The 288,358-nt window shown below is 42.7% G+C and overlaps 5 protein-coding genes and 2 long non-coding RNA genes across 58 annotated transcripts; 3 read left to right on the top strand and 4 right to left on the bottom strand.

Annotated features, from left to right (window-relative positions):
- Positions 1-12,667: 12,667 nt before the first annotated feature.
- On the bottom strand, positions 12,668-41,420 carry LOC309860189. 5 transcript variants are annotated; one of them, XR_014309236.1, is made up of 7 exons: positions 41,316-41,420; positions 30,493-30,535; positions 28,018-28,142; positions 24,177-24,344; positions 14,315-14,407; positions 13,388-13,553; positions 12,668-13,081 (listed from the first exon to the last, which is right to left on the bottom strand). It is a non-coding gene; the product is annotated as an uncharacterized lncRNA (long non-coding RNA). The 5 variants fall into 5 exon arrangements; XR_014309235.1 differs by having other exon boundaries at positions 12,668-13,553; XR_014309238.1 differs by having other exon boundaries at positions 12,668-13,553; positions 28,029-28,142.
- Positions 41,421-71,463: 30,043 nt separating this feature from the next.
- Positions 71,464-80,970, top strand: FXYD4 (FXYD domain containing ion transport regulator 4). Of its 3 annotated transcripts, none has more exons than XM_082721851.1 (10): positions 75,274-75,791; positions 77,089-77,189; positions 77,776-77,827; positions 78,603-78,662; positions 79,210-79,242; positions 79,365-79,388; positions 80,028-80,102; positions 80,198-80,234; positions 80,548-80,585; positions 80,780-80,970. In XM_082721851.1, exons 4-10 carry the CDS (start codon positions 78,623-78,625, stop codon positions 80,797-80,799), a joined length of 267 nt encoding a protein of 88 aa, XP_082577977.1. In that variant the 5' UTR covers positions 75,274-75,791; positions 77,089-77,189; positions 77,776-77,827; positions 78,603-78,622; the 3' UTR covers positions 80,800-80,970. The 3 variants fall into 3 exon arrangements, with proteins under 3 accessions (XP_082577975.1, XP_082577977.1, XP_082577976.1); XM_082721850.1 differs by having other exon boundaries at positions 75,391-75,791; positions 78,542-78,662; XM_082721849.1 differs by lacking the exons at positions 79,210-79,242; positions 79,365-79,388; positions 80,028-80,102; ... (1 more) ...; positions 80,548-80,585; positions 80,780-80,970 and adding exons at positions 71,464-73,243; positions 73,524-73,677; positions 73,834-74,206; positions 74,447-74,654; positions 78,146-78,256 and having other exon boundaries at positions 74,790-75,791; positions 78,542-78,623.
- An 11,237-nt stretch (positions 80,971-92,207) lies between these two features.
- HNRNPF (heterogeneous nuclear ribonucleoprotein F) lies at positions 92,208-112,640 on the bottom strand. 24 transcript variants are annotated; one of them, XM_082721836.1, is made up of 6 exons: positions 112,554-112,640; positions 112,173-112,237; positions 100,659-100,949; positions 99,658-99,795; positions 97,810-97,875; positions 92,208-94,125 (listed from the first exon to the last, which is right to left on the bottom strand). In XM_082721836.1, the coding sequence occupies exon 6, from the start codon at positions 94,072-94,074 to the stop codon at positions 92,830-92,832; it is 1,245 nt and encodes a 414-aa protein (XP_082577962.1). In that variant the 5' UTR covers positions 94,075-94,125; positions 97,810-97,875; positions 99,658-99,795; positions 100,659-100,949; positions 112,173-112,237; positions 112,554-112,640; the 3' UTR covers positions 92,208-92,829. The 24 variants fall into 24 exon arrangements, with proteins under 24 accessions (XP_082577962.1, XP_082577972.1, XP_082577951.1 ...); XM_082721846.1 differs by having other exon boundaries at positions 92,208-94,143; positions 100,659-100,815; XM_082721825.1 differs by having other exon boundaries at positions 100,659-100,815.
- Positions 112,641-116,880: 4,240 nt separating this feature from the next.
- On the bottom strand, positions 116,881-220,775 carry ZNF239 (zinc finger protein 239). 11 transcript variants are annotated; one of them, XR_014309222.1, is made up of 6 exons: positions 220,679-220,775; positions 219,800-219,840; positions 218,971-219,027; positions 189,214-189,271; positions 119,174-119,232; positions 116,881-117,019 (listed from the first exon to the last, which is right to left on the bottom strand). XR_014309222.1 is itself a non-coding variant. In XM_082721806.1 (5 exons), the coding sequence occupies exon 5, from the start codon at positions 203,758-203,760 to the stop codon at positions 202,522-202,524; it is 1,239 nt and encodes a 412-aa protein (XP_082577932.1). In that variant the 5' UTR covers positions 203,761-204,013; positions 213,088-213,298; positions 218,971-219,027; positions 219,800-219,840; positions 220,679-220,770; the 3' UTR covers positions 202,175-202,521. The 11 variants fall into 11 exon arrangements, 10 of the variants coding, with proteins under 10 accessions (XP_082577932.1, XP_082577931.1, XP_082577934.1 ...); XM_082721806.1 differs by lacking the exons at positions 116,881-117,019; positions 119,174-119,232; positions 189,214-189,271 and adding exons at positions 202,175-204,013; positions 213,088-213,298 and having other exon boundaries at positions 220,679-220,770; XM_082721805.1 differs by lacking the exons at positions 116,881-117,019; positions 119,174-119,232; positions 189,214-189,271 and adding exons at positions 202,175-204,013; positions 213,088-213,220 and having other exon boundaries at positions 220,679-220,770.
- Positions 132,912-217,579, top strand: LOC309860183. Of its 10 annotated transcripts, none has more exons than XR_014309223.1 (6): positions 132,912-133,266; positions 152,281-153,556; positions 154,835-154,893; positions 212,075-212,166; positions 215,212-215,464; positions 217,356-217,579. It is a non-coding gene; the product is annotated as an uncharacterized lncRNA (long non-coding RNA). The 10 variants fall into 10 exon arrangements; XR_014309224.1 differs by having other exon boundaries at positions 152,281-154,009; XR_014309225.1 differs by having other exon boundaries at positions 152,281-154,280.
- Positions 220,776-236,050: 15,275 nt separating the features above from the next.
- ZNF485 (zinc finger protein 485) lies at positions 236,051-249,605 on the top strand. The gene is made up of 4 exons (XM_082721810.1): positions 236,051-236,079; positions 236,994-237,080; positions 240,252-240,347; positions 248,054-249,605. The coding sequence occupies exons 3-4, from the start codon at positions 240,311-240,313 to the stop codon at positions 248,962-248,964; spliced, it is 948 nt and encodes a 315-aa protein (XP_082577936.1). The 5' UTR covers positions 236,051-236,079; positions 236,994-237,080; positions 240,252-240,310; the 3' UTR covers positions 248,965-249,605.
- Positions 249,606-262,328: 12,723 nt separating this feature from the next.
- On the bottom strand, positions 262,329-267,135 carry ZNF32 (zinc finger protein 32). 4 transcript variants are annotated; one of them, XM_082721811.1, is made up of 3 exons: positions 267,030-267,135; positions 264,550-264,689; positions 262,329-263,321 (listed from the first exon to the last, which is right to left on the bottom strand). In XM_082721811.1, exons 2-3 carry the CDS (start codon positions 264,617-264,619, stop codon positions 262,528-262,530), a joined length of 864 nt encoding a protein of 287 aa, XP_082577937.1. In that variant the 5' UTR covers positions 264,620-264,689; positions 267,030-267,135; the 3' UTR covers positions 262,329-262,527. The 4 variants fall into 4 exon arrangements, with proteins under 4 accessions (XP_082577937.1, XP_082577939.1, XP_082577940.1 ...); XM_082721813.1 differs by having other exon boundaries at positions 262,329-263,279; XM_082721814.1 differs by having other exon boundaries at positions 262,329-263,279; positions 266,830-267,070.
- Between the last annotated feature and the right edge of the window lie 21,223 nt (positions 267,136-288,358).

The following is a 288,358-nucleotide window of genomic DNA, read 5'->3' as shown; positions in this document are numbered from 1 at the left end:
CAAAGGACACTTGGAATGCCTGCACTAGAGGCAGAGCGGGCTTTGGCCCCAGAGGGCTTTGATGTGGTCCTAGCAAGTTCTTATCCCAGATCTGCCACTTACTGGCTATTTGAACTTGGGCAAGTCTTTTGTACCCTGCAAGTAACAGATACTCCATATCAGCAAAGTGGAGTAAAACTGAGGCCCCTTTTCAGATAAAGCAGAAGATAACATATGGAAGACACCAGGAAAGTGCCCAACAATGGCAGTGAGCAGAGGTTGACAATACATACACACACCTCCCAAAGCGTGCTTAACTAGACAGCAAGGCAAGCTCTCCAAGACTAAAGACTGGTTTTGAATAATGGAAACGTTCATTTGAGAGTGATAATGCCTAGAGGCTGATAGCATTTTTAGAGAGTATATTTAGTGCCCTGTCTCCCACACAGCACACTGGGCCTCCCTGAAATAAAGGTATGCGTGGTCTTGAAGAGGAAGGACATGGAGCCCCGTGGGCCACACTGCCTGCTTCTCTTATCTCCCAGGCTCCTGACCCAGCATAGGTCAGACCACCCATGGTGTGTGGATGCCCACTTCCTATCTTCCCTAGAAAGGGGAGAGCCATACACAGAGAGAGTTGTGTTCCCATCAACTGAACACTCCTGTCTTTCTGGAGGTTGATGTGTTTGTCAAAATTCAACTGTCTCTCCTCACAAATTAAATGACTCTTCTCATTTGCATAAAATATCCTAACATAGATAAAAAGTTCCTATGTGGATGCTACTTTTAACAGTATTTGTTTTTAATCTAAACAGATCATAACTGGCTAGAAAGTTCTCTCCATCCTTCTGATTTATCTGCTTTTAAATATCAGCTTTAAGAAAGCAGGCAATGGGCTCTGGGTTGGGAGGGCCCATAAGCTGAAGGCTTCCTAGAGGAGAGGGAAGGAGTGTGTGAAAGAGGAAACAAGAGTGTTTTCAGAGGGTCAGGGTTAGATGACACTGCTCCTCCCTTGATGCATGGTGCCATGCCCTCAGCATATGCTCATTAAGTAAGTAAATGAGTGAATGGATGCACAGAAAAAACAGGCACAGAAGTGAGAAACACAAGGGAAGATTCATGTTCACTTAGCTGGGTGTAGCTGTAAGCTACACTCACATACTATGGGGGAAATAGGCAGCCATTTTACAAAGGAGGAAACTGAGCCCCAAGAAGTTAGGAAACTTGCTCCAAGCTAATGGCAGGGATTAGGAAGAATCTAGATCACTCAGCTGCAGGCCCATCCCATTCATTGTGAGCCCCCTGACCTGCTCTGAGTTGTCCAGAGCTAGAACCCAAATCATTTTTCCAGGTTGGACCAGAGGTGCTTCCTCTGGTGACTCCAGGATTGGAACCACAGCTTCCTCTAGGGGGTATGGCCCATAAACCGCTGCACAGGGAATGAGGGAAGGGAGAGTAGGTGTTCTGGGCAGGCGACCTGGGCCTTACCACAGGACAGCGGTGACTGTGCTGTGTGAGCTCACTGCAGAGGGTCTCTGGTCCTGATTTTCACACTAGTGTTGCCCCTGACTGTGACCCAGCCCCATTTAGTCCAGACAGTGGAGCAGCATCTTTTCCTTACCTCCCATGCGCTGGGGCCAAACCCCCACAAGGGGCTGGCATGGTGGAGAGAGTGCCGTAGAACCCCCGCTGCTCCTCTGCCTGCAGTGTAGCCAATGGCTAGTGAAACAACACAGAAAACCAAAAATGAGGCTGGGAGAAGACAGAGGGAGACAGACAGATGAAGGAAGAGAAGATTCCTTGAGAAAAAGTGGAAAAGCAACAGGAAAGGGTAAAGAAGAAGTAGAGATAACTATGGAAAAAGAAAGACAGGAGCACCTACGTGCCTCAGTCAGTTAAGTGTCTGCCTTCAGCTCAGGTCATGATCCCAGGGTCCTTGCTCAGTGGGGAGCCTGCTTCTCCTTCTCCCTCTGCCTACCCCTCCCCCTGCTTGTGCACTCGCTCTCTCTCTCTCTAGCTAATAAATAAAATCTTTAAAAGATAACAAAAGAGAAAAACTGAAGATTGAAACTGTGTGGGTGCACTTACTTCTGCACATCCATGCTGGGGTGTGTGCAGTGCATATGCGTGTCTCTGTGGGTGCACATACGAGAAGCAGGAGGCATACATGTGAGTGCTGTGTGTGTGAGCCCACTCCCATGAGCATCAGTCACATAGCCACTACCGAGGGCTCGGCGTCCATCATGGGAGGCACCTCCAGCAAAGGTAGTAAAGCTTGGAATTTCTGGAATTCTCCAGGCATTGCAGCCAGGTTGGGAGTCTTTCTGTTCCTCTACATTCCCACAGAGTGTGCTCAGGATCTCAGGGCTACAGACAAGCCGGCATGGGATAGGCACTTTCCTTACTTGTCTGTCCCATGCAGGCCTGTGAGGAATAGCCCTTACAGGCCTGAGGTGATGAGGGCAGTCTCAGACACTGAATGCAGCTCAGTGCATAGGTGCTGTCCAAAATGTTCTGTGTTTATTTCCATGTTGACCTTTTAAGAGAGAAATAGTGTGTCTATGGTACAGATGAGAGGATGAAACCAAAGATGTCAGTTTTCCAGTCACTTGTGGCCATAAATTTATGATAACAAAATATTTTTTTAAGGAAACCATATCAGGAGAAGACTACTGTAAAAGACAGGTTGTGTTGGAGGCTCTGAGAGGAAGGAGTCACAAGAGCAGAAGGGCCTGGACTACTGAGGGGTGAGGGGTGAGGATTCTAGGGGCATTGGGGCATTAAGCCCTCTATCCTCCTCCTTCACTTGCCCCAAGTCAGAGACAGTAGGTGTAGGCACTTAGGTCTCAGAGGCCTGACAGCCTGGAGCAACTCCCAAGAAGACAAGTAGCCCCTTTCCAGAAACTTGCACCACTGGGTTCACAAATAAGTGCTGGGCTTACACATGTTCCTTGGGCAGCAGCAGGAATGTTCCTATGTAGGTAAACAGGAAATCTCAAAGGCAAAAGTAACATAATCACGTGTCCTTGAAATATAACACACAACCAAGGAAAATAAACACAAAAGAGAAAGTCAATGCATCCAATGGAAACCAACATTTAAGGACCTAGAGTTAAGAAAACATAATATTTTTTAAGATTTAATTTACTTATTTGACAGAGAGAGAGGGATCACAAGGAGGCAGAGAGGCAGGCAGAGACAGAGGGAGAAGCAGGCTCCCTGTGAGCAGAGCGCCCGTTGTGGGGCTAGATCCCAGGACCCTGAGATCATGACCTGAGCTGAAGGCAGAGGCTTAACCCACTGAGCCACCCAGGTGCCCCAAGAAAACATACTATTCTTTAGAATAAGTATAATTGGTATCCCCAGAGAGATGTGAGTAAATAAAAAGCCAGAAAAATATTCAATTACAAATCTTGAAGGCATCCAGATTGGAGAGGAAGAAGTAAAACTATCCCTGTTTGGAGATAACATAATCTAGAATGTAGAAAATCCTAAACAACATACACACACACACACACACACACACACCACAAATTATTAGAGCTAATAAACGAGTTCAGCAAGGTTGCAGGATACAAGACCAGTCTACAAAAATCAGTTGTATTTTTATACACCACATAAGAACTCTCTGACAATAAGTCAGTATTAGTTTGCTAGAGCTGCTGTAACAACATTCTACGAACTGGGTGGCTTAAACAGAAATTTCTTGTCTTACAGTTCTGGAATCTAGAAGTCCAAAATTAAAGCTGTTGGCAGGATTGGTTTCTTCTGAGGGCTGTGAGGGAAGAATCTGTTCCAGGCCTCTCTCCTAGCTTCTGGTAGTTCCTTGGCTTGTGGCAGCATAACTTTAGTCTTTGGTGTTCTCACTGGTGTTCTCACATATCTGCATACCAATTTCTACTTCTTATAAAGACACCAGTCATATTGAATTAGGGCCCACTCTAATATTCTCATTTTAACTTGATTACCTCCATAGAGACTAACTCCAAATCAGGTCACACTCTAGAATACTGAAGGTCAGGACTTCACCATGCGGATTCTGGGGAAATACAATTTAACCCATAACAAATTCTACTTACAATAGTATCAAAAATAATAAAATATTTATAAATAAATTTAACAGAAGACGTGTAAGACTTGTACACTGAAAACTGTAAACATAATTGGAAGAAATTTTTAAAAACTTACATAAATGGAAATACATTCTGTGTTTATGATTGGAAGACTAAATATTGTTAAGATGGCAATACTTCCCACAGTGATCTATAGATTAAAGCAATCTCTACCAAAACCCCAGATGAATTCTCTTTGAAGAAACTAACAAACTGATCCTAAAATTCATACAAAAATTCAGGGAGCCCAATAAAACAATCTTGGGGTGGGGAGGGGGACAAAATTGAAGGACTTACACTTCCTAATTTCAAAAACTTACTACAAAGCTACAGTAATCAAGATTGGGTGGTATTAGTACAAAGATAGATACATAGATCAATGGAATAGAATTGAGGGGTGCCTGGCTTGCTCAGTTGGCTAAGCATCTGCCTTTGGCTCAGGTCATTATCTGCAGGTTCTGGGATAGAATCCCACATCGGGCTCTCAGCTCAGCCAGAAGTCTTCTTCTGCCTCACCCCCTGCTTGTGCTCTTTCTGTCTCTGTCTCTCAAATGAATAAATTTTTTTAAATCTTTTAAAAAATAGAATTCAACGTCTAAAAATAAACTCTCATATTTGTGAGCAATTGACTTTGGAAAGGTTGCCAAGAAATTCAATGGACTTATTCAAAGAATTCAATAATTCAATTCAAATAATAAATTCAAAGAATAGACTTTTCATGAATGGATAAAGAAGATGTGAGATAGATTGATAGATACACAAATAATGGAATACTATGCAGCCATCAAAAATGAAATCTTGCCATTTGCAACAACATGGATGGAACTAGAGTGTATTATGCTAGGTGAAATAAGTCAATCAGAGAAAGACAATTATCATATGATCTCTCTGATATGAGGAATTTGAGAGGCAAAGCAGAGGGTCATGGGGGGTTAGGGAGAGAAAAAATGAAACAAGATGGAGCCAGGGAGGGAGACAAACCATAAGAGACTCTCTTTTTTTTTTTAAGATTTTATTAATTTATTTATTTGACAGAGAGAGAAAGCAATTACAAGTAGACAGAGACACAGGCAGAGAGAGAGGGGGAAGCAGGCTCCCTGCCGAGCAGAGAGCCCGATGCGGGACTCGATCCCAGGACCCTGAGATCTTGACCTGAGCTGAAAGCAGAGGCTTAACCCACTGAGCCACCCAGGCACCCCATAAGAGACTCAATCTCGGGAAACAAACTGAGGATTTCGGGGGGAGAGGGGAGAGGGCAGCTGGGTTATGGACATTAGGGAGGGGATGTGTATGGTGAGTGCTGTGAATTATGTAAGCGTGATGATTCACAGACAAATTTTCCCTGAGGCAAATAATACATAATATGTTAATGGGAAAAAAAGAATAGGGGTGCCTGGGTGGCTCAGTGGGTTAAGCCTCTGCCTTCGGCTCAGGTCATGATCCAAGGGTCCTGGGATCGAGCCCCACAACGGACTCTCTGCTCAGTGGGGAGCCTGCTTCCTCCAATCTCTCTCTCTTCCTGCCTCTCTGCCTACTTGTGATCTCTATCTGTCAAATAAATAAATAAAATATATTAAAAAAAAAAGAATAGACTTTTCAACAAGTGGTTCTGAAACAACTAAACAGTCACATGCAAGAGAATAGATTTGGACCCCTACCTCAAACCATATATAAAAATTAACTGAAAACAGGGGTGCCTGGGAGACTCAGTGGGTTAAGCCTCTGCCTTCATCTCAGGTCATGATCTCAGAGTCCTGGGATTGAGCCCTCCATCAGGCTCTCTGCTTAGTGGGGAGCCTGCTTCCCCCCTCTCTCTGCCTGCCTCTCTGCCTACTTGTGATCTCTCTCTCTCTGTCAAATAAATAAATTTTTAAAAATTAGGTGAAAAGATATTTAAAACTTAAATATAAGAGCTGAAACTATAAAGCTTTTAGAAGAAAACAGGTATGTAAATAATTCTGACTTTGGGTTAAACAATGGTTTCTTAGATATGAGACCTAAAACACAAGCAACCAAAGATAAAATAGATCAGTTAGACTTCATCAAAATTTAGAATTATATTTCAAAAGACATGATTAAAAAAATTAAAAGACAAGCCACACCGGGAAGATGAAAGAAGATACAAGAAATTAAATAAATAATATATAAATAAATATAAACAACAATATAAATATTTTAAATATAGATTTTGTTTATAGAGAAGTATTCATTTAAAGAATATTTTTTAAATATAAACTTCATATATAAACTTTAATGCCTATAAACTTGAGGAAGAAAGAATTATGAAAAGATTTATTCTAGAAGAATGCAAAGTAGATACAGAGGAAGAATAACAATACAGGAAATTATGACGAGGGGCACCTGGGTGGCTCAGTGGGTTAAAGCCTCTGCCTTCGGCTTGGGTCATGATCCCAGGGTCCTGGAATTGAGCCCCACATCAGACTCTCCGCTTGGCGGGGAGCCTGCTTCCTCCTCTCTCTCCCTGCCTGCCTCTCTGACTACTTGTGATCTCTGTCTGTCAAATAAATAAATAAAATATTTTTTTTAAAAATTAGAAATTAAAAGAAAAAAGAAGTTATGATGAAAAGAATACCAGTGGGACGCCTGGGTGGCTCAGTTGGTTAAGTGTCTGCCCTCAGCTCAGGTCATGATCTGACATCTACATCGGGCTTCCTACTCTGTGGGGGTCTGGCTTCTCCCTCTCCCTTTGCCTGCCACTCTGCTTGTGCTCACTCTCTCTCTGTCAAATAAATAAATAAAATCTTTTTTAAAGAATAAATAAATAAACCCAGTAATGTTAATTTGAAAATTTGGGAAAAATGCAGAGGATACTAAATATATAATAATCTGGAAAAGAATACTACTTCATAATTCCCTGAGAAATGATGGGAGAGATAGAGGTAAAAAAAAAAAAAAAATGTGCTGAGAATTTTGTTTTGTTTAGGAAGAGAGTAGAAATAGAGATCAATGCTAGGCATCCATAGAAAAAAGTTTAGAAATATGTTAAAAATTTAAGGATTATACCATAAGATTAAATTTCAAGAGTTAATGTATTCTCTCGTGGCTTAAAATATTCCTCAGAGAAAATATGAGCCTGGGGTACATTCTCCTATTAAAATAATAAACATCTCAGATTGGGTACAGTAAAAAAAAGATTCAATATCCTATTGACATGGATGAAGTTAAAAGAAAATAACATGCATACAAGTGCACATTTGACAAAATTTCACATCCTTTCCTGATAAACGCACCCAGGAAACTAGGAATAAGAGAAAACTACTTCAATACCATAAAGGTCACATATGAAAAACCCACAGCTAACATGATACTCAATGGTGAAAGACTAAAAGCTTTTTATGTAAGATCAGGAAGAAGAATGTCCATTCTTACAACTTCTACTCATCATTGTACTGAGAGTTCTAGCTAGAGCAATTAATAAGCATAATAATAGCGCATAATAAGCATCCAAATTGGAAAGGAAAAAGTAAAATTTTTTCTATCTGCTGCCTTAAATGTATGATATCTGCTGTCAAAGCAAGCACTTTATAAGTAGATAACCCAAAGGAAGTCACACAAGAAATTGTTAGAGCAATTAAGTGATTCAACCAAGTTATAGGATATAAAATTGGTACACAAAAAATCAGTTGTATTTCTATATACTTGTAACAAGCAATCCAAAGGAATTCTTTAAATTCCATTTACAATAGCATTGAAAAGAATAAAATGATTAGAAATAATTTTAACTAAGAAACTTAAAGATTTATATACTGAAAACCACAAAATGTTGTTGAAAGAAATTAAAGAAGACATAAATAAATGAGAAGACATCCCATGTTCATTGACTGGAAGACAATATTATTAAGACGACAGTACTGTTTAAAATGATCTACAAAATCAGTGCAATCCCTGTCAAAATCCCAATGGTGTTTTTTTTTTCTTTTCTTTTTTTTTTTTAAAGATTTTTATTTATTTATTGGACAGAGAGAGATCACAAGTAGGCAGAGAGGCAGGCAGAGAGAGAGAGGAAGGGAAACAGGCCCCCTGCTGAGCAGAGAGCCCTACGTGGGACTTGATCCCAGGACCCTGAGATCATGACCTGAGCCGAAGGTAGTGGCTTAACCCACTGAGCCACCCAGGCGCCCCCCAATGGTGTTTCTTGCAGAAACTTTTAAAATACATCCTAAAATTTGTGTGGACCTTCAAGGGACCCCAAATTGACAAAACATCTTGAAAAAAGAACAACAAAGCTTGAGGTCTCCATTTCTGATTTCAAAATTTACTACAAATCAACAGTAATGAAAACACTATGGTATTGGCATAAAGATAGACATATAGTCCAAGGAAATAGAATACAGAGCCCAGAAATACATCCTTGTATATATGATCAAATGATTTTTGACAAAGATACCAAGACCATTCGATGGGAAAGGACAGTCTTTTCAACAAACAGTGCTGGGAAAACTGGATATCCACATGCAAAAGAACCAAGTTGTACCCTTTCCTAACATCATATATAAACATTAACTCAAAATGGATCAAAGACCTAAAAATAAGAGCTAAAACTATAAAACTCTTAGAAGAAAACATAGATGAGATTTTCATGATATTGGATGTAGCAATGATTTCTTGGATTAGACACAGCTTTGGAAGCTTCATAGATCACTGATGGGAATGTTAAAATGGTGCCACTGCTATGGGAAACAGTTTGGCAGTTCCTCAAAAAGCTAAACATGGATTTTCTGTATGACTTAGCACTTCTACTCGTAGGTATTGATACCTAGAAATAGAAACCATGGAACAGAAACAAGAACTGAAATAAATATTTGTATCCCAGTGTTCACAGCATCATTATTCGGAGCAGCCAAAAGGTGAAGACAACTTAAGTACCACCAACAAATATGGATAAAAATAATGTGTTATTAATACAATGAAATACTATGGAGCCATACAAAGGAATGAAGCCTAATAACGTACTACGGCATGGATGAATTTTGAAAACAATACACTAAGTGAAATAAGCCAGGCACAAAAGTACAAATATTGTGTGATTCCCCTATACAAGTCACCCAGAATAGGCAAATCCAGAGACTAAAAACAGATATAAAGATTACCAGAGTCTGGGGAAAGGATGGAGAGTTTTTGTTTAATGGATACAGTTTCTCTTGGGGATGATGAAAAAGTTTGGGGAATACTGTTGATGGTTATATAGCATTGTGAATGTAATTAATGCCACTGGTTGTAACTAATGCCACTTTAAAATGACAAATTTGAGGAGTGCCTGGCTGGCTCAGTCAGTGGAGCATGCAACTCTTGATCTCAGGGTTGTAAGTTCAAACTTCACACTGGGTGTAGGGATTACTTAAAAATAAAGTCTTAAAAGATATAGATAGATGATAGATAGATAGATAGATAGATAGATAAAATTGAGTCATCAAAAAGAAGGAAATCCTGGGGCGCCTGGGTGGCTCAGTGGGTTAAAGCCTCTGCCTTCGGCTCAGGTCATGATCTCAGGGTCCTGGGATGGCGCCCCACATCAGGCTCTCTGCTCAGCAGGGAGCCTGCTTCCTTCTCTCTCTGCCTCTCTGCATACTTGATCTGTCTGTCTGTGATCTGTCTGTCAAATAAATAAATAAATAAATAAATCTTTAAGGAAAAAAAAAAGGAGGAAATCCTGACATTTGAGACAGCAAACAGAAATAAATACTGTATGATCTCACTTATATGTAGAATCTTAACAAAACAAACGTATTGAGAAAGATCATATTAATGGTTTCTAGAGGCAGGGGTGTGGTATGGGTGGGGAACTAGGTGAAGATTGTAAAAAGGCACAAACCTCTAAGACAAATTAGCACTGGGGATGTAATGTACAACATGATGACAATAGTTAACAGCACTGTATGATATATATGAAAGTTGCTAAGAGTAAATCTTAAAAGTTCTCATCACAAGAGGAAAAAATTTTTGTAACTATAGGTGATGGATGCTAACTAAACTTATTGTGATAATCATTTTGCAATATATATGTATGTCAAGTCATATTGTACACCTTAAACGTATACAGTGTAGTGTGTTAATTATATCTCAGTAAGACTGGGGGAAAAGCTATTTTTAAAAACTGATGGAAACATCAGGAAATATAAAAATATCTCCCCTTAGAGTGGGAGTTTTTTATGCACTTCACTGAGAAATCAACAGAGAAAATTTTAAAATGATAAATGATAGGTAGATCCACAGATAATTTGAATGATTTCATTAAAATCTTTCTATCAACAATAGAATTAATCTTTAAAAAACACAAAAATTTCCTGAGCTATAAACTTCTAAGTATTTCTTAAATCCAAAAATGTAATTTGGGTAGCCCATATTCACTGGCTTCAAATGAGTAATTCCCAAATCACCAAACACTTTCAAATAACTTAGATTTTGAAGAACATCTCAACGGAAACCACCAACCACCAAGGAAAAGATGACAAAGTATTCCACCTTTTAAACTTTCAAAATATTTTTAAAACAGTAGCCAAAGAAAATTTAAAGCCTTAATTTATTAGAGAAAAAAAAAGATTAGAAATAAATGAACCCATTATCTTAGTTCAAAACTCAAATGCCAACACCAAAATAAACCCAAGAAAAGTTAAGTGATTGAGAAAGAAAGAAAGTAATGAAGTAGAAGTGAAACATATAATGGGAAAAAACACACCTGGGTAATGGGGGAAACCCAAAGCAAGGCCCAGAATGTAGCAATGATGAGTTTGGACAGACGCTGGGCGGCTCTGCCACACACACGCTTGAAACCTGGGCACTGCAGCCTGCTCGGACCGACTAGGAGAAAGTGAGAAAGAAAAAAAAAAAGAGGCAGACCACACCAGGAAGATGAAAGAAGATACAAGAAGTCAAATAAATCATAGTAGACACGTATGTACAATAAAATGTTTGAAAGCATAGACATCATGGAGAAATCTATGGGAAAACATGAAATATCAAAAGAATTGGAAAAACTTCCATAAATTAAAAACTGCAAGGGAGGAAATGGACAAGAGAGTACAAGGTTTACCCTAAAATGCAATGTCAATTTTCAGACAATGTGATTTTTTAAACCCAGAAAGTTGAACTAACAAACTTCAAGAACAAATAAGACAACTTCCATTAGGTGGAGAGACCTGCTGGTCCATGCCCTCCAGTCTTATCAGCAGGGATGAATTATAACATATAAGGGAAAATGTCACTCATAATAGTAACACTGTTGCAACACTGCTAGGAGTAAATGAAACAAAAATGTGCAGACCATGGAGAAAATGATAAAATGTAGTGTCTATAAATGTATTTTAATTAAAATTTGCATGAATAAATAGATACACTGTGTTCTTGATGGAGGATTAAATATGATACAAATGTCAGTTTTTCCCCAGATTAGTGTAGAATTTAAATTTGGCATTAATTACAACCATACAAGATTTTCCCAATGAAATTGATGAGCAGATTTTTATATTTGAAGGAGAAAATGTGCAAGGATAGTAAAATTGGTTATGAAAAAGGAAAGCAATGAGGTAAAAATTCTCCATGTTATATAAAAATATGTAATAAACTGCTATAATTTAAATAATCTGTAAGAATAAACATGTAGAATAGATATTCACTTTGAAAGAGGATAGTGTCCTGAAACTGACTCATGCATTTAGGAATTTACTATATAAACTAAGAATGTAAAAATATAGATTCAAAAAATGTTACTGGACTGACTATCCATTCATAACACAATGATTTTGGGTAGCTTCCTCCCCATACTCAAACAAACCCAGATGATTTATCCCAATAAAATTACAAGAGTCATTTAAAGGAAATATATAGAGTGATATTGGGGGAGCAGTGCAGAGAGAGAATCTCAAGCAGGCCCTACACACAGCACAAGCCAGATGCAAAACTCAAGCCCATGACTGGAGCTAAAATCAAGGGTCAGATGCCCAACTGACCAGGTGCCCTTGAAGGAAATATTTTAAAATACATTTGTAAGTAAAGAAAATGTTATAGAATATATATATATATATAGAGAGAGAGAGAGAGAGACAGAGAGAGAGACAGAGAGAGAGAGAGAGATTGGTTGGAAAGTCATTCTTAAGAATCTGTAATATGAATAATAAATAAATGTTGGCTACATCAAATTTAAAACAAAATCTTTCTCTACCATAAAAGACACTAGATGCAAATGTAAAAGACAAGTTACAGCATGAAGACAACACACACCACATCCATCACAGGCAAGAGTATTAAATAGGCATGACCACCCCTGTGACATTGGTAAGGAAAATTCAGTGATGCAAGGGTGTGAGGAGTGAACAAGTAGGTCAAAGAAGAAGAACTAGAAATAGCCAAGGGACATGAAAAAAAAATGTGCAACCTCAAGAATCGAGATATATTTTTCACTCATCAACTTGGAAAAAAAACTGTCAATACTGATGCTACTTAAGACTGGTGGGAGTGCAAAGAGGTACAGCAACTTTGGAGGCCAATTGGGCCATATCTTCTAAAAAGGAAAGGTACAATCCCTTAGACCAAAAAACTCCACTTCCCTCACATACGCATAAACAGGGTATATGAGAATGTTTATTGAGCATCATTTATAACAGCAATGCAAATATATAAAATAAAGTGACCCAAATGTCTCTCAACATGGAGATATGTAAATAAATTGTCCCTATTCAACAGCTGAAGTGAGGTTGTCCTATATGCATTAATATAAGAAGTTCTCCCAAGATTCTGTTATTAAGTGGAAAAAGCATATTGCAAAATCATGACTACATAAGATACCATTTATGTTAACCATTTACGTTAACTTACAGATGAAATCCAAATTGTGCAAAAGCAAATTAAGAAAAAAAAAAAAAAGAAAACCCTGTCAGCAGGGATACACACACTAGTTACAGCATCATCTTCAGGGAAGACCTCGGGCTTGGTAGCAGGGAGTGAGTGGCCGTGCAGGAGGAATTCTGTGGCATCTATAGGTTTCACCGTTTTAAGTAACAGAATGTGTTCATGTATTATTAGTGTAATTAGAAGATAATCAAAAGCAAATATAAAGAGTTTGATTTCATTTGACGCAAAGAACAGGGGTAGAGGTTCACTTTCTGACTCTAAGTCATCAACATCCACGTTTTTCCACTTAATACCATCCTCTGTGCCATCAGGAGAATGGATAATGTGGCATCTCTCAACACAGCAGCCCCCTATGTCTTTCTGGATACTCTCCCATGCCACTGATCCCCATTCTGCAAGGTTTGATGCTAGTACTTTCTCAATCTTACCAGAAGGTGTCACCAGAATGTTTCAGACACCATCCAGGACTCATTTCTTCGTCGTCTGACGGTCCTTCAGGGGTTTGTTAATGGAACCATTGAGGGACTGACGTCCTCCAGTCAAGTGAGGAGTGGTGACAGGTGCAGGAAGCAATATTAACTTTGGGGCAGCCACCTGGGCAACAGAAAGTTAGGGCTGTCGGTGGAGAGGCAGATCCTGATTTCTGAAGTGTTGAGGTGTGAAAGTGTGCTTATGGACTCTAGAGTCTCTAAAAGCCCTCCCAACTCTGAAGCTCTGCAACTGGATGATTTCCAGAAAGAAATCCATGTGAGACTGTGAAGCCTCATTTCTCTGCCAGTGGGCCCAAGGAGCCTAGTGGTAGTACCTGGACCAAGGACTCTAGACTTCATTCTGCCTGCGAACTCTCGACTTAGTAGGTGGTAAAAGACTATGTTGCTAAGCTTCAAGGAATTGAACCCTATCAGGGGAAGTGGCCCCCACAGTCCTTTGGATCCTGAAAATACCCTGAGCAAAAGACTTTTTATTTTTGCCTTGAATCACTAAGCCCACTTTCTGAGAGCCCAGGATCATGGAGGGAGAAACTAGGGATGATGAAACAAGGTCCCTGTTAGGCAGGAGGGGCAAGTCCTCCCTTGATCCTAAAGACAGACTCAAGGGGAAAATGTAGATGGGCTTCTGCAGAGCTAAGGGTTTTGCTCCACACAGAGCAAAGCTGATCCATGGGTGGGCCACCCCATTCCTGTCCTGTGAGTTATACTATTCCCCTCCTGTCAGCCACCCCATTCCTACCTTTGAGCCAACCTGCCCACCTCCTAAAGACAACCATGACTCTTCCTGACCAGTCTAACTGGATTCTAGAACCCCACCTGCCTGTCTGTGCCATCTCCCTGATTATCACGTGTCCTTCTGCTCACCTCGGTTTCCGCTGGGATTTCTTGTGGAACTCTGCAGGTCACTCTGGCTTCACTCTGGTGGAGGGCTGGTGGGATGGGCTAGGAGGTCAGAGGCTGGAGGCAGAGCACAGGTGCACTGGTCAGGGTGAGTGGGGTGGGCTGGATGTAGGGCAGAGCCACTTGAAGAAGATCTGTCTTCTTCCCTCCAGCCCCGTCCTCTACAGAGGAGGGAGACTGTCACATGATCAGAGATCCTTGGACCTGGGATTGCTGCTGAAGCCTGCATGCTGTTTGTCTAGCATTAATGAGAATATTATCTCCAAGAAGGGACACTGTCCTTGGCGACACAGGGTGATCATGGGAGACATTTATCTCAGTAAATGTGAAGCCCAGCCATGGAGATCTGAATGGAAGGAACACAGATTTCTGCTCCTTGTTAATTTCATGGTTGACTTAACTGTTTTTAAGTGATTATAGTGTGAGTGATGATGTGCTTGAAATGCTCTTTTTCTTCTTCCAGCCAGTTCTTCTCTTTGTCCCAAAAGATTCACTCTTAATTTGAAGCTCGAGTTCCCTGTCTTAGGGCTTCTTACGTGTTGTAGTCTTTGTGGGAACAGATTCTGCCTGTCCTAGGGGCTAGAGCACTGAAGAGAGGTTAGCGATGATGATGATGGTGATGAAGGCAATGACCATCCGTATTCCCCAGTTGTCCTTCTGACCAAGCTGTGTGCATGTTTACAGAAATCTTCTCAACAGTTCTGGAGGCTGACAGCGCAGCTGCCTGGAATGTGAGCACCGCGAGGGCGGGGTTTTCTACCACTGCATCCAATCATCTAGAACAAGGCCTGGCCTAGAGCTGAGCTCAATAAATACTTGTTTCATGGGCGCCTGGGTAGCTCAGTTGGTGAAGTGGCTGCCTTCAGCTCAGGTCGTGATCTCAGGGTTCTGGGACTGAGCTCCACATCAGGCTCCCTGCTCAGTGGGGAGCCTGCTTCTCTCTCTGCCCCTCCCCCCTGCTCGCTTGTTCTTTCCCTCAAAAATAGAGACTTTTTTAAAAGTAAGTAAATGTTTCACAAAAGGGATGTCATGATCATCCACATTTTTTAAAACAACATAACTGAGCCTGAGGAGATTAGAAGACTTGCCCAAGGCCACCCAGCTTAGAGGCGGAACTGAGTGGGACCCAAAAGGCCGCAATCTGCCTGTGGGGGTGAGGATAGTGCAGCCTCTCCTCAAGGTAGGGGAGTGGTGTGAAGGCACTTTGGAAAAATATGGAAAGTATTGTACAGGATGGGCTACATTTTTTTTTAAGATTTTATTTATTTGACAGACAGAGATCACAAGTAGGCAGAGAGGCAGGCAGAGAGGGAGGGAAGGAGGCTCCCTGATGAGCAGAGAGCCCGATGTGGGACTCAATCCCAGGACCCTGAAATCATGACCTGAATCGAAGGTAGAGGCTTAACCCACTGAGCCACCCAGGCACCCCAAGCTACATATTTTTTTTTTTTAATGGATTGTGATTTAGGTTGCAAGTTAATTTAGGAATTCTTATAGCATTTTTTTTTTTAAGATGTAGGCTCAGGACCCTGAGATCAAGACCTGAACTGAGATCAAGGGTCAGAGGCTTAACCAACCAAGCCACCCAGGTGCCCATGAAACAAATATTTATACCCCCATGCAGGATTTTCCAAACATGGCCACACATGCATTTTTTACGGTATAACATGGAATCTCGCCCTGTGTCCATCAGGTGCCTCAGGCCTGCGCCCTCCACTAAGGTGATCAGGAGCCACCAGCCGCTGATGGGCTTTTGCAGTATGTCTGGTTCAAATGGCAATGCACTGAGCGTGAAATACATGGCATATTTGGAAGACTTTGTAAGAAAAAGAGGATATAAGCTATCTTGTGAATAATTATTATATTGATTATATGCCAGATAATATTTGGGGTATAGGTGGTTAATAAACTAGAGTATTGGGGCACCTGACTGGCTCAGTTGGCAGATCATGCAACTCTTGATCTTGGGGTTGTAAATTCAAGCCCCATATGGGTGTAGAGATTATTTAAAAATAAAATCTTTTTTTTTTAAGATTTTATATATTTACTTGGCAGAGAGACAGTGAGAGAGAGCATGAGAGGGGAGAAGATCAGAGGGAGAAGCAAACTCCCCATGGAGCAGGGAGCCTGATGTGGGACTCCATCCCAGGACTCCGGGATTATGACCTGAGCAGAAGGCAGTTGTTTAACCAAATGAGCCACCAAGGCGCCCGAAAATAAAGTATTTTTTTAATTAAATAAAAATAAATATAGTATTAAAATGAATTGTACCCAAGAAGTACCTGCTTTATTTTTTAAATGCAGCCATTGGAAAAGTTAAGCGTCCATGGGGCCACACTGTGCTCCTACAGGACAGCACTGCCCCCCAGGTTCTCCTGGACTCTGGGCACTCCGAGGTCAGGGAGGTTCCTGAACAGGGCTCCCTCCTTGGCCCTGAGGGCTTAGTGAGACCCCATGGGGGAGGGCACCACCCTTCCTGTGCTTGGGGCCTCACAAAGGCACCAACTGCAAATGTTATTCCAGTCTATAAAAAACAAGAGGTTGAGGCTTTGAAAGGCTCAGCAAGAAGGATGGTAAAGCAAGTGCAGACCCTCCCCCCACCACCCCTGCACTCTGCTCAATGCTGGTACATCTCACCTCACCTGCTTCCGGCCTGAGGTGTCTTCCCCTCCCTCGCCTATAAAATTCACCCATTTTAAGTGTGAATTCAATGATTTTTAGTTAATTTATAGAGCTAAGCAACCATCACCACAATCCATGTTTAGAACATTTCTATCACCCCATATGCAGTCCTTCCCCACTCCTACCCCATCCCCAGGCAACCACTAACCTACTTTGTCCCAGCACCACTTAAGATGACTATCCTTTCCCTCCATTGAATTGCCTTGACATTTTTGTCGAAAACCAATTAACCATAAACGTAAGGGTTTATTTCTGGCCTCTCAAGTCTGTTCCATTGATATATAGGTCTGTCCAAATGCCAGTATCACACTATTTTTTGTTTGTTGTTTTTTTTTTTTTTTTTTTTTTACTGAAGCTTTACAGTATTTTGAAGTCAGGAAATGTAAGTCCTCCAATTCTGTTCTTTTTCAGAATTCTTTTGGCTATCTTTGCCCTCAGAGATAAGCTTGCCAATTTCTGCAGAAAATTCCTGCTGGGATTTTGAAAAAGATTGCATGGAATCTATAGACACTTTGGAGAGAATTACCACTGTAATGATGTTGCATCATCTAATCCATAAACATGGACCCCCTCTGTTCGTTGAGGTGTGCACAGGTTTCCCTTGGCAGTGGCCCGGTGTCCTGGGAGTCCTGCATCAGGCAGGCTCAGGGTTTGGGCCTCCCCACAAACACACACTGCAAAGCCATATCAGCATGAAATACCCTTTATTACGTCCCTGAAGAACAGAGGAAAAAAAATTTTTAATGCTAGTAAATGGGGATTTACCATACCGCAATAGTGTAGAAACTCGGCTAAACAGACTGGCATTATGAAACAGAAGCCAGGTTATGTTTGTTCTGGTGTCAAGAGAGCAATTCAAAACATCAGCTGGATGCTGTTCGCCCTCTTGTGGCTACATCTGGCACTATGGTGGCAGATGGGACTTGTTTGGGGGCCCCAGGAGGGGCCCCTGCAGTGTGGCTGAGTACAGACGGCTGGCTCAGGCCTCCTGCCATGAGTTGGGAGGGTGGGGCTAGGAAGTCACCCTCTGTCTACTGCCTGGAAAGGGCAATCAGGACCCACCCCCTCCATGCTTCATTCAGTCTGGGTGTCCCCTGCAGACACCTTTCTTCCCACAGGCTCTAAGAACATTTCTAAAGGCAGTTCTACTACAGGACACCTCAAGCTGGTCTGACAGCACCTTGACAAAGCGAGAAAGTAAAGGAAGTGAGTAAAAGAAGCTAAACAACCATGAGGATGTCAACTGTATCTCAGTAAAGTTGGGACAAATAAATAAGGCCATCTGCTTAACCAACTGTACCTTAAAAATATTATTTTTCATGTCAAATACCTTTTATTACCCTTTTACTATAAAATTATTTTGTTAAAATTTGAAAAAAATATCAAAAATCATAAAGAACAAAAACTTACACTCCTATAACCCAGTAACAACCACTGTAAAATGTGCATAATGCATTTATAGGGTGTGTTTATGTCCACTTGAAATAAATTACTCACTATAATGGGTGTGTATGTGTCTGTGTCTATGTGTATTCATATATAAATGCCATTGAAATATGCTTTTTAAATTTGACATTACACAATAAGCATAATGTCAATAAGCAGATGCCTTTGACATCATGTTTTCTCTCCTGTGTATTATTCTATTGCATAATAAGTTTCATAATCAGTTCTCTGGTTTGGGCTATTTCATTCATTTCTAACTTTTAATTACTAATACACCATTCTCTAATGAGCATTGGGTCAGTTAGGATGTTTTTGACTTCAAGTAACAGTAAATCTAAATGAACGTGGTTGAAACAAGGAGGATAGAGCAGAATCTAACATAAGACCCAGAGGTGGGAGGTTTCCAGGAGGGCTCACAGTCTCACTGATCTCATATTTTACATGCAAGAGAACACCACTAGAGAATTTTTTTTAAAAACACCTTCAAAACTCTTTGTAATTTTTAAAAAATTATTTGAGAGAGAGAAAGAGCATGCAAGCAGGGGGTAGAGCGGAGGGAGAGAGACAAGCAGACTCTGCTCTGAGTGTGGAGCTCAACAAGGGGCTCAATTTCACATCCCTGAGATCATGACCTGATCCAAAATCAAGAGTCAGATGCTTGGGGCACCTGAGTGGCTCAGTGGGTTAAGCCTCTGCCTTCAGCTCCGGTCGATCCCAGGGTCCTGGGATTGGGCCCCAAATCGGGCTCTGTGCTCAGCAGGGAGCCTGCTTCCTCCTCTCTCTCTGCCTGCTTCTCTGCCTACTTGTGATCTCTGCCAAATAAATAGCTAAAATCTAAAAAAAAAAAAAAAGAGAGAGAGAGAGAGAGACAGAGACAGAGAGATGCTTAACCAACTGAGCCATCCAGGTGCCCAAAAGTTATTTGGACTTTTGAAGCTCCTTCTGGCTGCCGTCCAGTCATTATATGTAGAATGGGGCAAGAGAAAGCAGTGGTGAGGCTATTTATTATAAATCAGGAGCAAGGTTGGGGGCTTAAAGTCAAGAACTAGCAGCAGACACTAAAGACACAAATATGAATATATTTTGGAGGTAGAGCTCACGGCATCGACAGTAAGGCTGGGCAAAGAGTCCCATATTCTTCTCTTAAGCAATTGGGTGGAGAGGGTGCATTTCTTGGGATAGAAAAGCTGAAAGAACAGGTTGTAGGGAAATGTTCTATTTTGGATGTATTAAGTTTGAAATGCTTGTTGAATACCCACATGGATATGTAAAGTAGGCAATTGGATATGAGTGTTCAGTGCCCAGAGAAGAGGACAGGGCTAGAGACACACACTTGGGACTCATCAGCCTGTAGATAATATCTAACACTAGGTAACTGGGTGGGGTTACTTGGAAGGAGTGTAGATAGAGGAATGCAGGAGTACAGAAGTGTAGAGGAGTGTTGAGTGCAGGATGGATCTTTGTGGTACTTAGAGGTCAAGCAGAGAAGGCCAACCAAGGAGAGCTGGAGAGTGGAAGAGCAGAATTAAAAGAGCTGAGTCATGGAAGCCAGAAACAAAATGCCTCAGAATAATAGGTCAGTCAATCAGATCAAGTATAGCTGAGAATTCAGATAGGAAAAGGACAGAGCATGTGAAATGGAGTCACTAGAGATCTGTCTCTCCAATATGGTGGCCATTAACCACACGTGGCTATTTAAATTTAATTGAAATTAAATTAAATTAAAAATCCTCTCCTCAGTTACACTAGCCACATTCAATGGCTCAACAGCTACATGAGGCTAGTGGCTGCAAAATTAGACAATGCAGAGACAGAACATTTCCACCATCCCAGAAAGTTCTACTGAGCAGTACTGAGAGAGATAATGATGGTATGAATTTTTGCTGAGAAGAGAACAGAGAAATGGATTTGTAGTAGGAAGACAAGCAAGTGTCAAACAAGAGTGGTTTTTAGTTTCTTTTTGGTCTTGAGAAGAGATTTGCTGGAGCATGAGTGTACGCTGATGACAGTGAGCCATTAGAAAGGGAACAATGGATGATGGAGAAAAGCAAATGAGGTGTGAAGACCTTGAGAAGCTAGAGGAGACAGATTCTGCTGAGAACTGAAGGGACTGAGATTTTACCCCATTTGCAAGCTAACTAGTTAGCCTGCCAAGTTTCATGAATGCTGGTAAAAGACACATGCCTGCCCATTGCTTCAGGGGTAGACAGCATATCGATCTGCCAAGGCTGTTAGCTAAGTGAAGATCATCCGGAACAAAGGTCAGTACCTAGCTTAATGTGCAGAAATATGAGACACCATGGAGAGCTGTCTGCTGAGAAGAGCCAGAGCAAGGGTGAATGTCTTGACTGAAGATGGGAGCAGGGACAAAGCATCCTGGATGACAGGAGACCCAGCTGAGTGTGAGTCCAGATGCAGGGTGGGGGTGATTTTGACGATGGGATGACAAGGCAGTTCTGGTCTAATGGAGACCATTTCTCCAAAGAAAAGTCACAATAGGGTGGGGAGACAGGGCTAGGAAAGTGAGAGGAGTGAAGATATGACATATTGTCCTAGAAGATGGTGTGTGGGCAGAATAATGGTTCATCCACATCTTAATCACTGGAAACTGGGAGTGGGACTTTACGTAGAAGAAAGGACTCTGTGGGTGTGTTTAAGGATCTTAAGATGGGGAGATTATCCTGAATCATCTAAGTGGCCCCCATGTAATCACAAGGGAAACAGGAAGACAGGAGAATCAGAGGAGATCTGAGGACAGAGGCAGGGGCTGGAGGAATGCAGGGTTACAAGACAAGGAATGTGGGCAGAGCCAAGAAGCTGGAAAAGGTAAGGAAACGGACTCTCCCCTAAAGCCTCCTGAAGTAATACAATCCAGCCACCAGCCAACACCTTGTTCTTACCCCAGAGTGTTAGAGGCTGAACTGTGGGGTGCGGCCAGGTGGTCCAGCAATGAGAGTAGAGCAAGAGAAGGAAAAGTTGATCTGAGGGAGCGTTTATGATCATGGCCCTTGGAATCTGATCTAGTACAGAAGGAAGTGAGGAAGGTGATAGATAATTAAAGGTAGGATAGTAGGTAGATTAAAGGTCTCAATGGAGCAAAAACTGATGTAATGGGGAAGAGTGAATTTTCTAAAAAAAACAATCTCATCATGTAACTCCTTTGCATAAAACAGTCAGTGTTGTCCAATTCCTGTAAGATAGCATCACATTCTCTAAAATGGCCTGCAAGGCATCCCTATTTGGGCTTGGCCTACAGCTCAAGCCCCGCCTTTAGAATTCCATATCCTCCTGTCTCCTTCAGGCCTTTGCATTTTTTTAATAGATTTTTTTTTTAAGATTTTATTTTTCTGTTTGACAGATCACAAGCAGGCAGAGAGGCAGGCAGAGAGTCAGAGGGGGAAGCAGGCCCCCCACTGAGCAGAGAGCACAATGTGGGGCTGGATCCCAGGAACCCGAGATCATGACCCCAGCCCTAGGCAGAGGCTTAACCCACTGAGCCACCCAGGCGCCCGGGGCCTTTGCATTTTTGTTCCCATCTGGAGCATTCTTCCCAACCTCCACCCTTCATCTACCATGGCTGATTCTCATTCATCCTTCAGGCTCCATCTGGAATGCTATTTCCTCTGACAAGTTTCCCAGAGCCCTGGACTGGTTAGACCCTCTGCTGGAGGAACCCTGAATGCTGCCTCCCACAGCACCATGTAATCATCACCTCTACCTCCAGACTCCAAACCCTCCAGAGCAGGTACAGCACCTAGCACAAAGGAAGACCTCCCAACAGGGGCTGAGTGAATTAAAAATAGACACCACTTGAAATGGCTTAAATGGTTCAACTATAATGACAGATGAGATGAGAGACTGGGGAGATCCCTAAGAAAACCTCCCATGTCAGAGCTTCAGTTCTGGGGAACATTCTGGCTCCCCGCTGACCTCTAGCCAGAGGTCCATTGCATTTCCACACTCCATTTTGTCAAAGTGTTTGAAATCATCCCCCTCCCCAATCCAGCCATGTCAGTACAAAGTGTTCGTCTCCATTTTTGTTGTCTTGCAGCATTCTTGTTTTCCTTTTCCTTCCCTTACCCTCCTAATGTCTCTGCACAGATCCTTTTGTGATTCTTTTTTTGGTAATTCATCTCCTTGGAGGTGTTTTCTGAGCCAGCTCTTTGTAGAAGGTTCAGTTCATGTGAAGGAGGGCCCAGGGCTAGTCCAGGTTTTAATTTTAATATGTGATATCTTTTTCCATCTTAAAAAAAATGAAATATCTGACACATGAGAGAATATATGAAATATAAAATATCTAAGATAAAGAAGAAAATAGAACAAAGACCCATGTACCTGGTACCCAGGCTACAGAATTGGGTGTTGTCACCATTTTGGGGACCCTTTAGTGCTCCCTTGCAGGGCAACCATGTCCCCAAATGTGTGCTTACTAATCACCTAATATTCTTCCTAGATAGTCAATGTCTTTTTTTAATTTAAGTCTAATTCAAGTTTCACATACACTTGGACTTTTGCGATTTGCTTTTCCTAATCAACATTTTATTTGAGAGCTTGCTCCAAGTTGGAGGAAGTGGTGACATTTGTTAGTCATTGTCCCTGCTGGGCAGCATTCCACTTTAAGGACTATACACAATTTCTCTATTCTTCTGTGGAAGGACCTTGGTATCCTCCCCAGGCTCTATGATGTTATCTATCTAGACTAGAACAACAAAGCTGCCTAGTCCCCGGGGCTCCGACCCCAGAGGCCCCCTGGGGTCTGCTCCCTTGGGCATGAATGGCTGGGACTCAGAACATGCCTAAAGTCAGCCCTGCTAGATAGCAGGAAGCTGGTTTCCCAAGGGGCCACCATGTGGATACTGCAGCCCCCAGAGATGACCCACTATTCTGCGCCTTTCATGTCTTTCATAGGTTTCTCAGTTCTCACCAACAGTGAACAGACTTGGGGAGAGCCCCCCTTTTCTCCACCAAACTGACTCTTTTCTGACTATATGGCTTAGATGTGAGATTCCTTATTCTCTGCAGCCACACAGAAGGTGGCTGCGCCCCAACCCGATTTTGCGAGAAAGGATGTGTGCTCGTCCAGCGGCCTGTTCTTAGCCCTCCCTCCTCGGGCTGTTGATGGCTCCTCTCTCACTTGGTGGTTCAACATTTCAGCTCCATTTAGTTTATCTGAAGATCATAACTGTTTTTATCGGATTTTGGAAAGAAAATGAAATGCTGACTTAGTATCACTGTCGATTCAATGTAAAACCTCAAGGTTCTTAAAACTGTCCATTTCCCAGCCCAGTCCCAGGGCCCTGTACTGGTATTCTGCATGAGGCCTTAAGCATCTGTATGTTTAAAAATCCCTCTAGGGGCATCTGGCTGGCTCAGTCAGCAGAGCACATGACTCTTGATCTTGGGGTTGTAGGTTCAAGCCCCATGTTAGGTGTAGATATTACTTAAAAATAAAATCTCTAGGGACACCTGGATGGCTAAGTTGGTTAAGGGTCTAACTCTTGATTTTGGTTTAGGTCATGATCTCAGGGTCATGAGATCGAGCCCCCCAGAAGAACTCTGAGCTAAGCAAGGAGTCTACTCGAGATTCTCCCTCTCCCTCTGCCTCTCCCCGCAAGTGTATGCACACATGCGCGCGCGCTCTCTCTCTCTCAAATAAATAAATCTTTAAAAAAAAAAGAAAAAACTTTCAAAATAATACCTCCAGGGGCACCTGGGTGGCTCAGTGGGTTAAAGCCTCTGCTTTCGGCTCCAGTCATGATCCCAGGGTCCTGAGATTGAGCCCCACATCCGGTTCTCTGCTCAACAGGGAGCCTACTTCCTCTTCTCTCTCTCTCTGCTTGCCTCTCTGCCCACTTGTGATCTCTGTCTGTCAAATGAATAAATAAAATCTTAAAAAATAATAATAATAATACCTCCAAGGTAATTTGAATAGGGCTATGTTGGACAGATTTGACATAGAAACCCTACTTCCAGGACATGTGGGCGGCTCAGTGGGTTAAGCGTCTATCTGTAGCTCAGATCATGATCCCACATAAGGATCTCTGCTCAGTGAGGAGACTGCTTCTCCCTCTCCCTCTGCTGCTCCCCCTGTGTGTGCTCTCTTGCACACTCATTCTCTGCCAAGTGAATAAATGGAATCTTTATTTTTTTTTAAGATTTTATTTATTTATTTGACCAAGAGAGACACAGTGAGAGAGGGAACATAAGCAGGGGGTGTGGGAGAGGGAGAAGCAGGCTCCCCATGGAGCAGGGAGCCCAATGCAGGGCTCAATCCCAGGACCCTAAGCTGAAGGCAGACGCTTAACAACTGAGCCACCCAGTTGCCCCAATAAACGGAATCTTAAAAAAAGAAAACAAGAAAGAAAAGAAAGTGGAATTTTACTTTCCACTTAAGTCTTATTCTATTATTTTTCAATTGAGCTCTCTTAAGAGTTAAAAAATACTGATATTCCAAATTCTTTTTCTTTTTTATATAAAACTTTCCACTTATTTAATAATTCTTTAGCAACTGTGCATATCAATCTATATTTGGTCTGACAGATTTTTTATAAGAATTTTATTTATTTATTTTATTTATTTGACCGAGAAAGGGAGCACAAGCAGGAGGAGTGGCAGGCAGAGGGAGAGGGAGGAGAAGGCTCCCCACTTAGCAAGAAGCCTGATGTAGTGCTCAATCCAAGGACCCTAGGATCATGACTTGAGCCAAAGAGAGACACTTAACCAACTGAGATATGCAGGTATCCCCAGATTAACCTTTTACTTAAATTATTTACTCAAATGATTGGGCTTGTATCATAAATTAGCTTGTTAATAAGGACGTGCCTTCTTTCTTACATATGTTTCCTGACAACAGGAGAGTCATCCACATGTCCTACTGGCCCACCATGTAGATGGAATGAAACACTAATGTCCCCTCCACCCACACCAGTGCAGCCCATGTCACCCACCGTCCTGATACCATCCTGGTTTCTCATCCTTGAGTCTGGAGGGGCTGACCCTGTGAGCACATGGCCATCTACGCATTCTGATTTTGTAGAATTGAAATCTCAGCCTGTGAGGCATAGGGCTAAGTGCTTAGCTTGCCATGTCCCATCAACTTATCTCTAATTCATCCTGGAAAAGTAAGAAATGCCCACCAAAGGAAATACACTCCTAAGGAGGTTAACATTTAACCAGGGTTGAACAAAAAATGCCTTCACTTTCTCTGGGCTCAGTTCCTGGAAACAATCACAGGGATCATGTATTGGTCCCTGAATTTTCAATCAAAACATATCCTGGAGTTGATGCCAAAGAAGGTAAATCAGAATTTCCTTTGGCTGCTGTTGGCTTTTGGCTTTCTTTCTTGTGAAACACATACACTTGATTATTCTTCCTCTGGGATGGGCATGCAATTATACAATTACCCATCTTTCTCATGTGAAACCTAAAAGACAGCTAATGGCCCACAACATGAAATGTCACTTAGTGAATACTTTTCTGATTCTGATTTGCACTGCTTTGGTGAAGGTAAGGGTGTGTGTGTGTGTGTGTGTTTGTGTGTGTGTTGGGGAGGTGGTATGGGTGTGTATGGGGAGAGAGAGAGGGCAAGCAACACACATACATAATATTTTGTACTGATACAAAAGGTATTTAAACACAGTAAAAACAGAAAGGCTGGCCTTTGAAGCTGTGGTAATCCCAAATCTTTCTGTCTCTCATGCTACCCCTGGGATGCTGGAAGTGGGAACAAAGACACTCTTACTGTTGGAACTACCGTTGTCTGGGTATTTCCTACGTCCTTCCCCAAAGACAACCTGGGCATAAGGAGAAGAAACCCAGATGAAGGAGTTTCATGAGGCTCTAGGACAAAACACAGACCTGTTCTATGTAGTGGATGATCATCTCAACAGATGACCACCTTGTCTGCAGATCATGTCAGTGTTATTCCCCCCTCTTTATATTCTTTCCTCACATTTATTCCTATCTATCTAGATATCTACCTACATACCTACCTACCTGTTCTTTCCCGTCTCCTCCCTTTCTTATCCTAGAGTTTTGCCAGACTCTGGAGCTATGTTTAACTATGGAGTTATTTTTTGCACAATTATATTTATTTGAGAGAGACAGAGATAGAGAGAGAGAGAGAGCAAGCATGAGGGTGGGGGAGAAGCAGAGGGAGGAGGAGAAGCAGACTTCCCCTTACTGGCCCAATCCCAGGACTCTAGGATCATGACCTAAGCCAAAGGCAGATGCTTAACCAACTGGGTCACCCAGGCACCCCTAACTATAGAATTATAATGTAGACATCATATTTTGTGTTTGGTTTTAAAGGGAATGCTTCTAAAGTTTTTTTATATATTTTTTTAATATTTTATCTATTTATTTTACAGAGAGAGAGACAGCAAAAGAGGGAACACAAGCACGGGGAGTGGGGAGGGAGAAGCAGGCCTCCTGCTGCTCAGAGAGGGCTTGATCCCAGGACCTTGGGATCATGACCTGAGCCGAAAGCAAATACTTAACAAATGACTGAGCCACCCAGGTGCCCCTAAAGTTTTTTTGTTTTTGTTTTTGTTTTGTTTTGTTTTTTTAAAGATTTTATTTATTTTATTTGACAGAGAGAGAGATCACAAGTAGGCAGAGAGGCAGGCAGAGACAGAGGGGGAAGCAGGCTCCCTGCTGAGCAGAGAGCCCGATGCGCTTCCCCCTAAAGTTTTAAATTAAGTAGATGTTACAGGTTTGGGTTTATAGCTTTTACAAGATTAAGGAAGTTCCCTTATAGATCTAGTTTACTAAGAGGTTTTTTCTACTTTTCTTCCATGTGTCCATTGTACAGATCAAATTTGGGGGAGTATTTCCCTGGTGCTTTAAACGCATTGCACTCTGGGTGGCTCAGTCAGTTAAGCCTCTGACTCCTGATTTCAGTTCAGGTCATGATCTCGGAGCCCCGCATCAGGCTCTGTGCTGAGTGTGGAGCCTGCTTAAGAGTCTCTCTCTCCCCCTCACTCTCTGCCCCATCCAACCCCACAGCACATGCACTCTTTCTGTCTCTCAAAAAATAATAATAATAATTTTTAAAAATTTAAAAAGCAATGTACTCTGTTTTTTTATTATGGTTGTCCTAAGATCCATACTTATATTTATTTTTTAAACTCAACAGTATCCATTTCTTTCTTGCCACAGGAACTTTAGCAAACTCTCTCACCCCTACACCACATCTCCCATCCCCAACTGTCCTGTGCATCACTGGGGAGGTTTTATATATATTTGTGGCAGATGGGTTCACAGTGTCTTCTATTATCCTGGGTATTATTATGTAAAGATAATATGCTTCTTGAGAACTGCAAAAGAGAATCTCAGGATTTGGGTTTTCGCTTAATAACTCAGGAAGTTGAACATTATTTCATGGCACTTCTGGTTCTGAGAATTATCAGCTGATGCCCCTTAACATTTTCTTTATATTCTGTTTTAGTTTTTGTTATGTGATACTTGTTGATTATGGAAAATTAATAAAAGTAAAAAAGTAAAAAAAAGTCAAGCAGTAGAAAAAAAGTGGTAATCACCTAAAATCTACCTGTGGTGAGCTTTGGTCATGTTAGACATTCAGATTTGTGGCCTTTCAGGTTTTCTCTCAGATGTACACCACATGGACTGACATGGAGATTTCCCCTGCATGTCCACACAGCAACTGGAAGAGAGGGGCATTATCAGGAAGGAGTAACTCTATCCCCAGACAAATCCCAAGGGGCTATCACGTAAACACGGTTAGCACTCTGTTTATCCATAGGGATATGGGCTCCTAGCTCTCTGCACTGCCATCCTAGGTCAGAAGGGCCCAGAACGGCAGCTGGGGCTCCTGCCATGATATATTCATTCTGAGCAGCAAAGAGAAAGAAGGGGAGAAGGGTGCACACCCTCCCTAATAAGAACATTGCTCAGAAACCACACAGTCTTATCTGTACAGATTGCCTGAAAGGTAGTCACAGGGACTACACAGGGAATCCAGCTGCTAGGGGACCTGGAAGAGATACCCTTTTCAATGCGTACAAGGCTGCCCACTCCCAATCAGGGTGCTTTAACTCAGGAAGAAATGCTGCAGAAGTTTCATCTCAGTTTTTCAAAGGATAAAAATGAGTCCTAAAAAAAGGACACTTGAGGGGCTCCTGGGTGGGCTCGGTGGTTAAGCATTTGCCTTCAGCTCAGATCATGATCCCGGGGTCTTAGGATAGAGCCCCACATTGGGCTCTCTGCTCAGCGGGGAGCCTGCTTCTTCCTCTCCCTGCCTGCTGCTCTGCCTACCTGTGTTCTCTATCTCTCTGTCAAATAAATACATAAAATCTTAAAAAAAAAAAAAAAAAGCCTTGCCGGAAGTTCACTGAAGTGTACTGATGCTGTATATTGGAGTATGTACTAACCTTTTGGGGACAGATACTTGTATTTTTGTCTCTAGACTTCTGCTTCTTCAATGATAAATTATGAGAGTTATTTCTCCTTGTCTTATTCTTGAGACTGAGGCAACCACTCAAACTTCTTTCAGATATTAATGTCAGGAAATATTCTTTCAATAAACCCTCATGCTGTAACACTGGGAAGGAGACATTCAGAACAGAGGGACAGGTTTCACTGAAATCCTAATTTTGTTCTCAGAGTTAGCTCGGCTGACACGATCACTCCCAAACAAGTGCAGACATAGCTACCCCATCCGTCTCTACTCCATCGCCCTGTGCTGGATGTGGCTTCAGCGTTTTCCCAATCTTATTTCACTTAAAAATATGAGAAGGGGCACCTGGGTGGCTTAGTGGGTGGAGGCCTCTTCCTTCAGCTCGGGTTGGTTGTGATCATAGGGTCCTGGGACCAGGCCCCAAGTCATAGGGCTCTCTGCTCAGCAGGGAGCCTGCTTTCCCCTCCCCCTCTGCCTGCCTCTGTGCCTACTTGTGATCTCTCTCGCTCTGTCAAATAAATAAATCTTTAAAAAAAATAAATTAAACAAAATAAATTATTAGTGGTTTTAACAGATACCAGAAAAAAGAAAAAACAAAGTTAATCCCTCCACAGGATTTTATCTTAGGTGACAGTTTTTCTCTGAACTTCTCTTTACTGTTTACATAATAAATAGAAGACCAAGAATAGAAATAAACTCATCTGAGATACCCATTATTTCCTTTTCCTTTTCTTATTCATTCCTTTCCTGCCTTCCTTCTTTTTTTCCTTTCCTCCCTCCTTCCCCACCTCCTTTCTTCCCACCTTTTCTTTCTATAAGATGAAACTGAGAGGGGCTCCTGGGTGGCTCAGTTGTTAAGCATCTGCCTTTGCCTCCAGTCATGATCCTCAAGATTGATCCCCAGAGCAGGGAGCCTGCTTCTCCCTCTCCCACTCCCCCTGCTTATGTCCCCTCTCTCCCTGTATCTCTTTGTGTCAAATAAATAAATAAAATTTTTAAAAAGTAAATAAATAAGATAAAATAAAATTTTAAAAGATTACATTAAAATATTATATTTATTACAGGGTTTGGCTGTTTGGGGGGGTTGGTTTTGGGTCACATAACTACCTTTATTGTGAACAGCAGGTGGGACACTTCCAGCAATAGTAAAAAAAAAAATTAATTTATAAAAGCAGGGATTCAGTGAAGCTGCCTGGTTGGAACGCTTGGGAGCTCATATGTAGATGTCAACCCTGAGCAGCCGGAAGAGGATTCCAAAGCCAATGAAGAGCGAGGACACCAAAGAGATGAGGAGCTCCGTAGATCTCCCCAGCGTACTTCATAAATGAAGAGCCAGGCGGAAAAGAACAGGCCATCGGCCCAGCACCACAGTCAGATGGAGGAAGACAGCCGGGTTCACGAGCTTTGCTTTGGCAGGCACAGGGTAATCCACTGCTCCACCATCAGAATAACATGTTGGCTTGATTGCAGGATTTTTTGACAGCCTCTTAAATGTGCCGAAGCGGCGTACCATGCCTGCTTCACCCAACTCCTGGTCCTTTTTCACAAACCTCTTAATCCAGGAGATCTATAGCCTCAAAGTCTTGATTTAACTCACCTGTTCATCTGTAGCACGCCGGATCTCCCATCTTCTGGACCTCCTGTAAAGCAAGAAGTGAAGAGGCATGAGGAAAAGAAGAAAGCAATCTAGAATTCCCCTTGAGTCGTGAGGGTTTCTGTTTTAAGTCAAATCCCAGTTTTTTTCCTACTTGAATTAAGTTACCTAATCTCTTTTTCCCTAGAGGAGAAACTGATGGGCCAGAATGGACACTGGGCAACATCAGGGGCAATCCTAAAAGAAAGCAACAAGTCTCTGGGTACCTGGTGGCTCACTTGGTTGAGTGTCCAACTCTTAGTTTCAGCTCAGCTCCTGTTCTCAGGTGCATGACATAGAGCCCCACATTTGGATTCCATGCTCAGCAGGGAGTCTGCTTGAGATTCTCAGTCTCTGCCCCTCCCCCTACTTGTCCACACGCACTCTCTCTCTAATACGTCTCTTAAAAAAGAAAGAAAGAAAGCAGCAAGTTTCCATCCAGTGTGTAGGTAGGAACAGGTAGGCTCTTGTGTCACAAATCCAATGATTAGTCATTGGGAATCACTCGGTGATCTGTTTTTCACCAAAATACCCCTATGGAATAACTAAACAGCACTGTAACACTTTGGAGCCACTTGCCAAGACAAATTAGGTGTCAGCCAAGGTTATTTGTAACATACAAAAGCAAAAAAAGCAAATATCTTCTAGGACTTGTGAAAATGAGACAGCCTCCGAATAGGCGCCACTTGCTCCCTGGTCCTCTGCCATCAAGGTTCCAGCTCAGTGAAAAGCCCCCTACAAAGATTTCAACCCCTACTGAAGTCCCCAGTATTGGTAAAGTAGGAGTTTCTGGTTTGGGCTGTCTGGTCTGTTGCTGTGTCTAAAAAATCACCTAATAGAAAAGTCCGGTTGCCCAGGAAACAGCTGACTGACTACCAGAGACTGGAACCAAGGGACGCTGGATGAGTCCCAAAGTCAAATGTGTACAAGCTTAACAGGCAACAGGCTTATATGCTTTAGCCATTCCAGGGGTCGGCCTCAGTCCACTCTGGATTATCCCAGACCCACAGTACAAGCAGATTCAGACCCTCTCTGGGAACCCCACACCCACCCAGAGCGTGTACTTCATGGACCCCTGAACCTTGATGACCCTTGATGGGGGATCATTAAGTCATTTTTGCAGGACCCTGAATGGGACCCAGAAGACCACGGGGTCCTGAACTGCCTCCCACATTCTCATTCAACCCAGGCCACAAGGTTCCCTGCAAGTCCCCTCCCTGTCCCTTTGGTGTCTGGGAACAGGAATGAAAAAGGATCCAGAGAGTCAGTATTGGGTTTTTCTGAGATGGATGGGTCTCCTTAGGTAAATGGTTCATAACTTGTCATAGCTCCTAGACCCTTTGAGAACTCAACAAATGTTACTGGCCATCTCCTCAGAAAATGCACATTGTCATCCATGCACAAGTCTGAATACATCATCTCCACACACAACACTGAATGTGATGCCAGACACCCTGCCGGCTCCATAGGCCTCCAATTAAGAGTGTTTCTCAAGGTAGACCTGCTTCTGAGGACTGTTAGGGACCCCTGAGATCCCAACAGAAGCAGAGCTTAAGGAAGGGGACATCAGCATTCTCCAGGCTTCCCAGCTCAGACCCAGCAGACATGCGCCCAGCAGCTTGTGAAGAGGCATTATTCAGTTAACCAGGAAGCTGCTGGCCAGGTCATCCATTGGAAAGATCGTCAAGAGCTTGCAGAAGGAATTCATTCACTGTCACAGTCAGCCGGATAACCCAGAACCAGGCAACCAAGACAGCTGTTTACCCAGGGGGTCTGCTGGGGGTTGATCCCAGAAATTCTGAGCCTGTCCGTTTAGGCAGCAGCCAAACTGACTGCCAGGCAGCTTTGTGGTCTGTTGGGGATTAAACCAACAAGTGCACCAGGCAGGCTTGTTCTGAGGCAAAGATGTCCTACCATTGTGTCAACGCAAAAGTACCCTGGAAGGACGACAGAAAAATCAGCCTTGGCCAGGGCCTCCCAAGGGCATCTTGACAACATGAAAGCAAGAATGCTTGCCTCTAGGACCAGGCTGATGAGGGACTGGGAAAGGAGCAGGAGGCTCCAGGCTCAGTGAGTCAGAGGTGGCCTCTAGATGTAACGTGTTGGGCTTCCCTTACAGCCCACTGGCCCTGAGGTCACTGTCCCCACCTCCCTGTCCTTAAGGCAAGTGCTCTGAAAAGAAAACAGGGAAAGCAGAGAGAGCCTAAGAAAACTGAAAAGAGAATTCATGGAAACAATAAGAAGCTGCACAGTTTCAGGGGCTGTAGCATCTGGGGTGGGGTGACAGCGCAAAGGGGGGTGACAGGGCACAGCAGGGCAAATGCTGATGAGAAATTCCATCATCCACGGAGCGGCACCCGAGCTCACGACCCCCTCCGTGATCAAACGTTTGGTGGAGGAAGTGGCTCTGGCAGAGAAGTGACTGTACGGGGACCCCCTTGCCCATCGCCGGTGAGAATGAGACGGAGAGTGAGGCTGAAGCAGCACACCAAGGGCGAGCACAGGGGAGTCCTGGGAGCCGGAAGACAGGACCTCTCGGCCAGAGACACTGTGATCTTGAGCAATGACCCCATGTCTCCGGACTTTCTCTCACTTCAGAAATTGGGGTTGTACGCTCTGACCGAGGTGAAGCAGGCAGAGCTCTCAGGCATGGCTCTCTGACACCGTCCTTGCCGGGAAGGCGGGACCCTCAGGGATCCTGCCTCCCTCACAGTTTGAGGGACAATGGGATGACCAATAAAGTGCCTTTGTCAAGGGTCCAGCAGGAACATGGTCATGAACTCCAAATTCTTCACATCCTAGTCCTTTTGGCAGGATGAACGATGCCCATCCCACAGTGCACAGCAGACTCTCTGGGGGAGCTTCTTTAAAATAACATAAAACCAGGGCATCTAGGTGGCTCAGTGGGTTAAGCCTCTGTCTTTGGCTCCAGTCATGACCTCAGGGTCCTGGGATCGAGCCCTGCATCAGGCTCCCTACCCCAACCCCACCTGTCTCTCTGCCTACTTGTGATCTCTCTCTGTCAAATAAATAAATAAAATCTTTTTAAAAATAAAATAAAAGCATTTTTTTTTAGTTGTTCTTAATTTTGAAAATTTTTTTTCACTTGAAGCCACAGATACACAAGCATGGAGATCCTTAAACATAAACCTTTGGCACAGATTCATAAAACTTTCATTTCACAATAAATTCTAGAAATTGGGAGGGAAAAACATTCTTGAAAAGAATTACATTTCCACTAAACTTCTCGATCCCTAACTGAAATGGAGGCCGGGGGATGTCCCACTTTGAGCCCAAATTCTACTCCATGAAAAAGAAAGAAAAGTGTTGCCTTGAGAGTCCACCTCCAGGTCTTCCTAGACATGATTTTAGACTGCTCGTCTTTGAAACACTTCAGTTTGAGATACGCTGCTATGACAACTTTCCGTGCTGTCACTTCTGTGACAGCTTGTCCTTGACCAGAGCTTGCCATGTAGCCGCTAGCAGGGGTGGGCAGGGCAGGGGTTCTCTGATACCAAAGATGCTTGCCTATGTTCCAGGTGGGTCCACAGTTTTGTCAATTTTCCTACAGTTCTTGACTCCTCTCCTTATCAAGTTTTTACTTGCTTTGATGGATTCTGCTTGTTGCTTTGTATTTCTGCATTTTCTCACAGCCTTTCTTCCTTTCTGTGTATCTAAGGCCTTCACTGCTATTCACTCTGATCCTGTGAGCCTCTGCACAGGTTGGCTCTGGAGCATCAGCAGGGGAGGCTTTGAGCCTTCTGCACCCAGCTTGGGCTTTTTTGAATTCTCCTGGGTGATTCCCTGGGTCAGGCAGAGTCCTGTTCTCAGGCACATTCAGAAATGAGAGAACCAGTTTGGGACATTGCTGAGAGGTTGCAAAGGACTTTACTAATTCCAGGGGGTGGGCCAAAAGAGCCCTCTTGACTCAGATGTTATTTTTCTGGAAAGATTTTATGAATATATCTTCTGGGAACTGGCTTTTGGATTCCAGCCTTGTGGGTTTTTCAAAAGGTAATTCTGCTGCTGTAGCCTTCTATTCACAATCTGGCCATATTCTCAGCACTTGTTACATTTCTACACAGATATTTTTAAACTTTGGCTCAGTTCATTGTTGATTCACTCAATGTCTCCAAGAATAACATGGTAATAAGCACTGGCTTCCAGAACACATCCAGAAACTGGCCCAGGCCAGGCATCCTTGGGCAGGGTGGCCCTTAAGTCACCCGGCCCTCCTTAACAGATGCTATTTCATTAAAATCCCTGACCCCGCCACAGCTTGATGGCTTGGACCTCTTCTAAGCCAGAATCAGAGATGCTGAGTTCTTGGGGCCCCATGGGTCTTCTAGTACACCCAGCCCTCTTCATGTGCTTCCATTTCAAGACCTGTTTTTCCACTCTCCGGTGTTCTCTGATGCAGAGTGAACCTCCTCACTTCACTCACTCTGGTCTTTCATTTTGAGGGCCCTTCAATGATCTTCTTTAGCTGGTGGTTATTCTGCTCTGTCGGTCCTGTGATGAGCTCCTTTCTCTGATATTTGCTCTGTCTCCCTCACACACAGAGATTGAAGTGGGACAGCCCCTTAATCGCGAAAAGCTTCCCGATTCCTCACTGAACCCCAGGAACCTGAGGCTTCCCAGGGATCCAATGGTGTGGAAAGATTAGGGGAGAGAAGAGACCTAGCAGGAGAACAGCTGCTCAGAAACACTATGTGGGGTGGAGGCTGGCACTCCTCTTGATCTATCTCAGGTCCTACCCCATGAAGCTGCACCTGGAGCACATGACCCGATGTTTCTATGGTAATGGTATACAATCGAAACTCTTGTCTCTGCATCATTTCCAGGTTCCCACATCTGCATCTTTAATTCGGTGCTCAGATATCCAGAAGCAATGAGCCAGAATACAAAGAAATGGGAGACTCAATTGAAGGGTCAGGGTCCTGAGGAAAGGATGGACAGGGTACTTTTGATAGGAGAAAAAGGGCCTTGAGGTCAGGGACTATGAAGCTAGGGACCAAGGCTGTAACACCAGAGAGGGACCAGGGATTTGGGGTTTAAGAAGCTTATATTAGGGGAGTGCCTGGGTGGCTCAGCGGGTTAAGCCTCTGCCTTGGACTCAAGTCATGATCTCAGGGTCCTGGGATCAAGCCGCACGTCAGGCTCTGCTGAGCAGAGAGCCTGCTTCCCCCACCATCTTCCTGCTGCTCTGCCTACTTACGATCTGTCAAAAAAAAACAAAACATTTTTTTTTTTTTTAAAAAGAAGCTTAGATTAGGAAACAAAGGAAAGGCCCAGGAGAGGTTGCCTAGAAGATTCCTGGAGCCCCAGAAAGCAGAAATCTAGGACCAGCCAGTAGGGGCAAGGGGAGAGAACAGCTTGTCCTAATGAAGGCCTCCTCCATTGACAATTAGTCCTGTACTGGGCCTTCTAGCCGCTGCAGACATGCGAGCAGACTTCTTAGCATTCCTGCAAGGGAATCTGTCCAGAGGACCCCAACACCGGGTAGGAGTGAAGAAAGAGGCTCTTTGTAAATGTTTCAAATCATAGTTCTAGATCACAGAGTTAAGGCTGCATCACAGAAAACAGCTACTCCTTCTTTCCCCACTGCCAGCTCCCAGAAGACATCATCTGCCCCTTGGGCTTTTCCATCCCTGAGCTCTGCCAGGTTGTGTTTCCTTCCTCTGAGGTCCTACCACCCTCCCCTCAGCTCTTGTATCACAACATGTATCCCTTGTTTGCAGGGGTGACTCTTTTACCAGCTTATGTCATATGATAAAGACATTTGATCAAGCTTTCCAAGCACCTCGTAGCAATAGTCTTCTCCCTCATTCATTTGTGTTCTCTTTACTTCTCTTTTTGGGCAGTATCTTCAAAGTGATCCTTTGCTGGTTCTTTTTCCTTAATGCATCTTGAAGAGGAACCGTATTTGCATAGGACATTTGCGCCGGGGAGACTCAAGTGTTCTGTCCTAGACTTGCACAGATTTTGTTGCTATACAAGCTTTTGTGTGTAATCGTGTTTCTCACCTTAAAAGAATAAATGTGATATTTTGTATATGAGAGGTTCTAAAAGTAAGACATAAAGAGCACTAATAAATATGGGCCAGTGAGTTCTTAAGTAAAGACTCAGCCTATGAAACAGAACACACCATTGTCTCAACCACCCTCTGCCTGAGCCTGAGTGTACCTCTCAACAGTGCAAATCATTGGCCTTGGATATGGACATAACCCCCTGACCCACCCTCAAGTCTGCTTTTATCTTCAGTTGCCATGATTTCCTTGATAGTTTTACTAACTTGAGTTGTATTCTGAAAAGTCTAGTTTCATATGCCCTACAACAGTCTTTCTCCATGGCCTTGTCCTTAGGTCCTCATCTCTAGTACCTCTCAAACAAGAGGCCTGTCCCTTCAGACAAGCCTTTCAGATGTTGTTTTCCTTATAATCAGACACTAAACTCGAAAAAAACAAGACTCAGTTTTACACCCAACTCATTTTGCTGTTTCCTGGACAGCCACCAGCCCCCAAGGCTTGCTCCCTCAACCTTACCCCCCTGACATGGCAATCACGTGCAAGAGACCCACAAAATAACAGACACGTTGCTATCCTCACATTTCATTAGCTCCACATTTTTTTATTAGTGCCACATTAAAGAGTTGGCCACAGGGTAGAAAAATCTACAAAGTCTAAAAATGAAGTTCCGGTTATTCAGAGGTTAATTTTCTATAGTCAAGGGTACAAAGCATTAGTAAGATATTATATTAAAAAGAACATTTTAGAGTCTGTACACTTCCTGGGAACATCCTTCGATATAGTTCTATATCAAACCCCACAAAAGGTTATTTCTCTTCATTCTGATATTGCTGGTTATGGTTATAATTTAACCACTCAGTCTTATCTTCAGCAGATGGTTTCTGCATTCCTACCATGCTTGCCAGAAGATACATTATAAGCTAAAAGACAGAAATTGCATGTCCAACAAAGGACTGTCTCAGAACCAGCCTGGAAGGGACTAGTTGGATACTAACCAAAGGACGGTACAAAAAAAGATTCATGGGTACAGGATTCTTAGAATCAGCTAAGACTGTCCCAGGGAACTAAGTAAGGACTCCTGGGACACTTAGCTCAGAACAGAAACAAGCAAATCACCATGACTCTGGGGCAGAGGTGCTGACCTGTGTTTCAAGAATCCATGGAGACTGGTAGGTGTGTTGTTGCATTGTGCTTTGGTACTGTTACTGACCTCGGCGTCCAGGGGAACAAAATCACACAACCTCAGTCAATGGGCCTTCACGCTGACTTACAAATTCCATGAATAGAGAGTGGCAGGCCTGCGCTCTGGTGGAGAAGAAAATGAAGACTCAGTGATAGCCCAGCATGCCTCCTGCTCCCCCTGGTCCCTGGCCCCTGGGATGAGATGACAGATGACTGGACTCACACCTGGGGAGACATCTGCAGCTCACCCTTCTCCAGGATCATCTTCTGCTTCAGCCCCACTCCGGAGGAGTCTTGGTATTAAGAAGTAATCTTACACATTGTAGCAGTCCCTGATGTGGCCAGCCAGGACAGTCTACCTGCTCCCAGCCCTCAGTCTTGCTCCTTTTCCCAAAAAGAGGCAGTGAGGCAGGGAAGCTATGTGAGAGACAGGCTGAAAACCAGCTGGGATCCAAGCCACGATGGCTGAGCCTATGAAACCTGAATGACATACTCCCAGTTCATGTCCCAGCTCTGTCACAAGCTAGCCGTGGTCTGTCTGCATTTCTGTTCTCCCTTTCCATAGAATAATGGTGAGGGCCTCACCACTTTGGCTTGTTATGAATCTTTAATGAATTCACATGTACAAAGACCTTAGAACAGCACAGCATCATGAATGAGTGACCATGATGTCGTATCTTATTTTCACTTGGGAGACCTGGAGGAAGATTGTCCCTTTGAGCTTTGAGGACCACTGTCGGTTTCAGCCCCAGCCTGGAAATCAACTAAGATCATGGGTAAGTGCTTCATCAAGGGCACTCATTGATGACATAGGAGCAGACCAGGAAAACCAGTATGCTTCTGTAGCTTCCCTAGAATAGTATTGTTGCTTTCCCACTGCAGTTCTAACCTCCTGCCGGAGCCTGTCTGCAGCCCCTCCCTGCTGGAGAAGCCCTCCTGTTTCCACTTTTGCCTCCACTTCTTCAGGGTAGAATTTCTGCCTCCCCCAGAAGCAGGGTAGATGAGCAAACAGCCATGACCGAGCTTCTCTCCACGTTGCCAGATTCAAGGGTGAACTCTAGGCAATGGGACAGAAGGTGGGATGTGGGCACAAGGGTCCCAGTCCTCCCTCAGAGACCTACTCACCTGGCACATTGCCAAGGATTCCACATTAACAGATGCTTCTGTCAGAAGTGCTCTAGTGTGTATCATTTGGAAATTATAAAGCAACATGTCCCCTGCTAATATTTACATTTCACCAGACTTTGAAATAACATTTTAGTGAATGCCCTTGTCAATAGTTATCTTGTGCATGCCTTTGTTTCTTAGAATAAATTTCAGTAATCGAATTGTTGAGTTAGTATAAGAATTTTGACACAGACAGACAAATAAGACTTCCAAACCGGGAGGTACCCAGTGACTCAGTCGGTTAAGCATCTGACTCTTGAGCTCAGCTCAGATCTTGATTTCAGGTTCGTGAGTTCAAGCCCCATGCCCAGTGGGGCACCTACTTAAATAAATAAATAAATAAATAAATAGACTTCCAAAGAGGTTGCTACCAATTTATACTCTTACCAGCAGTAAACTAGCATTCCTGTTTCCTGAACCTTTGCCAAATGCATATTTCATAGTCTCTATCTCTTTATCTCTATAAATCACTGCCAGCTTCTTAGATGAAAAATTATATGTCTTTGTGAATTATCAAAGTTCCCATGAGAGTTTATCAGTTGACTATTAATAGAATCATGGTCTGTCACAGCCTGCCACAAAGTCTCTGGGGCATATAAGATTTTGTTTCATATTCATGCACGTGTGGGGTAGCTGGGCCTCAGTCAATAGGCTTGACTTAGTCTGGCCTCAGGATGGGCTCAGGTCTGTTCTCTAGGTCGTTAATTCTCTTGGGACTAAAGGGCAACCTGGGCACATTCTTCTGCTCACAGTGGCAGAAACACATGAGAAAAAGCCTCTGCTCACATCACAGCCACAAGAGTTTCATTGGTCAAAGCAAGCCACCTGCCAAGCTCAATGTCCAGACCCATTAATGCAACTACAACTGTTAAACTAAAAACTATTCCGCATGGTTCTTAGCAGTATTTCTTTCTTTGGAGTATTGGCTTCTCGGGAGTGCCTTAGAACAGTGGGCAGATTTAGATATGATGGTCAGAGAAGGTAAAAGTCCTGGAGGCAACAGTGAGCTTGTTACATTAGGAGACTACTTAGGGGCAAGTGTGAGCCAAGCAAGGAAGCAGGGAAGGTAGCAGGGGGCCAGTTGCCCAGGTCACAGTGATGTGCTCTCATTAAAATGTAGGGAGAGGGGCATCTGGGTGGCTCAGTTGCTAAGCATCTACCTTTGGCTCAGGTCATGATCCCAGGGTCCTGGGATCGAGCCCCACTTTGGGATCCCTGCTTGGCAGGAAGCCTGCTTCTCCCTCTCCAGCTTCCCAAACTGTTTGCGTTCCCTCTCTCTCTGTGTCAAAGAAGTTGTTTTTTTTTTTTTTTTAAGTTTTAAAAAAAAATTTTTAATAAATAAAAAATAAAATGTGGGGAGGGCTTATCAGAATCCAGAGAAACAGCAGGGGGATCCCTTCTTGGGTTCTTGCAGTACTTTAGAGGAGCAGCGGAGCTGTGGGGAGCAGGGGGATTGAGACATGGGCCAGATAAGGGATGGGAGAGAAAACAGGGTCAAGGCCTGGGCCTCCAGGTAAAACTGGCTCCTCTCCTGGGAATAGGGAATGCCAATGGGTGGTTCATGGCTTTTGAAGCATAATCAGTAATTTTATTTTTAACATGCTCAATATGAGAGAGTTATTGGACACCCACATGCAGATGTATATAAGGTAGTTGGCTATGTGGGCCTTGTGTCCAGAAAAGGGGACTGGAGACAGTGGTTTGGAGAGTCAGGCCTCAGGATTTAAATCCACAGCCGCAATAACCTCACTTAGCAGGATGGAAAGTGTGGTACTGCCACCATCCCAGGAGGAGAAGGCAAGGTTCAGGGGGCCCATTGAGAAAAGACCAAGGAATGTCCGCTCAAGCAAAATGGCTTCAAGGAAGAGGGGAGGTGAGGTGAAGTAGAAAGCCTAGAGGTGTGGTGGGAGGTGAGAAATGGGTATCACAAGCAGGGGAGTCAGTTCGACTTCTCAGTCCCTGCAAGCAGGACTCCAAGTCCCCTTGGGCGCCCCAGCTCCACCGTCATCTCCCGGAGACAACACTCCCAGACCAGACACACCCAGTCCCCAGTATCCGCCGCCAGGTGTCAGAATCGGGCCAGACTCTCCTTTCCAATCCAGTGTCTGGGGATCCAATGTCTCAAAGGCTTGGGGGACTCCACTCTGCGCACTCTGCTCAAGACACCCAAAGAATATCACGTTGATGGAGAAGAAAGGAAGGACGGGGGAAGAAACGACCTTGGTGTTGGGGACAAGGAGTCAAGGACCTGCGAGGCCCGCGTACGCAGGAGGAGGAATCTGGAAAGGCGACAAAGGTGAGGAGACAGGAAGGAGAGCCCAAATCTTCAGGAACCAACACGGAGGGCTGTGGGGACCTCTGAAAGACTTGTTTTCGGCTGTCGCAGCCCCTCACCTGCCCCTTGAGTACCTGTGCGCATCTCCCTAGGTGAGGCTGCTTCCTCCTGGGAAAGTCGTCTCTCGTACAGCCCCAGGCTGTTTGCGGTCCCCATGGCAACACTCCAGCGTGGGCAGGACTGCAGGAGGCGGTCCCAAGGTGGCTATTATGATGGGGGCAGCGGAGCCCAGGATTGGTCATCAGGGGCGGTGTGGGCGGGGATTGTGAAGGGACAGAGCTTAGAGGCCTCCTGAGAGGTCTTGCTGCTAAGGGAGCTGGTCAGACCTTCAGCAAAGACAGGAGTCAAGGGTACCTGGCTGGCTTGGTTGGCAGAGAATGTGACTCCTGATCTTGGGGTTGTGAGTTCGAGCCCCCACATTGGGTGTAGAAATTTTGTAAAATTAAAAGGAGGCCTGGGTGGCTTAGTTGGTTAAGCCACTACCTTTGGCTCAGGTCATGATCCTGGACTCCCTAGATCTAGTCCCACATCAGGCTCCCTGCTGAGCAGGGAGTCTGCTTCTTCCTCTGACCTGCCTTTCTCTCTCTCAAATAAATAAAATCTTCAAAAAATTAAATTAATTTTTTTAAAAACTAAGGATGCATATGTCCCTTACCACTGGGGTGAAGAGTATAAAGAGTAAGGCCAAAAACCTAAAAAAACATTGTTGCTAGGCAACACCACTAATGTCCAAATAGCCTCCCCCTGGCCACTCCTGAGCCCCCATACTCCCCAAAGAAACTTCATCTATAAAACCCAAAACATGGATCCCAAAGGATAACCTAGGACAACAGACAACAATGAAGGAAGTGAAGACCATGGCCCCACAGTGGAACTGGAGCCCGTGACGCACCCCAGGATACTTGGAATGAAACCCAAAGGGGCTCAGGTAAGATGGCAAGGCTGTCCATGAGGTGTCCTCAGGGGCTCAGAGCTGAGCAGAGCCCTGTGCTTTTTTTTACTCCTTCACAGAGGTGCTAGTGGTCCCCCTGCCTGAACACCTGAAACCTGGATCTGGTTATCTGGAGGGATTCTGAACATATAATTTTGGGAGCCATTTTCTTCTAGGGAATTCTTTGTACGGGAGACTGGGTTGTGATGGGGGGACAGCAAATAACTTTCATTTGGCCATCAAGACAGTGCTGTGGGGTAGAGAGGGCTTATCGAAGCATGGAGAAACTATTTGATTTCAGCATTTCAACAGCTGGTAGATATAATGACAAACTACACTTACTGAGCCCTCACTAAGCCTCTCATTGACTGATCTGAGTTCTCTACATAGAGTAACTCATTGCATTCTCAGCCTGGTGAGATAGGTTCTGTGATTATCACATTAGTTGGGAAGCACAAAAGTTAAAGGAACTTCCATGCCTCATGGCCAGTGCACACCACAGTAAGGAGTTAGACGCAGTCTCCAGGGCTCAGATATTTCCACATGGGACTGAGCATTCCTGTGAGCTCCAAGACACTAGCTCTTTATGCTAACCCAGTTATCAGTCTGGCTTACAATTTATTCTTGTCCCCTTGCCTTTGTCTGGGATATGAAAGGCAAAGCTGAGAATCACAGGAAGGAAAATAAATTGTACAACCATGGCAAGGAATGCCTCAGATTCTCTTTTCCCTTTGATGTGGGCTCCTGTAGGCTGAAGCTAAGGGTGGCCCCCAGCCTCAGGGGCTCCTGGGCAGATGGAAGCTCTGAGGGGTCAGCATGTTCTACAGTTATTCTCGACTGAACAGGCAAATGCAAGATAGGAACCAGAGATGTATTCACTGACTGAGTCAGTTGGCACGAAAACTTGTGCCTTGTGTTATTTACGATAATTTCCACAGCCCTGCACTAGAGGCAAGGTACGGTTACTGGGGGCAGGCACCCCTCAGACTCCCCTGGCAGGCCAGAAACTTTCAATATTTCTCAGTGAAATCAGAGTTACTGAAAGACCTTATAGCTTATGATAATTTACTGTTTCTCTGTTGATTCATGGTGTTGAGACTAAAGTCCATTCTTGAGGCTTCTGGGTGGCTCAGTCATTAAGCATCTGCCTTGGGCTCAGGTCATGATCTCCAGGGTCCTGGGATCAAGCCCCACATCAAGCCTACTTCTCCCTCTCCCACTCCCCCTGCTTGTGTTCCCTCTCTCACTGTGTATCTGTCAAATAAATAAAATCTTTAAAAATAAAGTCCACTCTTTCAGAGCAGCCCCCAAGAACTGAGCAAGGCAGGAGGCCCACCTGGCCATCTCCACTCAGCACTTCACTATTGAAAAGGCAAGTCCTTGCTCTGAACTCCCACTGGGTTGACCAAGCCATTCTCAGGTCTGCATCATGGACTGAGTCTCCCTCTGCCCAGGCCTGTATCCTTCTGCTTTCCCTTTCATAGGCATTGCTCCCCAACAAAGCTTTTGCACACCTCCCTTTGAGGCAGAGCATCTGAACTGACACCCTCTGTCTTCAGCTGCTAACAAGCAGATTTGGGGCCTTGCGACAGGTTTTCAACCATCAACATGGATCTGGCACCTTCCCTCTGCTCACCCTGTGATGTGTGGAATGGGTATTAATCATATGGGATGACGGCAGGAAAAAAGTTAGATGGGGCCCAACTTATTGAGGTAGGCTTATTGAGCAGAGAGCACAGATTACAGATTGTTGTAGGTCGAGGGGCTAGGAAACATTCTAACAGTTGTTTTGGGTTTTTTTTAAGATTTTATTTATTTATTTGACAGACACCCAGGTGCCCCTCTAACAGCTGTTTTGGCTGACTGAAAGCTGAACCCAAAATGGTCTACACTAAATTAAGTTGAAATGCCAGAACTGCCTTGGTATACTATCGAGGAAAGTATCCAAATGCTTGGGAAGATTATAATATTAAGAGTGCATTTAGGGGCACCTGGGTGGCTCAGTGAGTTAAAGCCTCTGCCTTCGGCTCAAGTCATGATCCCAGGGTCCCGGGATCGAGCCCCACATCGGGCTCTCTGCTCGGCAGGGAGCCTGCTTCCTCCTCTCTCTCTGCCTGCCTCTCTGCCTACTTGTGAGCTCTCTGTCAAATAAATAAATAAAATCTTTTTTTTTTTAAAAAGAGTGCATTTATAGGGGTGCCTGGGTGGCTTGGTGGGTTAAGCCTCTGCCTTTGGCTTAGGTCATGATCTCAGGGTCCTGGGATCGAGTCCCGCATCGGGCTCTGTGCTCAGCAGGGAGCCTGCTTCCCCCTCTCTCTCTGCCTGCCTCTCTGCCTGCTTATGATAATTTATGATCTGTCAAATATATAAATAAAATCTTAAAAAAAAAAAAAGAGTGCACTTATGGGGGCACCTGTGTGGCTCAGTGGGTTAAAGCATCTGTCTTTGGCCAGGTCATGATCCCAGGGTCCTGGGATGGAGCACCACATCGGGCTCTCTGCTCAGCCGGGAGCCTGCTTCCCCCTCTCTCTCTCTGCCTGCCTCTCTGCCTACTTGTGATCTCTGTCAAATAAATAAATAAAATCTTTAAAAAAAAAAAAAAAAGAGTGCACTTTTGATGCAGAACCTGTTCACCCATCCCAGAAGGATCCAGAAGAGACATTTTCACCATGACTGTAAGAAAAATTTGTGAGGGGTCCCCAGCATCCTTGAAGAACAATCTGGTCACTCTTCTCTATACTGTACGTCAAAACATCCAGTAGGAACAGCTGCCACTGAATCGGGATCCCCAAAAGCAATGGGGATAATTGGGTCACGAGGTGGCAGGAGCCAAGTGATGGCCTTCAATCACCAATAGACTAGTTGGTTAATGTTTTGAAAACAGGGTCAATGCAGTAATCAGAATAGTCTGACTCACAGAGACCTATGATGTTGGCTAATTGATCATGGCATCCCTAGAAGACAAATAGATGAGCAGTATACTAAACTCTTATTTGATCTGGATTAGTAGAAGAATTCTAGGTCAGGTAAACAGAATCATATGAACTTGAATCATAAAAATGGGAGTCACAGCCTTCATGCGATTCCCAGTCTTAAGCCATTTTACAGACCCAGAACTTCTTAAATAAAGGGGAGGCCATGTCCCCTTGAGGAAGGACCCTGCTAAACTGCCAAAAACTTATATTGTTAATCTTTCTCTTAGCTTTCCCCAAAGGGACCAACAGCTACTTTCCAGGGTCACTGCTATGCATTGGAGAAAGATAAGAAATTATACCTTCAGAAATTATTGGACACTGACTCTGAACTGATAGCTGGAAACCCACCATTCAGAGCAGAGGCTTATGGAGCACAGGTGATCCATGGAGTTTGGGCTCTGGTTCATCTCACAGCAGGCACAGTGGACCCCTGATGCCACCCTCTGGTTACATGCCCAGTTCCAGAATTGGAAGAGAGAAGCTCAGCAACTGGCAGAGTTCTCACCAGTTCCCTGACCTGTGGAGTGAGGGCTATTATGGCAAGAAAGGCCAAGTGGAAGCCACTAGAACTGCCTCTGCCTAGGAAAACAGTAATTCTTGAAAGGTTTGCAAAGATTAGTGCCACCATCAAGGACTTGACGGATGCAGGGCTGGTGACCTCGTCCACATCCCCGCCCAACTCACCTATGCAGAGGACAGACTGATCCTAGAGAATAACAATACACCTGGTTGTTTATTTTTCCTGGAAGGAGAGATGCGTGAGTCTCTTCCTATTCATGAGTTGTAGCCAGTGTTTGGTTAGACGATCAAGGATTTGGAAAGAACACAATTGGAAAATTGGGGATGGTGAATTTGGAGGAAGAAGTGTGTGAATAGACCTCTCTAGGCTAAGAAACATGATTTGGGTGCTGTGTGAATACTCACCAAAGGGTGACCTCAGCAGAGGAGGCTTGTAATAATCAAGTGGATAGAATGACCCATTTTGTGGTTACTACTCAGCCCCTTTTCCCCAGCCACCCCACTCATCACCCGATGGGCTTATCATCAGAACAAAGTGGCTCTGATCACAGGGATGGAGCTTATGCATGGGTTCGGCAACAGAGATCATTCACCAAGGCCAATCTGGATGCAGCCACTGCCTCCCTTGCCAGCAGCAGAGACTAAGTCCCCAATATGGTGCCATTCCCAAGATAATTCTGTTGGACAGCTTCCATCCTGGAAGTGACAGCAAGCACTTTGATCTTATGGAAATAAAAGCTTACTCTGGATATGGACTCCCTTTTCCTGCCCACAATACTTCTGCCAAAACTACCATCTGTGGACCTACGGAATGCCTTATCTACCATCTTGTCTTCTACACAGCACCACTTCTGGTGAAAGAACTCACTTCATAGCAAATGGAGTGAAGAAATGGGCCTGTGCACATGGAATCCATTGATCTCACCATGCTTCCCATCATCCTAAGGCAATTGTCTTGACATAATGGTGAAAGGGCCTTTCAGAGACTTGGTTTTGGTGCCAGGTAGGTATAAATACCTTAAGGGACTGTCAGAATGTCCTGCTGAGTGGCTCAGCTGGTTAAACATCTACCTTCAGCTCAGATCATGATCCCAGGGTCCTGGATCAAGTCCCACGTCAGGCTGCTTGCTCAGCAGGGAGACTGCTTCTCCCTCTCCCTCTGTCTGCTGCTCCCTCTGCTTGTGATCTCTCTCCCTCTGACAAATAAATAAATAAAATCTTTTTTTAAAAAAGAAGAAGAAGAAGAAGAACCTGCTGAGCCAGCTTCTGCGCATCTCTCACAAGCACCAGGCATGTGAATGAAGCCATCATGGGCCCCCCAATCACTCCAGCTACCAGTGAACACCAGCAAGCAACCCCAGTGCACACTCACTAAGCAGGAGTAGCTGCCTGAGCCCTGCCTGCCCTCCTTACCCATGAGATCATGGCTGTTGTTTTAAGCCAGTGAGCTTCAGGATAGCTGGTCAGGCCACCATGGTAACCGAAAGACACACATTCTGATTTCACCACTGACAGCAAGAGTTGGGAGCTGGGGCTCTGTGTTCCCTGGTGCTAGGCTGGTGGAAGCCCAGAGCACTGGTCCCAGGTTCTCCCTCCTCAGGGGTACCTGAGAACTCAGCTCACAGGCAGACAGCCTGCCAATGGGATGAACCGAAGGGCCAGGAGAGAGACAGCATAGGACAAAGGTGTGCCTTTGTCCCCATTCATGGCCAGAGAATAGTCATCCCCTCAGAGATTAAAAAGAAGGTTCATCCCCTCAAAGAGCACCCATGAAAACAGCAAACACTGATTACTCCTCATGGACCACCCCAAGCTTTCTTAACCTTTCTTCAAACCCTGCAAACCCTGTGATATGAGTAGTACTGTGAGCAGGTGGGGAAAACCAGGCCCCAAAGCACTTATTACCCAAGGACACAGATACTGTTGGAACAGAATTCAAACCCACGAGGCAGTCTCTCTCCAGAGTGGTCTGTCTCGCCCTCCCACTTTCACTAGGAAGGAGAGGGCCTGGAAAGGATGAGAAGGACTCAGGTAGGTTGATATAAAATACAAAGAGAAGGGCCTTTGCTCACAGATGGATGGAAGGACGGGCTGGACCAGAAGGAAGAAGCCAGCAAGGAAAGGGGTGGTCTTTCCTTTGAGGAGATCAAACCACACAGGATGTGGACACCCAGGAGGAAAGGGCTAAATAGTTAGCTGGGAGATGGAGGAAGAGAGAAATAGGCTCTGGCTCTGGCCTGTGGGCTCAGGTCGGCTCCATCTCCTCCGGGGACTCAGTCTCCCTGGATGGTGTCTCCTCTGCTTACCTGCTGACCTCTTGGCACAAAGAATCCCAGGTTAGTAGGGGACCGTCATGGCTTCACATTTGCTGATGAAGTTACAACCCTGTGCAACCAGGACCTCTAGTCTTATGAGGCCTAGAGCTGCAGAGACAGAAACTTTCAACTCTCTAAGGGGTTGCTGAGAGGCAATGTGAGGGGGCAGAGCCTCACATAATAAGAAGGACTAAGGAGGATGGCACCCTATCCTTACAGGGTTAGTCTCTTAGCTGGTGCCTCGGCTGCCTCATCAAAAGGCCATTCCAGGCCTCTGTCAGGACAGCAGTTCTGGGGAGAGGGGACAGGTATCATTTGCCAGAATCAGTACAGCCTAGAGTCACATGCCCACTTTGCTGCCAAGGAGCTTCCTTGGTTCAATGCGATGTTCTGCAGAATCCCACATGAGGGATGAAACACTCTGTATGACCTCAGAAAGTGAAGCACGGCAAACTCACACTCAGAATATGTGTCAGCTCCACTCAAGGTCACCACTGAGCGGAAGACAACCCAGAGCCGAAGGGTCCAGGGTAATCAACTCGCTACCATGTATTTGGTTTGTCTCCTAGGAGGATAACGTGACGTTGCTCATTCAGTGTTGGTCCCTACTGCTGGCAGGCTGGACAGTGGGCCACGGTGGTATTCAGACCAGCCTTGGTGAGGGGGAGACGGGGCTGTGGGATCCACGCCCACCTCACCCCTGCCACCATGGCTGCCTTTTTCATGTGCCCATGGTGCCCATCCTGGTTGATGCCAGTGGGCAAGCCATGCTGTATACAGGCCTAGTAAATGCTTCCTCCATGGGCATATGCGACACTTGGACCTTTCCATGCCCAGTTCCATAGGTCCTCACCTTGTCTGGCAGTTTCCTAGGACCACCATAGCGAATTCATGACTTAAGAAAATAGAAAATTATTTTCTCAAAATACTGGGGGCCAGAAGACTATAACTGGTGTATCCTCAGCAGGGCTGTGCTCCCTCCAGAGGCTCTAGCAGAGAACTGGCTCTTGCCTTGTCCAGCTCACGGTGCGCTAGTGTTCATGGCTTGGGGCTACTTCACTCCAATCTCTGTTTCCACCACCACATGGCCTTCTCTTCTTCCTTTTTTCCCCAAAGATTTTATTTATTTATTTGAGAGAGAGAAAGCATGCACACAAGAATGAGTGGCGTGGGGCGCCTGGGTGGCTCAGTGGGTTAAGCCGCTGCCTTCGGCTCAGGTCATGATCTCAGGGTCCTGGGATCGAGTCCCACATCGGGCTCTCTGCTCGGCAGGGAGCCTGCTTCCCTCTCTCTCTCTCTCTGCCTGCCTCTCTGTCTACTTGTGATTTCTCTCTGTCAAATAAATAAATAAAATCTTTAAAAAAAAAAAAAAAAGAATGAGCGGCGTGGGGTGGGCAGGAGAGAAGCAGTCTCCCTGCTGAGCAGGAAGCCCAATGCAGGGCTCAGTCCCAGGACTCTGGGACCATGACCTGAGCTGAGGGCAGGTGCTTAATGACTGGGCCACCTGAATGGCCCCAACATGGTCTCTTCTGTGTGTCTCCTCTCCCTCTGCCGCTAGTATAAGGACAATTGTGATGGCATTTAGGATGCACCCAGATAACCCAGCTGCTCTTATCTCAAAATACTTAAATGAATTACATATGCAAAGACCCTTTTTCCAAAGGTTCTAGGAATAGAACATGAACATATCGTTGGAGGATGGGGGTGCAATTTTCTGTCAACCACATCCTCCAATCTTTCTCCTTCTAGATTCACGCTTAACTAGCCAAGCCATTAGTCACTGCCCTGAGCTCATATATATTCCAAGCTCAGTCCACTTCTTTCCACACAAAGTGAAGGACCAGTTGCACTGTCTGAATTCCTGCCCATCAGGAGGGTTCACCTCACCCCTGTTTTTCACAGCCATCTCCTATGAGGCTGTCATAAAAGCAGCATTTTTAGCTTAGCTCAACGTACCTATTCATGGCTCATACTTGACCCCTTTCTCCCCTCCTGCATAAGCTCTTCACAAGGGACCCTTCACGCAGCCCCAGGTATAAGCTGAAAGGCCCTAATGCAACATTCGTAGATCACATGGGGCCTGGACTACCTGCTTGTACAGCTGACGTTACCTGGTCTGTCAGCCATGTGCCCTACATGGGGTTAGCTGCTACCATTTACTATAAACTGCTATTGGGCCCACTGACCTGATCCCTTGGTGGGTCTGACAGACCCCCAACTCAAGATGGGCACCTCTGGCTGTAGAGTCACTTGAACTGTCTTGATGGGTTCTGTTTTCATCAAGGTCCAAGAGCACACTAGGGGAAGTTGGGTTGGGTTGGGTTTTTCAGATGATACATATATCATTCTCAATTACAGATGAGATGGCCTTGATCCAGAACCCTAAGGGTCAACATCAACATTGTGATTCTCTCGGGGGCTTGCCATAAGTGCCAGAGAGCATCTTTTCCCAATGCAGGTAACACAAATACAGTGAGTCTACCAGACTATGTGGTGCATGAGGCAGGGCTGCCCATGGCACAGCCCGACTCACCCCAGAGCCCTATCTAGTCAACACCAACAGCCCACCATGTCATTCAGTAAACGGGCCACAGCAACATTCCCACCCATGGAATCCACCAACCTCAGACCCAAAGAAGCCTACTCAACATTGTGCTTCATTCTTATTGGAGGCAAGTATGAGATATAATCATTTGCCTTTTCACTTTGGAGAGAATATCTAAGCACGCTGCAAACCACTAGGCCCCTAAAATCTTCACTGACCAGCTTAACAGGTTAGAAGGCACAAGGTCAACACATATAAATCAACTGGATTAACTCAAAATGGATCATAAACCCAAATGTACAATCTAAAACTATAATATTTGTATAGCACGAATCAGCTTCAGCAGATCTGGGTTAACTACACAATCATCTCAAGGTATTGACCCTTGGCCAACACTGTAGACAATATTAACTAAAGATAAATGATGTTCTAAACCATGGGTAGTGGAGCACCTGGGTAGCTTCAGTGGGTTAAGCATCTGCCTTAGGCTCAGGTCATGATCCCAGGGTCCTGGGATCAAGCCCCACATCAGGATTCCTGCTCCGTGGGGAGCCTGTTTCTCTCTCCGCCTCTGCTTCTCTCTGTCTCTCATGAATAAACAAATAAAATACTTTTTTTTTAAAAAAAGCCCACGGGTAATAGAGTTGTTTCAGAGCAGGACCACCAACCTGTCAACACTGTTCAGTAATCACTGAATTTGTTATTGTACCCAGTCTTAATGAGGCCTGGGGGATGTCAGAAGTTAAGGCTGGTCACATAGCTGTTATGTGCCTCTGGGACCAGCTCACTATAAGACCCTACCACAAGCAGACGTGGGCTTCCAATACGGAGGGGCTTCACACACGCTGTACACAAATGGTTTGAGACCCAAAATAAAAGTGTGTCCTGAGTAACTGAGTGGTAGAAGTTCAAAAAAGCCTGCCTCTGGGATCTCAGATCCCTGGTGTGCATATCCTCCTTCTGCCGGGACTACAATTCCCATAATAAGTATGAGTCTAAACTGTATGAGTCCTGTTAGGTCATCTCAGCAATTGAACACTGAAGATAACTATGTGTAAATAGCACAAACTTCTGGAAGAAAACAAAAGAGAAAATCTTAGTGACCTTTGGTGTGGCAAGGACTGCTTAAATAAAATACAAACCGCATCATCCATAACAAAACAAAAACCAGTAGAGTTCATCAAAATTAAAACTTTTGTTCTTCAAAAGACACAAGATGCTGCTATGAAAATGGAAAGGGAAGCTATAAACATGGAGAAAATTTTTGCAAAAATATATATCTGACAAAGGACTTGATTCTGGAATATATAAAGAACTCTTTAAACTCAATGAGAAACAACCCAATTTTTTAATAAAAGATCCAGTCAGTGAATGAGCAAAAGACATGAACATACATTTCACCAAGAAGATACACGTTGGCAAATAAGCTCATGAAAGGATGTTAAATATCATTAGCCATTAGGGAAATGCAAATTAAAACCACAATTAGATATTACTACATACCTATCAGAACGATGAAAATGCTGGCAAAGGATACAGAGAAACTAGATCATGCATACATTGCTGGTGGGAATGTAAACTGGTACATTATTTCCCATTCTGGGAAATAATTTGGTAGTTTCCTATAAAACTAAATATACACTCACCATACAACCCAGCAATCACACTCGGACATCTGTCACAGAGAAATGAAAACTTATGTTCACTCCGAAATCTGATCACGAATGTTTATAGCAGCATTATTCCCAATTGCTAAAAACCGGGGGGGGGGGGTGGAAATGTCCTTCAGTGGGTGAGTGGTTAAACAAACTGTGGTACATCCACATCAGGAAGTAGCAATAAAATGGAACAGCATACGATAAGTTCAACAGCTCGGGTAAATCTCAAGTGCATCATGTTGAGTGAGAAAGTAACACTGATCCAATCTTGAAAGGCAACATACTGCATGATTTCATTTATATAACATTTTTCAAATGATGAAATGGTAGAGATGGAAATTGGACCAGTGGCTGCTGAGGGTTAGGAGTAGAGGAGAGGGAGAGAAGGGGGTGGAGGTCAGTAAAGGACAGCCCAAGGGAGTCTTGAGGTGATGTAATTGTTCTGGGTCTTGGGCACAGGGCCAGTTACATGAACCTACCTCTGTGATAAAAACTGCACAGAACTATTCACATTCACACAATCACACACACGTGCGCCTATACGCACGCACGTACGTACGCACCTGCACATGAATGCAGGTAAAACTAGTGAAATTTGAATAAGCACTGTCAATTTCCTAGTTTTATATTGTACTGTAGTTAGGGAAGATGTTACCCTTGGGGACAACTGGGTGAAGGGTACATGACACCTCCTTGTACATTTTTCTTCAAATTGTCATAGATCTATAATTATTGCAAAATAAAAATGTTTTAATATATATGATTTTTTTAAATGCTTCCCCACCCTGCTCCTCTCCATTGCTGTCCTTCTGTTGCTAAGGCCAACACCAAGAATAAAACTACAACTGTTCAGTGTTTATGTAACACTCAAATAAAACCACTCCCCACCCCCGCCCCCATCATCTCTGCGTAGTGACACAGCCAAAAGTAATACTGACCCAATTCCAAAAGCTTTGAGCAGACACGAAGACCTTAGGCTTTTCTGGAGGGGACACTGAGGAGCGGTTCCTCCCAGCAGATCCCCTAGCTCCCCACACCTCCTCTCTGCCACTGATGCCTCTCTCCCCCTTAGCTCCCAGCCTTCTCCTCCTCTCCTCCCACTCCCCTCCAAAAGGATTATTTAATTCCCCCTACCCCAGCACTCCCAGGTCTGTTCTAAATAGATCATTCTAGACCCATGCCCCTTCTTCTCATCTCTACCCTTAAAGAGCAGCAAAGACATCAACATCTCCTCAGAAGACAGAGGAAGGGGAAGGCTGTGAGCACTTACTTGCACAGTATTTTGTTCCTGTTTTTTTAAAAATGGGTTAAAAATATGAATAATCACTCCAGCAAAGAAGATAAACCAATGGCAAATAAGCACATGAAAAGATGCCCAATATCATTAGTCATTAAGGAAGTGTAAATTAAAACCACAGAGAGATACTATTACACACCCACTAGGATGGCTATGATCAGAAAGATTGACCTGTACCAATGTTGGCAAGGATGTGGAGACACCAGAACTTTCTACGCTGCTGGTGGAATGTAAAACGGTGCAACTCCTTTGGAAGAAGGTTTAGCAGGTTTTTACAAATTTAAACATACATATTCATTCGACTCTGTCGTTCCACTCCTAGCTATTTACCCAAGTTTCATGAAAATATATGCCCACACAAAGACTTACTAATGTTCATAGGAGCTTAATCTGTAATAGCCAAAAATGAGAAACAACCTAAAGCATCCATCAGTTTGAGAACGGATAAACAAATTACGGCACATCCACAAAATGAAGCACTTACCCAGCAATAAGAAGAGGGGTGGGACGCCTGGGTGGCTCAGTTGGTTAAGCAGCTGCCTTCAGCTCAGATTATGATCCCAGCATCCTGGGATCGAGTCCCACGTCGGGCTCCTTGCTCAGTGGGGAGCCTGCTTCTCCCTCTGCCTCTGCCTGCCTTTCTGTCTGCCTGTGCTCGCTCTCTCTCTGATAAATAAAATCTTGAAGAAGGAGAAGAAAGAAGAAGAAGAAGAAGAAGAATGCTGATGGGAAAAAGCCGGACGAACGAGTATCTATTGCATGATTTTTATCTACAGAAAATTCTAGAAAATGCAAACTCATCTATACTGGCAGAAAGCAGACCAGGTACTTACTTGTCTGGGGAGAAGGCCATCCCTTGGGTCCAAGATCCTTGGTGGAGATGTGGCTGCCAGCAGGCAGAGACCTGGTGTCAGAGCTTCAGGCTCACCTTGGGATAACCATGCCGTCAACTGCAGGAAGATCCCCTTGTGCCTGGAGAGGCTCCCAGACTTCTGCTCGCTCACTGCACTGTCTTTGCTATTCATTTTTTTAAATTACAATTTTGGGCATGCCTAGGTGGCTCAGTTGCTTAAGCATCTGCCTTTGGCTCAGGTCATAACGCCACGGTCCTGGGATCAAGCCCCGCACCGGGCTCCCAGATCAGCGGCGAGCCTGCTTCTCCCTCCGCCTGCCATTCACCCTGCTTGAGCTCTTGCTCTCTCTCAAATAAATAAGTAATATTTTTAAAAACAAATAAATCATAATTTTGGTTTTCAAATACATGAAAAACAATGTGACAAGCCCAGATTTGTTAGATGTCCCCGGGTCTCCAGTGTAGGACATCTTGGTGGGGGACCTGCGGTCGATCCCATCAACTCTTCTGGCCACAAACCACAGGCGGTTCATGGGTGCTTCCTTGCCCCCGAAGCCCTAGCAGAAGGGCTGGCCAGCAGCAGCCCCCCAGCCTCAGGATCAGGCTCAGGTCAGGTTTGCCCACTGAGTCCCTGGACACAGCATCAGGTCAGGAACAGGAAATCAGCCTCTGAATCTTTATTCCTGGCTGAACTTTTCTCTGGTGACAGGCTCACAGTCCATGTGTCCCAGATGGACACGGCCTCTGCGCAGTGAGCACCCCTGGTGTTCTCCCTGGGAGTCTCCCCCCAGCTTGCTGATGGAGAAATCCACCCCGCTGCTCACTGTACGCGGGCTCCTTGGCTCCCGTGGTGCTAATGATTAGACACTGAGCCAACATCCCAAGGCTCCAGGATGCCTGTGGACAGGTGAGGCCCAGCTCCTCCCCCAGTGGCTCACAGGTTTGGGTGAGGGACACAGAGGAAGCCAACCAGCTGCAGCAGAAGGTGGAGGGCAGAGTTTGGAGAAGGGCTCCTGGGGGAGTGGGAGGAGGTAAGCCAGATCAAATGATAGATGTCAGAAGGCTTTCCTGGGAAGGGAAATTTGAAGAAAAAACAGAATTTCTGCAGGGGCCTGGGTTGCTCAGTCCTTAAGCATCTGCCTTTGGCTGGGGTCATGATCCCAGCATCCTGGGATCCAGACCCGCTTCAGGCTCCCTGCTGAGTAGGGAGCCTGCTTCTCCCTCACCCACTCCTCCTGCTTGTGTTCCCTCTCTCACTGTCTCACTCTGTCAAATAAATAAATAAAATCTTAAAAACAAAAAGAAAGAAAGAAAGGAATAGAATTTCTGGAAAGGGTCGGAGAAGGGAATGTGCACAACCAAAATCTTTCCTCATGGTCCTTGTGCTGCCCCACAGCGGGACAGCAAAGCAGGCCTCACTCTGAGGTCGCATTCGGCCACCTGCCTCTCCTCAGTGCCCCAGGGTGCTCAGGGCTGCCAAGGTTCACTCTGCATCAGCAAACTGAAAACAAAAGAGCAGGACCTGGGGCAGGAAGGGAAAAATGGGCTCACTCCAGCCATGGGTTATAATAGGTCACCCAGGGATTTGTAAGACGGGAACTTCTGGGTGGTGCAGGCCTGGCTCCTTATCTAGGTGTGTAGCTTGGAGCTCTGTGACATAGCTGGCAGTCTGTTTATCCAGATGTATGCCTCTGGAATGGATGCCTGGGCACTCAAAAGCTTACGTCAGGCACTTGTCGGACAAAGTTTCCTTCAGCTGCCAGCCCCCCTTGCCAGCTACGAGGCCAGGCTACCCTGTGGACCCCCCTCTGCAGGAGCTGCCCTTAGCTCCAAGATAATCTGTGGCCTTTCTAAGCTTCCCTGGGACCCCCTCCCCAGGTAGAAAGGAAGGGAAGGAAGGAAGGAAGGGAGGGAGGGAGAGAGGGAGGAAGGAAAGAAGGAATCGTCCCAAAGAAAAGGACAAGGCCGTGGAAAGTGAGATGTACAGTAAGCTTTGAAAGGTGGGCCTGGGTGGCTCAGTCATTAAGGGTCTGCCCTGAGCTCAGGTCGTGATCCCAGGGTCCTGGGATTGAGCCCTGCATCGTGCTCCCTGCTCGGCGGCGGGAAGCCTGCTTCTCCCTCTACCACTCCCTCTGCTTGTGTTCCCTCTCTCACTGTATCTCTCTGTCAAATAAATAAATAAAATCTTTTAAAATAATAAAATAAAAAAATAAGAACTATACCACTAAAAGTCTCTGGAAATTGTCTTAAGGGTAGTCAATAAATGAAGAAACATTTATTCAAGAAAATCTGCTAAAATCCAGTAAGAACAGTGAGATTCTGGGATTTGAACCACATCCTGTTCCTTCCCTCCTCTCCTCTCCCCAGCTCAGTTTGACAAAAGCTCTATCTGGGCAGATGTAGCCAAAAAGACAAGGATCCCTCTTCCCTCAGCCCCCAACCAAGGGTATAAAATAATAAGCCATCTGCATATTGATATTTGCCCCCAGCTTCTGGCACAGAGCTCCTAAATCCCTTGTAATTTTCTAAGTGATAAGAGCGGTGGAGCATCTTTTGTTAATATTTGGTCTTTGACCCCAGTTCCTGACAGAACTCCTAAATCCTTTAGGTGTAAGGCAACTTTCAGGGTGATAGGAGTGTCTTTAATTCTTTTTTTTTTTCCCCTAAGATTTTATTTATTTATTTGACAGAGAGAGAGATCACAAGTAGGCAGACAGGCAGGCAGAGAGAGAGAGAGAGAGAGAGGAGAAAGCAGGCTCCCTGCTGAGCAGAGAGCCTGATGCGGGGCTCGATCCCAGGACCCTGAGATCATGACCTGAGCTGAAGGCAGAGCCTTAACCCACTGAGCCACCCAGGCACCCCAGGAGTGTCTTTAATTCTAATGAGGCAACTCTTGGTGGGCTTCTGGGTAGCTTCAGGATGGGAGCTAGTCACCAGAAAGACCAAGCCATGATTAGAAATTTGAAATTTTCAACCCCATCCCCTATCCTCAAAGGGACTAAAGGCTGGGTTAAGGATAGATCAGGCCTCCATGTATATAATGAAACCTCCATAAAATAACCAAAATATGGAATTCGGAGTTTCTGGGTTGGTGAACAGACCTATTTGTCAGGCAGGTGACACACTAAAACTCCACAAGGACAGAAGCTCCGGCTCTCAGGACTTTTCTAGACCTCATCCTATGTATACCTTCATCTGACTATTCATTCATGTCCTTTATTATATCCTCTGTAACAAACTGGCAAACATAAGTAAGTATTCCCCTGAGTTCTGTGAGCCACTCTAGCAAATTATCAGCCCCCAGGAGGGATCATAGGAACCCCAGTTTATAGCTAGCCAATCATAAGTACAGACGACAATCTGGAACTCACAGCCGGCATCTGAAATGGAGCAGTTCTGGGGAATGAATCCGCAGACTGTGGGCTCTGATACTCCAGGTAGTGTCTTCGGCTGGCGTTGCAGAATTGCATCATGGGTGGAAAACACACACATCTGGTGTCAAAAGTGTTGTGAGTATTACAGCAGTATGAGAATAAAAGAGAAACACAAGAATGTTTTTCCTTTTTCTTTTTATAAGATTTTATTTTTAAGTAATCTCTATATCCAGTATGGGGCTTGAACTCACAATTCTGAGATCAAGAGTCACAAGTTCTACTGAATGAGCCAGCCAGGTGTTTCGGGAGTGTTTTTGTTACACAAAGGATCACTGTTTTTCACCAGGAGAAGCAGATGACCAGCACTAATCGTCTCCAACTCCAGGCTGAGGGGTCTATATTAATGGTGAGTGAGGCCAAGAGGTCATGGGCTCCTGTGCTCAACCTAGAGACAGAGGTTCAATGCCTGATTACTTCTGCCCCAGCCTGTTGGTAGGACACAGATTTGGACGGGGAAAGCAAGCTGAAGAGACAGAGGCTACCACACCCACTCTGCTCCCTAAATAGTGGATCACAGATATCACCTGGGAGAGGGGCAGCCATTTAGAAAAGAGAGTTTTGAAGCTCTCCCCAAAGGAACTGACTTTATTTAAAATGGAGTGCAGAAGGGACGCCTGGGTGGCTCAGTTGGTTAAGCAGCTGCCTTCGGCTCAGGTCATGATTCCAGCGTCCTGGGATCGAGTCCCACATCGGGCTCCTTGCTCGGCAGGGAGCCTGCTTCTCTCTCTGCCTCTGCCTGCCATTCTGTCTGCCTGTGCTCGCTCTCTCCCCCTCTCTCTCTCTGATAAATAAATAAAATCTTTAAAAAAAAATAAAATAAAATAAAATGGAGTGCAGAAAAGTTCAAGTCTAAGGACACTCTTAAAAACAATAGTTCCCCTTAATTAAGAGCAACAAACTAAACCATAGGCCAGCTAATTCACTAGACTCAACCAGGAAAAAAGACAGCTAACAGCCCACCTAGTCAAAATGGCTTCTTAAACTACCCTTGCCTGAATTTAATTGGATCAGACCAATAAGCAATTGATGCCCCAGGGCACTGTAAAAAAAAAAAAAAAATACTGCAATTAGCCAGTAATTAGTGGAGCCTAACATATTGATGTAATACCGAAACAGGCAGATAGCTTAACAGAGAGATCCCAAAGAGACATGGCAAGAGCCCCCCTAAAAGCAGGATCACCCCAGGGTGACCATGCACTTGCCTGAGACTGTACCCTTGCCCTCTGTGGAGTGTCAGAGGCTTCCCCTTTGTAGGGGAAATAGACCCCACCAAAACAGACAAGTGAAATCACAAAACAAATGTGCCAGCAAACAACAAAGGCAAGCCAGAGCGGGTGGTGGGAAATCAGTATTCAGGTTGCTTTTCTCCTAAGATCAGGAATAAGACAAGGGTGTCTCCTCCTGCCACTTCTACTCAAAATTGTACTGGAGGTGATAGCCAGAGCAATTAAGCAAGAAAAAGAATTAAAAGACAGCCACATCAAAAACAGCAGGCTTGGTGCTCAGCAGGGAGTCTGCCTGGGATTCTCTCCCTCTTCCCTCCCCCCACTAATGTGCTCTCTCTCTCAATTTCTCTCTAAAATAAATAAATATTTTTTTTTTTTTTAAGGCACATCTACCAAAAAGATGAACACAAAAACACTGAAAAATGCCAAGCCAGTAGGGGTACAAGGGAGCAGACAGGGCTCTTCAGGGGTAATGTGAAATAAACAATCACTTAGAACCTGTTTGGCAGAATCTGTGCAAATCCTGAGGTCCCTGTGACTGGTGTTTGTCAGGAATAGACCCAAGAAAAAGGTGGATAGAGGTTTACCTAACAGCACTATTTTTAATAGCCCAAACCCAAATTTGCAGCCTACATGTTCATTAGCAGCATAACTAATAAACTGAAGAATATACATGGTGGTGATGCCATAAAGTAATGAGAATAAAAAGGCCTTGAGTGCATGAGAAAAGCTCTCAAATGCCTAAAATAGTACAGCCTGTTTGATTCCATTTATATGAAGTTCAAAGGCCAAAAAAACAATCTATGGGTTAGAAGTTCAAGGAGTCCTTACTTGGGCCCAGTGGGAGAGGTCTTTGGCACTCCTCTATATGTATATTACACTTCAATAAAATGTTTTTTATTTTTAAAGGATTTTATTTTTAAGTAATCTTTACACCCACCACTAGGCTCAACCTCACAACCCCAAGATCAAGAGTCACATGCTCTTCCAATTGAGCCTCCCAGGCACCCCAATAATAAGATTTTTAAAGCCATTATTTTTAAAGTCATAAGCTTATGAGCATAAGGGCCTTTAGTCTAGGGTCTGCCAAAATGGACACTCAGTCTGTTCAGGCTGCTGTAACAAAAATATCACAGACTGCATAGCTTATAAACAACAGAAATGTATTACTCACAGTTTTGTAGGCTGGGAAGTCCAAGTTCAAGGCACTGGAAGATTTGGTGTCTATTGAGAGCTCACTTCCTAGTTCATAGACAGCTGTCTTTTCGCTGTGTACCCACACAATGGAAAGGGCAAGGGAGCTCTCTGAAGTCTCCCTCCCTCTCTTTTTTTTTTTTTCCTGCCTGCTGCAGCCGCCCCATCCACTATGGCTCCTGTTTCATGCCCCCCACCAGGACCACTGGGCATGCTTGAAAGGTCAGACAGTTGCCCAGCACAATTATTCACGCAGGGCATCCCAGCCACCTCCAAAGCAATATGGGGTCTCTTTTAAAAAGGTACTAATCCCAGTCATGAAGCGCCCTCATGACCTCATCACCTCCCAAACGCTCCACCTCTCTAAATGCAATCACATTCGGAATTTGATTTCAGCAGATGAATTTTGAGGGGACAGAAACGTCTATCTACTAACCCCTGGGTGCCGAATAATGATCACATTCCTAACTCTTAAACCCATTTTACTGATGAGAAAACCCAGGCTAGGACTCTCTGGCCACAAACTCTGGAACAGAGTGGCCATCACGTCCCGCCAGAAGATGGCTGTTCAGAATGATGGAAAGCAGCCATCTACTTAGAAAAGGTCCTCAGGAAGAGTGTTGGCAGAGTGCACACACGTCAGTGACAGCAAGCACAGAGTATGTAAAACATTTTATAAAATATAGGGGGAATCTGAAGGGTGAACCACACAAGAAAGGTATTATGCAACTATCTTCCTAAATTAAAAAGAAATAATAGTGCTAAAATTGATTCCAGGTGGAGAAATGGTAAAACATGCAAATACACACATTTATCTTTGTAGATAGGTAAAAATAGGCATTTCCATCTATATAGTGATTAGATAAATATAATGTTTAATAGGACCCTATGCGGTACCTGGGCGGCTCAGTCAGTTAAGCATCTGCCTGGGATCAAGCCCCAAGTCAAGCTCCCTGCTCAGCAGGGAGCCTGCTTCTCCCTCTGCCCCTCCCCCTGCTCATGCTCCCATCTCTCTCTCTCTAATTAATAAATCTTAAAAATGAATAAAGGACTCTATATACCTATCATTTCTTGATAGATATGATATATTCAGTGATTCAAAAAATATATATTCAGGGACGCCTGGGTGGCTCAGTTGGTTAAGCAGCTGCCTTCGGCTCAGGTCATGATCCCAGGGTCCTGGGATCGAGTCCCACATCGGGCTCCTTGCTCGGCAGGGAGCCTGCTTCTCCCTCTGCCTCTGCCTGCCTCTTTGTCTGCCTGTGCTCGCTCTCTCTCCCTCTGTCTCTGGCAAATAAATGAATAAATGAATAATCTTTTAAAAATATATATATATATATTCAGATACTTAATGATTAGTTATTTGTCAAGGCACCTGGACATTATGAAGACAAGTTTTTCCCACCAAAACTCCAGCCTCATCAAGCCAGTGATGATCCTGCCTTAGGATGCCAGTGGGAACACTGACCCCAGGGGGTAGCACCAGCCAATGGTGAACATGGATAGGAGCATGTGACCATCATGGTTCTCAAAAGGCATTGAACACTAAGTTTGTACCAGGACTCATTTCTCATTACCTCCCCTAGGAAGAATAGGTATTCCATTATCCCCAGGTTAGAGGAAAGGAAACTGGGGATCAGCAGGGAACATCTGGCACAGTAGTAATTCTATAAACCTTTCAAATGCTATGAGAATTGGTGGGCTAGTCCTGATTTTTAAAGAAAACTTCAGATTTGGACAAATACACCCCAAATCTACCCCCCCCCCAACCTGGGAGTATCTCAGCAGTGAGACCACGGAGGTAAAGGAATTACATGGTAACGGTCCTCTACTGCCACCTTGTGGCCACTTGCGGTGGCCTCGGCCCTGTCTCCCCCGAATGAAAATAGCCCTGATCCTACACCCTTACTTGCCTGCCTCAGAGGTCAAGGCCCAGAAAGGGCCCCAGGTGGGTAAAATGATGAGCTAACCACGGGCTTCATGGCTGGTTAGGGCTGCAGCCCAAGGGGCGAGTTGCTGGGCCTGGCCTGAAGGATGGAGTCACAGAAATGTCAGAGACAAGCAAACGAAGGGAAGTTAAGAGTCACCTGGATAGAGCAAAGAAACAGAAATAAGGGTGCAAAAAACTCAAAAAAACAGAAGGATGAAAGAAAGAGAAAGGAAGAAAGAGGAAGAGGGTCCCAATCAGACCCAGAAAGCAATACTGAGGAATTCAGAGCCACAGACACACAAAACAGCCAGGCAAGAGTATCCTACAACGGGAAAAACCGCCAGCCCTTCCAGGAAGTCCTCTAGCACATCTGAACACCCACTTTCCGAAGGTCCTGGGCAATCTCATTCCTAGTCCTTCCTGGGATTCTAGCACAAATAAGTTTACTTCAGGGATGCCTGGGTGGCTCAGTTGGTTAAGCATCTGCCTTTGGTTCAGGTCATGAGCCCCGAGTCCTGGGATCGAGTCCCACATTGGGCTCCTTGCTCAGTAGGAAGCCTGCCTCTCTATCTGCCTGCCGTTCCCCCTACTTGTGCACACTGTCTCTCTCTCTCTCTCTCTCCCTCTCTCTCTCACCCCTCCCCCTGACAAATAAATAAATACCTTTAAAAACTGAAGAAAACAAAAGAACAAATTAGCTTACTTCAGAGCATTCCCCAGGACAGAAGACAGACAAGGGGACTGCCCTGTTGCAGCCGGTCCAGCTGTCCAGCTTCCCAAATCTTCACCCCTGCTCCTCTCCTGTTGAGTAATTGATGGCTCCCTTTCATACATGGGATGTGTATTTTCATATACAGAAACACGCCTGCAGCACTTGCCTAGGAGAAAACAAAACTGACCCTGGGTCTTCTCCCCACTGGCTGGCCTGCTGAGGCTGATAAACAGCTATGAATTTGCAGGGTCCCTTCGCTTTTCTTGGGTTTCAGTGAGGACCCCTGCTGGTCGGCCGAGGGATGGCCGGGCCTGTTCTGAGCCACCTCCTCACCTGCCCGAGGCAGTGTGACCAGGTCATAGCTTCCCCAGAACTAGGACACCACCCCCACCCCACTCCAGAAGAATTCAGGGTGCATTAGGATGGAGAAGATAGGAAACAGGAACTCACCTGTTCAATCTACCACTCTCCTGAATTCTCTTCTCACACTCCTCAACATGTCACCCCCTGCCCGCCCCCCCAACTCAGTTGTCTTCAGCAAACACCGCCACTGTCACTAGCCCAGAGGCCTAGATTATGAGACCTGACCTGGATTCTAATTCTGGTCTCACCACTTACCATCCCGCTCTCTGTGCCTCCACTTCCCCAACTATAAAACAGAGTAAGAGGGGCGCCTGGGTGGCTCAGTGGGTTAAAGCCTCTGCCTTCGGCTCAGATCATGATCTCGGGGTCCTGGAATCGAGCCCCACATCGGACTCTCTGTTCAGCGGGGAGCCTGCTTCCTCCTCTCTCTCTCTGCCTGCCTCTCTGCCTACTTGTGATCTCTATCAAATAAATAAATAAAATCTTTAAAAAAAAAAAAAGAATAAGAGCAGGGACTATAAAATAGAATACTAGTAGGGTCAACTTCATCATGCCATGGGGAGGCATGAGTTAATGTTGCAAAGTGTGGTAATGAACAGTATTAAGACAAAGGACACTTTGGAGTCAGACTGGCCTTGGGAAATTCACTTCATCTCTCCAAACTTCAGTTTCTTGTCTGTAAAATGGGCACAGGGACTCTAAACTCATCAGTTTTGTCTAATTTAAAGGTCTTGAGAGACCCTAAAGGACTTAAGATGTGAGATTCGGCTACTGAGGCTTTCAAATGTCCTGTCCCCTCAGCTGTGCCTCGTCATCCCTCCACACCACTGAGTCCCTACCTCCTCCTCTTCATCCCTCTCCATAAAGTCTGGTCTGCCCAGCCTATGGCTGCCAATCCTCAGAACACTCCCTCCATTCCTCCACAATTCCAGCCTGTCCGAACAGCAGCTGCTGGTCCTCAGAATAATCAATTCCTCTATTCTCATTTCCAAAACCAGCTGTACCATTCCCATAAAAAACCTGGAAGGCCTTCTTCAAACAAGCAGTCCCTTTGCTCCCTCACAGCCTTCTGCCGGACGCTAAGGAAGCTTCTCCTACACTCTGGTGGATTTTCTTTCGCAACATAAAGCACAACAGTGAAACAGGGAGCGCCTGGTCCAGTTGAACAGACTTATTATTACTGGGGCAGGTGACATGGAGCCTGTATACATGGAGCCTCACGCCTTTCCTCGCTTCTCAGGAGCAACCCCAGTCTGAATTGTGCACTTATTTTTAAATTATTATCTAGTCCAGTATTTTCATTCATAGTTTTATTACTATACAGTCTTGAACTATATATAAATGATGTGCTTCTACAACTTTTTCTCATTTGATACGCTGGCATTTACCCTAATCCATAACTAAATCACTCTCTTCCCTGCTGAATAAAGTTCTAACCCATGAAGTGCCATAATTTTCTTTCTCTGGTCACTGGCTATTAACACTGTTTCTGGGTTTTCTTCCACCAAAAACAGTCCTGATGGGAACATTTCTGAGGCACTGAAGCTACTGAAGCTTAAGCTTGGGGTCCCTGCCCCAAGCTCACCCAAGCTCACTCTGCCTACAGCCAGAGGACTCTCCATCCCCAGACCCCCTCCCTTAGATCCCCGACCACGTCCAGACGCCCCCTCACACGTCCCAGAGCCAGATGACCTCAAAGTTCTGTCCCCCCAATCCTAGCCACAACACTTGCTCCAGGATCCACCCTCATATCTGCCAGCCCACATCCGGGTCCCCTCCCCAAGGCCCGGGCATGCTGGCAAACAAAGGACTCCCCACCCCAGGGCCTGACCCCTCCCACACACAACTCCACCCACACTTGGGCCTCTTTCCACATCCAAACCCCTCTCTGATGTCCTTCAGTGTCCCTATGCCCCTAGTTCCAGGCCTCTCCCTCACACACCTCCAGGCGGTCTTTGCCCAGGTCCCAAGCCTCCACCCCAAGTCTGATCCCCCCCAAGCTCTGGCCACAACCCTGCTTCCAGGCCTCCCCTACTCTGTGTCCCCACATCCATATCTCCTCCCCTCCACTGGACTTTCCCCAATGTCTACGCACACCCCACCCTACCCCTCACTCGACCCCCTCATCCCTCCACTCCCCCCAACCCCATGGCCAGACCTCCTTCACACACTGTCCAGGCTCCACACTGATCCCAACCTCACACTCTCCATGGCTCTCATCTCCCGCCCCTGCCCCCTCCTCACATACACACACACTCCCGGGGCCCCTTGCAAGGCCTCTGGAGGTTTAGCGGAAGCAGTGTAACATGAAGACTGGTCAATGCACAGGAAAACATGAGATGTCCTGCATTCTGACTGCTCGTGAATAAAACACTTCATAGAGGTTTTCCCTAATTTAACAGCACCCAAAACTTTTACAAGACATTAGCAGTGATAAATTGTAAAGCCAAAAGCAAATTTTCTAAATTATCAGTAAAAATATTTTTTTAAAGATTTTATTTATTTATTTGACAGAGAGAGGTCACAAGTAAGCGGAGAGGCAGGCAGATAGAGAGAGAGAGGGAAGCAGGCTCCCTACTGAGCAGAGAGCCTGACACGGGACTTGATCCCAGGACCTTGAGATCATGACCTGAGCCGAAGGCAGTGGCTTACCCCACTGAGCCACCCAGGTGCCCAGTAAAAATATTTTTAGATGAGTGGATTAATCACAGCTGGGGTCCTGGGTGTCTCAGTCAGTTAAGGATCTGCCTTCCGTTCAGGTCATGATCTCAGGGCCCTGGGATCTGGACCCCTGTGGGGCTCCCTGCTAAACAGAAAGTCTTCTTCTCCCTCTCCTTCTACCCCTCCCCCTGTTCATGCATGCTCTTTCTCTCTCCCTCTCTTTCTCAAATAAATAATAAATAAATAAACCCAAAAAAAGTGGGTTAATCACCCCTAGAAGGGGCAGTTATCTTCCATTTTTTCTCATAGGAATTATTCTAATTTAAAATACTCTAATTTGGGGCACCTGGGTGGCTCAGTGGGTTAAAGCCTCTGCCTTCGGCTCAGGTAATGATCCCAGGGTCCTGGGATCGAGCCCCGCATCGGGCTCTCTGCTCGGCAGGGAGCCTGCTTCCTCCTCTCTCTCTGCCTCTCTGCCTACTTGTAATCTCTGTCTGTCAAATAAATAAGTAAACCTTTAAAAAAATAAATAAATAAATAAATAATAAAAATTAAAAAATAAAATAAAATACTCTAATTTAAAACATTCACAATCAGGGGGTGCCTGGGTGACTTAGATGGTTAAACATTTGCTTTTGGCTCAGGTCATGATCCTGGGGTCCTGGGATCAAGCCCAGAATCAGAGTTCGGCTCCCTGCTCCATGGAAAGTCTGCTTCTTCCTCTGCCTGCAGCTCCCCTTGCTTGTGTTCTTTCTCTCTTTCTCTCAAATATATAAATAAAATGTTTTCTACAAAAATATTCAAAATCACTATCAAATGAAGTAGTGGCTATGATTATGCAATGTTACCAGTAAAATTAATATTTTGACAGGCAATTAATTTTAAAATGTGTTATATTAAAAATTTTGTTGTCAGCTTTTTTAAACTTGCAATTGCTTTGCTTTGTCATTTTAAACAAAAAAATAAACCTTCAGGGCGCCTGGGTGGCTCAGTGGGTTAAGCCGCTGCCTTTGGCTCAGGTCATGATCTCAGGGTCCTGGGATCGAGTCCCACATCGGGCTCTCTGCTCAGCAGGGAGCCTGCTTCCTCCTCTCTCTCTGCCTGCCTCTCTGTCTACTTGTGATCTCTCTCTCTCTCTCTCTGTCAAATAAATTAAAAATCTTTTAAAAAAAAAATTTTTTTTTTTTTTAAATAAACCTTCAGGGATGCCTGGCTGGCTCAGTCGGTAGAACATGACACTCCATCTCGGGGTTATAGGTTTGAGCCCCACCACAGGTATATAAATTAGTTAAAAATAAAATCTTAACTATATATTACATATTTTATTATTTTGTTTATTCTATATATATTTATAAATTTATATTATATACAGTATATATATATATATTACATACACATATATACTTGTGTGTGTGTGTATATACACCTAAACTTTCACACAAACATTATGTTCATAATTTTGTGTTCTCCTCCTAGGGAGAACTTCCGGCATTGCGTGGCTTCAGCTTCCACTTCCATGATCTGCCCATGGGGTTCCTCTAGGGCAGGTGTGTCTGTTCTCTAAGGGACATATCTGGGGCATCGCCACTGGGCACCAGGCTCACAGAAATTCAGTTTTCAGAAGTAATATTGTTTTTCAAGACAGGTATACCCCTTTAGAAATGGAACTGAGAACTTCTAGGCTTCTAGGTCTGGGCACAGTGGTACCCCACAGTGGTACCCCACTGTGCCCAGACCTAGAAGCCTAGAAGGTCTCTGTCACGGTGTTTGAAAGGGTAGAATATAGCAAACCCCACCCACCTCTAGCAGCAAAACTGGTTCTCCAAGGGCGTGTAGTGGAAGGAATGGCTACAAGCCCTCTCTGTGGAAAATCCCAATGTTGATCATTAGAAGTTAATATATTAATATTTTACTAGTTTATTAAGAACTTGAAGGTAAGTAATAGCTCTCAAGACTTTGTACATCAACCCACAAGGCATTTTATTTTACATTACAGGAAAAAAGTTAAAATTGCTACTCAATTTTTATACTATGATTTATTTCCTATTGCTTACTAAACTTCAGTTTCTCAATAGTTCTTTTTAGTTCAGTAAACATTGCTTGGAGGAACTTGTTATTCTCTTTTGTAGTCTGATTAGAGTAGAACATAACACTAACTCCCTTTGTGTACTAGTCAAACTGCAGAGCGAATGACAGCAAAACGTTGCAGGGTTTTAAAATTAGCTAATGCAGTGGAGACAACAAAGACTTTGTCCAGCTTTGATTGTATTTGAATTAAGATTTCAAGCAGCCACAAATTCAATGCGTCCTTTAACTGGACAAGCTTCTAGAAACTATTGACATTCATAATCAACATTCTGTGCTAACACAGAACTAAAACCAGCTTCATGCAGGCCCTTTCCAATCATACTGCCTTTGGTCTCTCGAACCACCATTTTTACTTCTTTATTCTTTTTAAAGATTTTATTTATTTGAGAGAGACAGAGAGAGCTCAAATTGGGGAAGCTGCAGAGAAAGCAGCAGACTCCCCACTGAGCAGGGAGACTGACGAGGGGCTCAATCCCAGGACCCCGAGAACACTACCTGAGCTGAAGGCAGACCCTTCAACTGACTGAGCCACCCAGGCGCCCCTTTAACTACCATTTTTTATCTTTCAACTTTAACAGTGCCAGTAAAAACGTTCTTTTATTCTATTATTGCCAACAACTAAGTCATTTTCCTTAAAAGACACTTATTATAACATATATAGAGATTGTTTAAAAAAAATTCAATTTTAAAGATCTTATTTATTGGCTTTATTCAATGATTCGTGAATCTGGCAACATCCCATCTAGCAGACAGAAGGGAGCTCTGAGGCTCCCTTTCATAGGCAGAAAGGAGCAGGAACAAAGACATTATACTAGCAAAAAGTGGACTGGCTGTGACAGGGTCATTTTCCTTTAGGAGATGGCAGGGGTCTATGAGGCAGATTACCCGTTTAGTGCCAGTCAGGTAGTTCCTGATTGACTGCTTTAAGATTCCATTTTGGAAAGTGTCAAAACTATAATTAAATTAAATCTAAATTTGGTGACGAGGGACCTAGCATAAGTGACTCCATTTGGGGGCCTGTTGTCTTGTTTTAACGAGATAAACAGATTTGATGGAAGAGACATTTTTTGGAATGAGAGTCACTAGCTTTAAATAAAAAACCCGTTTTGTGGGACGCCTGGGTGGCTCAGGCGGTTGAGAGTCTGCCTTCTGCTCGGGTCATGGTTCCGGGGTCCTGGGATCAAGTCCCACATTGGGCTCCCTGCTCAGCCAGGAGCCTGCTTCTCCTACTGCCTGCTCTGCCTGTTGCTCCTCCTGCTTATGCTCTCTGACAAATAAATAAATAGAATCTTTAAAAAAAAAAAAAAAAGGGCGCCTGGGTGGCTCAGCGGGTTAAGCCGCTGCCTTCGGCTCAGGTCATGATCTCAGGGTCCTGGGATCGAGTCCCGCATTGGGCTCTCTGCTCAGCAGGGAGCCTGCTTCCTCCTCTCTCTCTCTGCCTGCCTCTCTGCCTACTTGTGATTTCTCTCTGTCAAATAAATAAATAAAATCTTTTAAAAAAAAAAAAAAAACCTTTTTTTGTAAATTATGCTCTAACCTAAAATCTGGGCATATGTTTGACTTCCTTGGCTCAATTCAACCAGGAAAAAAAAAATGGCAAAGGAAAATTTGACTGTGGCATACAAATGTTTTAAATCTATGTTTCTATCATTGACCAATTCTGACCTCCCAGTCTAAGAAAGCTGTCTCTCCCCCATCATTCTCTACATCTCAGCTGCTTTCTGTGTCTTCACTGCACCTGTCCATGAGTACTTGAAATACTGTACCATCTATTTCTTTTTCCAACTCATTGCCCTCACCGTGATGTCAGTCACTCGAGGCAGGGGCTTTGCATTGCCTAGTTCAGGGCCCCCAGTTCCTGGAACTGGGGTGAGAATCAAAATTTATGTTTATCAATAGATATCAAATTAATTATATTAGAATGGAAATTATATTAGAATGAAAAGTTGTAAAACCAAACTGTAATATATGTTATCTTTTCTTTCTTTTTTTTTTTTCTTTATTAGTACATAAACTCTACCCTCAAGGTGGGCCTTGAACTCATGACCTCCAAGATCAAGAGTCTCGGGGAGCCTGTGTGGCTCAGTGGGTTAAGCCTCTGCCTTCTGCTCAGGTCGTGTTCTCTGGGTCCTGGGATACAGCCCCACATCAGGCTCTCTGCTCAGCAGGGAGCCTGTTTCCCCCACTCTCTCTCTGCCTGCCTCTCTGCCTCCTTGTAATCTCTGTCTGTCAAATAAATAAATAAAATATTTAAAAAAGAAAAAAGATCAAGAGTCTCATGCTCTACCAACTGAGCGAGCCAGGAACCTCTCTAACTTATAAATTATTTTTTTTTAAGATTTTATCTATTTATTTGACAGAGACACAGCAAGAGAGAAAATAGAAGCAGAGGGAGCGGGAGAGGGAGAAGCAGGCTTCCTGCTGAGCAGGAAGCCCAATGTGGGGCCCAGGACCCCAGGATCATGACCTGAGCTGAAGGCAGATGCTTAATGACTAAGCCACCCATGCACCCAACTTATAACTTATTTTAAAAACCCTGGCACACACATACATGTATAGTGATACCAACTTTTTGACAACTGGGCCCCTAGTGAAAATAAAAAGTACACTTAGAATTCAACTCTTGATCTCAGAGTTGTGGGTTCGAGCTGCAAATTGGACACAGAAATTACTTCAAAAAAATGTTTTTAATAGCTAAATATTATTACCTGCATAAAAATCACACACACACACATACCCCCAAAGAGAAATATATATATATAAAATATATTATATATATATACAAACACACACACACATATATATATATATATATATATATTTTTTTTTTTTTTTAAAACGATGTATTTTAGGGGCATCTGGGTGGATCAGTCATTAGGCCTTTGCCTTCCACTCGGGTCATAATCCCAGGGTCCTGGGATCAAGCCCTGAGGCAGGCTCCCTGCTCCAAAGGAAGCCTGCTTCTCCCTCCCTCCCACTCCCCCTGCTTCTACTCTGTCAAATAAATAATTTTCTAAAAAATTAAGATGTATTTTGACAGGGCACACACACACACACACACACACACAAATGTGCAGAGGGGGAGGGGCAAACGGAGAGGATGAGAAAGAATTTCAAGCAAACTCCTCACTGAGCACGGGCCCAACACAGGGTTCCATCCCATGACTCACTAGATCATGGCCTGAGCAGAAACCTAGAGCTAGACATTCAACCAACTGAGCCATCCAAGTGCCCTGAACTCTATATTTTATTTTTTTTTATTTTATTTTTTTTAAAGATTTTATTTGTTTATTTGACAGACAGAGATCACAAGTAGGCAGAGAGGCAGGCAGAGAGAGAGAGAGAGAGGGAAGCAGGCTCCCTGCTGAGCAGAGAGCCCGATGCGGGACTCAATCCCAGGACCCTGAGATAATGACCTGAGCCGAAGGCCGCAGCTTAACCCACTGAGCCACCCAGGCGCCCCAGTGAACTCTATATTTTAAATAGAGTAATTGCTTGGTGGGTAAATCGTTTCTCAACAGAGCTGTTTTAAATAATATTAAAAATAAATCACGCGCACAGCTTAGTGTGGAGAGTGGTGGTTAAGAGCCAGCTCTAGAGCTGTGTGGCCCAGAGCTTCACTTAATGATCCATCTCATTTTCCCATCCTGAAATCAGGCGGTGAATCCTCTCTAGATAGGCTGTTCTTAGGATAACATGAGTTAATACACGGAAAGTGCTGGAAAACAGTCTGCCAGGTAGCAAGCACTCACTTAGGCTGCTCTAGTGGAGGAAGCTGCAGTCACCAGAGTGAGAAGTGTTAGTGCCCTTGAAGGGTCCTAGCCTGAGGAGCAGGTGCATCAATAGAGAACTCCTTATGTGCTTAGTGGTGGCCTGTGTGGCCAGGTGGATAAGCAAGTGACCTGAGAGAGGGAACTCTGAAATATATTGGGGGGGGGGGGGGGTGTTAAACAGTGTAAGATTCTTCTTCTTTTCTTTTTTTTTTTTTTTTTTTTTTTTTTAAGATTTTACTTATTTGAGAGAGAAAGCAGGGAGGAGGGACAGGGGACTCTGATCCTTGTACCCTGGTATCATTACCTGAGCTGAAGGCACTTAACCAACCTAGCTACCCAGGTGGCCCTTAAGTAATCTCTACACCCTACGTGGGGCTCGAACTCACAAACCCCAAGATCAACAGTACTACCGACTGAGACAGCCAGGCACCCGGGAATAGTTGTTTTGGAAGTTGCCTGTCAAGTACCCCTAGGAAGTGAAGAGGACGCGTGTCCACGAGATACTTCAATTACAAGGTCGAGAGCTGAGAAATCTGGTTCACGAGAGGCACACATAGCACAACTATGCTTAGGGCCCTGTGGGTGAGAGGAAAGCTTTACTGAGGTCTAACAAAAACAACAAAAAGTCAAGGAGAAGTGACGTCGCCTGACCTCAGTTCAGTGAACAGTTTCCGCCTCTCTCCTTCCGCATTAGGGCTTCTGCCTCATATCTCGCCCTTGTGTGAAGGCCTCCCCAAGTCCAAGGTCCCTTGCCGGCTTTCTGGCCTCACTCCAAGCAGCTCACCGCCTCCTGCCCGTTCCCCATGCGGCCCTGCTCTTGGCTTCCTCCTCCCTGGCCTGCTCTGGACTCAGCAGCTGTGCTGTCCCTTCACCTCAGCTATCCTTCAAAGCCTCTAGAGTCCCAGTTACCGATGACCACGACTTCCCGAAAACCGTGACAATCACGGTTGCACGAACTAACAAGAGACGCACAAAGACTCTGGCAAGATTTAAAACGAGTCACGACCTTCACAGGGCAAACAGCAACATGTGTGGCTGCGCATGCGTAACAAGGCGACTACTTGACAAACCCGTTGTTTGACCGGAGCAGCCAATCCGCGCGAGGAGGAACCACAGAAAGGCCCCGCCCACACAGCCTGGGTCTTCGCCCCACAGGCGGCTTCACCCGCGGCCCCGCCTCAACAGCCATATCTTAGTGCTGACTGGCTGGAAGCCACCACGGTTCTATTCCGATTGGCTGTTTCTTGGTCCTATGCGCAAAGGGAAGGGTGGTAACGGATGGCGGCTAGAAAGGGGCCTCCTAGAGGCGGAGGAATCATCTTTTCTGGAGGCCGCAGTTGGACTAAGAGAGTTAGACTCTTATACAGTCCTAAGGGGAGTGGCTACCACCGAGACCCATAGAACCCTCTTCGTGAGACGACCTACCTCTCATCGTTTCCGTGTCCTCTCTTCCAGAAGGCCCTTGGAATCCGCAGTGAAGCCCCCCTCCTGTCTTCCTAACGCGCAAGAGTGGGCCAAAGGCCTAACAGTGAGCCCTCAGACAGTGGCTACCCTTCAGATGGCCGCCCTCCTCCTCCTCCACCCGCTACCCTCTCACAGGCTGCCTCATTTTCTCCCACTCCTCTCCCGCATCATCAAAGGGAGTGAGCTCCAGATCTGCGTGACCCCAGATAGGAGCCCAGCTCTCTGAACTCACCTGGGGGGCCTGGGGGAAAATGCAGAGAGAGGGGAAGGAGAGCTGAGGGACTCCTGAGGGAGACAGCACAGGAGGTGGGTCCAGGTGGGAATTCAGTATCTATTTCTCACAGGGATGAAACATTGGAGACAACTGGGAGAAGCCTCAGAGATCAGAGATAACCTCTCACACCTCATGAATGCGGTCTTCTCCCTCCTCTACCAAACCCCGTCAAAATAGACAGTCTCAGCCTTCTACTGATTCTGACATTCAGTCCCTCTTGGAAGGTAGGAAAAAAACACATTATGCTCCCACTATGTGCTAGGCAAGATAAGTACTACTTCCCTTTCATTTTACCTCTGGTCCTTCTTAGATAATTCCTGTTTTATTACCTTTTCTCAGGAAGGTTAATGGCTTTGAGGATGCATCTCTGGTTTTCACAGAGCAATACTGGTGCTTGCAGAAGGGGAGAAGCACAATTCGGGAGTGTGAGGAGGTGTGGCAGTGATTGACATGAGCAGAGGTGGGATCCTGGGCATCAGTGCTGATTTTCAGGTGGACACGCTTGGCAACAGACTTACCGTCTTCCACACAAGGTCCTTTATATCCTTTGCAACACTGACTCCAGAAGGGGAAGAAAGAGTTCAGACTGGATCTTTGCATTTTCTCTCTCTCAACTTTTAATACCTCCAGGCTGTCACTTGCACCTGCCAAAGTCTGGCTCTCCTTCACCCACTCTTTCCAGCCTTCCATCACCCCAAGGCTTGATTTCCCTGTAAGTCTCAGTGCCTCTTACCCAGATCTCCCATCTGGAAGGTAAGAAATCAGATTCATGGGACATCTGGGCGGTTCAGTCGGTTAAGCATCCACCTTCAGCTCAGGTCATGATCCCAGAGTCCCAAGATTGAGCCCCACATCGGGCTCCCTCCTCATGGGGAAGTCTGCTTCTCCCTCTGTTCCTCACCCTGCTCATGTTCCCTATCTCTTTCTTCCAAATAAATAAATAAAATCTTATAAATAAAATCTTAAAAGGAAGGAAGGAAGAAAGGAATGGAGGAAGGAAGAAAAGAAATCAGACCCAAATGGACGGCTCCAGAGATTCTGACGAGGAATGCATATCCAAGAAGCAGGGCAAGCGACCAGCCCTCCTTGAAAGTGATTTCCTGAAAGCAGCCTTCACTGCCAGTCCAGCCTCTCAGGAATTATACCTTGAGAGAGCGAGCAGTTGTTCATCCTAAACACTCCTAATGAATGAAAAGGACAGGTTAGTAAACACTTCTTAATATGCCAAACATTTAAAGGTTTCAACAACTAGTTTCATGACCACGTGTAAGTACTGATTTTAATATCTAAAAAGATAAATGCACTAACCTGGGAATTGACTTCCCACCACTTCCAGCGGGGAAGGCATTGCTGCCTGCCACTGAGTGAATGGTCCGCCTTTGAGGCCCCTCCAAGAGGGGATAGACAAGCTCTTCAGCTGTTCTGCACGAACACCTATGGCCAGTTTGGGCAAATGGAAGAGATGAGGCAGTGACTTACCATTGCGCTTGCAGAAGTCACACACAGGTAGCTGGGCTTTCTCTTGCTGGTTCTGCGCCAGGCTCAACCTATCCCCTACCTTGGACCAGTGTCAAGACCACGAGGCTCAGGTGAAGTTCTCTTTCTACCTGTTACAGATGATGCTATCTCACAGGGATGTGGAAGGGAGTGGAGGATGCCTGACTAAGGACAGAAGCTGCAGGGCAGAGCAAAGGTGCTAGGGCCTTCTGGAGAAGTGGATCTGAGGTCCTTTCCATGCTTCCTGGAAACCTCCAAAAGTAAAGAGGGCCCTTTTTGCGAATGGTGCTTCATGGCTGCTGCTTCCTCACTGTGACCTGACAGGGCAGAATAACACTGCTGAAGGGTTTAATCACTTGAGCTAAGACCCCCTTCCTCCATGAAGGCACAATGTGACCTTGAGCAAGACCTTTCTCTTCTCTAGAATGTGGTTTCTCTGTCGGTGGGGGGGGGGGGCTCTCTATTGAAGACCCCCTTTCTCTTATGCTGCAGATCTCTCTGGGCATCCAACAGGGCCTTCCGAGCTCCAGTTACAGTGAGCCGAGCAGCACAATCTGATGTCATCGTCCCCACAAACATTCAGAGTAGGCTCGGTCATGGTTCCTACTTTATGGATGAATAAATAGGAAGAGGGTAAATTAGTTGCTCAAGTGCACATAGCAAGTAACTAACAGAGCCTGGATTTCACTTCCAAGTATGTGCAATTAATGGTTCTGAATCTTGAGGTTGACGAACTTTCCTCGCACCAGACCTAGGAGGCATTCATTCCACAAATACATATTGAGGGCTGATCATGGAGCAGGCCCATACTCCCGCAGAACCTACGCCGCAAACCTCAAAGGTCAGTCCTGTCATTATTCCATTTTAGAGGAGAGGGAACTGGGGTTCGGAATGATAAAGGAGCTACCTGAGCTTACCCAGTGAGCAAACGGGAGGCTGGGCTTCAATTCTAGCTCTTCTTGGCCCCAGAGCCCCTGGACTTGAACTTTTGAAGACGGGGCACCGTGGAAGGTTTTCATGAGAAGGTATAACATGTTCGTACCAGGAATACCCACTCCCTTCCTACTCACCCTTCCTCCCCACTCTGCCTTTCAAGGTTTTGTTTTGCCCCCTCATCCCCAGGACTGGGAGCCTCTGGTGGCTTCTTGTCCTCACTGACTCAACAATCCAATCAAAACTGATTTACTAATGTCCATGACTGGCCATTGGGAATAAGGGAACGAACAGCCCTGACCTCAGCTGATTACCATCCAGTGATAAAAGCAGCAAAGAGGAACTGGGGAGGAGGGACAGCAGAAGGGAGAAGCCAGAGCTCATCCAGGCCAAGAGCATGTGGTGGAGTGAAGGGTGAAAGGGGGGTTTGGCCAGCAGCCCGTGAGGCAGGTATGGGGGTCCACAGAGGAAAGCAGCCCACTATTCAGCCTGGAGCTGGCAGTCCTCCTCCTGGCACCGCCCCTCCCCCACACTCTGTGGAGCAGGCAGGAAACCAGGGCCTGGGCCAGGCTGGTTTCTCATCTTAGCCATCAATTTCCCTGGGCTTAAGTGGGTGTCAGGGCCTGGTCAGATGGTGGGCAATTCTGAAGGAAGCCATCAACCCCAGCCCACACACAGGTAGCTGGGCTCTCTCTTGCTGGTTCTGCGCCAGGCTCAACCTATCCCCTACCTTCGACCAGTGTCAAGACCACAAGGCTCAGGTGAAGTTCTCTTTCTACCTGTTAACTAACAGCCGTCCCCCTCAGTAAACACCCAGTCCAGGGAAAAGCAATGGGACCACTGAGCAAATGGAGCCTCAAGGCCAGTCCCTGACTCCTTGACTCAGTTGTCCCCCGGACACCCCACACAGCAGTCCTTGAACCCCGGCTGCTGGCACAAGAACCCAGAAACAGCGTATCCCCCTTCCAGCAACCCTCTGGACCCCTCTAAATGAGCTAAAGAAGCTGAAAGTCCACTTTCTCCTCAAGAAAATTCTCACCACCTTAGCCTCTGATGGCCCCGGCGCCCCCAGGAGCTCAGCTCTGCACTGGGTGTGGCAGGACAAACTGTCTCAAGAGCTCACAGGGTTGGGGTGGGGGGTGGGAGGAGTGGAGAAGGAGCTCCTGGAATCTCAAGGAATCTGACCAGTTCTCTCCTGCCTACAGGTATTGTTGCCCTGGGCGGAGCTGTTGGGTTTAAAGAGCTGGAACCCACCTGGGCTGAACCCAGCCCCAGCAGCCTCTCCAGATCTACGCCCGGCTCTCAGGTGAGCAAGTGTCTGGCTAGGACTTCAGGGCTGCTGGGCGGAAGGGTGGCAGAAGAAGGGTGAGGGTGGAGAGTGGTACCAGTCTGAGGAAGGGGTGGTGGGTGCCTGGGTAGTCTCAGTAACAGGGTGCATTTTTGAGGGTTTTGAGCATCAGAGGCCGTTGGCTCTGTGACCACTGTCATACAGAGAGCAGGATAGGGGTGGGAGGAAACAGGAGCCAGCCTCTGGCTAAGGAATCCCAGGGTGGTGAGAAGGGTGAGTCCAAAGGAGAGCCGGCTTCAGAGACTGCTAAAAGTCGACAAACTTCCACATTCAGAAGCTGGACATTACTAGTCCCTCCCATCTAGGGCAAGAGGACCTATGTATGTATGTTTGTATGTATGTATCTATATATCAACTTTTATTAAGCGATTCATGAATCAGGCAGCATCCCATTTAGCAAGTATGGAGGGCTGTGTATTTCTTCATTGTAACACGTTTCATTACTTACTGTGTGCTAGGCATTATTCTTGGGCTTCACATAGAGTAATGCATTTAATTCGATCATAACTGTATGCAGTTGCTATTGATTGTCCTCATTTTACAGGACACTGAAGCACCGAGAGGTGAAGCAAGCCACTGAGTCACACAGCTGTTGGGTGGGTTTGAGGGGATTAGAGTTACAGATAAGAATGGGGGCTTCAGTTTGCAACAGCTGACAGTCCCTAAGCTTGCCTGCAGCTAACTACATGCAGAGAGCTGGAAGGGGTTTTATCTTGAGGAAACAGCCACCCTAGGAACTAGTACTTAGGACGTGAATGGTTCCCACCCCGGGGGGAAAGAAAGGAGCAATGTTCCTTCTACCCACTAGGCAGTTTCCTGCTGTGGGATTTGGGGCTGCCTTGGAGCAGGATCCCTGGCTGGGGCTGGAGTGGGAGGCCCTCACATGCTTCCACTACCACCTTTCCCCTCCTCAGCTGCCTGTTTCTCTGCGGCTCAGCCCGGGTGTGCTCGCCCTTTGCAGAGACTATCTTGGAATTCATCCTGATATCGCCGGAGGCCCAGACCTTTGGGAACAATAGCTCAGGGTACCTAGCCTTTTGGAGTGGGGGTAAGGAACCAAAGCCTGAGTTAGAACAGTAGCCCTGCTCCTCTGACCTAGAGTCAGGCTTCTGATTAAAGACTTTAACAAAGAATTTAACAAATCACTTACTAGGTGTGAGCATTGTTCGAAGTACTTAACTGGTATTAACTCAATCCAGGTAACTCCACTGGGCATTTACTATTATCATCTCTAGATGAGGAAACTGAAATCAGTAACTTTCCTAAGCCCACCTCATAAACTAAGTGCACCCTTGGGATCTATGCCCTAGGCACTGTGAATCTGGGGCAGGTCCTGGCTATCTGACCCCATCCTGCCCCCCTCCCCTGCAGTCCTGCTCTGCAGCCATATCATGAACAGAGTGACCCGGGGCCTTCTCCTCACACTGGCAGGTGAGTCCTCCCAGAAATGAACCTGTTACCACTCACCCTCCCCACAAGGCAGAGAAAACCAGGGCAGCATCTCCCAAAGGGGGCCTGATGTTGAACAAATGTTTTTTCACTTAAACTGTCCATTTAAAGAGTGACACTAGGAGATAATAGTACAGGGAGGAAGAGGATATTGCAAAAATTGTCCTAAATAATTGAATGTTGGAAAACAGTAACCATCTGTTGGCATAAAGAGAGAAGCATTCCCTGTTCCCTGTAGGGCATTAGCCAGGATCTCTGTAGGAAGCTGCTCAGAAGAGGGTAAAAAGATACCAACACAGCATGCATTTCAGATGCAAGAAATAGCAGGAAGCCTGAGAAATGGCAGGAAGGGCTGGGGGGTGAGAGGAACAGCTATGGGGTAAAAGACAAAATCCCAGGACTATCTGGGGCCGGGGAACGTATGAGGGTCCAGGACCCAGGAGGCTGGTCTGGGCTGAGGACATGCCTGCTGCTTCCTTTTGAGACCAGTGTCATGAATTAATACCTGATCCCTCCTTTTCCCACCCAGGCCTGCCTGCCTTAGAAGCCAATGACCTGGTTGGTGAGTGAGGCCCCAGACTGCCCTGCTCCCACTGCCCCACATTTTCCCTCTAAGACCCCACATCCTGGTTCTGGTCCTTATTGGTTTTTTTTTTTTTTTTTTCCCCACCCCCTTTCCTGCAGATAAAGACAGTCCCTTCTACTATGGTAAGAGCTGATCTCCCTCATCCCCTACCCCTGCCTTTGCCTATCCTGGACCTCTTTGCTAGAGCTTGGTGAGGGCTATTGAGGAAAGGGGCTGGACTGGGGATTACAGAGTCGGAATGGTCTATGAAAAGAGCGAGAGGGCAATATGCAGCATGAGCTTTGGGAGAACTTCATTCCAGCAAGGAGGGAAGGTACCCACAGGATATTTAGGAAGATTTCTGGGGAAAGGGCTGGAGGCTTTTGAGCCCCCAGGTATCTCATCTTCCACTCTCTCACTTGCCTTCCCCAGCATGGTCTCCTTGTTGCCCGACAGCCCGCAGCAGCTTTCCTCTTCCTCTGTCCGCCACTGTCTCCAGTGTTCTACACACTCTTCCTCTCCCTCCAGCCTCAGCACAAATGCCACCTTTCAGAAAAGACATCCTTGATCAAAAAAGCTTCCAACTCCCTAATTTTTCTGTGCTCTTCTGCTTACTTTTTCTTCCTCATGCTTCCCTATCTTTTTACTGGCTTGTCTTTCCTGTTGCCTGAAATGTAAGTGCAAATGCATGAGCAGGGGACAAGCAGGTGATCAGATGTGTGTTTTGAATGAGCGAGTGGAGTGGAGCCAGGCTCGTGCCAGCTCACTCTCTGCTCCCCCAGACTGGGAAAGCCTGCAGCTGGGCGGCATGATTTTTGGAGGGCTCCTGTGCATCGCTGGAATCTTGATAGCCCTAAGTGAGTGGTCGGGCCACGGGGCTGGGCATGGTGGAGGGGGTGGGGTGGCCCAGGTGCCCCAGGTTCTTTGCACCTACCAGCTTTTCCTCTCACAGGTGGAAAATGCAAATGCAAGTACAATCAGAAGCACAGGTGAGACAGGGCCCCTATTGTATGCCCTGGGAGCAGAGCATACCTCTTTTGGGGTAACATCCTGTAATTTAGAGCAAGAGGACAGCCCCTGGGTTGCATCCTGGGCTTGCAGTGAGATTTGTTATTCATGGATTATCAGCCCTGAAGTGCCCCAAATCAGGGAAAGCTATAACCCTTGTTATTGTTTAAAGTGACAATGGAAGAATAGCAAGGAAGTGTGTGTGCCCCCCCTAGGGAGGGAGCACCAGGTGTCTTCCTGGGGGATAAAGGACAGAAGGACTGGGAATGCTAATTTGATGTGCTCCTTTCTCAGCCCCTTACCTGAGAAAGCCATTCCACTCATCACTCCAGGTAAGATGGGCTTCTTTGGTGTCTTTGAGAAGCTTCCGGGCACTCAGGCAGGGTGGCCATAGTATTTGAGCATTATCAAATGCCTTGTGTAAGGCTGGCCAAGCCAGCCCAGTCTGGGGGTTTCTGGAGGCTGAGAGGATTGTCTTTGTAGTAGTGACCATGTCACAAGGACCTTACTCCCATTCTCTCCTCAGGCTCTGCCAGTACCTGCTGAGCACAGGACCAGCTTCATGGCACTCTTGTTACTGGCTCCGATGCTGTTCCTTCCCCACGTGGGGGCCCTACACTCCATGATGGCCTTTTCCCCCCACAGTGGGCCCTTAGTCTCCCTTCTGATCAGAAGGCTGTCCAAAGCTTATTTCTAAATTAAACTGTCTCACCCCTCCCTCCAGTGTGTAAGTGGGTCCTTCTGTGTATCTGATCCCAGGGATGGGCAGTCTGGGCAGGGACTCTGACATCTTGCTCAGAAATGCTCAGGCCCTCAGTGGCTGGTGGGGAGGGGGTCCTATGGATTTCTGTTGCTTCTTACAGCCACGTGTCTGTCCTGAGGCCTACTCCCAGCATGCCCCCAGCTTTGAAAAACTAATCATTGGTTTTCTTCCCCCTTGCCTCATCCATGCACTGTTCAAAATACCTCAATTTTATATCAAAGGACCTTACAATTTCCTTACCTTGCCTATAGACCCTAGAAGTCCCTGTGAACCAGATACCCATGACATTCTCTAACCCAGAATGATCCCCAGGGGCTCACCCTCCATGAACAGGCCACCTCACTCAGTGAATGCTGTCGTTCACACAGCTCAGGAAATGAAGCAATTCCTTCGTTGACCCACCCGATGTAAAATCCTATATAACCCTCAGACAAACCCATGGACTCTCCTAGATAATATCCTATTGGACCCTAATATGAGCCACATCCCAAGAAGCCCTGCATCTTAGAACCAAAGACCATCCATACAAATCTAGGTTCCCCAGTATGTCCAAAATCCACTCCCAGAACACCTCACTTGAGAGGTCCCTACATGTATGGGGTTGGGCTGGGGAAATGCCTCTCCCATCTCGTCAGCCTGTCTGTCCTGCAGCCCTATCCTTCATGCCAGTCTCCATAGTCCAGAACAGAAGGAGCTAAGGTGCCCTCAGTCCAGCCCCTGCTCCCAACATCGGTCCTAGGGTGGAAGCAGACTGAAGCAGCAGAGATCTCCCCTTTCCCTTCCAGATGGTGATACACAGTCTGGAGTGCACCAGATCTGGAGTGATTGACAGCCATGTTGGGGCAACTTGGTATATCTTGGGGTTGCTTCAGGCCAGCTCTCTAATGGTGCACTGCTCCAGATCCTCCCTCTACTTCTCAGGGTGGGGCCGTGTCCTGGAAATTACCCTGTGTCCTAGACTTCAGGCCACTGACTTGTAGACTTGGGTTAGAACGCCAGAGCAGGGGAGTCTGAAAGCTGAACCCTTCCTCCTGGTTGGCACCCCATCCAGGAGGTTCATAGATCTGCTTAGGGTCCTTGAAATAGGACACAGGAGGAGGTAGAGGTGGGGGAGGGTTCCAAGGCCGGACATGAGCTGCCGCAGGAAGTCCAGAAACCTGAGTGAGACCGGAGACACCTGTCTAATGGAAGACCAAGGGTGGCAGGGAGCCAAGCTCATCACCCAGCAGAACCAATCCTATAAGGCCCTTAAGGCCCCAGGTTTCTGAGCCGAGGCACCCTGTGAAGAAAATGAGTGTGTTTCAGCAGCCGGCGTGCATGGCGACGTGATCGGGTTAAGAGGTGACCTCTGAGCTGAATCCTCAAAGGTGAATGATCAGAGGAGCCAGCTGCACAGACATCTTTCCTGGTAGAGAGACTAGCGCTTGCAATTGGCCTTTGGAGGACCAGAGAAAAGCCAGTGTGAGTGGCACATCAGTGAGGAGATCAAAGAGGAGGCAGGTGCAGTCGCTGCAGGGAGAACCACTGCCCCCTCCTGAGCCGGGAATTGGGGGACCCTGGAGCCCCATGGGAGGTCGGAGCAGAAGGAAGGCAGGAGAGCACCAGCTGCGGGGAGCCCAACATAGGGGAGCAGCCAGAAGTGGCTTCCAAGCTAGCTTTTCCATCCTGGGAAGTGGGGTGCCTGACCTCCTCCTCCTTGGGCAGGGGAGGACGCTGGTGTGAGGGGATTGCAACTGTGAAGTAAAAATAAGCTCCACTTAAGAAAGCGAAGTCTGTGGCCATTCGTTCATGGGGCTGGTGCGGCAGAGACTGAAGTGACATTGTCAGAACGCCACCCTCTGAGTGACGGAAAACTGCTTTTTTTAAAAAAAAGTTGATTTATTTAAGTAATCTCAGAAACCCATGGTGTGGCTGGAACTCACCCGGAGATTGAGAACAGCATGATCTACCCACTGAGCCAACCAGGCTCAGGGGAACCTCAACCACTTTGGCCCGAGATTCCGTGATTCCAACCTGGGAGCCCCCTTTGGTAGAGGGTTTCCGGACAAAACCTTCCACATCCCTCTGAACGGTTTCGTTCCCTGGCTCCACTTCACAGTGGACACCAGTCCCCATCTTCCTGTATCTTCAGGCTGCCAAACACAGCTTTATTCCAAGTTCGTCTGAACAAATTGCACAGTTCCCTCCTGGAAGCAACCACTCTGGGGTGAAGGACCCCATGAGACCTACACCCTCAATATATGGGACTCGTCATTGCCCAGCACTAGTGAGCCTGACTTGTCAATTACAGGCTGGTATCTAGTAGGTTAGGCTGATTCTGCCTGTCCAAGCCTGGGGCAAGGGGCTCTTGGAGGTCATCTTGGGTCTGGGTTAACCACAGGTGGAAGTCAGGGAATGTGACGGGAAGTGGGTGGGGCACCATGCAGGTCAGAGTCCATGTTAGCCTGTGACTTTGGCCGCTGGGCTCTGGAGTTGGGCTGCTGATTCCCGAGAAAAACAAGTCCTTCCCCCACCCTCTTCTCACCCTCCATTTCAACCACCACCCCTCTGGAAGGGAGAGGGAAAAGTAGCCATAGGACGAGAGGAGTCTCTGTCCAGGCTTCTCTGTGTGGAAGAGTCCCCTTCCCTGGTCCTATTTCTCCTTGGAGGAGCATGGCTTTAGTCACAGTTCCCTCCTTCTGTTTTCTTCTCCCAGAGGAGGGGTTGCCCAAGAAAGAATCCAAATAAGCAAAGAGTAATTTCTACTTAATTGAACACTTACTATGTGAAGGTCACTGTTACAAACACTTCATATTAACTCAGTTTTCCCAGCAGCTTATGAGATGGGAACTTGTATTATTCCATCTACACACAGGAGGAGACAAAGGTTCTCAGAGGTCTTACAGGCCATCTCGCTCCTAAGCTGTTTCTGGAGGACTGGGCTACCCTGCCTTTCTGGTATCACTATCTGAGAAAGAACCCAGTGACTGTGCCTGCTTGGGGACTAGCTATATCCCTTCCCCTTTGTGTATGTATACATATGTATGTGTGTGTATATATATATTTTTTTAATGTAAACTCTGCCCAATGTGGTGCTTGAACTCACGACCTAGAGATCAAGAGTTGCATGCTCCAGCTGCCTGCCTAGCTCAGTTGGAAGAGCATGAGAACCTTGATCTAGGATTTGTGAGTTTGAGCCCCAGGTTGGGTATAGAGATTACTTAAACAAACAAAACAAACAAAAAAACAGATTATGCTCTACCCAGTGAGGCAGTCAGGTATCCCTTACCCATTTTTAAATTTAAATAATCTTTTTTATTTTTTTAAGGATTTATTTATTTATTTTAGGGAGAGAAAGAGAGCAAGTGGGCACAAGAGGGAGGGACAGAGGAAGAGAACCTTCAAGCTGAAAGTGGAGGCCAACTCAGGCTCAATCCCATGACCCATGAGATCATGACCTGAGCCAAAGAGTTTGATACTTAGCCAACTAAGGCAACCAGGCACCCCATCTTATTTTTTTCTAAAGTTGTTTTAAAGATGTTTCTAAACAGCTTTCATGCTTATTACAGAAAAGTTGAACATTACAGAGATATCTCACTTAGGTAAATCAGGTTTATTTTTATTTTTTTTAAGATTTTATTTATCCGACAGAGAGGAATCACAAGAAGGCAGAGAGGTAGGCAGAAAGAAAGGGGGAAGCAGGCTCCCAGCTGAGCAGAGAGCCCAATGTGAGTCGATCCCAGGACCCTGAGACCACCACCCAAGCCGAAGGCAGAGGCTTAACCCACTGAGCCACCCAGGTGCCCCAGTAAATCAGTTTTAACCCAGCACTCAGAAATAATCAAAGTAAAAGTTTGATATAATATTTTATAGCTGTTATATATGAATAATATTTCATGTATATAGTATTTATATATATGTGTATGTGTGTGTGTATATATATAGTATAATATATAGATACAGTATTCTGTATTTCTCTGGAGATCCAGCCAGGTTGTTGTTAACTTCAATCGGTAGTTCATTACTTTGTACTGCTGAGTAGTCCTCTGAGAGCTTTTTTAAAAAGGGCCTATTAAAGAAAAAGTTGTAAGTTTTATTCTAAAACTTGTGCTTAAACCTTGTAATATTTCTGTTTCCCAGAAGGTAGCAGCACCTTACCCTCCTTTTTTTTCTTAGGTTTTAAGTCACCTCTACACCTAATGTGGGGCTCAAACTTGTAGCCCTGAGATCGAGTCACATGCTCCACTGACTAAGCCAGCCAGGCACCCCTTACCTTCAATCTTTGTGCAAAATGCCATAGAACCCAGGGTAAGAAGGGCTAACAGGGAACACAGGGAGCATACCCGGAGGCATCTGGGTGGATCACTGGGTAGGTCCTATGCTGGGCTCTGTAGAAGGATTTATTACTCAAGTCTCAACCCAGCCATCAGAGGAATATTCCTAAGACAAGATCAGATCAACTCTGCTCAAAATGAACCAGAGATACCCTATTTATCTTACAGAACAATCCCCTTAACACGGCCGATGGGCCCCACTTCTGACCCCAGGCCCTACCAACATTCCATCTTCACCCACTCTCCACTCCTGCACTCACCCTGCTCCTAGATGTTTGAACACAGCACAGGCTCCGGCCTCAGCCTTGAGGCACCGCACTCCCTTCCCTGTGCTGGCCCTTGTCCCGGTTCCCCAGCACCCCTGCATTACCAGTTCCCTTCCTCTAGGGCCTTGTCAGGGGGCCTCCTGGCCACACTACAACCACAGCACGTTTTGTCCTCATCACTGTTCCCTGTGGCTTCTTTATATTCAGTCCTAATTCTCATATTATTGACGTTTTATTGATTTGTAAACGGTTTCCTACCCCGACCAGAATGTACCTTCAAATTGGCGCCTACAGAATTTCCTGAGTTTGATTCACAGATTTGGCTCTTCTCGAATTGCCATTTTATGGTTTCTTTTGAGTACATATTGGCCATTTTGAGCTTCTTGTGTTCTCAGCGTAATTTTTAAAAATCTGGCTGCATTCCTATCCTCATCCCCTCATAGATGATAATAGCACATGGGTCTTACAGTGATCCCATGCCTCCGATATATGTACACAGTACCTGTACCCAATCAAAAATATCCAGGCATGAAAGACAACTTGACACCAGACAACATAAACACAGAGAAAGAAGATGCAGAGATACTGGAGTGATCAGACCAATACTTTAAACTGTAACTAGTATGTTCAAGGAATGAGATGATATGTGGAGATTCTCAGAAGAAAACTCAATGTATGCGTTGTGGGTTAAGCCGTGTACTTCAAAAGGGTATGTTCAAGTTTTAAAACCTCAGAATCTGGAACTATGACCTTATTTGGAAATAGGGCTTCTGCAGCTATAATCATTTTAAGATGGGCTCATACTGGATTAGGTTGAGTTCTAATTCAGTGACTGGTGTCCTTACAAAAAGAAGAAAATTTGGACACAGCTAGAAGGCCATGTGCTGGGACACAGAGGCCATGTAGAGACACAGTGATGGGAATGATGCAGCTACAAGCCAAGGAACACCAAATTTGCTGGCAACCAAGGAAGCTAGAAAGAGGCATGGAAGGATTCTTCCAGAGGGAGCATGGCTTTGTCAACACCTTGATTTTGATTTCTCATCTCCGGACTATGAAAAAATCAAAGTGTTTATACTGTGCAAAACAAACAAACAAAAAAACCAAGTGGAAATTTTAGAACTATGAAGGTTTTTTTTGTTTTTGTTTTTGTTTTTTTTTTTTAAGTTTATTTACAACCTCTAGACTCAACCTCATAACCCTGAATCAAGAGTTGCATGCTCCATCAACTGAGCCAGGCTGGTGCCCAAACAGTATTTTGAGGGAGAAATAATGAAACCTTTCTCTCTGAAACTGATAATAAGTCAAGGATGTCATCTGACCCCAATTTTGCTCAGTGTCACTTTTTTTTTTTTTTCGGCATTGTGGTTCTACTGATAAAAAACAAACTTAGATCTAAGATTAGGAAACAAAGAAAGAAAGGAATAAAGTATATAAGGATTAGAAAGAAATCCAACATGGGTGCCTGGGTGGCTCAGTGGGTTAAGCCTCTGCCTTGGGCTCAGGTCACAATCTCAGGGTCCTGGGATGGAGCCTCAAATAGGTTCTCTGCTCAGCAGGGAGCCCACTTCCCCCTCTCTCTGCCTGCCTCTCTGCCTACTTGTGACCTCTGTCAAATAAATAGAATCTTTAATTAAAAAAAAGAAAGAGGGGTGCCTGGGTGGTTCAGTGGGTTTAAACCCTCTGCCTTCAGCTCAGGTCATGATCCCAGGGTCCTGGAATCAAGCCCCATATTGGGCTCTCTGCTCCGCAGGGAGCCTGCTTCCCTTCCTCTCTCTCTGCCTGCCTCTCTGCCCACTTGTGATCTCTATCAATAAAATATTTTTTTAAATCAATAAAACTATCAGTATTTGCATGTTTTATATAGAAAATCTACATTTAAATTAGCATAATTAAGCAAATTTAGCAGGCCACAATATAAAAAGCCACAGTATCTCAGGACATTTGTAGCTTAGTTGGTTAAGGGTCTTACTCTTAATTTCTGTTCAGGTCATGATCCCAGGGTTGTGCAGTTCGGCCCTATGCCGGGGCCCCATGCTCAGCGGGCAGTCTGCTTGAGATTTTCTCGTCCTCTCCTCCACCCCCACACTCACTCTCTAAAATGAAAATTTGTTTTAAATTTATAGTATTTCTTGGGGTACCTGGCTGGCTGTCTCAGTCTTCAGCATGCAACTCTGGATCTTGGGGTCCTGAGTTCAAATACCACTTGGGAGCAGAGTTTACTTTAAAAACAATCCAAGGGGGCCTGGATGGCTCAGTCATTAAGCTTCTGCCTTTGGCTCAGATAATGATCCCAGGACCCTGGGATCAAGCCCCTCCTTGGCAGGAAGCCTGTTTCTCCCTCTCCCCCACACCCCCACACTCACTGTGTCTCTGTCAAATAAGTAAAATCTTGAAAAAAAAATAATTTTTTTTTTTAAATCCTAAGAAGTCCCAGCAACAAATTCTTGGCAAATCAAATCAAAGACACCATGTAGAATATAATAAAATACCTGGAAACAAATTTCATATAATACATGCAAGGATTTTTACACAAAAACTAAAAACAAAACTAAGATGCTTTAAAAGAGCCTTAGGACTTGCACCTGCCAACATCCCAGAGGATGGGTGATAGTGCTCAGCAGCTCTGGGGGCTGCTTTTTGACTAGTAAATAGCCCTATGATGCAGGAGACATGGCCTTCATAATACTCGGGGTCTAAGCTGTAACTGTTCACTGAGACTTGTCAGAGACACCACACAAAACCATTTGTGATCACAAAACACCTGCATGACAGGGTCTATTCTGTCCTTCGTGGCAGATGGCAGGGCAGCCTGTGGAACCCCTGCAGCCTTCTGGTCACCTAATAGGTAAAAGCAGTATTTTCATGTGTAAAATAAGCTTTCTCCAAAATCCAAAATGCCTTACCAAAAATTCTGCTTCTTAGTGATTCAGTATCTTGACATTTACTTTGGAGAAAATGTCCCAGTTCTGCCCAAGGCCAAAGATTGGTAAACATTTCCTGTAAAGGCTGATTGTACATACATGAGGATAATGTTAGTCTTTGTGGGCACATGGTCTCCGATGAAACTACCCATCTCTCTGCCAGTGTAGCACAAGAGTAGCCACCAGACAAAACGAATGGGCATGGCTGTGTACTAAGAAAACATTTACAAAAAACAGGCAGCAGGGCCTAGTTTGCCCATCCTTGCCCAAGATTATTAGACCCTAAAAACTTCCCTGATGTGGCAGAGGCCTGAATTCTTCCTCCCTCTGGCACACACATTTCCTTCTAAGGCATCCAGAGTACTCGCTACTTTCTCCCCAACAAACCCAGTGAGGTCACTAATACTGTGGATCATGGCGAGATGATCAGCAGGAGTTACCAGAGCCCTGGAAAAGACAGGGAATGTGTTCTAATATCCATGTTATGAGAAGGTATAATTTCCTCCTTGATGCTGATTGAGGAGAATGTATTCACTAGGTCAGGAGCTTCTCAAGTGCTGGAGACTTAATGATCTTTAACTGGCAAGGGCACCACATTAAAAGCACTGAGCTTTGGGAGGCAATTACTAGGTTAAGGTCCTGGTCATCGGCTATCCTCTGCCAGAATTCAACTGATGTTCACTGAGATCAGACAAGCAAATTAAAAGGGCATTTGCAGGGTGCCTGGGTGGTTCAGTTGTTAGGCGTCTGCCTTTGGCTCAGGTCATGATCCCAGGGTCCTAGGACTGAGCTCTGAAATCAGGCTCCTGGCTCTGTGGGGAGCCTGCTTCTCCCTCTCCCACTCCCCCTGCTTGTGTTTCCTCTCAGTTTTCTCTCTGTACAAGAAGTATCATCTTAAAAAAAAAAAATTTTTTTTTTTTAAAAGGGCATTCACTTGCCTTTTTAGTCTATGAGCATGGCCCACACCTCAGACGTGGCACTTCTTATTCAGGTCTTGAATGGGGAACGCCATTTGAGAGGCCAAGAGGACTTGGCCTTTCCTACCATTATGACTCTTCACATGCCAAGGATCATGTGTGGGGGTTGGGTGGGTGTTCTGTCAGTTGTCTAGTGCCCCTTCCTAATTCACCCAGTGAGATAACCTAAAGGGTCTGCAAACCTATTCTGACCTACAGTGAGATGAACTTGGCCTGGGGACCCATTTGACACCTAGCCTTCTCATGTTCCCACTCTAACAGAGAGGATTCTGATTTTCAATTAGCTTTCTGCTCATACAGCCAGAGTTTAACAGCTGGGAGAAGCTGAGACCTTGCTGCTGTGCCATGTGGCCACTGGTCAGACAGAAGTGAAACCCTTATACTGCCTTTTGGGCTTTACTGTCTGCCACTACCCAGTCTCTGCTTTTGTCATCCTTTTATCCTCTGTATTATTGTACTGCCAATCATGGCTGAGAATTTCCATTAAACTTAAAATGCCGGTGCACATCACTAGCACATTCCTTTATCAAATTAGAAGCATCCTTGGGTCCTTCAACAAAAACTTGTTGAACTAATCACTATACCCAACATGAGGCTCAAACTCACAACCCCAAGATCAAGGGATACATGTTCTTCTAAGCCCACCATGAGCTCCTCTGCAAACATTTTTAGCTAGTTTCTCCCACCGCATATGCAAAACCCTAGCATACCCACTTGAGTCTGATTATCCCGTTCTCAATACCCAACATCCCTCCCTCCTGTAGGTCACAATCTCCCAAGTTTCAATAGTTCACTTCAGCAAATGATGAACTCCCCAAGCATTTTATTCAGAATTTTAATCTGAGTCCCAAGAGGTACCCATTACCAATCATTTTACACTCAACCCTCTGGCCCACCCCTCCAGAATCCCCTGGGGTACCAGGAGTCCTGTCCACACATATCAAGCCCTGAAGCTTTTTGGTAGCATGTGTTTCCTTCCGTAGTGGGATATCTCCCTTCTGTGTCATGTTAAGTCCTGACACTAGTTTTCTGGAACATAAAAATCAAGTTTTCTTGAAGGTGCTAGATCGTGAGCATTTTAAGTTTTGCAGGCAGAGGCATATTTCCAATTTCCAGTACTTTTTACTTATGAAACTCAATACAATGTTTTTCAGTGCAATTCTACTGGTAAGATTTGGATTCATTTGGGTAGTTTTCTTTGGGATCCCCAGACATTAAATCAACTCATCTGTAAAAACCATGTTTATGTCATAGATCATGTGAAAACAGGTAGTCTGGGTTTGATGGGTGGCTTGCCAATCCATTTTAGAAACAGTACCTGGAAGACTTTGATGAGGTAGACATCAAATCTATCTACCACAGGTGAGGCCTCCACATAGTCAATTCTAGGAGGGAGCCACTGCTGCTAGCCCAGCAATTTCAGATAATATAGCACATTCCTCTGGATATCCCATACCAGGTTCTTGAAACCCACTCCTTATATGGACCCTAAACCTAGAAAGGGAGGTAGGGAAGTTAATGTATTCCTTAAACTTCACACTATCTTACCATACCTTGCTCTCTCATGGTATCTTACCAGAACAAGTTTCATAAGCTCCCAGGTGCTCTATCTGGGTTTCTCTGGGTCTTCTTCACAATCCAGGCCTTTACTTCCCTCTGGGGGACTGCTGTTGGGAGACCAGGGGACATGGTAGACACGTGGGATGGGTGGAGACCCTGTGAACATGGCTTAAACCAGGTGTGTGATCTGTGCCTCCCTAGAATTCTTGTATTACAGTGGAACTTTTCTAGTTCAGCCTGTGTCCAAGCACCTGTAGCATTCCTGGGCACTGAAACTGCCGTACCTCAGGCCATCTGAGTCTGCAGAACACTGGTGGGAAAGATGGGCTGGTAAGGAGGGTCTGTGAAGCCATAGGAGGCTCAGAGAGTCTGGGTAAGACTCTAGTCTACAAAAATGTTTTTAACAAATTATTCCGGGCTTAACCAACAGAGGATCAATCCTTTGAAATTATACCAGAGGGAGATCTACAAGTGATGTATAGTTAGGCTATCTGGGCTACATTCTACAGTTATTAAAGATCTTGGGTGGGGAAATCACCAACAGTATCCTTCTCAAGCAGTTAAAAAATAAAAACTCCCATCTCAAAGTCTGTTTTAGTGTATAAAGCCGTGTGCAGAGATGCCTGGAATTTGGACACCGTTTTCTACTGCTAGGTGGATGACCACTTGATGTGGAAACAGGTCTGTCCCAAACTTATTGTGTGTATACTGTAATAACCAGTAACTGCTAACCCAGGAGTATTAGAGCTAAGAAAAAACTGCTCAAATCAGCTTATTCTGTGGTTAGTGACTGCCAATGTATGTGGCACCCAAAATTAAGGATCTCTACTTATGAGAAATGAACATGACTCCAGCATAAAATAAGGGAAAAGCAGGACATTACAAATGGCTGGTAACAGCACTCCAGTCTCAAAGGAGGCTGGGGCCCGTGTGCTTCTAATTTTCATAATCTCTGGGATGTGTTTCCATTTCCACCACTCATATTTAACATTTTTAAAATCAAACTTTTAATTTAGCCTATAGGAATATAAGGGAAATCTTAGATTTCATGTGCTAAATTATTTTGAAATTCACACTGAAATACAGCAGTACTAAATTCTCTTCAATCACCCATTTTGCTACTTTGCTGGTGAGTATATAGTCGGTGCCAGTCATTGTGAAAAAATCTTTATTTTAAGAAAAAAATTTAGTTAACAAAAAAATTTAACAAGTTTCACTTAGCAAAATACACCCAAAAGGAAATCACAGTACAAAGAAAGTTTTAAGTCAAGGCCTCACCAATTCCTACAGTATTAGTAATGTGTCTCAATTTTCAAAACTAACTTATTTTTTAAAAGCTTAAACTTAACCTAAAAGATTTTAAATGAAAATAAACTAGAATGAACAAACATGAGAAATGTTCCTCTTTGAATCAGGGATCTAGCACCTTGAGTTTTCCAAAAAAGCACGCCTCCCCAATGTGTTCACGGTGATGTGGTGTAAAAGATCCATTTAATGTACTTAAAACTACTTTAACTCAGATAACATCACTCTGAAGTACGCTACCAAAATGTTAATTGAGAAAAGCTGAAAATAGTTTTAGTTTACTCAATATCACATGCTAGAAGAAAGTTTGCATGAGAAAACACTGAAGAGGTAATTTTTTAATCCAGATTTCACAAACTCATGGTGCAAAATGGGTCCCACAGCTTCCTCTAGAGTAATAATTGCTTTTCACTGCTTGTTGGCTGCCTGTGAAAATTTGATTGCAATAACTCAAATGCTCCTACAAAACTAGTCATATCCACCCATGCTGTTCTGGCCTCCATAGCCAGCCCCGTAACAGCCGCTCACAGACTGGCTCTCGAGGCCACTGTAAGTGGACTGGGCCGACACCCCCATGCCTTGCATCATCTGGCTGCTATATGCCCCATTGCTGGCCCCAGTTGTGGAATTCAGGAAAAGTTCTATGTATCTGTGTTGCATGTTGGCCCGGTCTTTGGACATAGCTGCCACAGCTTCTTCATGAGTGGCAAACTCAACATCCGCTTCACCCGTCACTCTTCCATCAGGGCCAATCTCAATATGGACTCTCACAGGGTTGAGTGGAGAGAAGAAGTTGTAAATGTCGTTCTCTGTGGCTTTGTATGGCAGCCCTCTCATGTGGACGCAGTGCCCAGTGGTACTCTGGACAGTGAACTCGCCGTCGCCGTATCTGTGGTCATACATGCCTGAGAGACAGTAACTGAGGTCTCTCCCAAACAGATCGGTGGTGAAGCCGTAGCCATCGCTGAGGCCGCTGTACTCCTCATAGCCCCCATAGCCTGCACTATATGCACCAGACCTCATCCTCTCCAGGCCTGCTTGCTTGACAATACCAATATACCTCCTGGCTGTGCCGGGGCGGTCATAGGGCCCCGGCCGCTGTACAGACATGAACTTCAGAGGGGGATCTGAGTATGACCTAACTTCTTCCTGACTGCTCTTAAACACTTCAATATACCTGTGCCCTATTCTCTCCTTGTGCTTCCCTAGGGCCTTCTCAGCTAACTCCTGTGAGGCAAACTGCACAAAGGCTTCCCCTGTAATCTTGCCCTCGGGGTCCACAGGCAAGGTGATCCCGTTTGGCACAATTTCCAACCCTGAGAAGAACTGAACAATTTCTTCCTTGGTGCATCCAAATGGGAGTCCTCGAAGCCGCACGAAGCCATCATTGGCGGTGTCGGCACTGTTTGGACCACTGTGCTTCAACACCCAATCCATCTCGGTTCTGTGGGACTTGAACACCTCAATGTACCGGTGTCCCATGCTTTCCCTGTCTTTTTTAAGGGCCATTTTTACATCATCTTCTGATTCAAGTTCAACAAAAGCCTCACCACTCTGCCTGCCTTCTCTAGTGTAGATGAAATGAACGCCTGCAGCCCCATCATGAATTGTGCAGTCAGAAAGGAAATTCTGCACATCCTCAACAGAGCAGGACCAGGGCAGGCCACGGAGCTTGACCACAAAGCCTTCACCTCCCTCGGGGCCCAGCATCATGGACACTTGAGAGGATAGACGTCAAACAAGCTTGGGTGCAGCTTTTTGTGGCTGAAAAGAAAGCAAAAACTACTTTACATAATTTTTCATTTATTATATACAAGAATATGCAGTAAATCTTGTTTTCCTGATTTTACAGATGAAAAAAGAAGAGTAAAATATGTTAAGAAATACACCGAATACATCTGAGCTGAGATTCAATCCCAGGTCTCTCCCAAAATATATGTATATGTATTACTCACAAACAGACTGAAAAAGAACAAATTATGAGTCTTAAATATAATAGCAATCTGGAAGCTTCAATCATTAAGCCAAAACTTATCAATTCTAACAGATCAACTATATTAAGTTTTAGAAAGGAAGACAAAAGAATGAAATAAGCCAGTATTTCAGAAATAGTTAAGAGAACTTTTCAGAACTGGATGAAAACGTGAGATTATTACACATTTCAAGTAAAAGGACATTTTGTTACTAGAGGAAAAGGCAGAGTAAATTTGTAATAAATATGAAATGCTCAACTGCACGGGTTATCAGAGAAAACCAGATTATTGACAAACTGCCATTCTGACTCACCGTAATTTTATAATTTATAATAATTCAAGTATTTGATGAAGTCACCTTATGTAGCACTTTTAATTATTGTTTTTAAACTACCAACATACAAAAGGGTAATTTTGTAATGACTTCAGTCCATCCCCCTACAACAAATGGAATTCATATCTTCTTTCTCCTTTATTGTATGCACCCAGTAAAAAAAGGCCAGGAAAATTACCTGTTTTGTGGTTAATACTGGGTGGATGGGTGGCTCAGGGACACAAAGCCAGGCAAAATGTTTCTTATATTGGACAATTCTTTGTTGTGGGGAATAGGCCTGTGCACTGTAGGATTACACAGCAGTATCCCCGGCCTCTGCCTACTAGCCATCAAAAGCAACCCCCTCTCCAGATGTGACAATCCCAAAGGTCTCCAGGGGATAAAACTGCTCCTTGAGTTGAGAGTAACTACTGTAAATCGGGGCAACCAACCTTAAAGTGGGCCCTCAATACTGCCTACAGTTCCACCCCTCTCTTCCAAAGCCCTGAGCTGTCTATGGTAGCTCACCTATTCTAATCTCCCCTACCTTCAGCTGGTCTCTCATCTGGTTCAAATAGAGATCACGTAAAGGAACTACCACAAAGTCTAGAAACTTAAGAAGAATTTGCTTCTCTTATCAGCTGACATTACATTAGCAGGATCACAATCCTGCTCTGGTCCCAACTCCACTCACCCCAGAGAAATTATTACTACTACTACTACTACTACTACTACTACTAAGTGAGTTCCATGCCTAGGAAATAAGCCCAATTTGGGGTTTGAATTAACAACCCTGCTATCAATGGGGATCAAGACCTGAGCTGAGATCAAGAGTCACTTAATCAACAGATCCACCCAGATGCCAAGAGAAATTTATCTTCATAGTCTCTTCACTGAAGACAAACTAAATAAGTATGACCATGTCTAACCAATGCCATAATATACCTTCCCTTACATCAACTTTGCCTCCAGCTACTTGATTTGCTGACCCCCTCAGTAAAATTTCAGAAGGCAGGCCTTTACTGTCCCCTCTACTCCTCACCAATGAAAAGGCAAAATCTCTCACTCCTTGTAAGAAACAGAGTTATTTTCTTCATTTTACTCATCCCCATAGCAGGATTTAACCACTCCCTCTGGAAATCCTTTCTCCCTTTGGCTCTTAATGATGCCAGCTGTCTCCTAGTTTTCTATTAATTCCTTCGATCTGTTCTCCCAGCTTCTTCCTCTGAGTCCTTTTCTAGGCAGCCTCATGTGATCTCCATGGTCAATGAGCCTCGGGCCCAGGACTCAAGTTCCTCAGACTTCATGGAGCCCAGAATGGTATACAAAATTCTACTCGGTAACTCCTACACCCCATGAAAGAAAGCAGCATTTTCCGTGAAACTCTTCTTTAGCATCTCAGGTGCAGATATAAATAGCCTTATCTGTCATCCTTAGGTTCTAGAAAAAAAAAGTGAAGTAATCCTTGGACAACTTCGCCCAAGCTCTCAAATCCAATGAGTCGATTACCTCTCAGTGATTCCATTCACCACCCTAACCAACATTCCTAAATCCTGTTCAAGAGCTCTTGATTTCAATATAAAGGCTTGTCACAGTTCTATACTCAGCCCCTCAGTAATTCCTCTGTGAGTTTAATTGTCAAACAATTTTCTGCATTGCCCTCCTATCCCTTTCTACTTCCTCATTTCTAATTCCAGTACCAACAGCCCATACCAGGATATTCTTACCTGGTTCTTAAACTTAGTTAGTGTAATCGCTAACCCTTATTGCAACCCCATCTGTACCTCAAGTTTTCCCCTAAACCGACTTTGGTATTCTTCTGTTCCAAATCCTTGTTGGCTTCCCACTAGCACTGGAACACAAACCACAGAGCTAACGGGGTACTTAGAACTTGCAACTTTGGCCTACAACACACTTATCTAGCTTGAGTCACTGCCATCAAAAAAAGAAAAAACAACAAAAAAAACCAAAACACCAACAAAGAGCAGCAAAAAAAAAAAAAAAAAAAAAGAAAAGAAAAAAGAAAAAACCACCCACTCCTTTATTCACTTCTGTGCCTGGAATGTGCCAGGCTCTCTGCTCCCTGGGATTCAACCACACAAGACAATTATCTCCCCAAACATACTCCACCCAAACTTCTGCCTAGCTAAATCCAACTAATCCTTAAGGTCTCAGCTCAAACATACTACCTTCCCACAAGATCTTCTCCTTCTACAAATTAAGTCTTATGATTCTAGACTCCCATAGCATTCTTGCTCTGGTTTGTTTAAAATGTCTTCAAAACTGCTTGGGAAAGCCTAACAGGACAGACTGTTCGCCCCACCCCTAGCACAGCAGGCCCAAGATTAGCAAGAGATTAACTGATGGCTCCCCCGAGGTCAACACCTCCCTCTACAATATGGCAGTCTAGGCTGAAAAAGACTGCAGGAAGCACAAACGAACACAATTATTTAATATAAAATTACTTAAAACACCTAACAGTACAGTACAGATTATGAATGTTTTACTTCAGAAAATAAAGTTCTGGGGCGCCTGGGTGGCTCAGTAGGTTAAAGCCTCTGCCTCTGGCTCAGGTCATGATCTCAGGGTCCTGGAATGGAGCCCTGAATTGGGCTCTCTGCTCAGTAGGGATCCTGCTTCCTCCTCTCTCTGCCTGCCTCTCTGCCTACTTATAATCTCTCTGTTAAATAAATAATAAATAAAAATCTTAAAAAAAAAAAAAGTTGACATTAAAAAGAGGTCCAAAAACAAAGTAACTTCTCTCAAAGCAAGGTGAAGAGCACTTTTTTCTGAAACACACATCTCCATGTAAAACTTTCATTGCTTACTTATACTCCAGAATAAATTTTCTCTTGCATTTCTCACGGTTAAGTCCCAGACCTGCTAACTCCATATTCTTTTAAACTTCCAATGGAACACAAATCTAATTTTAGGTGCAAATATAACTTAACATCCTCACTCTGCCCTCAGAACCTTCAAGCATCTGCATCCCTTATGGAGTTTTACAGTACTTAGGACATTAACTAAAATTCAGTAGCAGAGTGTAGATTTTTTACTCCACATTAGATTTAAAGCTAGTGACAAAGATCTTCAGGGTAAGAAATGTCCTGCTTAAATACAAAGAATGTGAACAAAAAAATACTTTTTCTTAAAAGAGCTCACCTTAAAGAACCACCCGGGGAGGGGATGCCCACAGTCGGAGACACTCCTTGTAGGTAACGAACTGTCCTAAAAAAAGAGTGATATGGCCGTCTTGCCTCAGTGTCCCAGCAATCACAGAGCAACCAGAGGTGGTGCCCTGGCTGGGATGGGCTCCAGCTCCCTCCGCCGTCTCTGAGAGTCAGGGCTGGAGCTGCTGGAGGCCCTTTATAGCCCCAAGGCTTCCATAATTAAAACACACACCAGGGACTGCCCCCACAGCATTTAAAAGGTTTACCTTTTCATAGGGTAATAGGGAAAGAGCAGGGAAACAGCGCAACAACCTAGAAGAGACTTGGAATTCTAACTCTAAGCTCCGTGGGGAAATCTAAATACCGAGGGTGGGAGGGGCCTCTTCAGAGAGAGGGTGGAGCAAGTCCACAATAGTCCCGGGTACCCACGGGACCCCAGGAGTATGAGGTTGAGACCCCAGGTAGCATAATCCTTACTGGGATGAGCTCCGCAGAGTCGGTTGCTAAAACTGTTCAACAGGATTTACGATTTACAAGAATCCGAGGGAGGGCGTGTGGAGGGGGGCAGGGTGAAGAGGGTCAACGTCTTTCCTTCCCAGTTTTATTTGGTAACTTCATTTCTTGTGACCTGTATTTGCTCTGACACTGACAATAAAGGGAGGAAATTTTGAAATACGCTTTTCAACAGGAAAAACATCACTACCATCGCCCACAACCAAATGATTAAATAAAGTGTCCCCAAAGACTAAAATACATGAATTCAAAGGAGTGCGACGGAGAACCAAACCACATTCTTAATTTTGGGAAAGTGAATTTCGCTGAGAGTCTTGTTAAAGATAAATCTGCCCTGCCCTAGCCTCCTGTATTATTACATTAGATACCATGCGGGGGGGGGGGGGGGTGTATAAATGTCAAGTACCACAGTTTAAAAACAGTTAACTTGAAATTCTCTGGCAGATGGCTTCAAAAAGCTTCATCAGTCCCTCTCTTGTGCCCCCAGAAGAGTGGTATCTAAAAGGCAGAAGAACCCAGACATCTTGACGACTTGATTGATTCCCCTCTTCTACGGTTTACCCCAGCTCCTAGCTCCCTCCAGTGTGGTCTGCAGACCAACATCTACCGAACCGTCCTCGGACAAGCAAGCGCCGGGAAGGCCAGCCACACCGAGGCCAATTTTCACCAGACTGAAAACCGGGAGGCGCACGCGCGAACACACGCTGAAGCACTGATAAAGGACGGGTCTCACCGGAGCACGACCTTACAATCGCTGGAGTAGGAAAAAGTACTATTCCTAAGTCCTGCACCTGGAGCTTCTAATTTAACTGTACCGCACAGGATGTGGCCAAGGATTTTGCACAACTCCCCCAAGTGAGCGGAATGTGCGTTGTGCACAAACCCCCCGTGGATGGATGTTGTTAAAATGCAAAGATTCTTGAACAATAGACTGGGGATAGGGCAAGATTCCGCATTTCTAACAGACTCCTAGACTCCCGCGAGGCTCTCCTTCACTCTACTGGTTAGACGGGATTTAGTTCGGATTCAGGTAGATCCAATCAAGATAAAAATGGGGTGAGCCTCCGAGTGCCAGGACTGATTAGGTTTATCTACGGAGTACTAGGGTGGCTTAAACTCCCACCCTCTTCCTTAGGGAAGGGTACTCAGTGGGACCCTGGCTTCACCCTCTTATTTGTAAATAAATATTCACCTGCAGCAGGTAACACGCAAGAGCCAGGTTATCCTGGGGGTCCTAATTACTCAGAAAGTTCTACTCTTAAATCAGTGGGCGAGAGAGACGCTGCTTCAGGATTACGCAGTTGACTTTGTTGCTCTTAAGACTTACCGCTGAGGGGAGCAGGACTGATTTCTATTTTCATCAAACAAGCGCGGTTTAGAGCCAAAGGACCCCTAATTCCACCCGACGCTTAAAAACGCAGACGGCTCCGGGGATAGTCCAGGTGCGTCTCCTTTTGTTATTAACCTGAAAATGAAACTCAAGCGGCTGTGGCCGAACGCCTCAGACGACGGCTCCAACTGCGTTCTGTAGCTCGCAGCCGCGCGGGCCGCCAGGGGCGCGTCTGAGCGATTTCGGCGGGAAGCACAGCGGCGGTCGCAGGCGCTGAGCTCCCTGGGCGGGGAAACGGGGACGAGGTGCCGGGGGCGCTCACTCGGATTCTACCTGGCGGATGCGAGACCCTACGGTCCGCCAGGCCCCACAGGAAAAGGGGCCCCGGAGCGCCCCTTCGCGGGGCCTGGGCGGGGTCAGCGGGAGCTTCCGGGGCGGGGGCGGGACGAGCCAAGGGAGGAGGGATGAGGGAGGAGGAAAGGGTGGAGGAGGGGGGAGAGGCTTCCCGGGCAGAGCGGGAGGGGGAGGGGAAAAGAGGTCACCGGGCGAAGGCTTCCCGGGCCAGGTGGAGGGAGGGGGGAAGCTTGCGGGGGTGGGGGGATGGGGAGGGAGGTCGCCGACGTCGCCGAGGAGGTAGTGAGGTGGGGCCGAGTTCCTCGTCCCGGCTTCCCGGAGCCGCGAGGGAGGGGGCGGAGCTCCCGAGTCGGGGGGGGGGAGCTTTCTGGGGTGGCCAGGACCGAGTTCTCGGGACCCGTGGGGGGCGGAGCTCCCGGGTCGGGTCGGGGGGACTTCCTGGGGCCGCGGGGGTAGAAGAGTTCCTGGGGCAACCGGGGGGGGGGGGAGGGGGGAAGAAACAGTTCCTGGAGCGGGCGGGATTGGGGGGGGCCTTCGGGGGGGGGGGGACGAGTTCCCGGGACTCGCGGGCGGTGGGAGGTGGATTGGGCTGAGAGAGGGTGGATGGGCGGGCGGGCAGGGGTCGTCCGCTCGCGGCGGCTCACCACGACGGGTCCGGAGTCCGGAAGGCCGGCGCGCGGGGCTGCGTCCCGGAGGCAGAGGCCGCGTGACTGAGGGCGGCGGGCCGGACGTGGGTCACGGGGTGTAAAGGAGGAAGTGCCACCGATGGGCCCGCCAAGATGTCACCAATGGAAACGCGTCCTGCAGGTGCGGCCCGCGGCCCGCGCGTTCGGCCCAGGCAGGAAGTGGGAGGAAGGAGGGAAGAAAAGCAACGAGGAAGACCGTTCTGTGTGAGTTCTCCGGAAGGGTGCCAGGACGGGGAAAAGTCCAGAATACTAGCGTAGGGGCGGGGAAGATTGGCACGATATATGTGGAAGAGATGTAAAATTTAAAAAAAAAAAAAAATCTGAAATAAATCTCAAAGCAGGAAGAATTGTGAAAGGAAACTAACGGACAAAAGGTAGAACCTCTTTGTATATACAGTACCTTGTTTTATATATTTGGCCATATATTCATGTCAATACTTTGCTTCAGTTTAGATTTTAAAACTCGCAATTCTTAATACCCCACAAAGAATTACATTTCACGAACCTCTGAATCCGAGTTCAAAAGAACAGTCTTGAAAATAATTACTACGGGCGCCTGGGTAGCTCAGTTGGTTAAGTGTCTGGCCTGCCTGCCTTCTGCGCAGGTCTCGATCCCAGTATCCTGGGATGCAGCCTGGCGTGGGCTCCCCGCAGAGCGGGGAACCTGCTTCTCGCTTGCCCTCTTAGTGCTCGCTCTGTCAAATAAATAAAATCTTTTTAAAAAGTAAGGCAACTGTGTGCAACATAAGCAATGATTACATTTTATATTACTGAATTTAAAAATTTTAGTTTTAATTATGGTGCTATGGTTTTATTTTTGGAGTCAATACTTAAAAGATATATTTGATGTCTAGAATCTGATTCTAAATCTGAGTCTATGGAGTGGGATTACACATGAAACAAACGGGTCATGATTTAGTAGTTCCTGAAACCGGGTGATGGGTAGGTATATGGAGTTTTCCTTTTACTTTTGTCTCTACTTCTCTGTAGGTTAAATACTTTTAGTAATGAAATTATTTTAAGAAAGAAAATCAGATAATCTACATACTAGAAGTAACTATGAAATGAACAGGATTTATAGGGAAGAGGAACCTACTAGCTAGGTAAGAGTATGCAAAGTCAGACTGGCAAATGAGTTCAGCCTTCATTACAAAATAGCTCCAAGGGAAAAGATCAAGTGAACACATACTGAATATAAGAAATCTGAGAGATTTATCACGGATTCACAACACATGGGGTATATCTGGATTTTCAGTCAAACAAATTGATAAACACTGTGGTATTTCAATTGACTAAAAATTTGATATTAAAGTGGTTTTTTATTGTTGAAGTATATTTACTTATTTTAGATATAAAACTAGTTATGTTTAAAAATAAAAGAATTCGTTTCTAGAGTTTTATTCACTGGAAGTATCTGTGCATGAAACTGTTGGCTGGGATTTTTTAAAAAATTACTTGGGGGGGGGGCTGGGTGGCTCAGGTCATGATCCCAGGGTCCTGGGATCTAGCCACGCATTGCATCAGGCTCTCTGCTCAGCGGGGAGCCTGCTTCCTCCTCTCTCTGTGCCTGCCTCTCTGCTTACTTGTGATGTCAAATAAATAAATAAAATCTTTTAAAAAAATTAAAAATTACTTGGGGGTAAGGGGGGAGTGGCTCAGTCAGCCTCTGCCTTCGTTCTGCTCAGGTCTTCATCCTGGGGTCTGGAATGGAGCCTTGTGTCAGGATCCCTACTCTGCAGGAAGCCTGCTTCTCCCTCTCCTACTCCCTGGCTTATGTTCCCTCTCTGGCTCTGTCAAAATCTTAAAACAATTAGCTGGAGAATATAAGAAAAACTGTCCCTAATTGTGGAAGCTGGGTGACAAGAATCAAAATCCAGCCATATCAGGAAGTTATACATAATACTAAAAACTCATGAATTCAAGAGAAGTAAAACAATATTCCAAAGAAAAATTAAGCCACAAAGCTGGCTTGTTTTTGGAAAGAATATCTCTACAGAACTGAGGTACCTGACTACTTCATAAGCATTTATTTTACTTAATGAAAACCTCTTCAAAATATATTCTTGATAATTTATGTAACTGGTATGTTTTCTCACTTTATTTATTCGAATGTATTTGCTGAAGTTAAGTAGTTTTACATATGCCTTCCTGCCTCAAGTGGTTGGTGACACTAGGAAGGTGACAGTTAATAATTGATCAGCCATGATAGGGTTCCTGCCTGGTGAAGGAACAACGTGTACTGAAGACATGGGGACTTGCCCTGCTAAGACCAATGAAAGAGGAAAGGAGAGAAAGATCCTTCTTTGCCTTGAAAGCCTGGTTTGGTATTTTGTACATTAGTCTAAAACCAATGGGAAATCATTTAATTGTTTCAAAATGGAATGTGGTGTAATATGTGTTTTTGCTTTTCAACATAACAGTCTAGCTGTTATCTGGAAAACAAATGGTGGGAACAGATGCATGGAGAGGAGATGGGAAGCAATGAGCAATTTTAGGAAAAATTGATGGTACCCCGAAGTAAAAACACTGTGGTAGAAATGAAGCAATTGTGCCAAGATTTGAGTGATGTGCAGTAGATAAAAATTTACCAAACTTGGGAAAGTCATTCATTAACTCAGAAATACTGTGCACTTACAAAATGCAGGCACTCTACTAGGTCCACAGAACAGTAGGCTGAGAAATCAATAAAGAAATTGGGCTCCCTGCTCAGCGGGGAGCTTACTTCTCCCTCTACCCCTCCTCCCCACTCCTGCTCTTGACAAATAAAAATCTTAAAAAAAAAAAAAAATAAATAAGAGGAAGAAATACATGTATGACGACAAATTCTGAATGACCCAAAACTAGAAAATGGAGATTAATTTACACTGGGGCTCTAAGGAAGTGACAAACAGATCCTAAGCATGAGAAGGGGTAGGAATGGGAAACTTTTTGCCCCTGGTAAATACCTAAGGTATAAAAGCAGATTTTAGAAGGACCCCCCCCCCAACTTTTTTGTTCCTTTGTGTACTATCCTACTTATTCCTCCCTCAATGCTTGGGGGTTTTTTGTTATTTATTTATTTATAAAAGAGATTTTATTTATTTGACACAGAGACACAGTGAGAGAGGCAACACAGGCAGGGGGAGTGGGAGAGGGAAAAGCAGGCCGACCCCATCCCAGGACCCTGGGATCATGACCTGAGCTGAAGGCAGAGGCTTAACAATGGAGCCACCCAGGCGCCCCTCTTTATATTTTTAAAATGCAGCCCTTTGCCAGGGTCTGTTTTTGTGCTGGTTGCTTTGAATAAATATTTTACTTTGCGGTGAATCCTTTTATTTTTCTAAAAGATTTTATTTTTTTAAGTAATCTCTATACCCAATGTGGAGCTTGAACTTAACCCTGAGGATCAAGAGTCGCATGCTCTACCAACTGAGCCAGCCAGGCACTCATGGCAAATCCTTTTAATCTTCATATTCAGGTCTTATTAAATTCACAAAAGAGAATTTTAGATATTATTTCTGCTGCTTATGTCTGTTTTCCCTTGAGGAGCAAAGAGGGGTCTGGGAAAAAAGCAATTCCCTGTCTAGGAACAGTGCATGAGCAGAGCCCAGACCCCTAATTTATTATGGGTAGTTTTCCTGTCCCACTGGAAACCTCAGCAATTTTTATAAAGTCCCATTTCAGTGGCTCCTAAACATTTCTGGCTGTCAAATACTTGAGAATATGATGTAGTTCTGAACCGACTACTTCAAGAAAGCACACCCCCTACAAAGTTGTGCCAAAATTTTCAAAGGGCTCAGGCATCCCAAGTCGGACTACTCTGACCCTAATGTGTACAAGCCAAGTTCAATACATAAAGCTACCTCAGAGCTATTGAGAGAAAAGCTGTAGATGGATCATTAAATGTTATTAACATTCTAAATGTTTAGGGTGCCTGGGTGGCTCAGTGGGTTAAGCCTCTGCCTCTGGCTCGGGTCATGATCTCAAGGTCCTGGGATTAAGTCCCACATGGGCTCTCTACTCAGCGGGGAGCCTGCTTCCCCCCTCTCTCTGCCTACTCATGATCTGTCTGTAAAACAAATAAATAAAAACTTAAAAAAAAAAAAACATTCTAAATGTTTATTATTACTACATTTTTATCCATCAAGAGATACGTATGAACAGGAAAGCTACTTTACATTAACTTTTAATTATTAGGGCTTTTAGTTTGTGTACTGTAGCTAAGTCTCAGGTAATAATACACTTATTATAATATTTCTCAAAAGCTGTGTTAACTAAAACCAAAAATACTATGTGATGTTAGGTAAACTGTATCTATTATGCTTGTATTAAAATTAACATAAGGTACAAAATTTTACCCTACATAGAACAAGCAGCTATTGTTCTATATTATTGATTGCATTCTGCTGGTGACTCAGGAATCAAAACCCAAGTTACCAGAGGAAAAAAAACGTATCAGGTGAAGTTTTCATAAAAAGAAACACTGCTATTTGACTTCCACTGCTTAAGATAAAATCTGTTTTCAAATGAGGGCAAAATTTCATCATCTCTATTTAATTGGTAGTGCTTTCCCCACAGTAAGAAATATGATTCAGCACAGCTAAGAAATTTAAGGCGGGAGTTGGGGGGAGGTTGTTAAAGAAAATACGATTGCTAATAAGATGAGTCTCCCAACCACCTCCCCTATGAACTTTCCTGTAGCTCTTTCCCCTCAGTAAGCAGCCCCTGGGTTGGGTGACCATTTAGATCCTAGAACCAGGCAAAGGCCTCAGGAGGCCTTGTGGGTTACACTCATGGTCTCCAGAGAGATGGTTAGAGAACATGCCCACAGCCCCTCAAGGGGCCTATAGCTACCTCCTGGGGCTCTGTGGAGAGCTGACACCTTGTCAGGTCCCATGCAGCTGCCATAGGAGCGAAGACTGCTGTAGCATCTTGTGCTCAATTTTTGCTGCTCAGGGGACCATACCACACTGCCCTGGGAGAGAACAGAACAGATCCAAGAGGAAAGAAACACAGCAATGCACATAAGAGTGGCTCAAGCTCCCGCAGAGAATACCGTGCATTCAGACAACAGCTTAGAACAATAGACAGTTTTAAGTGAATGAGAAGCAATGGACAAAACTAAAATTTTTTTAACAAAAAAATATGAGAACTTTCAGATACTCAATTACAGAATATAAAACTTTTAAAATTTGAATTTTGACTTTATAAAGTTAGTAATAAACTGAAAGCACAGTGGCCTCAAAAACCAAGTGGAAGAAGTATCTCAAAACAAAGAGAAAAAGATATGAAATTTGGAGGACACGGATGTAACACGAGACAACAGAAATAACATGTCAATAATAAGAATTCCAGAAGGAGAAAAAGACACAAATGGAGGCAGGAGAACAGATAAAGAACGAAAGGGAGATTTTCCTGGCTTAAGATAAACGTGATCCGTGTAGTTCCCAACAGATATTTTTGAAAGACACAACCTAGGCATATGTTGCTAAAATTCCTAAATTTAAAGTATAGAAAAAACGGCTTTGGAGAAAGAACAAACTGGGTACAAAGGATAAAAATACGATAGTTAACCACACGTGCCTACTGAACACTTGAAAGTGACAAATACAAATTGAGATGTGCTCTAAGTATAAAATGCACACCAAACTGCAAAGATTAAAACAAGAATATAACATCTCAATGTTAAAATACTGATATGCTGAAATATTATTTTGGATAATAGTCAATAAAAATACATTAAAATATACTAAATTAAAATATTAAAACACATCCCAACTCATCTTACTAAGGCCAGTATTACCCTGTTTTATGGGTTGAAATGCGTGTCCAAAATTTAGATAAGGTCCTAACCCCAGCACCTCAGAATGTGAGATTTGGAGACAGTCTTTTTTATAAAATGAGGTCATTAGAGTGGGTCATATTCCATTATGACGGATACCCATCTAAGAAGGGGAAATCTGGAGACAGACAAGATGAAACAAACACAGAAGACAGCCATCTGACAAACCAAGGAGAGAGGTCTGGAATGTATCATTTCCTCATGGCCCTTAGAGGAACCAACCCTGCTGATGCCTTGATCTAGGACTTCTGGCTCCCATAACTACAAGACAAAAAATTTCTGTTGCAACCCAGTCTGCAGTATTGTTATTATGGCAGTCCTAGTAAACTAAAAAAATCTGATACCAAAACCAGACAGACATCACAGGAAGAGATAACTACATACTAATATCCCTTATGAGTACAGGTGCAAAATTCCTCAACAAAATACTACAAACTGAATCCAACAACATGTAAGAAAGGTTATACACCATGACCAAAAGAATTCATCCCAGGAATGCTTAAGGGTATTTCAATCTAAGAAAATGTTCTTGAACTAGGCAGAAGTAGTTAGTGATGGTCTTCACAATGTTGTGAATATATGAAAAACCTCTGATTTGTACCCTTTAAACTGGGTGAATTGTATAGTATGTGAATTATATCTCAAATATCAAACAAAATAAATTTGTCATTCATTCTATTGGACAACATATTCTATTGGACTGAACAAATTTTGTGTAAAACAGAACAAAAACCTATAGAGATGCCAATAATGAATCACCTCTGCAATGTAGAAACTTGTAAGAGGGCAAGGAATTTTTAGTATTCACATGAGGTCAGAATATTTGTAAAAGCAGCATACTGTCAGGAAAACCTAACAGGAATTCAGAATTTTTCATTCTAGTCTTTTCCCCCCTTAATAATTATCACTTTTTGTGCTATGTTTAAGAAAATCTTTTTCTTAAGCCAAGGCCATATGGGTTTTTTTTTTTTAACTTCAAAAGCTCTGTTGTTTTCATCTACATTTTTATGTTTTGATCTATAATCAACCTGGAATTGGTTTTCTATTTCCAAGAGTGTTAGAATTAGTTTATGGAGTTTCACAGGCTAATTTTGCTCATGAACTCAGATGAAAATATCCTAAAGAAATTATCAGCCAACAAAATCCAGCAACACACAAAGCAATAATCATGACCAAGTTGAGTTTGTTCCAGGAATACAACTGCAGCTCACCATTTCAAAGTCAATCCCTGCAATCTGTCACACTGACATATTAATGAAGATTAAATGAGTTAACTAAGATTTTTTCATGTTTTATGAGAAATGCAAAGAAATATCCTACACAACAGAAGAAAATAAGAGGAAACTGATGAATTCCTCTATAAACTGGGAGTAGGGAACTTTCCTGACCAAGACCCAAAACCCAGAAGATGGGAAAATACTGAAAATTTTCATTACATGAATACAAACAAAAACCCCAAAACAGAAACCACCCAACCTCTTATGCATAGCTAAGAGGTTAAGTAAACATATGAATTATAAAATGGGAAAGATATTGCCAATTTTCCCCAAAGCATTAGTATCTTTAATAGAGTATCTAAAAAGAGAAAGTCCATACACCCAAAAGGAAAATGGGTTAGAAGTATAGTCAACAGTAAAAGAAATGACCGTAAACATGAAAAGATCCTCCTCCACCTTACCCATTTAAGATAAATTAAAATTTTACATTTAAAATAACCAGATTGGCAAGAAATACATAAATTTGAAAACAACCCCTTGGCAAAATAGGCCCTTTCCACCAAAGAGAATAAAAGCCACAGTGAATTAAATTACATGTTAAAACTCCCGACTTCAAAAATGATACCAGAAAAAGTGTCTTTGGCACATGCTAGAGATCACTAATTATGTTGGATACTGATATACCACAGGAATGGATCAAAATTTAAACTACCATTTATAAATTACAACTTAGAATAATCAAATGATTAACAAGGAAAGTTTCCTCTCTCTAGAAATATTCCTACTACTAAACAAGAAGGAATATTTAAAGTGTCACTAATTTGGAGATATTAAACAAAACAATGGGTTTAGGGAAAGACCATCCATAGCTGCCAACATCACAAAGGGGGAACACAAGTGCCTGAGGCAGGAGTCGGCAAGAGTGCACAGCACCTCCAAAGAAGTATTCTCTCCAAAAAGAAAATTTCAGCGGAACCAGAACAGCCCTTACAGGTAATTATCATTTTACAGGAAAGGCAGAGAGGTCAGAGATTCAACCACCACCACTGAATGTAATCGGAAAAACCCAAAGCCTGAGGAAGGAACTCTGTATGTGACACTCAACCCAATTCATTCAACAAGGGAAAGATGAGAGAACCTCTAGACTGCACTAATAAGGTTACTTGTCCACACTGAAAATGTGGCTAGTAAGAACTGAGATGTGCTGGGCGCCTGGGTGGTTCAATTGGTTAAGCTACTGCCTTTGGCTCAGGTCATGACCACTGGGCTCCCAACTTTGTGGGGAGCCTGCCTCTCCCTCTGACATTCTGCCCTCTTATGCTCTCGCTCGCTCGCTCTCTCAAATACATAAATAAAATCTTAAAAAAAAAAAAAAAAAAGTGAGATGTGCTGTATATATAAAGTACATACTGGATTTTGAAAGCTTAAATGGAAAAAAAGGTAATCTAAAAATTACATGAGAAAATATTCTGAGCATTAACTATGTTAAACTAAATAATTATTAGAATGAACATGTGTTTTTTTTCCTATTAAAAATGTTATTTAAGTGGCTTGCATTTTATTTCCACTGGAAAACGCTGCTCTGATTAACAGAATTTAAAAGAGATGGCCACCAAATTAAGGTGTGACCTTGTTTGGATTACAATTCAAGCCAGCTATAAAAAAAAATTATTCAAGAAATATACAGTCAGGTGCATTTGAACATGGGATTACTTAATGATCTCAAGGAATTACTATTTCTTCAGCTGTGATAATGGTATTGTACTTGTATTTTTTTTTTAATCTATAGAATGGAAGCTAAAATATTTATGGATAAAATCCTCATTATGTCTGGGATTTGCTGTCAAATAAGCCAGATTGGCCTTAGATGAGCCTAGATTCTCCCTCTGATATGCCTCTTGTTATCCACAATAACTCCCAATTCGGGGCGGTAAGATGGGAGCAGGTTCCCTGGCAGAGGAGGGCTGTCCCTGTCAGACAGACCTGAGTCCTATTCCCTCCATGGGCAAGTGACTTCACTTCCCCCTGGGCCTCCATTTTCTCATCTGTACAACACGGATAACAGCAATTACCACCGCCCCCTCCCCCCACCCACAGACAGGTCATGAGCACGTGACTTAAAAATACGATCAGAACTCAGAACTCCTAACTCGGGGCGCCTGGGTGGCTCAGTGGGTTAAGGCCTCTGCCTTCGGCTCCGGTCATGATCCCGGGGTCCTGGGATCGAGCCCCACATCAGGCGCTCTGCTCAGCAGGGAGCCTGCTTCCTCCTCTCTCTAGGCCTGCCTTTCTGCCACTTGTGATCTCTGTCAAATAAATAAATAAAATCTTAAAAAAAAAACCCTCCTAACTCTGTGGACCCAATTAAGGGTCAGTTCACGTGGCTCTACAGAGTCTGCGAGCCAGAGCTCGGATTCAAGAGACCCCCTTCCCACTTCTGCAGCGCTGCAGGCACTTATCCGGGATGGGCCCCCTATGTCTCCACACTCTCCTTCACAGTTTTGGCCATTTCTGGCCATATCTTAATCGTTTCACTTATATCAATTCACATTTTTACTTGAATATTTTGTGTTTACAGAAAACCTTGTAGCAGTATTAAAAAAAAAAAAACAGTCACTCGCCTATTAAAAAAACATTAAAAAAAAAAAAGCAAATACCACAAAAAGAATGTTAAAATAGAAAAATTAAAAATAGAAAAGAGACCGTAATACAGAACAAGCCTAATAAATTTTCAAAATGTATACGGGCACAAGAGAGGACTAAAGATGGGCTTACTTAAGTATTAGTAATTAGTAACAAGAGCAATCTCTCCTAAAATTCATTAAAAGTAGAAATTTACTTATTTTAAAATGAAGACTCGTGTCTAGAAATTAACACTAAAAACATCACTTTTCACTGACATATCCTAATGTATTTTTTGCCTAACCGAAGAACCCGAGGTATTTTTTACTAGAAATTCAGAAACAGTTAACCTTTAAAAACGTAACTATAAGTAATAGAACTACATTAAGATAGGTAATTTCGACAATATTTTGAACTGAAATGGTTATCTGAATTGTTCACAACTCTTCCAACTCCACTAGGTTCAGGATACCTGAGGCGCGGCCCTAACCTCCCGCACCTCCGCGCTCCCCCCAACCCCCCACCGAGCGGTTCCCCCCTTAGCGCGCCGCCGCTCGCGGACCCCTCTCCCGCCACGCATGCGGCCCGCGGTGGCAGACAGGAGCCCGAAGTCCCCCCCCCAATAGTAGGAAGAACTACAGAAGGAAGCACGATTGTCTGTCCTAGGGCCTCGGGGAAATAAATTACTGCGAAGAGCTTCCAGCGGGCAAGCAGGCCGGGACCCAAGGGGCGCCGGGTGGGGGCGGGGGCGGGGGTGGAGGTCCTGCAGGAGCTGGGGAGGGGGGCTCTCCCGGGTCTGGGGATTTCTCTGGCAAGAACCTGAGAGCTCCTTAAAGGTACAAATCAACGGGGAGGGGCCTGTGGCCTCCCAACCAGGTCTATAAAAGACCAGGGTCGGTCGAGTCCCCGAGACTCGCTCGGCGTCACCAGGCCGGCCAGCGCCACTTTCAGTGAACCACGCGGGAACGCTGAAGGTAGAGGGCGCAGCGCGAGCACCGGCAGACTCCAGAAGTTTCTCAGGCGCAGTCAAGAATCAGCAAAAAATATATTCAAGGATACAAAGAAAAGATTAAGCTCGCTCGGCCAGAAGTGTGGTCACCAGGCAAAGATAACGTGAGCGAGAGTTTCTATCCAAAAAGCAGGCACTATACCTCTAAAAGCAGGAGACAACACGCAGACAGGGACACACGCCGCACGGAGAGGAAGAAAAGGCCGCAAAGACCGAAAGTGGAGGCTCAGCGAGCGGGAACGTGGGAGGGGGGAGGAGCCAGTTCCCAACCAGTCTGGTGCAACTCAACCACGTGAAAGTACTGCTTTCATTTTTAAATGAAGCCCCCCTCCCACGGTCGCCAGGTGCCTCACGCTATTCTTGGCAGGGGTGCTCAAGCTCTACGACCTCTGGAATCCGCACCAGGCCTTTCCTCCGTTCCTCGCCGCGGGCCCGGCCTTCCCCCGGTCCTAAATCTCAGCCCAGCGGTCCACTACCCGAGTGTAAGGCCGTTGACCTCTGATCCCACCTCCCCCCACCCCAATTCTCAGCCCCGCCACCCCTAGCCCCAGTGAGCCGAGTCCCCGGTCTGTACCCGAGTAACCGGCTTTTGACCTCATATTCTACCTCTCCCGACCCCAACTCTCAACCTCGTCGTCCCCAATCCCCATTCGGTTCCCATGTGTGAGGCCCTTGATTTCAGACCTTGCCTCCCCCGACTCCAAATCTCAGTCCCACTGTCCCCATACTCAAGGGCCCAGTTCTCGGTCGGTCCCAGTAGTGCGGCCCTCAGCCCCGGACCCGCCGCCCGTCCCGCCCCTCACCTCGGGATCCGAGTCTCCACGCTCCCGCTCTTCACATCCGGCACCTCGATCGTCCCTCTGAGCACCTAGAGGAGGGTGGAACGCGGGGAACTTGGCAGTTGTAGCTGAGGCAGTTGAGGCTTGTTTACCATCACCATGGAAACCCCTGGCAGCGCGCCCTGGGCGGGGCCTCTGAGGGGCCGGGTCTGGCGCGCGGCAGGCCCGAGTGCACAACTCCCGCCCGACGAGCGCACGAGGCGTTTACCCCGCTGTTCTGGGTTTGCCCGACCCCCGCTTGGCCCTGTACCCTAGCACCTAGGAGCAACAGCCCGGGAGCCCGCGCCCCCACCCCACTTCCGGCTGCCGGCGTAATTGCCGGCCGGTTTCCCCGCGGAACCCCACCTTCTTCTCCAGGAAGACGCGGCGCAGGACGACTTCCACCACGGAGCCGGAAGGACGCAATGAGCGCGGGGAGGGCGGGGCCTCCGCGGCCGGCGGCCGGGGGCGGGGCTGCGAGGGCGCTATTGTGACGCGCATGGAGCGGAGCCAGGGATTGGTCAGCAGGGCGCGAGGCAGGCCGGGGGCTGTGGAAGCGGGCGGTGTTGGAATGGGAGCTGCACAACACGTGGGAGCCCTTGTGGGGCGGGGGGGGTGGGGGGGGTGTTTGATAGTATAGTTGCGCTCCGTAATGTACTGACTAGGAGAATCCTTCCCAAAACAGAGCTTTAAGGATTCTTGGATTGAAGACGATTGAAGACCATCGTGAAAAGAAAATGAGTTATTTCCTGCCGAGGAAGAAATAGGGAACCGAAAACACCAAAACAGATAAAGGCGGCTCCGATTTCAGGATTTAGGGAAGGATTAACGGGTTTACTGAGGTGGTTCACGTGATTATCACTTGGGCTGAAAACTCCCAGTCCCTGAAGGTGACCCAGAAGACCCAGGGAGAATGCAAAGTTTTCAGTCACAGGACACCTTAGGCTACAGGGTGGGTGGAAATGGCTACCCGGTGGAGATTTTCTTGATATGTTATGGGGTTAGTAATTATTACCATTTTAATTTTTGGAGACTCTTCATAAATAGGAAAAGATGAAGGCATTCATCACAGGTTTAGCAGACCAAATTATTTTACAATCACTCGTTATATTGGGGGAATGCTTGGCATAGTGGCAGATTGAGTCGATGACAATAGTAAAGAGCGGTTTGTCAAAAGAAGCTGACTCCAGAAAAGAAAAATGGGTAAAATAAAAGCAAGAGCGGTCAGAAGAGGTGAAAATGTACTAGGAGAAAATTAAGACAAAATTACAGAAAATGGGTCCTACAAAAATCAGGTGTTCGTCCTGGGTGGCTCAGTGGAATGGGTCGCTGCCTTTGGCTCGGATCGTGGTCTCGGGGTCCTGGGATAGGGCCCCGCGTCGGGCTCTCTGCTCGGCGGGGAGCCTGCTTCTTTCCCTCTCTCTCTGCCTGACTCTCTGCCTACTTGTGATCTCTCTGTGTCAACTAAATAAAATCTTAAAAAAAAAAAAATAATCAGGTATTAAGAAACCCCATGATGACTCCATTACAGCTCACACTGTATAAAGTCTGGTTCTGGAGAGAAAATGCAAGCAGCCAATCTGAGGCAAATATTAAAATTGTATCAAAAAAGTAGTGCTTCAGAATGAAGACACCGTGAAGCCAGGTCCAAGAAGATATCTTCATGTTGTTCGTTAAGAGAGACTCAGCCAAACGGGCTCTCAAATCCCTTCAAGTCTGACAGTTCTCCATTATTCATCAATGATGCAATAATCTTTGATGGCTTCCCTGAATGAAAGACTAAGACCTTGGCCTGATTATGAACCTCCCTCTGGTTTTAGGAGTCATCACAGGTACCCACTATGCTTTTTTCCAGAGATGGGAACCAGCATGGTCACATGTAGACCCTCTTTCACAGTGAGGGCTGGAATTGCTCATACTGGTACCACAGATCCAGGCCTTTTCCGCAAATGTCCATCTCACCAACTGGAAAATGTTTGCCCACACCTGGTCTTCTTGGACCACCTCAGCTATAGGGTCTTAGGGGCCTCCATTCTTTTCACCTCTGTGTCCACAAAAGGTATCTCACCTACACTCTGAAATCTAAAGAGACATGTTTGTTTGTTTGATGGTTTGATTGTTGGAAGTACCTACAGAGAGATGCACCTTTAATGTTTTGGGGTTAAAAACAATTGAATTCACCACAAGTGAAGATCGCCCCAAGATGTACCCTCTCACAGAGACTGACTTGCCTTTTTATTCCCTGTTATTTATGTAAATAGATTATCACAAATTTAATTCCTTTCAATAAATATTTTTAAGATTCAGATGCAGGCTCCTCTGTGGAAGCCACTCATCCATAACAAATGGTACCGAAGTTTGTATTGTCTGGAGTCTATTAAAATTATCCAGTTAATACCCCCTTGAAAGAACACTTTACCCATTAAGCTTTGCCCTCCCCCACAACCCACCTTAGCATCTTCTCCAGGAGAGTGCTAATGGGTAGGCAGGATCCCTGAGGCTCAGAGAAGGCTTTTATTCAAAGCCATAGTACCTGTCAGCAATGAAGATTACAGTAGTTTACATGCATTGCACCTTCACTGTGGTTTGCACTGCTTCTGAATACTCAATTTCATTTAACATCATAGCAATCCAGCAGTAGATGTTACTACCATCACCATTTATTGGAAAGGAACTGAAGTGCAGAGTCACAGACACCTACAGATGGCACACTGAAACACTCTGGTTCTGTGGTATGCACTCTTAAGTGCTGCACTCTTAAACCCAAAAGAGAGAGATCTTCTAGACTGGCTCACAAGCCCCTTTTCTGGCTTCCTTTCCCATTGAGAGAAGGAAAGAATGAAGTAAAAGAGCAAATTGAACTGTCCAGCAGCACAAAGAGCCTGTCCAAATGTAATGTTTCTCCTTTAGGTCAGGTGCTCTAGTAGGCAGAGATTGAGGGATGAGATAACCCAAGGGGAATGAAGGCTAGTTCAGCAGTCACAACCTCATCTGAAGAATTTTCCTGACCAATACAGAAAAATACACCTTTGTGAAAGAGGTCAGTTGTATGGTAGTTAGAAATGTGGTCACTTCGTAGTATATGCAGATATTGAATTATGTCTACACCTGACATGAATACAATGTTATATGCCAATTTTATGTTAATAAAAAAAAGAGAAATGTACTTTGAAGCAGCACCAGTGCTTCAAGTAGTAAGTCATCACCCCAGAAGGCGGGCCCCTTGGGTTATTTGCTGTCATTTCAGGGATTACTTCACAGTTATTTCAAACAGCACTTCATATTAAGAAGTGAAAGAGGAATTATGGCACCTCTCTGAGCTTAATAGATACTTGCTTGAATTAGGTTTGTTTTTGTTTTTGTTTTTGTGGGGGGTTTTTTTGGCCTAGCAAAAGACTGCTTGTGGATTGGGTGATACTGGGCAGTCCCTTTGACCATCTCCTCATCAGGGTGAGCAAGAAAAAAGCCGTGGCTTGGACATTAGTGAACTAGTTCTGTTTTCATTCGGAGTTGTAAGCTTTTAGCTTGATTAGAAACTATGTACAGAAGATGCCTGTATACAAAACTATGTACAAAACTATGTACATTTAGATGCCTTCATTTCTGTGGGGGCTCAGGAGAGTCAGAAAACTTCACTTGGACCACATGTGGTGCTTTTCAACTCTTTAAAAAGCAATTACTATATATATATACAGTTTTTGAATGATGAACTATTTCATCCCAGGAGAATCAATGGTAAGTATTAAAGTTTGGGGATCAGAGAAGTAACAAAACGTATGATCATTTACATACATTTTTTGAAAGAATATTGCTTGCTGTGATACAAGATTGGATGAGTAGTTGTATCTTGATCCAGTTTTGAGGCCCTGGCTAGAAGGTGGTTAGTTCTTCTGGAATGACCCATTACGTCCACACCACCAAACATCTCCCTTATCTGAATTGTATACTCTGGACCACCATACACCCATTCTGATTATGCCAGGGTCAAGGATCAGGTATCCTGGGATAGCCCTGAGAACCTAGAGCCTGGTGAAATTATTCCAATTAGCCAATCCTAAACCTGTTTGCCTCATCTAACCCTTTCTTTCCCGCAAAGACCAGAATAAAGGTGCTTGCCCACAGTTACCCATCGCTCTGCCTTTTGACCAAACTGGTGCTTCCACTGAGTGGCGTTGGGTGACCTGATGTGTTCTCTGAGAGCTGTTGAGTACAGAAAACTCAAACCATTTTCTTTCTCTTGATCAGTGCCTGACCTCACCACACCTCACCCAAGGTACTATGGTGAAAACGACTCCTGCCCACTTCAACTTCTCTTTCAAAACCATCATGGTTGGGTGTGTGGGAGGGAGCTTGCACCGAGGTCCCTGTGTCAGCCCCACAACTCCCCTGAATACTAACCCGTTATTAGGGAGCAGTCTCTCCTGCCTCCAATTCTTCACAGCAGACTTTGTGCTCCCCAAAGGCAAATGAGAAAGGAGCCAGTGTTGCCAAGTGATTCCTGAGCCTCACTACATATGGGGAAGAGGTGATAGGACAGAAGTGTGAGCAGAGGCCATGTGGATTCCAGTCCCCCTTCTGAGAGCTGAATATATGCTAAGCATTTTTATTATCTATGCTTTTCTCAGAAGGTTTTTTTTTTCTCACTTTTTTTCACTTGAGAGTTATTAAGCTGCAATGGTGTCCTGCTAACATGTACATTTTGACTACTTTATTTATAAAACAACAACAACAACAACAAACAAACCCAGATGTTATCTTACAAAACTGGAACAACTTTGAGATTTTTATCTTCATAATAGGAGTTCATAATGTTGAATTTCAAGGTTTTTGACCTATAACAGAAAAAAAAATGGGGGACAGCAGTTGAGTAAAGTGGTTTGGTATATGGGTGGCAATGAGAGAGAGAGAGAGAAAAAAAAACAGTGGATAAGTCTCATTCTCTGTACAAGAAAGAAAAAAACAAAAATTACCTGTATCACAGTATCAAATCAAGAATCACTAAAATGTGCTAAATAAACTCTTGCTCTTCTCAGGGCATACCAAAAGGGGGGCCACATGGAGTACTATAAAGAAACCAGGGTCAGTGGCTTCACGCTGTGGCAGCCGGGTTAAGCTGAAGGATATTGCCCAGAATTCCCTTCCCTGTGTGTTTACATTTGGGGGGGGGGGCTCCCAAGAGAGATCCTTGTGTGAGGTTTCAGGGAGCAGAATGGGCTGTTCCTTATCATCATCGGCGGGTGGCAAAAGCCAGCCTTATAGCTGCTATATCTACCTCCCCTATATTCTCCTTTAACTTCCCCAACTCCTGGGCCAGGAGTGTGTTTAGCTCAGGAAGGTCTTCTACCAGATGCCCACACTACCAAGGTAGAGGCAAGAACAGGGAGAGCTAAGGCGAATTTTAGCTTGATCTCTGACTTGAATTCCAGCTGTTCTGGCTGTCCCCGGCTTTATATCCATCTTCCCTTCTTTTTTTTTTTTTTTTTTTTTAAGATTTCATTTATTTGAATAAATAAACAAAGAGCAGAGAGCTTGACACAGGGCTCAATCCCAGGACCCCAAGATCATGACCCAAGCCCAAGGCAGAGACTTAACCCACTGAGCCACCCAGGTGCCCCTCCACCTTCCCTTTTATTTATTTATTTTTTTAAAAGATTTTATTGGGCGCCTGGGTGGCTCAGTGGGTTAGGCCGCTGCCTTCGGCTCAGGTCATGATCTCAGGGTCCTGGGATCGAGTCCCGCATCGGGCTCTCTGCTCAGCAGGAGCTGCTTCCTCCTCTCTCTCTCTGCCCGCCTCTCTGCCTACTTGTGGTCTCTGTCTGTCAAATAAATAAATAAAATCTTAAAAAAAAAAGATTTTATTTATTTATTTGACAGAAACTACAAGTAGGCAGAGAGGCAGGCAGAGGGAGAGGAGGAAGCAGGCTCCCTGCTGAGCAGAGAGCCCAATGTGGGACTCAATCCCAGGACCCCAGGATCATGACCTGAGCCAAAGGCAGAGGCTTTAACCCACTGAGCCACCCAGGCGCCCCTCCATCTTCCCTTTTAGACAGAGACTGCTTAACCAGCTCCCACAGTGGCATAAGGCTCAAATTCCTGTAACAAATTATACATACACATTACCTGGTGGTACTTTTCCTCTCTTTGAATCTTTTTTTTTTTTTTAAGATTTTATTTATTTATTTGACAGACAGAGATCACAAATAGGCACAGAGGCAGGCAGAGAGAGAGAGAGAGAGAGAGAGAGAGAGGGAAGCAGGCTTCCTGCGGAGCAGAGAGCCCGATGCGGGGCTCGATCCCAGGACCCTGAGATCATGACCCGAGCCGAAGGCAGCAGCCCAAACCACTGAGCCACCCAGGCACCCCCTCTCTTTGAATCTTGATAAATATGGAAGGCCACTCAAAATTTTTAGTTGTGCTTATACAATAAATGCCTACTTAATGACATGGCTGAGTTCTCAGTGCCCTCCTGCTTCATATACTGAGAGAAATAAATCACCTGATCTAACAAGCAGTTAACTCTGCTGCTTTCCTGACATGCTTTCCCGGCATGCCCAGCACAGTGCCTGACACAGAGCTCAGTCTCATGACCCTGAGATCATGACCTGAGCCAAAATCGAGAGTTAGACACTTAACCAATTGAACCTCCTAGGAGCCCCTAGCAGAAATCCTTTTTTTTTTTTTTTTTAAAGAGTGGTCTTGGGGTTTCGGGTGGCTCAGTGGGTTAAAGCTTCTGCCTTTGGCTCAGATCATGATCCCAGGGTCCTAGGTTTGAGCCCCACACCAGGCTTTCTGCTCAGCAGGAAGTCTGCTTCCTCCTCTCTCTCTGCCTGCCTCTCTGCCTACCTGTGATCTCTGTCTGTCAAATAAATAAATAAAATCTTTTTTAAAAAAAAAGTGTTTTTTGTATACATTTTCCTAAAATTATGTATTTACATCAAATGTGCAATATATATCAACATACATGAAGAATTTCTATAAAAACATACCTAAAAGTGTTAACAAGGTTTCCTTCATGCTCCCACTCTTCTGAATATTGGGATAACCACTTAAAAAAAACAAAAGGCTACTGAGTAAATCTGAATATTAAATTGGCTTTATTAAGTGATTCATGAATCAAGCAGTATCTCATCGAGCAAAGAGTTACTCCAAGGAGTTTTACAAAACAGAAGGCTGTTATAAAAAGGAGGGTTAGGCAAGGAAGTCATTGGCAAAGGAAAATTGAAGGTTCATTGGAAGAAAATAAGAGTTCAGGGTGACAGTGGCTTTTCATTGGCTGAGCTGCAGCATTTTGCCATTGTTTGGGTTTGTTGCTGGGCAGAGGAACATTTTCCTTCTTCTTGGGAGGGTAGTAAAGTAGTGACATCTTCCAGTCGGGATAGGAAGGGATAACTGTTTGGGATAACTATTTGAGATAACTGTCTAGTGGTGGTAGGGGATGAGAGCTTTCTCTAGAAGTCTTCCCAACTCAAATTTTAGTTCAGGTTTCCTCTATTAATTTTCACATTTCTCCCGTTTGGGCAAGATCTGTCTCTAAAAGCATCACTGATCAAGAGTTACATTTCCCAAATTCAGTAGCCTTTGTTTCTTGGTGCCAAAAAGGACCTTTCCTGGGGCGCCTGGGTGGCTCAGTGGGTTAAAGCCTCTGCCTTCGGCTCAGGTCATGATCCCAGGGTCCTGGGATTGAGCCCCGCATCGGGCTCTCTGCTCAGCAGGGAGCCTGCTTCCTCCTCTCTCTCTACCTGCTTCTCTACCTACTTGTGATCTCTCTCTGTCAAATAAATAAATAAAATTTTTTCTTTTTTTTTTTTTTTTAAAGATTTTATTTATTTATTTGACAGAGAGAAATCATAAGTAGACAGAGAGGCAGGCAGAGAGAGAGAGAGAGGGAAGCAGGCTCCCCGCTGAGCAGAGAGCCTGATGCGGGACTTGATCCCAGGACTCTGAGATCATGACCTGAGCCGAAGGCAGCGGCTTAACCCACTGAGCCACCCAGGCGCCCCAAATAAAATCTTAAAAAAAAAAAAAAAAAAAAGGACCTTTCCTGTGGATTGTTTCCTATGTCAGAGGGAAAATTCATGAACCAAAAAAAAAAAAAAAAAAACCAAAAAAAAAAACCCTCAAGGCCACCTTTCAGTTACCAAAAAAAGTAGTAGGGAGAACTCTCAGGTGTTTTTTAATCAAAGTCTATATTTTATCAAGGTCACAAGCATTGGAAATCATCTCTAAATTCTGAGCAAGGATCACACTCCAAACTTAGAGGCTTCATTGTAGTGACTTTACTTGTAGGTCATCTGGGTACCCTTCTGAAACAAGTTGTCTCTTTCTGCTTTTACAGGTTTTAACTGCCCAATATAAGTGTTAATTTCATCGACTACCACCAGAATCTGAGGAACAATCTCTCATCAGAGAGAAAGTTCTTATGCTTCCTCAATGACCACTTGATAAGAACAAGGAATAAAATATTAAAGACTATGAGTCATTTGCCTTGTTATTCTTTTTTTTTTTTAAGATTTTATTTATTTATTTGACAGACAGAGATCACAAGTAGGCAGAGAGAGAGGAGAAAGCAGACTCCCTGCTGAGCAGAGAGCCCGATGCGGGACTGGATCCCAGGACACTGGAATCATGACCTGAGCCAAAGGCAGAGGCTTTAACCCACTGAGCCACCCAGGCGCCCCTGCCTTGTTATTCTTAATGCCTATGACTAGTCAACCTATATATATAAATATGTATATATATATATATACACACACACACGCTTCCATATATATGCTCTTAGAAAAGAACAGTGAGGAGTGTCTGGGTGGCTTGGTCATGGAGTTTCTGCCTTAGGCTTGGGTCATGAACCCAGGGTCCTGAGCTAGAGTGCCACATCGGGCTCCCTGCTCAGCGGGGAGCCTGTTTCTCCCTCTCCCACTTCTGCTGCTTGTGTTCCCTTTCTCACTGTCTCTCGCTGTCAAGTAAAAAAATAAATCTTTTTTTTTTTTTTTGAAAGATTTTATTTATTTATTTGACAGAGAGGGACACAGCGAGAGAGGGAACACAAGCGGGGGTAGTGGGAGAGGGAGAAGCGGCTTCCCCCCTGAGGAGGGAGCCTGATGCAGGGCTTGATCCCATGATCCTGGGATCTTGACCTGAGCCAAAGGCAGACGCTTAATGAGCCACCCAGGCACCCCAATAAATAAAATCTTAAAAAAAAAAAATAACAGTTATACAGAAAACTAAAATTACAGATGTGGCACCTGGGTGGCTCAGTTGTTAAGCATCTGCCTTCGCCTCAGGTCATGATCCCAGGCTCCTGGGATTGAGGCAAACATAAATCTCCTTGCTCAGCGGGGATCCTGCTTCTCCCACTCCTACTCCCCCTGCTTGTGTTCCCTCCCTCGCTGTCTTTCACTGTCAAATAAATAAAATCTAAAAAAAAAAAAAAAAAAAAAAGCTAAAATTACAGATACCAAAAGATAATATGTTAGTTGTTATTGGAATGTATTTATTCTCTCTCTCCCTCTCTCTCTCTAAGTAATCTTTAGATCTAACATGGGGTTAGAACTCACTACTCTGAGATTAAGGGTCCCATGCTCTACTGACTGAGCCAGCCAGGAGCCGTTGGAATGTATTTATTTTTGCATTTTGCATTTGTTTTTATTTAAGATTTATTTATTTTAGAGAGAGAACACTAGCAGGAGCAGCAGCAGAGGGAGAGGGAGAGAATTCTCAAGCAGACGCTATGCTGAGCATACAGTCTGATGAGGCCTCAATCCCAGGACGCTGAGATCAGGACCTGAGCTAAAATCAAGAGTTGGATGCTCAACTGACTGAACCATCCAGCTGCCCCTATTCTTGCACTTGCTAACAGACTAGATAATGGGGCACCTGTGTGGCTTAGTGGGTTAAGCCTCTGCCTTCAGCTCAGGTCATGATCTCAGGGTCCTGGGATTGAGCCCCGCATCAGGCTCCCTGCTCAGCTGGGAACCTGCTTCCCTCTCTCTCTCTGCCTGCCTCTCTGTCTACTTGTGATCTGTCAAATTTTTTAAAAAAGAAAAAAAAAACCAGACTAGATAATGTTCTGGACATTGTTCCAACCCAAATTATAAAGATACCATGCAGATGTGACTCAGAGAAACACAGATCATTGCCCAAATGCCATCCTTTTCCTCACCTAACACCCCAGTTCCACCTTCTCCCTGGTACCTTCCTCTAGATATTAACTTCCTTCCCCACCCCCTCAAAAGTGGACACCTTAAGTAGTTTTAGGAGGTTTCAGACTGCAGGAAGATGAAGAGATATGCTTCCACAAAGTATTTTATCTTCCTATTTAATAACAATAAGAATATAAAAATAATTTTGGAATTGCCTATGGAAAATTTCGATTCTATTTCTGCTGCTACTACTACTACTCACAAGCCTGGGGGGTATCTATCTGTCCAGTGCTGTGAAACAAGAACTTGATGTGATCACTATTTCTCATAGTAACCTGAGAGATGGGATAGTTTTATCTTTACAGGTCAGGGATGTGTCTAAGATGTGAAAATGTGTTAAGGAAACCTAACTCAGAATTAGGAAGTCATGAAGGGAGGACTCACACACACCACTCCTCACAGCTTGAAAAATCCAGCAGGAGGAAAATTTCCTCTCAGTTCAGTAACCAGTGAAAGGCCACCACTGCTTTGCCTGCAGCCAATGAATTCCTCCAACGGTCTTTTGTTTAATAAACCCCCTCCCAACTTCCTTCTTTCCTCTATAAAGTATGTTCTTCTCCACTGTTCTCTGTACTTGCCTGTGGTTTGCCATAGTGTGCTTGTCCCACATTGCCATTCTTCTTCCATTCCCGAATAAACTTGCTTTTACTGGCCAAATTCCTTATCTTTCTCTTTTAACAGACTGACAGTGGTTATCCTGAATTTACTTATTTACTTTTTTTTTTTTTTAGGATTTTATTTACTTATATTACAGTGAGAGTGAGAGTGAGAGCATGAGCAGGGAGGAGGAGGCAGAGGGAGAGGGAGAAACAGACTCTGTGCTGAGCAGGGAGCCCAATGCTGGACTCAATCCAGAACCTTGGAATTGTGACCTGAGCCAAAGGTGGAGGCTTGAGTGATTGAGCCACCCACGCACCCATGGTTATCCTGAATTTAAACCAGTCTAACAAAACCCAAGTCTATGTTCTTCTTAAACTCTCTAGTAAATTGTACCTGGACATAGCCAGATCTCACTTTGAAGGGTTCCCTTATGCACAAATTACACTCACCGTAGTTTAGTTGCATAACAGTTCCTCAAAAACAGTGCAAATTTTAGTTACAACACTGTATCAACTGTAATTGCATAAAGTATAAACTTCACTCCTAGTTCTTCAGACCACAGATCACTATACAAATAAAGGATGTGTATCGTGGTAAGTGACAAGTCATGTAAACTCTCTGAAAGTCTGCCAGTGGTCACTTTGAGTCTGTTGCTTAGCTCTCATATGGACAGAAAAGCATGTGATTGGGTCATCTTGTCTTCCAAAATAAACCCATGGGACATTTAGGGGAAAAAAAAGGATGATCAAAAGAGGGAACTGATCAACAAGGACAAAAGTGCAGCAAATAAATGAAAAGTGTTAATGCTGGGAGTGAAATTGGAACTGAGCGTAAGTGGAGTTATATCCAAAAGAGCTGACGGGGAATGTTGATCATTGCTGTTGTCCAAGAGACTCCAGATCTGCAGCCAGAGGAACTTGTCCAAGGAGAACTTAACATAGGAAAAGTGTTTATGATGAAAAGGTTAAAGATGTCCTAAAAGAGATGATGCTGGCAAAACAACTTTATGCTGGGGATTTTTGAAGATTTTTTTTTTTAAGATTTTATTTATTTATTTGACAGAGAGAGATGACAAGTAGGCAGAGAGGCAGGCAGAGAGAGAAAGGAGGAAGCAGGCTCCCTACTGAGCAGAGAAGCCCAATGTGGGACTCGATCCCAGGACCCTGAGATCATGACCTGAGCTGAAGGCAGTGGCTTAACCCACTGAGCCACCCAGGCGCCCCTGAAGATATTTCTTAACATTGAAAGTGTGAATAATAAAATGTTGGAAGGTGATCCAAATTTATAAAGGAGTATGAAAATTGAGAGAAAAATTGAAAAGATGCTCTTTCTGTCATACACTATGCAATGAAAATAAGAGGCAAGCATTGTTTAGACTATTCTCAGTTGGGTTTTACAAATAAAACACTGTAATTCTCAATGTTTCTAATAAGTTACAGAGTACAAAAATAAATATTCGTTTTAATGTTGTTTTCATCTTCCAATACACTTAGAGCATTTTTAATGTTTTGGCAAAAATTTCAAAGATTACAGAAATAATATTTTTTCCCCATAGACCCATAAGATTGCTTTGCATAGTTTCAACTTGCATGGTCACTTTGACGGTTTCACACTACTGTACAGAGTGAGGGACACACAAGCACACACACACACACACAGCAAAGAATCAGTCTGGCTTAAGAGGATCACTAGAATGGGTCCCAAGCATTCTGGGTTTCTGTGCAAGAATTTACTGTTTGGGTGACTTTGGAAAAGTCATTTAACTTCCTGGGCTGAATCTCCTCAACCCTGAAATAAGGGGTTTTAACAATGACTTTTCTGTTCTGGCCAGTCCGAGTCCTGCTAATTGACAACCAACAAGTTAATATTGCTAAGGACCTTCCTATTACCTTCTGAGAGGGTAGCCTGAGTCAGTCTACAATGCAGTCATGAATGTTGAATCTACAAATAAATCTACTGAAATCTGTAAATGCAATGAAAAGCATTTTGGCATTTCCTGAAAATGTGAACTATAAAGTCTTCATTTTCTATTAGGATGTTGGCTTACTTAGAGTCACAAAGTTGGTTTTAATTCGTCTTCACCATAACTGACAGAGGCCTCCATTTCTGTGGCTGAGCTCCTGTGAGCATGACCCTTCTGGTTCTGAATGTATTCAGGCAACTGTGCCCTTTAAATGTGGCTTTATGTTTATAAAATCTGAGAGGATGTCAACAACCCAACTTTTATATGGAAGGTCTTCTTAAGGATTAAGAAATGCAATTACCTACTCATTTTGTTTTATTTTTATTTTTTTGAAGATTTTATTTTTAAATAATCTCCACACCCAACGTGGGGCTTGAATTTACAACCCAAGGGGGCAACTGGGGGGCTCAGTGGATTAAGCCTCTGCCTTCAGCTCAGGTCATGATCTCAGGGTTCTGGGATCGAGCCCCACATTGGGCTCTCTGCTCAGCAGAGAGCCTGCTTCCTCCTCTCTGCCTGCCTCTCTGCCTACTTGTGATTGCTGTCTGTCAAATAAATAAAATCTTAAAAAAAAAAAAAAGAATTTACAACCCTCAGAGATGGAGAGTCACATGTTCTACCTACTGAGTAAACCAGGCGCCCCATAAAGTACACCTTTATTTTTTGTTTTCTTTTTTTGTTTGTGTGGGTTTGTCTTTTTTTTTTTTTTAAGTCATCTATCTGCCCAATGTGGGGTTTGAACTCCTGACCTCAAGATCAAGAGTCACATGCTCTACTGACTTGAGCTAGCCAGCTGCCAGCTCTACTCATTTTAAAGCAGTTTACTTAAAAAAAAAAAAAGTTAGCTTTCATTTACTTATCTATTCAATACTACTTGAGTCCATCCTTCAGGCAGGAGACCATCCCAGCTGTTCTGGATACTCAGAGACTAAGCTAAACTTGGTGCCCGCCCTTGATTACTGGTGAGCAAAAAGATATTTAAACCTTGTTAAATAAAACAGGATAATTCATTTAAAAACACATTAACACCTATAGAAAAAGCATTTCTGGCCATCATCAAAAATTTAATGAGAACTTATTTGAGACCTGTGCTTTATGGTATGGAAGACAAAGAGAATTAAATTGTTACATCTTTGCATTTAGAGAGCTTACCACCAAGCCAAGGGATTTTCGTTCTTTTCTGAAAAGGCAAAATTTATTTCTTATCAGTGTTTCTTATACATTATGCCTTTTCAGAAAAGAATAAAAATTCTCAGGAGCCACGTTAACTAAAAAGACTTTGAGAATAGAAAAACTGAATCACATAGTAATAAGATACAATGATTACTATAAAAACAACTCTAGGGGTGTCTGGGTGGCTCGGCCAGTTAAGTGCCCATTGAGCTCAGGTCATGATTTCAGGGTCATGAGATCGAGCCCTGTGTCTAGCTCCATGCTGGGCACAGAGCCTGCTTAAGATTTTTTCCCTCCCTCTCTACATCTCCCCCCCTACCCTAGCTTTGTTCACACTCTCTCTCAAAAAACAAACTTAAAATAAAAATGAAAAAACTCTAATCTTTATCTAAAATATATATTGAGATGCTGATAGGAAACGTAAAGTATACTAAGAACTGTGAATAAAAGCAAATCACAGTTAAGACCTAGAGCGAAAGTCAAGGGCAAAACTTGATGATGCCTCGTTTAGCTCCTTCACCTTTCTTTCTGTACCTGAGATGTCAAATCTCTGTGCTCTTCACAAATGAGACTTTATAAAAATTGCTTTCAAATCCTATTCATTGGATCACAGTGATTTCTGTGTTAAACAATCCATTTTGGAATAAACTTTCACGGGGTGACAACTGGAGTTAGAGGAAGTCTCTTGGGCCTCCCTTTGAGAAATATTACACCCACAGAGTCAAAGTAGATAGCTAACAATTAGCCTGCCCTGCTCTCTGTATTCAAGTGAAACTCCCTAAAGGAATCCAAAGCTTATTCTGAGTATTTCTAACTGGCAAGACTTAGGTAACAGGTTCTAGCCCTCCAGGCAGTGTGAAGAAAGCCAGTGACTTAGAGCAGAGACAGAGCCACAAGAGACGGCCCTTTCAAAGTGACAGTTGAAGATAGTAGCATTTTAGTTCCTCCCTTCTTAGCCTAAAGCTGCACTGTGTGATAAGGGGGCCATTTACCCACACAGCGCGGTTGAGCACTTGAAATGTGGCTAGTGGGACAGAGGACCTGACTTTTTAATATTCTTTTATTATTTTTTAAGATTTTATTTATTTGACAGAGATCCCAAGTAGGCAGAGAAGCAGGCAGAGATAGAAGAGGAAGCAGGATTGCCGCTGAGCAGAGAGCCAGATGGGAGGCTGGATCCCAGGATGCAGGATCATGACCTGAGTTCAGCTCAGCAGAGGCCTTAATCCACTGAGCCACCCAGGCACCCCTGGGTTTTACTTTTTAAAAGTAATCTCTACACCCAACGTGAGGCTCAAATTTATGACCCCAAGATCAAGAGTTACATACTCTACTGACTTGGCCGGCCAGGCGCCCCTGACTTTTTAAAAAAATTAATTTGTTTACTTACGGGGGGCGGGGGTGATAGGGCAAGGAGCAGAGGGAGAGAGAATCCCAAGCTGACTCTGAATTCAGTGCAGTGCTCAGTGCAGAGCCCAATGTGTGGCTCATTCTCAAAACCTTTAATCTCACCACCCTAAGATCATGATCTAGGCTGAAATTAAGAGTAGGACACTTAACTGAATGAGCCATCACCCAGGCACCCCTGACTTTTCATTTCAATTATAAAATACACACCATAAAGTTGACCGTCTTAACCATTTTCTAAAATCAGTAGTATTGGGGCATCTGGGTGGCTCAGCTGGTTGGCATTTGCCTTCAGCTCACCTCGTGGTCCCAGGGTCCTGGGATGGAGGCCTGTGTCAGCCTGTGTCAGCCTGTGTCAGGCTCTCTGCTAAGCAGGAGCCTGCTTAGAACTCTCCTTGCTGCTCCCCCTGCTTGTACTCTTAAATAAATAAAATCTTTTGAAAAAGTCTTTAAAAGGGGCACCTGGGTGGCTCAGTGGGTTAAAGCCTCTGCTTTCAGCTCAGATTATAGTCTCAGGGTCCTGGGACTGAGTCTTGCATCAAGCCCTGCATCAGGCTCTCTGCTCAGCAGGGAGCCTGCTTCTTCCCTCTCTCTCTGCTTGCCTTGCTTGCCTCTCTGCCTACTTGTGATCTCTGTCTGTCAAATAAACAAAATCTCTTAAAAATAAATAAAAAGCCTTAAAAAAATCAGTAATGTTAAGTACATTCAGTGTTGTGCAAGCAAGCTCCATAGTCTTTTTGTCTTGAAAGCCTGAAACTCTATACATAGTAAATAATTCCCCATTTCCTGCCTCCCCACAGTCCCTGGCAACATCACCATTCTTCTTTCTGGTGCTATGATACTGAGTACTTTTGATACCTCATCTATGTGGAACTATGCTATATTTGTCTTTTTGAGACTGGCTTCTTTCATGCAGCGTGATGTCCTCGTTTCATCCATGTAGTAGCATGTCTTAAATTTCCTTCTTCTCCTTCTCCTCCTCCTCCTCCTCCTTCTTCTTCTTCTTTTTTTTTTTTAAGAGAGAGCATAGCAGGGAGGGGGCAAAGGGAGGAAGAGAGAGGGAATCTGCTGAGCTTCAGATGTGGGATTCAATCTCAGGACGGAGATCATGACCTGAGCCAAATATTGAGAGTTGGGACGCTTAACTGACTGAGCCACCCAGGCACCCCAGAATGTCCTTCTCTTTTAGGGCTGTTATGCATCTATCAATGAATTGGGTTGCTTCCACCTTTTGACCGTTGTCAAAAATGCTGCTATGTACAAATAGCTTTTAGATTTTGCTTTCAATTATTTTGAGTATATCCAGAAATGTAATAGCTGGATTACATGGTAATTCTTTTTTAATTTTTTTAGTATTTGCCGTACTGTTTTCCATACTGGCTGTACCATTTTGCATTCCTGTTGGCAACACACAAGAATTCCAATTTCTTCGCATGTTTGCCTTAATTTAAATTTAAATACTGATAATTCAGTTACTGGAAAACTTTTAACTATGTTTGGAACAACATGGATATGTGAATCTACTTTTTTAACTGCAAGTTTTACAAAATATAAATAATATTCCCAACACAAATTTAACATCTGTATTCAGATGTGTTGTTCAGTAGAAAATACACACCAGGTTTCAAAGATTTAATCCAGTATAAAATAATAAAAAGTGTCTCATTGATAATTTTATATACTGATTACATGTGAAATAATATTTTGGGAGTGTTGAAACAAACAAAAACATAAAATTAATTTAACTTATTTCTTCCTACTTTTGTAAATGTGGCTCCTAGAAAAATTTTAAATTACTTATAGGGCTTACATTCTACTTCTATTGGATAGTACTACTGTAGAGGTAGCCTCCACTTTAACATAGTGAAAATCACCAGATTCCAAAAGATAAACTCTTCCCGGGGTCCCAATTGTTTTTTTTTTAAAAAAAAGAAATTAAAAAAAAAATAAAAATAAAAAAAAGTAAAAAAGAAATTTTTTTATAAAGACCCTGAGACCACCCCCCCACCCCCCCCCCCCCCCCCCCCGCCAAAATCAGGCTCTCTGCGCAGTGGGGGAGCCTGCTTCCCCCTCTCTCTCTGGTTGCTTCCCTGCCTACTTGTGATCTCTGTCTCTGTCAAATAAATAAATAAAATCTTTCTAAACAATAAATAAATTAAAAAAAAAAGATTTTATTTATTTGAGAGAGAGAGAGACGGAGAACACAGAGGGACCGGGAGAGGGAGAAGCAGACTCCCCAATGAGCAGGGAGCCTGACAGAGGGAGATCATCCCAAGAACTGGAAATCATAATCTGAGCTGAAGGCAGACACTTAAGCACAACACAGCCAACCAGGAAGCCCCCCTCCCACCCCGCCCACCCTCACCAGTTGCTTTAATGTTTGCATCATCTGCCCTTAATATCTTAATACATCTATCTTTCTTTTACTGCAGGAGGATTCCCTGAATGAAAGCACCCCCCCCCTTTTTAAGATTTACTTATGAGAGAGAGAGAGAGTGCGAGCGCGCGCACCCAAGCGAGCATGAGGTGGGGAGGGGTAAAGGGATAGGGGGAGAGGAATTTTAGCAGACTCTGTGCTGAGCAAGGGGCTTGATATCAGGAGCCTGAGATACAGACAGGAGCCAAAACCAAGAGTCTCTTGCTTAACCAACTGTGCTACACAGGCCCATCCTGAATGACACTTTCTATTCACTGTTACCACAAAAAGCCAGGCCGTTATACCCATTTCCCTAGCCAGTATCTGGTGTTCAGTTTTGGTATCCTATTTTTTATGTTTTGTTGGTCTATCAGAACCTATGCCTTCCATTGCAGAGTCCTCCTTTTGTGGTGGGGGGTGGGTGGGGGTGAGTGGAGGGTGGGTGGGGTGGGTTAGGGAGAGAAGGGGGGTGGGGAGGTGGGCGGTGGTGCTGGCAGATGCATAACACCTCAGTAAGGAGAGCTCAGGTGGTATGTTAATGTGTTTACAGAAGAAAAGAGGCAGTCTCTTTCTTTAATTTGACAGTGCTGCCTGACAAAACTGTATGTTTTGTGTTTTTTACCACTTACAGCTTATTTCCACTCTGAAAGTAGTCATAAATCCTGGACTGACTGACTTCCATATGACAACAAAGTAGTGGGGCAGTACATGGATGAGATGTGGTCACTTTCAGTGACTGGGGGCTACATGACAGAGAGGTGTGTAGGGAGCCAGGAAGAAACCCTGTCATGCTGGGATGGGAAGAACCAAAAGCTAGATTTGAGACAGTAGAGTTGTGGTTGTGAATGTATTTACCTCTCATACCAGAGTCACTCAGGATATAATAGCCATCACTACCACTCCAGTGCAAACAAACAAACACCTCTTCCATGGAGGATAATTGTTCATATATTTTTTAAAAAGCTTTATTTATTTATGTAAGAGAGCGAGCAGGGGCACAGGGGTAGAACAGAGAGGGAGGGAGAGAAAGAATCCTCAAGCCAACTGCAGGCTTGCTCCTGAAATCATGACCTGAGCTGAAACCAAAGAGTTGGAAGCTCAATCAGATGCTTAACTGCATGAGCCACCCAGGTGCCCCAATTCACAATTTTTTTTGAATAAAATTTTTATTTTGGGATCATTTTAAATATACAGAAAAGTTGCAAAGATAGTACAGGGAATACCTGCATACCTTTTACTGTTTTTCCTATATTCGATGTGTGATATAAACATGGCACATTTAACAAAACTAAGAAATTCACACTGGGTGCTGGGTGGCTCTGTCAGTTAAGTGTCTGCTTTGGGCTCAGGTTATGAGCCCAGAATCCTGGGACAAAGTCTTGCATTGGGCTGTTTAGTGGGGAGTCTACTTCTCTCTCTCGCTTTACCCCATCCCCCTGCTCATGTGCTCTTGCTTTCTCAAAAATGTAAAAAAAAAGAAAGCGAATCATATTGGTAGAATACTCTTAAACTATAGACTTTAATTTGATTTTACCATTAATGTCCTTCTACTTTTCTGGAACCCAACACACAAGCCAAACTGCATTTATAATGTAAGCTTTTTATATACAAAGATCTTGCCCCATTTTACCATTCACATTAATGTTTTTACTTCTTGGTAAAAGGTTTTATTTTTGTGTGTATGCTTACTTATAATTCTGAAATACGTGTTTATTCTTACTGGTGGTGCCTACCAAAGACTACCAGACATAGTTGTGGTCAAACAATGAAGGGTTATTAGCTGCTGTAGTGAGGGAAGACCTTACCCCAGGGGGAGTCTCAAGATGGGGGTGTTAGAGAGGGCTCATTATGGTATACGGGCTTCTGTTAGATGATTTGGGGGAGGGTCCAAGGAAACAGGTTTTGTTCTGGTTCAGTGAGAAAGCAGGAGCAATTCAAGGACTAGCTTAATTTTTATCAGAAAGCAGGAGGAATTGGAGCAGGGCTAGAGTTGTCATTAAAGCAGTAGTCACTCACGTTAGCTGGGGATGGGATGTTTGGTCATCTCTGTGCTTGCACAGTGTCTGTTTTTATCTGTTCATGCAGAATTAAAGTGGTCTTATTTTCTTCTTCTTTGTCAGAGAGAGAACTCATTCTAATGTTAATATTTCACGGCATTGCTTACGGCATTGCTTACGTTCATCAGGGCATCCAGGCCAGCTCCCAACCGTGGCTCTCAGAGCTGCTTTTCTTAGCGCAGCACCTGATCATAATTAAGACAGAAAGCAACAGAAGACTGCTTAGCAGCTTTTGCTACAGAAATGGCAACTCTGGTCCGCGATACTGCTAATTCCAGCTGTGTACATGTGCTTAACGAGCAACTCCCCATCAAGGGCTGACAAGTTCAGTCTGTCTCGTTTAGAGCAAAAACACGGGTGGCCTGGATGTAATAGGAACTCAAATGACATCGAACTAGAGCGTTTCTCCAGCAACGAACATTCTCGTTCCCCCCCCCCCGCCTTGTCTCTGAGAACCAGGCCAGAGGGCCAAAGCCCTGCCCTCCGGGGGAACCGGGTGCCAGGAGAAGCGACCCGATAGTGCGGAGTAGCGACCCAAGAGCCGGGAGCACAGCCCGCGCCCGCTCCTCAAACTCCGCCCTTGGGAGCCGCCTTTATGTCTCCGCTGTTCTCGGTTCCTTCTTTCCCCCTCGGCAGGAAATGGCTCCCATTTTCTCCTCTCACGTTGGTCTTCGACCCAGGCGTCTTTGGGGCTCACTGATTGGGGTGCTTTTCAGTCTGTACTTTCCGGGGCTCAGGATTGCTCTGCCGGCCGCTGCCCTCCGGCCTCCCTCCGCGGGTCCCGGCTCCCGCACACCCTGGGCGCGCCAATCTCCGCTCCCGGCCGGGCGCGTCACAATGGCGCCTTCGCGGCCTCGCCCGCACCCAGCCGCGCTCCACTTCCAGCCCCATCTTCCCGGAGAGGTGGGGTTCTGCGGGGAAACAGGCCGGCGGGTGCGCGGGCTCCCGGGCTGTGGCTCCTGGGTGCTGGGTACAGGGCCGAGCGGGGACCGAGCGGGGACCGAGCAGGGACCGAGCAAGCCCAACATGGCGTGCGCCCGTCGGGTGGGAGTTGCGCACTCGGGCCTGCGGTGCGGTAGACCCCGCCCGGCGGAGGCCCCGCCCTGGGCGCGCTGCCAGGGGTTTCCATGGTGATGGCAAACTAGCCTCAACTGCCTCAGCTACTACTGCCAAGTTCCCCGCGTTCCACCCTCCTCTAGGTGCTCAGAGGGACGATCGAGGTGCGGGATGTGAAGAGCGGGAGCGTGGAGACTCGGATCCCGAGGTGAGGGGCGGGACGGGCGGCGGGTCCGGGGCTGAGGGCCGCACTACTGGGACCGACAAGGAACTGGGCCCTTGGGTGTGGGGACAGTGTGTGTGTATGTGGGGGGTCGGGGGGAGGGTTCGTTGTAGAGGGAGCCAAGCTTCTTGGCTCCAGTGGGGGGGAATCGCCAGTTCATCTGGGAAGATGGAGATGAGGGGATCTAGAGGGACTGAGTTTGAGGAATCCCTTTCGTAGGCCAGGGATGGCGGGGGAGTCCTAGACCCGCAGACCTGAGACGTCTGCGCCAGCCTGCAGGGACACCTTTAAGGGTAGTAGACGTGGAGGGGTGGGGGTGGGGGCTCTTAATTAAAGGCAATACATTCACATATTTCAAGAGTCACAAACTTGCACAAGGCTTTATTACTCAAAAACTTTTCTTCTCTCTATCGCCCCATTTCCTGCCTCCCTGAGGAAATAATTTCCAACCTTTAAACTTGTCTTCTCCAGAAATTTTACTTCTTCCTCTTTTATCTGCATCTCTTCTCTGTGCTCTTCTTTTATTTGCTTTACTAAATTTGAACACTTCAGTCTGAAATATTTCCTCATTGATTTCCTTTGTCTCTTGGTCACACTTTGCTGCTGCCTGTGTGTAGTCAGCCGTTTGTTTTTCTTTACCTTTTCCTAGTCATACCCTTGACTGCTTTTTGCACTGGTTCCTTTTTGACATCTCATCTTGGAATAAGCCTAAATTCAGAGGGGAGGGGTGGGAATGGGTCCAGAGCTTTGTCTCAGGCTCTCATATACTTTCTGTATGATCAAGATTTTCATGTGTAGTGGTTTTTTCATTTTAAAAATAAGAAATATGACATATAAGGATTATATTGTGAAACATGTCTTGAAGGTGATAAGAATACTACTTAACCTAAAATCTGTGTATGTACCACTAATCTTAATAGAGCTCTACCCTGATTTATAACTTTTGGTGTAGTATCAATCATTAACTGCCCCCATTACTGTTTTGAACTTTATACTTTTAAATTACTTGTTTTTAATTAGAATTTAACTAAAATTGTTTTTATTCCTTCCTCCCCAAAATGAATTGAATAGTTTTGATGTAGGAAAGATGTTAGGGTTCAAAGCCGAGAGCCAAGAAAGAATTCTTGAGACATCTTTGGTGCAAAAAGATTATTTTTTTAAAGCAGGGGGACAGGACTCGTGGGCAGAAAGAGTTACCATGGGGTCATGAGGAGTGGCTCATTGTATACTTTCAAGTTGGAAGGGGGTTAGGAATAGTGTAAGTCTCTAAGGAATTTTGGAAGCAAGGTTTCCAGGACCTTGAGGGGGCTAGCTATTGTTAGGAAAAAGTCATTTATTACAGTCTAATAAAACCTTAGTCATGTGACCCTTCATATGTATATTGGTGGGCCATATGCTTGGGGGATGATTACCAACACATATATTGGGGGATTGAGGGGGTTAGAGATAAGGGAAGTTTCTGAAGGAATTTTTATGTGTTAAAGTAGATTTACAGGATCTTAGGGGGAAGGGGTGTCAGGCCAGGATTGACTTTTGACCTTAGCAAAATATTAATATCAAGTTAGTTGAGTCCCTAGAGGAATGTCACTCTGCCTGTTTTAAGAACTTGTCAAGGGTCTGTAGGTAATAAGGAAATTTAATAATTTTTCTTCTGCCTTTGTTTACCACATCAGTTTTGCTTGTCTTTGGATTCTATATATTAATTGTTTTCACACTGTTTTCCTCAGTGCCTTTCTTTTGTTAATTAGCCTTGTCTGTTGTCTTCACAGGATTATTCTAAGACCAAGTATATAGCTATAATATTTTTTGCTGCTTTATAGTATTCCATTTAATAAGCAGGCAACAACTTACTTCTCCACTATTCTGTTAAAGGACATATAAGTTGTTTCCAGTTTGGGATATTATAAACAGTGGTATTTTGAACCAGCACATGTCTTCTGGGGGCACCCGTGATACAGGAAACAAAGGCAGAAGGAAATGTAGATAAAATTAAATGTCCATATAACCTGCAGCCCATTGACAAATACTTGAGGCAAGCAGAATATAATCATCCTTCCAGAAGCTCCTGTCTCCTAATTGTCTTAATGTTACTGACTTGCTAAACGGAAATACAATCTCCCTTTGACAATAGCGAGGTCTCTGATATCCTGTATCTTCTTTAGCTTATGAAGATCCTTTTGAAACTTCTCTTATCTCATGAATTCTTTCTTGGCTGTCAGCTCCCAACCTCACCCCACCAAACCTCACCTATATTCCAAAACTATGTCACATGTGCCAGACTTACTTTAGACCATCCCTACTGCAGAATTCCTGGTTTCTAGGATTTGCCCACATTTAACTTCCTCACATAAAGATACTTAGTAAAACAGTTATACCAGTTTACCTCCCTCAAACCAGTGGAACTGCTAGATTATAGAGTGAGTAAATGTTTAACTTTGTAAACAATTACCAAACTTTTCCAGAGTTTCTGTACCATTTTCCCATTAGCAATGCACGAGAGTTGCAGTTCGACATGTTTGCTAATTCTTGATATTGTGGGTTTTAAAAACTTAAAATATTTATTTTAGCCATTCTAATGGAGTATATGGCCATATTTTATTATGGCTCTATTTACTTTTTTTAAAGATTGTATTTTATTTTTTTTTAAGATTTTATTTATTTATTTGACAGAGAGAGATCACAAGTAGGCAAAGAGGCAGGCAGAGAGAGAGAGAGGAGGAAGCAGACTCCCTGCTGAGCAGAGAGCCCGATGAGGGACCCGATCCCAGGACCCTGAGATCATGACCTGAGCCGAAGGCAGCGGCTTAACCCACTGAGCCACCCAGGCACCCTTTTTTTAAAGATTTAAAAAATTTATTTATTTATTTGACAGAGAGAGAGAGAGAGATCACAAGTAGGCACAGAGGCAGGCAGAGAGGGGGAAGCAGGATCCCCGCTGAGCAGAGAGCCCGATGTGGTGCTTGATGTGGGGCTCAATCCCAGGACCCTGAGATCATCCCAAGCCAAGGCAGAGGCTTAATCCACTGAACCACCCAGGTGCCCCTGAATGTTAGATCTTCTGTTACAGTCCCAGAGGTTCCTTCCTGAGGTTTGGTTCTGGTTTTTTGCTGCTCTTTGTCTGTCATTCAGATTGAATAATTTCCATTATTTGTATTCAAGTTCACTGATACCCTGCTACTCCCCCTCCCCCTTCTTCATTCTGCTTTTGGGCCCATCTAGTGAGTTTTTTAGTTTGTAATTATATTTCTCAGTTATAGAATTTCTGTTTGGTTCTTTAAATCTTCTGTTTTGGTTCTTTAAATCTTCTGTACTTTTTCAGTTGTTCCAAACATGTTCGTAATTGCTCACTGAAGCATTTTTGTGATAGCTGCTTTAAAATCCTTGTTAGATATTGCAGATATTGGGGCGCCTGGGTGGCTCAGTGGGTTAAGCTGCTGCCTTCGGCTCAGGTCATGATCTCGGGGTCCTGGGATCGAGTCCCGCATCGGGCTCTCTGCTCGGCAGGGAGCCTGCTTCCTCCTCTCTCTCTCTGCCTGCCTCTCTGCCTACTTGTGATCTCGCTCTGTCAAATAAATGAATAAAATCTTTAAAAAAAAAAAAAAAGATATTGCAGATATTAGTGTTGATAATGGTTTTCTTTTCTCATTCAAGTGGCATTTTCATGGCTCTTGGCAGGCGAGAATTCTACCACTGAACCACCAATGCTTTCATGGCTCTTGGTATGACATTTCTTTAAAATTGGATCCTGGACGTTTTGAGCAATTTTTTGAGGCTCTGACTCTTACTAAATCTTCTGTGTTGTTGTTGTTTTTAAGATTTATTTATTTTTATTTTTTATTTTATTATTTTTATTATTTACTATTTATTATTATTTTATTTTTATTTTATTTTACTTGAGAGAGAGTGAGAGTGAGAGTGAGTGTATGAGCAGGGTAATGGGATAGAGGGAGAAGCAGGCTCCCCACTGAGCAGGGAGCCCAATGTGGGATTCCATTCCAGGACTCTAAGATCATGACCTTAGCTGGAAAGCAGATGCTTAATGACTGAGCCACCCAGGTGACCAGATTTATTTATTTTAGAGAACGATAGAGAGCAGAGGCGAGGGGTAGAGAGAGAGGGAGGGAAAATTTTCAAGTAGATTCCCCGCTGAGCACAAAGCATGTTGCCTGGCTTGATGCCAGGACCCTGAGATCATTCATGGCTGATCCAAAATCAAGAGCCCTACTATGCTCAACTGACTGAGCCACCCAGGCATCCCCTAAATCTTCTGTTTTTGGGAGTTCTTCTCTGACACCACACTGGCAAGAGAAGGAAAGATGCTATCTCATTGCTGCCCTTTAAGGTAGAAATCCAAGTTCTCTACTTGGCCTCTGTTGACAGTCTGGAGATTGGGAATGGAAGGAATGTTTTATTCTACTGGACAGTAGTGGCTGTCAGGTTCCCCACTGGACCTTCAATGATGGCACCTTCATAGGAGGGTGCACTGTGTCTTGTTAAAGCCTAGAAGAGGGGTAAGTCTAGGCTTCCTATTAAGCCTTTGCTGATATGGGTAGGGGTGTTGTCACACTTTTTGTCTATGGAGTTTGGCTGGAGCAAGGTGTTTATTATCTCAAAGTTTTCTGTCTTGTAAGGCTGCCCCTTTCCTGTCCTTTTGCTGGAAAAAGCATGCTATTCTTAGGCTTTTAAAAATCTGCATCCAGGGGTGCCTGGGTGGCTCAGACGGTAAGCGTCTGCTTTCAGCTTGGGTCATGATGCCAGAGTCCTGGGATCAAGCCCCACATTGAGCTCCCTGCTCGGTGGGGATCCTGCTTCTCCCTCTCCCACTCCCCCTGCTTGTGTTCCCTCCCTCACTGTCTCTCTCCGTCAAATCAATAAGTAAAATCTTTAAAAATAAAAATCTGCATTCATTAACATTTTCAGACTGGTGGCTTTTTTTTTCCAATCGGGTCTTTTTTTTTTTTTTTTTTTTTAATTATTTATTTGAGAGAATAAGAATGAGAGAGAAAGAAGAAACAGCGGGGAGGGAGAAGCAGGCTCCTCGCCAAGCAGGGAGCCTCATGTGGGGGCTCCATCCCAGGACTCCAGGATCATGACCTGAGCCAAAGGCAGACGTTTAACCAACTAAGTCACCTAGGTACCCCCAGATTGCTGGCTTTTCTAACACATAGTTGGTAGACACGAGGCAAAAAGAAAACCCAGGGACCCCAACATCATGTCATTTCTTGGGTCCTAAGATCCCTTCTTGATCTGCCATTTTCTCTCTACCTTTTAGTCTTATTTATTTATATAATGTTCAGCATGTTGAGTTGTACTTAGTGGGGGAATATGAGGTATAGCTACTCTATCTTGTCCTGCACTGGAAGTTTTGCCTTTATTTTTGAAAGATATTTTTAGTATCTCTGCATATAAAGTTTTATCTTTCAAATCTTTATTTATTTATTTTTTTTAAAGAGAGAGGGGGAGAGAGCGAGCACAGGCAGACAGAATGGCAGGCAGAGGCAGAGGGAGAAGCAGGCTCCCTGCTGAGCAAGGAGTCCAATGTGGGACTCGATCCCAGGACGCTGGGATCATGACCTGGGCCGAAGGCAGCTGCTTAACCAACTGAGCCACCCAGGCGTCCCTCTTTCAATACTTTAAAACCATCATTCCAGAGGTGCCTGGGTGGCTCAGTGGGTTAAAGCCTCTGCCTTCAGCTCAGGTCATGATCTCAGGGTCCTGGGATCAGCCCCGTGTTGGGCTCTCTGCTTGGCAGGGAGCCTGCTTCCCTTCCTCTCTCTGCCTGCCTCTCTGCCTGCTTGTGATCTTTGTCTGTCAAATAAATAAATAAAATCTAAAAAAAAAAAAGTGTAGACTTAAAAAAAAGCCATCATTCCATTGTCCTATTTCTTACATTGTTTCCATTTTTTAATGTAAGAGTTAACAAAACTTTTGCATAAAATATTCTTTTACAGGTGACTTAGTCTCTCATATTTCTTTGAATATATTAGACACACATCTTTCAGAATCTCTTGTTTGGTGTGTTGGCTTATTTTCCTTCAGTATTAGTTTTTGTCCTTCCGGTTGCATAATACTCTTTGGGGTGTTGGTGTTTCTCAGATGTCATATGAGAGTCCTGCTGGCGTGACTCCAAATACTATTGACTTCTACCCTTTACTGGCAACAGGATGGAGCGTTGTGTGGTCTGGGTGCGGGAGACAGTAGTGAGGTGGCATTCCTAAGGTATCTTAGTTGCTGCCAGACACCAAAGGCACTTCTTTGAGGCTCTGGTCATACTAATTGTGTCCGCCTGGGAGTGGACCCACAGCTGCTTTCCAGCCGTCTGGGCTGGAGGAGGAGGGAGCCCCAGCCCTCAGACTGTCTGTGGTGCTTCTTGCCTCTTTTCATGCTGTCATCTTCTGCTATTCTTAGGCTTTTAAAAATCTGCATCCAGGGATGCAAGGGTCCTGAACTGTGGATCCAACTCTGTGGTCATCCCATCTTTAAATCCTTTAAAATTGCATGTCCACTGAGGGTGATGCTTCTCATTTTCCAGCAATGATAGCCACTTATGTTTTTAAAATACCTTTTGTCATTTTTAGAGTTTTTGGTCCAAAGTCCTACTGAAGTATGTGCTCTGAGTGTCATTTTGATTCCATTCAATTATAGACTCTCTGTAATATCAGAAAGTGCTTGTAGGTGGGGTGGGCGTATCTGTACATGCTTTGGAATCAAGAGTCTTGGGATTAAATCTCAGCTCTGAAACCTATTTGATATATTTTTTTAAAGATTTTTATTTATTTATTTGACAGACAGAAATCTCAAGTAGGTAGAGAGGCAGGCAGAGAGAGGAAGGGAAGCAGGCTCCCCACCAAGCAGAGAGCCTGATGTGGGGCTCGATTCCAGGACCCTGAGATCATGGCTTGCGCTGAAGGCAGAGGCTTCAACCCACTGAGCCACCCAGGCACCCCCCATTTGATATTCTTAAGGCCGTTTATATTTCACTTTACCTTCCTCATCTATAAAATGGGGAAAATAATGTTTATTATGTATTCTTGTTACATATATTAAATGAAAAATTATTCAGTTTTACTTTGTTTTCAGCCACAAAAGATTGCACCCAAACTAGTTTGATGCTGTCTTGTCCAGTGTCCCTTCACTGATGCTTGTTCCTGAAGGCATTGGAGGCCCAGCTCACCTTGGTGCTGTCTGCTGAATTTGTACAGAATTTCCAACATTGAAGATGGGGTATCAAGTGTTCATTTCCTTTTTTGTTTAACTCTAAATAGAAGATATATCAAATGGTCTTAAAAAGGGGGCGGGGAAGAAACTGTGGAACACAGATATATTAAATTATTCAAGTCCCACAGAATCGAAGCATCTCAGGGTTGAAGGGCAGTGTCATATATAGTATTAGTCAAACAGCTCAAGCTGATATAGCTTGTTTTATAGGAAAACTCCACTGGTTACAATCTAATCTTATACAGGGAGCCCAGGAAAAATGTGCAGCTTGTTATTACAGAAGTGAAAGCTGTGTGACCGATTTGTACCATGAAATTATGAAATCAGTATTTAAAAAAAATTTCCTTTTCAGTATTTTGTAATGCCTCAAAATGTCTCTTGCATTTTGAGCTTGCTTCAGTTTATATTGTAGTAGTGTACCTCAGCAATTAAATGTGCATATTGAAATTATTTCAGTTATGTGAAATAAAAAAATAAAAATAAAATATCTAAAAATACCATGTTGCTGTAAACATATTTGAAAAATTCAATTAAAGGAATTAGATTCATCATTTTAAAAATTTTTGGTTTCTTGGGGCACCAGGGTGGCTCAGTGGGTTAAAGCCTCTGTCTTTGGCTCAGGTCATGATCCCAGGATCCTGGGATCGAGTCTGGAATCGGGCTCTCTGCTCCCCCCCACCGCCCCGCCCCACCCCCCACCTGCCTCTCTGCCTGCTTGTGCTCTCTGTCAAATAAATAAATAAAATCTTAAAAAAATTCTTTTTTTATAATTTCTTTTATCCTAATCCTTTTTTTAAGATCTTATTTATTTTAGAGAGAGAGAGAGAGCACACGTGAATAGGGGGAGGAACAGAGGCAGAGGGAGAGGGAGAGAATCTTCACGCTGAGTGCAGAGCCTGATGCAGGCCTCCATCCCGTGACCTTGACATCATAACCCTAATGGAAACCAAGAGTCCAACACTCAGCCAACTGAGCCACCCAGGAGCCCCTTTGAATCCTAATCTTTTTGGTTTTTCTTTTTTAAGTTTTATTTTTTTATTTTTTTTAAAGATTTTATTTATTTATTTATTTGACAGAGAGAAATCACAAGTAGATGGAGAGGCAGGCAGAGAGAGAGAGAGAGGGAAGCAGGCTCCCTGCTGAGCAGAGAGCCCGATGCGGGACTCGATCCCAGGACCCTGAGATCATGACCTGAGCTGAAGGCAGCGGCTTAACCCACTGAGCCACCCAGGCGCCCCTAAGTTTTATTTTTATTTAAGTAATCTCTGCACCCAATGTGGGGCTCAAACTCACAACCCCAAAATCAAGAAATATATATATATATATATATATATATATATATATATATATTTTTTTTTTTTTTTAAAGAATCACATGCTTTTATGACTGAGCCAGCCAGGTGCTCCTCTAATCTGTTTTTCTTTATTTATAATCCTTAAGGTAAATTAAGATTTAACAACATTCAGTTTGTAAATTGAAACATGATACTGTAGGTTTTTGGTCTTTGTGATTATATGAAATTGTGAAGCCTCAATTTAAAGCTTTCTTTTTTTTTTTAAGATTTTATTTATTTATTTGACAGAGAGAGAGATCACAAGTAGGTAGAGAGTCAGGCAGAGAGAGAGGGGGAAGCAGGCTCCCTGCTCAGCAGGGATGCTGAGGCAGGTGTGGGGCTCAATCCTAGGACCCTGAGACCATAACCTGAGCCAAAGGCAGCGGCTTAATCCACTGAGCCACCCAGGCGTCCCTTAAAGCTTTCTTTTTAACGTTAGTTCATTTTATTTTATTTTATCTTATTTATTATAAAGATTTTATTTATTTATGGGAGAGAGATTGAGCACGAGCTGAGTGGGGAGGCAGAGGGAGAGGAAGAAGCAGGCTTCCCACCAAGCAGGGAACCCCAAGAGGGGATCTATCCCAGGACCCCCTAGCGTCATGACCTGAGCCAGAGGCAAACACTTAACCCACTAAGCCATGCAGGTGCCCCCTGTTAGTTCATTTTAAGTGTGTTTTGTTAAAGTGAAACATTTTAACTAAAATTGCTATTACCAAGTTAAATTATCTTTCGCAGAAAGATTCAAGGACTCAGGATATAGTTATCCTTGTGGCTAAGATTTATTTATTACATTATAAGGACCCAAAGCAGACTCACCAGAGGGGAAAAGGCTCATGGGGTGATATCTGGGCTCTCTGCTCAGCAGGGAGCCTGCTTCCTCCTCTCTCTCTGCCTGCCTCTCTGCCTACTTGTGATCTCTCTCTGTCAAATAAATAAATAAATAAAAATCTTAAAAAAAAAAAAAAGAAACCAGACCTGAGCTTCCCAGACTCCCCTTACTGGAGTGAGACAGGATGCACTGAATTCCCCCAGCAACAAGTAGCAACAACTTTTGTGAAGCGCTGTCTACGCGGGAAGCTCATTAGAGGCTAGGAATTCACGTTCTTCCTCAGGAGTCACGGAGGCACACATTGCTGGCGTTACCGTGCCAGTCGCTGAAATTCCAGATGCTCCGAAGGAAAGCAGGTGTCCGGCATACATTTTGTTTGTCAGTTTAAGTGCCGTGGGCCACTCTTACCATTTAGGGAAAGTTTTGTATGAGTGTAGGCAACTGTTTACCAGGCCAGTTCTCAGATGCCAGCCAGGGACCAGCCTTGCAAGCAGGCCTTGATAAGGTTAGCAGGTTCAGGCCTGCTGTGTTAAATTCTTTTTGGCATGAAATAGAAATGGTATAAACAAACCAATTAAACAACTGAAATGATCAGAATGGATTAAAAAAAGACTCATTGTGTAAAAAAGTCTAGGTAGTTTTTTTTTTTTTTTGAGATTTTATTTGGTTACCAGATTTTTTTTTTTAAAGATTTTATCTATTTATTTGACAGGCAGAGATCACCAAGTAGGCAGAGAGGCAGACAGAGAGAGAGAGGAGAAAGCAGGCTCCCCGCGGAGCAGAGAGCCTGATGTGAGGCCCGATCCCAGGACCCCGGGACCATGACCCGAGCTGAAGGCAGATGCTTTAACCTACTGAGCCACCCAGGCGCCCCTTGGTTACCAGATTTAATTTGATGGGGTTCTCTTCATGTTAAATCATTAGTAAAATGTTGCATCGGGCTATCAGAAATCTTTAGTTCTGTTACAAGAGTGTATTATCTCCCTGGTCCTGTTCTAAAATCATGTTCAGAGTCTTATGGTGTATTTTCTATATTCCAGTCACAAGAACCCTCTTTGGTTATTAATAAAATCCGGGGAGGTGCTTTAGCAGCTCAGGTGCTCCTGTGAGAGGTCTGCCTCCCGCCGTGATTGTAATCTGTGGCCATGATACTACTATTTTCTTAAGGCTGCTGTACAAATTGCCACAAATGTGGTAGCTTTAAACAGAAATTCTCTCACAGGTCTGTAGAAGCCAGAAGGGGTTGGTAAAATCGACTCTATCTGGTGTTTCTGAGAGGGGCTCCATGCCAGTCCCCTCTCCTAGCTTTTCATGGCTTCCGGCAGTCCTTGGTGTTCCTTGGTTGGTGGCTGCCCTACCATTTCTGCTACCATCTTCACATGGCTTTTTCTTCTATGTTATCTCGGTACAGCTCCTTTTCTGTGTCTTATAAGGACACCCGTCATTGGATTTAGGGCCCATCCTAATCCAGGATGATCTCATCGTGAGATTCTTTAATTATACCTGCAAAGAACCTTATTCCAAATAAGGTCACCTTCACACGTTCCAGGGATTAGGACTTGGACATAATCCTTTTGGGAGGCTGCAATTAAACTCACTACAGTACTAGTTTGTTTACTAAATGTAACAACTTGCCCGAGCCCCTGTTTTGGTCAGGAATGGTGCCAGGCCCTGGAAATAGAAAGATGACTAAGACTGATAACTTTTTTTAACATCACAGAGCCTAATTCCAAAAAAAAAAAGATATAAAACCCCTCACACACATAATGAAATCTAAGTATAATGAAGAGATAAATACAAATCTTGTGGAAACACGAATTGGGATTCTCACAAAAGAATTCCTTAAAAAGAATGTTTGCCTAAAACTGCCCTGTCTGATACGAAGCCACATGTGGCTGTTGAGCATTTGAAATGTGGCTGTTGTGACTAAAGAATCGAATTTTTCCCGATGCCTGGGAGGCTCAGTCGTTAAGTATCTGCTTTTGTCTCAGATCATGATCCCAAGGTCCTGGATCAGGGCCCTCTTGGGGCTCCCTGCTTGTTGGGAGGCAGGCTTCTCCCTTTCCCACTTCCCCTGCTCAGTGTCTCTCTCTGTTAAATAAATAAAATCTTAAAAACAAAAAACCTGAATTTTTCCTTTTAGTTTTTTAAAGATTTTTTTTTTTAAGGAGGGAGTGAGCATGCTCAGGGGGAGGGGCAGAGTGAGAGAATCTTTCAAGCAGACTCTGCTGAACATGGAGCCCAAGGCTAAGGGGCTCGATCCCACGACCCAAGAGATCATGACCTGAGCTGAAACCAAGAGTCGAGGGCTTAACCAATTGAGCCACCCAGGTATCCCTCCTTTTAATTTTAATGTAAGTGTGTATTAAATATAGATATTTGGGGAAAAAATACAGATACTTAATTTAGTTACTGGTATTACGGAAAACTTTTAAATGTGCCTGGAATGATTTGGTATATAAATATTTTTTCAGTAGTAAATTTTAGGGGCTTCTGTGTGGCTCAGCTGGTTGGGCATCTGCGTTCGGCTCAGGTTGTGATCCCAGAGTCCTGGGATTGAGTCCTGCATCTGTCTCCATGCTCAGCAGGGAGCCTGCTCCTCCCTCACACTCTGCCTGCTTGTGCTCTCATTCTGTCAAATAAATAAAATCTTTTTTAAAAATAGTAAATTTGGGGGCACCTGGGTGGCTCAGTGGGTTAAGCCTCTGCCTTCTGCTTGGGTCATGATCTCGGGGTCCTGAGATCGAGCCCCGCGTCGGGCTCTCTGCTTGGTGGGGAGCCTGCTTCCTCCTCTCTCTCTCTCTGCCTCTCTGCCTACTTGTGATCCCTCTCTGTCAAATAAATAAATAAAAACTTTAAAAAAATAAAAAAAATAAAAATAAATAGTAAATTTTATGAAATCTAAATACAGATAAAATATTTTTCTTTTTAAATTTTATTTATTTGACAGAGAGGCAGGGAGAGATGGAATACAAGCTGGGTAGTGGGAGAGAGAGAAGCAGGCTTCCCGCTGAGGAGGCAGCCCGATTCGGGATTCAATCCCAGGACCCTGGGATTATGACCTGAGCCAAAGGCAGAGGCTCAACCACTGAGCCACCCAGGCACCCCAAATAAAATATTTCTGATGAAAATTTAGCAATTGAATTGAGATGCTCTTAAGTGTGAAATACACACCAGATATTGAAGACTTAGTACAAAAAAAAAAAAAAAAAGCTTCATTGTATTGTCTCCATTTCCTCATCTGGAAATTGATTGACAACACTTTCACTGTGCTGATCATATTAGCAATCTATTCGGAAAAGCACTGTCAGTTTCAAATTTCACATCGTTTTATTATTGGAGAGTTTATAATGCCTACTAATTAGTGGTAGGATGAAAGAAGAGTGGAGTATTAGAAAAGTGTTCCTGCATCTCAAGTAAAAACTGTACTGGTTCTCAGAGGAGGAGGATGATAGCATGCTAAGAATAAGGGACTTATAAAATCCAAATTGATGAAAGTGTGTGAAATAAATATCAGAGGCATAAAACTCTTTGTAATAAAAAATGTAAAGTACCTTGATAATTTTTGTATTGATTACATGTGGAAATATTTTGAATATTTAAAAAATGTTATTGAAGTTAATTTCACTTGTTTCTTATTTTAAATAAAATTTAAAATTACATATATGATTCTCATTATATTTCTTTTTTAAAAATTAAAAACATTTGTAATTTTTAGACAAAAAGAGAGTATGTGACCAGTGGGGAGGACCAGAGGGGAAGGGAGAAGAAGGGGGACAGAATCTCAAGCAGACTCTGAGCTAAGGGCAGACCCCAATGCTCGACTCCATCCCACAACCCTGTGATCATGACCTGACTCTGAGATCATGACCTGAGCCAAAACCAAGTCAGATATGAAACCAAGAGTCAGATGCTCAACCAACTGAGCCACCTGAGCTCAACCAACTGAGCACCCCATCTCATTATATTTCTACTGAACTACAGCACTGCCAGGTCTAAAATGGTGAAAGGGAATGAGATTAGGGAAGAAAGAGTATTTCACAGAAGAGAAAGAGGTATTCTGGGTCATGATAATTAATTACTGAATGAATGTATGGATTTAGTTTTATCCCAATGCCCTATTGCTAGATCCCCCTCCTCCACCTTTAAAAAAAAAAAAAAAACAGGAATGTGAAAGGGTGAGAAGGAAGAGCATTTGTACATGTCTCAGTGTTAATCTCCACCTTTGGGCATGGGGAGCAGTCAGAACAATAGTAGTCCACCTTTATCTCCAGAGGAATTTACTGAATCTGGGACATTCTTAATGCATTCTGAGTGAAGTATCTGGAAAAAAAAAATCTTGATAATATCTCTGGAAATTTTTGAAACCAGAGATCCCTATCAGATTAAAAAATCTTTAATCATTACAGTCTCTTAAATTTTTTTGCCTTTTTAAAAAAAGATTTTATTTATTTATTTGACAGAGATCACAAGAAGGCAGAGAGGCAGGCAGAGAGTGAGGGGGAAGAGAGCTTCCTGCTGAGCAGAGAGCCAGATGCAGGGCTCGATTCCAGGACCCTGAGATCACACCTGAGCCAAAGGCAGAGGCTTAATCCACTGAGTCACCCAGGCACCTCCTTTTTTACCTTTTTAAAAAGGGATTTTACTTTACTATTTTTTAAGTAGGTCTCACACCCAATGTGGGGCTTGAACTCTGGACCATGAGATCAGGAGCCTCACACTCTACCAACTGAGCCAGCCAGGTGCCAATATACACAGCAAAATTTATCTTTTTTATTTTTTTAAAAAATATTTATTTGACCGAGAGAGAGAGCACAAGTAGGCAGAGTGGCAGGCAGAGGCCCAGAGGGAGAGCAGGCTCTTCACCGAGCAGGGAGTCGGATGCGGGGCTCCATTGTAGGACCTGGGGATCATGACCTGAGCTGAAGGCAGCCTCTTAACCGACTGAGCCACCCAGGTGCCCTGCAATATTTATCATCTTAACCATTTCTTTAAAATATTTTTAGAGAGTGCGAGCAGGGAGAGAGAGAATCTCAAGCTGACTCCCCACTATCTGAGGCAGGGCCCTATCTCAAAACCCCGAGATCAGGACCCAAGCTGGAATCAAGAGTTGAAAGCTTACCTGATGGAGGCCCCTAGGCACCCCTGAACCATTTTTAAGCTACAAAGAGAAAACCAGAATACAAGGGAAGAGTTGAAAAATGGAAGAAAAAATGCAGAAGAACATCCAGAAGAGAAATAAGAGAAATATGGGTGGGTGCGAAGAAGAACTTCACACACACACACACACACACACACACACACACACACGGCCCTGTTTGCTTTCTATGGAGGACATCACACTCTCCTTCCTTCTGGGAATTTGTCACTCTCAGTAATCCTGCCCCCAGATTCACCTCTTTGTATAGTCCCCTCCCACATTGTGTGAGGGTTGCCTGTGCCTTCAATAGAATGCAGCAGAAGTGGCATGTCACTTTTTTAAATTTTTTAAAAATTTTTTTTAAGGTTTTATTTATTTGAGAGAGAGACAGTGAGAGAGAGCATGAACAAGGAGAAGGTCAGAGGGAGAAGCAGACTCCCCTTGAGGCTGGGAGCTGGGACTCGATCCCGAAACTCCGGGATCATGACCTGAGCCGAAGGCAGTCGTCCAACCAACTGAGCCACCCAGGCGTCCCGGCATGTCACTTCTGGGGCAAGTTTCTGAAGGACACTATGTCTTCTGTCTCTCGTTCTCTCCCCACCCGCCTCAGACTGGTTGTCCTGAGAGAAGCCCGTTGCCATGTTGAGACGCTCCCAAGGCCAGGAAGCGAGGCGCCTGCCAATAGCCATGTGTTGTGTCATCCTGGAAGCTGATCCTTCAGCCCTGGCCAAGCCTTCAGGTGGCTGCAGCCTGGCTGAGAGCTGTGTTGCCACCTCAAGAGAAAGCCTGAGACAGAACTATAGAGATGAGCTACTCCTGACTCTCAGAAGTGGTGTGAGATAATAAACATTTTTTAATTTAAGCCACCAGATTACGGGTTATTCGTTATGTAACAAATAACAAATAACTAGTAAAACAAATAATAAACGCCTGAAAATCTGTGATTGTAGCAATTTCCCTTTTTTTTAAAAAGCTGTCCTTTTTTTTTTTTTTTTTAAGGATTATTTGGTGTGTATGAGAGAGCACAAGTAGGGACAATGGAAGGCAGATGGAGAAGCAGGCTCTCCACTGAGCAAGGAGCCTGATGCGGGACTTGATCCCGGGACGCTGGGACCGTGACCGAAGGCAGATATTTAACCGACTGAGCTACCCAGGTGTCCCTGTAGCAATTTCCTAAGAACTAAATTGCAAAGGGACACTTGTCTCACTATTTTCGTATGTGCACAAGCAGTTTGCTGGACATCAATATATCGAGTTGATAGAAGACTAACACAGTGACTGAAAGAAACAAAACAGAAAAACAGCATCACTTCCTTAGGACTTCATCCCTTTTGTCATTTCCGTCAGTTATGTCGAGTTCCCCTTCTGCAGGTTCCTCGGGCTGTAAATCTAGAGCCTCTTAAATTGGTGACAGTGTTGATACTCCCTGGCCAGCTATTGCTTCTGGAGCTCTATGTTCGATTTGAGTTTCACTTCCAGCATTGTAACTTCCGCTTTCTTTGTTGTAATTTTATCTTCATTGGCCGATTCCCCCTTAGTTATCTAATTTTTTAAAAAATGCCATTTGAGTTTGTATAATAGTTTGACTCTATATTTAACCCTGGATTGATGACAGCTTCCAGCTCTACCCCTTTCTTCTCCCTCTGCCCTGTGTCACAGCAAGCAGATGAGAAAACCCATGTGCTCCCCTCTGACTCTGGAGGGAAGTTCAAGTCACAGAAGCCCCAGTTCAAGCCACCCCTTAATTACAATAAAACCCTTAAGCCAGTCTTTTCCAAGCTCTCACAAGCCATTTTTAGATTGAGTGGTAACTATCCCTATTCACTCCACAAAGCCCCATTATATGAATAAACAGCCTAAATTTAAAAATTAATAAATAACTAATAAATATTAATAATAATTAATAATAAACTTAAAAAATGTAGGGTGCCATCCGTTTTAACATCCAAACCAAACTTGGGGTGGGGAATCCATCTCATTTCTTCAGGGTATCAAAGATAAACACAGCTGGACATTAGTTAAGGCGGTGAAAATAGATTCTATCCAGTAACTACTGACAGTAGGGGAAAGAGTTGAGCTCCATTCTAATTTTGCAGAGGTGATAGGATATTTTAAAAGGAGAATGTGGTGGGGAGCAAGGAGAGACTCAGAAAAGAAATATTAAAAAGTAGAAATGCAGAGCGCCTGGGTGGCTCAGCCAGTCAAGCATCCAACTCTTGGTTTTGGCTCAGGTCATGATTTCAGGGTCCTGAGATCGAGCCCCACCTGGGGCTCTACCTTGTGCCTGGAACCTGCCTAAGATTCTCCCTCTGCTGCTCCCCTACTTGAGAGCCTGCTCTCTCTAAAAAAAAAATAAAAAGGACAAATGCAATTAGGTTAGCTGCATCTGTAATTATCGAAATTAGAATTCTTTCCTCCCACAGAGACTGAAAGACACAGGCCCTATCCTTCCCGAGGAATACATTTCATTTCAAGGATCTGGCTTTCAGGTCCTTGACAGAGCTATGTCTGAGTTGTAGAAGATACATGTACATCTCAAAGGGACAGAGGAAGAATTCACAGTGAACACTCTAAGGGAAGTCAGCAGCCTGTCCTCCCTGTTGGCTGGCACAAACAGCAAATTCTGGCGGAGTTGAGTTTTTTTGGCCTGACATTTTAATGGTGTGTGTGTCTGTGTGTCTGTCTGTGTTTGTCTGACAAGCAAGGTGTGTGTGTGGGGGGGAGGGTGGGCATGGGAGTGGTTGGGATAATCATAAGGACACAGCCTTATGTTGGTAGAAGCCATGCTAGAATTTGTCTCTCAGGAGAGATTTGGGCAGAATCCTTATGTGCTCACTATTCTGCAATTCTCAGGAACTAAAACAGTTTATCAACGGGAGACAAAGAGCCCACACAACTACAACCGTTGCTGTCCCTGTGTGAATTGAGGAACAGATTTGCAGTGACTGGTGACCAACAGACTTTGAAAGGAGAGATGGGACTTGTCACTGATCATGATGTGTAGCCATTATTAGTGTAGTGATTTGTAGACCAAAGAGCTAGCAGCTGTTTGTACTTTATGTGATTACTGACAGTTAATATAAAGTGGTAACTGAAGTTTGAATCATGTTGTTGGGGTCCTGGTATTTTTTAACTAAACCATGGTGACTGAAATTCATGCATATGTGAACTGTGCAGAGGACTGCCTGTTGAATGCAGTGCTGTCATATTTTATGGGAATTTAAATTGTGCAAATTTAAAATAATGTGAATAAATACTTGAAAAGTTGTATGTTATATGCAAAGTTTGAAATAATGCGATTCTCAATATTTTAAAAAATTATTGGGAGTCATAGAATTTTAAAATTCTCTTAAACAGTAACTTGAGGTCAGTATTTGTTATTACTATACATAATCCCCTTCACCTTAATCACACAAAATTTGACTATCATGTGTCAGTCTCGTATAAGTGCTGTTTGTGTGCTTTGAAACATTCCTTTTGTGAATGATCTGCAGACTCGTGTTGCCACTCTAATATTTGGTGTTGCTGAAATAAAAATCTTTTTTTAAAACCAACTAACCCAAATATTTACTCAGGAGTGGTATTCATACTTGTGCTGTAAAACATGCCTGAAAATTGATAACTTTGGAATGGAAATTTTATTTTTATTATTATTATTATTATTATTTTTAAAGATTTTATTTATTTATTTGACAGAAAGAGATCACAAGCAGGCAGAGAGGCAGGCAGAGAGAGAGGAGGAAGCAGGCTCCCCGCTGAGCAGAGAGCCCGATGCGGGCCTCGATCCCAGGACCCTGAGATCATGACCTGAGCCGAAGGCAGAGGCTTAACCCACTGAGCCACCCAGGCGCCCTATTTTTATTATTTTTTAAAGATTTTATTTATTTGTCAGAGAGAAAGCTTGAGCTAACACAAGCAGGGGAAGCAGCAGGCAGAGGGAGAACGAGGCCTTCGACTGAGCAAGGAGCCAGATGTGGGACTTGATCCCAGAAAATAGGAAGCAGAATTAAAACAAAATTTCTCTATCCTATTGGTAGATTTATGCTCTTTGAGAATGCACTTACTACACTTATTCCAGTGGGAAAATCAGTACTACATTATCTAGAGAGTAAATCTTGCCTTGTTTTCACTTACCCATTCCTTACATCACTACTATGTACTATAATGTGTGGGTTTTATTGTTTTGGGGTTTGTTGAATCCTGGTTTTTTTTTTTTTTTTTTTTAAGATTTTATTTATTTATTTGACAGAGAGAGATTACAAGTAGGCAGAGAGGCAGGCAGAGAGAGAGGAAGGGAAGCAGGCTCCCTGCCAAGCAGAGAGTCCGACGCGGGACTCGATCCCAGGACCCTGAGATCATGACCCGAGCTGAAGGCAGCGGCTTAACACACTGAGCCACCCAGGCGCCCCTGAATCCTGGTTTTTATTTTACTTATTTATTTACTTATTTTAAATACTTTATTTATTTTTTAGACAGAGAGAGAGAGAGGCACACAAGCAGAGGGAGCAGCAGGCAGAAGGAGAGAAGCAGATTCCCACTGAGCAGGGAGCTCACCGCGTGGGACTCGATCCTCAGGATCCCAGAACCCCAGGATCCCAGGATCATGATCTGAGCCAAAGGCAGCTGCTCAACTGACTGAGCCACTCAGGCCTCCCAGAATCCTGGTTTAAAAAAAAAAACAACTTCAAAAAACTTAACAAAATCTTTGTAGTAGACATTTTGGAACAATTGGGGAAATATGAATATGGAGTTGATACTAGAAGGTTTTTATGGAATTACTGTTCAATTTTATAGGTGTGGTAATGTTATTGTGATCATGTAGGAGTATGTCCTTAATCTTATCAGATCAATGATGACATATTCAGGGCTGAAGTGTCATCATAAATGACTGACTATACATTTAGATAGATAAAATAAACCTGGCAAAATATAACAGCTGTTGACTCTAGGTGAGGTGTTTATGTGTGCTCATTGAATTCTTTCAAATTTTCTATTTGAAATTATCAGTAAGAGCCGGGACATATATTGACCGAGAAAATGTTTATATTCTTCACTGAAAACATGCTATAATAGTCATACCCTTAAAATGCATTTGTATAATGCCCTTAAAATGTATTTGTATAAAGATTGTGCACAGTCATCCACGGGAGATCAGGCTGCGTGTGGTAGTCGTTTTCTTTTAGTGTGTATTTTTATTCATCTCTAATTTTTATGCATTACAAGCAATTTTGAGAAGCTGGCACTATCATTTTATTATCATTACGACTACTGCCGACACCACCAGCTCTGTGGTAGGAAAAGCTCTGCGGTCACGGGCTTGTTTTCTTTTTTAATGTTCGCACTGCCTGTATTTTTCTCGAGCGTTCCCTCCCGGTCAGTCTGCGAAGCTGAAAGTCGGCCTCACGCCCCCTGGCGGTTCTCCCCGACGAAGCTCCGGCCTCACCGCCCTCTCCGGGGTGGGCCTCCTGCCGCGGGGCCTGACGGGAAACGCCCCTCCTGGTTCCGGGTTTGCGTTGCGCGGGAGCCCGGGGGCGAGCGTTTCGGCGCATGCGCCGCCCACGCAGGGCCCTGCCCTGGGCGAGGCGGGTACTGTAGCGCCGTTGGGGCGCCGCCCGTGTTGAAAATGAGCTGCGCCTGCGGAAGGGCGGGCCTTGGGCCTCAGGTCCCAACCCGCTAGAGCTACCCGGGCGGGCGGATCGCGGCTCGACCTTTGTTCATCTATCGGGGCCTGGGGGTTCTCAGGCTTGACAGTGTAGGCGGCTTCTGTTCGGAGGCCGCCGCGCGCTCAGGGATTGTTGCAGGGAGTCTCCACCATTCTGCTTTAGCAGATTAGGAAACGGAGAGTCAAGACAGGCCAGCGAGCGCCTCAGACCGCGCAGCCGGCGGAGGCGGCGCTAGGAGGCACATCCACAGCTGTCGCCTCTTTCAAAAAGGGTTGTGCCTAAATCCGGCGTCGTAGCCCACGCAGCACTGAGCCAGGGGGCATTGTCGTCGAGTATAATGTGGAATCCGCTTTGTCGTGGGACATTTGTATTTCTGGGATTCTTGGCGTCTCTGTGGGCTTCTTGGGTCACACTTCATAATGGTTACGGGCCTGGTCTGAACTGTCCAGCCTGTGTGTCCTCAGTGGTCCTGGTTTGGGTGTTTTGAAGGCCCAGCCCAAGATTCCGGGGTACAGGGAGTTCCAAGATTTAAGACCCTTATGGTAGGTTACAACTAAATGGTTTTGGCCGTTCCAGCCCTGCTTCCTAGGAACAAACCAACTCCTAAAGTAAAGCGGAATCCCACCTGGCAGATGGCCAGTCTGAATGGCGACCTCCCACCAGGGCTGCAGAGCAGAGGAGGAGGAGGCTGAGATAGAGCGGACGCTAGATTCACGCTGCTAGTAGTAATATGGGATCCTTGTGTTCTGCAAGCCACTCTTCAAACTGCTGACAGCCTGAGGTCGGAGCCAAGCTTTGGGAGAGGCGAGCTGGGTGAGCTGGGGCTAAGGCAGGCCTGCCAAGGACAAGTCCCTTCATTTGAGAGTCTGAGAGAGAATGGCCTGGGGGAAGGAAAGAACCATCTACCACCAGGAAAATTCTCTCTCAGACCTCCCTAACAGCCTTTGACTTCTTTCAGAGCCTCCGCTGTTTTCAGATCCTGAGGTGCTCTCATACCACATGTAGCACTGAGACATGTGGTTGCTTCCGCCTTTCTGGTTTCACAGACGCAGAAAGTAGTGCGGGAAAGAACTTCCTGAATTACCTGTTTCTGCTTGCAATGAAAGATGAAAAACACGGAGCTAGAGAGGTTATCCTGTTCATTTGTGGCCTAACCAATAGTCCGATTTTCAGGTACAATTAAGTCAAAACGAGTTTCTCTCAAAAGACTGAGAAACTACCGCAAAGGTAGTTAAGGACCAAAGGATGTTCTCTAACAGGAGGGTGTTTTTTCCAGCTAGTGAGGTGGAGTTTTATAGGCGGGAGAATCCAGGAGGTATGAGGCAAGTCAGATCTCTTGTGATTATTCTTTCTTTCTTCTCCCCTAGCTCCACCTTTGTAGTTCCCTGCATGTATCCTAGTTCCACAGAAAATGAATAGATCTCAGGTGAGTTGTTTATTGTTCTTCTCCCTGTTTTGTTTACTGTGACTGTCTGAGGCTTTCAAGGGTCAATAGGTTAAAATGGAAATACAGAAATAGATGAAAATCAGCTTCAGAGAAAATATCCAGGAGTGCATCAATATCAGAACTAAGTGGTATGCAGAAATATGCAGGTTTTATGATATTACAGCCAAGTTTGATTTTTCTTTTGTATGGTACTCCCCACCCCCAAGATTTTGTTTATTTACTTTAGAGAAAGAGAGTGCATGTGGTGAGGGGAGGAGCAGAATGGGGAAAATAAGTAGGGGGAGAATCTCAAGCAGACTCTGTGAGGCGCCTGACTTAGGGCTTATTCCCATCACTGAGGTCATGACTCCAGCAGAAATAAGAGAAGCTCAACCTACTGAGGCACTCAGGCCTTTATTCTTATTTTTATTTTTTTGAAAGTAGGCTCCACACCCAGCGTGGGACTTGAACTCATAACCCTGAGATCAAGAATCATATGCTCCAGTGACTGAGCCAACCAGGTGCTCCTAAATTTGTCTGACTTTTCGGAAAGACATTCTTTGTTGCATGATTTGAACTGGCTCTTAAATTGTCGTGGTAATTCCACATGCGAAGTAAGAGTTCTAAAAAATGTTCCTGTTCTGATTTTCATGTAGGTAACAGTAAATAATCTCTCAGGGATTAGGGGAAATCAATATAGCCTGCTGCCTATAATTGCTCCTCAAGGGAAGCAGGGCACACTGTGTTGAAGGAGAATTCAGTCAATCCAGTTTTCTATAGGCCCAAGTGCCACCATGGTCCCATAGACTTCTTTCTAATGATCCCACTTGATCTAGGCATAGAACCATGTCTCCAAGGAAGAATAAATAATATAGATAGATAGATAGATATAGATAATTTCCTTTAATATTATAAATAGATTGTGCAGCAGATGGATTAAGGTTGTGTTTTCTAGCAAATATGTCCCCATTTCCCTTTCATGTTTTAAATCACTTGTTGGGTCTGTCTGGTAAGAGGCAATGGAGATCTTATTATGGCAAATATCATGGTTACTTTAGTACTTAAATTACCTTGAGTTCAGTGAATTGAGCATTCTGTCCAGTTTTGGTGCCCATGTCCAGTCTCTCCTAGAAAGTCTTTTTTTTTTTTTTTAAGATTTTATTTATTTGACAGACAAGTAGGCAGAGAGGCAGGCAGAGACAGAGGAAAGGAAGCAGACTTCCTGCTGAGCAGAGAGCTTGATGTGGGGCTCGATCCTAGGACCCTGGGGATTATGACCTGAGCTGAAGGCAGAAGCTTTAACTCACTGCGCCACTCGGGCGCCCATAGGGAGTCTTCTTGGTTGGTTTCTAGTCTATTCCTCCTCCTGTGATTATTTCTTTTCTGTCTTTTCCACAGTGTCTTCCTCCTCTTCTTGCCTCTTATTATTGTTTCTTCCACAGTGTCCATTACTGATCTCCTGTTGTGCTCACTCTCCTGGTCTTGTGGGCGAATCTCTTCAGACTTCTGGGGATGTGCCATTTGCTGGGATGCTTGAATCTGGTCTCTAGTCCAGACCATTCCCTTACCCTGGACCCTAATGGCCAACTCTGCTGGACATTTCTTTATAGCTCATCTACAGATCCAAACAGAAAGTTGTTATTAACAGCCACCCCTCTGCTGCCCTTCTTTATCTCTTACCAAATGTTATCACCAACCAGCCCATTGTCCAGGTAACAAACACAACATGGTTTTTTTGTTTTGTTTTTTTAAAGATTTTATTTATTTATTTGTCAGAGAGAGAGATCGCGAGCACATGCAGACAGAGTGGCAGGAAGAGACAGAGAGAGAAGCAGGCTCCCTGCTGAGCAAGGAGCCCGATTGTAGGACTGGATCCCAGGATGCTGGGATCATGACCTGAGCTGAAAGCAGCCGCTTAACCAACTGAGCCACCCAGGCGTCCCCAAACACAACATGTTTTAAGTGTCATCCTTTACCTGCTACCTAAACATCCAGTTGGTGATTAAATCTTGTTATTTTCAAGTTGTTAATATCTCTTCCTTTTTTTAATTAATATTTTTTATTTATTCATTTGAGAGAGGAAGTGAGTACATGCGAGAAAGCATGAGCAGTGGGGAGGGTCAGAAATAGAGAAGCAGACTCCCCGATGAGCAGGGAGCCCCAAGGAGGGGCGATCCCAGGACCCTGGGATCATGACATAAGCTGAAGGCAGCTGCTTAACCAACTGAGACACCCAGGTGTCTGTGGTCTGACTTCTTTTATTCAGTGTTAGGTCTGTGAGAGCATCCCTGGGTAGCATTAGTTTGTTTTTTCTCCCCTGTGTAACTATACCACGGTTTATCCATCCTGCTCTGGATGGATTTGTGGGCTGTTTCTTTTTCTTTTTTTTAAAAGATTTTATTTATTTATTTATGAGAGACAGAGAAGAGAGGCAGAGGGAGAAGCAGGCTACTGATGCTCTGATCCCAGGACCCTGGGATCATGACCTGAGCAGAAGGCAGACCCTTAACCTTTTCAGCCACCCAGGCACTCGGGCTGTTTCTAATTCTGGCTTTTGTACATGTCTTTTGGTGTATATATGCACTTGATTCTGAAGGATATAAACCTAGAAGTAGAATTGGTGGGTCATAGAAGATGTATATGTTTGGCTTTGACAGATTCTGCCAAATGGTTTGACAAAATAGTTACACTACTTGACACTCCCAGTTGCCATACACCAGTCCTGTTGCACCATAGCCTTAATTAACACTTGACACTTGATGGCATTTGGTATTGTTTGTGAGCTTTTCTTTTAGTTTTTTTTTTTTCTTTCTTTCTTTTCTTTTTTTTTTTTGGTATTTGGTGGGTGAGTGTAGTATTTCATTGTGGTTTTATTTTGTACTTCTCTGAAGACCGATGATGTGGAGCATCTTTTCATGTTAAATGACCATTTTGATATCTTTTTTTTTTTTAAGTGTGTTTCAGTCTTGTCCATTAAAAATTTTGACAATTTGTCTTTGCTGTATTAACTTATAGAAGTTCTTTGTATGTTCTAGATATGAGTCCTTTGTCAGATATGTGCCCTGCAGGTATCTTCGAGACTTGTTCTGAATTTGATTAAGTCCAGTTTATCAATCTTTTCTTTATGGTTAGTGCTCTGTGTGGCCTGTTTGAAAAAAAAAAAAATCTTTGCCTATCCAAAAGTCATAAGGGAATTCTCCTGAGTTTTCTTTTAAAAGCTCAAATTGATTTACTTTCACGTTAAGTGTATGATCATTTTGAATTTTTATATATATATCTTTTTTCCTTCTCTCTCTCTCTCTTTTTTTTTTTTTTTTTGCATGAGCTATGGCTAACCAGTTCCTGCAGTACCATTTATTTAAGACCTTCCTTTCCCAACAGAATATTGTTGAAAATCAGGTGGCCACATATATGAGCATTTATTTTGGATTTTTTCAAAAAAGATCTATTTATTTATTTATTTTAGAGAAGCAGAGACAGGGAGAAGAGAGACCAGGGGGAGGGGCAAGGGGAGAGAGAATCCTGAAGCAGACCCCTTGCTGAGCACAGAGGCCTGTGCATGTCCCGCCACTCTGAGATCATGACCTGAGTTGAAATCAAGAGTTGGTCTTAACTGACTGATCCAGCCGGGCACTCCCTTTTTGGATTCTTATTTCTATTGCAGTTGTCTCTTTATCTTGCCTCCTGCCAGTAGTACCCTACCTTATTATTGTAGCTTTATAAAAACTATTCATTTTCTGTGGGTATAAGTTTTCTACTTTCATTCTTCAAGAATTGCCTTGGCCACTTCAAGTTCTTTATATTTCCATATCAATTTTATAATAATCTGGTCATCCCCCCTCTTACCCCCCCCACCCGGCCTGCTGGACTGCTGGAATTTGGTATTGCATTAAATCTAGAGATTGATTTGGCAGACTGGTTATATATATATATATATATATATATATATATATATATATTTTTTTTTTTTTTTTTTTTTTTTTTTTTTTAAGATTTTATATATTTATTTGACAGACAGAGATCACAAGTAGGCAGAGAGGCAGGCAGAGAGAGGGAAACAGCCTCCTTGCTGAGCAGGGAGCCCGATGTGGGCTCCTGGGATCATGGGATCATGGACTCTGAGCAGGGAGCCTGATGTGGGCTCCTGGGATCATGGCTCCAGGACCCTGGGATCATGACCTGAGCCGAAGGCAGAGGCTTTAACCCACTGATCCACCCAGGCACCCCCAGACTGGTCATATTAATGTAGAGTTGAATTTTCAATGCATTAACATGGCATTTCTGTTCACTTACTTAGGTTTTCTTTTTCTCAGCAATGTTTGATAAAATTCCATGTATGTATCTTTTTTTTTTAAGATTTTATTTATTTAATTGGCAGAACACAAACAGAGGGAGTGGGAGAGGGAGAAACAGGCTTCCTGCCGAGCAGGGAGTCCAATGTGGGACTCCATCCTAGGACCCTGGGATCATGACCCAAGCTGAAGGCAGTTGCTTAGCGACTGAGCCACCCAGGCACCCCTCCATGTATGTATTTTATAGTTTTTTTGTTAGATTTATTTTTAGGTGGTTGAAAATTTTTCTCCTTATTTGGGTGTTGCTAATACATAGAAATATAGTCAGTTTTTGTATATTGAACTTGTTTGCAATGACCTTACCATTCATTAACCTTTATATTTGATCTGTAGATTATTTTGGATTTTCTACCCACACAGCTGTGTTGTATGAATATTTCTTACTTTTTAATTCAATTTTAAACTTTTATTTATTTATTTTCTCTCTTTATTGCTGAGCTAGGGGCTATAAAGTACTATAGAATAGGGATAGTACAGCCTGTTTTCTTCCCAGTCTCAAGGGAAGATTTTCAATATTTTATTATTTTGTTTGATGTTTGCTGTAAGTTTTTTGGTAGATATACTTTGGGCAGTTTCCCTCTGTTCCTAGCTTGCTGGAAGTTTTTATCATCCAATGGGTGTTGATTACTGAGATGATTATATTATAATCTCCTTTATTTTTTTAATGGGTTGATTGATATTAACATAGTGATTGAAGTAACATTTTTGATTGAGGTAATTCTGTTAATATTTTGTTTCTTTTTAAGATTTTATTTATTTACTTGAGAGAGAGCATGAGCTGAGGGAGAGGCAGAAGCAGGCTCCCCTGAGCAGGGAGCCTGATGTGAGGCTTGATCTCAGGACCTTGGGATCATGACCTGAGCTGAAGGCAGACCCTTAAGCGCTGAGCCTCTCAGATGCCCCTGTGCATTGATTTTCAAATGTTAAACCAGCTTATTTTCCAGGGGGGAAAAAAGAAATCCAATCCGATCTTGATATTCTGTCAACTTTAATTATATTTTATGGTAAACTGCATACAGTTTTTGTCTTTGTCTTTGTTCATGAGAGAGGCTGTTATTTTCCTTTCTTGTAATGTCTTTGTTAGTTTTTTTTTTTTTTAATATTTTATTTATTTATCTGACAGACAAGAGATTACAAGTAGGCAGGCAGAGAGAGGAGGGGGGGAACAGACTCCCTGCAGAACAGAGATCCTGGTGTGGGCCTCGATCCCATGACCCTGAGACCATGACCTGAGCCCAAGGCAGAGGCTTTAACCCACTGAGCCACCTGGGTGACCCTCTTTGTTAGGTTTTATATCAATTTTCTATTGGCCTCAAAAAACTTGTTAAGTATTTTCACATTGTCTGTTGTCTGGAGGTGTCTGTGTAGACTGGATTTATTTATTCTTTAATTATAAAAGTGAATTTATCTCGGGTCTGGATTTTCTTTCTTTTTTTTTTTTTAAGATTTTTATTTTATTTATTTGACACACACACACACACACAGAGATCACAAGTAGGGAGAGAGGCAGGCAGAGAGAGAGAGGGGGAAGCAGTCTCTCCGCTGTGCAGAGAGCTCGATGTGGGACTCGATCCCAGGACCCTGAGATCGGGACCTGAGTTGAAGGCAGAGGCTTAACCCACCGAGCAACTCAGGCACCTGAGTCTGGATTTTCTTTATGTAAAGTTTTAAATTATAGGTTTAATTTCTTTATATTAGGAAAATTGTTCTTTAGGACACGATAAAAGTTGCAGTTGTTTCTTCCCAGTTTGTCATTTGTCATCCCAGGTAGGCAGTAGGTGCTTTTCTTCTCCAGGGCTAAGTATGGTTCACCCACACCAGTTCCGATAACAAGAGTCACACAAAGGGTTTCTCACATTGGCTTTGCTTTCTGGCTCTATTTCCCCCTAGGCTGATCTAGGAAGAGAGCCAACAGTGGTGTTAATTTAGTATTCTGATATGAACTGAAAGCCTTAATCTTATCCCTGTCCCTTATTATTTTTAGTCAAGGTCAGCAGTGACCTCCATTGCTGAATCCAATGGTGAAAGTCTCAGTCTTCTTACTTGCATTTTTTTTTGTTCTTATTTTTTAAAAGATTTATTTATTGGGGCACCTGGGTGGCTCAGTTGTTAAGCATCAGCCTTACACTCCAGTCATGGAACCGAATCCATGCTCAGTGGGAAGCGTGCCTCTCCCTCTCACATTCCCCCTGTTTGTGTTTCCTCTTGCTGTCTCTCTGTCAAATAAATAAAATCTTAAAAAAAAAAAAAAAAAAAAAAAAGATTTATTTATTTATTTATTTATTTAAGAGGAGGTGGGAACATGTGAGCAGGGGGAGGGACAGAGGAAGTGGGAGACAAGTGGGCTCAGGGAGTGTGCTGAGCAGGGAGCCTGAGGATGTGGGATTCGGGGCTCAATCCCAGGACCCTGGGATCATGACCTGAGCTGAAATCCAGAGTCTGATGTGTAGCCAACTGTACCACCCTGGGCTCCCTTACTTGTTCTTTTTGCCACTTTTGACACCACTGGTTACTTTTTCCTTCTGATTCACTTCACTCACTTGGCTTTCACAGTCTGTTAATAATTCCTTCTTTCTCTCTTAACTTGGTGGTTTCTTCTGTTCCTCCTATCTCTGAATGTTGGTGTGTCCTAGAGCACGGTCCTTGGTCCTGTCCTTCCTTTGTCAGAGGCCCCTCCCTTGATGATCTAGTCTGTTCTTATCTGCTGTTAATCTGTGATTGGCCTTCTCTTCCTGCACTTGAGATGCGTTTATCTCACTGTCCAATCTGTATCTCCATTTGAATGTTTATAGACTCAAGCTCAGCTTGACTAGAACTGACCTCCTGAGCTTTGCCTCCCAAACCTACTTGCTCTGGTGTCTTCTCCTTAATAGCGGACCCTTTGGGATGATCCTTGACCTGTTTTTTCTTATGCTCTGTATCTTGTTTGTTAGGAAAACCGTGGGGCCCTATATCTAAAATATGTCTAGGGTCTGACCTCTTCTGATCTTTTCTGCTATAGTTAACCTCATCAGGCCAGAATAATGAGTCTGGTCTTGTCTGGATTACAGAAATAGTCACAGAGCAGGTCTTGCTGCTTCTCAACCCTGGCCCCTCAACACAGCATCCAGAATGCTCCTTGTAGAATGTGAGTCAGGTTATTTTATGTCACTCCTGTGTTCAACATCTCCATTTTTCTTTGAGTAAAAGCCAAAGTTCTTACAGTGGTTTATGTGGCCCATTTTTTTTTTCTTAAAGATTTGATTTATTTATTTGGCAGACGGAGATCAGAAGTAGGCAGAGAGGCAGGCAGAGAGAGAAGAGGAAGCAGGCTCCCTGCCAAGCAGAGAGCCCGATGTGGGACTCGATCCCAGGACTCTGGGATCACGACCTGAGCCAAAGGCAGAGGCTTTACCCACTGAGCCACCCAGGCGCCCCTGTGGCCCATTTTTGATCCGATCTTGCTTCTTAGCGCCTTGATCCATCTGCTCCAGCCTTACTTGCTTTCTTGCTGTTCTAGAAACATACCAGGCCCAGTGCCACCTTTATCCTTACACCAAATGCATAAATAAATAAAATGTTAAAAAAAATCCTTGATTAATTTTTACCATTTATTATTACATGATATTTGCCTTTGCCCCATTGAAAGTTAAGACTGTAAATTCTACTTATCTGAGGTAACTAAGGCCATGCTTGCTTCCCTTTTGTTTGCATTTTCTTATAAAATTTTGTCAATTCCTTCATTTTTCACCATTTTTATCACTTTGAGTTTTTTTTATACTAACAAATGTCAGCATTTTTGGTTTTCTAGACCATTATGTTAGTCTGTCTTGGATAAGAAATACATCCCTCACATTTTCTGCGGTAATCCATGTATTTGGTTTTACATATCCATCTTAGTTTGCTAAATATTATATTTGAGTATAACATAAATATATACCCTAGTTTTAGCTATTAATTGTACATTTTTCAGAATCTGAATCCTCCAGCCCCTCTTAGGTGACCTTAGAAAGCTTTAGTCCACCCTACCCTTCACCCAGACTCCTTCATTTTGCTAATTTATCAGTGTATTATTGGTTCTTCCCTATGGAGAGTCTTTTCTATTTCAAGACGCCTTTTTTCTAACATTGTGTTGTACATTTCAAGTAGGCTCCACACCCAATGTGGGGCCCAAAGGGTGGCTTGAACTCATAACCCTGAGATTAAGACCCGAGCTGAGGTCAAGAGTTGGAGGCTTAACTGACAGCCACCAGGAGCCCCTATGTTGTACATTTCAAATTATGTTAATATTATCCATCTGGTTGAAGCTGTATATCCCTACAAGATCTGTTGTTTCCCACTCCTTCCTTTCCTCTTCAACTTTCCCTTGCTTGAGACTATTGAGCAGTTTATTTGTACCTACTCGGTGTTTTCTCTGTGGAGGTAACATAGGTGATTTAGCCCTTGAGGCACTGACCATTTGAACACATCTGGTTTGGGGCCTGTCATATGAAAGGCAGTTTATCTGTGCATACGATTTCTAGATTGAAATTATTTTCTCATAATCGCATTGTCTTTTTATTTTCACCCCTGCAGAGGAGAAATCTGAAGTTGGGATACATCAGTTGTTCTTTCATCTGGAAGCTTGTAAGAGTTTATCCTTGTAATTCAGTATTATATAAATGTATGCCTCGATGCATCTTTTTTCATTAATTCTAGGTTGGTGGCTGCTTCTTTCAGCGTTTTAGGTATTTAATTCCCCTCTTCTTGCTTGCATGGTTTCTGAGAAGTCTCTTGTAATTCTTATCATTGTTCCTTTGTAGGTAAGAGGCACATCCTCTAGGCTTCCCCCTACTCCCCACTTCTTTGCTTCTCTCAGGATTTTCCCCTTTGTCTTTGGTTTTCTGGAATTTATTTTGTTTTATTTTTTTTTAAAAGATTTTATTTATTTATTTGACAGAGATCACAGGTAGGCAGAGAGGCAGACAGAGAGAGAGAGGAAAAAGCAGGCTCCCTGCTGAGCAGAGAGTCCGATGTGGGGCTCCATCCCAGAACCCTGGGATCATGACCTGAGCCGAAAGCAGAGGCTTTAACCCACTGAACCACCCAGGCACCCCTGGTTTTCTGGAGTTTAAATATGATATGACTAGATGTGGTTTTGTTGGTATTTATCCCACTTGGTATTGTCTGAGCTTCCTGGATCTGTCATTAATTTTGGAATTTTTTGGTCATTGTTACTTCAGATATTCCCTCTGCTCTGTTCTTCTGGTATTGTACTTGTGCATATATTATAGCTTTTGATGTCCCACAGCTCTTGGATGGATGTTCTATTTTTTCATTCTTTTTCTCTTCACATTTCAGTTAGTGAAGTTTTGTTGACCTCTCTTCAAGTTCACCGGTTCTTTCCTTGGCTTGTGTAATGTGCCTTTCAAAGGCATTCCTCATTTCTATTACTGTGGTTTTGAATTCTAGCATTTCCTTTTGATTTTTTTCTTGGAATTTCTCTTTGCCTGCTTATGTAACTCATTTATTCTTGAATGTTGTCGTATTTTTTTTCATTCAACTGTTTAGCATATTAATCATAGTTATTTAAAACTCCCTCTCATAATTCCAGCATCTGTATTATATCTGAGTCTTGTCCTGATGATTACTTTGTCTCTTCCAAGCGTGTTTTTTTCTTGCTTTTTGATATGCTTTGCAATTTTTTTTTCTTCTAAAGCTGGACACTTATCTTATAAAAGAACTGAGATAAAGGGGTTTTATGTGATTCTGGCTAGGAGATGGGCTGTGTTTAATGTTGTAGCTGGAGGTCTCAGAGTCTCCAAATTCCTTAAGTGTCCTTGTTTTTGACTTCCATCTTGACTTTGGGCTTCCCTGTGTACTCCTGTGTCTTGAAACTGTTCAGGTTTTTCATCTGTAATCTGCTCTTATTGCCCTGGAGCCTGTTGATGTGGTGGGAAGCTGTTGAGAGGGAAGCATTTCCTAATCTCATGATTAAATTTCAGTCTTTTAATGGTCCTATATCCCAGAATTTTTAATAAGCTGGAAAACTGTTACTATTTTATTTCATTTATTTTATTTTTAAATTTTTTCAGTTTTATTGAGATATAATTGACAAATAAAATTGTAAGATTTAAAGTGTAGGGGATCCTGGCTGGAATAGCATGTAACTCTTGATCTCAAGGTCATGAGTTGGAGCCCCATGTTGGGTGTAGAAATTATCGGGGGGGAAAAAAAAACTTTAACAACAACAAAAAGTATACATTTTGATGATTTGATATACATACACATTGTGAAAAGATTCCCCCATCTAGTTAATTATTTATTACAATTGTTACCTCATAAATTTATTTATTTTTTACTATTTTGTGAGAACATTTAAGTTCTCCTCTCTTAGCAAATTTCAGTATACAGTATAGTGTTATCAACTGTAGTCACCACGTTATACATGAGATCCTCAGAGTTCATTCATCTTATAGCTGGAAATTTGTAACTTTTTACCAAATTCTCCCTATATCCACTGCTTGTTAGCCCTGGCAGTCACCTTTTTACCTTCTGTTTCTGTGAGTTTGCCTTTTTTTTTTTTTTTTAAAGATTCCATATATAAGTGATACTGTTCAGTAGTTGTCTTTCTCTGTCTGAATTATTTCATCCAACATAATAGTGATTTCAGAGTCCATCCATCTTGTCCCATATTGGAGGATTTTCTTCTTTCTCATGGCTGAATCATAGTCTGTTTATAAACACTGCAGACTATGATATATCTATCTATCTATCATATATATATATAGTGTGTGTGTGTGTGTACACACACACATATATCTTTGTCCATTCTTCTGCTGATGGAGAACTTAGGTGTTTCTATATCTTGGCTATTGTGTGTAATACTGCAGTGATTATGAAGACTATTGAAGATTTACAATGTAACAAAAGTAAAAATATATGTAGGCTTTTTTTGGGCAGAGTATATATAAATATCTTATATGAGAGAAATTTTACGTGATAGGTTTATTTATTAGAACTGAACATTATAGTAGGAAACATATATGTTTGCTTAATAACATATAATTTTGAATCGATGATTTTAATATGAATACGAACTGGGTAAGGTGTCCCATACTTAATACCTATGTAACTGTTTTGTTTTAATTGAAATGTTCATTGTGATAATTGTAGATTGTAAGATGCAGTGTTACATTTTTTCAAAAATTCTAAAAGATTTTATTTATCTGTTAGAGAGGGGGAGGGAGGGAGAGCACAGAGGGAGAAGGAGAGGGAGAAGCAGACTCCCCAGTGAGCGGAGAGCCCGAATAGAACTTGATCCCAGGACCCTGGCAGAAGCCCAACTGACTGAGCATTCCTGGTGCCCCAAAGATGTGGTTTTAATAAAACAGAGAAATCAGGTGTTGCCTTTACCCAGCTTCCCCCAGCGGTAATATCTTGCAAAACTGTAGTACAATATTAGCCCAGGGGAAATGACCATACTGATACAATCCACCAATCAGTTTATAGTTTCTCAGTTTTATTTATCCTCATTTATGTGTATGTATATTGAGTTCTGTGCATTTTTTTTTTAAGATTTTATTTATTTGTCAGGGAGAGAGTGCACAAGTATGGGGAGAGGCAGAGGGAAAGGGAGAAGCAGACTCCCTGCTGAGCTGGGAGCCGGATGCGGAACCCATCCCAGGACCCTGGGATCATGACCTGAGCCAAAGGCAGACAGACTCTTAATGACTGAGACACCCAAGCACCCCGGGTTCTGTACAGTTTTATCACGTGTGTGGGTTCGTGTATCCACCACCAGTCAAAGTACAGAGCAGTTTCATCACTATGGCGGTTCTGTGTTTCTCTTCTATAACCACATCTCCCTCCCTTCCAGATCTCATTCTAGCTCCTGCCAATAAATAATGGGTTCTCCATTTCTAAAATGTTGTCACTTAAAAAATGTTACATGAATGGAATCATACAGTATGTAACAGAATTCACTTTTTTCACTCAGTATAACTGCCTGAAGATTCATTTAACCGTGTTTCTCTGCATATCAGTAATTTATTCTTTTTTATTGCTCAGTATTACTTTGTGGTCTGGATGTACCACAGTTTGTCTACCTATTAAGCTAGGCTATTTCCAATATTTTATTATGAATAAAAGTGTTATGAATTCCCCCCCCCCCCCATTTTTTTACTGTAGTGACTAGAACTTCTAGTACTGTGCTAAATAAGAGTGGTGAGAGTAGGTATCTCCACTTGTTCCTTATCTTAGGGGCAAAGGACTGTCTTTCAACATTAAGTATGATGTTAGCTTTAGATTTTTTAATAGATTCTCTTTACCAGGCTGAGGTAATTTCCTTCTATACTGGATGTCCCAGGAACCCTGGGTTTGGTGATTTATTTGGAGAACTCAGCATGTAGTCCTTTTCATGGCTAAAATGTATTACAGTGAAGAGACAAGGCAAAATCAGCAAAATGTATAGGCACGGGGGGCAAAGTCTCCCTTTGGAAAGCAGACACAAGCTTCCGCAAGTCCTTTCCCAGTGGAGTCATACAGGATGCATGTGATTCCTCCCAACACCAAATTGTGACAGTACATGTGAAGAATTGCCTACCAGTGAAACTCTTCAAGGACTCAGTGCCCAGGGTGTTCTCTCTAGCACATATCCAAATTCCAGCTTCCCAGAAGGAAAGCATGTTTTCAGAATAAGGTGTATTGTCTGAACAGTTTAGGCACAGTAAGACATTCTTATTGGGGAAAGATGGAAACACTCCTGAAAATTGAAGTTCCCAGGTGTCAGCAATAGGCCTTGAGAGCAGGCCTTCCTAATGATATATATATATATTTTAAAGATTTTATTATTTATTTGACAGACAGAGATCACAAGCAGGCAGAGGCAGAGAGAGAGAGGAGGAAGCAGGCTCCCTGAGGATCGATCCCAGGACTCTGGGATCATGACCTGAGCTGAAGGCAGAGGCTTTAACCCACTGAGCCACCCAGGCGCACCCTTCCTAATGATATTAATCTCGGGCTTGCTATGTTAACCCTTTTCTGCACACTTTCTATTTTTGACTTTTTCAGCGTTTGTCCAGGTGTTGGATTTTGCGAAATGGCTTTTCTACATTTAGTATGATCACATGAGTCTTCTTCATTAGCTTGTTTATATGGTGGATTACATTATGATTGACTGATTTTTAAGGAAGCTCTAGGCCCAATGTGGGGCTTGAACACAGGACCCCAAGATCAAGAGTGGCATGCTTTATTGACTGAGCCAGCCAGAGCCCCTACATTATGAATTTTTAAATGTTTAACCAGCCTCGCTACTTGGAATAAATCCCTCTTGGTCATGGTGTGTGGTACTTTTTATACATGATTGGATTTGATTTGTTAGTATTTTGTTGCAGATTTTTGTGTGTAATTGATGAAAGGTATTGGTCTATTTTTCTTTTGCACTGTATGTATGGTTTTGATATCAGACTAATATTAATCTTATTAAACGAGCTGGGAAGTGCCCTTCTTCTGTTTTTTTTTTTTTTTTGGTAAAAGAATGTCTAATTGAGGGGCGCCTGGGTGGCTCAGTGGGTTAAAGCCTCTTCCTTCGGCTCAGGTCATGATCCCAGGGTCCTGGGATCGAGCCCTGCATCGGGCTCTCTGCTCAGCAGGGAGCCTGATTCCTCCTTTCTCTGCCTGTTTCTCTGCCTACTTGTGATCTCTGTCTGTCAAATAAACAAAATCTTTTTTTTAAAAAAAAAAAGGATGTTTAATTGATATTAATTATTCTTTTAATGTTTAGTAGATTCTCCAAATCTGGATTTGGAGGTGTCTTTTTTGGGAGCTTTATAATTATTAATTTTGTCGGTTTTATATTGCTGAAGTTGTGGTAAAGTTTACAATTATAATTATGATTTTTTTTAGCCTTATTGTATTTTTATGTTTTATGTATTTTAAGGCTCTACTGGTTGGTTCATATACATTTAGGATTTCTAAATGTTATGTCTTTCTATTACATTCCTCATTTTATCATTATGTAATATTTCTCTTTGTTTCTAGTAATTTTCTTTGTTCTGAAGTTTACTTTATTGGATATTACACTTTGTAATTGTCTCACAGTATTTGGATATTGTTTTGTTTTGTTCTCTTTGCATTTCAGTTTTGGAAGTTACTACTGACATTTCTTCAAGCTTGCTGATCCTTTCCTCAGCCATCTCATCTCTTGATGAACCCATAAAAGGCATTCTTCATTCCTTTCACAGTCTTTTTGATTTCTAGCATTTGCTTTTGATTCTTAGAGTTTCCATTCTCTGCTTACATTACTTATCTGTTCTTGCATGTTGTCCATTTTTCCATTGGTGCTCTTAACATAGTAATCATAATTTATTTTATTTTAAAAATATATTTATTTGAGAGAGAGCAGTGGGGAGAGACAGAGGGAGAGGGAGAAAGAGTCTCAGCTAGACTCCGCACTGAGTGCAGAGTGAGATCAGACCAGAGCTGAAACCAGAAGTTTGATGCCTAACCAACTGTGCCATCCAGGTGCCCCAGTAATCCTAATTTCAAATTCTCAAGTCTCATAACACCAACACTTCTGCTATACCTGAATGTTCCTCTGCTGCTTTCTCTTTCTTTTCAAACTGTCTTTTTTTTTTTTTTTCTTTTAGTATGACTTCAGTTTTTATTGAAATAGGGACAGCAGCGCCTGGGTGCCTCAGTCGTTAAGCATCTGCCTTCGGCTCAGGTCATGATCCCAGGATCCTGGGATCGAGCCTGCTTCTCCCTCTCGCACTTCCCCTGCTTGTGCTCCCTGTCTCGCTGTCTCTCTCTGTGTCAAATAAATAAATAAAATCTTAAAAAAATATATGAACATGATATACTGGTGTATTAGAATTCTCCAGAGAAAGAGAACCAATAGGATAAATGTAGATATTTATAAGAGGAGATCTATTATAGGATTTGACTCCCACAATTATAGAGATCACAAAGTTCAAGGATCTGCTGTCAGTAAGCTGGAGATCAGGACAGACAGTGGTGTCATTCAGCCTGAATCTGAAGGCCTGAGAGCCAGGAGTGCTGATGTCCAAAAGCAGGAAGAAGATGGATGTCCCAGCTCAAGCAAAAACAGCTTTCTTCCTCCATCTTTTTGTTCTGTTCAGGCTTTTAGTACATTGGGTAATGCCTGCTTGCACTGGTGAGGGGGATTTTTACTTAGTCTGCCATTCAAATGAGAATCTCTTCTGAGAATACCGTCACAGAGACACCCAGAAATGTTTTACCAGCTTTGTGGGCATCCTTTAGCACAGTGAAGTTGACACTAGATCATCGCAATTGGGTAAAGGAAAGGGAGATAAATAGTCCTTTGGTGTGTGGTCTTAGCCTGATCTGTCTAGGGGTTAGGCTGCAGTTACTGTTTGTTGTTGCTATGTTACCGGGTGAACTGGGGAGATGGCGGGCCTTGGGTCTTCGACCTAAACTATCTGAAAGATGTCCCCAAAGGCTCTTGGTCTCATCATGAGAAAGAATTCAAGGACTAATACAACACAGCAGCTGAGGGTCACAAGTGGGAAAGTTTGTTAAAGTCAAAGTACATTCTCAAGATGTGAGAGCTGGTGAGTTCAAGAGAGAGAGCGCCTCGTGCTCTAACTTTTTTTTTTTTAAGATTTTATTTATTTATTTGACAGACAGAGATCACAAGTAGGCAGAGAGACAGGCAGAGAGAGAGAGGGGGAAGCAGGCTCCCTGCCGAGCAGAGAGCCCGACGTGGGGCTTGATCCCAGGACCCTTCGATCAGAGCCTGAGCCAAAGGCAGAGGCTTTAACCCACTGAGCCACCCAGGCACCCCGGGTTTCTAACTTTTATTGACAGTTGTTAACAAGGGGAAGAATATTCATTACTTGAGGAGGGGATTTTTCCAAAGTAGGGTTTTGTACTTTTTCTTGCTTATTTGATCAGGAGTTCCTGTTTTAACACCTGTCATCTTGGGCCTGGCTGGTTTGATCCAGCTTTTTGTGCTTTGTTTTGGAGTGCTGCCAAGACAGGCTTCTGACTTTTCCAGATAGCTGGCCACGATTTCCTCTAGTGGACTCCATGCCTTCCTTTAGAACTTAACCAACTGCCTCTAACAGCTGTAGGTATCAATATTTGTGGCAATTGCTCCTGGTATCATAATGTATTTGTAACTGAATGTTTATCACAGTTGACTTACGTCAGTATTTTACCACTTAGTGTGAAGCATGGAAACTTGACTTCCATTTAGTTGTTTTTCCTTTCCCTACTTTTAAATATTATTCTCTTGAGTATCACATTGATGTAGGCAGGCTGGGTTTGAGGACCCAGACGGGGGGCCTGCAGGACCAGCCAAGAGAGTCCTTGACTTTGCATAGGACAGAAATCAAACTCAGGTGGAGGGGAAGTGAGAACAATTTATTGAAGGTAAAGAGAGCAGATAGAGACTGTTAGGTGTCCTTCCGAAGTCACTTATGCTCTGGTGCCAGAGGTCTTGCTCTGTCATTGGTCTGGAACACTGCATGTGACACTGCCTGGTCACTCTTTAGATGTTATCTATAGTGCTGGAAGACTTCAAAGAATCGTTAACTCCTTGACCTTTATAAGGAGGACACAGTGTGTGTCGGGCACAGGTGTAGGTCCCAGCAAGAACAGAAGCAGGAAAAGGAGCAAGAAGCAGCCCTTTGTGGGATCTCTTCAGTGTCACTGACTCAATATGGTATTTTAATTTTTGTTTCAACCTTGAAATATGATTTATAAAACTCATTAGGAAAGGATAGTTTCTTCTTTAGCCATTCTTTAATGGTAGATCTCCTTACAACAAATTCTGTTAGTTTTCTTTCATGTGAGAGTATCTTAATTTCTTCTTCATTCGTGACGGAGAGTTTCAAACCAGATGAAGAATTTACAATTTAGAGTATTTTCCTATGAGCTTTCAAAAAAAAATGTGACAATTCGATCAGGCATCTCAGTTAGGTGTCTGCCTTCAGCTTGGGTCATGATCCCGGGGTCCTGGGATCAAGTCCCATGTAGGGCTCCCTGCTTAGTGGAGAGCCTGCTTCTTCCTCTCCCACCCCTGCTGTGTTCCCTCTCTTACTATCTCTCTCTGTCAAATAAATAAATAAAATCTTAAAAAAAAAGAAAGGAAAAGAAAAATGTGACAATTCCTTCCAGCCTCCATGATTTCAGATGAGAAATCCACTGTCATTCAAATTGGTGTTCTATGGGTGATGTGTTGTTTCTTTAACGCTGTTTCCAGGGTTTTTTTTCTTTAGCCTTCAGAAGTTTAATTGTGATATGTCGAGGTATAGATTTTTGGGAGGTTTGACTAGTGTCTTCTATTTAGATATGTCTTTTGTCAGTTTGGGGACATTTCCAGCCATTATTTTTTTAAACATAGAGCTGACGGCCAAGAGGCTTCCCCCCACCCCCAGCCTATTTTCTCTTTGGTTCAGATGGGCCAATCTGTTGTTCTATCCTCAAGTTCAAGGATTTTTGTCATCTGCAATTGTTATGGGTTGAATGAAGTCCTCTTGAAAGATATGATGAAGTCCGAACCTCTGGTGCCTATTTGTGACCTTGTTCAATTATTCAGTTTTACCCTTAAGAAATTTTAAGTTTTGGGTGCCTGGGTGGCTCAGTCAGTTAAGTGTCCTACTCTTGATTTTGGCTCAGGTCATGATCTCAGGGTTGTGAGGTTGAGCCCCAAATGGGGGTCTGTGCTGGGTGTTGAGCCTGGTTAAGATTCTCTCTCCCTCTCTCTCTGCCTGCCCCTCCTTGCTTTCTCCCTCTCTCTTAAAAAAACCTAAAATTTTTTTAAAAAGCAATTTTAGGGACTCCTGGTGGCTCATTTGGTTAAGCAACTGCCTTTGGCTCAGTCATGATCCTAGAGTCCAGGGATTGAGTCCCATGTCTGGTTTCCTGCTCAGTGGGGAGTTTGCTTCTCCCTCTGACCCTCCCCACTCTCATGCTCTCTCTCATTCTCTCTCAAATAAATAAAATCTTAAAAAAAAAAAAAGAAATTTTAGGTCTTCTCATAGAATTTCAAACCTGGTACTTATCTTGAGACACTTTACGTATTCAAAAATATGCTTTTAACTTCTGCCCTTTTTTTAAGTCTTATTTATTTATTTGTCACAGAGTGGGAGGTAGCCAGCATGTGTGCACAGGCAGGGAGAGCAGCAGGCAGAGGGAGCAGCATGCTCCCTCCTGAGCAAGGAGCCTGATATGGGACTGATCCCAGGCCCCAGGATCATGACAGGAGCTGTATGTAGGTAGACGCTTAACTGAGTGAGCCACACAGGAGTCCTTCCAGCCTTCTTGAATACTAGACTCTATCCTCCATACCTGCTCTCTGCAGGGGCTCAAGCCTTATTCTCAGCCCTTGTTTGTGCCAGAATTTGTTAAGTGGTCCTGGGTTAGAAGTGGGTTTAGATACTGAAGAGCAATTCACTACAATTTCTAGTGTTTTCATATCTTGCCTGTTTTGTTTTCAGAAAGTCTTTATTTTATTTTTTTTTTAATTTTTTAAAAATATATTTTCAGCATAACAGTATTCACTATTTTGTTACCACACCGAGTGCTCCATGCAATCCGTGCCCTCCACCTGGTACCCCAACCTCCCACCCCCCGTTTTCAGAAAGTCTTTATATTCTAAGTGCTACAAGACGGAGATAGACTTCATTCTGCCTTTTTGGTCTCATCTCATTAGTCTCTTAGTAGAAACTCTTGAATCTGTCATTCCTGTCATAGCATACCACTGCTCAAAGTGTGCTTGCTTTGTTTTTTCCTCAGCAGAGACATAGTACCTGGGGCAAGACAAGCCCAGAGGCTCTGCTTGCATCCAAAATTGGAAAATACTATCAGGAGAAGCACACACACATACAAACAAACAGCAGGAATTTGGGAGTTCACCTCCTTGCGATTCTTTCTGTTCTCAAGTTTTGGTCTCCTTTATCCTTGTTGCTCCCACAGCAGTTGGATGCCTTTAAGTATATTTTTGTTGTTTATATGGGATGTACTAGATGTTTTTAGAAGGAATATTGGCCTAAAGCAATGTAATACATCCTACCGTGAAGGAGGGGTGTGTGTGTGTGTTGTGTGTGTGTGTGTGTGTATTTTAAAAGAAATATATAGCTGGTCAGGCATATGGGGAGTGCTGAATTTAAAGCAGGTCTCTACTTCTCAGTTACATGGGTTGGTGTTTTCATTGTGAAGTCTGGGGCATCATGTGTTCTATTTTTGAGCTTCCCCAGAAAAGACTGGCTTGGAATCCAGGTTAATGCAGATTCCCTCCTGGTTGCAGAATTGTCTGGCTGACCCAACTCAAAGATGCAGGCAGCCTTTCTCTTGCTGAAAAAATGAATTTCTCAGATGATACTCCTTTTCTGGTGAAAGTGAATGGGTAGCCCAGTTGGCAGATAATTCACAGGAGACATCCTTTTGCATCCATGGGATTTGAGCAATTCTCCATTAAAAAAAAAATTATTTATTGGGGTACCTGGGGCCTCAGTTAGTTGAGTGTCTAAGAGTGTTTATTTCTCTTTTATTTTCCCCCCAAGATTTTATTTATTTATTTGACAGACAGAGATGACAAGTAGGCAGAGAGGCAGGCAGAAAGAGAGGGAAGCAGGCTCCCCGCAGAGCAGAGAGCCTGATGTGGGGCTTGATCCCAGGACCCCGGGATCATGACCCAAGCCAAAGGCAGAGACTTTAACCCACTGAGCCACCCAGGTGCCCTAAAACTGTTTTCTTTTCTTTTCTTTAGTTTTCTTTTCTTTCCTTCCTTCCTTCCTTCCTTCCTTCCTTCCTTCCTTCCTTCCTTCCTTTCTTTCTTTCTTTCCCTCCCTCCCTCCCTCCCTCCCTCCCTCCCTCCCTCCCTCCCTCCCTCCCTTCCTTCCTTCCTTCCTTCCTTCCTTCCTTCCTTCCTTCCTTTTTAAAGATTCTATTTATTTGAAAGAGAGAGAGATCACAAGTAGGCAGAGAGGTAGGCAGAGAGAGAGAGAGGGAAGCAAGCTCCCTGCCAGGCAGCCCCCAAAACTGTTGATTCCAGCTGAGGTCTTGATCAAAGTGTCATGAGTTCAAGCCCTACACTGGGCTCCATGCTCGAGGTGGAGCCTACTTAAAGGAAAAAAAAAAAAAAAGGCTCTTTTGCTATTCAAGTCTGTGTGTCTGTGTGTGTGTGTGTTTATGTCTTGCATAAGAAAGTACTATAGCATTTTGGGGAAAATTTCAGTTGTGCAAATATGAAAAAATATTTTTCTATATTATAAGTAGTACTGTATAATACTAATAAATTTTAACATTATGCACAAAATTAAAAACAATGCAGTTCCTTCTCAAATTTTCAAAGTTGTCAGGAATTGTGAATGTTCAAAAGCTTCTGTGTCCAGTGAATTAGGAGCTGTGTTTATGGTAGTATTACTCCCTATTTCCCTTCATACCCTCATTAGGTATTATTATTATCTTTTTTCCCTGGTTTAATTTTCTTTTCTTTCTTTTTTTTTTTTTTTAAGTAAACTCTGCCTTCAATATGGGGCTCAAACTCATAATCCTGAGATGGTCACATGCTCCATGGACTGAGCCAGCCAGGTGCTTCTGGTTTAATTATTTTTTAACTTACTGGTTATACTCCATTTCCCTAGAAACTTTATTTCCTCATTTTTTATAACAAATTTATTGAGATATAATTAATATAACACAAAATACAAGTATGCAAATTAGGGATTTGGGGTATATTCATAGAGTTATGCAATCATTACCATGACAAGCTATATCAGGTATCTTGTAGGTTCAGTTCCAGAATACCAAAATAAAGCAAGTATCACAATTAAGCAATAAATGCCTGTCTAGACCTCATTTGTGGCAACCCTGAGTCGGGCACTCAGTGTTGTGTATTTCCTTCTTAGCACTACTTCAGTTAGTGTGTCATAATTTTTTATATTTTTTTTCACTTTCAGTTTAATGTATTTTTAAAAATTTTGTCTGAGAGTCCCCTTGACCCATAGATTTTCTTACAAATGTATTGTTGAGTTTACAAGGGTTAGGAAATTTTCTTGTTCTCTTTCTTTTATTGATTTCTAGTTTGGTTACATTGAGGCTAGAGAATGTACTATATGTGATTTCAGTTCTTTTAAATAGGCTGAAGTTTGTTTTATGGTACATGTTCCATGGGTACTTGAAAAGAGTGTGTATTTGCTATTGTTGGGTGAAGTATTCTATAAATATCAATTAGATCTTGTTCGTTGATGTGCTACTGAGTTCTTTTATATTCTTGGTGATTTTCTGTCTAGTCATTGTTTCATTTATTAAGAGTATGTTGATGTCACTAGCTATAATGATGGATTTTTCTATCCTTCAGTTCTGTCAATTTTTTTTTAAAGATTTTATTTATTTATTTGACAGATGGAGATCACAAGTAGGCAGAGAGGCAGGCAGAGAGAAAGGGGGAAGCAGACTCCCTACTGAGCAGAAAGCCCGATGTGGGACTCCATCCCAGGACCCTGAGATCATGACTGAGCCGAAGGCAGAGGCTTTAACCCACTGAGCCACCCAAGGCGCCCAGTTCTGTCAATTTTTACTTCACATACTATGTGCTCTGTTATCTGGTATATATGCATTTATGCTATGGCTTCTTGGAGTAACCCCTTATATAATGTTCTTCTCTTTATTGGTATTTTTCTGCATTCTGAAGTCTACCTTATTTGATATTTATATAGCCACCCCTGCTTTTTTATATTAAATTTAAAAATTAATGTTGGCATGATTTTTTTTTTCTATTCTATTACTTTTATCCTGCCTATAGGATTGTATTTGAATTCAGTTTCTTCTAGACAGCATAGTTGGGTTATCTTTTTTTTTTATTTATTTTTTAAAGATGTTGTTTATTTATTTGTCAGGCAGAGATCACAAGTAGGCAGAGAGGCAGGCAGACAGAGAAGGGGAAGCAGGCTCCCCGCTGAGCAGAGAGCCCGATGCGGGGCTCAATCCCAGGAGCCAGGGATCATGACCTGAGTTGAGGGCAGAGGCTTTAACCCACTGAGTCACCCAGGTGCCCCTAGGTTATCTTTTAAAAATACACTTTGGCAGGGTACCTGGGTGGCTCAGTGGGTTAAGGCCTCTGCTCAGCAGGGAGCCTGCTTCCCCCTCTCTCTCTGCCTGCCTGTCTGCCTACTTGTGACCTCTGTCAAATAAATAAATAAAAATCTTTAGTAAAAAAAATTAAAGATTTTTATATTAAAAATATATTATATTTTATATTAAAAAATAAAAATCCACTTTGGCAACCTCTGGCATTATCTAATAATTGGCATTATTAGACCACTTAGATTTAATGTAATTATTGATATGTTAGAATTTATGTCTGCAATTTTGGTTTGCGTTTTATATTTGTTCCTTTTGTTTTTTGTTTCTTTATATTGCCTCCCTTTCTGTGGATTACCTGAACATTTTTTAGAATTCCATTTTGATGTATATATAGGGTTTTGAGTCTATTTGTAGAGCTATTTTAGTGGTTGCTTTGTATATTATATATATATGTAACTTACTAATTGTTCATTTTATTTGAGTGGAGAAAAGAAATTTTCCCTTTACATTTTTTTTCCCTCTACTGCTTATAATGTTTTTATTTATTTATTTGTCAGAGAGAGCACAAGCAAGGGGAGTGGCAGGCAGAGGGAGAAGCAGGCTCCCTGTTGAGCAAGGAGTCTCATGCCTGGCTGGATCCCAGAACCTTGGGATCATGACCTGAGTGGAACACAGACGCTTTACCGACTGAGCCATCCAGGCGCCCCTGGAATATTGTGAAGACTGAGTCTTCTTTTTGTGAAAATCATAGGGCTATCTACCTTTTCAAGTCTTTTATTTTATTTTATTTATTTTTATTTTTATTTTTATTTATTTATTTTTTTTTAAAGATTTTATTTATTTGTCAGAGGGAGAGCGAGAGCGAGCACAGGCAGACAGAGTGGAAGGCAGAGTCAGGAGCAAGGAGCCCGATGTGGGACTGGATACCAGGATGCTGGGATCATGACCTGAGCCGAAGGCAGCTGCTTAACCAACTGAGCCACCCAGGCATCCCCCTTTTCAAGTCTTTTAATGTTATGCACCAAAAAATGTCTTTTTTTCCCCACAAATTTACTTCTTTTATGAACTCGAATTTTTTAAAAAACTTTATTTGAAAAAAAAAAAAAAGACTATTTATTTGAGAGAGAGAAAACAGCAGGGGAGTTAGGGCAGAGGGAGAAACTGACTCCCTACTGAGCAGGAAGCCCTATGTGCTGCCACATCCCAGGACCCCAGATCATGACCTGAACTGAAGGCAGATGCTTAACTGACTGAACCACCCAGGTGTCCCTATTTTGTACCACTTTTGATGTTATTGTGAATGGATTATTTCTGCTATCGTAGGAAAATATTTTTTCCCATTTTACAAAATATTTTTTTCTGCAAGGACAGTGATAAAAATGATGCATATAATCTCATTCCTGCAAACTACAAGAAGGTTGTGTATCTAACGGTTAAGCACATAAATCTCAGGGAGCAGGAGGTGAAGCTGTGTCCATTGTTTTTGTTGTGTGTATTTTCTGATTTTCCTAAAATTTTCGTGATGATGAAACATCCTCACTATTGTCCTACCCTGGGAGAAGCCCTGCTGTTCGGATGCAGGTCCCTCTTAGGCTGGCGGGTCTCGGTCTCCGCTTCCCCTGTTGTTGGGGCCCCGCGTCTCCCAGAGCCTCCGCGGTACACGCTCTCCGCGGGGCCTGCTGGGAAGTTGCCCGCGCGGCCCCGCTACGCACGTACGCTCGGCGGCGGGGCCTATAGCTCTGCTGCGTTGGGTGGATGGCCGGTGTCCGTATGCGTAACGCGGCTGTGAGGACCCCGTAGTGGGTGCCTCCCGACCTTGGGGTGGGAAAGGCGGTCCTCCCACAGGAAAAGCGGGTCTTGGCTCCAGAGGCCTGGGAGGGTTGCAGCCCTGGGCGGGTGCGCCCGGCCTGCGAAGGCGGTTCTGGTCCGCTCCCAGCAGCGCCCCCTGGAGGAGGCCCGGCTGTTCAGCTCGCTTCTCTGCGCTGAGAACCAAGGCATGTTTGAGCCCAGTAGTGCGGGGTGGCTAATGATAAAGCCGTTGGCATTTCGTTGAATTTTCACAACCATTTGTTGTAGCAGATAAGAACTAGTTTTGGAGAGATGATGATTCACCCGAGTTCACATAGCCCACAGATGAGGGGGTTGGGTTAAAGGCCAGATCTGTTTTCCAAATCTCTTGCTGCTGCTAAAAGGCCACTCTATCTGGAAAGTACCTTGGGTTCCTTCACAGCGGCCAAGTGGCAAGATGCCTGGGGTCAGAGTCCATAATCGAGACTGTGGGCCCCTCCCAGTTCTCCCAGTTTGTGTGTCCAGCAGTTCTGATTTGAGCCTATAGAAGGTCTAATCCTGGGAGCAACCTTCGGGAGAGTCAGACTGGGGGTCTTGTGTGAAGATTCCAGTTAAATGATTTTGTTCCGTAGGCCCCAGTTCCATTTCTTTAGGAACAAAGCAATTCTTGAAAGATAAAAGGGAAGGAACGGCACAAATCAGAAACCCACCTGAAGGAAAACACCCCTGCGACCTTCCTCAGACCTTTCACCAGAGTTTTGAACGTTAAGTGGAAGTAACCCCCCAAAGAAACAGACTCCAGATTTCCAAGGCCAGAAGCAATTTTTTATCTCCCCGCTCTAAATGAGCATGCTTTCAGATATCACATCTGAAACTTCGACATCTCTGTGACAGTGGAAGATCAAGATCAGGTTTCAGCAAGACAGGCGTGCTGCCATAAGTGGTGAGTGGGGCAAGATGCGCAGAAATGTCAGGCTCTCTGGGTGGTTGGCTTGAGGAAAGGATCACCAAGAAGGAAGTTTAATTCAAGTCTCTACACAGCCTGTGTTTCTTTTGTTCTCTTCTTTCCAAATCCTGAACTTGTACATGGTGTATATCCATGTATTTAGTATCTAGATTTTTATTCTTTATTTTGAACTTAGAATCACATCGTAGTAGCACAGGGTTTTCAAGAGTATCTATTTCTGCCTCATTTGAAAGAAAACATGTGGAATCTCAGAAGATAAATGAATGTTACAGATCACTCCTTTCTTACTGATTAAGACAGAAGAGTTTCTTGGCTTCTTGATTCCCAAGCTGTCTCCTTTGCATGGCAAAAACAAGTTTCTTATCAAAAAGTTTATGAAATTGCAACTAATTTGGACAGATTTAAAAAATACTAAAGCGCTGATTCTCATTTTCAGAGTTTCTGTGAATTGTTCTTTATTTCTTTCTTTTTTTTTTTTTTCTAAAAAGATTTTATTTATTTATTTGACAGAGATCACAAGTAGGCAGAGAGGCAGGCAGAGAGAGAGGGGGAAGCAGGCTCCCTGCCTAGCAGAGCGCCCGATGCAGGGCTCAATCCCAGGATCCTGGGATCATGACCCGAGCCAAAGCCAGAGGCCTTAACCCACTGAGCCACTCAGGCACCCCTGTCTTGTGTTGTTTAAACTGCTTCTTCTGTGGAGCATTTTTGAAAGGTCAATCCAGGAGCCGCAAGGCAGGCCATATTTTTTTTTTTTACTTCATTCTTACTTCCTTCTTCCCAGCTCTACCTTTATACTTCTCTGTACTTTTCCAAAACCAGCAGAAAATGAACAGATCCCAGGTGAATTGTTTATTTCTTATTCCCAGTTTATTTATAAGGCCTTGTATGAGTCTTTGAAGTTAGATTAGAATGGAAATGTAGAAATTACAAATCAACAACAGGGAGAATATACAGTAGCAGATCAAGAACAAGATGAAGTAATATATAGGTATGGACAGGTTTTGTGATCTTACAGAGTTATCAAAGATGAGCTGCAGATTTATTTCTGATCTTTCTGATAGTCATGGAAAAATACATACATGTTACATGATTCACATTTTCCACAAAGAGAAACCACATTGATTGTTAATGGGGCATGAAGACTTCCTAGCATTTAAGTCTAAAAAAAAATTCCTTTCTTGCACTCTATATGGATGATGAAGTGTGCAGCCTTTCAACAACTTCCCTAAAAGAAATCTAGCCTCTTTCATTCAGCAGTTCTTCAATAGGAACAGAAGTCTCTAGAGCTAAGGAGAACTCAGTGAATATATAGATTTTCAGAGAATCAAAATATTATGTCTGGTACTATATGTTGTCCAGTATAGTAACCACTAGCCACATGTAGATATTTCATTTAGAACAATTAAAATTTAGTTCTTAAGCCACATTTCAACATTTTAAGTGCTTAGTTGCCACATGTGAGTAGTGCCTACCAAATTGGCAGCAGTGCTCTAGACCATTTTCTGATGTTCCTGTATGATCCAGGGATAGATAAAATGTAGAGTATCTGGAGGAAGCAATCAAGTGTATCTCCTTTAATGATATTTAAGTAAATGACCCCCCCCCCCAACAGGCTGTATTTATTGGTGTCACAGATAGTTCAGTGTTCTACACTTTGGCTTCTTTTTTTTTTTTTTTTTTTTTAAGATTTTATTTATTTATTTATTTGACAGAGAGAAATCACAAGTAGACGGAGAGGCAGGCAGAGAGAGAGAGAGAGGGAAGCAGGCTCCCCGCCGAGCAGAGAGCCCGATGCGGGACTCGATCCCAGGACCCTGAGATCATGACCTGAGCCGAAGGCAGCGGCTTAACCACTGAGCCACCCAGGCGCCCTTCTTTTTTTTTTTTAAAGATTTATTTTTTAAATTTATCTGACAAAAAAGAGAGAGCACGCACAAACGGGGAGCAGCAGGCAGGGGGAAAGGGAGAGGGAGAAACAGACTGCTTGTAGAGCAGAGAGCGCCCGATGTGGGGCTAGATCACAGAACCTCAGGATCAAGAGTCACACGCTCTTCTCCTTCTTCTTCTTTTCTTCTTTCTTCTTCTTCTTCCTCCTCCTCCTTCTTCTTCGTCTTCTTCTTCTCTTTCCTTTTTTTTTTTTTTTTAAAGATTTTATCCATCCATTTGACAGAGACATAAGGAAGAGGGAACACAAGCAGAAGGAGTGGGAAAGGGAGAAACAGGCCTCCCACTAAGCAGGGAGCCCGATGCAGGGCTCCAACCCAGGACCCTGGGACCATGACCTGAGCTGAAGGCAGATGTCCAATGACATCTAGATGTCCAATGCCACCCAGGCACCCCTACTCTTTGGCTCTTATGTCCATAATTCTGTTTCACATGTAAGACCATTCTTGCTTTTTCCATTCCAGTTGTCTTAATCTCCTTTGGTAAAGGTCACAATGATGTAATTATAAAATTTAAATATAAAATATTGGCTCTTACCAGTGCATACTGCCTAATGGACACTGTTGACTGTTCTCGCCTGAGAGTCTCTTGTTGGTTTCTCTGACATCACCCCAAATGGCTTGTGCCTTTGTCTAGATTTTCTATTTCGTCGTACTTTTTTTTTTTTTTTTAATGGAGTATTTTTCGTCGTACTTTCTTTTATCCTTTTGCCTTTAAACATTATCCTCCTCTCAGGAGCCTGTCCCAGTCTTTCTGCTTCTTGTTATTCTCATTTTCCCTCATGGGTTCCATCCTCTCTGTGCTTATAGCTGAGGAGCACCTGTGGGACTCCAGAGTTTGTCTTTCCAGTGTACCTAGCTGCTAGTCCCCTGTGTGTAACTTGTTCAGAAGCAACATTCATAATTAGGAAGTACTCGTGTTTCATTAATCTCTGTCAGATGTTAACACTGCTTAGCCAGTCATCCAAGTGATAAGAAGCAGGTCCTAAACCACTCTGTATCTCAGTTCTCCTATCCATCTTGTTAGTCATCCCATTCTTGTTTCATTTAAATTGTTAATATTTCTTAAATTTGTTTTTTCTGTCTTATCCTCGTAGCCTACCATAGCTTCATTTTCTCTTTGTTCCGGTCTTTATGCTTCTCTTCTACGTCTCCAGCTTGTTTTCAGTAACTTGTCTAAAATGTTCATCAGTGGGATGCCTGGGTGGCTCAGTTGGTTAAGCAGCTGCCTTCGGCTCAGGTCATGATCCCAGCGTCCTGGGATTGAGTCCCACATCGGGCTCCTTGCTCCGCAGGGAGCCTGCTTCTTCCTCTGACTCTGACTTCCACTCTGTCTGCCTGTGCTCGCTCTCGCTTGCTCTCTCTCTGACAAATAAATAAATAAAATCTTAAAAAAATAAAAAAAGTCCCAATGCCATCTTTAAAAAAAATAAATAAATAAAATAAAATGTTCATCAGTTAGTGTTTCTTCTACTTTCTGGACTGCCGGCCATTCATGGGGTAGCGTTCAAAGATCCTGTGACACAGCAGGCTCCTGCTGATACCAAGACTTCCTATTTTCCATCACTGAATAACTAGCATGGTTGGTTTACTATTTACTAGTGAATTATTGAGTAACAGTGATATGTTTCTTCTGTGGAGTGCCTTTTTATATATTTGCTCACTTTCCTCTATTTTTTGTGACCTTGTAAAAATCCTTTATGTAATTTGGACAGTAATCCTTTTTCTCTTATTTATTACTTACCAATACTTTTTCTCTGAAAAAAAATTTAATAATAAAATTTAATAACTTTATTAATAAAATTTTAAATTTTATTTAAATTTAAATTTAGTAGTGACTCCTAAGCTCTTTAAATGTCAGAGCTGAAACCAAGGTTTTGTTTTGTTTTGATGCTGATTCTTTTTAGAATGTCTCTTTCAATGTGAAAACTCAAAGGCTTTCAACTCTGAAAGTATCTTATTTACATCATGATTAATTCTCTTCCGTCTGTTCCTTTAATTTACTGGAATCCTTGTTATTTACATGTTAGCTCTTCGTATGTGAGCCAATACCATTGTCTTTATATACTAATTATGTTGCTTGGACTTGCTTTCTCAGGATTCTGGTTCCTCTTATATCGGGTAGTTATTGCCCTTTACTCGATCTAGGTTGTGTATTTCCTGAGTAATTTGATAGACAGGTTGTTAGGATCTCTTGAGCAGATGTTGCCCAGCAGATAAGAGAGGGTAAGTGAGTTTCTACTTTTGTGATGGCTGATAAGCTGGAAAACTGTTACTTTTCTATATTATCAGGAGAGAAGGCTCTACCTCCCATGTGCATTTGGCGGTCTGTCTTCCATTCTACATTCTAGGAAATTTGCAGAATTGGTCATTTATGTCCATCCATTCTATTTCAGGCCTTCTCTAAAGAGTTTTGAGTTTGTTCTTCACAATTTGGTAATCAAGTTTTTCAATTTTTGAGAATTATCTCTTGATCTCTGATGGTTCCTTATTATTAAAAATCAGTCCTTAAGCAGTTTTCTACTCTAATCTGTAAAAGCACCATGGGGAACTCAAAGCAGATTTTCTTTCATTTCTTGCTGTGATTTTATTTTAGCCATGTTCAGTTGTTTTGATTATCTTAGTTCTTACCATTATGTCCTTGGTTTTTAGAAATCATCCCTGCTTCTTCATTTTCTTTCTTTTTTTTTTTTTTTAATATTTTATTTATTTATTTATTTGACAGACAGAGATCACAAGTAGGCAGAGAGGCAGGCAGAGAAAGAGGAGGAAGCAGGCTCCCTGCCGAGCAGAGAGCCCGATGCGGGGCTCAATCCCAGGACCCTGGGATCATGACCCGAGCTGAAAGCAGAGGCTTTAACCCACTGAGCCACCCAGGCGCCCCTGCTTCTTCATTTTCTATTTATTTTTTGTAAGTGAAGAACTATGTGTTTAATGTAAATTGCTAGTTTTGTTTTTACCTTTTGTATATTTTTTTTCTCATTTTTCATGGCCTGTTCTTCCAGACACCTATGTGGAGTTGTGTCTTTCCCTGTGAGCCATCTCATTCACTGCTGGTTTCAGTTACCACCAAAATGCCAGTTACTCTGCTATTCTCACCTTCCTCTTGGGCTTCCTCCCTTCTGAGCTCAGAACCACACATCCAACTGCCTCCTGGAGATTTCTGTCTGCCTGTTCCACAGATGCTTCAGACACAACATGCCCAAGACCTTTCTCACTCTTATTTCCCTCCAGCATCTTTGTCTCTGCTTCCCACTCTTTGCAAATGGCACCTGGCTCACCTCAGATGCTCATAAAGATACCCTGGGAGGCAATTTTCCTGTCTTTCCATCTGTACTAAGAATCAAGGACGTGATCTTCTTTGAGCTTTTTCTGCTAGATCAAGTCTTTGTTCCACCTCTCCATTATTAGCCCCTGGGTTAGGTGATGGAAGGCAAAGACCAGGATGAGAATTGACCACCTAATCCAGGGTTAATAATAGAGAGGTGGAACAGAGACTTGATCCAACAGAAAAAGCCATATATGTAATTTAAATTTCTCTAATAGCTGTATTAAAAAAAGATAAACAAGTGGAATTAATTTTCATCTTGGGTTTCCCTCCTAAGTTCAGAACCATATATCCAGCTGCCTTGTGGAGCTGTCTGCCTGTTCCATAGATACGTCAGGTACAACATGCCTAAGACACCTCTAACTCCTAATTCTGCCCAACCTTTTTCTGCTCTATATTTTCATTATAACCAGTTGTAACACAGATTCTACTTCAGGTTGTACTGAATTAGTGTTTTTTCAACCTGTTTGAAAATATTCTCTCCTGTATTTATACATAGACTGTTTATAAGAACTAGTTCTCCAATCATTTGAAACTTACTGTTTTTAAAAATTTTTTATTTAAAAAAATTTTGAGTATAGTTGGCATGCAATGTTACATTAGTTTCGGGTGTACAACATAGTATTGGAGAAATTTATACATAATGCTATGCTCACCGCAAGTGTAGCTCTTCTTTGTCACCATATAGTGCTATCACTGACAGTATCATTGGCTATATTCCTTATGCTATGCTTTTTATTCCCATGATGTATTCATTCCATAACTGCAAGTCAGTATTTCCCACTCCCCTTCACCCATTTTTACCTACTCCCCACTTTCCTCCCCTCTGGCAACCATCAGCCATAAGGTTCTTCTCTTTATTTATAAGTCTAATTTTTTTTAAAGATTTTATTTATTTATTTGACAGAGATCACAAGTAGATGGAGAGGCAGGTAGAGAGAGAGAGGGGGAAGCAGGCTCCCCGCTGAGCAGAGAGCCCGATGCGGGACTCGATCCCAGGACCCTGAGATCATGACCTGAGCCGAAGGCAGCGGCTTAACCCACTGAGCCACCCAGGCGCCCTATAAGTCTAATTTTGCTTTTTGTCAAACTTCTTGTTGACATTCTAAATAAACAATAATAATTGAGTAGGGGTGCCTGGGTGGCTCAGTGGGTTAAAGCCTCTGCCTTCGGCTCAGGTCATGATCCCAGGATCCCGGGACTGAGCCCCGAATCAGGGCTAACTGCTCAGCAGGGAGCCTACTTCCTCCTCTCTCTCTGCCTATCTCTCTGCCTCCTTGTGATCTCTGTCTGTCAAATAAATAAAATCTTTATTTATTTATTTATTTTTTAAAATTTATTTATTTGCCAGTGATAGAGGGAGAGAAAGCGAGCAAGCACAGGCAGACAGAGAGGCAGGCAGAGGCAGAGGGAGAAGCAGGCTCCCTGCCCAGCAAGGAGCCCGATGTGGGACTCAATCCCAGGACGCTGGGATCATGACCTGGGCCGAAGGCAGCCGCTTAACCAACTGAGCCACCCAGGCGTCCCTAAATAAAATCTTTAAAAAAAAAAATTGACTAGTAACATTTTTTGACTTATCAAGAGCAAGGAAAACCACTGATTATTTGCCTTGTGTGTGTGTGTGTGTGTTTTTTAATTTATTTATTTGACAGACCGAGATCACAAGCAGGCAGAGAGGCGGACAGAGACAGAGAGGAAGGGAAGCAGGCTCCCCGATAAGCAGAGAGCCCCAGGCAGGGCTCAATCCCAGGACTCTGGGATCATGACCTGAGCCAAAGGAAGAGGCCTCAACCCACTGAGCCACCCAGGCGCCCTGCCTTGTGTTTTAATTGACAATTAATGTTTGCTTTCAGTATTTTCAACTCTGTGAGCAACTCTCTTCATTAAGAGGCTAATAGGCATAAACAAGTTTATTTTCTCTGGATACATTTCTTTAGCTACTTAATAAAATATTTATTTTTTATGTAAAAATTCATCATCATATCATCATCATCATTATTATTAGGCTCTTCCATAAACCGTTTGACTCCTGGCAAATCACTTTCCTTCTCTGGGAATTACTTTTTTTAATCCATAAAATGAGGTGATAAACTAAATGAGACCGCTAAGCATGTGATTGATTAGGTGAGTGAATCTGTGGCTTTTTACATTGATTTCTCAAAACAATGAAACCTGGGGTGCCTGGGTGGCTCAGTCGTTAAGGGGCTGCCTTCAGCTCAAGTCGTGATCTCAGGGTCCTGGGATCCAGCCCCACATCAGGCTCCCTGCTTAGTAGGAAGCCTGCTTTTCCCTCTCTCCCTCCCCCTGCTTGTGTTTCCTCTCTCACTGTGTCTCTCTCTGTCAAATAAATAAAACCTTAAAACAGAAACAAACAGCAAAAACGGGAAACCTGAGTAGAGAATGAATCTAAGCTCCTTGTCTTCCCTAAGCCTAAGTTTCCTCATTTATAAAGTGGATGTAGTGATACCTCACTGAATTGTCATGGTGGTTAAGTAATATTAGGCATATAAAACCCTAGCATAATGCTTTTCATGTGCTACATATTAGAAATTGATAGTTATGATCATTACTATGTATGTGATGTTTTAAATACTTTATCCCAGTGGTTCACAAACTTGAGCTTGATGCGTCCAAGTCCCCACTTGGAGATGAGGCTAAATAATTTGCATTTCTCTCAAGTACCAAGTGATCCTGATGCTGCTGGTCCAGAGACCACACTTTGAAAATTGCTGTATCATTTAATTTAATCCTCTCCAAAATTATAGATAATATTACTTCAACAGAGAGGTTAAGTAACTTATCACAGTTTCTCCAGCTGGTGAGTATTTTCATTTATGATTGAAAAATCTTTAAACATAACTTTTTAAGTGGCTGAATGAGGGGCATTTGGCTGGCTCAGTCAGTGGAGCATTTAACTCTTGATCTTAGGGTTGTGAGTTTGAACCCCGCATTGGGTGTATACATTACCTAAAAATAAAATCTTAAAAAAAAAATAAATGGCACCTGGATGGCTCAGTTGGTAAAGCGTCTGCCTTCAGCTCAGGTCATGATACCAGGGTCCTGGGATCGAGTCCAGCCATTGGGCTCCCTGCTCAGTGGGGAGTCTGCCTCTCACTCTGCCCCTCCCCTTTTCTCATTCCCTCTCTTTCTCTCTCAAATAAATAAAAAAAATTAAAAAACAAATGGCTGAATGAGATTCTATTACTGATAGTTTTATTTTTAGATTTTTAAAAAAACTTATTTATTTGACAGCCAGAGATCACAAGTAGGCAGAGAGACATGCAGAGAGAGAGGGAGAAGCAGGCTCCCTGCCAAGCAGAGAGCCCGATGCAGGGCTCGATCCCGGGCCCCTGGGATCACGATGAGAGCCAAAGGCAGAGGCTTAACCCACTGAGCCACCCAGGCGCCCCAAGATATTTTTATTTTCTAAAAAATTTCTAAAACATGATACTGCTTTTGAAATTAGGAAGTGATGATTGTCAAAGGAACATGCAGGTGGCCAGATAGAAGAGTATATTATAAAATATACTCATTAGACATGAGTGGAATCATATATATATATATACTACTGTGTGTAAGCATTTTTCACTTAGCATAATATTTGATATTTATCTATATTGTATGTTTCTTTCCTTCTTTCCATCCTTCCTTTAACTTTCTGAGTATTACTCTGTTGGGTGAATATACCATAGTATATTATCCACTGCGGTAGGTGGAGTTTTGGCCCCTGTGATTTTTACTTTTGCTGTTACATCCATGAATGTTACATTACTTGGTAAAAAGGACTTTGCAGATGTAATTAAGATGACTAATCAGTTGGCCTTAAAATAAGGAGGTTATGCTGAATTATCATGAGGGTCCAATATAAAAACATGAATTCTTAAAAGCAGAAGAGGGAGGCAGAGATACTCAAAGTATGAGAAAGACTTGACATACCATTGCTGGCTTGAGGATGGAGAGAGGCCACCTGCAAATCATGAAAAGGAAAAGAATTATGCAAAAACCCAGTTAGCTTGGAAGAGGGTCCTCATCTCACCACATGAGACCTGATGAGCTTGAGTTCATCCTTGTGAGATCCAAAAAGGAGAAACCATATGAGCCATGTAGTATTTCTTTTTCTCTCCCTCTCTCTCCCTTCCTTCCTTTTTTCTTTCTTCCTGTCTTTTTTGATTCCACATACAAATACGAGTGAGATCATATGTTAAAATACAGATTGTGGTGCCTGACTGGCTCAGTTGATAGGGCATGTGACTCTTGATCTCAGGGTCATGAGTTCAAACCTCATGTTGGGTATGGAGCCTACTTAATAATAAAAGAAAAAAATACAAGTGAGATCATGTCTTTCTTTCTCTGACTTATTTTACTTAGCAAAATGCTGTCAAGGTCCATTTATGTTGCAAATGTCATGTTCCTCCTCTTTTTATGGCTTTATAATCCATTATGTGTGGAATCCCACACTAATCTGTGATTAAAAAAAAAAAAACTTCAGTAAACTAGGAATAGAGTGGAGGTTTCTTAGCTTGGTAAAGACTACAAAAAGGCCTACAGCTAACATCATATTTAATGATGAGAAACTCAAAGCTTTTGCATTAAGATATATTATAAAGCAAGGATGTCCCCTCTTACCACTCTTTTTCAAAATTGTACCAGAAACTCTTATTGTTGCAAGTAAGGCAAAAGGGGAAATAAAATGAAATGTATACAGATTAGGAATGAAGATATAAAGTCTTTGTTTGCAGGCAACATGCAGAAAATCTGGGATAATTCACAGAAAACTCCAATGTATTCCATTATGTAGATTATAGTATCTATAGATATTACAGAGAAGAGGATATTATGAAAAACAGTATGCTAGTAAATTTCATGACTTAGAGGAGGGGGACGAATATTTTGAAAAATATGGTATACTAAATCCAACATAAAATTAAATAGAAAATGCAGAACAGCTCTGTATCTGTTAAGTAAATTGAATCTGTACACATGGCATACTCACTGAGACTGTATTCTGGGCCATAAAACAAATCTAAATGTGATTAAAAGGATTGATCTGGCATAAGTAAGAATCATTGAATTTGAAGATAGATCAGTAGAGGTTTTCCATTCTAAATAACAGTCAATACAAACTATCTCCCAGGGTTTCCAGATTCTGGACTTAACAGGAAAATTGTTCAAAGAAGCTATTATAAATATGTTCAAAGAACTAAAAGGAAAAACAGTGCTTAAAGATTAAAAGAAAAATATGATGACACTGGCTCATCAAATAGAGATCATCAATAAAAAGAAATTACTAAAAAAAATGGGAGATGTGGACTTGCAAAGTACAATGAATGAAGTGAAAAAAAAATCAGTAGAAGGATTTTTAACATCACATTTGAGCTGGCAGTGGAAAGAATCAGTGAATTTGAGAGTAGCTCAGTAGGGATTTTACAGTCTAGACACTTAGAAAGCACAGGGGGAAAGAGGAAAATTGAACAGAGCCTCAGAGACCCATGGTGTACCACCAGACATATCAACAAAACAATAATGAGAGTTGCAGAAGGGAAGGAGAGAAAGGCATACATAATATCCAAAAACTTCTCAAATTTGATGAAAACTGTTAATCTACATATTCATGAACCTCATGTGTGAGACACTGCTGGAGAGTAGCCAGTTTCTTTGAGGTATGGGGAGGGAGATTAAGAAAGAGGCACATAAGATTATCAAAGACATTAAAGGGACATGGTTCCCCATAACTACCCTCAGATTTCTTTAGGAAGTCTGCTCATGAGCTTGTGTCAGATCCCAAGGATCTCCTACTGGGATCATGTCTGCCCTGAACATCCTGTGTACCAAACCCACATCTTTTCCCACTCTTCTTCCACAGTGGTTGGCTGCTTGTGTACATTCCTGAGTGTGGCCACAGGAGTGAGTCTAGTCAAACCATAAGAGACTCTTAATCTCAAGAAACAAAAAGAACTGGGGGGTGGTGGGAGGGATAGTGTGGCTGGATTATGGATACTGGGGAGGGTATGTGCTATGGTGAATGCTGTGAATTGTGTAAGACTAATGATTCACAGACCTGTACCCCTGAAGCAATACGTTATATGTTAATTAAAAAAAAAAAAACAAGAGCGATCTAGTAATCAGTAAATGGAGTGCTATCAGAAAATCAGACCAAGATCTGTGGGCATGGGAGAGTCCTCAAACTTGAGTTTGAGTACCATCTTCTGGAAAACAAAGGAGAGAGGTTTGAGCAATCTGGTTGGTGAATTACAAAAACCAGGAAGGACTTAAAAGTTTAAGAATTCTGCCACAAGAGGGAGCAAGAAGTGTGTAGCCAGAGTTTCTATACAAAGGCCCCAGACAGAACAGGACCAATGAGTAATATACCACATTTGAAGGCAACTAGTAATGATTTGAGGAGGTGTCTGCTACTTCAAATGTGAAAACAGCAATGCAAAACCACAAGGAAGATGAATAAAGAAAACGTGTCATCACTAAAATATAACAATTCTCTAATATTTGAGCTCAAAGGCATGGACTTTAGTGATCTAGCTAGCAAAGAATTCAAAATAGCTGTTTTGAAGAAACTCAAATCAGCTACAAGGAAGCTCAGTCCAGTGAAATGAGGAAAAACACATGAACAAAATGGAGTATTTACCGAAGAGATAGAAATCATAATAGTCAAACATAATCCCTAGAGCTGAAGAATTCAGTGAGTGAAATGGGGGGAAAAAAAGCAGTAGAGAGCAACTGCATCAGAGTAGAGCAAATGGAAAGCAGAAGAGGTAAACTAGAGGGCAGGAATTTTGAAACAACCGCGTTAGAGCAGAACAAAGGGGATAGAAAGAGTAAAGAAAGCCTACACTATGGTGGTAATCATATTGTAATATAGAAATATGTCCTATCAAGATATTGTATACTTTAACTTACATGATGGTATATGTCAGTTATACCTCAAGAAGAAAAAGAGAAAGAGCTGAAAGGAAAAATAAAAAAAACTACTCTGTAAAACAAGAATTCTAAATCTAGTAAAATTACCATATTAAAAAATGATGGTGACAAAATAATGGCATTTCATTTGCACACCTATTAGAATGGTGCAAATCCAAAACACTGTCACCACCAAATGCTGGTGAAAGTGTGGAGCAACAGGAATGCTCACTGATTGCAGGTAGAAATGCAAAATGGTACAGGCAGTTTTGAACACATTTTGGCAGTTTCTTATAAAACTAAACATACTAGGAGCACCTGGGTGGCTCAGTTGATTAAACAACTGCCTTTGGCTAAAGTCATGATCTCCAGGGCCTGAGATGGAGTCCCTCGTCAGGCTCCCTGCTCAGTGGGTAGTCTGCTTCTCCCTCTCCTGTTGCCCCTCCCCCTGCTCGTGCTCTCTCTTATTCTCTCTCTCAAGTAAATGAATAAAATCTTAAAAAATATTTTTAAAACTAAAATTACTAATTTTAAAAATGGGGAACTCTTGCCATTTGCAACAACACAGATGGACTTTGAGGGCATTATGCTAAGTGAAATGGGTTAGAGAAAGCAAATACTGGATGATCTCGCATCCATACAGAATCTAAACAACAACAAAACTACTAGAAAAAAGAGACCAGATTTGTGGTTTCCAGAGGCAGGGGTGGGAGGAAGGGGAATTGGAGAAAGGTGGTCAAAAGCCACAAACTTTAAGTTACAAGATAAATAGGTATTAAGGACATAATGTACAACATGCTGAGTATGGTTTCCACTGCTGAGTGATATATATGAAGAGAGTTATTGTTATGTTGTTGAGAGAATAAATCCTAAGAGTTCTCATTACCAAGAGAATTTAGTTATTTTTCTTCCCATTTCTCTTTATTGTATCTATATTAGATGGCAAATGTTAACTGAACTTATTGTGGTAATCATTTCACAATATGTAAATCAAACCTTGATGCTGTAAATTGGAAACTCACTCAGTGATATATGTTAATAATATCTCAATGAAACTGGATTTGTGCGTGTGGACATGACTAAATATATTCTCACAATGCAATATAGCAGTCACAGTGGTATTTACACAAAGGAGTTTGAAAGTTATGTCCACAAAAAAAGTATGGATGCACATGGATGTTTATAGCAGCTTTATCCATAACTGAAAACTTGGAAGCAATCACAATGTCTTTTGTTAGAATAAACAAACTGTGGTACATACAGACAATGGAATATTAGTGATAAGAAGAAATGGCATGGCCTTTTCATACTGTGAAAAGACACCTTAAGGGACCTTAAGTGTTTATTACACTAAGTGAAAGAAGCTAATCTGACAAGGCTAAATATTGCGTGGTTTCAACTACATGACATTTTAGAAAAGGCAAAATTATGGATACAGTAATAAGATCGGTGGTTGCCAGGGGCTGGAGAGGAGGGAGGGATAAATAGATACAGAGGATTTTTAGAGCAGTGAAACAATGTCGCATGGTACTATAATGGTGGATATATGTCATTATACATTTGTCAAAATCCATAGAATTTAAAACACAAAGAATGAACCCTAATAAAAACTGTGGACTTTGGGTGATAATGATGTATCAAGTAGATTCAACTGTAGCAAATGCACTCTGCTACTACAGAATGTTGATAATGGGGGAGGCCATGCATATGCTGGGCCAAGGGGTATTTGGGAACTTTCTGTACTTTTGTTCAATTTTGCTGTGAACCTAAAACTTATCTAAAAAGTAAAAGTGTATTAAAGACAATAAAATCGGGGTGCCTGGGAGGCTCAGATGGTTGAGTATCTGCCTTTGGTTTGGGTTGTGATCCCAGTGTTTTGGGATCGAGTTCTGCCTCGGGCTCCCTGCTCAGTGGGGAACCTGCTTCTCCCTCTGCCTGCTGCTCTCTCTGCTGGTGCTCTCTCTCTCCCTGACAAATAAATAAAATCTTAAAAAAAAAAAAAAAAAAAGACAATAAGGGCGCCTGGGTGGCTCAGTGGGTTAAGTCTCTGCCTTTGGCTCAGGTCATGATCCCAGGGTCCTGGGATGGAGCCCCGCATCGGGCTCTCTGCTCAGCAGGGAGCCTGATTCCATTATCTCTCTCTGCCTGCCTCTCTGCCTACTTGTGATCTCTCTCTCTGTCAAATAAATAAATAAATAATTTTTAAAAAAAGACAAAATCAAGGTAAAATTTCTAGATTAACAAAAACAGAATTTTTGTTGCTAGCAGATCTGCTTTACATAAGATACTAAAGAAAGTAAGATTGAAAGAAACTGGTAGCACATGATAACTTGAATCCACCCTCCCAAAATCAGCAACACTGGAAAAAATTCTCATTACCTAGGAACATATAAAACACAGTATAAATATTTTTTCCTATGTTTTTAAAGGTTTTATTCATTTGCTTGGAGAGAGAGAGAAAGTGGGTGGGCAGGGAGAGGGAGAGAGTCTCCTGTGGGGCTCAGTCTCACTACTCAAAGATCATGACCTGAGCCAAAATCAAGAGTCAACACTCAACCAACTGAGCCACCCAGGCGTTCCCCCCACCCCTGCCACCTCCCTTTTCCTATTTTAAAAATTGACTTAAAATACAGTTGTTTAACAGTAGCTGTTGAATTGTATTAAATATCACATGTCATCTGTATAAGTCTATAAAATAGGTCTTTCCTTGCTTTCCTTACTTCCTTAAAAGTTCTCAGGGTGCCAGGGTGGCTCTGTTGGTTAAGTGTCTGACTTTTTTTTTTTTTTTAAGATTTTATTTGACAGAGAGAGATCACAAGTAGGCAGAGAGGCAGGCAGAGAGAGAGAGGAGCAGAGAGCCTGATGCGGGACTCGATCCCAGGACCCTGAGATCATGACCTGAGCCGAAGGCAGCGGCTTGACCCACTGAGCCACCCAGGCACCCAAGTGTCTGACTCTTGATCTCAGCTTGGGTCTTGATCTCCAAGTTCTGAGTTTAAGCCCTGTGTTGAGATATTAAAAACAAAACAAAACAAAACAAAAGTCCTAAAATGGTATCAAGCAGTAATCTGTATGGTTAGTTTATAACATAAATATGTATAACAATAATAGCACAAAGAGGGACGGAGTTCCTCTATTTTACTGTTTTTTTTTTTTTTAAGATTTTATTTATTTACTTGACAGACAGAGATCACAAGTAGGCAGAGAGGCAGAGAGAGAGAAGGAAGCAGGCTCCCTGCTGAGCAGAGAGCCCGATGTGGGGCTCGATCCCAGAACCCTGGGATCATGACCTGAGCCAAAAGCAGAGGCTTTAACCCACTGAACCACCCAAGCGCCCCTATTTTACTGGTTTTAAATTAGTATAATCTGAAGTAGATTGTGATAAATTATGATGCATATTTTAGTTCCTAGAACAACCATTTAAAAAACTGAAAAATCACAGGATTAAAATGGTACACTAGAAAGTTCTTAATTTTTAAAAGGGTACTAAACGAGGAACAGAGGGGTGCCTGGGTGTCTCAGTGGCTTAAGCCTCTACCTTTGGTTCGGGTCATGATCTCAGGGTCCTGGGATCGAGGCCCGCATCTGGCTCTCTGCTCAGTAGGGAGCCTGCTTTCCCTCTCTCTCTCCCTGCCTCTCTGCCTACTTGTGATTTGTGATTTCTCTATCAAATAAATAAATAAATAAATAAATAAATAAAATCTTAAAAAAAATAAAGAAGGAACAGCAACAAAGACATAAGACGTACAGAAAAGAATTAGCAAAATAGCAACATAATTTCTCCTATATTAATAATCTGTTTTACATTTGATGTTATTAGGCACATTAATAAAGAGCCAGTGATTTTTAGACTGGAAAGAAAAATCTCAACAATATCCAACTATATGCTGTCTTCCAAAAATACACTTTAGATTCAAAGATACAAATAGGTTGGACATAAACAGATGGAAAAGATATACCATAAAAACAGTTATCATAAAAGAGCTGGGGGGGTGGTGCCTGGGTGCCTTCGGCTCAGGTCCTGATCCCAGGGTCCTGGGTTCAAGCTCCACATCGGGCTATCTGCTCAGCAGGGAGCCTGCTTTCTCCACTCTCTCTGCCTGCCTCTCTGCCTACTTGTGATCTCTCTGTCAAATAAATAAAGTCTTTAAAAAAAAAAAGAGCTGGAGGGGCTATATTAATCTTAGACAGAATAGACTTTAAGACAAAAATGTTACTAGAGACAAAGAGGGATATTTTATAATAATGAAAATTTCACTCTAGAAAATGATGTGTGTCAAATAAATACATAGATTTTTTTGTTTCAAAAGTTTATATAATGGGGTGCCTGGGTGGCTCAGTCAGTTAAGGTCAGGTCATAATCCCAGGGTCCTGGGATCGAGTCCTGAATTGGACTCCCTGTTCTCCCTCTCCCCCTGATGCCGCATCCCTTACTTATGCTCTCTTTCTGTCAAATAAATAAAATCTTAAAAAAAGTTTATATAAATGTTGTCAAACTGTGTCTATCTTTATGCAGTTTGCTTTTTTTTTTTTTTAAAGATTTTATTTATTTATTTGACAGAAATCACAAGTAGATGGAGAGGCAGGCAGAGAGAGAGGAAGGGAAGCAGGCTCCCCACTGAGCAGAGAGCCCAATGTGGGGCTCGATCCCAGGACCCCGAGATCATGACCCGAGCCGAAGGCAGCGGCCCAACCCACTGAGCCACCCAGGCGCCCCTATGCAGTTTGCTTTTTTATTTATTTTTTATTTTTTTTTAAGAATTTATTTGACAGAGAAAGATCACAAGTAGGCAGAGAGGCAGGCAGAGAGAGAGAGAGAGGAGGAAGCAGGCTTTCTGCAGAGCAGAGAGCCCGATGTGAGACTCGATCCCAGGACCCTGAGATCATGACCTGAGCTCAAGGCACTGGCTTAACCCACTGAGCCACCCAGGTGCCCCTGCAGTTTGCTTTTTTAAAGTTAAATTTGTTTTATATGATTTATTCACATTGAAATATGCAGATATGGTTTATTTGTGATATTTTGATGTATACATAAATCAGAATGTTTTGTCCAGTTCAAGACTGATGAAAATTTATGTTGTTTCCAATGTTCCTCAATTTCAGAAATCATTGCAATTAACATTCTTATACATGTCTCTGTTTGCAAATGGTGGACAGTTTTTCCAGGGTGCACACTAGAATGGAATAACTAGCTGGCAGGATAATGTCAAAATGCTTTCTAAATGGGATGTCCAAATTTTATATTTTTATTTGCAGTATATGAGAGAATTCATGTTTCCATGCACGATGGCCAAAACTTGAAATTACTGGGCTTATGATTTTTGTAAACTGATGTTCATGAAACTCATTTTTGCTGGTTTAAAAAGATTTTATTTGTTTATTTTTTGGAGAGAGAGGGGGAGAGATCTTGCACTAGAAGGGGAAAGGGACAGAAGAAGCAGGCTTCCCACTGAGCAGGGAGCCTGATGCAGAGCTCCATCCCCGAACCCTGAGATTATGACCCGAACCAAAGGCAGACATTTAACCGACTGACCCATCTAGGTGCCCCATTTTTGCTGTTTTAATTGCATTTTTCTGAGTAGTATTAATGTGGCACATCTTTCATGTTAATAGGTCACTCTGCTTTTTTCTTCCATTAATTGCTTTCTCTTTAAGAATTATGAAAAAAAAGTCGCAAAAGTCTTCATAGATGTTCTGGATAAAAATCTTTTGTTTGCTATATTCTTTGCAAATATGCTTTTCCAATCTGTTCCTAATACATTCAATTTCACTTATGGGTTATTTTGTCAATGAGAAAATTTTAGTTGTAAAGTATTAAAATTTATATTTTTTCTTAGTTTTTACCTCTTAAATTTTTTTAAAATAAAAATTCTTTCCAACCCTCATTATAAACAAGTACATATTTCCCTCTAAAAGGATATTTTATGTTTTCATATTTAGGTCCTAAATTCATGTAAAACTTATTTTTCTATTTCACTTATGGTAGGAAATGCTAGTTTTCTTCCAAATGGAGAGTCAGTTGCCCCACCATCATTTGTTATATTACCTATGCCTTTTCTGGTTATTTTAATGCTTTCTTTGTTGTGTTCCAAATTACCATTTATTTGATGATCTGCTTTTAGGTTCTGTATTTTCTTCTGCTGGTTAATTTGTCTAGCCGTATACTAATAATAGACACTTTAGTAACTTTTAAATAAATCTCAATCTAATATTTTAAATATAAATCTTAATACATTTTTTAAAAGATTTTATCTGACAGAGATCACAAGTAGGCAGAGAAGCAGGCAGAGAAAAAGGGGGAAGCAGGCTCCCTGCCAAGCAGAGAACCCGACACGGGGCTTGATCCCATGACCCTGAGATCATGACCTGAGCCAAAGGTAGAGGCTTAACCCACTGAGCCACCCAGGCACCCCTAAATCTTAATAATTTTTAAACAAATTTATTTATCTTTTTAAGTAGTAGCCCAGTGTGGGGCTTGAACTTACAACCGTGAGATCAAGACCTGAGGCAAAATCAAGAGTCAGACGCTTAACCAACTGAGCCACCCATGTACCCTTCAATATAATGTAGCTATCTTTATTCTTGGTTTTCAAATTCAACTAACTACTCTTGTCCCTTTTCTCTTAATATATGAATTTTAGAATCAGCTTGTCAATTTTCATAAAAATCTGCAGACATGGACTCTGGACAAGGTTCTAGGCCTATTCCTGTTCTGGGATGGTACTAGAAATGGACCTTCATTTTAACTAATTTTGCAATAAATGTTGGAAATAAATTGCTTTACACTTATTTGGTCCTGATATGATACATGTAGCCAAACTACAAAACAGTCAGGAGTGGGCTGGAAGGACAGGATGGTATAAAACCAAAAGAGCATGTCAAAGGGAGCTTCTGCAGTGGAAAGAATCCCTACTTTGTATGGGTGGTATAATTCATTGCTTCATTTTCTTCTGGAACCCTGGGGGTTTTAGGAAATTCTTCTTAAGGAATACTTTGTTGTTTCTTGATTTGTGTAACAGCCTTCATAAGTTACCATGCACATAGCCAATAAAGAATCTTTACATTCTGTTAATTGGTGTATTTCTGTAAATCCTTTGACCTCCCTGATAACATCTTTGCACTGAGACAAAAATGCAAATTAGAGATAGAAGTTATATTGAGGGAAAGTCCCTAGATCTTCGTGGCCCTGGTTATTTGAGGGAGGGAAAGGAAGTCAAAGTGAAGGAGAGTATTCCAAAAATTCCAAGATGGGTTGACAGGCTATCTTTGACATAGGATCATGAACTTTTGCAACTGGAAAATGAGAAAATATTTATTTCAACAGCGGATTTCTTTTTCTTTTCTTTTTTTTCTACTTTCTGTCTCCTTCCATATAGTTTGGCTTAACTGAGAAACAGTTCTAGTTCAGAATGGCCAAGTTTTAAAATTTCTTGTTGATTCACTAAGATATACCTAAGAATGGCCTAGGAAGCAGTCATCTGGAAAAAGAAAAGAAAAGAAAAGAAGCAGCAAACTCATCTGAGACTTTGGAAACCATATTTTTGTCTAAGAGAACTTCGTATTGTATCCTGCTTTATGTGACGTATTTGTTAAATTTTCATACCCTTTTCCATTTATTTGATTTCATGATATACTAAAAAAAAAAAAAAAGATTTATTTATTTTAGAGAAAGGAGAGAGGGGGAGATGGAGGGGGAGAGAGAAAATTTCAAGCTGACTGGGGATTTGACCTCACAACCCTGGGATCATGACCTGGGTCAAAATCAAGAGTCAGACACCCCACCAACTGAATCACCCAGGTGACCCTAGGCAGAATTTATTAGACAGAACTACAAAAACTAAGATAAATTATTGCCCAAATAAAATAACCTTATGTGTTTATCACATTATTAGGCTCTGAAATGATCTGAGAAATGAAACTTCCTCCCATGTAACTGGGGATCTTTGATCTTAAAGTGGGTTAGTGCTGCTGACCTAACCCCTTTTTTTTTTTTTTTTTTAAGATTTTATTTATTTATCTGACAGACAGAAATCACAAGTAGGCAGAGAGGCAGGCAGAGAGAGAGGAGAAAGCAGGCTCCCTGCTGAGCAGAGAGCCCAATGCGGGGCTCGATCCCAGGACCCTGGGATCATGACCTGAGCTGAAGGCAGAGGCTTTAACCCACTGAGCCACCCAGGCGCCCCGACATAACCCTTTTAAACGTTCAATGTACTTTTAACTGGATTCTACCAATCTGCCTCTGTTAGTTTGTTCTTTGAAAGCAGTCAAGAAGTTGCCTGTTTTGATAAGTTTGTGGGGTTTACAGGTATCAAGATATAGCTTAAAGGCAGTTTGTGGTTATGTGTAAGAATTTGAAACAGAATGGTCAATATAAGTTTTCCAAGAGGTTAAATAAATAATCTCTATCTCTGTTCTGCTCTCAATCTCTGTCCCTCTTTCCGTCTTACTCTTCTCCCACTCTCCTGGGTCTGAAAGACTCTCCATCTTGATTCAGGGGTTCTCACTTTATCAAATTACTGCTCTTTATATTTTCTTTTCTTTTTAAAGATTTTTAATTCATTTATTTGATCCATGAGGGTAGGAGGAATTGAGAGGCATTACCCTAGAGATGCTGAAACAGAGTAACATCATTTGTGATACTGCCTTAAGGTATCCAATCAACTGAAGGCTATTATGGAATGCTGAAGGGTGGATGCTCAGTCACCGCCCTAATCTTCCGTATAGAATGCTTGCCCAGGGATGGAGTCAAGTATTCTGGAATGCTCTCTTAAAGAGAGGCATATGTCTTAATCTCTCTCCTTTATGCCTTAATAGAAATTAGCTGTTCCCCCAAAGTTAATGTATGCTTCCCTGTTATATCTATGTCCAGTTAATGGCCTCAGGTTAAATTGGTCAAGATGTATCAGTTACAATCCCACCTTCCCAAGCCAATAAATAAGGCATCCATATTTTCTCTACCATTTTTTAAAATATATGGATACTTGTTATTGGTGAAAAACTGGAATATTGAACACTGGGTAGACTCCTAAGAAATGCACGAGGAATCATTAACCATCAGTTAGAAAATGAGGGCTGCTATCACCTCCTCATTGTGTCATAAATTCCAATTTAGTTACGTACATAATCACTTTTCTACTCTCAACTATTGCTTGAGCTTCTAGTATTAACTTCTAGGGGATGAATGTCTAATGTAGTGAGGTGTCCCAGTTTCACACCCCAAGTGAATTATATGTGATACAGTGCATATTTTAAGCCTGATCATCCCAAACATATTCTCCAAAAGTTTTAAAATGTTTTTATATAGCTATTTTTATATAAAGTACTTTCAGCCAAATACAAAAATAATTTTATAAATAAGTTATATGTCATAGTGAGGCCTGAAGAGGCTGGGAGTGCTGTGAAAACAAGCAGGATTTGGGGGTACATCAAATATTAAAACAAGAGATAAGGCCAAGAAGAAAAATAATAGAAACTGTCTCTCCTGACTTGTTTTATATAGTATAAAATGATGAAGAAAATAAAGGAAAGGAGGTACTGAGGAATTAAATGCATTTAAATATATTTCAACTTCATTTGCTATGTTTGAACATGGTGTATGTACCCTACTTGGCTTTAGCTTGGCAGCAGGGGGTCATCTGAAGTGGTGAAATCTGGAAAAACTCCAATAGACCAGCGGCACCCAGGAAAAAGAACTACTTATGTTCCTGAGCAGCTGCCTCGAGGGGAGAAGGGTAGGGGATTCAACATCCTATAGTGTATGGGGTATACCACACAAATAGCTCTTCTCCACCTTCTTCTTGTGTAGCCACAGACTGTTGTATATTTTAAAATAAACACAACAAATTTCATGCCCTTAATATCTCCAACCACTCCTTCGACCTAAAATTAGCATGTGCAGTCATAGTTTAGTGAGGCTAATCAGGCCTGGAAGGAAATATGAAAAACACAAGTCACAAGATTTGAAGAGAAACCAGAGTTTCAATTTCTCAGATAATATGAACAAAGGGAAACATGTCCTACTTACACAAATAAAAAGTTCTTCCACTTAAAAATCTGGGTAGGACATGTGGTTCTGACAACGCTGGTTGAACTGCAAAGTACAGACATTTCATTCTACCCACATGAGGAACCGGAACAATCAGCTCATTGTATAGTATACAGAAAAGCTTGGTACTTAAATACTTTAACTGAATGATTTTCAGTGAGGGAACAGAAATGAGTAACTTTTACTATCTCTCTCCAGAGAATATAAAAGAATGATGTTAAAAATATTTAAGTCTTTACTCTATGAGCATACTGAAGATCTTATTTAATGGGATCTTTCCTATGAACCCGTTGGTGGATGTGGAGGTTGGAGCTCTGGCTGAAGCCTTTCCCACACTTGCTGCACTCATAGGGCTTCTCTCCAGTATGCACTCTCTGATGGATGAGGAGTTTTGAACTCTGGCTAAATCCCTTCCCACATTTGCCACAGTGATAGGGCTTCTCTCCAGTGTGGACTCTGAGATGGATGCGGAGATCAGAGCTCTGGCTGAAGCCCTTCCCACACTCATAGCACTGGAAAGGCTTCTCGCCTGTGTGTATGCAGCGGTGAATGTGAAGGTTTGAACTCTGACTGAAGCCCTTCCCGCACTCCCCACACTTGTAGGGCCTCTCCCCAGTGTGGACTCGCTGGTGGATGTGCAGGTTGGAGCGCTGACTGAAACTCATACCACACTCCCCGCACTCATAGGGCTTCTCTCCAGTGTGCACTCGTTGGTGGATATGCAGTTTGGAGCTCTGACTAAAGCCCTTGCCACACTTGTCACATTTATAAGGCTTCTCGCCTGTATGGACTGCATGATGAATGAGCAGACTCGAACTTCTTGTGAAGCCTTTCCCACACTTGTCACACTTATAGGGTTTCTCATCGGTGTGGACTGCTCGATGGATGAGGAGACTGGAGCTCCTCGTGAAGCCCTTCCCACACAGCTCACATTTGTAGGGCTTTTCCTCTGTGTGGTGTCTTTGATGAAGCAGTAGTTCTGAGTGCTCACTGAAGTCCTTACCACACTGACTACACCTGTGTAATTTCTCTGCAGGGTGGATTTTCTCACATGGATGACCATCTGAGCTGTTGTTATGTCTCTTCTCAATGTTGTAATGGTTACAGGGTTTCTCCTCTGTATGAGCTCTCTGATGACTACGACTGACCACTCGTGATTTCCAACCACAAACATCTTTGCAGTTACAGTCAAAGAGATCCAAAGACTCTTTCAATTGGCCATTCTGGCAATTTGCCTCACCAGTGACCAATGGTGAGACCAGTTCTGTTACATCAGACATAAGTTTAATTTGAAGGTTCTCTGAACAATGATCCATGGGAGGACTTTCTCCCTGCAAGACTTTTCTCTCAGTGCTTTCTTCAGTTACAAATAGACTTTTGCTTTTCTGAAGATCCTGGGGCTCATTTTTACAGAACGTCACTGAGGAGTCCTGTGTGGTCATTTGGCTTGGGACTTTCAAAGACAAATATTCTTCATTCGCCATGTTTTTTTTAATCATTACTTTGAAGAGTTACCACACTGCTCTTATTTCTGGAAATATAGAAGATGCCTGTCCCTACTTCTGATAAGGGGAAAAAATCTAGTTCAGGATTCCTGCATACTTCTCCTGGAAGATTCGCAATATAATCCCAACTCTGTTATTGTACTGACCATATCTTCTAAAATTAGCCAGCAGAAAAGCCCCTATATAATAGATCCATCCCTAAGTCCTTTCTCTTGAAGACTCTCCATAGAATTTTCATTCAAGTCTCCTAGGGAACAAAGAGAATTCAGTGATAAGAACACACAAAGAGTAGATTTCAAGATTTTATTTTTTTTTAAAGATTTTCTTTATTTGTCAGAGAGAGAGAGAGAGAGAGCACGCGCAAGCGTGAGCACAAGCAGGGGGAGGGGCAGAGGCAGTGAGAGAAGCAGGCTCCCCACTAAGCAGGGAGCCTGATGCCGGCTGAACTCAATCCCAGGACTCTCTCGGATCACGACCTGAACTGAAGGCAGGTGCTTAACTGACTTAACTGACACCATCAAGGTGTCCCAGATGAGAACTGTATTGCCTATTGCCTGAAGAGTTAATAACTGAAAAATGTTCAGTCTTGTCCTTATAGTCATATCCTTTGGGTTAGTGTCAGAAAGAGAAAACTTAGCTGTACAAGACATCTTAGCTTGTATAAGAACCTTGTCTTGCCTTTTAAGCATAGTCAATAAAAGTGTGTTCCCCTACCCTGCAGACGCTATGAATTCCACGTCCTTGTCACAAATAACATTTCATTTCACTTCACTATACTTTAATTAAATTTTTATTTAATTAATAACCCACTTTAATAGGTGCTGGGTAGACAAGGAAGAAAAGAGAAATTCTTTTGCTATTCAAGCTAGAGCTTACTGCGAAGAAAAAAAAATCAACAGTAGTAACACTCTAAGTGCAAAAACAGATGCATGCACAACCAGTCATGGGAGCACAGAGTATAGACTCGACCTGAATCTTGGGGAAGATTTCTGGGAGCAAATATAAGGGAGAGTAAAAAAAAAGTGAAAATGTAGAGAAAATCTGACATGCCCAGGAAAACTGTATGTAACTTCTTATGGAGGCTATAAAACAGGTGATAGTGGTAAAGAACGTGCCCTGGAAAAGAAGACTGGAGCCAGAACAAAGGGCTTTGTGTGTACTACTAAGGATTTAGGGCTACAACTCTCAGGGATTTAAAATTTAAGGACTTCAGTGGGGAGTGAAATGCCTGACTTTGTGATTATAAACACCACCAGAAATAAGCAAGACTTTAGGTAGTGAAACAACTGCTGCAGCAAATCAGAAGCAAAATGATAAAATGATAAGGATGGTTACGGAGAGAAAGGGAGAGATTCATTCTAAATCATGCAATGACTAAACTTAGAAGGAGGCGCCAGCAAGATCTTCAAGTTCTTTGCTTGATTGACAGTATGAGGGTATAAATGGTAAGACAGGCTGGAGCTGGGAAGAGGGAACCAATAAACACAAACTTTGTCTTGTTTAATTTGTGGTGCTGGTAGAACATTCTTGAACTGTTCAGTAACATGGGTCTAGAACTCAGAGAGAGAGAGAGCTGGGCTAGGAATGCAGATTTTAGACTTACTAGTATGTATGTCAGTCAAAATAATTAGAGTGAATATCTTAATATGACACTGAGATGACAAAAAAGAAGTCCACAATAGTCTTGGAAAAAAAGAAAGTTTGCAATCAGCAGAATAAAAATGTTGAGGAACTCCGAGATGATGAAGAGTAGGTGGATGACAAATGATGGGGTAACTAGAAAAAAATCCAAATGCACAGCTCAAATCACATACAGAAGGCTTCCAAAAGACTAAGAGAGCTTCTCAACAAAGCCTAGAAATGCAAATTCCAAACTCAGAACCAACAACTATAAAAAGAGGTTGATTAATAAAAACAGGTTTATTAATTCACATTAGGCCTTTCTTTCTCTTTCCTTCCCTCCCTCCCTTTCCTTTCTTTCTTTTCTGTTCACTCACTCATTCATTCATTCTATTCAAGTATCTCTTGAATACCCACACCCAATGTGGGACTTAAACTCGTGATCCCAAGGTCAAGAGTCACATGCTCCTCCAAATGAGCCACCCAGGCGCCCCTCACGTTAGGCATTTCTAATGGCTTGACTAGTTGTTGCCATTAGCAGTACCACTTCCCTAAATACCTTCCCTGCCAAAAATGAAATCCTGGATGGCTCAGGGTAGTGGCCCACACAAAGCCTCAAGAAAGAATAAACAGCCAGCCAAAGAAAGACTTCTAATGGTATTATTTGGGCTGGAGAGAGTAGCAGAAGTTGAGGTAATACTGAACCTACACAATGACAGGGTTGATTAAAGTACAAAAAGAAGCAAGTGACTCCACATTTGCCCAGAATAAAAGCTCAAGTTAACCCCTGAAATGGGATTTCTGACAAGGGAGATACCTCAGAGCTAGAGCTTGAGAAGTGTAGGATGTCCCAGGTAACTCACTGGACTGAAAAGGCAACATCAAATAGGTGGTTGTAGAATCACCCTCCGTGTGGATTCTTATAGTCACCTCAAGCCCAATCAGCAGATGCCTCCTCTGTAAGGACAGCATGAATGCACCAGAGAGGGTCAAGCATCAGCTGAGGAGGTATAGTCCAGTACCATACCGTGAATGTAAGACTTTTTTTTTTTTCAAAAGATTTTTAAAAGATTTTATTTAGGGGCACCTGGGTGGCTCAGTGAGTTAAAGCTTCTGCCTTTGGCTCAGGTCATGATCCTGGGGTCCTGGGATCGAGCCCCACATCGGGTTCTCTGCTCAGCAAGGAGCCTGCTTCCTCCCCTCTCTCTCTCTCTGCCTCTCTGCCTACTTGTGATCTCTGTCTGTCATATAAATAAATAAAATCTTTAACAACAACAAAAAAAGATTTTATTTATTTATTTGAGAGAGAGAAAGAGAGAAAAAACACAAGTAGGGAGGAGGGGCAGAGGGAGAAGCAGGCTCCCCATGGAGTGGGAAGCCCAAAGCAGAGCCTTGATCTCGGGATCCTGGGACCATGACCTCAGCCAAAAGCAGACACTGAACCAACTGAGCCACCCAGGTGCCCCGGAACATAAGACTCTTGAAAAGAAATATGAGATCAACATAATAAAAATAACATAAGCAGACCAAAAAAAAGTAAAAAACAAACATAAATGAAGATTGGCTTTAAGAAATAATGAACAGAGGAAACAGAATTTAAACGGTACATAATTAAAATCCCAAAGAAATCTGAGAGGATATCACATTTAGAAAAACAATATAATCTAATAAAATATAAACACATTGCTATAAAAAATAATCAGAATTCTTTTAAATTAACCCAAGGATTGAAAAAGCAACAACTGTAATAACTAAGATCTACCGGGCCCATGTGAAGCACTCAGGCTCTAGCTGCATTATCACGTAAGAGAACTCATAGGACCTCCATTCTACCCATGAGGAAACACAAGGTTGAAGAAGTTAAGTGACTTCTGTCATAACTACTGTCAGGGAGACTGCTCTTAAGGTCTGCAATCTAGATGGGTCGAGTAGCAAAATTAACACATGTTTAATAAGTTTTAAGACTGAGAGATCCTCCTAGAATGTGGAGTAAAAGGACAGAAAGATGGAAAGATAAAAGTAAAAGCCCATATTGTAGGAGTTCCATGAATACAGTGAAGACAAAATGAGGGAGAGAAATGATCAAAGCACTAATAGATAAAAATCTTGTAGAATCCACAATTCATGGCTAACTGAATGCTTTTAGTTATGTGGGAAACCTCTGGATTTCAAGGAAAGAAACAAATCCCAGAAAATGCTAAAAGCATCCAGACAGAAAAGGCAGGTTGTGTGCAAATAAATGAGAATTCTTTTGACACTGAACTAACAACTAGCAATGCTGGATACCTAAGGATAACTGAGCAGTATCTTCCAATTACGGAGAAAAAGTAATTGTGAAAAAAATGATACATGATACAAGAAATAGCAGTGAGTAAAGAAGTCAATAAAACAAGTTCAATCAGGTGTTGCTATACAAAAGAATAATTAACCAAATTAACCCAAATGTTATACAATAGTCTGGGATGAAATCACCCCAAAGTTAAAAAGCAAACATTAGCTTTAGGAAAGAAAAAATAAAAAAGGAACTATAATCAATAGTGCAGTACTTGACCCTGCAAGGAACAAGAGTTATGAGGTCAAAGCAATGTAAGCATTAATCACTGATGTGACCCTGACATAAAATCTTGGAAGGGTGCTGCCTGCCTGTGCTCTCTCTCTCTCTGATAAATTAATAAAATATTGAAAAAAAAAAATCTTGGGAGGATGGGCATGTTGGGGGAAATAATGTAAAGGAGCTAAATCCTCATGTGTGATGTAAGAAAGTCAATACAGACTACAAAATATTGATAAACTGAAAAACAGCAGTATATTATAATAAACTCTAACTATACTGAGATACCATTTTCCACCTGTTACCCAAAACCTGAAGACACAATGCTTGTTAGTGTAAATTTGTATCACCCCAAAGAAGGACATTTTGACAAAATTATCTATCAAAATCATAAATGAATGCACTCAGCACTCCAGCTTGGGGGTTTTTATTCTTCAGATTTCTGGGCAAACTTGTGAAATGATACCTGTGCAAGAGTTACTCACTGCAGATGGCTTGTGATAGCAAATGACCATAACCTGGAAGAGAGGAGTTAGGGACATGAAGGAAGGCTTACACTGTGCACCTTTTTATTTTTGCAGTATAATTTTAATAATTTAAAAACATTTAGTACAGGGGTGCCTGGGTGGCTCAGTGGATTAAGCCGCTGCCTTCTGCTCAGGTCGTGATCTCGGGATCCTGGGATCGAGTCCCGCATTGGGCTCTCTGCTCAGCAGGGGGCCTGCTTCCCTTCCTCTCTCTCTGCCTGTCTCTCTGCCTACTTGTGATCTCTCTCTATCAAATGAATAAATAAAGTCTTAAAAAAAAACATTTAGTACATTTGGGAATGTTCAAAATTTTCATTGTACATTTTTTCCAGCTTTATTTAGGTGTAGCTGACAAGTAACACTGTGTACTTTATGCTTTTTTTTTTTTTTAAACCATATGAATGTATTTGTTCCTTTAAAAAAAAAAAGTAATGGGACACCTGGGTGCCTCAGTTGGTTAAGCATCTGACTTCAGCTTAGGTCATGATCTCAGCGTGCTGGGGTCTGGGCTCTGTGCTCATCGAGGAGTCTGCCTCTCCGTCTGGGCCCCCTGCCCCTGCTCGTGTTCTCTCCTCCCCTCTAGCTCTCAAATAAAATCTTTAAAAAAAAAATTAGTAACTGCATATTTTCAAGAATTAAAACCAAGTGACTATGAGAAGCCACCCTATGGCATAAGGAGCAGCAGAACATGGAGAATGGCTTTTATAATTAAGACTTTTGATAGAATTTGCTTTACCTAGGTGAATGTATTATTTGTTCACAAATTTTAAAAGTAATGGCAAAAGAAAAAGGAAAAGAAAAATAGTGCAGTTTGGAACAGTTAAGTCACATGCTGGGCCAAAGTTATTAAATGGTCAAAGGACATTGCCTCAACGTTCTTGCTGTACAATACCTGGGAATGACCGCAGAACTGGAAGGTCTATGAAAATCAGTGGGGGAGATATTGTATTAATGGTAGGTTCTATAAATAGTTATGAAACCTTGTAATATTAGTTTTTAAAAATATTTAAAATATTATGAAGAATGAATATTTAATATTAGAAGAAAATGCTGATGTAATGAGAAAAGGGGTTCTTTTACGGGAGTATTTATGTCATAACAGAGATCTCTCAGACATACTGCATAAGATTGTCAGTTGAAAAATACATGTAGGGGGCGCCTGGGTGGCTCAGTTGGTTAAGCGACTGCCTTTGGCTCGGGTCATGATCCTGGAGTCCTGGGATTGAGTCCCACATCAGACTCCCTGCTCGGCAGGGAGTCTGCTTCTCCCACTGATCTCTCTCCTCTCATGCTCGCTCTCTCTCTCTCAAATAAATAAAATCATTAAAAAAAATTTTTTTTAAAAAGAAAAATATATGTAGTATAATCTTATAAAATTTTAACACATATATTTGTATGGAGTACATAAAAAAAGGATACACTATCATTAGTGATATCATTTCATAATAATTCTGTGTTGATTCTTTGAGATTTTTATATCTTACTTGCATTAAAAATGTTGGACAACCACTCAATTTTTTATCAATTAAAAATGAAAACCCAGCACCAAGATTGAAACTAGAAACACATATCCTACTTCGTTTTTCCTCCATTGCAAAACCACTTTCTACACAGCAGTCCCACTGATACTGGATAAATTGGATCATACCACTATGTTGTCCACTGGCTTCCCACTGAACTTAGCATGAATCCACACTTTTTACCCGTGCCTTCAATGCCACAAGTGAGCCAGGCCCTGCCCACCATATCTTCCCCACTCTGTTCTTCTCAGGTGCTCCCTGAATTCTTGCCACACTCCTTCCAGGTCTTGGGTTTTTCCCTTGTATTATTCTCTCTGCTTGGAATATCCTTACCCTAACCAGTCACCTGTGTCATGCCTATGAAGCCATTAGATCTCAGTTGAAATGTCATGTCAGAGGCTTTCCCTGAAACTTTCAACAATCACTTGTCTTGTCCCATACCTTCATTCTCTCAGGGCACACTATTTTTTTTTTTTTTTTTTTTAAAGATTTTATTTATTTATTTAACAGAGAGAAATCACAAGTAGATGGAGAGGCAGGCAGAGAGAGAGGGAAGCAGGCTCTCCGCTGAGCAGAGAGCCCGATGCGGGACTCGATCCCAGGACTCTGAGATCATGACCTGAGCCGAAGGCAGCGGCTTAACCCACTGAGCCACCCAGGCGCCCTCAGGGCACACTATTTTATCCTTCACAGGACTTAGCAATTTATAATAATATATTGTTTACTTAATATTTCTTCTTTGCTAAATCCACAGTAGTCAAATTTTAAATCTTGACTATTATTACCCAGTATTAAATACACTGTTTTCCCTCCAGAAACTTGGCTAGAAACAAGGAAAATAAATCAGACTTGTAGATCCAATGGTTAATATAAAAGCATACAAAAAATATCCAATCAGATCTGATGAGACTGTGAGATATAAATCGAAAGCTCTGAGAAGGGAGTCAAATGGAAGCAGTAGTCAAAGGTTTCACACTAGACTTTGAATAACATCTTAAAGGACCAAATTAATCAGGAAGCAGAGCATGATAATCATCAAAGTTTCTAGAGAAATCCAGGTAGGGAGTTTCGAGGTTCTAAACCAGCAACTAAGGGTAATTCCAGGTTTTTATATGAAGAGTGACATGATAAATTATGTGTTAAGGGAGATAAGCCTACTTGCAACATCCAACTTGAGCCTGAAGAATGATGTCAACAATCTGTCTCATTGTTACCACTGTTAGCATTAAGTGGACCTTTTTAGAGGGCAATCTGTGAGACCTGAATGTTAATAAATTTAAAAGAACTTCAAGTAAAAAAAGAATTGATGAGAGAATTACAGATGCTGGGGATGGCGGGGGATAAACTTTATGGCTTATTTCTAATCTAGTTGGCTGGTAGAATGTTAATTCTAAAAAAGTGGGAATATGAGAAGTTAAAAAAGGAAAATAACTTAGAAAATTCTCAATACACTGAATGTGAAGTGACACTGCATATTCAAGTGTAGATAGCCCATAGCCAAGAAAGTACATGGGAAGAGATTTTCATATGAGGATAGGAAATAAAAGACATTAAGGATCATTGAGGCCATTTTTGCGTGTGCTAGCTCTTTGCGGAAGGCAGACAAGTGTACAGACAGATACAGTGTACATTCTCAACAGGGGCAATGTTGACACCAAGGGGGTGATAACAAAAAAAAAAAAAAAAAGGGATTGAGAAACACTGATAAATGGTGATCTAGAGGCAAAGGACCTTTTAAGATTTCCAAAGCTGGAGGGAAGACAGAGAAGCCAGTGAACATGCAGAGAAAAGTAACAGGAGAAAGGCCAGAGGAAACAAGAAAACAATGACTTCATACATATCAAAAAATTTGAAGGTTAAGGTGAACACTATCAAAGCCATCAGAAGAACTGGTAAATCTAAAAAAAAAAAAAAAATTAAAAAAGGAAAAGCTCTGAAAGGGACAAAAGTTTAATAGTGACCTCCAGGTAAGCAATTCTGGTACAAAGATAAAGCACAGGCGTTAGGTTTACATAAAGGAAATAGAAACATGGGACTCTGACTACTTACAGAGACCCAATTCATTCTGTGGTGCTTGCCTTGCTTCCCAGGTGTAGCTGAAAATAATGGTTTGAGAACCACGGGTATGAAGACAAAAGCAGGAAAAAGCCCTGAAAGCCACCATCTGTCCATGTGGACAAAGGTAGGAAAAAGCCCTGAAAGCTACCATTACAGGCTACTTCTTTTCAGTGGTTTTTGTACAATGTCCATTTTTACTACAAAATGGCAATTTCACATGGTTTAATCTAGTATGTATATATGTATCTTATAGTCTAAATGTTTTTGAGAAAAACTGTGTCAATTATACCCATATCATTCTCTATGGTATGAAATTTTGTCCCATCACAAGTTTTGCCTGATATTCAGAAGGGGAGATGGATGAACCCCTGAGTGGGAAGAAAAGAAGCAATGGAAATTAGATACCGTAGGGTAGGGATATTTAATGAAAATAAAGTCCAAGCCAAGATGGTACAAGGCCAATGTGGGGAAAGTGTGGGAAAAGATAAGAGTAACAAGAAGAAGGTGTAAATGGGAAAGACAACAACTGTCTGAAAGGAAGAGGGGAAATAAGTGAATAGACAAAGGTATGTCAGTATGTGGAAAGTATCTTTTGGAGGCCCTGGCTTTCTTCACAGACCAGAGAACTTCAGAGAGAACTCAGAATATTTCAAAAGGGACTCCTCTTCTATGTATTAGTCTGGGTTTGTAATCTGCCACAGTGCCTAGCTGATTTCTCTGGAGTTCATTCTCCCTTATATAATGATCTTCACCCTGCTCTGAGAGATTACATCTGGGAAACAGAGGGATCAGATAACTATGTATAAAGAAAAATCATTCCCAAGAGATGGTTTTATAATGGACATGGTTTCTAAGACAACTCAGTAAAGCTACATTCTCTGATTTTTAACAAGACAAATTCTTTGGCTGCTTACAATAATCAGAAACATACTTTGTGCCAAAAGGAAACTTTGAATCCTAAACCACAATCCCTGGAGTCCCAACACTCTTTAAAATTGAAGAAACAAAGAGTCCAGTGGGCAGGTGTCCAGGCTCTTGTTCTTACCTACGGAGACTGTAGGTAACTGGCTGTAGTTCTCCAGCATCACAGCTCGGTGCAGCTTCCTCTGAGTGGGGTCCTGGCAGCCCCACTCTGCCTCAGTGAAGCCCCCAGAGACATCCTTGAATGTTACTAGTTCCTAAAACATTAAGCACATTCCTCCTCAACTGACAACTGTTTGCACAAATGCCCTGGAAGAAAGGTGGGGCTGGTAACACTGGACAGGGTGAGAAGGGGACAGAAGAAGAGTATAGTTCAGGGAGCTGAGTCATCTAAGTCAAATTTTGTTAGATCAGCTTTCCTTTCTCAACTACTTTGCTACTTCTATCCATATCCTTCCCCTCCTGCCCACAACTCACTCAAGCTCAAGCTGTCCAGTTACTGAATCTTTTCTTGTCACTGTCATCTCATGGTCATTGCTGAGTTGTCCTTTCCACCCCAGTCCTACCATTCTGACAACCTCAACACTCAAAAGAGAACAATTTGCTGAATGCTCTAACCTTACATTTCTTAATTTCTTCATAGTGCTAGTCATCCCTGTCTCATTTCTTTACACTCAAAAACCATGACCAGGGCCATTTTACTGTGTAGACCACTCTGCTTTTGAATACTAATCTCTTAATAACCTACTCCCTAAAAACATCTTCCTGACCTTTTTGTTCTTCCTCTTCCATCACACCTGGTTTATCAAGATCACCACCCTGAACCCTTCTGCTTTTTTTCTTCCCAGTCCAAGTATACTTTTGATCTTAAGTCTTTCTCTGGTCCTATCAAACATATGTTCTTTCTTGTTCTAAACTAAGTACTTGAACATTTCTGGAAAAAAGAAAATAGCACACATACACAAACCATAAGATACTCTCCTTAGGTATTCCCAAATATTTACTTCCAGCCATGTTTCTCCTCACCTCCAGGCTCCATACCTTTACCCAACATCTGTACTTGAATGTCTAAGAGGCACTTAAAATTTAATAGGCCCCCATGGAAGTCTTGCTCCCAACAATCTCCATCAATATCTGCTTTTCCCTAGGGGTCCCCACTTTAGTAAATGATCACATAACGCACCCAATTGCTGAAGCCAGTCTCAGAAGTCATTTTGATTCTCTCCTCTCTCCCTCACATTTTATTATCACCAAGTCCTACCTCTAAGATGTATCAGAATCTACCCACTTCTCTCCACCTTGCACAGGTATGGTTATAAGCCCCAGCCATCATGAAGTTCCAACTGTACCAACCTCCTAATTTGTCTCTCTGCTTCCACACTTGCTCCTCAACAGAATGAATTTTCTACATAGTAGCCAGGGTAATCTTTTAAAACATATACCACTTCAGGGATGAAACCCTCCAAAGGCTTTGCAATGGGTGTCAAGTAAAATCCAGACCCTTCATCTTGGCCTACAGGGTTTTACAGACTGGGGTCCTGTCATTTCTCCAATCTCAATCTGAATCACTCCTTCCTATCTGCCACACTCAGCCCCAGTGACCTTGCAGGTCCTTGACAACATCAAACCCATCTCAACTTAGGGCCTTTGCACTGGCTGTCCCCTCTGCCCAGAACGTTCTTTTCCCACATCTTCACACACCTGGTTCCTTATCTTTCAGGTTCCAACCAAACTGCCAACTCCTTAGAGAAGCATTTCCTTGACTGTCTAATCCACAGTGGAATCCAGAAACCATCACCTCTTGTTTTAATTTCTTTATACTACTTATATCTTACCCCATTTTCTTATTTATTCATTTGGTTTCTTATTTAACTGTCTCTCCCCACTAAGATATATATTCCTTAAGAACAGAGAGAGGTTTGATCCTTATATCCTCAAGGCCTCAAGCAATGCCTGGCATCTGATCGGAATCCAGACGTTTAGTTAACTTCACAGTAACACTGTTTCCTTCCAGCGTTCTCTTGATGGAGCAACACTTCTCAAACTACCTCTGGTGAAGGACCAGTTTATTTTGAAAAGTTTCTAATGTGTCACACTTTTGTCAGATATTTTTGCAAAATACAATAAAAAAGAGTTACTAGAAATAAAAATCCAGATGTATAAAATATCAGTGCCATTTAAAAAATATTAGATTCAACAGACAGAACATTTTTAAACACTTTCAGTTTCTCTCCTTATCTGTATGCAGACTGGTAACAAGCAGTCTGCGGACTGGCACCAGCCTTCGGGCCACACCCTGAGAAGCAGATTGACAGAATGTGACTGAGAACTGAGTGAAGCCAAAGCAGCAGCTCAACTTGGGCCAGGGAAGTACCGGATAACCTTCAAACTCTGACACCTCAGGCCTGAGGGGCACTACCCACATACTTCTCAGGAAACTGAAGAAAACCAGGCTGCTTGCAGGAGTGACCGGACTATCCTACTTATCACCAGCGGAAAAGGTAATGATAAGGGAAGCTGGCAGTTTCCTCCTCCACTGTGTCTGAGGAGAAAGAGATGAGACTGGGCTCAAGAAGCCTGCAAGATCGGTGGCACCCGGATGTTGGCTAAGCATCCAATTCTTGATTTCGGTTCAGGTCATGCTCTCAGTGTCCTGGGATTGAGCCCCGTGTTGGGGGGGGGGGGTCCACACTCAGTGGGGAGTCTGCTGGACGACTGCCCTCTTCCTCTGCCCCTACTCCCATATGTGCTCTCTCTCTCCCCTTCTCTAAAATAAATAAATGAATATTAAAAAGAAAATAAAAGAAAAAAGCCTGCAAGTGCCTGTGCAAAGATGGGACAGAGAAGGTGTAGAAGTGGAGGTTGCTGCCTCAGGGAGCCATAGACACCCATTAAGACCACAGCACCTAGGGAACATGGAGCTGTAGAATTAGCCCCTCTCAGACTTTCTTCTCAACCTCAGAGAACAAGGCTGCTTTCTGTCCAAGGTTAACCTGTCCCGATGCATGCTCCAATCCATTTCTTCCTTCTGAATCTAAGTCCATCAGTTACCTTTTTTCCTTTCATTTGTTATCCATTTTTCCACTCAGTCATCTGGATAGTCTAAAACTCCTACCAACCTCAATAATATTCAAACCACTTCAGATCTTGTCAACTCATTTCCCAAATTTCTCTCCAAAGTGTTATCTCTTCTTTATTTTCACTGCCACTGTCCTAGGTAAGGCCCTCATCTTACCTAGATCACAATAACTCCTTACCAAGTCTTTAAAATACAAGTTTTGTCATCTTTCATTCCACAGGCTGAAAGAATCATTAATTTTTTAAGATCTCACAGACAAAGTGGTGGGGAGAATTCCATGCCAGGAATGGAAAGGGTAAAAATATATATATGTGTCTATATAATATATAAATACAAATAAATATAAATGTATTTATATTTATATTTTCTTTTTGAAAGGATATATTAATGGACTATTAACTCTGCAGTAGATTGAAGGTTCTTGGATAAGAAATGAAATGGTAGGACAGGGGGTGCCTGGGTGGCTCAGTGGGTTAAGCCTCTGCCTTCTGTTCAGGTCATGATCTCAGGGTCCTAGGACAGAAACCTGCATGGGGCTATCTGCTCAGCAGGGAGCCTCTTTTCCGCCCCCACACCACCTGCCTCTCTGCTTACTTTTGATCTCTCTCTGTCAAATAAATAAATAAAATCTTTAAGGAAAAAAGAGGGGTGCCTGGGTGGCTCCAGGCCACCCAGAGGGAGGCCACCCAAGAGGGAGCCTGCTTCCTTCTCTCTCCCTGCCTGCCTCTCTGCCTACTTGTGATCTCGGTCTGTCAAATAAATAAAATCTTAAAAAAAAAAAAAGGAAATGGTAGGACAGTGGGCCAAATGAAAGGAATCAGCATGACAAAGGAAAAGGGAAAGAAAATAGTGGTTCTGCTAAAGACAAGCTGGGAATGAAGGAATCTGAATAATTAAGAGGGCCTCCCTGCCCCCCATCCCGGCCCCACTATCAGTGGAGCTAATAAATTACACCCAAGATAGACTCAGTATCCTGAAGGCCAACCAAAGGGGAAAGTCATGGGACTAGCTGTTTCCTTTCCTGTTCCCACCTGACAAATGTCAAACTCTTTAAAACTACATGTATCGGGGCGCCTGGGTGGCTCAGTGGGTTAAGCTACTGCCTTCGGCTCAGGTCGTGATCTCAGGGTCCTGGGATCGAGTCCCGCGTCGGGCTCTCTGCTCAGCGGGGAGCCTGCTTCCCTTCCTCTCTCTCTGCCTGCCTCTCCATCTACTTGTGATTTCTCTCTGTCAAATAAATAAATAAAATCTTAAAAAACAAAACAAAACAAAAAAAACTACATGTATCATGTGGCTTTCCACTTCTTTTCCAGAGCTCATCTCCCTGGATCCAACAACTTACTTAAAGGTAGGAAATAGTAATGCTGAAGTCAGGAGATGGACAAGAGCTGTCATCGCACTGGATTACCTGTAGTCAACCAAATGTCATGCTATAATCTAGAATAGCCCTTTACATGCTGCTTCTGCCTTGAGTTGTATTTCTCCCATCCATTTTGCAACTCCTAATTTCAGGACAATAAACAACTACCTTTCTCAATCATGATCTCTTCCAAGATCTCATAGTATTTTTCACATCTCTCTACCAAAGATATAAAATCTGTCTTCCAAATTGGCTACAAGATTCTAAAGGATAATGGCCATGTTCTGCTAATCTTGAAATCCCCAGCAACTAGCTCAACTGACTAGGAATCTAAATGATATTTATAAATTCATATTCAACTTAAATGAATAATGAAAAGATACAAGTAAAACTGAACTTCAAGATCATCAAGGAAACTCATACTTTTACAGATGAGAAAACCAAGGTTCATGACAGTGAAGTGACCTACTCAAGGTCAGAAAAGGAGGGGTTAAATTGGGACTTGTCCCTTTCAGCAGAGTCAAGGACAATGTCTGGTACCTAAGAGAACACTCAGTAAGTATTGGCGGAATGAAGTCCTTTCTTTAAATTCAAGTTATTGGGGCGCCTGGGTGGCTCAGTGGGTTAAAGCCTCTGCCTTTGGCTCAGGTCACGATCCCAGGGTCCTGGGATTGAGTCCCGTATGAGGCTCTCTGCTCAGGAGGGAGCCTGCTTCCACCTCTCTCTCTGCCTGCTTCTCTGCCTACTTGTGATCTCTGTCTGTCAAATAAATTAAAAATAAATAAATAAATAAATAAAAATAAATTATGGTATATGGTATATGTTATTAACATATACAAGAATCCCAAAATTTCACTGTATTAGCAACTCCCAACTTCATGATAAATAATCTTCATCAAGGACCAGGTAGAGGAAAAGGAGGGAAAATATAGAGAGCACAGGGTCTTATTTACATAAATTTCCCTTGAAGTTCTCAACTCCCTTTCTAGGCATAGAGATGGCATTCTCAGGACCTTGAGGCAGCTTGCTGCCTTCTAAACTGATTTTTATAAGAGCTCATGTTCTCTTCCTATGTATGCAAGAACTGTATTTGCCAAGCAAAAAGATGGTCTTGCTGGTAGTGGTATTAAGAAACAATTATTTCTTCCTTAAAATCCAGCCTGATATTTCGCTCAAGTAACTTCTGGTGTAATTGATTTGTTTAGTTATGGAGAGGGAAAAGCACTGAGATGGAAGACATGGGGTTTCCTTCTGACTCTGCTGCTCTGCAACAAAGGACACTGTGTTTCCCTCAGCTTTCTCAGAATTAGAGCTCTTCTTGGTAAAATGCCAGCACCAAGGCAGAGAGGGGGCTGGCTGATCCCTTCCATTTCAAACATTCTGTGTCTAAGTGTCAATCTTGAGGTAACTTTCTAGGAATGGTTTTATAGAGACAAATGAGCAATCAGTTTCTTAAAAAGTGCTACTCGGTAATTTAACAATTTATTGTACCAATTAAACATGTAGATATTTTGGTAAAGGGAACAAAGCAATCAGAGCATAAAAGATGAATAACCCATCTTACGTACCTTAATGATGCTCACATCAAGTATGCAGAGAAATATCTCACAATAAATCCAAGAAATCTTTGGATGTCCAAAGGCCAATGGGAGTAAAAGAAAAAAAAAGTGAAATTCTCCTTTTAGTAGGTTTGGGGTTGGAGGGAGTGCCTATGACTTTTAATTCTTAAAAACACACACAAATAACTCTGATGAACATCCTGGTTAGAAGCATTTCTGGGACTGATTTGGTAACTACTGGGCTGGCATTTAACAAATTTTTTAATATTTAGTAAATGGTTATTGTTAATATGTGTATTTTATTTTTTTCATACATGGAATCTGCTCATGAAGAAAAGCACAATTTATAATTCTATTTGTTTTCCTGAGACCACTGAACACTGGCCAGAGCATGTGATAACTGATTAACTTTCAATTATAAGTGAAAAGTCTTGGCAGGAAAAGGGTAACTTTGAAAGAGGACAAGGCAAAGATGCTGTGTGGAGTCTTTCAATAGAATAGATGAGTGCTCTGGGGAGTGGGCCAAGTTCATGGAGGGAGGGTGGTTCAGTGAAAAATGATGTGTAATTTAAAGTAAGCAGCCACCTGTGCAGGCTCTGGCAACATCATTTGATAGCTACATGTCCTCAGTATATTCATGTCCTAACACCCATTATTTATAAAGTGTATGTCTCACACTGAAGTCTGACAATAAAAAGAATGTACAGAACAAACACAGGACCTGGCCCCAGATAGGCACTCAATTAACATCAATTGATGTTCTTCCTTTGCTCCAAGCAAGAAAGATTATGTTCATTCTCGGAGACAAGGTATTTTCAGAGAAGAAACCCCAACTCACCTGGAATTTGGTCATTTCCTCCTCTCTGGAAGGACAGAGTCCTGGAATGGTAGAGTTAGAGAAAGAGAGAAAGCCATGAAAATCATGTCCACCTTGCAGGAATACAGACTTGCCACTCCAGAAAGGCTGTAGGAAAAAAGTGCTCCTGCTACTAATCCCTTTTCAGTCAGCCCCTCACATGCCCTCAGAGACGCCTCCCTCACCTCTCTCCACAGGGCTTTGAATTAAACAAGCCAAGCCTCCCCAACGAAGCCACGAGGGTGAATAAATTCCACCGCCCCCAGTCACACTAAGATGTGTCCATTTGCTCAGGGTTTCTGATTTCTGCCCTGAAGTTCGAGAAAGACCAGTAGGGGCTCTTGGCTTGGATGCTTTGCTTCAGAATGAATTTCGACTCCCTGAGGCGCTTTCCCCGACCTGTCTCATTTCTGGGGTGGTAGGACAGTGCTGTGGGGACAGAAACCTGGGTCCCTCAAAGAAGCCCCTCTCGGTCGCCTAACGTCCACCGAAAACCGTGGAATAAGGCCAGTCACCCGCACAGAAATGGCCGGTGCGGCCAACTACGGAGCCTCTAGGCCGGCCAAAGCCAAAGCTCAACCGGGCGAAAGACTGGCCCCTCGGAGCCGCACCCACTTCAGCGTTGGGGACCTCAAACTCAGGTGATCACAGCCAGGTCTGACGGACAGAGCGGCGGTCGCGACGCCTGGACACACGTGCAACCCCGGGCCGCACCTCCTCCAGGTCGCGCGCCCTCCCACAGCAACCTAACTAGGCTTCCGGGTGTCAGCGGCCCTACGCCTCCCCCGAGGCACTCCCGTATCCCATCCACGGGACGCCTGGCTGTCCGCGGCGCTGGCTGTCTGGTCCTGAGCGTCTCACCTCCCACGTGGAATCCGATACCTGGAAGAGCAAGGACTCCCAACACTGACCCGCGCCCGCGCCTAAGGGCTCGGAACTACAAGTCCCAGAAAGCTGGGGCATGACCACACCCACTTCCGGCACTCGCTTCCGGCGAAGGTCCGAGCTTCGTGGGCCTTGGGGCCGAGGGCGGGTTCCCGTCCCTGGCGTCTGCGTGTACTCTGCTGTTCTTTGAGGTTAGGGACTAATTTGTTCAAGTTACCTTACCTTTTCTTTTTCTCTTTCTCTTTCTTTTTCTTTCTTTTGTTGTTACAAACTGAAGAATTATTTTAGGAATACCTATTAAAGGGTTTTTTATTTTGTTGAAGGGCTTCTGGCATGAAAAAAATGTAAATATCACCTGTTATTTTGTCTTTACCCTTAAAAATATTCTGAAACGAATATATGCTATTCGGCATCACCATCTTGACTCCAAAGTTCATGCATTTGGCAAACATGAGGGCCTACAATGTTCCAGGAACTTGAAAATCACTGCGGATATTAAGCTTTAGTGGGGCGAACAAGCAATATTTATTTATACATAAGTGGTATAGGGTGTTATAAAGTGATAGTGTGTTACGGAAAAAATAGAGCTGAATTGAAGGGTTAAGGGGTGCAGTGTGTGTTGGAGTGGGTGTGTGGTGGGGTATGCTTTGCAGTTTTAAATGGGGGTTATTGGAGCAAAGATACTGACGTGAGGTGATCAGTCTTGTGGCATTCAGAACTCTTTCCTAAATGTGCACACACAACTATGCACAGACATGCTTTTTAAAAAGCATGGGATCATGCCATATGTATGGGCTTATTGTTTACTTTTAAAAATTCGATAGTACTTAATACTGTGTATCATAAATTTACCAGTGAAACAAACCCTACCCCCTTAAAACCCTTCTAACTGTTAAACAGCCTTCAACGGGGAGAAGACCAAAATCCTCCCAGGCTGCACCTTCATTACCTTCACCCCTTGCTGAGGGGCACAGGGCCACTTCCAACTCTCCCAGGACATTCCCTTCAGATTTATTCTGGGAGTTAACTGTTGCCTGGACATCTCCTCTGTATCTTCCCCCTTCCTTGGTGTATTAGTGTCCAATTGCTGCTGTAATAAATTACCGCAAACCTAGTGACAAACAACAAACATTTATTTTCCTACAGTTGTGGAGGTCAGAAATCTGAAATCAATTTCGCTGGGCTAAAGTCAAGGTATCAGGACAGCTGGTTCCTTCTGGAGGCTTAGAGGAGGATTTGATTGTCTTTTTCAAAGTACATTTGATAGCCTCTATTCCTTGGCTGTGGTTTCTATTTCCATCTTCAAAGTGCTTATCTCCAATCTCTGCTTCTGTCATCACATTACCTTCTCTTGCGCTGACTTTTCTTGTGTTCTTCTATGAACTCATGTGAGGCCTTACATCAGGCCCACCTGGATAATCCAGGATAATTTCCCTACATAATGATCTTAAATCACATTCACAAAGTCCCTTTTGCTGTATAAGGTAACATCCAGTTTCTTCGGATTAGGACAGGGACACATTTGGGTGACCTACTGTATTTGGAGAGGCTGCTCCTAAGTTGCTTTCCTACCTTTTGTCTGGAGAACATAAAGTATCTCCCTAGAACCTTACTGCTCTCCTAAATATTCCTTGATCCATTGATTCTGTCACCCTTGCTGTGACACTCACTTTCTGATGTTCTCAGTTACCTCCTCAACCAATTTAGAGGCCATAGCTCATCACTATTGTTAGTCCTTTGCATGTCCTGTCAACTCTCTTGCCCATGTCTCCCTTGGTTATATCTCTGGATAAAACACCAAACCTGGTTGAATCCAATTTTCTGCCTGTTCTGTGCTTGCACTTGTGTAGTGGATGTGGCCTTAGAAAAACACAGGGCCAAGGTGACTGGTGTCACTTTCAATTTATGACCACTAAGGTCAAGTGGACCCTTAATGCTGCCCAGCTATCCTACTACATTTGCTTAGTCCATTCATTCTCTTAACAATTTCATAGCTTCTCCTCACTCTTTAAGCCTCTAACAACTCCTCCCATTTCACTCACAGCTGATGACTTTGCTTTCTATGAGAAAAGAAAACTATACTGTCCTACAAATCCATCTGCCCACCTTTCTCCACTGGAATCTGTACACTCTACTTTCCATTCTGAACGAACAGCCTCAGTTCCTATTTAAGAAAACTCTCCATTTGCACCCTGAATTGTATGGCATTCCCCCCTCTCTTCTGTATTACCAGGTTTTCATTCCATACTGAATCAGCAACATGCAAATGAATATGCTGTAATATTCTATAAAATACTTCTTTATCCTTCATCCCATTTCTCTCAAGCTATTATCCTATTTCTCTGATCCTCTTTATTGCAAAACCCCTCGAAAATTGTCTTTAAGAGATGTTTCCTATTCCCATTCTATTGAATCCACTGCAATTAGTTATTACCCTCTAACAATCCAATGGAAAAGTCACCATTAGATTTCAATATCCTATATTCAAAAATCTATACATCAGGGTGCCTCAGTGGCTCAGAGGGTTAAGCCTCTGCCTTCAGCTCAGTTCATGGTCTCTGGGTCCTGGGATCAAGCCCCACGTTGGGCTCTCTGTTCAGCAGGCAGCCTGCTTCCCCCTTTCTCTCTGCCTACTTGTGATCTCTGTGTGTTAAAGAAAGAAAAAATTTTTAAAAAATCTATACATCAAAGACTTTTAGGATAGGAGAAATTGACAAATTACTATCAAACTTGGGTATTTTGACATACCTCTTACAAATAAAAAATGAAGTCAACAAAAATCTGCTGGGGATGTACAAGATCAGAAAAACACTGTTAAGCCTGATTTAGTAGGTAAATATAGAATAGTGGACCTCCGAAGCAGAAAATAACTTTTTAAAAAAATGTGAAAAAGGGTGCCTGGGTGACTCAGTGGGTTAAGCCTCTGCCTTTGGCGTGGGTCGTGATCTCGGGGTCCTGGGATCGAGCCCTGCATCAGGCTCTCTGCTTGGTGGGGAGCCTGCTTCCCCCTCTCTCTCTGCCTGCCTCTCTGCCTACTTGTTATCTCTCTCTCTCTCAAATAAATAAATAAATAAAAATTTAAAGAAAACGTGAAAAAGTCACAAAAATCCTATTAAAAATGACAAAATATCAACAAATTTCAAGGAGTTTATATTACATAGTCAACTTGCAGTTATGAAAATGGACTTTAGATGGATCCTCTCTACAGATGCTATGAATATGCTCTCTATAGATGCCATGAATCTGCTGCCCACAGGGTTTCTGACATCATCTGCCAGAGTGCTGAGCTTTTTTCTGTCCATCTAAGAGCTCCAAATATTACTTCAACAGCAAAAGCTGACCACCAATCCTGTAAAGATGGCAGCCATCTGATAAAGGCCTGGGAGGCAATGCTCTTTGGAATATGTAAACCATACATTGTACTTTCATATAAAAACCAATTAGAGCATTGGAACATGTATCATGTATCATCTAGTGGGCTCTTCCCACTTTCCAAGAATCTAAGACTGTGTCACCTGGATTATTTTGACTTCTATAATGTGCAACCAAGAACCTTATCTTTCCAATACTATCACCATTTTATAGATTTAGAAAACTAAGACAAAATGGCATTTTCCTGAAGTCATTCAACTTGTTACTGCAAACCCTGCTAAGCCAAGAGACTGCCTCTTGTCAGGGCAGTGCTTTTTTTCCCCTTTAAAAATCTGTCCCTGGGGTAGGGTGGGGGTGGATGGGACCATCTAAAAGTCCAGCTTAAAGTTCTAGGGAGGGAGATAGGGTCAGATGGTTAACAAAGGGATATAGGGACAGACCTGAGACTTACATCCTACTAATAGGGCAACAGCTCTTCTCAGACTCTGCTGTTTGGAACAGGAAAAGGCCCACTTGGAAGAACATGTTCTTGAGGTAGTGCGGAAGAAGAAAGACCAGAATGGCAGCCTGACCAGATACCAATGAAAATCCCAGTTCTATGTCTTTTAACAAATTAAGCAAATAATTAGCATATATATGCCAAATACCTTACCTTTATCTTATGTAATTTTTTCATACACTTTAGGGTGTTAGTAGGGTAGGAAGTGTGATGCCATTTTGCAGCTTTTATATTTTAAAAGTTTCAAGAAACATATTCAGTGTCTCATAAAAAGTTTTCCAATTTCATAATAAAGGTAGAGTATGGATTCAAATCCAATTTTTTAAAAAAATATTCCAAAGCACATGTTCTCCACAGTTGACTCCCTTTATGGGGGTCCCGCATTTCCATGTAATTTTCCCCTTCAAGACTTGTTTTTCTCAATTATAAAAGGGGCCCAGTAACCACAGCCCTTTTCAAGGAAACCCCCAAGAAGGCAGAGGGGATTAAATTGTTTCAGGAACTTTCCAGGGTTCTGTATGGTTGAAGATAATTATCACTGAAATGTGGTGCATTGTACTTAGAAAATATCAGAAGATGTTTGTAGGGATGAGTTGAGGGGTCTCAGAAGGGGTTGTTATGGGGACAAAAATAATCATACCATGTTCTGCACAGTTTAGAATCCCTGGAGAATGATCCCTGGAGAATTTCTTCCCAGGGTGGTGCTGGGACTTTAGGATTATGCTGAATGGCATTCTGCTGACAGTGTTCAACCTGCTTACAAACATATACCTTGTACTCATTCACACAAACTATAACATAAATACAGTCTGTACCCCTTCACAGCATGTTCCTATACAACCATATTCATACACAGCACGTGCTTACGTTCTCACCCATTATTGTCTGTGCGAGAATACACTATTATTCCCAATTTTTTTCAGTTCATATAGTTTTAAAACTTTTTATTTTGAAATAATTTTAGATTCACAGAAAGTCAGAAAAGATGTACAGGAAGGTCCCTGTGTCCTTCACCTAGTTTCTTCTAATGGCAGCATCTTACGTAACTGAATTTCATAATTTTCAGGATATAGATCCTATACATGTTTTGTTAAGTTTACACTTAAGTATTTAATTTTATTAGGAAAGATCATAAATGATATTGCATTTTTAATTTCAGTTTTCATACGTTTATTGTTTAGTATATAGAAAATTGATTAATTTTTATGTTGCTTTTGGACCCAGTGACTTTTTAAAAAAATATTTTATTTATTTATTTGACACAGAGAGAGAGAGAGATCAGGTAGGCAGAGCAGCAGGCAGAGAGAGGAGTGGGGAAGCAGTCCCCTTGCTGAGCAGAGAGCCCAATGCGGGGCTTGATCCCAGGACCTCCAAGATCATGACCTGAGCTGAAGGCAGAGGCTTAACCTACTGAGCTGCCCAGGTGCCTCTGGACCCAGTGATCTTGCTGAACTTAGTGGTTATCAGAGGGTTTTCTTTTCTTTTCTTTTTAAATTATATATATATATATTTTTGAGTGAGAGAGAGCATGAGAGGGGAGGTCAGAGGGAGAAGCAGACTCCCCATGGAGCTGGAAGTCCGATGTGGTACTCAATCCCAGGACTCCAGGATAATGACCTAAGCTGAAGGCAGTCGCCTAACCAACTGAGCCACCCAGGCACCCCAGAAGGTTATTTTTTTTTTTTATTGCTTTTTTTTGACATTGTTCACATCGAAAATTATGTCATCAATAGAGATAATTTTCCTTCTTTATTTCCAATCTGTATCCCCTTTATGTTTTTTCTGACTTATTGCACTAACTAGAATTTCCCGCACCATGATGCTTAAGGTGATGAAAGCAGACATCCTTGTTTGTTACTGTCTTAGGGAGAAGGCATTTGATTTTAAAATTAAGTTTGGTGTTACTTTAGGTCTTTATCAATTTGAGGAATTTCCTTTCTATTCATAGTTTGCTGAGTGTTGTTATCATGAGTAGTTGTTGGGTTTTATGAAATGCCTTTTCTTTTTCTTTCTTTAAAAAAAAAAGATTTTCTTTGTTTTTTTGAGAAAAAGAGAGTGTGCATACTAGCATGAATTGGGGGAGGGGTAGAGGGAGAAGGAAAAGCAGACTCCCTGCTGACCAGGGAGTTGAAGGAATGGGGAGCTCAATCCCAGGACTCTGGGATCATGACCTGAGCCAAAACCATATGCTTAACCGACTGAGCCTAGGTGCCCCTGAAATGCTTTTTCTTACATCATTTGAATGATCTTAATATTTCTCTTCTTTAGTATCTATATGGTTGATTATACTATGGATTTCATATATTGAACCAGTCTTACATATGTGGAATAAATTCCACTTGACTGAGGTGTATAATCCTTTTCATACATTGCTGGATTTGGTTTGATAATATTTTGTTGAGGCTTATTACATCTAAATTAATGAGATATTGGTCTGTAGTTTTGTTTTGTTTTGATACACTCTGGTTTGGGTTAACAGGGTAATAATGGCCTCATAAAATGAGCTGGGAAATATTTCCTCTTATTTTTTGGAGTAGATAGCATAAAATTTGTGTTAGTTCTTCTTTAAATATTTGATACAATTCTCCAGTGAAAACAATGTAAGCCTGGAGATTTCTTTTTATTTTTTACAAGTTCAGTTTCTTTAATAGTTATATGACTATTCAGACTATCTTTTTGGGAGGGGGTAATCTGTGGTTTTTAGGGAATAGGTTCATTGCTTTCAAGTCATACTTATGAATGTAGAGTTGTTAGTAGTATTCCTTCTTGAGCCCTGTTTGGTGGGCTCACAATATGGTAAGGAGCCCTTTGCCTAAATAGTGGTACAGAGGCTCATAGGAATGTTTGTATCTGTTTTCCAAGGCAAATGATCTGCTGTATGGATGATCTAATGGTGCTTTTTTCCCCCCTCTATCTTATTTTAGTCTTGTCCCACCCCTATCCAGTACCCCTTCTCCTTAGCTGATTCCATTCCTGACCCCAGAGAAAGCCAGTAGTGGTGTGGCCCCCAAGACCACTGAGGCCCTGCTAAGCCTCCTTTCTAGGATCCTCTCCAAGTTGCCAGGGCCAGGTGCTCTGGGGGGAAGCTGGCAAGGTCTTCATTTGGGGTCTACATCTTCTGCCTTTTGTGGGGTTGGGACCTGGAGGTCACCAGGCAGGGAGCAACTCAGTCTGTAGGCCTCAGCTGGAGAGTGGTTGGTAGACACAGAAAGAAAGGTGGAGGGACTTCCATTTACTGATTTCCTCCTGGATGCCCTGCATTGGGCTCAGGGCCCAACGTTCATCCTTGCCTGTTAACAGCACTGTGGAATAGGGGTTATTCCTCACTTGTCGTAAACTGAAGGCACAGGGCGCCTGGGTGGCTCAGTGGGTTAAGCCGCTGCCTTGGGCTCAGGTCATGATCTCGGGATCCTGGGATCGAGTCCCGCCTCGGGCTCTCTGCTCAGCAGGGAGCCTGCTTCCCTTCCTTTCTCTCTCTGCCTGCCTCTCCGTCTACTTGTGATTTCTCTCTGTCAAATAAATAAATAAAATCTTTAAAAAAAAAAACAAAAAAAAAAACTGAAGGCACAGAGGATGAGGGATAAAGGGCTATGACTTGTGCAAGATCCTGCTGTTGGTAAATGGCAGAGCCAGAATTGAAACTCAGCGCCTTGGGTATTGAATTGGAAGCACTATCACTATAGTACATTTGTCTGTCACCTCCTCTTTTCAGGAGATCACAGATACAATAGGGCAGAAAAGAGATGAAGAAAGGAACTTTTGTTGGACCCTTTGGGCTCTGCCTCGCAATCCAGCCTGCTGGGGGATCAATCCAACATAGAAATACCAGGTCAACTAGAATGATGACAGATGCAGGCCCAGTCACTGTGGACTCCTGGGAAAGCTGGAGAAATCAGTATTGGAGCTGGAAAAGGGAGGTTAGGACTCCTATGTGGATTTGAGCCCTTCTAGCCAGGTTGGCTCCTGGCTGAAGCAGGGGATCATAGAGCTACCTCTCTCCGGATCCCTGCAGAGTTCTAAGAATGTCTCCAGGTCTGTTTCCCAAATTGTCCCCAGGGTGTGCTCAAATACTATATAACCATAGCAATGAAGAGGGCGCTAAGGAGGGTTTCATACAGCCATCTTCACTTTTTAGACTGGGAATTGTAGCCCAGAGAAAAGAAGAGAATTGGTTGAGTGCCTCCAGGCAAGCAAGGAGGGGAGAGGAGGGAAGTTAGTCCTTCCCAGTAATAAATGACTCTTGGTGTTGCCTGCTAAGGGTGGAGACATAGGGGGCGGGTAGATGGCCCCAGGGCTGTGGAAACTCTAGTTACAGTGTTCACCCTGCTAGATACACCTCAGCCTGATTCCTGCACTTACTCATTCAGAAGCAGTCAGCAAGTATCTTCTGTGTACCTCATTGCATAAAATGCCATTTCTCCCCAGGGCTCCACCAGTACTGGGGCGGGTGAGGGTTTTAGCGATTTTCAGCATTATGAATCCTCTCTTCTCCCCCATCAGCCTCTTCATCCTGATTGTTGTTGCTGCACTTCCCACCTTCCTTCAGACTGTACCTGTTCACTTTCTCCAAGATATCACATCAGGCACAGCCAACTAAGGGATACTAATGAGTACATAACAACTTAAGGAGCATATCCCCAATCTATGGCTAAATGTATCCTAGAGTATCCCTAGAGATTTAGAAATCTTTAAACCAAAAAACTGCGGCTTTTTAGATGTATTAGGATGATAGAAATGGAAAAGAGAAAAGAGCTGTGTGGAGTGGGCAGAGTTGGGTTGCCAGATTTAGCAAATGAAAATGCCCAGTTCAATAAGAATTTCAGATACCAAAGAGTGACTTAAAAAAAAAAATTTTTTTTTTAGAAGATGTGTGTCCCTTGTTTGTCTGAAATTCAAATGTTGCTGGGCATCCTGTATTTTATCTGGAAACCCTAGACGAGCAACATGTTTCTAAGAAGGCCTCAAAAGACTCTTAAAGCAGGTAATTGCAATCTGGTAAACCATCCCAAAAGATGTGCTAGTCTGGCCTCCAGTTTAGCCACCTACCTCAGAGAAAGAGGATACTGAGAATAGATGCACAGAGCTTCTCAACAGATCAATTACCAGCTCCTCCAGGCTCATCTTCGCCTCTGCCCTCTATCTTTCCTTCATCTTCCGTGAAAACTCACGGAAGATGCCAAGAGCAGCTTCAGATGCCAAGAGCAGGGGCTGTGGCGTGCGATTGCTTGGGTGTAAATACAGGCTTGGCCACCAGAAAACAGACACCATGGGCAGGTTTATCAATGTCACCAAGTGCTGATTTCCAGTGAGGCTTGTGAAAGCTGCCCCTCTCGGGCTGTTGTGAGAATTGCAGGAAATAAGGCATAGAAGGGGCGCATCGCAGGGCCCCGATCTAAAAGTTAATTTACCTGTTTTGACCTTCAGGGGCCAGGCGTTGCTAGAGGCGTGCCTTTGGAGACAGAGGAGCTGTGGGAGGATGTTTGGACCTGCTCCGCGACTCTATGTATGACTTTAGTCCCTGTTGCACCCCTCTCCTTGTATCTCTGACTTCATTTCTTTTATCTCGTTTAATTCTCAGAACAGTCCTGGGAAGTAGGCGAGCAGAGATTATTAACTTTTGCATATGAACGGACTGGGGCTATATTATTTGGTTCTCTCTAAACCTTCCTCATCTGTTAAAAAAAAATGAGGAGCAGGGTGAGATCCTTACAGCAGCGGAGTTTTTGAATTTCCCCAAGTCACTCATAAAAATGGACTGAATCACTAGGATAGCAGAAGAAACATCCACTCTCCCAACCCCCGCCTCAAAAAAGGATGTCTGGGTAGCTCAGTTGGTCAAGCATCTGACTTCAGCTCTGGTCATGGTCCCAGACTCCTGGGATTGAGTCCCACATCTGGCTCCTTGCTTGGGCGGGTAGCCTGCTTCTCCCTCTGCCTGCTGCTTCCCCTGCTTGTTCTCTCTCTCTCTGACAAATAAATAAATAAAATCTTAAAAAAAGAAGAAAAAACATCCCCACTAGACAGTATCTTCAATAAAGCCAAAGTCAGGGTACCCCCACAAATCCCAGAAGAGGTGGGGTCAAAGCACCATGGGGCTTTAGCAGCTATTCCAAGATAGTGAGAGTCCTGGAACCAGAACACAAACTGCCACCACATAACGAAGTCCACAAAGAAGAGAACTCCACTTTGAGTGGACTCCAGCAGGACGCTGAGAAGACCAGTGAAACGGCTAAGTTTCCACAGCTCTAGTTTGTAGGTGAATCCGAAAGACTGCAGGAAACTGAAATAGCCAGGGCTCTTTGGCAAAGTGGCTGGTTCGTGGCAAAGCATAGTGTAAGCTTGGGACAACTTGTCTGCCAAAGAGCAAGAAAGTTCCAAAGACTACTACCATCATGTTATAAGGGCCCAGGCCTGCCTTGACGGGCTCCCCTTTGAGTCAAACAAATCAAGTATAAAAGAAATCTATGAGACAACTAGAGATATTCAAATTTGAACTGGATATTAGATATAAAAGAATTTGTGGAAAAAATGAAGACTAACCAAATGAGAATAGCAAAGGCTATTTATTCAAAGTGTGCTATGGCAAAGTAGTCAGCTACCATCACTTGCATTTTGGCAGTGGAGTGGTAAAGCTTCAGAGTGGAAAAGAGGGAAGGCTTTGGGTATGCCCTGATTGCAGGCTGTTGGCGAGGGGAAACTGTAGGTAGCTAAGTAGAAGAGGGCATCCTATATGATTGGTTAGGGGAGTATATTTGGCATACTCTGATTGATCCTAAATTGTAAGTGGGGGCAAAACTAAGGGATACTGTCAGTTACAGGGATACAGGTCTAACTGTTCAGGGGTGATTAGTAGTTTGGCTGTCTGGGCTGATGACTAGGGATGATATTTTGATTTCTTACAAGTCAGTCTATAAGCAGGCTGGCTTCCTGGGCTAGTTAATGTAGATTGTGGATTGGTTTCCTGGGCTAGTTGCTACAGATTGTTTTTATTTATGGTCTTGCCATTGTCCATTTGGACATTCAGTCTCTCAACTTATTACTTAATTTTAAAAAGATTATTTATTGGGACGCCTGGGTGGCTCAGTTGGTTAAGCAGCTGCCTTCGGCTCAGGTCATGATCCCAGCGTCCTGGGATCAAGTCCCACATTGGGCTCCTTGCTCAGCGGGGAGCCTGCTTCTCCCTCTGCCTCTGCCTGCCATTCTGTCTGCCTGTGCTCGCTCTCTTCCCCCCCTCTCTCTGATAAAAAAATAAAATCTTAAAAAAAAAGATTATTTATTTATTTGACACAGAGAGAGAGAGAGAGAGAGAGATCACAAGCAGGCAGAGAGGCAGGCAGAGAGAGGGGGAAGCAGGCTCCCCGATGAGCAGAGAGCCCGATGTGGGGCTCAATCCCAGGACCCTGGGATCATGACCTGAGCCGAAGGCAGAGGCTTTAACCCACTGAGCCACCCAGGTCCCCCTATTACTTATTTTTAAAGTGTCACAATAATGCAATGTAAAAAATAATGCCCTTAGGTAAGATACATGCCTGATTACTTATAGATTAAATAGTTCAGTAAGAGGGGAGAGGATTGACAGATAAAATAAAACAGGCAATCTTGATATTTATGAACCTGGGTTATGGATACAGGGAGGCTAGTTATATTCTTCTATGTTGTGCATATTTTGAAATTTCTATAACAAAAGTTATATTTCTATAACAAAAGTTTTTGCTAGTGAGAGTAGTAATTGTACCTACCTCATAGGTTTGCTTTAGGTATTAAATGAGATAATTCAAGTAGCAAATTTAGCATGGAACTTGGAATAAGGTGAGTCATACCTTGCTGTAGGTCCTTGCTAGCACGTTTCTGGCATTATCTCATTATTATGTGAGATACCCCATGGGATTATACTATACAGTCTGTTTTAGAACCTGATTTTTTCTTCACTCAATATTTTGTCAGTAAGTCATGAGGATGAAAGTTACAGCAAAGAGAATACAGTCAGTGGTATTGTAATAGTTGTATGGTGAAAGATGGTAGCTACACTTGTGAACATAGCATATAGACTTGTTGAATCACTATATTGTATACCTAAAACTAACCTAACATAGTGTGCTGAGCCCTGTGCTTCTTAAAAACAGCACGGGTTAAGAAATCTCTCAAACTTTTGTTTGGGAGGCAGTATAGTGTGGCATAAGATAATGATGGCATTTCATTTACTAGAGGAAAGAAGAGACTTTTCTTTTCTTTTTTTTTTTTTTTTTTTTTAAGATTTTACTTATTTATTTGACAGACAGAGATCACAAGTAGGCAGAGAGGCAGGCAGAGAGAGAGGAGAGCAGGCTCCCTGTGGAGCAGAGAGCCCGATGCGGGGCTCGATCCCAGGACCCTGGGAATCATGACCTGAGCCGAAGACAGAGGCCCTAACCCACTGAGCCACCCAGGCGCCCAAGAAGAGACTTTTCAATGGTGCTGGAAAGATTATCCAATCATTTGAGACAAATTTAAATTTGATCCTTTCTTTTATAAGATGTGAACCTCATTAAAAACAAATTAGAGAGCATTAAAGGCAAAACATTAAGGAACAAAACATAAAACACAAAACTAAATGTTATGGGTGAAATTGTGTCCTACCCTCCCCCTTCATACTTGAGGTCCTAAGGCCCAGTATTCCAGAATGTAACCTTATTTGGAAATAGGGTTGTTGTAGATATAATCAAGCTAAGATGAGGTCATTAGAGTGGGCTCTAATCCAATATATTTAGTTGTCCTTGTAAGAGGAAAATGCCACATGAAGACAGACACACAGGAGAATTAAAGCCAGAAATTGGATTGACAGTAGCCACAGGAAGCTGGGGAGAGTCAAGGAAGGATTCTACCCAAAGACTCAGAGGGAACCAGCCTCACTTGATAATGAACTTCTAGCCTCCAGATTGAGAAAATTAATTTCTATTGCTTAAGTTTGTGATACTTTGTTATGATAATCCTAGGAAAGAAATATAATTACTATTTTAAACATTTCATCATTCCCCATCACTTCATACCCATTAACAGTCACTCCCCATTCCTCCATCCCTCCAAACCTGCTTTAAATTTCCTGTTTCTATGAAGTTTCCTTTTTTGGACATTTCATTTAAATGGAATCATATTGTATTTTGTGACCATCTTTTATTATTTAGTATTGTTTTCTTTTTTTAAGATTTTACTTATTTATTTGACAGAGAGAGATCACAAGTAGGCAGAGAGGCAGGCAGAGAGAGAGGAAGGGAAGCAGGCTCACCAGTGAGCATAAAAGCCCATGCGGGGCTCAATCTCAGGACCCTGGAACCATGATGTGAGCTGAAGGCAGAGGCTTTAAGCCACTGAGCCACCCAGGCGCCCTCTTAGTATTGTTTTCAAAGCTTATCAGTTATGTAGCATATATAAAGACTTCATTCCTTTTATTACCAAATATTCCACTGTTTGGCTACACCATACTTTTTAGTCCATTTGCCAGTTGATGGACATTCGTGCCTTTCCCACTTTTGACACTTATGAATGACACTGCTATGGACACTTGTGTACAAATTTTTGTGGAGATTTTTATTAGATATATATTTTCATTTCTGTTTGGTAGGCATCTGGAAATTGTATCACTGAGTGATATGGTTATTCCATGATTAAAGTTTTGAGGAACTGCCAAACTGTTTTGCAAAGTGGCCACACCATTTTATCAACAATGAATGAGGATTCCAGTTCCCCACATTCTGATGGCTTCTTATTTCATTCAAAATAAGAGCCAGTGTCCTTGCAGTGAACTAAATGGACGAATATTGTATTAGTCAGGGTCTTCCAGAGAAACAGAAATAGTATATGTGTAATTAATTAATTAATTAGTTGGGTTATTTAGTTACAGATCTGCCATGATCTGCTATCTACAAGCTGGAGAACCAGAAAAGCTGGTAGTATAATTCAGTCTGTGTCCAAAGGCCCAAGAACCAGGGAGCTAATGGCTGAAGGCCTGAGAAGGGAAGGGTGGTGTGTGGAGGAAGTCCCAGAATCTGAAGGCCTAAGAACCAGAAGCTCCGATGTCCGATGTCTGAGGTCAAGAGAAGATGGATGTCTCAGCTCGGGAAGAAAGAGAATTCATGCTTCCTCCACATTTTTGTTCAGTTGGTCTCTCAATGGATTGGATGATGCCAGTCCATATTGGTAAAGGTAGATCTTCTTTACTCAGTCTACTGATTCAAATGGTAAATATTTTCTGGAAACACTCTCACAGACACACCCAGAATTAATGTTTTACCAGCTGTCTGGGCATCCCTTAGCCCAATAAACTTGACACAAAACTAATCATGACAAACATGATCTAGACTTTACCTGTCTTTAGTATTCTTACCACGTTGACCTTTTGTTGTTTCTCAAATAAACCAAGTATACTCTGTAGGGGCTTTGCATCTGCTGTTTTATCAGCCTGAAACTAACTTCCCACAGATACACTTCTCTTTTTGTTATCTCACTTTCTAAAGATTTCTGCATATATGATCTCTTATCAAAGGGGCCAGTCCTTACAGCTCTATATTAAATAAAAATAATCTTCTCACCTCTTTACCTTGATTTTATTGAATCTCTCTCTTCTAGATGTCCATTTGAATGTAAGCTCTTTGAGGGGATGGACATTACTTGTTTTGTTCACTGTCATTATACTGACAACTTTTGAAACTTGCAAAGAAGAGTTTATTCAAGACTTTATTGTATTGCTATATGGAAGAGAGCCTGAACTTAACTCCCAATATAACAGAGACAAGCTGGGATTTATAGCCAACTGACAGGGTGAAGGAGTAATGGAAAATGACTATGAAGAAACTGATTAGGTATGAAGATGGAGGGAGGGCAGAATAGAATTTGGTTAGAGATCAAGGGTGGGGGATTTTTTTTTAAAAAAGACTATTTATTTAAGATGGAGAGTGAGCATGAGCCCAGGGACAGAGGGGGAGGGAGAAGGAGAAGCAGGCTCCCCGTGCTTAATCAACTGAGCCACCCAGGTGCCCAGTTGGGGGAATTCTTGATGAACTGGCTTAGTAGGATTCTTCGCTAAAATTGGGCTCATTAGTCCAAAGACAAGGTCTTGCAGAAGAGGATTCAGAGGATTCTGACCAAAATTTGGTTAAGGAGGAAGTCCTTGTCAAGTGCTCTGTCCTTGGCATCTAGAATAGTGAGTGGCATTTAGCAGGGCACTGGTTAATTACTGTTAATTTGGTGAATAAATGCCCCATTCTGAGAAATAGTCTTCCGAATAAAAAGTCTTAATTGAACAAAAGAGATACATTTTCCTTCCTAAGCTGTCAAATTCCTGGAGTTTGTGAGTAGGACTCCCCCCCCTCCTAGAAAATGACACGTTTTTTAAAAAAATGGTTTCAATCTTGTTCCATTTTCTATGTCAGCAAATGGTGAGGAAGTTTTTAGTGTACCAATCTTGACTGCACATTAGAATCACGTGGGAGCTTTAAAAAGCCCCCATGCCAGGGCTACCTAGGAACACGAGGTAGGCCCCATTTCTTTTTATTTATTTATTTTTGCCGGGGAGAAGGCACAAGAAGGGGGAGCGGCAGGCAGAGGGAGAAGCAGGATTCCTGGTCAGCAAGGAGCCCCAGGAGGGACTCTATCCCAGGACCTGGGGATGGGGATTGTGACCTGAGCGGAAGGCAGCGGGTTAACCCGTTGAGCCACCCCGGCGTTCCGCCCGGTAGCTTTTTAAAGCTCTTAAAGCTATGCAGAAAAAGGTATAGGAAGAAGACTCAGAGCCTAGACTGCACCCCAGACTACATTTCCCAGAGGCCCCCGCGGACGCTTCTGTTTCCGGCCCTGCCCGCCTCCGCGAGAGTAGAATCGGGCTCCTGTAAGCTTGAAGCTCTCTGTGGCAAGTACCTTTCCGGGTGGTCGCAGTTTTTCCGTGCCCTCTGCGTCGCAGAGCAGACCGCCCACCCTCGTATCCCAGCCAGCCGAGCTTGGTCCTGGACGCCGTCGCTGGGCTGGGGCACTGAGACCCGGTGCGCCTCTCTTTTCCTCAGGGGGCCCGAAGGAGCTGGCTGAGGAGGGGACGGGCACATGTGGCCGCGGCCCCAACCCAAGGAGCGGTGCTCTGCAGAGTGAGCGCCCTAATCTGGCGCCTGACCTAAAGTTTAAAGGCTTGTACTAAAGCCCAGGGATTGAGTTACCTGTGAGACTTTCCACCCTTGTTGGCGAAGCTGCCTAACTCCCTCACACCCGGAGCTTGGCCTGAAGCTTGCTGCGGGGTCAGACTCCAGGCAGCCCAGCCGGCTCTGACCTTAACCACCTTCACATATTCACTCACCTGAGAGTAGGGAGGGAGGAGGACTGGTCTTGTCCAGCTTCCAGAAAGTTCTAGCTAGTTTAGGACACGGAGGGACTCGTCACATTTCCTTTCTTCTTTCCCAGATTGGCTTATTGAGGATCCTTTGCCTTTGCCTGGGAGAACAGTTCAGGAGGCAGATGGCCCCAAGTCTACCAAGAGTCCAAATCCAGGCAAGTTTGATTTCAACTTTTCCTGAGAAATCGACACCGTTTTCAAGTGAAGTTGGGTTTATGCTTCTTTCCTGGAAGATACACTCTCAGTACCTGAACCAAATTAGGTTGCCTGAGCCAATCCTGGACTGGTGCAGCTTTACAGAGAAAGGACCCCTCTCTCCACTGTTGTCCTCTCATTTCCTCTCTATCATGAGAGAGTTGTTCACTAAGCAGATCTTTGCTTCCCATGCTTTCGGTAGTGCTAGAAGCTGAAGAATACTTTGTACGTAAAGTATAGCTCTTGCCCCAGAGGGGTTGCCAACTCACAGAAGAGAAAAAACACTCACTTATCCTAGAACAGCAGAGGCTGCAGTGTCAGTGAATGATACACACGGCACAGTGATGGTCGTGCTCTTGATGTTCAGGGGTCAGAGGAATCCAAAGGGTGGGTGGGTGGTGGTGGTGGTGGTGGTAGTAATCCTTTTAGTTCTTTTTTTTTTTTTTTTTTAAGATTTTATTTATTTATTTATTTGACAGAAATCACAAGTAGATGGAGAGGCAGGCAGAGAGAGACAGAGGGAAGCGGGCTCCCCGCTGAGCAGAGAGCCCGATGTGGGACTCGATCCCAGCACCCTGAGATCATGACCTGAGCCAAGGCAGCGGCGCAACCCACTGAGCCACCCAGGCGCCCCAATCCTTTTAGTTCTTCCTGAAGATTAAATGAAGCTTGCATAATTGTAGAAGTTGGGGTGACTAGGGGAAGGCTAAGACATGAGTGAAGCCATTACATCTGAATGGTCCCAGAGAAATTTGGAAACATTTGTGGCCTAGAATGCCAGGCTGGAGTTTGCCCTTATCCTGGAGAAAACGGTTTTGAAAGATTTTCAGAAGTTGGCAGGGAGAAATATGTATTTGAGTATTGTACAAATTAAGAGTAACAGAAAATTTAAAAAATTAAAGATTACTTGTATTCCTGTCACACTAACAATTCAAATTATTTATTTGAAACTGTTTTGCATATGTATTTTTTAGGTTTACCCATTTTTTTTTCCTTTTAATATGTCACAGCCATTTCTTCCAATTTGCCCCAGAGTCTGCCATTTTTTGTAGCTCCTTTTTATATTGTAGTCAACCAGCCTGGTGACCTTGAACAAATTCTTTCAACTCTTTGAGCTTTAGTGTTCTTAGCCACAAAGTAGATTTACTTTATGGATAGTCATGGTAGAAATTCAGAGATATGATGTATATCCTGGGACTTAGCATTGTGTCTGGTACATATAAGTTGCCATTGCTATATATACATATATATAGGTAGATATATGTCTATATTTACCTATATATATTATGTAATATATGTATATTATTTATCAGTAAATTCTAGGATAAAGCCAGTTTTACTCTGCATGTCTTTTGGAATTTCAGTTCATTTGTTGATTGACAAATCCTTGGACACTTCCGAAGTGTGCCAACCAGTATTTTAGGCTGGTGACACAGCAGTGACCCAAGTGGTCCCTAACCTCCTGGAGCTCACATTATAGATGATACCGACAATAAATCTGATCCTGCCAGGAAGGGAGAAATCCTGTGAAGAAAGTGAAGTGGTTCATGGGATAGAAGGTGGTAGAGGATGGGAGAAGAGAACTTTCTGGTGAAGTGACATTGAAGTAAAGATCTACAAAATGAGGGATGAGCAAATGCTAGGCCCAGAGGAAGGAGCATGATCGGCGCGTTGGAAGAGCAGGAGGAGCCCAGTGTGGTTCAAATGAGGAGCCACTACCTCCCTTTATCCCTGGCTGGATTTTCCAGCTTCTTATCTTCTAATTTGTTGTTCGTGTGTAACAAGTCTGCTTTCTGAGCCCCCTTGATCCTTTTATTTATTTATTTATTTATTTATTTTTTAAAAAAGATTTATTTATTTGTCAGAGAGAGAGCTAGCAAGAGCAAGCACAGGCAGACACAGTGGAAGGCAGAGTCAGAGGGAGAAGCAGGCTCCCTGCGGAGCAAGGAGCCCGATGTGGGACTCGATCCCAGGACACTGGGATCATGAACTGAGCCGAAGGCAGCTGCTCAACCAACTGAGCCACCCAGGCGTCTCCCTTGATCCTTTTATTAACTGTGTTCCACTTCCCTCTGCATAAACAATCTGGAATATCAGAAGCTGGCCTTGAACGTCTAGCTTTCCTTTTCCCGTGAGGACTTCCTTGTTCCCTACTTCAGGGTCAAAGGTGTAAACAGTTCCTGGATGAGCAGAGTTGGGTTTGATTTTGCAGGGATCACTAACATTTGGGGATGTTGCTCTGACCTTTACCCAGTTTGAATGGAAACACCTGGATACCACTCAGCAGACGCTGTATAGGGATGTGATGCCGGAAAACTATGGGAATTTGGTGTCTGTGGGTAAGAGTGTCTTTTTTTTTTTTTTTAAGACTTTATTTGAGAGAGAGAGCTTGAGCATGCATGCATGTGAGTAAAGGGGAGAGGGGCAGAGTGAGAGGAAGAAGCAGACTCCCACTGAACAGGGAGCCCCAGGCATCCCAGGACCCCAGGATTATGACCTGAGCTGAAGGCAGATCCTTAACCGACTGAGCCACCCAGGTGCCCCTTAAGGATGTCTTTTTAACTCAAAATTGAATTCCTTGGAAACTGTGGGTTTTCACAAGGTGTATAGGTATTTAAAGATCTTAAATAGGAGGTTTTGTTTGTTTTTAGCATGGGCTTTGAGACTGGAGTTAATGCTCATTGTGTCCCTCAGAAAGTCAGAGGCATAGGGGCGCCTGGGTGGCACAGTGGGTTAAAGCCTCTGCCTTCGGCTCAGGTCATGATCTCAGGGTCCTGGGATCGAGTCCCGCATCAGGCTCTCTGCTCAGCGGGGAGCCTGCTTCCTCCTGTCTCTCTCTCTGCCTGCCTCTCCACCTACTTGTGATCTCTGCCTGTCAAATAAATAAATAAAATCTTAAAAAAAAAAAAAAGAAAGTCAGAGGCGTAGAGTTTAAAATGGCAGCATTGTGGGCAGTCTAGGCCAGTCTCTAAATTTTTCCATGTTTGTGTCTATAACTACATGATTTGGACATCCTGATACCACAGAGAGTGCTATCCTTCCTGACATGGAGACCTCTGTGAGATTGAGGTCTGGAATAACTGCTTTTGCTCATTACCACCGTAGCATTCCTTTTCTTTCTGTATGAACAGGCCTTCTCTCTTCCAAACCCAAACTTATCACCAAGCTGGAGCAAGGGGCAGAGCCATGGATGGAAGTACAACAGATTCCATCAAATACTTGTTCTGGTGAGTGAGGTGGGTACCATTTCAAGCAGTAGCTGAACACACTGAATGGTTAGGAAGGGTTCTTGGTGAGAAGGCTCATCTTAGAGGGCCCATGTCTGGGCAGCAAGGCTGGGGTACTTGACACAAGTTTCCTCTTTTAAATGTCACTGTCATATCAAATGACCTGCCATTTTTCTCTTCATTCCTATGTAGAGGAGCTCCCTTCTTGAGGGTTTCAGGCCCACGACCTCTTGCTCGGAAATCCTGTTTCTTTTTTTTAAAATTTTTTTATTTATTTGACAGAGAGAAATCACAAGTAGATGGGGAGGTAGGCAGAGAGAGAGAGGGAAGCAGGCTCCCCGCTGAACAGAGAGCCCAATGCGGGACTCGATCCCAGGACCCTGAGATCATGACCTGAGCCAAAGGCAGCAGCTTAACCCACTGAGCCACCCAGGCACCCCGGAAATCCTCAGTTTCTTTATGTGTTTTTTTTCCCTTCCCATTTTCAGGCACTTGTCAGGTTATACTTTGGGTTTCTGTCTTCTGTCCATTCTCAATTCCTTTCAATTTCTGTCATGATTAACTTAATAAATGACTCTCTATCCCTTTCTAGTTTTAATATCCATTATCTCTAATCATATAGTGGCAGTGGCAGATTCCAAATGTAAGCATAGTTTCGTACTATTAGATAATTACTATTTTTGGCAAACAAACTGATGGGGAAGCATTTTCTTCCCTTGCGGTCTTTTTCTCTGTTACCCTTTGCTCTTGACTCTCATTTTTTTTTTTTTTTACATATACTCTGCATAAATTTCTGTGTGTCACTTTCTTCATGTCATAATTCATTTCAAAATCTTTAAAAAGGGATGTTTCTTTCACCTAAAATATTTATCCTGCCAATATTCCTTTTTAAAAAAACTCTGTTATTTTGTCTGTATCATCCTTAGAGAAACTTTTATAACTGTACTTCATGGAACATACCAAGGATGCATAGTTTGTTTAACCTAGGTTTTTGGTTTTGTTTTGTTTTTTAAAGCTTTTCAGTAATTCTTTGTTCTTACTACGTTTAATGTGTTTTCCTAAGTTTTTGGGTAGATTATTTTTTTCAAAAAGATTTTATTTATTCATTTGAGAGAGAGAGAGAGCATGAGCAGGGGGGAAGGGCAGAAGAAGAGGGAGAAGCAGACTCTCTGCTGAGCAGGAAGACTGACTCTGCGCTGATCCCAGGACCGTGAGATCATGACCTGAGCCCAAGGCAGATACTTAACAGACTGAATGACCCAGGAACCCCTGTGTAGATTCTTTATAGGGTAATAGTAGTAACTCACTCTTCCTTCTTTGTTCTTTCTGTTTTGATTTTGGTATTTTTTGATATAAAATGTTTAGAATTTAGATATGTAGTAAAAGCTAGCAGTGTTTCCTTTGACATTTCTTCCATCCATTTGGCAGACTAATAAATCTTTATACAAAGATTCCACAACCATTCCATGTTTCACAGTTTCCCCTCTTTTTTTGCATATTCCACTCTATTGGTTTTAGAAATGCATATGGTATAAATTTCAGGTGGTTCAAATGGTATGCAGCTTTCTTCACATACCTTTCTTAATCATCTAGTTCCTCTTCCCAGAGGCATCTTTGTATAAATTTCTTGTGGAAATTTCCAAACATAATATATGCTTTGCAAGAATATACATGTATTCCTTTTTTTTTTAAAGGTATATGGTTGTACACTATTCCGTGTCTTGCTTTTGTCATACCTTGGAAATCATTTCACATAGCTACATTGTTTAGAGTGCTGTTTTATTTTTAATGGCTGTATAGTTTTCCATTTTACAGATTATACTGTAACTTATATACTCAGTTTCTTATTGGACATAGTAACTATGAACAATGGTGCAGTGATTATTGATACACATATCAATTCTCTCAAGTACAAGTAAATCTAAAATAAATTCTAGAACAATAATTTATAGGTGAAAGTGTAAGTATATTTTTAAATTGGTGGAAAGTGTAAGTAGTTTTTAAATTACTAGTATCCATACATTTATACTCCTGTTGACAATGTATGATTGTCATACCAGATGCCAATCTGATCATACCTCATCAAGAGTGTCTTAAACTTTTTGATAATTTCTAATCTGATAGTTAAAACCTTTTATTTTATTGTAATTTTGATAGGCATTTCACTTATCAGGAGTGTGGTTGAGTGTAGATTTTTTATGTTTGTTTTATATTGACTTTTTTGTATTGTCAACTATAATGGTAATGATGGATATGCTTCTCTTTTAGTGTTTCTAATGGGATTGTGTCTATGATTCTTCCATTTAACTGGTTATTAGGTTGGGATACAAAAATGTTATGTAAAGGAAGTATTTAATTCACTTCTTTCATTAAGAAATTATTGTTTTTCAAGTAAGCATGGACAATGGATTTTTTTTTAAGATTTTATTTATTTATTTGACAGAGAGAGATCACAAGTAGGCAGAGAGGCAGGCAGAGGGTGGGGGGGAAGCAGGCTCACCGCTGAGCAGGGAGCCTCATGCGGGCTTGATCCCAGGACCCTGAGATCATGACCTGAGCCGAAGCCAGTGGCTTTAACAACTGAGTCACCCAGGTGCCCCATGGACATTGAATTTTATCAAGTGCCTCTCAGCCTGTGCCTTCTTTTCCCTTTTGATCTGTTAATACGGTAAATTTTACCTTCAATTATCTTAACGACTTTGCATTCTTAATAGAACCATCTTGGTTATGACATCATTACATTATTTTTTAAATATGCTAGTAAATGATTCTGTTTGCTAATCTTTTATGTAAGTTTTTGCATTGATATTTATAAAAATTTATTTACATTTTTCTTTCTTGTCAGGACTTGTTAGGTCTTGATTTCAGTTTTTTTTTTTAATAAGGAAACATTTATTTATTTATTATTTTTTAAAAGATTTTATTTACTTATTTGACAGAGATCACAAGTAGGCAGAGAGGCAGGCAGAGAGAAAGAGGAGGAAGCAGGCTCCCTGCAGAGCAGAGAGCCCAATGTGGGGCTCAATCCCAGGACCCTGTGATCACAACCCGAGCTGAAGGCAGAGGCTTTAACCCACTGAGCCACCCAGGTGCCCCTAATTTCAGTTTTGTAATCTCTCTCTCTCTCTTTTAAAGATTTATTTATTTATTTATTAGAGAGAGATAGAGAGAGAGAGAGTTCACAAGTAGGCAGAGAGGCAGACAGAGAGAGGGGGAAGCAAGCTCCCCACTGAACAGAGAGCCCGATGTGGGTCTTGATCCCAGGACTCTGGAATCATAACTCAAGCCAAAGGCAGAGGCCCACCCCACTGAGCCATCCAGGTGCCCCAGTTTTGTTATACCTCTTAAAATTTTTTTTGAACCTTTCCTATTTTCATCCTCTGGTATAGTTTAATTCACATGATAGCTGGTTCCCTGAAAGTTTGGCCGTTGTTTTGTTTTTACTTATTTTTAATGGCAGGTTCAGGGGAGAGGAATTGGGGGGGTAGTTATTTGATGATATTCTTTCTTTTATAGTAGCTTGTCCAAGTAGATTTTCGCTTTCTCTCAAAACAGTTTTGGTAATTTATAATGTCCTAAAAATATCCAGTAATTCAAGTTCTCAAATTTGTCTGTGTAATTTTGAACAAAGTACCTTTCTGGTTTTTTAAAAATTGTATTTATTTATTTAAGATGGGTTGCGAGGGGACATGCTGAGAGTAGGGGCAGAGGAAAAGGGAGAAGCAGATTCCCTGATGACCAGGGAGACCAACATGGGGCTTGATCCCAGAACTCTGGGATCATGGCCTGAGCTGAAGGTAGACACTTAACTGAGTGAACCACCCAGGTGCCCTGACTTTATGAATCTTTTTGATTTTTATTTGTTTATTTTTAAAACGTTTATTTATTTTTTAAAGTAACCTCTATGTCCAACGCGGGGCTCAAACTCATGACCCTGAGACTAAGAGTCATGTGTTCTTCCAACTGAGCCAGCTGATTCATTTTGTAATATCCTCTACATTTATGGTTACTTTCTACTGATTTCTTACATTATTTATTTGCCTTTTTAAGATTTATTAACTCTTTTGCTTTTTAAAAGAGCTCTTAGATGTATTTATCTATTATTATATTCCATTTTTTAATATTTAATTCCTTTTCCTTTAGTTTTCTTAGGTTTATTTACCTTTTCTAACCTTTTTTTTTTTTTTTTTTAAAGATTTTATTTATTTATTTGACAGAGAGAAACCACAAGTAGATGGAGAGGCAGGCAGAGAGAGAGAGAGGAGGAAGCAGGCTCCCTGCCAAGCAGAGAGCCCGATGCGGGACTCGATCCCAGGACCCTGAGATCGTGACCTGAGCCGAAGGCAGCGGCTTAACCCACTGAGCCACCCAGGCGCCCCCTTTTCTAACCTTCTTAATTGTTAACTTAAATTCATTGATTTTCATTCTTGTTTATGTAATATATATATTTAAAGCTTTCAGCTTTTGTTTGTACAGTGTTTTGGTTGTATTTAGTAGATTCTGATATGGTTTTCATGATTATTAGATATTTTACACTTTGTGTTTTGATTACTCTGACAAAGTATTAAGAGACTCATAAGCTCATAAGAGATTCAAAGTATTAAGAGACTCATAAGTATTAAGAGACTCATAAGAGACTCAAAATATTAAGAGACTCATAATACTCAAAGTATTGAGACTCAAAAAAATTAAAAAAAAAATTTTTTTTAAAGATTTTTATTTATTTATTTGACAGACAGAGATCACAAGTAGGCAAAGAGGCAGGCAGAGAGAGAGGGGGAAGCAGGCTCCCCGCTGAGCAGAGAGCCCGATGCGGGGCTCTATCACAGGACCCTGAGATCATAACCCACTGAGCCACCCAGGCGCCCCTCTTAAAGAAAAAAATTTTTAAAAATTTAATACATAATATAGAAAAGTTGATAAAAAATATATATACACAGTCTAAATTAGTATTTTTAAAGCCACTACTATGTAACCAGCACTCACGTCAAGGAAAAGAACATTGGCAATACTACTAAATCACATGTTGATCCCTCCCAATAATTAGCCATCCTCTCTCCACCCCACCCCCCCAAACTAACACTAAAGTTTATTTGGCCACTTTGATTCATTGTTCTTGCTGCTGGGACCAAGTTCCCAGGTGATGCTGCTGCTGATGCTATTGGGCTGGGAACCATACTTTGAAAATCATTGCTGGAGTATTTTATTCATTGCATGGCTATTCTATAGCTTGTCTCATATATGTGTATGGAAATTTGGGATATTTCCAGCTTTTGACTGTTAAGAGTTACTATGAACATTCTTTTTTTTTTTTTTTTAAAGATTTTTTATTTATTTATTTGACAGAGAGAAATCACAAGTAGGCAGAGAGGCAGGCAGAGAGAGAGAGGAGGAAGCAGGCTCCCTGCTGAGCAGAGAGCCCGATGCGGGACTCGATCCCAGGACCCTGAGATCATGACCTGAGCCGAAGGCAGCGGCTTAACCACTGAGCCACCCAGGCGCCTACTATGAACATTCTTATAGGTAGGTTATCTTTTGGTTCATGTGTGGCTATGTTTCTTTTGGGTGTATACCTAAGGAGTGGAATTTCTATTTTATGGGATATGTATATATTCAGCTTTAGTACCTAATGTCAAATAGGTTTTCAAAGGTTTGTTCCATTTATATTTCTGCCATCAGTGTGAGAGAGTACTCATTTTTTTGTATCTACCAACACTTGATAATGCTAATCTTTTGAAGTTAGGCATTTTTTGGGTGTGTTTATCTCATTGTGGTTTTAATATCCTTATCCATTGTATTTAATGAGGATAAGGACATTTTCAAATGTTTATAGGCCATTATATATCATCTTTTATGAAGTATCTATTCAGAGAATCTTTTCTTGATTACATAGCAGTATCACCCTTCTTTCTGTGGTTTGCTTTTCACTATTAATGGTCTTTTGATGAATAGAAGTTCTTAATTTTGATGACCTCTAGTTTATCACTTTCCCTTTCCTTGTCAGTGTCCTTTTATTTATTTATTTTTCAAAAAAGATTTTATTTATTTGTTTATTTATTTGACAGACAGATCACAAGTAGGCAGAGAGGCAGGCAGAGAGAGAGGGGAAAGCAGGCTCCCCGCTGAGCAGAGAGCCCAATCCGGGGCTCGATCCCAGGACTCTGGGATCACGACCCAAGCCGAAGGTAGAGGCCCAACCCACTGAGCCACCCAGGCACACCTCTGTGTCCTTTTAAATAAATCTTTCATTTCCCCATGTTCATGAGAACATTCTATTGTGTTAACTACTAGAAGTTTTATTGTTGGTCTTTTACTTTTAGATTTATCATCCTCTTAGAATTTATTTTTGAGGGCGCCTGGGTGGCTCAGTGGTTAAGCTGCTGCCTTCGGCTCAGGTCATGATCTCAGGGTCCTGGGATCGAGTCCTGCATCGGGCTCTCTGCTCAGCAGGGAGCCTGCTTCCTCCTCTCTATCTCTCTCTCTCTGCCTGCCTCTCTGCCTACTTGTGATTTCTCTCTGTCAAATAAATAAATAAAATCTTTAAAAAAAAAATAAGTTTGTTTAAAAAAAAAAAAAAGAATTTATTTTTGAGCATGGCAAGAGTTAGGGGTTTATGTTTAACCAACCCCCATACCTCACAAGTACCTGTGTTCTCTCCTTTTCCTCACTGCTCTGCAAGCTACCTTTGTCGTAGAACAATTGTCCATATGCTTCTCTTTCTCTTCATATGACTAATTTGCCTCCACCTACCTTTACAATCAGTATCTTAAAAATTTTCTCTGGTTTAATCATTACACATTAAATGTGTATCCCATCAAAGGCCATTTGAAGGATCTGGACTGTTTCTCACCAGCCTTCCTTTTCAGCTTGAGTTTTCCTAAAAAAATAAGTCTTAGCTCTAGTATCTGATGTATGGAATCTCTCCCCAGGCTAATAAATATAAATAGTAAAAGATATAAGTATAGATATGTATGTATGTATATAAGAAAAAATTCATTTAGTAAAAGAATTGATCAGTGACTGTTTTATCATAAATTTGGCTCCATTAGTTTTTCAGAATCATCTTCCCTATTTTCTCTTGGGTAATAGGTGTGTACTTTGTAAAAAAAAAAAAAAAAAAAGAAAGTCGCAATTTGGTGTGTTGTTTCTAAGATATGTTAAAAAACATAGATTACCGCAAAGTTTTTTGTTCTTGAGAACTGTTTTTGTTCCTTAAATATTTTGTCTGTTTTTTTTTCTCTGAGACATTAAATATTGGTTCTCTGTTAAATCCTCAGAGAAATGTTATTCTTAAGTTTTTGGAAACATTAAAGTGTTCTCTAATGTACCACCTTATAGCTATATGCCCTAGAAATCATGGTTTGCTTTGGGATATTTGGTTTTCTCTCCAAGTATGTATTTATTCTCACATTCTCATCTATTTTTCGGGGTATGTGTTTTCTATATGACCTTCCTAACCTGCTAACTTCTTAGATTCTCCTTGCATTATTTAAATACAATATTTATTATATAACTTCCTTCCACTTCTTTAGATTCTTACTTTTATCTTTAGTCTTGCCATCTTTTCTTAGCAAGAATCATCAGTGGGATGAATTAATTTTACATAACCCTTAATTGTGTAAAATAGAACATTATTTTTATGCTCTGCAGCTCTCATTTTCAGTATTTCAACATAGCGAATGTTTGAATTAAAACAATTTTTTCAGTCCAGAAGTACTGCTTTGAAACAAAGATGTCCACCCTAAAGCAACATACTTCTGAAGGATCTGTACTGGGAGAGCAAATAAGAAGTGATGTGATGGAAAGAGGCCTGGACTGGGAGGGCAGAATTTCCATGGAGAAGGCACATTATAAATGTGAGGAATGTGGGAAAGCCTTCAAATATAATTCCTCCCTTATTAGCCACCAGAGAAATCATACTGGTGAGAAACCCCATAAATGTAATGAATGTGGGATCGCCTTTATGAGCAGTTCTTCTCTTTTAAATCATTATAAAATTCACACAGACAAGCAGCCGTATAGATGTATTGAATGTGGGAAATTCCTTAAGAAGTACTCAACATTTGTTAATCATCAGAAAATTCCTTCTAGAGAGAAACCTCATAAATGTAATGAAAGTGGAAAAACTTTTGGAAAGAACTCTATCCTTTTACGTCATCAGAGAATTCATACTGGTCAGAAACCCTACAAATGTAATGACTGTGGGAAAGCCTTTGTTCAGAATGTAGCTCTCACTTGTCATGAGAGAATACATAGTGGAGAGAAGCCTTTTAAATGTAATGTATGTGGGAGAGCTTTTAGGGATAACTCAACTGTGTTGGAACATCTGAAAGTCCATACTGGTGAAAAACCATATTGGTGTAATGAATGTGGAAAAACCTTTAGCAAGAGCTCCACTCTTATTAGTCATCAAAGAATGCATACAGGAGAGAAACCCTATCACTGCAGTAAATGTGGAAAATCTTTCAGGTATAGCTCATCCTTTGCTGGACATCAGAAAACTCATAGTGGAAATAAACCCTATCAATGTAATGACTGTGGGAAAGTCTTTATGAAGAGCTCAACCCTTATTGGACACCAGAGAATTCATACTGGAGAAAAAGCCCTATTACTGTAAGAAATGTGGGAAATCCTTTAGGCATAGCTCTGGCCTTGTTGAACACCAGAGAATCCATACTGGAGAAAAACCTTATGAATGTAATGTATGTGGGAAGGCTTTTCCCCAGAGTTCAGCCCTTAAACAACATAAGAAAATGCATAACAAAGAAAGAACCATCAAATGTAGTTAATGTGGTAAATGAAGAAGTAGTTTATTCCTTTTGACTATCAAAGAGGAGACTTCCAACAAATCACACATTTAAGAAAAATAGTCTGTGTGCCTCTATCTGGGAGAACTTCTCATTTGTGAGGATGTTCACTGTAGTATAGTTTGTACTATTGAAATATTTGAAGAATGTAGATGTCTATCAATATGGAAATAGGAAATAGTTACTATAGAACACTGTGAAGGAAGCAAAAAGAATGAGGTAGAGCTCTGTATAGAGTCATAGAAATACATGATATGTTGTTCAAGTTAAGAGAGCAAGTTGAAAAAAATCTACAGGGGCACCTGGATGGCTCAGTGGGTTAAGCCTCTGCCTTCGGCTCAGGTCAAGATCCCAGGGTCCTAGGATTGAGCCCCGCATCGGACTCTCTGCTCAGCAGGGAGCCTGCTTCATCCTCTCTCTCTGCCTGCCTCTCTACCTACTTGTGATCTCTGTCAAATAAATAAAATCTTAAAAAGAAAATCTATGTATTGTGGTCTAATTTATATTTAAAACAATGAAGCTATTTTTATTTATACATATATTTCCTGTGTATTCAAAAAGATCTGATAAGTAAAGTCCAAAAGTTGCTTTCTTTGAGAAGAATGTTTTTATTGTATGATGAAGTGAAATTTTGACTTTGGCTTTGTTTTTTGAAATATTTAATCCTATACACACACACACACACACACACGTGTATATACATATATATTTCATGCATACTCTATAATTTAACATAGTTGTCTTTCTAAATAAGAGAATTCAGAAACCATAAAAACTTAAAAAAAAAAAAAATTTAAAAACTTTTGTATGACCAGAGGCTTCATGATGTTAAAATACAAAGAACCAGACTTGGGGAGAATATTATTATCATATTATAACAAATAATACTTAGAATATCTAAAGAATTCATAAAGATGCATAAGAATAATATAAAATCCCAGGGGCACCAGGGTGGCTGTTGGTTCAATGTACTACTCTTTTTTTTTTTTTTTTTTAAAGATTCTATTTATTTATTTGACAGAGAGAGAGAGAGACAGCAAGAGAGGGAATACAAAAAGGGGGGTGGGAGAGGGAGAAGCTGACTCCTTGCTGAGCAGGGAGCTTGATGTAGGGCTCAATGCGGGGCTCGATCCCAGGACCCTGGGATCATGACCTGAGCCAAAGCCAGCTGCTTAACAACTGAGCCACCCAGGCGCCCCTAAATATACTACTTTTAATTTTAGCTCAGGTCTTGATCTCATGGTTTTGAGATTAAGCGCTGCATCAGGTTCTGTCCCCATTGGGGAGTTTGCTTTAGATTCTCTCCCCAACTTTCTCTCTTCCCTTCCCCCATGCATTCACTCTTTCTAAAATAAATAAATAAATCTTAGGGAAAGAAAAGAGTAATTTAAAAATCCCATTGGAGAAATGGTTTGGAATATGAATATACAGTTGTCAGAAAAAACAAGTACAAATAGTCAAAAAGAGATAACCAGCTTTAGAGAAATGTGAATTAAAATAATCAACATTTTTTTTTGTTCTCTTTGGCAAAAATTTATAAGAAATATATTTTGTGCTTTTGAAGGTACAGTAAAATAGCCACACCTACATATTGTTGAAGGAATTGTGAATTAAGTTTGATTATGGGAAGCGTAATTTGACTATATTGACCAACTTTTAGAAAGCTACTCTTCGACTTAACATTTCTACTTCTTAAAATCCAATAAAGAGTAAAGAACATCTTTACAGGACTATGGTAAAGAAAAGTTGGGGTCACCATAGTATCTATTACCAGGGCAATGATTAAATTAAGATACATGCACTCATTGGACCACCATGCAGTCATTTAATATATAACCATTACAAATCATTCAATTAATCGGTTAACATTTAATGAGTTAATTTTTTGAAAAGATTTATCTATTTATTTGACAGACAGAGACCACAAGTAGGCAGAGAGGAGGCAGAGAGAGAGAGAGGAGGAAGCATGTTCCCTGCCGAGCAGAGAGCCCTATGTGGGGCTCCATCCCAGGACTCCGGGATCATGACCTGAGCTGAAGGCAGAAGCTTTAACTCACTGAGCCACCCAGGCGCCCCAATGAGTTAAATTTTTTGGAAGATTTTATTTATTTATTAGAGAGAGAGAGTGAGTGTGAGCAGGGGGCGGGGCAGAGGGAGAGGGAGAAGCCAAATCCTTGCTGAAAAGGGCTTGGTCCCAGGGTCCTGAAATCATGACCTGAGCTGAAGTCAGATGCTTAACTGACTAAGCCATCTTGGTGCTCTTAATGAGTTATTTTTTTTTAAAGATTTTATTTATTTATTTGACAGAGATCAAAGTAGGCAGAGAGGCAGGCAGAGAGAAAGGGTTGGGAGGAAGCAGGCTCCCTTCTGAGCAGAGAGCTGGATGCGGGGCTTGATCCCAGAACCCTGAGATCATGACCTGAGCTGAAGGCAAAGGCTTAACACATTGAGCCACCCAGGCGCCCCAATGATTTAATTTTTTAATTAACAGGGAAAGATGTCTAAGACATAAGTGGGAAAAAAGCCGAATTGTGTAATAATATAGGACCTATTTAATATAGTTTGTGCACTATTTCAATCTTTGATTCAAATATATGACTTGTAGTTTAAAATATAAAATAAAGCAAGATTATTGATGAGTTTTTTAGAACAGAAAGGAGAGGAACTAAACATTCAGCTCAAACTAGAAAAGCACTGGTATTAATTAAAAGCACAGTTGGGTATATTTGTGTGTGTGTTTTTTTATTTATTTATCACAAGTAGATCACAAGTAGGCTGAGAGGCAGGCAGAGAGAGAGAGAGGAGAGAGCAGGCTTCCCGCTAAGCAGAGAGCCCGATGCAGAGCTTGATCCCAGGACTCTGGGATACATGACCAGAGCTGAAGACAAAGGCTATTTAGCCCACTGAGCCACCCAGGCACCCTAGTATGTGTGTTATTAGTGAAAACTGGTTAAGCTTTGGAGAGCAGTTTGACAATGTGAATGTGAATCTAAATTTGTGCTCCCATTGACCTGGAAAAGCCACTCTCAATTCACCTAGCTTACAGAGATTGTATTACTCATCATAGCACTGTTTGTAATAAAACCCTGGGAAGAGGTGGGAAAAACACCTAGGGTAGGAAAATATTTAAATACATTATAGAACTTTCATAGACTGATAGCTGTTTTTAGTGGTACATTATAAGCCACGCAGACTTCATTACCATTTTGTTAATGCTCACAGATTGTGTATCAAGAAATCAGAAAGCAGAGCAGGAGCAATTTTCTAACTGTATGATGTTTGGGTCTCAGCTGGGAAAACTCAAGGCTGGAATTGACTTAGCAGTTGCATGGTTAAATCATTTGAGTCCCTCGCAGTACAGTAGCCACAAGTGGCTGATGAGCAGTTAAAAACAGGCTGGTCTGAATTGAGATGTGCTGTAAGTGTAAAGTATACATTGGATTTTGAAGACATAGTATGAAAAAACTAAAGTATCTCAATTTTTCAATGTTATTACATGTCAGAATTGTATTTTGGATAAATAGGTTAAGTTAAATATATTAAAATTATTTAGAATGATTTTAATGTGTCTGCTAGAAAATTTAGTTACATATGAGACCCATATTTGGGGCTCACATTGTATTTCTATTGGTCAGTTCTGGTTTGAAAGCGTGTTTACAGGTTTGGTGGTTGATGCTATTGGCTAGGACCTCAGATAGGGCTGCAGGACAGCTGAAGCTGAAGTGAGTGTAACCTGGGGTGTCTTGGGGTGCTCAGCATAGGGGGCACCCTAGTGGGGTGGCTGGAGCCAAGGCAGGGTATGGGCCAGGGATTTCTGGGGGTGCTAACTTAGAGGGGGTACCCTGACAGGGTGGCTGGAGCTGAGGTGGGTCACAAATTGGGGGTTCCCAGGGTGCTCTGTGAAGGGAGTGCTTTGGCAAGGTGACATTTTTGTAAGTGGAAGTTTGTACTTTTTGACTCCCATCACTCATGTAAGCCCCCTTGTCACAGATTAATTTATTGTGTGTTTATTTCTGGGATCTCTTTTCTGTTCCATTGATCTCTGTGTCTCTTTTATGTCAATACATAGAGATTTGATTACGATGGTTTTGTAATATAGTTTGAAATCAGGGAGCATGTTGTCTCCAGTGTTGTTCTTATCAAGATTGTCTTGACTATTTGGGGTCTTTTGTGGTTCCATACAATTTTTAGGATTGTCTATTTCTTTTCTTTTCTTTTTTTAAGATTTCATTTATTCGAGAGAGAGAGAGATATATAGTGAAAGACAGCACAAGCAGAAGGGAGAGGGAGCAGCAGACTCTGCTGAGCCAGGAGCTTGATGCGGGGCTTGATCCCAGGACCCTGGGATTACTACCTGAGCTGAAGGCAGACACTTAAACTATGGAGCCACCCAGGTGCCCCAGGATTGTCTGTTTCTGTGAAAAATGCCATTGGAGTTTAGATAGGGATTTCATTGAATATGTAGATTGCTTTGAGTAGTGTGGGCAGTTTTTTTTTTTTTTTAAGATTTTATTTATTTATTCATGAGAGAGAGAGAGAGAGGCAGAGGCAGAGGGAGAAGTAGGCTTGATGCAGGACTTGATCCCAGGACCCTGGAATCATGACCTGAGCTGAAGGCACTTAGCTGACTGAGCCACTCAGGCGCCCTTAGTGAGGACATTTTAACAATATTAATTTTTCCATCCCTGAGCCCAGAATATCTTTTCATTTATTTGTCTTACTCAATTTCTTTCATCAATGTCTTATAGTTTTTAGTGTACAGGTTTTCTCCATCTCTTTTGTTAGATTTATTTCTAGATATTTTATTCTTTTTGGTGCAATTGTAAGTCAGATTGTTTCCTCAGTTTCTCTTTCTGATTGTTATTGGTGTACAGAAATGCAACAGATTTTGTATATATATTTATTTTCTATGCTTGACTGAATACATTTACTAGTTTTAACTGTGTAAGGGCCTATTTAGCTAGAGTGGCTCCACCTTGATTGAACAGCCATTTTGTTGTTTATGCAGTAAAACTTAAACTGACCTTGCCACCAGCCCCCCAGGGGAACTTACTTAAAAAGTAAGTCCAGGAAACCAGTAAAATATGGTCGACCAGTCCCTGATAACAGAGCCCAAATACGAGGGCGGGTCAGGTCAGGTGGAGATAACAGCCTGAATGCAGGGATGAGTCCGGCCAGGTGGAGCCATCCACTCAGTGGGGTGCACATACTGTCTCCCTAGCTACCAAGGAGTGTGGGCCTCTGCCTTTTGGGTGCCAATTCTGACCAAGGTGATAGGCTAGTTCAAATAGCTACTATGGGGTGAATTGTAATTCAATTGGCCACCCGTGTGTGATCTAGCATGACTATGCAGCTTTTTCTGTGTGTTATAATCTCATTTGCCACCTGTGTGTGGCCAAGGTCAACCACATGGCCTTTGCTCTATAAAAGTTAGTCTGTAAGGCAGGGAGGGTTCGCCCTCTCTGTAAGAGGCGGCCCAGAATGGTTGGTTTGATTCTCAGTGCTTGGCACGAAATAAAGTTTTGCTTGACCTTCGCTTTGTATCAGTCTTACTTCTTTGATTATGGACCTAACAATTGGTTTTTGGTGATGTCTTTGGGTTTTCTTTTCCTTTTTCAGAGAGAGAGCATGCATATGGGGGGGGGGTGGTAAGGAGGGAATCTTCAGCAGGCTCCATGCCTAAAGTGGAGTCCAATGCAGGGCTGGATCTCACAACCCTGAGATCTGTTTCTAGAAACTGATCCGTTCTTCTAAGGTGTCTAATTTGTTGGCCTATAATTTTTCATAGTAGGCTCTGTGATCCTTTGTATTTCTGTGGCATCAGTTGTAATGTCTTCTCTTTCATTTCTGATTTTGAATCCCCTTATCTTTTTTTCTGGGTGAGCCTTGATAAAGGTTTGTCAGTTTTGGTTATCTTTTTTTTTTTTTAAATATTTTATTTATTTATTTGTCAGAGTGAGAGCATGGAGAGCTACAGGCAGAACAGGCAAGCAGGCTTCCCACCGAGCAGGGAGCCCAATATGGGGCTTGATCCCAGGACCCCAGGATCATGACCCAAGCCGAAGGCAGATGCTTAACAACTGAGCCACCCAGGCACCCCTCATTGATCTTTTCTATTTAGTTTTTAGTCTTTTCTTTTTAGTCTCTTTTCTTTAGATACTTTTCTTTTTAGTCTCCATGCTATTTATTTCTGTGTTATTTATTTAGTCTCTCTGTTATTTATATTTGTTAAGTTCTTTCTTCTGCTAACTTTGGTTTATTTTTTAAGATTTTGTTTATTTTTTTGAGAGGGAGAGAGAGAGAGCAAGAATGCAAGAGCAGGGGGAGGGAGAAGCAGACTCCCCACTGAGCAGGGAACCTGACATGGGGCTCAGTCCCAGGACCCTGGGATCATGATCTGAGCTGAAGGCAGATGCTTAACTGACTGAGCCATCCAGGTTCCCCTAACTTTGGGCTTTGCTTTGTTGTTTTTCTGGTTCCTTTAGGTATAATGTTAGAGTGTTTGAGATCTGTTTTTTCCTTGATGTAGACATTAAATGTTATGAGTTTCTCATAGAACTGCCTTAGTTGCATCCCATAGATTTTGGTATGCCATATTTTCATTTATATTTGCTTTAAGTATTTTTTAATTTCCCTTTTGATTTCTTCTTTGACCAATTGGTTGTTCAGTACCATGTTTCATTGCCACATATTTGTGAGTTTTTCAATTTTCTTTTTGTAATTGATTTTCTACTTTCATACCATTGTGGTTAGAAAAGATGCCTGATATGCATTTCTGTGGTATCAGTTGTAATGTCTGATATCAGACTGAAATAAATTTCAGCCTTCTGAAATTTATTAAGGTTTGTTTTGTAGCCCAATATCTGATCAATTCTAGAGAATATTCCATGTGTGAAAAGAATGTATTCTATTGGTTTAGGATGGACTGTTCTATATATATCTGTTACAGTCTTAGATATAAGTTATATATCTGTTAATTCCATCCATGTTTCCTTACTTATTTTATGTCTGTATGATATCAGTGGTGTATTAAAGTCCTTTGGTATTATTGCATTATTGTCTGTTTCTCCCTTTACTTCTGTCAACATTGCTTTATATATTTAGGCATTCCTATATTGGGTGCATAAATATTTACAAATGTTTTACATCTTGTTGGATTGACCCCTTTATCACTATATAATGGCCTTCTTTGTTTCTGATTGTAGTCTTTGTTTTAAGTTCTATTTTGTCTGTTATATGTATAGCTGCCCCAGCTTTCTTTTGGTTCTCATTTGCATGGAATATATTTTTCTGTCTTTTCATTTTCAGCCTATGTGTGTCCTTACATCTGAAGTGAGTATCTTGTAGGCAGTATAGAGATGGTCTTAATGTAGTTGTAAAGCTTTATTTATTTATTTGAGAGAGAGCACATACATGTGTGTATGAGCCAAGGGGAAGGGCAGAGGGAGAGAATTTCAAGCAGGCTTCCAACTGAGCATGGAGCCTGATCCAGGCTTGATCCCACAACCCATGAGATCATGACCTGAGCTGAAACCAGGAGTCAGATGCTCAACTGACTGAGCCACCCAGCTGTCCTGGGTCTTGTTTTTTATCCACTCAGTCAATCTGTATCTTTTGATTAGATAATTTAAGTCATATTCACTTAAAGTAATTTGCTAGGGATGTACTTAATGCCATTTTGTTAATTGTTTTCTGGATGTTTTGTAGTTCCTCTGTTCCTATCTTCTTCTCCTGCTTTCTTTATGATTTGATTATTTTCTTTGGTGGTAGGTTTAGATTCCTTTTTCTGAAGCTTACATGTAACAACTTACAAGAGTCTATTTTTAAGTTGATATCCTAAATTTGAATGTATTCTAAAGCTCTGAATTTTACTCACTCCCCCAAAATTTTGTTTTTGATATCACATTTTATACCTTTTTATTTTGTGTATCCCTTAACTAATTGTTATAGTTAGTTATTCTTACTACTTTTGTCTATTAACCTTCATATGTGCTTTATAATTAATTAATCTATCACATTTACATTTGATTTTTCTAAACTTTCTATGTATTTTTTTTTTTACCTTATTGTTGAGATTTATACTTTCAAGTTTTTCTGTTACTAATTAGTGTCCATTTCTTTATAGGCTTAAAGAAGTCCCTTTAACATTCTTGTAAGTCTGGTCTATTGGTAATGAACTCCTTTTAGCTTTTGCTTGTCTGGAAAACTTTTTTTGTTTAAAAAACTCTTTATCCTGCTTTCAGTTATGAAGGACTTTTTTTTCTTTTGCTGGGTAGGATAGTCTTGGTTGGCAGTTGTTTTTCTTTCAGCACTTTGAATATACTAAGCTATCTTCTTCTGGTATACAAAGTTTTTATGGGACGTTTCCTTGCATGTATTAAGTTGTTTTTGTCATGTTTTTATGATTCTCTCCTTGTCCTTTACTTTTGACCATTTAATTATAATGTGTCTTGGTGTAAGTCTTTTTGGGTTCATTTTATTTGGAACTCTGGGATTCCTGGTTCTGGATATTGGTTTCCTTCCCTAGATTAGGGAAATTTCTAGACATTATTTCTTCCAGTAAATTGTCTGCCTCTTTTTGTTCTCGTTTGGAATCCCTAAAATGTGAACATTGGTCCACCTGATGTCCCATAAGTTCTTTCACTGTTTTGCATTCTTTTTTCTTTTTGCTACTTTGATTGGGTGAGTTCTACTGCCTTGTTTTCAAGTTTACTGAGTCTTTTTTCTGCTTTGTCTAGTCTGCTATTTAACACCTCTACAATATTTTTCAATTCACTTCTTGTATTCTTCACCCTGGTGGCTTCTATTTGGTTCCTTCTTATATTTTCTGTACCTTTTTTGGAAGTTCTCACTGTGTTCATGCATTCTTCTCCCAAGTTCAGTGAGCATCTTTATGACCATTATTTTGAACTCTTTTTCAGGTAGATCACTTATTTTCTCCACTCATTAAGAACTTTTTCCCCCTGAGGTTTTATCTTGTTCTTTCATTTGGAACATATTCCTCTGTTTCTTCATTTTCATCTCTCTCTGTTGGTTCCTATGCACTGGATAAAATAGCCACCTTTCCCAGTCCTGATGAAGTGGACTTGTAAAATAGATGAACCTTATCATTCAACCCTGCTCCAACTCTTGGTTCTCTCAAATTCATGATTGTCCAAGCAGCCTATTTTATTTTAGAGACTCTTAGTAGCTGGGGTGCATTAAGACCTATCGGTGTCCCAAAGAGTAGGGTATCAGTCAGCACTTAGGTTCAGCTCAAGCAGTAGCTTCTAACTTATGCAAATATATATTGTCCTGTGGGGCCACAAGTGCAGGTCCCACTGGCCATCATAGCTAGATGCTCTACAAGTGTCTCCTGGATGGCAGTCTATATTTAAGTGCCAGGAGAGTATACACGTTTCCTTCTGGGAGACACCAATGACTTGGAGTGAGGCAGAGAGAAAGTGTGAACATGGCATCCACTGGGCCATTTGTTAGTGTATCTCAGTAGGCACCTAATTGTGTGCCAAACCAGAAGCCTGCCCCTCAGGCTGATATTCCAGGACAAGCAAATAGGTCTCTTTCCCAGAAAGACTGGGGGTGTGTTTCAGTCTTCTCTGTGCACATTGTCTTAGGGTTGGTAGCCAGCCAAGAATTATCTCTTTGTTTGTTACAGTCCTGTGGGATACAGGAACTGTATCCTGAGCCTGGGTGGCTCAGTGGTGGCCACCAGAGAAAGGGGATGCCCTCTGGGTTTCACCCATAAAAACCAGCATACCAGAGACATGTGCAAGCATGTCTCTGGGAAATATTGGTACTGTGGAGCACAGCAGAGGGAGAATGAAGATAATGACTGCCCTCTGAGATCTCTGGAGAGAATTATAGTGTGCCTTTGTATGTTTAATTAGCATCCTGCCCTTCAGGCCACAGCTATGAAGATAAGCTAATAAACCTCTTTCATGGAAAGACTGAGTGCCTTGTTCTGTTGTCTCTTGTGCTTTGAGAGTGGTAGCTAGTTAAGAACTAATTCTCCATTGGTTACAGTTCTGTGGGCCCCTGAACATAAGCCCCACTGGCTGGCTACCAGAGCCAGATGACTAGAGTTGTTCCCCTGGCCACAGCTGCAAGGATTGTTGTGCCAGAGGAGGGTATAAGCTGTTTTCTGGGAATTACCTGTGAGCAGAAGTGAGGCAGAGGGAGCCAGCCATCTTCCATCCCTGGAGATGCAAGGCCCCTAGATGTGTGTTAAATTAAGATGCCTGTGCCTCGGAGCACCTGGGTGGCTCAGTGGGTTAAGCCTCTGCCTTCAGCTCAGGTTCTGATCTCAAGGTCCTGGGATAGAGCCCCACATCATCTGGCTCTCTGCTCAGTGGGGAGCCTGCTTCCCCCTCTCTCTCTGCCTGCCTCTCTACCTACTTGTGATCTCTGTCAAATAAATAAATAAAATCTTAAAAAAAAAAAAAAGATGTCTGTGCCTCAGGCCATCACTTTAAGAAAATAAGTTTCTTTCATATGAAGTCTGAGTACCTCTCAATTGGCTGCTTCTGAGCTGGTCCCTGAGGTGAGTCTAAGTGTGAGAGCTCTTTAAGAGCTGTTTTTCAGTTCACTCTTGTGAGTCTCATGAATGTAAGTCCTCTTGGTTTTCAAAGCTAGTTGTTTTGGGGACTCATGTCTCAAGTCTTAAAAGTTGAAGTATCTAATGTGGGACTCAAACTCTACTCCTCAGAAAGAAGATCCAGGTTGTGGGTTCCCTCCTGATTGTGGGTTGGCTGCACCAGGGGTAGGATTTATGGCAGTTGTCTCAGCTTCTCCTACCAGCTTCAATACGAGTTTTTTATTTGTGTTATCTGTAGGAGTGACTCAGCAAGTTTTTAGGTTTTTTGTTTTTTAAGAGGAAATTGTTCCATAGGTAGCTGTAGAGTAGGTTGTCTGTGTGAGGAGGTGAACCCAGGATCTTCCTACATTGTCCTTTTAAACTAGAACACTCTTTTGTTGTTACTTTAATGGAAGCAGCCAACAATCTTTAGAAAGTTAATAATATCTGTATAAAAAATAGGAAGAATATTTATTTTTAAGATTTTATTTGTGATAGAGCGAGAGAGGGAACACAAGCACAGGGAAGCTCAAGAGGGACAAGCAGGCTCCCCGCTGAGCAGGGAGCCTGATGCGGGTCTCTGTCCCAGGGTGCTGGGATCATGACCTGAGCTGAAGGCAGATGCTTAACCGCTGAGCCACCCAGAAGTCCCAGGAAGAATATTTTTAAAGATCTTTTATATTTTCTGACCTATTTACTCTTTATTATAAATACTCATTTCTTTTCTGCAGAACAAGGATTCTAAGATACCTATATATAGATTATGCATGTATGTATGTATCTGTCTAATCATGCAGAAACTTTTCACACTTTAAAGAGCTCTTCAGACCTATTCTTGGAAGTCATGTCCCATCAGTGCTGTTTTTTGTGTCTGAAGCAGTTACAAGCCTACCCAGATTCAAGTGGAGGTGAAACCAATCTCCATCTCTTCATGAGATTAGTGTTAACAGAACTTGTGGGGAGCGTTTTTAAACTGCCTCATTGTTACTGAATTATCTAATAAATTTCTTACAGAGCAGGACTGCTGGAGACCAGCATTTACTTCTTCACGTCACTTGTATCTGGGTTAACTAATATATACGTTGCCTTCTGTTTTGTCAAAAGAAATGTTTACTTTTAAATCTTAAGCTTTCTCATGAATCATGAATCATAATTTCGTGTTTTGGTTTAGTCAGTAAGTAAATCTCAAGTCATTCTCCCAGATTTTTCCTTTTCTTTTCATAGTATCTTATCTTTTTAGAAAATGTTATGTTCTATTATTGCTGTATAGTAAATAACATAAATATTTAGTGGTAGAAAACCATAGCTTTTTATTTCTCTAATGACTTTTTGTGTTAGGAATTTGAGAAGTCTGTTCTTACTTAGGGCTCTCTCATATAGTTTTTGTCAGATGTCATATGGGGCTTCAGTCATCTCAAGGTTGCACTTGCCTGGACATCTACAGTAACGCACTCACGTGGCTGGTAGTTGATGCTGTCTGTTGGAGCTCAGCGGAAGCTGTCAACTAGAGCACTTACATGCAGCTTGTCCATTATAGTGGCCTCAAGATAGACTTTTTACATGGCAGCTGATTTTCTCCAGAGTAAGCATCTCAAGAGAATCAGGCAGAAACTTTTCACACTTTTGAAGGGCTCTTCAGACCTATTCTTGGAAATTATATAGTATCAGTTCTGTTTTTTGTATTTGAGGCAGTCACAAGCCTACCCAAACTTAAGTGGAGGTGACAGACCCCCATCTCTTCATGAGATAAGTGCTAAAGAACTTGTGTGCAGTATTTTTAAACTGCCTCATTGTTCCTAAAGTATACCTTACAGATAAGAAAATGCATGGACTCCTGTTAAGTTCAATGAATTTTGACAATTGCACAGACCCATGATCTACCACCTGAAATAAGGATAGAGCATGTTTTCACTTTATAAGGTTGCCTTGTGCCCTTTTTAAGTCAGTCCTTACTCAGTTCCCTCTACCCATAGTTAGCAACTATCTGAATTCCATTAGTTCTATTCTATTAGATGAGTTTTCTAGTGTGTGTGTGTTTCCACTCAACATAAAGTTTTGAGATTCTTCTATATTATTGCATATATTAGTTGTATGTTATTTTTTATTGCTGAGTCACATTTCATTATATGAACATACCAGCATATGTTACCTTACCTATTGTTGGATATTTTGGGTTTTGTCCAGTTTATGACTATTACCAATTGGGATGATATCAACATTCTTGTATACATCTTCAAATGGTATCAGGGTATCTTTGGGAGCGATATTATATTACTATTCAAACCCACAGTATTTCTAAAGTATTTCTGTGCCCAAAGACCTTTGATATAATTTACCTCTCTAGATGATAAAGATTTGCTACCAAGCTCTTTGGAATGAATTCTTCCCTTCTTGAATCCTGATACAAGATTGATTTGAATATGTAAAGAAAAGACCGTGGGACTCATAAAGGGTTGATTTAAACAAAAACTAACGATGTCAACTACAGATTGAAAATCTGAATCTGTTATACATAGAAAAATCTCCCATGTATGCACTAGATTAATGGAGGTACTTGGGGGAACTTAGGTCAAAATAAACTGACAAATTATGAAACATATATGATAATGATAATAAACAAGACATTTATTTTTCAAACTTATTTGGGGGAAAGGAGAAAAGTCAGTTTGCCCTACCCAATGATGGTCTTTCTGAAAGAGTCTCCATTCATTCCATAGCATTGGATAGGTTGCTTGATCTGAGTTTTTTTTTTTTTTTTTAACTTTTAATTCATAAAGAGAACTTCCTTTGAAGAGGGTGGTCAAAGGGTGAGTCTTTGTGAGCAGCTTCGCTGGTGCACAGCCAGACTCCCTCTCTGAGTGAAGCTTTTCCCACACTGGCCACACAGATAGGGTGTCTCTCCTGTGTGGATTTTGCCATGCAGGATACAATTGCCCCTGGTGTGGAAACTCTTCCTGCACTGGGTGCAGGCATAGGGTTTCAGGCCTGTGTGGACTCTGATGTGAACAATTAAGCTTCCTTTCTGACTGAAGGCTTTTCCACACTGATCACATCTATAGGGCTTTTCTCCACTGTGCACTCTTCTATGAACAGCAAGGTTACTTTGATTCCTGAAGCTTCTCTGACAAATAGCACACTCATAGGGTTTCTGTCCAGTATGAAGTCTTTCATGAACAGCCAGACTACCTCGTTGACTAAAGCTTTTCCCACACTCCTTGCACTGATAGGGCTTCTCTCCTGTGTGTATTCGCTGATGTGTAACAAGATTGCCTTTGGCCCTAAAGCTTTTTCCACAATGGGTACACTCAAAGGGCTTTTGACCAGTGTGGATTCTCTCATGCAAGGTTAGACTGCCTTTTTGCCTGAAGGATTTTCCACATTCCTGACACTCATAGACCCTCTGTCTCACTCCAGGTGAATCTTCCTGTAGTGTCTTAGAATCTGGGGATTTTTGTTCCAGCTTCTCTCTTCTGAAAGAATTCTGGAAATCCCAGCTTGAGGATCCTGTGGCCTCAGAGTGATCATATTTGTGGTGGGCTTCTGTCATCACATCTGGTAAAATGAGAGGGAAGTCATGTAAGATGCACCAATATGCTGAGTGAGAAGAATAGGGAAAAAAGAAACAATGCTTTGAATGCTTATTATGTGCCAGACATTACACTGTGAACTTTGCATAGATAATTTAATCATGAAAACCCTATGAAACCTTATCCTACAGATAAGGAAATGAGAGCACAGGGAGGTTGTCACAGATCTTGCAGTTAGCTAAGTGTAGAGTTGGGATTCAAACACAGGCATGCTCCACAGAAGTATACTGTCTCTAAATTTAGTTTAATTTAGCCTCCCAAAGAACCTGTAAGGTAGACGTGATTATCTCCTTTTTATAGACAAGAATATAGGCTCAGAAAATGAAGAAAACTATATAAGATCAAATAGAGTCCCATAACCAAGTTTTCTCTGACTGCAAGATGGGTATGGATCCAGATTGTGCAGGACCTAAAACTTTAAGGTTCTGGAGGCACTCCATTAAGAAAAAGTATAATATAAAAGTAGGTAGAGAGTTCTGAGAGACCAATACGTGAGAAATCATCTCTGTACCAATCTATTTTTCTGACAGTGGAGTAAGCTCCAGGACATCAGAAAATATGTACCAGAATCTCTGGAACATTACATCTACTATCTCTAGTCCCAGTAACCCTGCAAGGTAGAGTTTACTGTCCCTTTTTACAGATGAAGAGCCTGGAGCTCAAGGAAGTTAAACAATTTGCCTGATACCACAGATCAAGCTAGGACAAGTATAGAATCTGATCCAAGGAACTTTCCCCTTTAATATTCATGCTATTTCAGTCTACTAAGCTATGGTGGAACTGAAATCAATTTTGGTTTGGAAGTTATTCTCAGACACTTCCTATGCACGCTGACAGTGTTTTCCATAGTGCCCATAGTGTTTTCCATAGCATCTGAGCCTGCTACTGCACTTTAATTATGGGTCCATTAATCACTATTAACAGTTTTCTTGGAGTCATCCTAGGAAAATTTTCTCTTGCCTTACTCTTATTCAACGATTGTGCTCTGATGTTAAGCTACTCGTTCATTTTCTCAGAGACTACCTCAAAACTACTCCATATCAAGATCATTCCCTTGCTCTGTTTCTAATGCTATTTCTAATTCTAGCTTGCAAACTTTCCCTGTAACCCCCAGGAAGGGTGAACTCCTCCAAAGGAATGTCTCCTCTGCTTCCTCAGCCTACATCAGTGCTTGAGTACAGGGATACTAAATATTGTGATTTAAGGGCATCTCAGTGATCAACCGACTCACTCACTGAAAAATGCTACATTCTGCGCATATCTTCCATGACAATCCAGCAGGGTAGCTGTTGGAAATCCAAACATGTCCACGCCTGCTGTATGACTTTAATTACCACCTCTTCATATGATCCTTCCATGGGCTATTCTTGAACACCTGAGGAGGAAAAAAAAAACAAACAAAAAACATAAAAAGAAAAACAGGAAAAGGCAAGAGAATTGATAAGTGAGAAGGATAAATTTGGGGTTTGAGTAAATGGAAGAAATCTGGATTGCCTGATGTAATCTTAGCCACCTATAATGTAACCCAAAGTTGGTCTAAAGGTACCATGACCACATATAAATGAGTCAAGATGGAAACATGAGGTGGGAAGCACAGAACACATATATCTCTTCCTGCCAATCCCAAGATAATGGTCACTCCTGTTTGTACTTTAGCTATGGCATGTGATTGGGATCTCCCGCTTCCTTCCCCCACCTAACCACCTGCTCTTTTATACTTCAAGCCTCCAAAGGAATTCAGAATTAAAAAAAAAAACAACATTTCAGCCGTCATGATTCATTCTATGATGAAAATGGCTCCAGGTCTCCCCTCCAGTTCCCCCCAGGTTATAAGGACAAGAGATCTCATGTCTACCTTTTAACAATATTTAGGAGGGTCCAGATCCAGAACCACCCCTCTCCTATTCTTCAGGATATGAGAATACCAATTCTAAGTGTAAGTACTTGCCAATTCTAGGAAAAGAAAGACCTTCTTCAGACTCCCAAAACCAAGCCCAAGGCCCTCCAACTAGGATAAGTAACCTGTCCAAAGTCATACAGTCAGTAAGGAGTCCAGGGTGGGCAAAGGATCAAATTCAAGACTTTTGAGAGTCTATGCCCTTAAACTAGACAATTAAGAGCTGGTGAGAATTTTTATAAACTGGAACAGAATGTAACAATGCTTGATAGGACTTTACCACTCTTCGAGATCGTAGGAATCCTCTTGTTCCACACTCTTTCTCCCCTCCCTCTCCCCATTTTTGAGTATTTTCTTCTTACTTTAGGATCCTAATTACTAAATTCGTACACTTTATGCAGTGGTTCAGTGCATAATCTTTATTCCCCTCCAATATGTTTCATCAAAATGCAGGCCTCCTGTTTTAATGAAATAGCGGTGTGATGCTACAGTGGTTTTGTTAACCTGAACATCTGGTCTTGACAACTGTACGTTCTGCCACATTTGTTCTGACTGGAGAGGCATTTTAAACTTGTATTTGGAGCTGTCACCTCCAATCTGGAGTAGAGGCTACAAAGGAATCCTCTATGATATCCTTATCTATGATATCCTCTGATACTGCCAGGATGCTACAGGAAGTTCATTTGTTCAAGGTGCTACTGCTTAACAACTGCACATCCATCAGGAGTCCCTGGAAAGTGCACGAAACCTAAACCCTGCCTAAGGTCAGACTCTGTCTCTGGGGAATCCAGCAAATAGTTTGGTCAGAACAAGTGGGTAGAATTTACAACTCTGCTTCTCTGCATGCTATGAGATCTTCCAACAAGTAACAACTCAGCTGCATCTCAGAACTGCCTTGGTTAATAAATGGGGATTGTTTTATTTTTCTCCTTAGGTCACAAATCTGAGGAAATAATTTCCTGAAAAATTTGAAGTGGCTTTATTAATAGAAAATTGCTTTTCCTATCAAAGGCTATTTATCCTTTGGAAAAACTCAGAATAAGGCCAGGAGATAACTTGGTTTCTTGCCTTGAATCTCCCCTACCCCTATACAGCCTTGGGCAAGTAACCAAACAGCCCTGGCTCTATTTCCTCTCTAACTAAATAGGTTAACAATACTGTCATATCAGGTAGCTCTCAGGGGAATAAAAACCAAATGTGAAGAATCTCTGATGGCACCTACAGACTGAAAGCCTAAAGTGGAGAGCCCTCAAAGGGGGTAAGCTTTGCTGTCTTTGGAACCTCTTGGGCCATAGTCTCAGGTTTAGGAGATGAGGGTGGGGGTGATTATTTTCTTTACACATCTGAATCCATTTTGTTCTTCCTCCCATTCTCCACCTTAACAAGGCTGTCCTCTCTCCCATTCCCCCTCCCTAGACAGAGCAGCCCCCAGCCCCAACGTTTTGTGAAATCCTCTCTGCAGGCCCCAGGCACACCTGCCTGTGGCCTCCCCCTCCCGCTTCTCCAGGGTGCGGGGCCTTCACACATGCTCTGTCCTGCGGAGCGGTGTACCCTGCTCCCCCGGGTACACTCTCCCCTCCCGCCGCAGGCGCCCCCGGGCCCGCCCTGCGTGCTGGACCTCAGCATCCCGCTCTCCAGTCCGGCTGGACCCTTCTCTGCGGGCCGCACGCCTCTCCCCTCGCGGGTGGCCTCCCTCGGGGATCAGGCCGGCCAGGCCTGCTCTAGGGCAGCGGGGGCCGAAGAGGGCCCGGGGGCGGCGGCCTGCCCACGCGGCCCCGCCTAGCCGGGCTCACTGACCCGGCCGGCGGCCTCACTCACCGCAGCGGCGCGCGCCCGCAGACAGACAAAGGCCGGCGCCGAGCCCACAGCAGCGCCGGCGCGAGCGGACCGAACTACAACTCCCAAGAGGCTGCGCGAGAGCCCGCCCGCCGGGTCCTGGGCCTTGGCTGGCCTGGCTTCTTGGAGCACTGTGGGAAACGTAGTTCCGTGGCGCGCCCTGCTACTCGGACTCTGAGGGTCCCGACCGGGCGGGGCTCTTGGTCGGATCCCCTTTGTGCTGTAGGGGGAGGCGTTCTGTCCACCGTCGTAGTCCGGGGAGTGAGGGAGCCATGCAGCCGCTCAGATTAGGCCTGGAATAACCGCGTAGTAAAGCCGACCGGTGGGCCAGGAAACCCGGAATCCAGGGTTCTTGAGGATTTCATGGAAGGAAACAAAATCTTGCGGGAGAAAAGCCTTGGGTGCATTGGGGTTATGTGTTGAGCTGCTGCTTGAGCAAAGACTGGTCTGTAGTTCAGGCTCTGAAGCTAGGAGCAAATCTGTCCAGTAGAGCCTGTGGGTTAGTAATTTGACATAGCTGGAGACTTTAAAGGGTCTGAGAGGAGGATACTTTCGTCTGGTGTAGAGCTATTCCTTTCAGATCTTTTTAGCAAGATACTTGTCTTCAATTTGCAAGTGGGTGGCTCCACCACTGACTATCTGTGAGATAAAGGTTCTCTGAAAGTGCCCCAAGCCTCCCTCAAACACACTTTTTTATAGGATCTTGCCCTCTTCCCAAGAGGGAATTTGGATAGGCAAGAATGGCTTTAAAATTCCTGATGACTCAGGTTGCTGTTGCCTGGGACTCCTCTTTAGAATCACCTTTGCTCTTCTTTTTCCTGGAACTCTCTTGCTCATTGTACTTTTCTCTTCAGGCTCCCTGCTCCGGAGCTTCCACTAGCGGACTGGTTTGGCCTCTTGAAAGGAGGGCTTCTTAAAGCAAACTTTCTATTGCTATGTCCTTGTCCTTTACCCCATAGCCACCAGTTAAGCAAAACAAAACAGAAAAATTAATTTCACAGAGTATACAAAGTGTAAGTAATAAGTTGGTTCTTAAATGTTAGTCATTACTATTACTAATAAAATATCATTACTCAAGTTCAATTGAATCTATGTGCTGAGCCCATTTTAAGTGCCAGGTACTGTGCTGAGTGATGGGGACATAAATGTGAACAAGGCACACTCCCTTCTCTTGGGAGGGGAGCTGAAAGTCTAGCTGAGAAACAAACACACCACTTTTCTTAAAATCTGTGCCAGTGGCTTCTCCACAGAGAGGTCCATGAGTGTGCAGTGGAAACTGCTCTGATGCCCCCCATCGCCACCGACAAAAGCCCCTCAGCACCAATGCAGATCTCCCTGTGGTGCATCCTTCTGTCATTCATTCCAGAGTCAGGGAGAGAAAGGGGTAGGTCACCAGGGGATGGGGCACAATCACTGTTCCGTTTTTCTTTCCTTGCTGAACAGCCAGATACTTTTACTTTTTCAAAGCTCAGGAAGCACACAGCAAAGGCCAGTCCCAGTGTTTGCTGTATGTCCCAGTGTTTGCTGCTTTCTTCTCTCCTGAGCTGTGTCAATAGGGCTGTGTTTATCACCTGCCAAACTCCAGGAGTCATTTCTTCTGCTGATAAACAGCACCAGGCACCTAGAAGTCACTCTGGGTATATTGGTTCTGTTGAGGTCAGGATCAGTTGTGGGCATTAGGACAAGTTTCAGATCCCATCATGAAAGCAGATGACAAAGCTTCAGTGGGAAAAGGTAGCTGTAAAAGGGGACTTGTAGGGGTGCCTGGGTGGCTCAGTGGGTTAAAGCCTCTGCCTTCGGCTCAGGTCATGATCTCAGGGTCCTGGGATTGAGTCCCGCATTGGGCTCCCGCATTGGGCATTCAATATGCCCACCCCTAACACATGGGGGAGAAAGCAGTTAGGACTGGAGTTGATGAGACCTAATGCTCACTAGACAGATGCTTAGCAGTCTTCACCGAGATCCTAAATGGGGCCCAGTCTTCAAACACAACCAGCAACTTAAGGCCCCCACTCAACAGGAGGTGGAGGAGGGAATAGGGTGATGGTGTCAGTAGTGTAGATTTGAAAAATTGCCAAAGAACTATTCCTCCACTTTGCATGTATTTCAAAACATTAGGCAAGGATAGATAATTCAATAAATGGTATTATGACAAAAGGCTAACCATTTGGGAATGAAATAAAGTTAAAGGTTTACCTTACTATAGCCAAGATAGCCTCCAGATGGATTAAATGTAAAATGTAATACCCAGGTCCACAAAAGGCCCAGAAGAATGTATGGCTTAATACTTTTATAATTTTGGCATAGGACAGGCTTTCCTAACCATGGTAACAAAGGTAGAAACAATAAAGAATAAGATTGCTGGATTTGACAGCATTAAAATCCAACACTTCTGTGTGTCAACACCATTTATGAAGTTAACATATGAAAAGCTGGGAAAATATTAATAACTGTCATATTTAAAGATAACATACAAAAACATTTCAAAAGAAATTTGGCAAAGGACAGCAACTCAAAAAAGAAAATACTTAGGTTTGCTATTACTCTTTTTAAAATGCCAGGTGACAGAGGAAGTTTTTTTTTCTCCTGACCGTTGAATGGCAAAAATTGTGGAAGGGACTAGGGTAATGGACATTTTCATCCATGTGTAAATTGAGACAGTCATTCTGACTAGACATTTGGTGATATCTATCAAAAAGTCCTAAAAATATACATAATATGTCTAGAGTATTTTCCCCAGGAAAAAAAATTAGATAATTGTATCCTATAAGTGGAATGAAAGCTGCAGCATCTAAATTTCTAAAGTGAATTATTGACTTAGAAAGAAATTCTCGTTTCTTTGAAGGGAGTTGCTGCCCCAGAAGTTTCCATGAGATGGCATGATGCTCAAGGAAAGCTCTACTCCTTCACTTGCTGCCATAGTTCTGAACAGTCTTTGGGTCTAGAGTGGTAAAATCTGCCCTCCTGGAAGGGTTTATCAGAATAATTTCCATTATGTTTCAAGTCTGTGTTCATTCTAGTCCCTGTCAGAAATGCAGTGCCTTTAGTCATTTTAAACAACTGTGTTTTATGTCTTCATACCATTATTCTGTACATTCACTGAACTAACCGGCCTTCCCAGCCCTCCAAAGCCATCTCTTTATGTCCATCTTGGATGCCAGTGCTTGGCAGAAAGCTGACTGTCTCTCAGGCCTTTATGCCCAGTGGCCAGACTTGAGGAGATGGATCTACCAGAAAGAAAGGGATCTCTGTGTTAGAACAATTCTTTGGAAAGGTTGAATTCTCAGTTAGAGCCATCCACAGGTCTCCTGACTTGCTAGCTAGTTCTCAGGGCTGGAAGTCATCCTGGCCTCTCCTTGGACAAGCCATTCCTGTTCTCTGCAGCTGCTTCTATCCCTTTGAGCAAACATGTCTTGTGTTTATTCTCCCTATTCCTACGTTCGACTAATGATTTGGCATTAATGATGCCTACTGTGTGCATCTTAGCTTTTGTAACTTAACTCTATTCAAATCTAAATCATTCATCCTTGTGGAGACTATTTGTACAGGATTCAGACAGATTTTTATTCTTGCCCTTTATTTCTCCCATGTAACTTGTTACACCTTTCTTCATGCAGTTTTTTGATGGAGTTGCTTATAAAGCAGAAGATGGGAGGAGAAGTTTGGGGTGGGGATTGATGCCCCACACTTAGTATATATTTGCATCTATTTCTAGCACTAAGGGCCAGGCAGGCTGTCCTTCCCTGCGTAGGCTCCAGTGCCCAGAGCTGATTATTCTGTTTGGTAGCACTTCGTGGGGCTGCTTTTAGGGATCCCTTTAGGATACATTTATGGTGCTGCTTGGCCCAGAAAGAGGAGGTGCCCTTTGTTGCGTGGGTGAGTATAGTCCTTTCATAATGACCCTCTAAGGAGATGTCAAGGGGGAGCATGAAGTTCTATGTTTCTGTCAGCCGACTTCGTAGGAATCCCCCCCGCCCACCGCCAAACAGCCAGACAATGAAGAGGCATGAATGGGATTGCAGGTGAGAGCTAGAAGTTGTTCCTGTTCAGATTATCTGTTGGATGTTACTTCCTGCTATACCCAAGACTCAGCTACAGCCCTGGGAGCCAGGGTTCTTCACTGAGGACCCATAGATGTGTGCCACGTGGGTCTGTGGACTTGCAAAATGGCATAAGTGAACTTTTGGAGCAGATTGTACTTAATTTTCATTGAAGAGTTGGTTGACCTCCAAAAAGATTAAATTGATTATTTTAGAGAATCCTTGAATAAATAGAGATATATCATTTTCAACTTTTTCTTTTAACTTTTCCTTTTTTTTTTTTTTAATTTTTATTTATTTATCAGAGAGAGAGAGGGGAAGAGAGCGAGCACAGGCAGGCAGAGAGGCAGGCAGAGGCAGAGGGAGAAGCAGGCTCCCTGCTGAGCAAAGAGCCCGATGTGGTACTCGATCCCAGTACACTAGGATCATGACCTGAGCTGAAGGCAGCTGCCTCACCAACTGAGCCACCCAGGTGTCCCTTAACTTTTCCTTTTTTAAGTAGGCTACATGCCCATTGTGGAGCCCAATCTGGGCCTGAACTCACAATCCTGAGATCAAGACCTGAGCTGAGATCAAGAGTCAGACACTTTTTTTTTAAAAAAGATTTTATTTATTTATTTGACAGTGAGAGAGAGAGAGAGAGAGCGAGCACAAAAAGAGGGAGCGGCAGGTGGAAGGAGAGGGAGAAGCAGGCTCCCTGCCAAGCAGGGAACTTGATGCGGGACTTCATCCCAGGACCCTGGGATCATGACCTGAGCTGAAAGCAGATGCTTAACTTTTTTTTTTTTTAAGATTTTATTTATTTATTTGACAATGAGAGAGAGCGAGAGAGACAGGAGGAGAAGAGTTGGACACAACCTACTGAGCCACCCAGGCACCCTGAACTTTCTTTCTTTCTTTCTTTTTTTAAAAGATTTTATTTATTTATTTCTCAGAGTGAGCACAGGCAGAGCACAGGCGGAAAGAGTGTTAGGCAGAGGCAGAGGGAGAAGCAGGCTCCCTGCTGAGCAAGGAGCCCGACGTGACTGGATTCCAGGACGCTGGGATCATGACCTGAGCAGAAGGCAGCCACTTAACCAACTGAGCCACTCAGGTGTCCCTGAACTTTCATTTTGAAATAATTTCGGACTTACAGAAAAGTTGCAAGAACAATACAGGAGTTTTCACATTCATCTTTCCCCCAGCTTTTCCTAACAGTAACAACTGAGAGAATTACAACAACAATGAAAACCAGGAAATTAACATTCATACAATACCCAAAAGTGATACTAAAGAGTAAATGACTAACCTTACTGAAATTTCACCAGTTTTAACCCTTATGTTCATTTTCTGTTCCTAGGTCCAGTCTAGGGTCCCATACTGCATTTAGTTGTTGTGTCTCGTTAATTTCCTCATATTTTTGGCACTTCCCTATTTTAAAGAAGAAAATAAAATCTGTTGGTAGTGATGACATTAAAATGCAAGATAAATGTAAGGACATACATATGATTTGCCTCCCTGTCTTCTTTTTTCCCTTCTTACTCATTTTTTTTCCCCAAGCGAAACTTAAAAATTAGTTTTATTTTTATTTGCTAACAGAAATAATTTATTTATTTTAAAATTAGTAAAAAAAGGCAACTGATGATTTTAATTAATTCATTTAGAGTGTGAGTAGGGGGTTGAAGTGAGAGGGAGAGAGAATTTTATGCTTGATAAGAGTGTTTTCATCAGTCTGGAGGCTTTCGGTTACACTGGATAGTCTAAAAATGTGATTTACAGTATGGGCTGCCACACTAAATAAGTAGTCTTAGGATAGAGCCTGGACACTCCAGGTAGTTAACAGTATGACAGATGGTGGAAGCTTTGGGTCACCTGGGCAGATTATCATGTCTATGTGATGGACCCCAAATAAACACTCTGGACATCAAGGCTTAAGTGAATTTACTTGGCTGGCAATACTTTGGACATTTTGTCACATTAATGCTGGGAAAGCAGTGGTATCCTGACTCCTTGGGGAGAGGACAACTGAGAACTGGACTCTGCCCTATGCATTTCTCTCCTTGGCTGATTTTATTTTGTTTTTAAGATTTTATTTGTTTATTTGACAAAGAGAGAGAGAGAGATCACAAGCAGGCAGAGAGAGAGGGGGAAGCCTGCAATGACATTTAGAGCTGAATCTGAAACTTTGCACTTAAAGATAAAAATAATTCTTCTCCCAAGACAAATGAGGGTTTGTTACTGGTAAATTGTCATTTTATATTTAGCAGGTCCATGTCAACTGAAGTTCCTTTCCTCATTTCAACACATTTCATTTGTAAGAATACAATAGAAGAGAGCGGGTCACTTTCAGACCTGAAGTTATCTTACTTGCACTGAGGATTTATAACAGATATTAGAGTTCTTCTATATAGGGTGGAGATTAAACCCAACATAGAACCACTGTCTTTTTTTTTTTTAAAGATTTTATTTATTTGAGAGCGAGAGTGCTCCATTGGGGGAAGGGGTAGAGGGAGAGGGACAAGTAGACTCCCTGCTGAGCAGAGAACCTCCACATCTGGATCCCAAGACCCTGAGATCATGACCTGAGTTGAAGTCAGATGCTTAACTGACTGAACCACTCAGGTGCCCCCAGAACCACTGCCTTGAAAGACCCTGATCACAACTTGTGGCAGCCTTTATTGGTAGGTCACACATGTATCTGTCTAGATCCCAGAGTTTTAAAAAAATGTCTTAATGTTTCATCAAGATCTAAGTTCTTCAGGCCTAAAGAACAGCTTTATAGACTTTTAAAAAAAATTTTTTTTAAAGAAACTTTGACCTTAGTCCTAAATTCATTTATGTAATTCCAGTGGAGGTGGTGGTGGTGGTGTGTGGTTTGGTAATGGGAGTATCTTTCCAAATGTTCAAATCTGACAAAATTGCTATGAGTCAAGTGCATCTTTTCATTATAGAAACCAGGCACACTCAAGTGCAGAGTATTTTTCAGATGCTCAGCTTGCTTTAATGGTTGTTCAGTTTCTGAAAACAGAAGTCCCAGTTTTACTTAAAAAGAGAAAAGATGAATTGTAGGGTGAATGCTAAATTTATGCTTTGCATTATCAAAGACTGCTATTTTTAGAGCAGTGTGGAAATGAACTCTAATTGAGAAAATGGTTTATGCCATAGCATTTGGGAACATTTTTCATTTAAAAATTTTAAGTATGTGGCACAATATGCCAGTGGGTGCATATGAACACAACATTGTGTTTTTGTCCTTTTTTATTTCTGAAATCCTTTCAACTATTTAAAAATTTCAACCATTCAAGGGGTACCTGGATGGCTCAGTGGGTTAAGCCTCTGCCTTCTGCTTGGGTCATGATCTCAAGGTTCTGGGATGGAGCCCCACATCGGGCTCTCTGCTCAGCAGGGAGCCTGCTCCCCCCCACCCCACGCCTCTGCCTATTTGTGATCTCTCTCTCTGTCAAATAAATAAATAAAATCTTCAAAAAAAATTTCAACCTTTCAAAAGTAGTGTAGTCTATTGGCATTTCAAATGTTCATAAACTTATTTTGCTTTGAGTATAGTTGACATACAGTATCACATTACTTTCAGGTGTACAACATAATGATTCAGCAACTCTATTATGCCATGCTCACCACAAGTGTAGCTACCACTGTCACCACACAATACAGTACCATCAGCTGTATTTCCTGTGCTGTACCTTTTATTCCCATAAGTTATCCATTCTATAACTGAAAGCTTGTGTCTCCAACTCCCCTATACCCATTTTCCCCATATCCATTTTTCCCTCTCCTTTGCCAGCCATCAGTTTATTCTTTATATTTATAGATATGATTCTATTTTTTGTTTGTTTATTCATTTTGTTTTTTAGGTTTCACATATAAGTGAAACCATATTCTCTTTCTGACTTATTTTACTTAGCATAATACCCTCTAGTTCCATCCAAGTTACTGCAAATGATAGAGTTCATCCTTTTTTGGTGGTTGAGTAATGTTCCATTGTATAGTATATAACTGTTGGTCAACATTTATGACTTTTCCAATATTTGACTCTGAACTTGACAACTTGCTAACTTGAATACCTTTAAAATAAAATTTATTGCACAAGGAGTTGAAATAAGGTGTTTTTAACTCATAAAACAAGCTGCTGGAAAATATTTCCCTATATTTTTCTGAATAACATTTTCAGAAATGCCTTCAGGGACAAAATTTTAAAATATTTAACTGGAAAATATTTAACATTTAAAAGAGCTTACTAACAAAATAAGAGATGTAATTTTTTTTCTGTAATATTTCTACAATTCTAGGAGAAGTTGCTATAGTTTTGGGACCTTGTTTTTGTTCACATGCCTTGCTTGAGGTCTTAATGGGAAGGTGTTCTCATGGCACAGACTCCAAAAATAGTTGCGAAGCAGCACTGTAATGCAATTACTCTCAAATATGTCCAGTTGGCATAGCCTCTGGTGCTCCTTGTGGGACTTTATGAAATACCACTCTGATCAGATGCTTAAATACTACTCTGAGGAGATGCTGTCAGTGCCCCTCTTATCTCCTGAGTTCTTCTTAAGCTTCAGTGGACAAGTTCCCATATGTGGAAGTCTCCTTACCTCAAGAATCTGAGTTCTTTGCCTGAGGACTTTCTTTGGCCGTTGGAAATTGCCTGGCTCTTTGAGTGTGGCAGGCCTCAAGTGATGGGAATTTAGTGCTTTCAGGAATCACCTTCAACCAATGAGGAATAGAAGTTCATGGAGAAATATCCCAGCCTGCTCCCTTCTCAGCTAGGCAATTCTGGAGTATGTTCTGTATTTTTTCAGAGGGCCCCAGCAGACTTGTACCCCATTTGCCCACAGTGGTACCCCACTCTTTCATGTATCCTTGATTAATTTTCCTTCCTTTCCTGGCTCATGTTCCCACTACCTGTGTTTCTCAAATTACTTGTCCCTACGACTTTGTCTCAGGTCTACTTTCTGGGGAATCCAATGGGAGACACCATATGAACTATGTAACACAACAGAACCATCAGTCCTATTGGGAAGTAAAAAGCTCTTGGTGGGCCTCAATATGAACTGAAGTCTGGGGCACCTGTGTGGCTCAGTTGGTTAAGCCTCTGACTCTTCATTTCAGCTCAGATCTTGATCTCAGGGTTGTGAGATCAAGCCTTACATCCAGAGAACCTGCTTAAGATTCTCTCTTTCTTTCTGCCCCCACCCCCTGCACATGCATTCTCTCTCTCAATAAACAAACAAACAAACAAAAAACACAAAAAACCCCCTCAAACAAATAAAAATCTACTTGAAGGAATTGGAGATTAAAGAAGTTCACCAAGCCCCAGTAGGTAAGGGTATATTATTAACAAAGCTGGTGGATCAAGAGAAATGGATGTAAAATCAACAACAACACACACATATTGGGAGAGAAGATAGTATCATTTTATTTATTTTAAAATATTAAAAAAAATTCAATTTAAAAATTAAAAAATTTTAAATGTAAAAACTTAAATTTTATTTTTTATTTTTTAAAGATTTTTATTTTATTTATTTGACAGACAGAGATCACAAGTAGGAAGAGAGGCAGGCAGAGAGAGAGGAAGGGAAGCAGGCTCCCTGCTGAGCAGAGAGCCCAATACGGGGCTCGATTCCAGGACCCTGAGATCATGACCCGAGCCGAAGGCAGAGGCTCAACCCACTGAGCCACCTAGGCAACCCAATTTTATTTTTTAAATTACCATATAATGTATTATTTGTTTCAGGGATACAGGTCTGTGATCCATCAGTCTTACACAATTCACAGCACTCACACTAGCACCCCAGCGTCCATCAAGCAGCCACCCCATCCCTCCCACCCCCTCCACTCTGGCAACCCTCAGTTTGTTTCCTGAGATTAAGAGTCTCTTATGGTTTGTCTCCCTCTGGTTTTGTCTTCATTTTTCCCTCCCTTCCCCTATGATCCTGTCTTGTTTTTCAAATTCCTCATATGAGTGAGATCATATGATAATTGTCTTTCTCTGATTGATTTATTTTGCTTAGCACAACACCCTCTAGTTTCATCCACGTTGTTGCAAATGGCAAGATTTCATTTTTGAATGCTGCATAATATTCATATATATATATGTATATATATATATTGCATCTTCTTTATCCATTCATCTATTGATGGACATCTAGGCTCTTTCCATAGTTTGGCCATTGTGGACATTGCTGCTATAAACACTGGGGTGCAGGTGCCCCTTCAGATCACTACTTCTGTATCTTTGGGGTAAATACCCAGTGGTGAAATTGCTGGTTCACTGGATAGCTCTATAAAAAACTTAAATTTTAAATTCCCCAGTTAACATACAGTATTATATTTGTTTCAGGTATACAGTACCATACAGTACTTGGAGCTCACTATGAGAACTGCACTCCTTAATCCCCATCACCGATTTCACCCATCTCCTGACCCACCTCCAAAATAGTATTATTTTATTTATTTTTAATTTTTTTATTTTTTAAAGATTTTATTTCTTTATTTAACAGAGAGAGATCATAAGTTGGCAGAGAGGCAGGCAGAGGGAGAGGGGAAGCAGGCTCCTTGCTAAGCAGAGATCCCGATGCGGGGCTCGATTCCAGGACCCGGGGATGATGACCTGAGCCAAAGGCAAAGGCTTCAACCCACTGAGCCACCCAGGTTTCTCCCCACTCCCCCCCCCTTTTTTTTTTTAAAGATTTAGATATAGTATTATTTTAAACCAGCATTTAAGATCACAGACTAAATAGTGAAAGCATAGGAAGGAATGGGAAAGTGTATTGAGAGAAGCCAAAAATCATTAATGTCTCCTGCTTACAAAAGGCAAACAGCGTTTTCTGTGTTTATTGCTGTTTTAAGATAGTTTAAATGAGACCAATACAGTTTGCTGTTACAGGATAACAGCCATGGGATCCAAACTGGGCTGCTTTTCTGCTTCACCTTAGTAAAGGATGGAAGCAAACAGGAATATGTTCACTCATCTAAAGACAAGAAATAGACAAGTCTAAAAAATTGGGCTTGGATTGGGAATGTTCACCATATGCACCCTCCGATCACAGAGAGGCTCTGTGTCTGTCTCACCTCCCATATTCCATCAAACTTGGTCCTCCCAGTTTTACCTCTGTTTATCGGATCTGCCACCTTTACTCTTGCTTGTCCACCACTCCACAATGTGTAGCCTGGATTTTTTTTACCCCCTGGATTTCCAGGATATGTTCCTAAATGTTGATTTGCCTAAAAATCACAATTCACCGTGCGTGTTAGGTCCCCAATAAATCCTAAGCCATAGAGTACACAAAAGCTCTCAAGAATGGAGCTGGGGGAGCGCCTGGGCGGCTCAGTGGGTTAAGGCCTCTGCCTTCGGCTCAGGTCATGATCCCAGAGTCCTGGGATCGAGCCCCATCTCAGACTCTCTGCTCGGCAGGGAGCCTGCTTCCACCTCTCTCTCTGCCTGTCTCTGCCTACTTGTGATCTCTCTCTCTCTGTCAAATAAATAAAATAAAAAATATTAAAAAAAAAAAAAAGAATGGAGCTGGGAACAGCCCTGAGTCTAATGCTCTCAGAAACAGATGTGTTTCTGTAGACATTTTATGTAGTTACATATAATTTGATCCTCACAGCAATCCTATGTACCAGGCAGTGGCATTCCCTCTACCTTAGAGAGGTGTCTGTTATGCATCCAGGGTCTCTTTAGCGGTAAGTAGCCATTTTGGGATCCTGCCCTGTTCTCATTCTTATTGCTTCTTCCAGCTCACTGTCTTGCCTGGACAGGATGTGCACTGCACTGCACCTGAAAAAAAAAGAACCCAGAGCAGCTTTAGCAGATATGAACACAGCACCGACATTAATATTAATATTAAAAAGCATTGTTTAGTCACAGAAGTTGGCTATAAATATGTAGCATTTAACAAAAAATATGATTATATTAAAGACAATGTTTTAAAAAGCTAATGAACTTTGTTACTTTTTAACATAAAGATATACCATTTAGAGTTAAGGAGTATTTGACAAAATATGCTATTTAGAAACTTGATTTTGGGGGGTGCCTGGCTGGCTCAGATGGTTAAGCATCTGCTTTCAGCTCAGGTCGTGATCTCCAGGTCCTGGGTTCAAGTCCCATCTCAGGCTCCCAGATCAGTGAGGAGTCTTCTGTGTCTTCCTCTCCCTTTGCCTCTCCCCACCCTCTGTCTCTCTCAAATGAATATTTGATAATTACCAGTATCAGTTAATATTAAGTCAAGCTGACAAGATGTAGGTATATATTACAAAATAACAAAATAGAATTAATTGATAGAATCTGAGCATTAGAAACTTTCCAGTGTCTGAAACTTCTACAAAGTAGTGTAATTCATTACAACATGAAGACATCCAATACATTACAAAAGATAAAAATCTAACAGGCTATATAGTATTCCCACAATATAGCAAAACTAGTAACCAATGTTTCAATAGGAATTACAAAATTATGCCATTTAAAATGTGCTCAGTTCCTCTCAAACAATAATCAGCTACAGTGGGAAATTAAAGAATATAGTGACATGCTGTGCATTGAATAATAACATTACATATAAGAATGTAATTTTTCTCAAAACAATATTCAAGAGAAAATTAATATACAGTGTTTTTATCATCACTAAAGGAAAAAAGCAAAAGAAAGCATTCAATATGCATTTCTTCAAAAGAGATGAAAAAGTATAAGACAAAAATAATATCAATAAAAGGAAAAAACAAATTAGAAAATAAAAACTGAAAACTTTGAACCTCAAAAAGAACTCACTAAAAAATCTGATCAAGAAAAACAATCAATATGTACAAACAATACTATAATAAAGAAAGAATGGGGCACCTGGGCAGCCCAGTCCATTAAGCATCTGACTCTTGATCTCAGCTCAGATCCTGATCTTAGGGCTGTGAGTTTGAGCCCTGCATTGGAGCCTACTTAAAAAAAAAAAAAGTAGTAGATACAATTAATTATTAAATTATTAAAAATATAATTTATTTTGTAGAGATGGCAAAAGTATAATTTATATTATAAAATTATAAGCAAATATTGTTAATGGTAATAACTTAAGTACAAAATTTGACATTTTGGTGTTTTTGGTCTCCCTCATGACCACAAGAGGGCAGAGTAGTTTTCAATTCTTTTTCCCTCTTGTCTGGGAAGTCCTGGAGGAGTTCTGAGCTTTCTATTTTGTTGACAGACCCCAAGGAGCAAGACTGCTTAGTGTTTGGAAGGGATCAAGAAGATTCTGGTTTGCTCACCCTCCATTGGAGGGAATATCAAAATGAGAATCCTAGGGTCCTGGTGGGGAAAGAAGAAAACATGGAATTTATAGCATGAATTGGTAACTTGGTATAGTTTCCAATTTCTGAACAGGAAATAGATGCTAGGTCAGACTGTTGTTAAGGTCCAGTTGAAGAACCAGAGAGGGAGGGATTTTGGTTCTATTCTGTGTGTTGAAAGGGCCTCAGAAACCCAGAGGGGCATAATTAACTGGCTCCGATCATGTCTATGCCTCTTGAGGACAAACAATCCTTCTAGAGTAGCAGTGCCAAATTAGAAAAGAGGTTCATTGAAGTTCCTTTCCAGCTTAAGGGTTTTTATCATTAAATAACTTCCAAGGACCATCTTTGGTCCAATGATGGGAAGTATACAAATATGAAATATACAAATATGAAAATCACATCCCTGGCATGGATCCGCCATTCTGCAACTTTGGGCAGACCATTTTAAGTTCCTCACGTAATGACAACAACCTTGCCTGTGTCACGGAGCTGTGAAGGTTAATTCTGGTAGTTACAATTCACTTTGTGAGAAACATAAAGCTTGTTGTGAACCTAGGGGTTTCATGTTATCCAGTGGTCCTGGAACTCTTAGACATCCCACAGCACTTTGTCGCTATGTATTTTATGATCTTTGCTTAGGAAGGTGCAAAGATCATAACTTCTGTGAACCCCCTTCACTCCTGGGTTGTGTCATATGTGTAGCTTGTAGTCAGTGACTATTTAGTAAGTGAATAAATATTTGTTCAATAATTCCAAAGATGCTTCCTGTCTTTATTCTAACACCCGGTATTGCCAAAGCATACAGATTAGAAACTGTCGTTAGTCTCTGACATTGTTGTATATGTAGAAAATTCTATGGAATCTAAAAATAAAGCTACTAGAGTAATACTTGAATTTGGTAAGGTTACAGGACACAGAGTCAATAAATAGTTCATTGTATTTGTACATAATGGCAACAAATAAGCAGAAAATGAATTAAAATTATTTTTATTTTTTATTTTTATTTATTTATTTTTTAAAAGATTTTATTTATTTATTTGACAGAGAGGGATCACAGGTAGGCAGAGAGAGAGAGGGAGAGAGAGAGAGAGAGAGAGAGAGAAGCAGGCTCCCTGCTGAGCAGAGAGCCCGATGTGGGACTCGATCCCAGGACCCTGAGATCATGACCTGAGCTGAAGGCAGCGGCTTAACCCACTGAGCCACCCAGGCGCCCTAAAATTTTTTTTTAAACAATAGCATTGAAACATCAAATATCTAGGAAGAAATCTAACAAAATACATACAAAATCTCAATACTAAAGTTACAAAATATGGCTAAGAAAAATGAAGGCAGACCTAAACAGTCAGGGGAGCCATGCTAAAGAGCTTGCCCTTCGCTGTGAAGCCAAGGAGGTGGGGCTGCCAGCCCCTGCCATCCAGCCCCTCCATCCAGCCCCAGGTTTGCCCCGTGACCACGAGACTCCCGAGGCTCCCAGTTCCTTCCTTGCCTCCTTTTAGCTCTCTCGGCCACTCCTCAGGCTGCACTTTCAGGTCTTTGCTGTCCTCTTTTCACCAGCAGCCCTTTCGTGTTCTGCTTCCAGCAGACAGTAGTATATCCTGTTCTGTTTCAGAGGGAGTGAGAACCATCAGGCCTGAGCCCTCTGTGCCGCTGCCGCCAGACCAGGCATCACGTGGGGTACCTGCTGCCTCCTTGGAAGCAGAAGGGGTGCTCTTTTTGCCCAAGGTCAAGGACACTAACCTGCATGTTGTCTTAGGGGAATTTACTCTTTCAGGTATCCTCTCTTATTTCCAAATAGTCTTCCAAAAAGTAAAGATGTTTTTAGGATTATAAGAATGATACAACTTGTAATATAAGAATATGAAAAAATATAAAGAGGAACAATTTTTTTAAAAAGATTTTATTTATTTATTTGACAGAGAGAGATCACAAGTAGACAGAGAGGCAGGCAGAGAGAGAGAGGGAAGCAGGCTCCCTCCGGAGCAGAGAGCCTGATTGGGAGCTCAATCCCAGGACCCTGAGATCATGACCTGAACCGACGGCAGTGGCTTAACCCACTGAGCCACCCAGGCGCCCTAAAGAGGAACAATTTGATGCTAATTCTACCAAACAGAAAAATCATCTTGAATATTTCTACTTTTTGGATCATTTTAAAGGCTCAGTGGGTTGAAGCCTCTGCCTTCGGCTCAGGTCATGATCCCAGGGTCCTGGGATTGAGCTCCCAATCAGGCTCTCTGCTCAGGAGGGAGCCTGCTTCCCCCTCTCTCTCTGCCTCCCTCTCTGCCTACTTGTGATCTCTCTCTCTGTCAAATAAATAAATAAAATCTTAAAAAAAAAAAAAAGGCACAAGGTGGTCATACTAGTAAATAAAAATTGTCCCCTCAGTTAAATGGCTATTATTAACTATAACCATTCCCACTTTATTGGACATTTAGGAGGTTTCAAATGTGATACTTAATGTTGGGTAGCTTTCTAAAGGTTTGTTTGTATTTTTCTGATTATGACAATTTAACACTACTCTCTCTGTGTGGCTTCCGCGGCTGCCCCTCTCCCTCAGGAGACACTGTTGCCTAATGAGAGAGATTTGGGGTCCTCTTTGTAAGCCGGGTCCAGTGACTTCCGGGGCTCAGAAGCATTTCATTCAGGGATCCCCTTTCCTGCCATGGAAGGTGCTTCTTCAGATGCACCAGCAGATGGCAGAGGGGACAGCCACGAGGGCCTGCAGTGGCAGCAAACTGCATGTCCTCCCACGGAGACACGTATCATCTCCGTGAGCCTCCCCGTGGCCCAGGCTTGGCACCCACAGTCAGCGGGCTGGTCTGGGCAGGCCCGTTTGGGGATCCCGGGGCAGTTCGCTGGACCCAAGTCTGTCTGGATGCAGCGAAATCCTAGAATACAGGACGGCGCTACTTAGAAAGCCACCTAGGAAGTGTTTTGTGAAGATAGACGAATTAGAGGGGAAGCGCAGATGTCTGGACGTCTCTGGGCGCACGCTGTGGGGGGCCCCCACAGCCCTGGGCTTGTCGTGTTGGTGCTGGGCGTTTCCAGCAGGGGGCAGTGCAGGCACGCTTAGGAACTTACCTCGACTGCGCTGAACTTTTCCTTGCAAAATCGTGGAAAAGCTTGGAGCGGCTTGATCTCTGTTTTATGGTCTGAAGTTTATTGACTTTCACTCCACACGAATCATTCCAGCCCGAGGGACTCTTTTAAAAGCAGCAGCAGCAGCATAGATTACAATCACGTGGATTCGATGGAACTTGTTTTCTCTCCTTTGCTTTGGACATCTGTCAGGGTGGTGTGACAACCCCACAACCAGAGGGGATAGGCTTTCAGGGAAGGGCAGGGGTGGTGGATTCTGCCTGGTGCAGCCTCTCAGTGGGGACTTATGCAGGGTGCTGGTTAAGCAGACTTGCAGATGGCTGGAAATGCCTTTGTTGTGGTCCAAAGTCAAAGTCAGACTCTGTTGTAAAAGAAATGTCATTGCCATTATTTCCTGTGATTCCAGCCTAGTTTCTTTCTTTTTTATGCCTGATACAGATGAATCAACCACTTCCTGCTTAGCTCCGCCAACTTAGTGATTGCTCAGTCATTGTAGATTTAAAACATACCAGTTCCCTCTCGCATATCCTTGGACTGATTGTACCTGGGGAGCACAATCACCCCCCTAGTACCACAGGGTGGGCAGCCTCTTCCAAGGCCTTGGGGCCTTCTGGGCCTCTTGTCTGTGGGGTTTCTGTTGATCCCTACCTATTTCCAATTTATGTTTTATGTCCTGTTGGGCCACCACAGAAGGGCTAGGCAGGGCTCTGGAAAGATGTCTGTGGTTCCTTGGCTCCCTGGGACAGAGAGATCGGCTGAGAGCATAGCAGAATCTCCCCTGGGCCTCAGTGGAGGCTGTCCAAGTGAATTCTTTGATACAATTTCCCACATTCCAGTTTGAAGACTCTGAGTAGATCCACCTAGGTTACCTGACTTCCAAGTCCCACTTGGTCCCCTGTGAATTTAGGGATGGTCTCTCATGCCTTTCAGGTGGGTCAGGTATGGCTATCATGGGTTCTTTGGTGCCTAGACATACCCAGACCCACTGCTCCCCTGAGGCTGGGTGACACAGGCTTGTCTTAGAGGCCTGCTGCTGCTTTCCTCTGGTTTCACTTCTGGATCCAACTCTCAGACTTCAAGCATGGTTTACTGTGTGTCTATCACCCACCTGCCCTCTAGTCTGTCCACAGAGGGAAGGGAAGAGAATGTGGCCTTGGCTCTGGGCCTGAGCCTCATGCTTCCTCTCTCATCAGTTCCTCCCACTACCCAGCCTGGAGGGTGCACACACACTCACATGTGCAACACACACAGACCCACAGATGCAGACACACACATACACACACTGCATACTCTGGCACACACAGACCCACAGACACATATAATAGGTTATAGTTAAAGAAGACATATCCTTTGCTTCTCATGCTGGATACATGGGTGCATTGTAGGTGAGGTTGGTTGTGGTGGGGGATAACAAACCTTCATCTTTCTGCTTCATGCCTTTCAAATCTTTGGTTTCATACCTGGATGGTCCCTTTACAGTAAGAGGCTAAGTTTGTATTGTCTTTACTTTTTGATTCCACAGTTGACTGTCTTTCCCCAAAGCACTGGGTGAGTCTATGTCTGCCTATCTGGGGAAGAAAAGCCTCGTGGGCCACAAGGAGCACTTCTGTCCAAGCATCATCATCATTCATACCTGCACTCCATCCTCTGTGCCTCATGGAGGATTGTCAGGTCAAGGTCCCAAGGCTCAACCTTGAGTGGAGGGGGTTTCCCTTAAAGAGAATGGGCTTTTATTGTCAGTCATCCTGGGAGGTAGTGGATTCTAGGGCAGGACATGGGACTTGGGGGAAGTTGGGGTCTCTGAGAAGATCCAGGTATCCTCGGTGTCTGAATTCTGAACACATTGAGAAATTTCCCAGAAGAGTAGCAAACAGAGGCCAAAGCATGGCCTTGCTAGTTCTGGTGGGTGGTCTCCTCTCACCACATAGAGGGTCTTGAGTGAGGTAGACAGTGTCCATTAGAGGCCAGATATGGGATTACTTCTAAGTTATTCTCTGTTATACTTCCTTGGTTTATTCTAAGTTCTTCAAATTCTCCAAAAATTTGAAGCTTATAAGCTGGGCTCAGATTATGGAGGGATCTTGGGACTGGAGAGGAATTTGTGTGATGAGTGGTACAGGTCACAGTGCCCAGTCCCTGTAGACAGAGTCATGGAAACCAAGGACAACTGTGCCCTGTGGACTTGACTTGTGGTAGCTGCTGGTGGTGATGCATGGTGAGAAAGGGAGCAATGAGAGATGAAGGGAGGAGAAGAGGGTGGGTCCAGCTCTTGAGTATCCTGAGATAACTGTAGAAGACACTGGCTGATGAGCCCATGGGCTGCTTCCCTAATTCAGGTCAGAGTGCCATTGGACATGGTCTATGTTCTGCATACTATGCATGTTATGCTCAGTGCCCTTCTGGGCTCTAAGGAGGCAGTCTCTACAGCATGCCAAGCCCAGTGAAACCCCGTGTATCCAAACAGAAGCTCCAACATGGAAGTTGAGTCATAGTATGTGAATGATGAGATGGAAAGTGGTTTTAAAGCTGGTCAAGGGCCTTGTCAGTTCATAGTAGACATGGGGTTTGGTAAACTGTAATACTCAGCCCTTCCCATGCAGCATTCCCTTCCTGGGGTCCTGGAGAGCACTAGAGGGGCTCCCTGGCCCCCTTGCACTGCCCCCCTGCCTTGCACCCACAAAGGACCCATTGTCTTCACACAGGCTTCCTCGGTGCTTAGCTGCCCCTCTGCAGCTGTCACAACAAGGGGATCTGCTGCCTCTTCCTCAGACAGTTTTGTTACCAGATCTGGGTCTGATGTTTGCACTTTATGCTTGCTCCCCACCCCAGGCCTGACATGGGGCTCTCTGCATCCCAGGCCCCCCGGGTTCCATCTGACGTGCTCCTTGGGTTTCCTGAGCCTTTGCTGTGCCCGCACCTGTTTTGCTGTGGGAACTTTTGACCTGGATTCTCTCCCTGCCTGACAGTGCTGGAAATGTTGAGTCTTGGGGGCAGAGTGAAACAGATCACCCCCTGTTTCTTTTTTCCCTGCTCCCCTAGAGTAAATAGCAAAGGTTTTGGTTTTAAATTAGAGATGGTGGACCTTATAGTCTTTGCAAATATGCCTTGGTCTCAGGCTCTGACCCTTTTCCTTTTTCATTTGGACACCTGGGGATTTGTTGCTAGTCCTGAAAGTCTGTAGTCATGTTATCTCCTATCTTGCAGTGTTTCCTGGTTTTTTGATTACACTTTATATAAGTAGAACCAGACATTTTCCATTTACTTCCTGTTCTCACTCCAGCCTTTTGGTCACAGGATTATACATTCTAATTCTAATGCTGTGCAAAGGGTGTACATACCTCTGTCATATGACCTCTGTGAGGTAGCATCATTAGTAGTGTTATTCTCATTGAAAGGATGAAGAAACCAAGGAAGGAGGAGGCAGGTATTTACTCAAGGTCACAGAGGTAGTAGAAAAGCTTAGCCTTACTCAGGTTCTCCTGGACCTCAGCTCAGAGTCCTTTCAGAATTAATAGAACTTCAGTGCTGTGTGGACTGCTGCCGGTTAGAAATGTGCTCAAATCATCAGGTGCGAATGGTCTATTTTCTTCTCAGTCTCTCCAGAGTCCAAGGCAAGTTTGTGGGACTCCCATTTACCTAAGAAAGGCTTTCCATTTGCAGAATACCTTCAGTATAGGGCAGAGTTCCTGTCTAACCCTGCAGAGATTGCATAAGAACAGCAGTGAGATCTCTTACTTCCCTTCTCCTTTCTGCCTCCCTTCCCACAGGTTCTAGAAAGTTGTGGAAGGGAGATCTTTTTGTCATTTCCATGATACCTTCTGGAAATGCTGTGAGTTAGTTGCTTACCCTTCTGTATTTCCAGAACTCAGGGACACTGTTTAAATTGAGCAAAAGATTCTTGCAGAACTCCAAGGGAGTGCTACTCAAATTCATCATTGGTATGAATCTGTTTATTATTATAAGAATTTCCCAGTAGGTGGCAGGGAAGTGTTGTGAAGAGCGGCAGCCTTGTTCTAATTCATGTGGCATCTCTGTGAGTGAGCAGTGGGCCCACACTCGGCACTGCTGACTGTTATAGCCCTCATGACTAAGCCAGGGCCATGGCAGAAAGATGACCACAGTGAGCATGACCTCCAAGATCTGAGCGCAGCCTGGCTGCAGCCAAGGGGGGCAGTGCAGGCCGTTGGAGTGCTGGACAGTGAGAACTTGCCTTGACACTGCTATGGTGGCCCATGAGGGCCCTTCTGAGACACATGGTTTAGCTCAGGGGTCCTCAGACTATGGCTGGCAAACCCGATTGAGCCACTGCCTGTTTTTTTTTTGTTTGTTTTTTTTTAAGATTTTATTTATTTATTTGACAGACAGAGATCATAAGTAGGCAGAGAGGCAGGCAGAGAGAGAGAGAGAGAGAGAGAAGGAGGAAGCAGGCTCCCCACTGAGCAGAGTCCGATGCGGGGCTTGATCCCAGGACCCTGGGATCATGACCTGAGCCAAATGCAGAGGCTTTACCCACTGAGCCACCCAGGCGCCCCAGCCACTGCCTGTTTTTTTTTTTTTTTTTTTGGCCAGTAAAGTAAGAATGGTTTTTACATTTTTAAATGGTTGAAAAAGAAAAAAATAGTTCCCCATTTCACATGGGGCTACAAAGCTTAAAATATTTACTATCTGACCTCTTATAGAACAATGTTGTCAACTCCTGGATCAGTCCTCTGGGACTTCCATTGGCTCCAAAGGATCATGATTTTTGGGTAAGCGTACATTAGCAGAAGGTGAGCTTGGGGCAAGATGGTATAGCCCAGGGGGCTGCTGATACACGGTGGGGTCCTTGAGAACCCTGAGAGGTGGTGGTTATGGCTCTCCTATTCCATGTCATATCCAGAGGGTGCAGTGCCTTGGGGGAGCCAT

The sequence above is a fragment of the Mustela nivalis genome (genome assembly GCF_964662115.1).
Source record: "Mustela nivalis genome assembly, chromosome: 2".
Classification (NCBI taxonomy): domain Eukaryota; kingdom Metazoa; phylum Chordata; class Mammalia; order Carnivora; family Mustelidae; genus Mustela; species Mustela nivalis.
This window is presented reverse-complemented; position numbering and strand designations above follow the sequence as displayed.

What these genes read in the sequence shown, in the direction of transcription:
- ZNF485 (XM_082721810.1), top strand. Translation starts at nt 240,311, where the DNA reads ATGGAAGTACAACAGATTCCATCAAATACTTGTTCTG. An exon ending in TCCATCAAATACTTGTTCTG is followed by an intron (nt 240,348 to 248,053) that starts GTGAGTGAGGTG and finishes CAATTTTTTCAG; the next exon opens with TCCAGAAGTACTGCTTTGAA.
- ZNF32 (XM_082721811.1), bottom strand. Translation starts at nt 264,619, where the DNA reads ATGTTTGGATTTCCAACAGCTACCCTGCTGGATTGTCATGGAAGATAT. An exon ending in GCAGAATGTAGCATTTTTCA is followed by an intron (nt 263,322 to 264,549) that starts GTGAGTGAGTCG and finishes CTTCTCACTCAG; the next exon opens with CATATTGGTGCATCTTACAT.
- FXYD4 (XM_082721849.1), top strand. Translation starts at nt 75,744, where the DNA reads ATGGAGCAGGCCCATACTCCCGCAGAACCTACGCCGCAAACCTCAAAG. An exon ending in GATCTACGCCCGGCTCTCAG is followed by an intron (nt 77,190 to 77,775) that starts GTGAGCAAGTGT and finishes CTCATTTTACAG; the next exon opens with GACACTGAAGCACCGAGAGG. An exon ending in CTGAGTCACACAGCTGTTGG is followed by an intron (nt 77,828 to 78,145) that starts GTGGGTTTGAGG and finishes TCCCCTCCTCAG; the next exon opens with CTGCCTGTTTCTCTGCGGCT.
- ZNF239 (XM_082721804.1), bottom strand. Translation starts at nt 203,760, where the DNA reads ATGATTAAAAAAAACATGGCGAATGAAGAATATTTGTCTTTGAAAGTC.
- HNRNPF (XM_082721836.1), bottom strand. Translation starts at nt 94,074, where the DNA reads ATGATGCTGGGCCCCGAGGGAGGTGAAGGCTTTGTGGTCAAGCTCCGT.